Source organism: Clavelina lepadiformis, chromosome 2 (genome assembly GCF_947623445.1).
Source record: "Clavelina lepadiformis chromosome 2, kaClaLepa1.1, whole genome shotgun sequence".
Lineage (NCBI taxonomy): Eukaryota > Metazoa > Chordata > Ascidiacea > Aplousobranchia > Clavelinidae > Clavelina > Clavelina lepadiformis.
The window spans coordinates 18,977,983-19,181,300 of NC_135241.1; the positions used below are offsets into that span (position 1 = coordinate 18,977,983).

The 203,318-nt window shown below is 36.0% G+C and overlaps 30 protein-coding genes and 1 long non-coding RNA gene across 53 annotated transcripts; 12 read left to right on the forward strand and 19 right to left on the reverse strand.

Moving 5' to 3' along the window:
• The first annotated feature begins 3,148 nt into the window (after positions 1-3,148).
• On the forward strand, positions 3,149-7,297 carry LOC143447336 (tyrosine-protein kinase SYK-like). The gene has a single exon (XM_076947387.1). It carries the CDS (start codon positions 4,036-4,038, stop codon positions 5,821-5,823), a length of 1,788 nt encoding a protein of 595 aa, XP_076803502.1. The 5' UTR covers positions 3,149-4,035; the 3' UTR covers positions 5,824-7,297.
• LOC143447337 (WD repeat-containing protein 13-like) lies at positions 7,246-11,925 on the forward strand. Its single transcript, XM_076947388.1, has 14 exons — positions 7,246-7,452; positions 7,631-7,683; positions 7,759-7,841; positions 8,218-8,275; positions 8,364-8,443; positions 8,946-9,031; positions 9,149-9,286; positions 9,590-9,695; positions 9,855-9,987; positions 10,141-10,224; positions 10,348-10,526; positions 10,671-10,789; positions 11,102-11,250; positions 11,352-11,925. Exons 1-14 carry the CDS (start codon positions 7,362-7,364, stop codon positions 11,382-11,384), a joined length of 1,392 nt encoding a protein of 463 aa, XP_076803503.1. The 5' UTR covers positions 7,246-7,361; the 3' UTR covers positions 11,385-11,925.
• Positions 11,926-12,064: 139 nt separating this feature from the next.
• Positions 12,065-15,424, forward strand: LOC143447339 (uncharacterized). 2 transcript variants are annotated; one of them, XM_076947391.1, is made up of 5 exons: positions 12,065-13,044; positions 14,327-14,465; positions 14,580-14,744; positions 14,926-15,103; positions 15,215-15,424. In XM_076947391.1, exons 1-5 carry the CDS (start codon positions 13,019-13,021, stop codon positions 15,418-15,420), a joined length of 714 nt encoding a protein of 237 aa, XP_076803506.1. In that variant the 5' UTR covers positions 12,065-13,018; the 3' UTR covers positions 15,421-15,424. The 2 variants fall into 2 exon arrangements, with proteins under 2 accessions (XP_076803506.1, XP_076803505.1); XM_076947390.1 differs by lacking the exon at positions 12,065-13,044 and having other exon boundaries at positions 14,057-14,465.
• A 570-nt stretch (positions 15,425-15,994) lies between these two features.
• Positions 15,995-20,787, reverse strand: LOC143447338 (farnesyl pyrophosphate synthase-like). Its single transcript, XM_076947389.1, has one exon. It carries the CDS (start codon positions 18,396-18,398, stop codon positions 17,358-17,360), a length of 1,041 nt encoding a protein of 346 aa, XP_076803504.1. The 5' UTR covers positions 18,399-20,787; the 3' UTR covers positions 15,995-17,357.
• Positions 20,788-21,768: 981 nt separating this feature from the next.
• Positions 21,769-24,698, reverse strand: LOC143446181 (uncharacterized). The gene is made up of 6 exons (XM_076945708.1): positions 24,510-24,698; positions 23,948-24,064; positions 23,550-23,642; positions 23,153-23,472; positions 22,282-22,405; positions 21,769-22,143 (listed from the first exon to the last, which is right to left on the reverse strand). Exons 1-6 carry the CDS (start codon positions 24,685-24,687, stop codon positions 22,133-22,135), a joined length of 843 nt encoding a protein of 280 aa, XP_076801823.1. The 5' UTR covers positions 24,688-24,698; the 3' UTR covers positions 21,769-22,132.
• Positions 24,699-25,934: 1,236 nt separating this feature from the next.
• Positions 25,935-29,023, reverse strand: LOC143446919 (uncharacterized). The gene is made up of 6 exons (XM_076946779.1): positions 28,193-29,023; positions 27,602-27,718; positions 27,351-27,446; positions 26,958-27,280; positions 26,649-26,778; positions 25,935-26,569 (listed from the first exon to the last, which is right to left on the reverse strand). Exons 1-6 carry the CDS (start codon positions 28,272-28,274, stop codon positions 26,550-26,552), a joined length of 768 nt encoding a protein of 255 aa, XP_076802894.1. The 5' UTR covers positions 28,275-29,023; the 3' UTR covers positions 25,935-26,549.
• Positions 29,024-29,167: 144 nt separating this feature from the next.
• On the reverse strand, positions 29,168-32,945 carry LOC143446920 (uncharacterized). Of its 2 annotated transcripts, XM_076946781.1 has the most exons (7): positions 32,577-32,945; positions 32,357-32,502; positions 30,702-30,812; positions 30,408-30,500; positions 29,896-30,224; positions 29,651-29,777; positions 29,168-29,556 (listed from the first exon to the last, which is right to left on the reverse strand). In XM_076946781.1, the coding sequence occupies exons 3-7, from the start codon at positions 30,757-30,759 to the stop codon at positions 29,543-29,545; spliced, it is 621 nt and encodes a 206-aa protein (XP_076802896.1). In that variant the 5' UTR covers positions 30,760-30,812; positions 32,357-32,502; positions 32,577-32,945; the 3' UTR covers positions 29,168-29,542. The 2 variants fall into 2 exon arrangements, with proteins under 2 accessions (XP_076802896.1, XP_076802895.1); XM_076946780.1 differs by lacking the exons at positions 32,357-32,502; positions 32,577-32,945 and adding an exon at positions 30,945-31,287.
• A 1,790-nt stretch (positions 32,946-34,735) lies between these two features.
• Positions 34,736-37,390, forward strand: LOC143445858 (zinc transporter ZIP3-like). Of its 3 annotated transcripts, XM_076945216.1 has the most exons (7): positions 34,736-34,892; positions 35,081-35,168; positions 35,394-35,556; positions 35,705-36,191; positions 36,291-36,426; positions 36,534-36,698; positions 36,764-37,390. In XM_076945216.1, exons 1-6 carry the CDS (start codon positions 34,786-34,788, stop codon positions 36,690-36,692), a joined length of 1,140 nt encoding a protein of 379 aa, XP_076801331.1. In that variant the 5' UTR covers positions 34,736-34,785; the 3' UTR covers positions 36,693-36,698; positions 36,764-37,390. The 3 variants fall into 3 exon arrangements, with proteins under 3 accessions (XP_076801331.1, XP_076801330.1, XP_076801332.1); XM_076945215.1 differs by having other exon boundaries at positions 36,534-37,390; XM_076945217.1 differs by having other exon boundaries at positions 35,394-35,547; positions 36,534-37,390.
• On the reverse strand, positions 37,384-43,759 carry LOC143445856 (PR domain zinc finger protein 10-like). 7 transcript variants are annotated; one of them, XM_076945214.1, is made up of 20 exons: positions 43,618-43,759; positions 43,370-43,506; positions 43,177-43,233; positions 42,924-43,067; positions 42,696-42,811; positions 42,410-42,542; positions 42,265-42,321; positions 41,826-41,950; positions 41,513-41,670; positions 41,268-41,410; positions 40,950-41,145; positions 40,712-40,845; positions 40,430-40,628; positions 39,731-39,831; positions 38,770-38,895; positions 38,568-38,657; positions 38,412-38,498; positions 38,239-38,336; positions 38,014-38,164; positions 37,384-37,858 (listed from the first exon to the last, which is right to left on the reverse strand). In XM_076945214.1, exons 1-20 carry the CDS (start codon positions 43,757-43,759, stop codon positions 37,814-37,816), a joined length of 2,439 nt encoding a protein of 812 aa, XP_076801329.1. In that variant the 3' UTR covers positions 37,384-37,813. The 7 variants fall into 7 exon arrangements, with proteins under 7 accessions (XP_076801329.1, XP_076801327.1, XP_076801324.1 ...); XM_076945212.1 differs by having other exon boundaries at positions 41,826-41,986; XM_076945209.1 differs by having other exon boundaries at positions 40,430-40,625; positions 41,826-41,982; positions 42,213-42,321.
• A 121-nt stretch (positions 43,760-43,880) lies between these two features.
• On the reverse strand, positions 43,881-47,337 carry LOC143445859 (uncharacterized). 2 transcript variants are annotated; one of them, XM_076945218.1, is made up of 6 exons: positions 47,167-47,337; positions 46,124-46,229; positions 45,674-45,871; positions 45,477-45,569; positions 45,052-45,207; positions 43,881-44,464 (listed from the first exon to the last, which is right to left on the reverse strand). In XM_076945218.1, exons 1-6 carry the CDS (start codon positions 47,256-47,258, stop codon positions 44,429-44,431), a joined length of 681 nt encoding a protein of 226 aa, XP_076801333.1. In that variant the 5' UTR covers positions 47,259-47,337; the 3' UTR covers positions 43,881-44,428. The 2 variants fall into 2 exon arrangements, with proteins under 2 accessions (XP_076801333.1, XP_076801334.1); XM_076945219.1 differs by lacking the exon at positions 45,477-45,569.
• A 4,007-nt stretch (positions 47,338-51,344) lies between these two features.
• On the reverse strand, positions 51,345-60,323 carry LOC143446042 (uncharacterized). The gene is made up of 22 exons (XM_076945490.1): positions 60,187-60,323; positions 59,734-59,863; positions 59,306-59,447; positions 58,968-59,103; positions 58,702-58,832; positions 58,353-58,465; positions 58,059-58,242; positions 57,791-57,888; positions 57,173-57,688; positions 56,912-57,035; positions 56,467-56,551; positions 56,195-56,327; positions 54,998-55,179; positions 54,524-54,623; positions 54,310-54,428; positions 53,984-54,090; positions 53,773-53,899; positions 53,324-53,493; positions 53,106-53,217; positions 52,864-53,019; positions 52,587-52,689; positions 51,345-52,440 (listed from the first exon to the last, which is right to left on the reverse strand). Exons 1-22 carry the CDS (start codon positions 60,199-60,201, stop codon positions 52,262-52,264), a joined length of 3,162 nt encoding a protein of 1,053 aa, XP_076801605.1. The 5' UTR covers positions 60,202-60,323; the 3' UTR covers positions 51,345-52,261.
• LOC143446043 (guanine nucleotide exchange factor MSS4-like) lies at positions 60,292-62,323 on the reverse strand. The gene has a single exon (XM_076945491.1). It carries the CDS (start codon positions 61,828-61,830, stop codon positions 61,441-61,443), a length of 390 nt encoding a protein of 129 aa, XP_076801606.1. The 5' UTR covers positions 61,831-62,323; the 3' UTR covers positions 60,292-61,440.
• Positions 62,324-66,193: 3,870 nt separating this feature from the next.
• Positions 66,194-67,169, forward strand: LOC143444922 (uncharacterized). The gene is made up of 3 exons (XM_076943715.1): positions 66,194-66,627; positions 66,836-66,903; positions 67,000-67,169. Exons 1-3 carry the CDS (start codon positions 66,560-66,562, stop codon positions 67,167-67,169), a joined length of 306 nt encoding a protein of 101 aa, XP_076799830.1. The 5' UTR covers positions 66,194-66,559.
• Positions 67,170-70,142: 2,973 nt separating this feature from the next.
• Positions 70,143-74,776, forward strand: LOC143447111 (TATA box-binding protein-associated factor RNA polymerase I subunit B-like). 2 transcript variants are annotated; one of them, XM_076947048.1, is made up of 11 exons: positions 70,143-70,433; positions 70,768-71,057; positions 71,166-71,245; positions 71,324-71,468; positions 71,836-71,996; positions 72,079-72,164; positions 72,286-72,452; positions 72,544-72,692; positions 73,548-73,758; positions 73,922-74,143; positions 74,367-74,776. In XM_076947048.1, exons 1-11 carry the CDS (start codon positions 70,203-70,205, stop codon positions 74,638-74,640), a joined length of 2,016 nt encoding a protein of 671 aa, XP_076803163.1. In that variant the 5' UTR covers positions 70,143-70,202; the 3' UTR covers positions 74,641-74,776. The 2 variants fall into 2 exon arrangements, with proteins under 2 accessions (XP_076803163.1, XP_076803164.1); XM_076947049.1 differs by having other exon boundaries at positions 72,286-72,443.
• A 382-nt stretch (positions 74,777-75,158) lies between these two features.
• On the reverse strand, positions 75,159-82,701 carry LOC143445476 (eukaryotic translation initiation factor 5-like). The gene is made up of 10 exons (XM_076944597.1): positions 82,562-82,701; positions 81,059-81,446; positions 80,883-80,964; positions 80,537-80,709; positions 80,202-80,441; positions 79,919-80,116; positions 79,499-79,630; positions 78,355-78,462; positions 77,993-78,166; positions 75,159-76,132 (listed from the first exon to the last, which is right to left on the reverse strand). The coding sequence occupies exons 2-10, from the start codon at positions 81,131-81,133 to the stop codon at positions 75,977-75,979; spliced, it is 1,338 nt and encodes a 445-aa protein (XP_076800712.1). The 5' UTR covers positions 81,134-81,446; positions 82,562-82,701; the 3' UTR covers positions 75,159-75,976.
• Positions 82,702-85,892: 3,191 nt separating this feature from the next.
• Positions 85,893-89,439, forward strand: LOC143446461 (uncharacterized). Its single transcript, XM_076946097.1, has 2 exons — positions 85,893-86,447; positions 86,579-89,439. Exons 1-2 carry the CDS (start codon positions 85,903-85,905, stop codon positions 89,031-89,033), a joined length of 3,000 nt encoding a protein of 999 aa, XP_076802212.1. The 5' UTR covers positions 85,893-85,902; the 3' UTR covers positions 89,034-89,439.
• Positions 89,440-89,548: 109 nt separating this feature from the next.
• On the reverse strand, positions 89,549-94,745 carry LOC143446462 (ATP-sensitive inward rectifier potassium channel 10-like). The gene is made up of 7 exons (XM_076946098.1): positions 92,583-94,745; positions 92,072-92,396; positions 91,747-91,939; positions 91,510-91,592; positions 91,123-91,263; positions 90,778-90,922; positions 89,549-90,617 (listed from the first exon to the last, which is right to left on the reverse strand). Exons 1-7 carry the CDS (start codon positions 93,267-93,269, stop codon positions 90,338-90,340), a joined length of 1,854 nt encoding a protein of 617 aa, XP_076802213.1. The 5' UTR covers positions 93,270-94,745; the 3' UTR covers positions 89,549-90,337.
• An 11,905-nt stretch (positions 94,746-106,650) lies between these two features.
• On the reverse strand, positions 106,651-109,001 carry LOC143446432 (protein ARV1-like). Its single transcript, XM_076946059.1, has one exon. The coding sequence runs from the start codon at positions 107,888-107,890 to the stop codon at positions 107,081-107,083; it is 810 nt and encodes a 269-aa protein (XP_076802174.1). The 5' UTR covers positions 107,891-109,001; the 3' UTR covers positions 106,651-107,080.
• A 71-nt stretch (positions 109,002-109,072) lies between these two features.
• On the reverse strand, positions 109,073-115,084 carry LOC143446431 (DNA mismatch repair protein Mlh3-like). 5 transcript variants are annotated; one of them, XM_076946055.1, is made up of 13 exons: positions 113,966-115,084; positions 113,424-113,496; positions 113,160-113,251; positions 112,914-113,070; positions 112,001-112,247; positions 111,807-111,923; positions 111,665-111,731; positions 111,179-111,230; positions 111,014-111,100; positions 110,670-110,799; positions 110,307-110,480; positions 109,990-110,090; positions 109,073-109,496 (listed from the first exon to the last, which is right to left on the reverse strand). In XM_076946055.1, the coding sequence occupies exons 1-13, from the start codon at positions 114,406-114,408 to the stop codon at positions 109,206-109,208; spliced, it is 2,031 nt and encodes a 676-aa protein (XP_076802170.1). In that variant the 5' UTR covers positions 114,409-115,084; the 3' UTR covers positions 109,073-109,205. The 5 variants fall into 5 exon arrangements, with proteins under 5 accessions (XP_076802170.1, XP_076802169.1, XP_076802168.1 ...); XM_076946054.1 differs by having other exon boundaries at positions 112,001-112,241; positions 113,349-113,496; XM_076946053.1 differs by having other exon boundaries at positions 113,349-113,496.
• Positions 115,085-120,130: 5,046 nt separating this feature from the next.
• On the reverse strand, positions 120,131-131,350 carry LOC143445100 (uncharacterized). The gene is made up of 4 exons (XM_076943962.1): positions 130,589-131,350; positions 124,341-124,636; positions 124,112-124,233; positions 120,131-124,023 (listed from the first exon to the last, which is right to left on the reverse strand). Exons 1-4 carry the CDS (start codon positions 130,830-130,832, stop codon positions 123,885-123,887), a joined length of 801 nt encoding a protein of 266 aa, XP_076800077.1. The 5' UTR covers positions 130,833-131,350; the 3' UTR covers positions 120,131-123,884.
• A 4,743-nt stretch (positions 131,351-136,093) lies between these two features.
• On the reverse strand, positions 136,094-151,672 carry LOC143446526 (WD repeat and HMG-box DNA-binding protein 1-like). 2 transcript variants are annotated; one of them, XM_076946189.1, is made up of 26 exons: positions 151,532-151,672; positions 149,313-149,424; positions 149,013-149,164; positions 148,110-148,218; positions 145,915-145,965; positions 145,717-145,784; positions 145,374-145,494; positions 145,123-145,229; positions 144,867-145,005; positions 144,632-144,724; positions 144,459-144,564; positions 144,064-144,287; positions 143,753-143,937; positions 143,582-143,676; positions 143,261-143,413; positions 142,846-143,084; positions 142,506-142,682; positions 142,244-142,375; positions 142,002-142,136; positions 141,762-141,880; positions 141,197-141,330; positions 141,022-141,101; positions 140,740-140,910; positions 139,375-139,511; positions 138,820-138,955; positions 136,094-136,709 (listed from the first exon to the last, which is right to left on the reverse strand). In XM_076946189.1, the coding sequence occupies exons 1-26, from the start codon at positions 151,606-151,608 to the stop codon at positions 136,473-136,475; spliced, it is 3,489 nt and encodes a 1,162-aa protein (XP_076802304.1). In that variant the 5' UTR covers positions 151,609-151,672; the 3' UTR covers positions 136,094-136,472. The 2 variants fall into 2 exon arrangements, with proteins under 2 accessions (XP_076802304.1, XP_076802302.1); XM_076946187.1 differs by having other exon boundaries at positions 138,820-138,958.
• A 2,933-nt stretch (positions 151,673-154,605) lies between these two features.
• LOC143446683 (uncharacterized) lies at positions 154,606-155,650 on the forward strand. Its single transcript, XR_013113968.1, has 3 exons — positions 154,606-154,741; positions 154,837-154,975; positions 155,082-155,650. It is a non-coding gene; the product is annotated as an uncharacterized LOC143446683 (long non-coding RNA).
• A 1,197-nt stretch (positions 155,651-156,847) lies between these two features.
• Positions 156,848-159,207, forward strand: LOC143446682 (cyclin-dependent kinases regulatory subunit 2-like). Its single transcript, XM_076946435.1, has 3 exons — positions 156,848-157,101; positions 157,296-157,423; positions 157,530-159,207. The coding sequence occupies exons 1-3, from the start codon at positions 156,848-156,850 to the stop codon at positions 157,583-157,585; spliced, it is 438 nt and encodes a 145-aa protein (XP_076802550.1). The 3' UTR covers positions 157,586-159,207.
• On the reverse strand, positions 157,757-161,456 carry LOC143446681 (PIH1 domain-containing protein 2-like). The gene is made up of 6 exons (XM_076946433.1): positions 161,195-161,456; positions 160,655-160,781; positions 159,981-160,108; positions 158,811-159,105; positions 157,973-158,106; positions 157,757-157,891 (listed from the first exon to the last, which is right to left on the reverse strand). Exons 1-6 carry the CDS (start codon positions 161,363-161,365, stop codon positions 157,757-157,759), a joined length of 990 nt encoding a protein of 329 aa, XP_076802548.1. The 5' UTR covers positions 161,366-161,456.
• Positions 161,457-162,482: 1,026 nt separating this feature from the next.
• LOC143447552 (TGF-beta-activated kinase 1 and MAP3K7-binding protein 1-like) lies at positions 162,483-169,931 on the reverse strand. Its single transcript, XM_076947749.1, has 8 exons — positions 169,578-169,931; positions 169,230-169,461; positions 168,957-169,154; positions 165,584-165,689; positions 165,276-165,419; positions 164,037-164,165; positions 163,593-163,751; positions 162,483-163,412 (listed from the first exon to the last, which is right to left on the reverse strand). Exons 1-8 carry the CDS (start codon positions 169,781-169,783, stop codon positions 162,991-162,993), a joined length of 1,596 nt encoding a protein of 531 aa, XP_076803864.1. The 5' UTR covers positions 169,784-169,931; the 3' UTR covers positions 162,483-162,990.
• On the forward strand, positions 165,897-168,926 carry LOC143447553 (uncharacterized). 3 transcript variants are annotated; one of them, XM_076947753.1, is made up of 6 exons: positions 165,897-166,273; positions 166,334-166,501; positions 166,666-166,915; positions 166,979-167,183; positions 167,405-167,686; positions 168,110-168,302. In XM_076947753.1, exons 1-6 carry the CDS (start codon positions 166,084-166,086, stop codon positions 168,218-168,220), a joined length of 1,206 nt encoding a protein of 401 aa, XP_076803868.1. In that variant the 5' UTR covers positions 165,897-166,083; the 3' UTR covers positions 168,221-168,302. The 3 variants fall into 3 exon arrangements, with proteins under 3 accessions (XP_076803868.1, XP_076803865.1, XP_076803866.1); XM_076947750.1 differs by lacking the exon at positions 168,110-168,302 and adding an exon at positions 168,316-168,926 and having other exon boundaries at positions 165,902-166,273; XM_076947751.1 differs by lacking the exon at positions 168,110-168,302 and adding an exon at positions 168,316-168,925 and having other exon boundaries at positions 165,906-166,273; positions 166,367-166,501.
• Positions 169,930-178,362, reverse strand: LOC143447551 (uncharacterized). Its single transcript, XM_076947748.1, has one exon. It carries the CDS (start codon positions 175,918-175,920, stop codon positions 172,237-172,239), a length of 3,684 nt encoding a protein of 1,227 aa, XP_076803863.1. The 5' UTR covers positions 175,921-178,362; the 3' UTR covers positions 169,930-172,236.
• A 4,163-nt stretch (positions 178,363-182,525) lies between these two features.
• Positions 182,526-189,271, forward strand: LOC143445586 (uncharacterized). Of its 2 annotated transcripts, XR_013113838.1 has the most exons (17): positions 182,526-183,080; positions 183,157-183,246; positions 183,343-183,506; positions 183,624-183,748; positions 183,830-183,919; positions 184,325-184,999; positions 185,294-185,497; positions 185,653-185,875; positions 186,004-186,147; positions 186,408-186,501; positions 186,589-186,684; positions 186,767-186,831; positions 187,027-187,147; positions 187,804-187,990; positions 188,081-188,226; positions 188,379-188,509; positions 188,739-188,877. XR_013113838.1 is itself a non-coding variant. In XM_076944796.1 (16 exons), the coding sequence occupies exons 1-16, from the start codon at positions 183,078-183,080 to the stop codon at positions 188,925-188,927; spliced, it is 2,616 nt and encodes an 871-aa protein (XP_076800911.1). In that variant the 5' UTR covers positions 182,712-183,077; the 3' UTR covers positions 188,928-189,271. The 2 variants fall into 2 exon arrangements, 1 of the variants encoding a protein (XP_076800911.1); XM_076944796.1 differs by lacking the exon at positions 188,379-188,509 and having other exon boundaries at positions 182,712-183,080; positions 188,739-189,271.
• LOC143445588 (WD repeat domain-containing protein 83-like) lies at positions 189,194-191,399 on the reverse strand. The gene is made up of 6 exons (XM_076944797.1): positions 191,259-191,399; positions 191,055-191,162; positions 190,311-190,507; positions 190,050-190,229; positions 189,762-189,960; positions 189,194-189,684 (listed from the first exon to the last, which is right to left on the reverse strand). Exons 1-6 carry the CDS (start codon positions 191,287-191,289, stop codon positions 189,413-189,415), a joined length of 987 nt encoding a protein of 328 aa, XP_076800912.1. The 5' UTR covers positions 191,290-191,399; the 3' UTR covers positions 189,194-189,412.
• On the reverse strand, positions 191,327-193,298 carry LOC143445589 (mitochondrial inner membrane protease ATP23 homolog). The gene has a single exon (XM_076944798.1). It carries the CDS (start codon positions 193,157-193,159, stop codon positions 192,500-192,502), a length of 660 nt encoding a protein of 219 aa, XP_076800913.1. The 5' UTR covers positions 193,160-193,298; the 3' UTR covers positions 191,327-192,499.
• A 663-nt stretch (positions 193,299-193,961) lies between these two features.
• LOC143446651 (uncharacterized) lies at positions 193,962-202,744 on the forward strand. 3 transcript variants are annotated; one of them, XM_076946390.1, is made up of 25 exons: positions 193,962-194,345; positions 194,624-194,810; positions 195,088-195,161; positions 195,308-195,390; positions 195,644-195,805; positions 196,078-196,220; positions 196,434-196,562; positions 196,778-196,938; positions 197,116-197,273; positions 197,512-197,619; positions 197,778-197,905; positions 198,100-198,146; positions 198,228-198,379; positions 198,530-198,629; positions 198,871-199,032; positions 199,259-199,405; positions 199,474-199,638; positions 199,795-200,049; positions 200,165-200,254; positions 200,325-200,427; positions 200,546-200,631; positions 201,194-201,259; positions 201,396-201,502; positions 201,590-201,739; positions 201,826-202,744. In XM_076946390.1, the coding sequence occupies exons 1-25, from the start codon at positions 194,067-194,069 to the stop codon at positions 201,884-201,886; spliced, it is 3,303 nt and encodes a 1,100-aa protein (XP_076802505.1). In that variant the 5' UTR covers positions 193,962-194,066; the 3' UTR covers positions 201,887-202,744. The 3 variants fall into 3 exon arrangements, with proteins under 3 accessions (XP_076802505.1, XP_076802506.1, XP_076802507.1); XM_076946391.1 differs by having other exon boundaries at positions 201,459-201,502; XM_076946392.1 differs by lacking the exon at positions 201,194-201,259 and having other exon boundaries at positions 201,459-201,502.
• Positions 202,745-203,318: the final 574 nt, after the last annotated feature.

Consider the following 203,318-nt stretch of genomic DNA (forward strand, 5'->3'; position numbering starts at 1 on the left):
ATTTACGGATCTGTCAAATTCCTCCAATTTTTGACTGTCAGACGTGTAGGCTATATCATAACCTATTTGTGTTTACAAACAAAGTTGGGATGACAAGCGTCACGTCATAGGTAATTTTTCCTTTTCTCGCTTAATTTACATTTTTTCGTTGATTACTTTTGTTTTTTCTTTATACTTTTGCGTTTTTACCTCTTAAATTGTTATGATTATCAGTGCGATTACGATAAAGTTCTAATAAACAAAAGTCTTCTAATATAGTTTTATCAGTTTTTATACATTGATCATTCTGTTGATGGTGTGCTATGCCGAGGTGAACACACATTCACGCAACAATATACGTTAATGATGTGTGGGGATGGCGATGTTGATTGTTTTAAGGTTGGCCTAAAGCCAAAGGCTTTTAGTCTTTCTTTTAGAACTCCTAGACAATTGTGTCTTTGACTCCGTTGCGCCTGCTTTCTCTAATTGTTTCTTTAAATCAGCACAACATTCATAAAGTCTAAATTGTTATATTGTCCGACATGTAGTCGTAGTCACATCAGAAACAATTTCATCGCCATTTCACATTCAAATATAGCTTCACTGGAATTCAATAATGAATAATCCAAAAGGTAAACTGATAAGATGAGAGGAGAAGATCTGTTTGAACCAAGCCTAAGCTTTTATCCAAACACATTAGCCAATCAGCAAATAACATGTCATTTTGCATCGTACTATGTCACCAAAGCTCTTTCATCACAAGTGTAACAGATGTAATAAGAAGGTTATTGTTGCTAACTGTAAATAGCGCCAGTTGTGGTTGACCACTACCCATAATGCCTCACCTTGCTTACCAATGTACTAACATGCGGTTACATATGCTATTCGAGATTATGCGCTATACAGGTGTGCTCACTTTTCACTTTCGTATTAAAATATGCTGTTAAAGGCCTCAAAGCCTGAGTCACTCAAAGCAGAATATTACAACAAGTACCATCTAACGATACATACGCTACAATACAATGCTACTTGAAACACTTTAACTATGGGTCAGTATGTCGGTTTAGAACTCATTGTTTGAATAACCGATTAAGCAAGAAAATCACACCTGCTTAAATATTAAATTGCATCTGACTGGAGAACACACACTAATACAAATTCACATTACAGGCCTACAAATTATTGCAACTACTATCACGACCGCCACAGATGCATAAGATCTCAAATGTTTTATACTGCAGACGGCCACACAATTAATATTATTCAAATAAAATAATTTAGTAATTCATTTGACTGTCTATGCTTACCTTTAAACTACTATGTCTAACCAGGGTTGTAATCAAGTCATTTTTTTCTAACTCGAGCCATTTTGCGTTGTAACTCGAGTCAATTTAAGTTGTGACTCAAATCAAGTAGAGTCGGTTTAAACTATGACTCGATTCAAGTCAAGTCGATACCTTTAAGGAAAAACGACTCTAGGTCAATTCAACCCATGGACGATTCAACCCAGAACCATTCAACCTAGGACGATTCTATCCACAGACGATTCACCCCACGGACAATTCAACCAAAGAACGATTCAACCCACAGATCTTACAACCAACAGACGGTTCGGCATGGGTTAAAACAGGGGTGGGCAAAATTTTTGTACTGAGGGCCACATTTGAAAAAATATTGCAGCCGGGGGGGCCGCACACTCTCATTACAAAGTAGGAAAATTTACCCGGTGTGTAAAAAACGCATATTCATATTAAACACAATTTTTGTATTTCACACTCAGTTACGTTTAAACTTTAAATTGTACTCCTAATTCTTAATTGTAAATTGTACTCCTTGAAAACAGCCACGGACTCACGGCATAACAAGCAAACTGCTTTATTCCCAATTTCGATAAAATAGTATTTAACAGTCCATTCCTTATTTAAAACACGACACTCATCTTCAATCTTTCGCTTCTTAACAGCACTCATTATTTTAACAGAGTAAAAATATAAATCTTTTATTTTTTAACAAAAATCCTGTCGAAGTAGAAAACATTAAACTGTGCGTCTCAAATAACAATGAAAAGCTATTTGGAGGAAAGTAGAAGTACTGGTAGGCCTACGGTAGCCGCTACCGTATTTGTACTTTATGATCAAACAATTGAATCAAACAATGCGTGAGAAGTGTAAGGCTAATTGCTGAGAGCATGTTGCAATACATGCGCGACTGACGTGTGTGTGTTTACGCACTGAAAGTGAAGAGAAAAACACACTCGTAAAGGGAATAATATTTTGTCATGTAACCTGTTTAATTAAAACAATAAGTGATGAGTAGGAGTTTCTGCAAGTGCCGGCGGGCCGTAGTTTGCCCACCCCTGGGTTAAAAGGTCCGTGGGTTGAATCAACTTGTGTTGAATCGTCCGTGGGTTGAATCGTCAAGGATTGAATAGTCCGACCACCGGTAAAAACTATTTTGAGGCCACAGTACGCGTTAGTATAACATCATTACTGTCTACAAATAAACCTGGTTGATACATTTTACAGAAAGTTGTAATTTTTTTGAAAACTACCTGTTTCTGTTACCTAAAGTTATCTTTTTTGCGGTAATAATTGTCATAACTTGACTCTAGTCATTTTGGATTTTGACTCGCCTCAAGTCGAGTCATTTAGGATCTTTTACTCGTGTCATCAAAAAACATAACTCGAGTAGACTCGAGTCAAGTCAATGACTCGCGTAATTACAACACTGGTATATGAACAGTTTTATGGTTCTACAGTAGTGCAGTATATGGCATAACCAGCAGCGTTTAGTAAAAAGTAAAATAGCAGAAACCCGTTTACATAAAATGTTTGATACCATTATGACGTAAACTTCATAGAATGACTCAGTGAAAAATTTTCGTTAAGAAATCTTCCACAAATGCTGTTGGTCAGGAAAGGTCAGGTCAGGTCCAAAGAAAGTTTAGCTCTAGAAATTGAGCTGTCGTGAATGTAAGCTAACGTAGATGAAATTTACTGGGAATGTACTCTCGCGTGAGGCAAAGCAAAATACTTAAATCAGTTTTAAGATTAAGGCTACGATAAATTTAGTTTTTGTTTGCCCAGCCATCAACGCCTTTCATTTTTCAACCCTAACTTAAATCGTCCCAGTATTGTTCAACCGTGACGAAAAAAGCTGTTGGCCTTCTATTGTTAATTTGTTATTAGTATTCTATGCTACATCTAGCTAGGCCTGTTGGCTAGCCAAGAAAGTGGAAGCTAGAAAAGAAATTTCAACATGCAGGCAGTTTTATTTTGCACACAACGATTTGTAATAAAAAACACCGGTAAACAGTCAGGTTGTTGGACCAAAATGTTTAGTCTACCCCTCCACAACCTACTGGAATTAGTGGAATAAAGTTGTCTGGTGGGTCAAATATGTCCAATCCAAAAAATTGGTCCATGTTCCAATTGAATGGTGCAAAAGTGTCATTTAATGCACATTTCTTTGTATTTGGTGTTGTTCAAATTTTAGCTTGAGGTTTTTTGGTGCACGTTTACTCGGCTTGCCAAAAGTTTTAACCAAGGCTTAGAAACATAATTTTTCTTTGAAAATTGCTGTACTTTAACCCTCTGGCTTTATAACAATTACCGGTATACTTTTATGTCCTTTATCCTAACTTAATCATTTCACAATCTATACCATAGCTAACCCATCATTGAAATATTTACTTAATTTTTCGGGGACCAGTTACCACGAAGTGATATAAATAGTAAGAAAATCTTTATTTTTTATTTTTTGGGTCTAGTGCAGAAGTGCATAACCAAATAATATCAAAATTTGAGTAGGTAGGGTCTAGTACTTTAGTATATAAATGCACCCTGTGCACTTCTACACTAGACCCAATTATTATGGTTAGGCAACTAGTAGCTTAAAACTATGATTCGCGGATGCCATTTTCACAGTACATTTGCTATGTGTTCAATGTATGTGCATCATGGATATGTATCTTCACTTAATATGTATACATAACTTTGTTTACCTTATTAGATCCTGTTTGGTACAGCTGCATCTACTGTGATATGTGTTTAAAGAATGGATCTTGATGGTGTGGAGTATTATCATGGGAACATACGACGAGTGGATGCCGAAGATATTCTGAAGGATAAACTGCCTGGATCCTTTCTATTACGAAAACGACATTGTGACAACAGTAATGCTTATGCCATTTCTGTAGCGTTTCAGGATCAGGCAGAGTCAAAGGTGCTTCATTATGAGATTAAGAAGAATGAACAAAATGGACAGTTTAGTGTGACCAGTGGAAGTCTGCACCCATCCGTATTCTTACTTTGCGAACATTACAGGAAAGAGAAAGGTGGTTTAAAAAAACAACTACTACACCCTGTCAGTTCTGCTGGTACTACCAATACAAGTGTACGGAGAAGTTCTAACAGTGATACCTACAAAAATTACGAGTGGTATCACGGAAAGATTACACGTGAGGAAGATGGAAGACTTTTATCCAGCGCTTTTGAAGATAAAAGAAAAGATGGCATTTTCTTAGTCCGAATGAAAAATGATACAACATTTGTTTTGAGCCTTGTTTACCAAAAGAAAGTGCATAGATATATTATAAATCAAGACCCCCACTCTAAAGATTTTTTTCTTGGTGATAGCGGTAAGAGATTTGCTTCCATTGAGTCTTTGTTGGAATACCATAAAAACATCTCAGTGCAAGAAACTGGTCTCCAGTGCCAACCCTCCATTCCATGCTGCCAGATGAAAACCAAATCACCCAAGATTAGATCTTTCCAAAGTTTTGCTAGGCAGCTAAGATTGCGTCTTCCTGGTAATGCGTTTGAAATTCCCTGGTCGGAAACAGGCCCCGCTGATGACAGCGAACAAGCCAGTCGGCGAGAGAGTCAGTTTGAGTCCAAAATTGGTCGATTTAACTTTAACAGAAAGACCTTACCCAAGGATTCAATTGGATATTACAGTCCATATCGTAATATCGCCCAAGCACACGGCTCAGGTAAATCATTTGCTCCTGATTTATGCATAAGTGAAAAGAAGTTACAGATTAAGGAAGTGATTGGAAAAGGGAATTTTGGGAATGTTAATCTTGGTGAATGTGACATTTTGGGGCAAACGCATCCATGTGCAGTGAAAATCCTATCTGGCAGTGACATAGAATCGAACAAAGAAGAACTGCTGAAGGAAGCACAAATTATGCAAAGACTTGACCACCCACATATTGTTAGGCTACTTGCAGTATGCATACCCAAGCATAATGACAAAAACTTGATGATGATTTTGGAGCTGGCCCCAGGGGGTAGTTTCCGTGAGTTTCTGATGAAGCAAAATCAAACCTCATTCCCAGAGGCTTCCATTTTGTTGCTTATGAAGCAAGTTGCCGATGGAATGGCATACCTGGCTCATCAAAACGTTGTGCATCGCGATTTAGCTTCCAGAAATATTTTGCTGGTCACTGAAATGTACATAAAGATATCCGATTTTGGAATGTCTCGAATACTGCAAGATTCAGAAAATTATTACACTGCAAGCAAGCCGGGGTCATGGCCACTACGTTGGTATGCTCCTGAGGCACTCGAGTATTACAAATTCACCTCCAAGACTGATGTTTGGAGTTTTGGTATTACACTTTGGGAAGCCATGTCTTATGGTGGCCGCCCTTATCGTGGTATGAAAGGTGTTGACTTGCTCGAAATGCTGCGAATGGGACATCGTCTCGAACGACCACGAAGTTGTTCATCTGCCATCTACAGTTTAATGCTTCATTGTTGGGAGTATGTTGCTGATCGAAGACCATCATTTAATGAGTTGCTTCAGCAGTTAGACAGTTTTTTGCAGACATATAGATGATTTAGCACTGATTTGAACTTATGAATGCAACCACAGTATTGTGATTTATTGAAAACCATTGCAATGCATAATAGGTAATACCTATTTACTTGTGTGTAATTGTGCATTTTTCTTGTTATCTAATTTCTGTCTATTTCTTTTAAATGTGCTTTAGGTTTTGTTTTTCATTTGCTTAGATTTTCAAATTGCACTTTTAACTGATTCCACACTGACATTACAGCAACAATGCAGTTGAATTGTACAATAGTTCTATATAAACATGTTGCTCATGAGATTTTTGCTGACAGGAAATTTGTAATGAAGCTTTGAATGTTTTACTTTTAAAGACATACTAAAATTTTTTGGCCAGAAAAGTCGTTCGAATATTACTGCCTAATATGGTGTTGCAATTATTATCGATGAAAACTTCTTGTTGCACTTTGTTTATTACAAATTCTTTTAGTGCTAAGCAGTATATAGGCGTAATTGATACAGCATTGTTGCCAAGCTTTCATCTTGTGACATGAAGTACCTATTTTTAGAAAACAAGTTTTATATCTGTTAAATTGCAAGTACTTGCTGTATAATAATCTTTTTTGATGAATTGTTTTTTGAACATTTTGGTTAAAAATAGGTTATAAATATTTTATATCATACATCAATCAAATTGATACAGCATAACAAGGTTTTAGTTGCAGAAAGTGTTGTACATAGTTTGTCTTGGTTTATTGTATAATTAAAAGTGTGGTACCCATTGTTTATATATATGCGTGTTTAATATTTTCTACTGTATTACTGCTTTGCAATAGCAACGAATTCTGTCAACACGCCAAGCACTTTTGCATTTATAATCATTTGTGGGAGGCATATGTTTCATATGAGTCGTTTTTTACAACTACTTCTTCATTATACATATGTGTGCAATGAGTTTTGGTAATTCTTCATGGGAAATTCTTCAAACTTATTTGTATGATTTTTTGAACTTCAATGTACTGCATACTAGGGATGGGTCGATACGAACTTAAATCCTAACAGATGTGCCAAGTATTGCTTAAGTAGAAGATTCAGGCACATATTGACAATGCTAAGCTCAGATACAATATTATCTAGAATCTGGTAACACTTTAGTGATGAAAGATGATACAGTTTGTGTCTGAGCTTGTCTGGTGTGAAGTAGAAACATCATTCCCAACAATAAAGATATAATATATATATTGGTATTTGATTGAATTTTATCGCTTGGTTTTAATATGAGTAGATTCAAGCTTTGTTCATTTTGGCTGACATGATATTCGTGTTTGAATGATATCGAATATTTTTTCACGTGGCATATCTATACTGCATTTTTCCTGTTTGCATTAAACTCTTAGTTTTATATTGTTTTACGGTCCTTTCTGTTTTTTATGCTCATTTAACATCCACTTTAATGCTACTAATAGTATGAGAGTTAACAACTGTTGCTAAATTATTCATACATTGCCTTCAATGTTCATAGGTGGTTGCAGGCAAATAGCTATACCTAGTAACAAAAAGTTTTTAACTTGTTGATCTGCACCTTGATGGGCGGGCCTTCCGCGCTGGTATGGCAGCAAGTTCTTGCTCTGGACGCTCGTTACAATGCATATAGGACTCCTCACAATGTTCAGTTTCGTAAGTTACTTCCCAATTCTTTGATCAGTAGTTATTACTTGTGCCATTTATGTCTTTGCTGCAGTTTAAACAGGATTTACTCTGACAAAGTGAGTTAACATGGCAGCATACAAAGAAAACTGCTAATCTACTTTTTGCTGCTTTTTCAATTGCAAAACAAATTTTAAAATTTTTCCAGGAACTCAATATATTCGAAGAAGAAGCCAGCTTCTAAGAGAGTATGCCAAGAATGTAAGTTTACACTATGGAGAGGCGATTTCAAACTTCACATTCTTATTTTTCATATGCTGCTTTGTGTTAACGTAGACTGAGCCGACAATAAGAAAGCAGTACCTGAAAATACGAAGTCAGTTACTTTCGCAGCGATACGGACCAATTTCTGAAGCAAGGTTTGTGATTGTAACTAACATCCTTTGTAAGTTCACTGTGTGCCAGCCTGGTACTACCTCAATAATTTTATCAACGTTGTTCTGCACAAGATTTTTTGGTTGTATGTAATTTTGCATATATCTGACAAATTGCATGATTCGTTTTCGATTGTTTTCATTTTTGTTGATTAATTTTCATTCATTGATTCAATTGTTTTCATTTCATTCCCATTTTTTTCAATTACATGCTAATAATGCGAAAATTGATTTTTTTTTGAATGTTCAGTTGTTCACATTAAATTATACAACGTTGTAGATCAATCTTAGGGAAAGATGCAAGTTCGTGTATTACATTTTCAGATGTTTTAGTCTGATAAACTTAAAGTTTAAATTGCAGTAGTGTGAGAAGCTCTAGTATTCGTGGAAGTGTCTCACATCTGGAGAGAATGGAAAGTGTAAGTGACATATTTACAGTGTGTTATTACCAGGTCACTTACATATTCATACTATGTTGCTTCATCCTGATTTCAATGCAAATCACAGGCAATTGAGGAAAAGAATGACTGTGTAAAGAAATTCCCCAACACCCTTCCTGTTCCAACAAATCGAGCAGACGCTAGCAGGTGAAAGTCATTTTTTATAATCATGTGTAATAAATTGCTAAAAGTAGGTGCTTTGCCTAAATAATATCATATTTATTTGAATGTAAGCGGCGTGTGATGGTGCTAGAAATTTATTTAAGCCGCTTGTGATTGTAAGCCGCATTTAATGGTACAGTAAGCACTGAAAATTAGTTACAGCTTATGCAAATTAATCTCTGATCTCTGGGTTACAAAAGGTACAGTAACCTCTACATTATAAAGTACTCCCTATTTTACACACTATATCACAAATATAACATTTCAGTTTGATAAAAAATGTAAGCATCCCTCGATTGTAAGCCGCAGAGTACGTTTTACAATACAGTAAACAACCATTTAATGCACATTTGAAACATTAATACAATGCACAGAATTTGGGCATATTTAACATAAAGAGAAAAGTTTTAACTTCTATTACTATTTTCTATTTTGTCAATCACATGTTATCCTGCTATTTACATCAGTAATTTCTTAAAAATTTCAGAGCTATGGCTGGTGGAAAAAGTGTGAGTGAAAATTACGCTTTTGCAGGAATGCATCATATATTTGATGATCACATTGGCCATGCAGGTTGCTTCTGTTTTTTCATTCTTATCATTTTCCTATGATGCACCAATTTAAAACAAAATAACATTGGAGAAAAATTTACTTGCTTTTCTAATGTGACATAATTTATTTGTTATGCAGCCACAGCAGTAAAATTTGCCAATGATGAAAAAAATCTGCTGGCATATTCATCTATGGATGGTAACATATGCATTTGTGAAATTTGCCCAGAGCCAAAGATTACTGCAACCTTGTCAGGGCACACAGATGGTGTTACCGGTAAGCAAGCATTGACTAATGTGAAGTACAATTAATCTGTATGTCTATTACTTGGCAGCTTTACTATTGATTTTGAGCCATAGCATTTCAAACGTTTTCTAATGCTTTTGTTCTCATGTCAGTTATATAAACTTACGCAATGACCTGTGGAATCCAGATTCATTGATTTTATTGATTTGACTAAAAGCGTAATAGGTTTATATCGTTCAAATTTTATGTGTAGTTTATAATGATAATGATTACAACTTTGTAATTTTTAAAAAAAGCAAATAATTTGCAATGTGTTGATTTTTGAATCCATAGATTTTGCTTGGTCATTGTCCAATGATCTCATCGTCTCCGTGTCATCAGATGCAACTTTGAGGTTGTGGCAGACCAACAGTGGAAAATGTATGCGTAATATTGCCAGGTACAGTAGGAGTTTGTTGCATACAAACCAAATAAAAATTATCTTTGTGTAAATCAGTTATGATTATGTTGGGAGTCAAGTCAACTTACCTGAACATGCATGCTGCATAAAACGTCGTTACACTATGGCTAGGACTAATTTTTTTGGTACATTTTTCAGTTCGTTGGTGGGAATGGCACAGTGTGCAATCCACTGCTGTCTCTTTCAACCGGTGAACAACAACATGGTGGTGCTGGGCAACACTGCTGGACAGATAACAGTTGTCAACATATCAACCGGAAAAACTCGAAAGGTATTGGTAACGAAATGATAGTGGTGTTAATTCTTAACGTACCAGTGGTAGTTATATTTGGACAGTGTATTGATACGACATGTATATTAAAGTGGAACTGTTGAAACAATTATATTGATTAAACAAGGCGACTTCCATGGTTTTATTCGGCAGGGTGCCAATGCTAAGCTATCAGGAGCAGTTTTGAGCATGGCATTCGATTCATCTGGGAAGGTGTTATGGGCCGGTGACGACAAGGTATGCATCAAAATTGACATTCAAAAACTTAGTTCCGTCTCATAAACGTTCATTAATATTTTTCACAAAAAGGAAACTTTTACAAAGTAATAGGTCACCTCAACCGGTACCTGTTGTGTACAGGGCATAATTCACTCGTTCACTTTTGACCTGGCGACCGGACAATTGCGGAAAGGTCACCAGATGGTCATTCAAGCGGGCAGTTCACTGTCCAGTATACAGTCCCGTTCTTGGATAAGCAGAGAGGCGAGGGACCCATCTGTGTTGGTCAACGTGGCGGCCGACACGCTCCGTCTATTTCGGTAACGCTTGGGTGAATTACGATATATACGCTTACCTGTGTATTTTATGTAGTACAGTAATCGGTTGAGCAGCACTTGGTAGTTACTTGTAAACGGCATCAAAACAAATGCAGTGTCACGCCCTTTCTAATGTTTTGATGGCAGTGTGACTGACGACCGTGGCATGCTGCTACATAAACGGAGCTTTCCAGTCAAACACAACAAGCATTTGATTCGGAGCGTTTTTTGCCCGTTGATGTCATTCCGACAAGGAGCATGTGTCGGTAAGCGGTTTAACTGTATGTCCAGGCTTGGTTACGTGTACACAAAAAGCTCTTTGTTGCTAGGTATATTAATCTTATTCCCGCACTATCGAATAGGGTTAAAGCTGCCTACCGAGCACGATTTTTCTGCTAAAATTCCAATTATTTAGAATATCAGTGTTTGCGTTTCAAAACTGTTCAACTATAAAAATTGCAAAAGCCAAGGGTAACACCTTGCGGCAATGCTCCTTCCTTAATTCAATGACAACATTGCTTTCAACTCTTCGCCTCCCTAACCGGTCTATGACTCTAAGCGAAATACACTTAACGCAGTGACAGCAAGCGAGGACATGTCCGTATGTTTCTTTGACATCGAGCGAGCGAGCAAGCCGTGCGTGAACCGACTGCAAGGCCACTCAGCAGTTGTTATTGACGTGTCCTTCAATTGTGACGAAAGTATGTTGGCGTCTTGTGATACCGAGGTATGAACCAAGAGCACTTCTATATCGATAAGGTTATCTGGAGTTTACATCGACTGTGTTGTGGTTTGTCCATACAGAGCTTTAGCTTTTATCTGTTTCAGGGTGTACTGATAATCTGGAAGCGAGAGCAGTGAAACCTCACTTGAGACTTGACATGCAGACTAGTTTTATTTTCTGAAAATATTTACCTACTGATACTGTTGATGGACGCCGTGGTTATCATACATTCTATACCTTGTTACTAACGTATTACTTTTTCCGTCCAACACTATAGGTTACTAATGTTTGTTCTTGTTGCATATCTTGCTTATATCATCTCTTCGCCCAGATATTGGTCACTCTGTTGCAACATTATGTTTATATAAATTGAGATTGTAGCGGATTTTACGTAACAATCCCCGCGTTCGTTGTGGCATTCCACCTACTAAAAATTTATTGAAATTGTGTTACTTGGAATATATCGAAAAGATTTTTAGTATCTGTTGCGTTAATTTGTCTAAATTACAAAGTTACCATTACTGGTGTTGTGAAGGTTTACTATGACCAAAACCTTTTTGTAGCATATCGTGCTTTTCATATTTGCGTGGTAGCAATTTTGTATCAAAGGCTCTTTTGTACCCAATGCTTATATACACACTGTGCAATTTTAACGAAATTAAAATAATGACCAATGCAGATTTTCTACTTTCAGTCGGCCAACTTTGTAAAGCAGTGGTTTTCAACCTTTTTTATACCGTGACCCATTTTAACAACCCATTGTAACTAACGACCCCCTTCTAAAAATTTTTATTCAGGCACATGTAACACAATTGTGTATGCGCAATAGCACGAAAAATTATAATTAAAAATAACATAAATTATGAACATAACGCTCTATTGAAAAAAATACTCATTTATTGAATTGGCATTCTCGTAATAGTGGTTGGTATTTAATTTTCGTCTTCACGACCCCCGGAGAAAAGGCAAACGACCCCCAGGTTGAAAACCACTGGTGTGAAGGGAGTTAAGTGAAGAGCAGTGAAACATTGGTTGAGAAACTCGTACTTACAAAAAATGTTCTCATTTATTTGCGGCAATGTTGGTCAATCCCCTTTTTTGCTATGTAGTGAACTATTAAAACCTAACGTGATTCATTAGTTTCTTGTCTGGTATCGATTGAGCTTTTAACACTTATTAACAAGCACATCAAGTCATTTGAGGTCAGATATGAAAAACCATCATGAAAAATGGCGGTTGATCTTTCATCAGCAATTGCCGTTAAGAAATAATGAAGGTATGTTCACTGTTCAGTGATTAGATTGCTCGTTGGCGCCATTGAGATCTCCTTTGCATTGGATTCATTTTTGTCATATGTGCTATTGTGTTTTCGTAAAATGTATTTCGGACCATGTTATTAACCGCTTTAATGACTTGTGTTTTATCTGCAAGCGGAAACTATGTCATTTAATGTATTGTTATCTTAAAATGTCATTTGTGTCATCATATCCTTTAGAAGATATAAGTCCTGGATTTACAATTTTATCCGTTACGTAAGTTACAATTAAAGGCGGCTGTAGGACCGAAACATTATATTTTTACCCATACAAATAGAGCTTATAACCAACTGTGCAATTTCAACTGAACTTAATCTATGACTAATGCATAATGCTGCTTATGGACATGAGATGATAGATGACATAAATTATGCATAACTCCAAGCTATAGCTGAAAAAATTTTCAACACAAATTATGATAACGTAATGCTGCAGTGAGCAACAAGGCAAGAGCTATGAATCGACAAACCTTTTCGCAAAGGTAGTTTCTGCCGTATCAATTTTAACCTTTTAACGTTAACAAACTTAATGAACAAACATTAATAGTCTATTATTAACAAAGAAAATTTTGTTAATAATTGTCAAGTTGTGCTGACGAAAAGATTTGGTTTGGCAGATTTTGTACCAATGGCTACAAATTTCAAAACTAATTAGGTCCCCAAATCGGTCTAGCTCAGTCTAGACTCTAGAGCAGGAGTGCCCAACCAGTCGATCGCTGTCTATCAGTGGTCCGCGGACAGATCCCAAGTCGACCGCGAGGCCATTAAAAAAAATAAAGTATTTTATGTGTAACAGTTTGTTTTGTGGCTTGGGACAACTATACGTCTACCAAATAATCGAGTAAAAGTTAAATAACTTGTTTTATTCAATTTTTCATAGTCGTTGTGGACTAGTGTTACAGTACGTTATTACTGTTACTTTGACGGTGTGACCAACACAACTTTTTATTAGTTGCTGTGTCAAACGCAACACTACTTAACCTTAGAATTGAATAATCAATCGATTACTATGTCTTTGGTAAGCAAACAATCCAGTAATCAACCGACTTCCAATGACGAATCCTGATCAATTTATTCGAATAAAATTTGATTACCATAAATGCTAACGATTGACTAACTTACACTTTACGAAAAACGAATCACCTTAACTCTATTTAAAGAAGGTTTCCTTTATATTTGAACTTGAAAGAGGTTAGGTTTGTGATGTCTACCTGCACCAACGGAGAGATTTAAATTTCGGAAGGAAATTCAATGTAAGGGCGTAATGAAGTAAATGGGGAGGATTTCATTTTTGTTGCTTCTGCGACCATATCGTCTTAATAATAAAATCTACTTACCCGCCAAATTCCTAAAGCGGTGATTGCGTTTTTAAATACGTTAAACGTGTCATTGTTTCATAAAAACATTAACCTTTTCTTTTAAGGTTTTGAGCGCATTTTCATTCGTTCGAATTTTTCGTCCAAGTTAAATTTGCTATATAAATTTCATTGTGAAACCACAAAGAATTTTACATTACATTACGTTATGATGGGGGGACTTGAAAACGTTTGAAATTAGCAAGTAAGAAAAAGCGGAAATGACGTGTGTGGATTTGCGATGTTCACACTGTATTGGTTGACCGCTGGATGGTTGGCTACTTGAAAAGTAGACCTGGGATTAATAAAGGTTGGTCACCCCTGCTCTGGATACTGTAGTCAAGATCCAGGCCGGACCCATGAAAAATTTAAAGTGGAGTTTATATGTGAACGTAATACTTTTGTGCAGACGCATCGTAGATGATTATCCTTTTCAAGGTAAAGGAATCCACGATGATGCAGAGGCGAAAAGTGAAGAAATTATTCTCTCTGATAACGGAAAGAATTGCACCAACGTTCTCCTTATCATTCTTTCCATACTACAAATGGTTACTAATTCGGACCACTGTTTTCTAATATTGCGTTAAAATCATCGATTCATTTATTGTTTATTACAATGTTTATCCATTATTTATTTTATTCTTTTGTATACACAATTCAAGGGCGCTGGCGTTGTTCTGGGAATAGTTGTAGCAATTTTGACTTCCGTACCTCGCAAAGTCGCCGAGCCACTTCACCACCCTCTGCCCGTCTACGTTCCAGCTGTTGTGACGTTGTTATCCGGTTTCTGCATCGTCGTTACTACAAAGTTTATTAATGCTTACATGGTAGGTAATCGAAACACTGTTTATATATATTCGATAAAGGCAATTTTGGTGTCAATACCCGCATGCTATGCTAGATTTGTAAAAAGTTAGTTTGCACAAACTGTGTAAGTTAACCAATGGTGACCCGAGCAAAGGTTTCGATGTTTGACAAAATAATAATTGATTTTTATCTTAATCTAAGGTTTTAAGCGGAATATTTCTCTGCATGAGTTCAGGCGTTTTGTGTCTTGCAAATCTCCTCTCAACAGTTATTACAGCATTGCCCTTGTACACGTCATTCCAATTTTATCGATACAACGTCGAGCAACAAATATGCACGGCATTTACGCGTTTTCCTCCTGAATTAAATACAACTCTCGGTAGGTATTAAATCTTTATACTTTATTGATACTTTTAAGATCAACAGCATTTACATTTTTTGCGGTAAGCCAGATGAAATTTGCTACAATTATTCGAATTAATTTGTTCAGATGCTGGATTTCTGTTTTTGGAGGTGCCTGATTGCTCCGCTGTGAAATATACACTTCCTCAGATCTCGGTGATTGTTTCTGTTCTATGTTCAATCGTCTCCTTATCGGCAGTTACCTCCTGCTTTGTACTAGCCACTCTGCTCTGTCCACCAACACTAAACATATTCCAAGTAAAATTTTACATGCATCGCACAAACGTCACCTGACATGGAACGCATTAACTGAAACAGTTTTAGCTGTGATAATAATATTAAAATTACTAATAATAATAATAATAATACTAATTTTAATACGTTTGTATTAACTATAATTCAAGGAAGAATGGGAAATGAACGATTTATCGGAATTATGTAACAATAATACAGTTGGCTCCGAAGAAGGAAATCCAAGTAGATGTGGATGTCAACATACGTTAGAGCACCGGGATACTTTGAGGTGAAGATTGTACTGATCACATTGAAAATATCGTAGATCGTCAGCATGAATCCAGTTTTATTGGCCGTTAACAAAAATGTCATTTTGTAGGCAAATTAACCAATCAAGACAACATCAAAATCAGAATGTTACTGGTCTGCCAGTGTTCCTATTGGACAACCAAAGTCAAGCCTTCGTTTCGTGGTCTCACTATCCACCACACAGCAGGCCTATAACGAGTGACACGGAGAATTCTCAATTAACAAAGTGTTACAGAGGTATCCGTGGCCAAGGATCCAAACATTCAGAAGTGGCTGCTATATCAAGCACTATCAGTTTGTTTCCGGCTCAAGCAAAGAGACGCTCTGCAAGTTACAGATGTAATCAGCCGCATACCTCTATCTACCACCACACTGCGTTCTTAGATGACATGCAGACTTTCTACAGCATGCCAAGTCACCACCTGCGACGTGGCATTTATTGCGATGACAATCTTGCTGCAGTGCGTGACATGCTTCTGAAGCAAGACCGTCTACAGGAATGCAACAAGCAGCTAGAGAAAACCAACAAAGAGATTAATACCACATGCTCAAAATTTAACAGAGAATTGCCGCAACCACCACCATATTGTGATCTGAGTTTAGGTAACCGATATGCCAACACAACTGACGATCAATGTGATTTCAAGCCAATTGCAGTAGAGAGTGAAGATGAAACTACATTTTAGTGGATGGTTAATTTTACTTAATCACATTTCCGTAACTTCAAACAATTCAGTAAGCGCAAATTGACAATTTGATTTTTGAGTAGTGTTTTTACAATTTGAAATATAACATGGTATGAATAAATTACGATCAATAAACATTACATTAGTAGCTTAGATGGTTGTGAAAAGAACTTTAGCGATTTCACTCACAACATACCTGGTTGACTGAGTTGAGACAAACAATAATTAGGGAAGTGCTTTTTGTGTAATTTTTTGCTCCCACACTGGCGTCAAATAATAATTAATGAATTAAAACGACAATTATAAATAAATCATGCTACACTATTTGCACAGCTCATATAAAACATATCCAACACAATCAACAGAGTACACATCTCTCACAGATATAAAAACTTCTAAGTTTTAGCTATGAAAGGCCTGTAATTCAAATAGCTGAATTATCCGAAATATGAATACCACTGCAATACAGATGTTGATTACAATGGCATATATTGACCAAGACAGTTTTACACAATGTTATTGCCTTTCAAAGCACAATTTGGATTAAGGTTAGCTCGGATATCAATAATATTTACTATCCGGATAATGGCTATTTCTGTTTTAGCAATCCGGTTAACTGGACAATAAACAATTAGCACAAAGCAACTTTTTTATTCTAATTTCTAGTAAAACAAAGAGTTCAAAATTTGCTAAGAAGCCATAAAAAAGCACTAACAACATATTATATTTGTTAACTGGTTAACCGAAAAATTTTTATCTGGATATCAGATAATTAAAATTTCCACAGTTAATCGGTATCCGGATAGTCCAACTCTAATTGAGATGCAGTCTCTTTTTACAAAAGTGACATCTTAAGTATGCATTATATCCGATGTCAAGTTTTATGCAAGGTGTGACGGTGGTAACATATATCGTACAGTTGGTACCTACCTAACGGAATAATGAACACAATAAGTGTCAGGGCATAACAGAACAGATGTTGCGAAAACATCACTCACTTGTTTACTTTTTTCTCTTATAGATTTTATTAAGTAAGCTAAGAAAAACTGATTGAGGGACACGTGTATCATCAAAGTTTTCAATTTCCAATTTAATTTCTTGATAGGTTTCATTTTCATACTTTTTAAATTCAAAAACAAGATTCAAGTCCCCAAAAACTTCTTTCACTTTCTTCACACTTTCCCCGTTTTTCTTCCCATAACAACTTTCCAGAATTTTCAATTGTTCTCCTGATGCAATAGAAATTGCTTTTACAATCAACCATGAGCATTTGTTATCTTCAATGTCAGTACCAATCTTGCCAGTGATTTCTGGATCACCATAGACATCTAAGTAATCATCTTGTATTTGAAATAGGCTGCCGATTTTGACAAGTATGTCACATGATTTTTTATGGCATTCCTCATCCGTAATACCAGTTAGGTAAAACGCGACGGCAATTGGCAGATAAAATGAATAGTAAGCTGTCTTGTACTGAATAATCGCAGAATATTTCTCCTCTGTAAAACTGGAGAAGTCAACTTCAGGCTGCTCTGAAGTGGCCATGTCCAGACTTTGGCCCATTTCAGTCCTTAAAAGAACCGTGTGAAATAGATCAACCAAATCAGCATAACAGGGCAAACTGCGGAAGTGTTTTCTCAGCAGTGTGAATACACATGATTCCAAAACCATACAATCGTTAACCGCTTGATAACCAACCCCATTCTTGCGATACCAGCAATTTTTTCCACGGCGTAACTCGGACTGGTCCATCAAGTCATCTGCTACCAAAAAAGCAGCTTGAAGTATTTCAACTGCCCAACCCAGTGTCAAGGCAAGTTTCCTTCCTGCTTTAGTGGATTGGCCATTAGATATTGCATCATAACAACTTACAACTGTCAACCCACGAGTACGTTTTCCATCAGGAACATTATATTCTAATATTTCTTTGATTCGTTGATAACTCCAAGATATTCCACTGCTAGACGGTGGTAATGAAAGATCAGCTACAATTTCTTCAAAGTGGTTTTCAAAATCTGACCACAGTTCATTTGTAGAATTCATTGTTATCTTTCCTAGTTACTTCAAATATAAAACATTCCACAAGTTTAATTGTACTGTATTCTGCTGTACTTTAAAGGAGTGGAAAAATAGGCTAGGATTCCACTAAATCCCAGTGCTGCTAGTATTCAAGCAATGCAGCTATAAAAACACTAAACAATTGTAAAAACTGGAAATGGTCATTCCTCTCAAGTACTCAAATGTTTCCGCAAAAGAGTCCTGATCCACTACAGCAAATAGACTCGCTGCATCAAAAAGAACCATGTCAGAAACTGTATGTTAACAGCAGCATGTTTCAAAGCTGGGAATTACAGAATATCTTATTTTGCAATCTTTGTAGTGACTGATTTATAATAGTTGGTATAAATCGGTAAATGCATAAATTAAGACATAATAGTTTTTGTTTTTAGAATTTGTATTGTTTTTACAAGACGACTAGAATTTGCAACACATTACTTCAAACATAGATGTTTAGTCAGCAAAACACTTTCAATGTCACTATTTCACCACAAAAATCAAATGCTTGAGCTAACTATATTTCTTATTTTACCATAATTTAAAATTATAACATACTGATAGTAACCCATAGTGAAACATTAATATGGTGACTAGCTAGTTGCTACATTACTGGACTTTTATACGTCAATAACGTTAAATCTTGCTTTTGCTTTCTATAATTACATATCTTCACCTCAAAATGCTTCTGACGTCTTCCCCTCAAAGTGCTTATGACACGTGAAGGTATAGTTACATACATATCGACAATAAAGTAAATATGAAAGTGTAATTCCAACAGTTGTGTTTTTATTACTCAAAAGTCATAAGATACCCAAACGTGTCGACAACTCTGAATACCTGGCATAGAATTTCCTGTTGAAAGTTTATGCCATGAGTTCTGTATTGTTCTTATGTTTATTTCATTGTGACATATTTTTCATGAGACAGTGAGGAAAAAGCCGGTTGAACTGATATTGTACTCAATCACGCCTTATAAAACATTCTTCTAAAGCTCAGTCTAACAAACGTTTTTGTTATTGCTGTCTCTAGTCAATCTTTTACATGTTTTATTAATGAAAGAATCAATATAATCAAGTTATATCAATATCAACAATTGTGCTTACTGATGTCAAGCCAATAAACGAGACAGCTGTGGCGGTCGTGATCAATGTTGCCTCTAAGCTGCGCGCGTGCGCAAATGCCCACTGCTGACACGGTCTCCGCGCACAGAAAATCTGTGCTGCGCACAAGAAAAAAATCCAACCTGAATTGAAAATAGAATAAACGCATAATAATGACCACGCGCACGTCTGATGTTGCTCACAGTGGTCCAAGATACCGCTCAGGGAGAGTGTTTGCTCAGACTCGTGAAAAATTAGAGGGAACATTGGTCGTGATAGTAATTGCAATAATTTATATAATTGGCATTCTAAATAAGCATTCTGTGTGTCTCCAGTTAGATTCAATTGAATATTTGAACAAGTGTATTTTTCGTAGTTTAATCCGTTATTTAAACAAAGTTCCAAACCGACGTATGACGTAGTTGAAGTGTGTCAAGTGGCTATTGTGTTTCCCGATGCAAAATCGATAGTACTGTGTGAAAAAGCTTAGATAATGTACAACAAGAACACGTGTTACACTTTTCATGGTAAAAGTAACATGGCTGTCGCCCATTGGTTGGATACAGCGGTATAAAAACTAAGGTTTGATTAAAATCGCTCTTCTTCTTCTTGTCTTTTCTCATAGTATCAGTTTTACCTTCTGGACTATTCATTAAAATTTTTACTGAATTGAAGTTATAGCTTTATTTGAATGTGAAAGGATGATGAAAATGTTTCTGATGTGATTAAAACAATATTTCGGACAATATAACAATTAGACTTTATGAATGTGGTGCTGATTTAAAGAAACAATTAGAGAAAGCAGGCGCAACGGAGTCAAAGACACAATTGTCTAAAAGAAAGACTAATAGCCTTTGGCTTTAGGCTAACCTTAAACAATCCACATCGCCATCCCCACACAGCTATCACTATCAGTGACAAGCATGTCAGCGGTCAGGCTTACACAGGCAGTCAAATATATTACAGATATACTGCAGTGACCGCAAAGCAACGTATGTAACCAATCGATAATTAATCACCACAGACAATCAAACTTTCTGGGTTTGAAAAGTATTCACAACCTTTGAGACTTGTATATCATTGCCCAGAGTTCAGATTCAACCACAACTAATGGAAAGTGTGGCACCTGCACGCACAAAATTCATCAGCATGCACGCTGAATGTGTTACTCATCACGCCGATCTACCAGTTTATCATAGTGGAAAGCATGGCTACTTTACCCTGGTGCTTTTTTCTACTCTGAGCTTGCTGCATCCCAATGTCTAGGCTACTATTTTTAAGAAAGAGATCGAACATTTGTTCAGGCCATTACTCAGTGCAGACTGAAAAATGCACCTAGTACACCATTTTGCACCACGATTTTAGCCAATCTGTACCCAGTCACACCAATTTTGGCCATCATGCACCCCTGAGATCTCGTCGTAAAGTGCCATGCTTTCCAGCCAGATCGATTTATAATAAATAAATAATGAAAAACTGGTAGTTAGAATGCCAATTTATAACAAATAAACGAATCATTGTGGTTTCAGTGCATGCTACCGCGTCAAAATTTGCATCTTTGCACACAAAATATGGCTAGTGTGGCGTTTAGTGGCACACAGTCATGTTACATGGCATTATCCCTTAAACTTTTCGGACTTCTCGGCGCATTCCTCATTTATCATTGAGCGTGCTATATAAATGCTTGTGCTGTACCGCACGACAGAATATATTATGTTTCAGAATTTCGAATAAACGTTTTACAAAATGCGGTGCTTCCACTCCTCGATGAAACGCCAGCTTTTCTTGCCATGTCAGCTTTTTTAATAAATTAAAGCTATTCCTCATGACATGTTAGACAAGATCATTGCAAACTTCAATGTGCGAGTAGCTACAAAGATTCAGCGCTAAGAACCTTTGATCGATTGTGTTCGCAAAATTCTGGTAGGCTTATGCAAAAAAAAACTTACATGACTGTAAGACAGGTTTTTGAAAAAAAATTCGGACCAACCTGCAATTATATGTCACTCAATTTTATTCGCCACACAATGTGCTTGTGGTGGTTAAAGCCATGTCACCACTATGTCAGGGAAGTATTCATAACGTCAGTAAAGAATTCTCCCGCAAGCGAACCGACCGTTAATAACCAACGGTGAAAAGATTGTGCTTCGTTCAATGTAGCCTATATTGTTGTGCAGGTTTTAGGTTTATTCTGTACTGAAAGTTACTAAATTAGTCTACGTTTTTTGTAGCTTAAAACTTTTCTGAAAAATTGGTATGTTTCGGCCGTTCATTGTATTTGAATTAATTGAACTTTAACTGACAAAATAGGTCTAATAACGACTATGATACATGCAAGTTTCTAAATAAGCACATCGTTATATACACAGCAAAAACAACAATGTCGAAGAAACCGTTTACGAAAAGCAAGGAAAGCTAACTGTAAGCTATAAGTTACAAATAGATGAAAGTCTTGTTTCCTTTAGTTTTAAGAAAAAATCATTCAGCTTTGATATAATAGTCTATGGCTCGAATGTTTTCTGTATATACCACTTTCCTATTAGAGTGGTACAGTTTTATACAGTTTTTGTTAACGTTGCTTTGTTTTATCGTTTTTACTCATTGGGCATCCATGATGGCTTATCCCAGCCCTAAATAAAAACAGAGTTTTGTAATTAAATATTTACAAAAGCATGATTTGCAAATTAAACTCAGCACTTTTCACATAAAATATAGCAACCATTTCATATTACAGCCTTTCATGAACACAAAATATGCTTCAAACTTACAGTAAAAGTTAGCTCTTGTTTCATTAAAGCCAACGTCGCTGTGTTTCTTCAATTTCACTTCGTCACCATCTCCAAATACCAAAAATGCCCCTCTACCAAGGTAAGGTTGCAAAGCAGAGAATCCCTACAACAATTAAACAAGAAAATGCAATCAGAGTTTACATAGTAGGGCTATTTCGTTTGTGCTGATATTTCAAGTCATTACAAGCTAATATGTTCGTAATTTATGGAAGGGGAAACCGGGGCTTAAAGTAACAGGGGTAACTTTGGGAAATTTTTACCGCTCTCCCACGAGCAGTAAAATTTAAGACAACGTTTTATTTTTTTTAAAGAAAAATACATTTCAACAAAAATTAAAGTTATCTTTAGTCTTCTAAAGGACGCGAAGGCTTACTGAAACGAAAACTTTTGAGGTTTTTGGATTGACCACCAAACGTAGGATAACTGTATTTCTTATGGAAATGGTCAAACTTATAGGGACTGCTGATGGTAAGCCAGGAATTTAAAAGAGCACTGAATTAGAACCTTCTTGGGTAAATTGCAAACTTTTGTCCGGGACAAGTTGTAACCTAAGTGTAAGTAGGAATTTGCTTGAAATTTTAGTGCGAACTGTAGGCCTAATAATTGCCTTTACACATACCAAAATTGAAAACCAAATTTGATTAAATGGTTCAATAAATTTAATATATTATGTGTATTATATTAAGTAAAATAATATTACGGCAAGCCCCGATTTCCTTCATAGTTAAAACGAGATAAAGATGGTGTGGAAGTAGTACAGTAAAATATGTAGGCTATATAGGCCTGCAGAAAAGTCGTAGATAAACACTAAAACTTGTGAAAATAACTCAACGTCCTATAAAAAGCTAACCCGCGAAAACATATCACGATGGTAGTAAAAGCTAGTAACATTTGACCAACTGCCCAAAATAGGATGAGCAAAATTTTCTGGTATGACGAGCAGTCGCTGTCCCTGTAGCGCGACGTAGTGGTCGGTATGAGAGGCAGAGTAAAGAGATATTGAACCGGGTTCCTGATTCAGACCAGGACGTCGAACGTAAAACATGTTACTCATTCCCGTAGTTTTTGTGACGACCAACCGGTATCGTCCATCGGGCGAAAGATGGTAACCGGTCCTTGCTTCAGTTGTAATGTAATAAGGACCTGAGTCACCTTTTGGGAAAGCAATCCCTGTAATGTCGACAAAAAATTGATGGTTAATTGTGTGGTTCTCGGTTATAAGAAGCTGAGTCGACCTTATAACTTACTTTCACAGAATCCAACGGATACATTAAAGTGCGCTTCTAATCCGTCATGTACTAAAATGCACTTATTTACCAATGGACCAACCAGGGCAAAACCTTTTGAGAAATAAAAAAGAAAATTTAGCGATTATAACTGAAAAATCGATAGAGTAAACTTTTCCTCAGAGATTTTGGTACGAGCGGTGCAATGAAATTATTTTGATGTTCGCTGCATGACCGTATTATGCGACAGGAAATATTCTGATACATGTCAAAAAGCCTACACAGTATATAAACCTACATAACCTAAAAGTGAAGAAGATTTATGTTAGGTTGACGTTTATAGGCATAACTGCAAGGTTGTACATAACCCAGAAAAGACTAAACAGAAAACCAGAAAACCTACTCATAAACACACCTACCTTTATTGCATTTAAAATGGCAAATTGCCCCTAATTCATTAGCACTTCTTTTGAATGAGCACCATTTTTCTCCTTGGTATGGTGTGCGTTGAGGCGGACAATCAAAGTAGGAATGGTCTGAAAACACAGAATTTTCACATAAACGCATTATTAAATTTCTGGTTCTATCTTCGTGATTGATTTGAATTTAGTTGTTTTAGTTTAAATTGTTTGTATTATTTCGGCCGAATATAATGGGTGTCGCAACTGGCGCATTTAACCGTGGATACCCTCTGGCAATTTGAAACGATATTTACATGCGATTAACCTATAAATCTTTCAAAGTGGCAGAAAAGGACTGGTGACACATAAGCTGACGAAATGATGTAACTAACACTACAAAAGGAATACGTCATTAGGCCTATGTTCGTAAAACCTAAGTCCAAAGTTTATTAGTTGAACGAAAGGAAACCGTTTTATTTACGTGTGTCATTTCTACGATTGTACTAAGATAAAAGTTAAAACATAAACTGTAGATTAAATTATAAAAGTGTGAGTAATATGAGACCGAGTGTTTACTTACGCTGAGCTGGTACATCTGACTGGAAACTTATTGGCGTGACAGAATATAATACCAAAAACAACTCAGCGACAACATGAATAGTTTTCATGATTTTCGCAATCGAGCTATGTGTACTTCCAAGACAAATGGGAAAATACCTATGCCTTGTAAATATACAAAACTGAATTCTTGAAATCATTTGAAAAATAAAAGGTTATGTAAGTGTTTTCGCAAAGATTTTATTTTATTGTACAAAACTTATAAAACACTGCAAAATACACCTTGTTTGAAATCAGGATATGTTATCTACGATGATATTTTTGTTACCTATATTCTGAGGTTTACCAAAGCCAATCACCCACAAATACCTAAACTACAGACTTGCTGGTTCAATGAGATTCACATCAATTAATTGCAAAATTTTCCTAACGACCATTTGTTTTCCTCGTTCCAAAACTACCATAGGCCTACATAACTTTCAATGATTCCTAGGGATTTTACACTTTTCAACTACTATAGGTCTTCCAAGAAAATGACATTTGCGTCGTGACTTCTTTTCATTTAAAGTGAGGCTGTCAGATATGGCAGTTGGGTAAAATATGAATGAAAATTCTCAATACCTGAAATCTAAAGTCTTAAGAAATCCTTTTCCTTATGCGAAACCTGGTTAACGTCTTAATCGCAATTGAGTTTTAATGCAAATTGCAACCCGCTAAACATGCCCAGCCGTTAATAGCTTACCCTGGTGTGCATATAGCGTAAACACACCCCTACATAGATACAGCTTGCGCGAGCAACGCCCTGGGCAAAAAAATTGATCACAACCACAAACAATGTCCCTGATCGTCACACATATTTGCCATGCAACGTAATAGCAATCGGAGGGAATTTTTCCCTACTTGTCCGCTCAATTTATCATTAATTTTTATTCTCAAAAGAGTATTTGACGTAATTTATGTACTGTAAAATTTATTTTGCACAGTTGGAACATGCTGTTTCATTTCATGAACGAAAGTGGAAGTTGTGTATAGTACTGTAATGGTATTGGTATAAGAATCTTAATTTTCCATTGTTAGGATATATACCCACTCGCAAAAAAGTTTTGTTACATGCTGATCTATAAAGCGAGATAATTGCTGCAAAAATTAAGTGCAATGCTGCATTGGGTAAAATGTGATTGATTGGTTAAATGAGTAAAATTGGAAAAAATATGCTTTAGATGATACACCGTGTCTGTTTTCAAATATATACGACAACATGTAGCTTCAGTTTTAAACTACTATCTCTTGTCTAGTAATTATAGCAGAAGTTTTGAAATGCTTTTCGAAACTGTCACTAAACAACTTATTCCTTCAAAACATTTAGTCTTACATCAATATAATCGATCGATCATATAGATTATTGAATATAGATGGTGTATGCTTTACTTTAACTTTATACACGGAAATCGAAAGATGCGGAACATTCAAAAAAACCATGTTTAAAACCAAACACTTGAAAAATGTCAGCCCGGTGCATGTATTGTATGTGAATTAACTAAATTAATAAAACACAGCTATAATTACAAAGTCTACGAAATAAAGAAGATCAGATATGTCATTAGAAAGTTCTATGTAAAAAAAGTCTGAACCACAATGGTTGTGCTTAGAAATCTGTCATGAAAGATTGTCAGTCGAAATAGTTTTGATCGACTTTTGTCACGTTTCTGGATTTTAATTTACGGCATCCTTTAAGTCAATTTTTAAGAAACGCGGTTCTGTTTCAGCAAGTATATTATCTTACACTTCAAAACATTTGGATACAAAGCAACAGCATTTATAAATGAACATACTCGTGCAATATATCTAAAACGAAAATACGTCTAAAAGTATATATGGGGTGAACAACAAAACCATGCAAAGCAGGATATTACACAGCAAAGAAACCCGCAATCAGCGATTGTCGTCTGGCAAACGTTTTTCTCATACGTGATAAGATGCTTGTCATAGAAATCATATTCATTACGTATGAGCGTCGCCTGCTGCATTTTTTGCTTTTGTATTGACTAACTTGAAAGTATTCCTATGAAGACGATTTTTTCCCTGAAACGAAGAACAAAGTTTAAAAAATGCAGAAATGGGTTGATTATATGGTCCGAAAATAACAAAGCAAAATACGTACATAAAAAGTTAGCTCTTGTTCTATTGAAATCCGGATCATCATGTTTTTTAAGGTTTACTTGGTTATCATCTCCAAGTATTAAAAACTTTCCTTCGTCCAGATAAGGTTGCAAAGCATAGCACCCCTTTAGCTTAGGTCAAAAAAGAAAAAACGCAATCAACGGTTAAGAGTGAAATTATAGCCGATACACAAGAAAAGGCAATTCATTGGGTAGAAAAGTTGTCCTATCTTATCTAGAAAGACATATAGCAAGCAACAACAAAGTTAAACAGCAATAAACAAACTAAGCCCAAAATTAGTATTACTAACCTTCGTAAACATATCACGATGGTAGTAAAAGCTAGTAACATTTGACCAACTGCCCAAAATAGGATGAGCAAAATTTTCTGGTATGACGAGCAGTCGCTGTCCCTGTAGCGCGACGTAGTGGTCGGTATGAGAGGCAGAGTAAAGAGATATTGAACCGGGTTCCTGATTCAGACCAGGACGTCGAACGTAAAACATGTTACTCATTCCCGTAGTTTTTGTGACGACCAACCGGTATCGTCCATCGGTCGAAAGATGGTAACCGGTCCTTGCTTCAGTTGTAATGTAATAAGGGCCCGAAACGTTTTCAGGAAAATCAACAATTCCTACCGATAGACTTGCAATTTATTGTATTTATCTTACTGGCTTTAAAGTATGTTTCATTTTGAAGCCTACTTTTGCATATGCCTCCGGATACATTGAAGTATGTTGCCTTCAATTGCGCGTGGGCCAAAACACATTCATTGATCGAATGGCCAACCAGGGTGTAACCTTTCAGAATTTACGAAAAATTAAGCTGCCATTATTGCGGGACAACAGGTGCTGTTGTACGCTTGGATGGAAGATCCATGTTATATTATCGTTTATGGACATAGCTGCAAGGTCATGCAACCAAGAGAAGAAAACTTGTTCATAAACGAACTTACCCTCATTGCATTTAAAATAGCATATCGCTCCTAATTCATTTGCACTTCTTTTGAATAAACACCATTTTTCTCCTTGGAATGGTGTCTTTTGAGCCATACAGTCCAGGCGTGAATCACCTGAATATGACATAAAAGTTTCTCTTAAGCAGATTATTTTCTGTTAAAGTCTTTAACCTTGGTTATGTGTGGAGTAGAGTAGTGAAGTAGACTTATATTCCGTGTAGTTGTAATACTTTATTTAATTTGGGAGAATTACAGGCTGCATTGGCTATGAACAGCTTCAGGCAAAGTACGACTACACTAAGAAGATATACAAAACGAAAAAGTCAAGAAAGCGTTGATCCTAAATAAGCTGACCGAGTGGCCGGGTCAAGCGCCAAATTATGCAATGGATTAAGCCATCAAACTTAAGTACCAATGCTACAAAGTTCGCTTAAATGAAAGCTAGGAAATTCCCAGTTGTTCATAATGTGCGTCATCCATACAACAAAGAACATCGATACCTATGCCAACTTACACACAATTTTGTCAATACTGTAAGTTATAGTAAATTACTATTGAGTGATTAATGGAAAACAAACGTTTACTTACTACTGCTGGTTGAAATTTCTGAATGAAAGCTTGGCGCGACACAATATGTCCATATCATAGCGACAACTTGGATTGTTTTCATGCTTTTCTCGATTTCGTTTTGGCTTCCAAGAAAGTTCAAAATTGACTAAATGTAGAAACCACTAACAGATGCTTAAAATTAGTTGAAGAAAGATTTCGAAGTAATTTATTCACAGATTTTTTCTTAAAACCGTTTAATCTTTTTAGCATACATGTCAATTACCAGTCTTGAGATCACCAATAAACTGCCACTGTCATCGTCATTTTGGTGTTTTCTTATCTGTTGCATGCATTGAAGCACGCTTGCTATAGTCATGAACTACACAACTGCAAAATCATATTGCCAGTGAACTAGTTTTTTAATCTGTATGCTGATTGCTGACGTGGAAGCAAATGTTTTGTTATTTTGATTTGGCTATTTCATAATTCATACTGACTTGAATTTTTGACTAAAATGTTTATTTGCAGGCCTGTTATTGTTTTTGTATATGTTTAATTGGATTTGCTAACCATAACCTAAAACAGTCACGCTTAGACATCTACCATGCTGAAATCAACAATGCCTCTAGGAATGTATACTGTATATGTACTGTATCTCCTTTGTGACACCTGATGAACGCCTTGCAGCAATCAAAATTCAACGTTGTTTGCTACCATGCTAAACATACATGAAACCTTATAAAATCTTTTGGTACATTAAGCCTCTTAACTTTGAAACCAAAATAAGCCCAAAAACTACTGCCGGAATATTTGCTTAATTCGACTTTTGGAGAAAACCACACCTTGAACATAAAATACTTGACTTAAAACCGCACAAAAACGCAGCTTATAGAATACAGAGCTTGTAAAAACACTCCGGTAATCTTTAATGATAGGCAGAATAAGAGAATTGTAGGAAACACATAGAACAGCATTTACTACATTTTTTACCTGACATTATATTTTGAGATGATGTTTTTGTCAATTTTATAATTTTATTTGCATTGTTTTGTGCGACCAACAAACATGGTTCGATTTAAGCGGAAATGTGGCGACACTACTGAAAAACATAAATCAACAAACAATAAGCATATCCACAGCAAAACGCGAAGTACAAACGCCAAAGTAAACGAGTGATTAGGCCTATGCAAAACAATGCTGATATAACACTACGATATAGAAGAAGTATAGAAATCATATCACGCGTTGGTTTTCTTCAACATTGTGCCTGGGAAATATTTCGTGTATAAAATTTCGTCCATAGAAATCATATTTTACCATTTAGAGAGCGAGTGTATAATGGTCTTCATTTTACCCTGATTAAATCTTCATTCCAATAATATTCTATGATTAAGGGTCCTTCCCTGTGAAAAAAATACATCCCATTAAAGTATCGTATTTCACCTAAAGTGTACACAGGCATGACAAATAGGAATGAAAACTAATTAGAAGTCTTACAGAAGAAGCTGGCTTTCTTGGGATTGAACACGGATTGTCTGTAGGACCATTGCAAAGTAACCGTATTCGTCAAGGTATATATAAAGTAGAGATTGGGCCGTTTGATTGGTTGAATTCCATAGTAGCCCTGAAGCAATTACATGAAGTGCAATCGTCAGAACTCGAGACAGACATTAGGCCTATATGCTTTAATCTAATCCACAAAGTGTCCGTGGGCTACAAATATTAACGTACAGCCTACTCACTGATTGGAACTTGTTCTGAAAGATGAAAAAGCTCGTCACCGTTTCCCAAGAACCGAGGCTGGGATGAATTTGTTTCTTTTGCAAAACTTTGAGACCCTGCGCTTCCTTTACAATATACAAGGTAGGATCCGCGGCAGATTGGAAGGAGACGGTATCCAGGTGGCCGTTCGACCCGGGCTTTATGATATAGAACATGTGGTGTTTGCCTGTCACATTGGTCAAAACCAAACGATTGTTGGAATCCCACGACAAATGGTAGTTCGGTTTAGCAGCAGGGTATATGTAAAAAGGTCCTGTGCGGTTGGAATGGTTATCAGCCGCTCCTGGTACTGAAGTAAAACAGAATGAAACTGAAAGTCGACTCCTGCATGGTCTAAATACACTTTCGAAAACAACCATATAGAATATTTACGAGTAACAATATAAGTTTATATGTGTTGTCTTCTTGCGTTCAATTTGTCTTTGTACAGAACAAGTATATGGACTGCATTAATTGGGATAGAATAACTTACGCTCGCATTTGCCGCCAGTGACGTTAAACTTTGCCGCACGTCCACCCTGAGTTAGAGTGCACTTGTTTGTTGAAGCTCCGGTCAAAATAAAACCTAATGAACAAGCTCAATCAAAATTTGTGTCAGTTAACATTAGGGTATAACATTATGCTTGCACTGATTTTCGTAGCCAAAAGGTGGCGACTATAAAAATATATATATAATAAAAATTAAAAACACACAAAATTTTAGGGATCAAGGGTAAAAAGAAATTCTAATATTTATTTTAAAGCAATAATTGGCTTGCTAATCTACCCTCTCTGCAGGAGAAATAGCAAACTGCTCCCAATTCGTGAGACCTTCTTTGAAACATGCACCACTTTTCGCCATTCTCTGGCGTTTTTTGAGGTGCGCAATCTTTTTGACCTGTAAAAGAAAGGTCTATACTTGAAATGTTTTTAATTATTCTATATTGATAAATGCCATTTATAGATTATAATCGCACCGCAAATGCAAACCAAATGATTTTTTGTGACCACAGCGAATCATCAAACTTACCGTTGTAAGTATAATACCAGGAGAAAGACGGCTGTACGAAAACCAATGCCACCATGATTGTCACTAATATTAACCGCATTGTACTGATCCCAAAAATACCGTGCGTATGTGCCACAAAATAAAAGACTAAAACTTATTGACTAAATTAAACTAATAACACTGCCTGCTAAAATGGAATAAAAACTATAAACTACAAATCGGTTGAACACGGGCTTATATATATAATCAGTTGATTCGAATTTAATATCTTACGGAAACTTATGAACTCATTCAGGGAATGACAGTATAAAGACTCGAGAGCGGCTGTAGGCAAAAGACAGCTTTGCACTATCTGTTATTATCGTAAACTAGCCTGGAGGTTAATGTTATCTCAACTGATCGCATACTTTTCCCTTGCCTTGACCGCCAGGCTGAAAATATCTTTCTTGACGAAAACATTTCCTTTATGAGCGATGTTTGACATCATGACGTGGTAATACTAAAACTAAGTGAGCAATTGAAACTTTGTCATATTTATTATCAAATGTAACGAAGGAAAGTCCGATTTTCAAGTGTGAAATTCGCATTTACGATATGCAACAGATTTACAGACCGCTCCGAGGCAATTAGAACCAATAACAGATATGGTGGCCTACTGTATAACCGTGACACGTTTATTCTGACATCTCTTTGTAAACAGTAACGACATTAACTGAAGACCACACGTAAAAAACCTATGATCATATTATTTTACGTGATGAATGAATTGTCGCCTTGTGGCAGTAAATTTATTATAATCGGTTATCTTTTTGTGCCATTGGCGCACTCGCTTTTAGCTAATGTTTATTTAAGTAAGATCTTGAGCATATATATGTGTTGCAGCAATATAACTTCCTCACAGAGCGCCCGTCGGCACAAGAATATTTCTAATAACAAAACGCCTATTTAAAGCCCAAACATTGCTTAATTCGACCTGGAAAGAAGGCCAGCCAACATACTGATGACAAAGAAATCAACTTTGACAAAGTTCATAAGTACTTATTATCATTATTAAGGTCTGAAGGGCGGAGTGCGCTTTAACGAGCAACTGAACGACAGCTCGGAGATTTCCCACTCAAAAGGGATTACGATAATCTATATTTACTATAAGTTCATTCGAATGAAACTTCCCGCTCGGTTTCAGCGACAAAAAATGCTGATGAAATATTTCAAGTTATGGTAAACAACGTTAAATATCTTCGGCAATTAACCGCAGATGTTTGATTTATTTTGGGAAATTTTACTTTGCACGAAAAGATTTTATCAGCTTCGGGATAAACTTAAAATATCATCTTAGAAAAACTATGCCTTGAATAACAAACAAATTTTTATGCAAATGCGTCAATTCGACTAAAACAAATTGAACGGAACTTGTTTATTGATGTTGTACCAACCGTATAGTGGTGTTTGTCATCAAGCAATTTTGGCTTCACAATTTCAGCAAAGTAATCAAATTCGCAAGTGTGTAAGATGTTTACATCAAAATATAACTTCATGGAAAACCCGTCACGTGCATGAAAGCCTCAGGCAACTTGGGTTTCTGAATTGTAGGTTAAGAAGAGATTACGACCTGGCAAAATCGTTTTAACAACAGCTTTTCCAAATCGTTAATACCGTTAGGAATGAAATATATAAGCCGTCACCGCTATAACAAAGCCAAAACGATTCCGGATTTGTTGAGTTGTGCATTCTTGAAAACGATGAAAGCGTTTCTTGACAATCTCATCTTTACGAGGAAATTTGAAAAACGCATTTGAACAAGCCTGGAGGGTAAGAAGCGATCCAAGAAAAGATTTTCAATCCCACGAGAACAAAGAACATCTGTTTTCTGCTGCGATAGAAAAACATAAAGTTCATTCACTTCTCTATTATAAGACACCCAAGGCACACTATTAACCCAAGACTATTATAACTTTTATAAGACACACGCTGTTTGTGTTATCTCGTATTTTTTCATTCATTTTTTACAGTCAGTACTTTCCAATACTATCTCACTTTCACAAACAGCCATAAATATTGAGCAACAAACAATCTGAGCAATGATTATAAAAGAAAACATAACTTTCTTTGTTTTTTGAATTAAATTATGAAACGAGGACTTAATAGTTATAATATTCTATGTTCAACAACTCGAGAGCGCCCCATAGTGGTTGCACTGAAAAACGGCTGAAACTAAAAGCGTGCCCATACTTCCTTACTTATATGTATAACATCACATATGTGAATCCTGTACAAGTTGTTCTTCTTGTTTATAACTCCATAACAAATACCTTGAAACGGCGTTGAACAAACTTTTAAAGAGTTTTAAATTTTTTTCACTTTATACCACGGTGAAGTGTTACAACGCGCAGTTTTTCTCGGAATCTCTTTATTTTTTTGCGGGCTGTAGCAGCAAAAGACAAAAATAATATTGCAAAGTATAAATATAACACAAAACAGAAGTTTTTGATGTTTAGACTTACTTAAAGGCAGTCCAATATATAGCAAAGGTCTAAAAGTTGATCCACATGGAGACAGACGTTCACGAAACTTCTTTTGTGAGAGTAAAATATGTTAATCGAATAGTCTTTTGCTTATGAATTAAGAAGGGTTAATAATGATCAAAATGAACATTCATAAATATTACAAACAATTTAAGACAGACGATATCACAAGGGAGTGCATAAAATATTCATGAAGGGTCTTAATGATTATGTGGAAGCGCGCAATTACCAACATTCAAACGGTGATGCAAGCATAAAAATTAAACTGACCGGAGTAACCTGTGGGACGGAGGCTATACTACCAAGCAGTCTACAACGGGAGCAATGTTCAAGACGTATTGAAATTTAAAAAAACAACTTAATGTTGCAAAAACATTTAAATGTGAAACCATTGCCCACGATTTGAACGACTTTGTTATTTAATATAAATGGATTGTGTATTATTATTTCAACTATAAGAACTGTCTCACTTTGCATTGGTACCATTCACACTCGCGCCAAGTCAATTGATATCCGAGAACAAATCATATAGAAAGCAGAGATACGGTTTCTGTCAACACGAAAGGTTTAGATTTTTTATAAGTTTTCTTCGTTTTGCTGCTACGTTAGCGTTTGTGTCGACAAGCTGTCCGACAAGATGTATTTTAAGTTACATTTTTATGTTTTTGGCCAAAAGAAAGATTTGTATCAACATAATGCTGAAACGCAATCCACTAAAACCGACTTGAGTCCAGTCGAGGTATTTAAAATACTGATTTAAATCAAGGCAAGTCCTTTTTCTTGAAAGAGAGTCAAGTCAAGCGACCGATTTGAGTCATTACAACTCAGTGCAATTGACAGCATGTTTAACTGTTGAAGGAGTCTTTAAATGGATGTCCCTGGATAATGTTAATCAAAGACGACACTAGATCGAAATGTAGTACAGATTCGTTACCGTTTTAGAAAATGCTTCTTTTTGTGATTTTCCCAGGTGGATTAAGCGATAATTAAAAGAAGATTGTATCGAGTATTTTCTTCCTGTTACCTTCTCCTATAAAAGCACATGCCGAAAACCGAATAAACTATACAGTGTTTCTGGTGCTCGAGTGCGAAACGTACAATAGGTACGGTTCAACCCAGGGTTGAACTTGAAACCAGTTAAAGCTTGAATTGCAAAGCAAGCATTTAGAATTAATATTAGACATTCTCTCAGAACATGATAAAAGTTTGTGATTAAAATAATATAAATAATCGACGCCTTAAAAATAATGATTTTGTAACTTTGGTTTCATGACATTTTTATGCAAGATGTAGAAAATTTTAGTTTGTTGTTGTACATTTGAACTCTGCTACATCTGAATATGGAATTGCTAACAGAAAAGATAGTCTTCTTGTTGCTATTACTTGCGCTCGCATTCTCCGCAGGCTTTTCCCCGTATGTGCTCCGAAATCGATGTCTCAGCCCAAGGTATGCTCGATGAAATTTTGGAATTAAAAAATAAAAGTGTAAAAGTTTCCGGTTTCATTAGTTACAAAATGTTTAGTAGCCCAATTGTTTACAATTAAAAATGCCCTCGAAATTAAATGAGTCGAATGGCCGCAAAGCGCTAAAATGTACGATGCACAATACCATAACAATAACAAGACGTTTTGCAGTTCATATCGTGATGTTTTATTAACCTTACTGAACTGCATATCTGCCGGAGCTTTCTTTGCGACATTCTTCTTACACATGCTTCCGGAGGTAGGCAATCTTAAATGATATTCTTAACCTTTAAAGTTAAACTAAAGCCGCATAGATTTCGCATAAATGAACGCAGCTTTATGACACTAGAAATCCTTAGCATCATGGGAAAACCGAAACAAATAAATATTCGGCCGAATTATATTAGTCTGATCATTTCTAACGTTCTTATTCATTCTACGTAGCTTGTATGAAGTAATCTATACCGGGCTCCAATACATTTAGGCACAGGAAGAACTGGCGACAGTTTTTCATGAAGACATCCACTATCCGGTCACAGAACTTCTTATTTCTCTCGGGTTTTTTTTCGTCATGTCTGTGGATCAATTCGTGATGGCTCGTTATGGGGAAAAGGCGAAACAAACGAGCATGAATGAATGTGAAATAAGTACTTGATATAACTAAACACGCAACTGTGCAGGCTGCAAAAGTTAAGCGTTTGACATATAAGCACATCGGCGTAGGCTACATACAACCAAATGATTTAAGTATATGCATAATAATTTGATAGCATAAAATACAAATATTTTCCTCAGTCGAAAACTCGCAAGGTACTACAGCACCCCACAGAACCAAACACAAGCCACTGTTGCCAACGAGCGACCGACCATCGTCTCAGGATTTTCCTATTTATGACTCCACTGCATTTTTAAACGAAAACGTAAACTGTGTCAGCAATGCTGGTGCCAACGCTACCAGCACGGCATTACTTACAGCCAACACCGGATCTTCAGTAGACAATAGGAGCCTGGAAAGTACAACTGGCGCAAGGTTGGAGAATATCGAAGAAAGCCAACAAGCGAATCATCATTCCAGCAACGGACATCTTCATTTCGACCCTAATGCACAGTCAAGTGTCCGCTGTCTTATTCTTCTATTCGCTCTGTCCATACACGCGTTGTTTGAAGGTCTCACCATCGGCTTCCAGACTTCTGCTTCTGATCTTCGTACCCTAATGGTCACAATTCTTATCCACAAAATTACGCTCTCGTTCAGCTATGGAATAAGCTTAGTCAGCAATAAGTAAGGAAAGTCGCAACATTCCTGATACTAAATGATGTAAAGCAATTTCATTATTTCTGTAATAAGTCTAAAAAGTGATACAAAAACGCTTTGTTATAGCTCTCGATTGAAGTTCGCCCTGGCTTCTATTTTTGTATTTTCGATCATGGCGCCGATTGGTGTAGGCGTAGGTACAGCACTCAACTTCACAAAAGATGCTGACGTTAGCATCGAAAAGGCGGTGGTCGTACTGCAGGTGAAACGACATATAGTTAAGCATAAGACAAACTTATGGTTGTTAACATGCTATATAATATTTACTTAAAAACCTAAAATTGATGAAGCTTGCCTTTTCGCCTGTAGGCTTTCGCCGTTGGAACTTTTGTGTACGTCATTTTCATCGAAATCATACCACGGGAATTTCTGGCAGAGACCTCACACAATCGAATTAAGAAAATGCTGTCATTATTTGTTGGGTTCTCATCCATCGCTCTTCTACAGCTGATACCTCACGAAGAATAAGATGATGTCTGCTGTGTTTGTATCAATCTACTTGTAGCAGTGGCAATCTTAATATGAATCTTTCTATACAGTGCCTACACCAGAAAAGATCATGTCATCACACGATGTAATTCGCATCTCCTGAAAGATTCCAATGGTGTGCATTAGTAATGTACAAGAGATTGGCCACCAGCAACAAGTCTGCTGTTTAAGATGGGTTCTTTTTCTTATACACTGATGTATAGCATTAAAGCTGCAATTAAAAATCTGTTGTTTGAACGCACTATCTGATCAATACTGAATAACTTGTCTGGTTTAAAAGGTGAAACTTTGAATGTTTTTTCTGTTACAATGGGTTATGTGGTCCGTCCTAGTTTTTATCGGCAATTTAATTATGTCAATAATTTCATGCACGTTTTGAGCCTTCTGGGTTTTGCCGCTTTTTCCCAGGCACTGGTGTATGCTTAACAATTCGTGCTAATTTTTTGTCCCCACCGCGCCAATGACGAAAAATAAGATGAATAAATGTCGTTCACAGTATGCATATGTAGTGTTTCGTAAACTTATTTTAACAAACCCACGTTTGGGTTTGTTAACTGTCGCGTTCGGTTTTGCTTTGCTGTTTGGTGCGAACTTATTTTATCGTATTTGCTCAACGTGTTTTAATTAGCTGTAATGTGCAACCTGACTGTACGTGCTAGCTGTAATAAAAGACGTGTTATATAATTTTATTTCAATGTTCAAATATTGAAATAGTGACGAGGGACATCTTTTGAAACTGAAAAGAAATGTTAATTCCACTGCTTAGCTGGTTCATGCACGGTAGTGGAATAGAACATAAAGAATTTTCTCATAACAGTTTCGTTAGAGTTCAGACTTAACACTTTCAAAAACTGCAGGAAGGCAAAATAAATCAATCACGATACGATTCCAAATTTGTGCAATAATACTCTAAAAAATAATATGAGAAAGTTTAATAAAATCAATAAAATGTTAAAATTTATGTATTAAGCATTAAATATATTTATTGAGATTTGGGTTTGTCCCAAATCCTACAGAATCTCCCACACTTTGCAAGTTGCCACGGACCATTTAAGGTCCCGGCAACTCATCCGATCGTCCACATCTGCACATCCGATTCGTCAGATCCAATTTATATCGCAAGGTCGTAGCGAATGCACGTTGGTCTAAAAAACCATAAGAAATTAGTTCTTTTTAACTTGAAGACCGTTCAAACGAATCTGCAAACCATCTTTGTACGAATCATCTTCTATTTAACCTTGAGGGTTAAGAATTTCTGCTCCTATGTTATAGTTTTTAACTTAAACGAACAAGATCTTACTGTGGTTTTCGAAGTATCTGTAGCAGCGTTCATATCAAAACGTTGATCGTTCTGACTGATCGCACGAGGTGGTTGATGGTTGTTGACCGGGTGCTGCATGGTGATGAGCTGATTTGAGGGTTGGACGCTGATGCTACTCGGCGAAATGTATCTGAAAAGGCCGTCAGATTTAGCACACGTCCAACACAACCTATCACACAGTTTAGCTGAAAAATAAGATGCTACCGGCTAGGATTCTCTTCGTGTAATCTGTTGAATGCCGAATGCTTTAGTAAGAACTGCTTCCTGCCTCTGTACGTCATTGGCAATTGCCTCGCACATTGCTGGAAGATATATAACATTTTCATGATACCTTTTGGCGTATGTAAAAAAGTTGAAATACTTGTTACACCACTGACCTGTTGTAACTTTGGCAGATGATCAGTCGCATTTGTTTTGAGTCCTTTTCTCAAATGTTCATTGTGAACAGAGGAGTTGGTTATCTGCTATAAGGTAAGCACAATTTAGACAAAAGTTACTTCGACTACTGCGAGCAAAATCTTACACCAGCTAACCACGGTTTGCATCGGGTCCTGTATAGTGTTCAGCCGAATGTGTTCTGAAACGTCAGATGTTGAAAGTTCAATAAGAATCTCTTGAACCTGCTGGAAGAAGCAGGATGAAAAGCAAGCTTGAGTTTAGCTTGACACAGTAGGAAGTTGTCTCACAAACCAATACAAAAAAACAACTTATGAGCGAAAAAACCTTGATACTAACATTGCTTTCATCTGCTTGTTCGTTTGACGTTCTATCAGAAATGTAGCCCAGAGCTGCATTTGCTTGAAATACATTTGATTCATTGATGTTACATTGCTCACTGACGCTTGGATCCATTGCCAAAATCTAAACCAGTTAAGTTAAGATGTTTCGTAGGGAATCAACCCAACGATAAGCAAACTTGCAACGTTGAATGACGCTTAAATATTTGCAAGAGATATGAAGGAAAAAGTTATTGCTGATAAGTAGGGCAACCAAAAGTCAATATGGTCAATTTTTTTTTTACCTGCTCAGAATGCTATGAAACAAGCACAAAACAAGTTTCAGCTTTGTACGACGTGTGGTATAGAAGTTATTAGGTCAGATAAAGTCAAAATGTTACGTTAGGTCAAAATACGGTCAAATTGTTTCGTTAGGTCTTTTTTTTAGGTCAAAATCTATTAAACTTGTAATTTTGTAACCATTTTGTAATATTATTCTTCCGTTTTTCTCTTTTCTTGTACCGCAAACAATTCCAGTCCCGCAAATTTTACTTAGAACCAAAGCCACAAAGAGAGGGAAGGCTTTTCAGCGCGTTTGGTGACGTCACGATGTGACGGCATTGCATTTGAAACTGCAAGTTGTCAATCTTAATACGCAGAAACGAAAAAAAAGTCAACACTAGAAAAGCATTTTGTCATTTTTAAATGCAGCTTTAGATTAGAAAGTTGTTGTAGACAGTGTAGAGACTATCAGTATAGCGTTTTTCAAAATGAGGTCAAAATTTAAACGTTTTAGGTCAAAATAAGGTCAAAATTTAAACTTTTTAGGTCAAAATAAGGTCAATATTTAAACTTTTTAGGTCAAAATGAGGTCAAAATTTACAAATTTTAAGGTCAAAATTTAAAATTTTTAGGTCAAAAAACTGGTTGCCCTACTGATAAGTTGTTTGTTGCTAGATATAAAGTGAGCGACTGCATACGTTGTCCTGTTGATATTGTAGATTTGATGGGATATTTTCCAGGTATGGTGTTTGGCAGGTTGGTTGAACACAGCTTCTGGTATTCTCAGCAGTATCCACGCCTTAAATACATTGAAATAAACAGAGGCACACAACAAAGAGAAATACCCGTTGAACGCAGCATTCCTTGTAAGAGCGTTGGGGGAAGATTGTTAAAGGAGTTTCGGAAGCAGTGGTTATAAACTAGGGTTACCATATTTTCGTGGCCTAAAATCCGGACACTCTTTAGTGCCCACTAGCGGTTTTTAAAAATGAGGTATGAACACATTGTCTGTCAATATGACGTGACAGTAGCAATGCTTTGCCTATCCATTGTATACCGGAGTGGATTTTTGAACATAGTGTCGTGAATTCACTAGGCTATTGGGCTATTTCTGATTTGACCTCTGGTGATCTCTAGGCTAGGGTTAGGCTATGGTGATCTCTAGGCTAGGGTCTAGGTCAGACACGTCGCGTGCCACGTGTTGGACACCCCTGATTTACAGGATTATTCCCGCAATTCTAATTCCCCCAAAACGCCCATCATAAAATTCCGGACATTTGAGCATTTTTTAAAATTCCTCCCGGACGCAAAATTTAACCCTACATTCCGGACATGTCCGGAATTTTCCGGACGGTATGGCAACCCTATTATAAACTAGCAAAAACAAACACACTTACCTAAATCAGCGTTAGTTGGTACTGAAGACAAGATGGTGATAATTTTGTCAACATTTGGTAAGTCAGTGTTTTCCTGGTCGCTGACAATTCGAGCTCTGCTAATATCACCAGAACCTTGTCGTTCCATTGCATTATGTATTGTAAGTTGCGGTTCTTTCTTTTTTCTTTTATTCAGCCTTCTTTCCACCTTCTCTTTCTTCTATGAAAAGAAGAAAATTACTCAAACACTGTTCATAAGAATTGCCAAGACTGTTCAATAAGACTTGAACCAGCGCTATTTACCTCCTTCTTAGGAAGTTTGTGAGCATCTTCAGGATGTTTGCTGTGGACATGCTTCAACATTTTACATCTGGATGAGTATTGGGAGAGGCAAAATGGGCACGCTACCGGTTCATGGGCTACAATTTTACTGGTAGCTGCATGGCCAAATAATGAAAGGTTAGAAATATCTTTTGGTAAGCTAAAAAGATATTTACATTATTTGGTTAAGCGTTTCATCTGCAAAATTAAATACATCTACCTATGCCAGCTTCTTTTTCATATGTGGACTTTTCTTGGATTTTTTTAAGATAGCGCATCCCAGGTGGCACGCTTTCACCTGGGTGATGCTTTTCTATGTGAAGTTTTCTCTTGTTATTCGACTTATAAGAGTTACTACAATATGGGCACATGTACGTCACCAGATGCTTCAATATAGGAAGAGCAAGTTCAGGAACCTGCGCATAAAACAAAGCTGTTTAAAACAAGAAAATTCCACACGAAACAAAGATAAAAATGTTTTTGAATCAAAACACTTAAAAGTATGTTAAAAATATTTAAACAAAAACCAAAAAATCACAGAAGTAATTTCAACGTCAGGATGTCGCTTCAAGATATGATTTACAAGCATTCCTCTTCTGCGGAAACCGACTGAGCATTGAAGACATTTGAAGAGAAAGTTGCTCACTTCTTCAGGTTTGTAGCGAGGAACAAAAGGCTGCTCTGTAAGATATAACAAACCTGTTTGTACAGAACGCTGTTAATGGAGTGTATTGAAGTTGAACGCCAAACCTGATGTGTTAGAAAAAAGTTACACAAAGTTACTTTGTTTTTGAACTCTAGGTCTGTCTTTTCTTTCCACATGCATGCGTTTTATGTGGTCGTTCAACTTGTCTTTTCGTTTAAATCCCTTCCCACATGACTGGCAGAGAAAATTGAACACGTCAGAATGCACCGTACAATGGAGTTTCAAAGTGTATTTCCTACGAATAAGAAATATAGTGAATAGAATATAGAAATATATAAGATACAAAAATATAGAGATACAGTGAATAAGAATCAAATTTATGAGTTAGAATGGTAGAATAAATGATGAGCGTGTCTAAATGATAAAACTTTGTTAAAGAGAGGAAAATACTTTGCAAACTTTTTCCCGCAAACTGGGCAGGGAAAAACTCTGGGAAGTGCAGATGTAATCTTCATCTGTTCCTTTCCATTTAATAAAATTTGTAAATCTGATGTTGAGTTACCATTCATTGCTTCCTGAGGCCAATGGAAATCGTTGTTAGTTGCAACTATCTCGATTTTAATAAAAACAATGTTTTTATTAAATAAATATATTATTTAAACAATATTTAAAAGTTTACACATTCAGATTTTGACGATAAGTTTGGATGAAATAAATCAAAACTTTACACCTTGATTACTTATTTGTTTTCAGAAATAAAATTCTTACCTAACCTTTATATAAATTCAGCAATGTGTTTTATTATTTCAGTCAATTCAATAATAAGTTATGACATACCCTTCCGATAGATAAATGTAACCTCATCAAATATATATGAACTGTTATTCACCTTTACCAACGTACTTGCATTATTCTCGGAAACTAATTGTACTTCATTGGAAGTTTTCTGTAATAACATGTGACGATACAAATAAATTATTTTTGAAGAACTTAGTTTATGGCTACCTCGCTTTTCAACACTTTGAACTGCAAACCTTGGAGGTAAGTTGTCTGTTAGCTCGTTTCCATCCACGTTTCTTCGGGGGAACACTCCGAACATCTGCATCATCCTCTTCAAAGTACTCAACGTATGTGAGCCCGCGAGGAGCCTTACGAGTGCGTCTCGGCCTAAACAAACCATTCAGATAATCAAGTTAAATCAACTACTTAATCTGCTACTGCCGGGAGTAAAAGAAACAGGAATGACTTTAAAAAGTTGCAAAAATGTCAAACAGGTTTCGTGCATGACAGTAAAATTATCGATCGCTTGAGATAATGCACCTTGCATGACTAGATTCCGCCAGTGCTTCATCTGACTCTTTGGTGGGCACAGCATGACTCGATGGCACAAAAATATGTTTACCCATGTATTGAGCATACTTGGGAGCATACCACACCTACATAACAACAACAAGTTTACCAAACAGAAATTGTAAAAATACCATTGACTACACTGGTAAATGATAAAAGGATTTACAGATAAGGTTTTTAGGCCAGTGTTGGAATCACCTTCAGCTGCTCATGTGCTTCGATATTTCTTGAAGTGGTGAAATAGATGTTGTCTTTAGCAAAATGAGCCACCATGTTCTGCTCTTCATAGTACGTTGCTGGCCTTACCATACACATCCAGTTACAAAACTGCTCTTTGGACGTCTAAAAATGCGAATCAAGATACACAAGCCACTCTTAAGATACGATACTTGTATGCTTAATATTGATAGGAGAGAGATTACAAACTGACCCATTTTGCTTAAGTACTTACGTCAAAGTAAAGTTGACTGCTGGCACTATTTGATTTCCTTGTGGTAAGTCTTTCAACCTGCAAAACAAACACAGTAGAAGCTGTGGCTAGACAATTAACTGGTAAGTTTAACAGAAGAAAAATGAATGAAAAAAGTGATTAAAGGTGTTACACGGTCATTACAGTTCAAACAAGGTAAAGTCAAGCATCTTACTAAAGTTTTTAATAGAAATGGAGAAGATTTTGCGCTTTCTAAGGAAACCATTGGAGCATCCAGAGGCCCAAAACGTGTTCGATGTGGAATTGCACTTTTTGCAAATACACCTTCTTGGAGATGGCCAGCAGATGTAACTACACAATAAAAAATTTAACTTTTTGTAGCTACGCAATAACTTGCACCGCAGTTAGTATAATGGAGAAAAAGACTTGTAGATTTGCAATAGGACAAGGCTTATTACTTACAAGTGTAAAGGATGTCTGGTAAGGTAGACTGAGCTTTACTTTTCACTTCTGTATCATTCACTTTATACAACGGTTCCTCTCCATCAATATCTTCTTTGATGACCATCAAGTTTGTTGATTCCATCCTGGAGGAAAGAGTCATCACCAGTGTTCAGCTTATGACTATTACTCCAGTAGTAACTGAGTTTTCAGCAGAATTTTGCACATTCTGCTGCATATTTCAAAGTCATAAGCAATAGTTAACATTTGTAAGCAAGACATCGCTAAAAACAGAAAACATGTCACTGTAAATAACGTAAAGCTCTATTGCAACACAAAATTAATAAAAATATTGCTAAAAAAGTACTAAGCTTTGGATATGCACGTAGAACAATATGTCCGTCTGAAGGGCAAAACAAATTTTATACAAATAACAATGTCCATAACATCCGTATTAATGGCAGTCAAATTCTTCCAGCAATGGTACGGTGCTATCACCATCAATGTATAATTTGCTGTTCAGAAACTTGGAAATTTTTCAAGTATGAAAGTATCCAGAGAAATAATGACATGAATGAAATGACAGAAAATGCAGTACTCTATTACGTAACCTTGTCTGACAAGATAAACATAACCAATACTGAGTCCACAGAATCCACAGAATGATAAAGGTTAGTAAGCAGCATCTTAAATCTATTTATCATGTTCAAAATTCACAAGGACCAAGATCTTGGGATATCTTTAACATCTTTCACTGGTTGCTTTAAATCCCCTTTTATCGTGTGCTTGAGTTTAAATCCAAAGCTTCAACAACAAAATTCTTCTATACAACTTATGAAAACGACAGGGACTGCTCCAGATTTGAAGGCTGCACAAGAAAATATCTGTGTGAAAAGTCTCACACGTCATACGCAAACACTTAACTTGGGAGCATATTTAAAACTTTTTTCATGAATAAGATTTTTCATATTTGCTATGGATAACATACAATATGGTGTCATCTAAACATAGCACAAAGTTCAAACATATTTATATGAAACTGTTTCCCAATAGGCCGATTGCAACAAAACAACTGATGTATTTCAAAGATAGTTTAAGTTGATCAAATACCAATACAAATTTTTACTTAGTGTGCAACGGACCAAAAACATTTTCCTATAAATAATTTTTTTAAACTTTACACCAAGGGAAGCCATTCCATTGTTTCTTAAATGTTATTTTTTAAAAGTCAAACATCTTACAGTCCAAATTTTTATGGGTAAAGTGTATTTAAAGTTTATTTACTAAAATACATTTAGAATATGGTATAAAAATTTCTTTCTCAATTACACATTTTGGCCTGACCATTGTAAATCAAGCTTAAAAGTCCAAAAAATCTGGAATCCCCGATTTAGGACAATCTATAACTCTATTTTTAGACTGGTTACTCTAACAGGCAGAGGATGTATGGCTGACCTGTGAAGAATACGTTTGATTTGGGACTGAGCCATCAGAAGTGACCAGGAGCTCATAATCATTTCCAGCAAAGTGATCAACAAGGTCAGGTTCCACTGGCCCACCTTCCTGTGCCTCATGGAAAATTCCACCTCCGACTTTATCTGCTTTCAAAATCTATAATTAAAAGCTTTAGTTAATGAAATGGAATTAAAAGGTTCTGAAATTAGTAGAGGACAGGGTAAAAGAAAGAAGGCACTTTAGCATTTACTCTTTCACCTGGGATTCTAATGCTGATTTAACTTGCCTACACTTTTTGCTATTAATTTCATCACTTAGAAACATGCATAATTTCCCATAATTATACCAATGTCTTTCGCTTATTTCCTCTTGTCGAACTCTAAACTTCCATTACATATTCTACACTAACATATCAACCTGTGGACCTTTAGTATTTTTTCTGAATCTTGTACTATCTTTTTCAAATGATCTGTTTTTGTTTTCAGAGCATACGGATGAAGAGCTCCACAGACACAAAACTATGAAAACAATAAAAATTCCAAAGCCATAACGGAGGGTCTCACAAATCGCCAAAAAAGACATTAACATTAAACTGGAAAGCATCTAGTGTAAAAATAAGTACATCTCTGTATTTCTGAAGATAGATTTTCAGAGGCTCAATGTAAGGATCGAATCCTAATGAAGCCATTGCAAAAAGAACGTCCTCTCCATTTATCGTTTTTCTCTTCTCCTGCGCACATCTCTCGGAGGCTTCGGATGTGATGAAGCTAATAAATTCTGAAACACACTCCTGCACACATTCTTTGGCATCCTTGGCAATCTATATGGCATAGCAGATATTAGAAACAAATTGGAATTTAATTAACAAACAATACAGTTCAAGTCAATCAAACATGACCATTGCAAAAAGCTACATTATCCGCTCAACAACAAATGACTAAATAAACGATTCAGTCAAACATAATATTCATACCATGAAAGATCGTTTTGTGCGTATATATGAAATATTTTCACCTCAGAAATGCTAACAAGGCTATGTATATAATGTTGCAATTCATAGTCAACTACATACCTTTCCATTTGAAGGCACAGCAGTTTTCATAATTCGAGCAACATTTGCAATGGGCAGGTAGATGTCTTGTTCACGATATGGTCCCTTTGACTGTTCTGAGCTTAACCTATTGGATAAAATGAAAAAAAAAATGTTAAATTTAGTAAAAACGTAGATGTAGGATAGAAACTGGAGCAACATTTTTGGTTATTCATTGAATCACAGAAATTTGCTGCTCTGTTAATCATTTTAATGCTTGAATACCAGTACTTTGTTTTCCTGATAAATGTTGTGGTCTAGCATGACATAAGTTGCTACAATCCTTTTAATCACATTTCTTTATAATTAATAGTAGTTTTGCCTGCGTTTAACAATGTGCCATAACAATTAGGCACTATGGCAGCTAAACGCTAATGCCACCCAGCTAACGACTAAAGAAAATCAGCTAAATTCCCAATCCCAATAAATATACATTTTTTCCTTGAAGCTAACTGGTAGGGATGAGACAAGAAAAGCATTAATCAGATCTGTAGAAACACCAACATCAAGGATCTTGGCATGAACAAATCCTAAATTTATTTATGCTAAGTACCAAATGACAACATTCAAATTATGTATATCTATGAACATATATGTTGATTTGTTTGGGTTGCTTGCAAGTTTCAACATAACTGGTCCAGTACTTATCTTTTCTGCATTCCATTGCAATTCTGGGTAAATAATAATTAAATCAATCAGACGAAACAATAATTTAATCATTACCAAGCTTATTCTACAATCAATCTTAATCACTTATCGTTTTGTATGATTTTTTGACACTGATTGCGGGGAACAAAAAGTAAGTTGCTACCAGTTTATAGCACAAGTATCATACTGTAGATTTGACTTAAAAACAGTCAATGGTGGAAAACCCCAAGGACTTGAAACATGCAAGATTTTAATGGAATGGTGAAATAAGAGTTGGTAGGTTAGCACGATCACCAAATCCAGGACACAGCAACATTGTAAAATTGAGTATTAAACACAAGTTAACATTATCATGAAAGGATAAATATTTGCCCAACCTTCGATCTGAAACATCTTCTTCTTCATGTTCACCAGTGAGTGATGACATAGGCAGGTAATCTGATGCTGAAAACGACTGCTGCGCTTCCATTACGATATTGTTTTAAAATGTCAGTCTAGACTAAGTTAAAGAAGTACAATTTGCAAACCAGTGTCTGGTAGCTCATAAGCCTAGACATACATAACAATGATATTGAGTATTTTTTGATAGGTATGATATACAGTATATATATATAATAGCAACACCCAAAGTGGAAAGTGCAGTTACTGTGACATTTACCAAAATCTGCCAGAATTTTTTCATTTTATGGTAGTTTACAATAAATAAATGAAGCTAATTGCTTATTAAATATTCCATCTCATAATTTAACTAAATAAAGAATCAGTGCACAGCAAAATTTATGTCTCCGCACACATGATTTCCAGTAAAAAAAAGTCAAAATACAGGTCTAGTGCAGAAGTGCACAACCTTGGATGATTCTCAATTTGTATACTAGACCCTTGCTACCCAAACGCGACGTCAATTGAATGCTAGCCTATCTTTGCTGAGCAAAACTTCATTTCTCAAAAATCACACTTGGCCAAAGTGTCGTAAGCGTTTTTCTCTTACTGCTTTTGAAGTTTGCTAGCTATAAAGCTGCCGTGAAATGTGCACAGTTTTCTGTTAAATATGCAGTTCAGTAGCCAATGCATGGCCATTGGGCAGTGCACAAGAGTGACAAGACTAGACGGGTCTACTATACACAGGGTTGCCATACCGTCCTTATTTCTAAGATTTGTCCTTATTTTGAAGGTCCGTGTCTTAGAAAATATTTTTGTCCTTTTTTCTAAGAAATGTCCTTATTTTTACTTGTGTCCTTATTTTCGTCTTATTTTTAGGGCAGAGGTTCGTATTTTGGGCATTTTGTCACCTTTACGATACCATTTTGTACCAAAGAGATACCAAAATTATGAACATGCAGATAGTGTCTTGTTTTTTTTTGTTTTTTTTTAGGAACATTGGTTGCTTTCTCCTGTTGTACACTGTTTAAGGTGGTATTCGTCTTTCATTTTCTAGTCGTCCTTATTTTTGAGTTGAGACTGATGGCAACCCTGACTATACAAGTGCATAACCTGATGACGTCATAATTTGAGTAGCTGGGGTCTAGTGTTCCAAGGCATTTTGTGGTTGTGCACTAATAAGGTAGCCTAGCATATACGGTACATTGTACAATTGAGAAGTATTGGTACGTTATCCGACATTTTAATAAACGAATTTTGCACATTCCTAACTTATTGCTTAGCTAATGAAGCTAACCCGATTGCGTTAACGAAACGTTGACAGAGAAAAAATCTTACCAGTTATGCCTTGTATTTGATGTTGTTTTGCCTGGTGGAAACCATAGTATTTTAAACACAGGTTACGTTAATAAATCATTGGCCAAAGTTTCTCAATTTACCTTTGGAAGCAATGTTTCAATCTCACCAACAAAGTCTCTAATGCTCAGTACTTGATTATGTACTTGTTTGAATTCCATTTAATGTTGTTACAGTGATTTCATGTTTGACCGTGTACACGAACTTTTTCAATGGGGTAATTCGTACAGTGCTTCATTTGGTGAGCAGACGTTTTTAGTTCTTTATATTGGTGGTGTACCGTATTTTCTTGAATAGATACCGCGGCTGCTATTTTTTATTTTTAAACGCTTTGTGCGGCTTCTATTCGAAGGCGGCTTCTATTTTAATTACATGAACGTTTTTGTCTTCTAATTGGTGCTCAGTGGGCATTCGAGTTTATCTACCATAAGTACCGGTAACAAGAAAATGGAAACAGTAAGTCAGTCGCAATTTTATTGTCTCTTTTTGTAAAACCGCTAATCCAACAGCTGCTATTATTGTCGCATCTGTGTAAAGCAAACAAAACCAAAAGGAAGTAGCCTACCGGTAGTGTTGATTAGGTGACAATAAAATTCTGCGCTCTCTTTTGACAAAAAGGTTTTATTCTATTACTATCCGATCACTACTGTAATGTGACAACTGCTGTTTTTCGCATGTGCAAGCTCTCAATAACAGCCTTTATATTACACCGAAACGATTTCGGCATTGTCTTCTGCTACTTCTATGCGAGGGCGGCTTCTATTCGAGGGCGGCTTCTATTATTTATTTTTAATCAAATCGTGCGGTTTCTATTCGAGGGCGGCTTCTATTCAAGGGCGGTTTCTATTCAAGAAAAGACGTTACATGGTATGTATAAAACAGTAACCACCACTATCGTTGTATTTTGAAATAGTCGTATAACTATTAGCAAGCTGCAGTGTTTTGAAGAATTTTTGTAAAAAGTCACTTGTAAACATGAGCAAAAGACGTGCTTATTCTATAGAATTCAAAACCGAAGTAATTAAGTTTGCAGAAAAACATTCAAATCGAGAGACCGGAAGAAATTTTAAAATCGACGAGTCAATGGTACGGAGATGGTTGCAAAAGAAGGAAGAAATAAATGAAGCTTACGAGAAACCAGGACCATCGAAGAAGAGATTCAGGCTTGAAGGAGCTGGGCGAAAGCCATGCCTCTCCACAGTGGAAAACGAGTTAATGGAGAAAATTGCCAAAGAACGAGCTGAACACCGTCATGTCTCCACAAAACTAATCATGGTCTGGGCCACGAAAATGGCCGAAGAAATTGGCTTGACTGAATTTATGGCTTCTCGTGGTTGGTTGTTCAACTTTATGAACAGATTTAATTTGTCAATCAGACGGCGAACGACTACAGGACAATCATTGCCACGTGACCTTGAGGATAAGGTTCATAACTTTGTCACTTTTAACAAGAAGCAAATAAATCTCAACAGTCTTCAACAGGCCATGATTGCTAACATGGATGAAACGCCAATATTGGCAGACATGCCCAGTGCCACCACAGTTGATAGTACCGACTCACTCATTTGCTGCAAATTGAATGGGTTGTTAAGGCATGGGAAAAAGTTCCAAATGAGATTGTAATAAACTCTTTTGAGGTTTGCGGGATTACAACTGATAGTGTCACAAAAATTTCCTGCCTTGGAAAAGAAAGTTCCAGTGATAATAATGAGTTGAACGATATCAGTATTATTGATGATGATGAAAATGACCATTGATACAATACCGTAGTTGAAATAAAACATATGTACAATGCTTGAGTTGTTTTATTGCATGTCGTTAGATATGTTTGCTTTGTTTTCTTTTATCAGTAAAGAAGCGATTTCATCATTGTCTTCTGTGGCTTCTATACGAGGGCGGCTTCTATTGTTTATTTTGAATCAAATCGCGCGGTTTCTATTCAAGGGCGGTTTCTATTTTTTATTTTTGAACGTTTTGTGAGGCTTCTATTCGAGGGCGGCTTCTATTCGAAGGCGGCTTCTATTTTTATTACATGAAGTACCGGTAGTGTTGAATCAACACTGTTGATTAGGTGACAATAAAATTCTGTGCTCTCTTTTGACAAAAAGGTTTTATTTTATTACTATGCGATCACTACTGTAATGTGACAACTGCTGTTTTTCGCATGTGCAAGCTCTCAATGACAGCCTTTATATTACATCGAAGCGATTTCATCATTGTATTCTGTGGCTTCTATGCGAGGGCGGCTTCTATTCAAGGGCGGTTTCTATTCAAGAAAATACGGTACTTGTGTTTCCGATTGTTAGCGTTAAGTCAAACCTCATGCGAGACGTACCTTTTATTGACTTAAGCTATAGATATTTTAAACCTTACATGATGCTGGGAAACTGCCCTTTCCGCGGCTGAGTAGTCGAAGGGTTGTTATTTAGGGAACCAACTTAACTGCGGGACCGTGTCAACGCGGACAGACGGAAGATGTACATTTTTGACCGATTAAACAAATCTTTATGAAAAGGTCCCGCTCAATGTAAAATAGTAGTTAACTTCAACTATCGTCATTGGTATCACTCTGTTTAGCCCTTTGTTTCATTGACACGAAAGTTATTCTGTCAATTTACTTTTGCTTTTTGTGACGAGAACGACAAAATGTAAGCTGATAATATCATGCGCTATTGAACGGGGAAACGTGTATGATAAAAACATAATGGCATTGACTTAATGGTGACAACTCGCACGGCCACAAAACCTAATAAATGATAGTGTTTAACAGTTAGCCATTCTGGATGATATCTTTAATACTCAAAAGGATCGAAGATACGAATATGTTTTCTTTCATATATTTTATGCACATTACACGTAACACTGTTGCAGAAATATAACAAAATGAACACGAACGAAAAGATCAGGATCAAGATCAGATCTGTATCAGGACCAACACAATGGGATTGTTGGCTGCTAAACTTATAAATGGAAGCAGTAAAGGTGCATTACCAACTTTGATATGCACCGTGCCACATATACTGTAAATACCGCAAAACAATTATCAAACAAGCAAAAATTTTTAGCCAGCAATGCTGCATTTACAAAGGCATGGCTGTCAAGCACAAATACTGTACACAAATTAGGCACGGGACAAATTTTGGAGAGGTAGGTTGAAGTTGGTTTATTACTAGTGAGAGCCGATTGTGTTATACTCAATGCAATTTTATAGCTGAATCAATATTATTACAAGAGAATCAGGAATCAAAACTTTAACAAGATCAGTCTAAAGAGGATAATTGTGTAATGTTGTATTATTCAGCATCACAAAAGCGTTTCAATATTTCTATTCTTCTTAATGAGCATGAGTTGGACTAATTCACTGATAATTAAAACTCTTGATAAATAAACCAAATAAGGTATAACAATCACAAGTGAAACAACACTTAGTGTTCTATGTTAAATTTACTATTGGTGGAGAAAAATGCACCATGCCTAATAGTTGTTGATTAACTATAAAAAATGAAACACTGAGATAGTGTAATGCCATACAAAATTGAAAATGATTTTTAGCACTTACAGAAAGAAATATTTGACAATCTTTTTGTAATAAGAACTTGATTATGCTGAGAGGGGCACTAATTAGGTTGATTTTGATAAGCAAATTTCCAAAGTTGCATTATGACGTTAGTTAAAGAAAACAGTTTCGTACAAAAGTTATTGCTGAAAAGTCAGAATAAATATGAAACAAAATTTCCTTCAATCGTACAAGTAATTTTTCTGAATGTTAGGCATTTGTTCCTTGTAAAACAAGACATAAGCACTGGATGAGTCTTTGGATGAAGGACCATGTTCTTCAACATTGTCATCATTATAAAGATGCCACTTTCCCGTGTCCGGATGCTTGCAGCAGGACGTGTAATGACCAGAGTATACCCCTGGGCACAAGAAAAAGAATGGATTATGCCATCCTGTTTAACAACATGTAATATATTGTAAGTTGTAATTGTAAGTTGTAAGTTGTAAGTTGTAAGTACCAAACATTGTTATAAAAGTAGATTTCATTTTGTAGCCATGCCCTCACCTCCGTAATGAGATACAAACGAGCTGAGGTCATATAGTTTGTTATGCGTAAGATCAGTTCCACTGAGTGGTCCTGGACTGAAAGACTCCAAAGGAAATAAAACCTAGTATATGACAAAAGGTAAAAGTGATTACAGCTAGCAATACATCGCTGTTCTGCACGTGAAATGTGCAATGTACCATTGCACCTGTCTTTAATGTTATTGTATTTTACAGCAAGAAACCACAGTTTAAATTTTAACTTATAACAAAAATAAATATCCGATCTAATGCTTTACCTCATCGTCTACTTTCACTGCAGTTTTACTGTGATACAGAAAACGCTTTAAATATACAATAAGTGTCCTTGGCCATCTGCAGATCCTTAATCTTTTTTCAGCCATTTGATGACATCCACAGGTTGGACAAAACCAAGGGTTACTATCATCCAAGAGCTATTGATTTAAAGAGCAACTTGATAAGGAACCAATCAATATATTAATCTGCAATTAAAAATCTAGATTGCTGAAGTGAAAGTTACTTCGTTTTCCGTGTATGCTTTCAAGCAAGTTTCCAAGTTTAGGATAGTTTCATTTGTCGTCACCACAGGCGAATACGACATTGGTGTATAGTCAAAAAGATCTTGAGCAAACCTGCATAAAACTAAGATGGAATATCGTGCATTTTTCTTGAGGAATGGTCCTTAGCCCCTCATCAGAACCAATGCATAAAATGAGTAATTTCTATGGCAAGGTTTACCTGACACCAATGTTATCTCCAGGATGAAGAATAATTTCATCGTTCTCAATATCCATTAAAAGACATCCACTGCAGCCTTTTGTGATTTCACATCTTGAGCACATCAAACCATCAAGTGTACAACAAATAAGGTTAAAATCATTCAGCTCAATTAAAACCTTTGGAAAAACCTTTTAAAAATGAAGAAAGATATTTGTAACCAGTTAAAATAAATGACTTCAATTTGGGAATGAATTGAGAAACTATTTTTATTATTAATCACTGATAAGCACATTGTCAACTTAAACCAAGTTTGTTTTTCATAACCACACCACTTACAAAAAAACAGTGCAGAAACGTTAGCACCACACAATATTTTTTATTAATATCTATCTACAGAACTCACTGTGATAATAAACAACTATTAACTTTTTGCAAATAAAAATTTTACATCAATCCTCAGAATTTACCTGTTTTATTGCATCATGTAGGTTTTTGCATGTTATGATAGTAGATGTCTTGATCAATCGCGACTGCGCCAGAAACTTAGTTTCATCAGTGCCAGAATATAGAAAACTTACAGACACTACTACTTCCCTACACAAAATTTAAATAGAATTGTTGAAACTTTAGCTGATAATCGTTTTAAAACGGTAGTACGAGTTGGTATTAGTCATTTACCGGCTTTGGGCAGCACTTGCAAGCACAACAAAGTCATCAGCAGGGTTGCAATTGATGTGGCATATGGGACACGAAAAGTTGTTGAGACCATAATGCTCAGTGGACGTCTGTATCGGAAACACAAGTGCAAAAATTACATTGAATTCTTGCTTAAATTATGTACAAGAAAACAGAGAAAATTGAGCATGAGCGAATTATAGACTAAAACTGACATCTTATATGCTCTAAAGCAAAAAGTAGTGATCGTTTTAAATGCAGGCCTTTTGAGCTAATCCTAGATTCATGCACTTGTTCTGCAAAAAACTTAGCTCGCAACAGTAGAATACCTGCAGGCAACCATGACAAATGAGTATAGAACAGGAATCTGAATTATGGTGGAGTAACTCAGCATCAGACAAATCTTCTAAGCAAATACAACAACTGTTCCATGCTCCATCCATAACAGCTGAAGAAACAGAAACGGCATTACTACTTTTGCACCTTGTGACACAATAATCGAACAATCAAAGTTATCATCATAACTGATAAGTGATAACTCACATTCACTTTCGCCATCATTGCCACCAACACAGTTTAAAACTTCTATCGCCTGCAAGTTTCTGGTGGTTGTGTTTACTCCTTTCAGCATGGATGCATTTTCCTGCACATCAACACAAGTTGTTTGAAACTGAGCAGATTGCTCACTGTGTGGTGTGTGTATACTGTAACGGGATAAATTACATTAATATATACTTATAATTGTGTATGTGTGTATGCTTACACTTATGGTATCTTCGTGTATGTGAAATAAGTGTTTTTCTTTTTTATAAAAGCCATTGGTACTCAGCTGTTGATTGTGTAACAGTCCAATATTTTTAAGAGCAATGTGTGTAGAATAGAAAGAAGTACTGGAGGTACAATTAAGGCACAACCATGGAGTCATTGGCAACCTTTTCAAAGTATGTCTATTGTCTACTGTCCAGTAATAAATGCATAAATATCGTTTTTTACACTTCGATTAGCACAATTTCATACCAAAACTTTATAAATGTTAAATCCTTTGACTTCACATATGCTGTAATGGGATAAATCGAAGTTCTTTGACAAAGACTTTAGTTGATTTGCCAACGCATCACGCAAATCTTGCACTCGTCCAAGCTTTGGAGCAAAAACAGAAAGATTAGCCGATTGCCCATCAAGTGGAAGCAAGCGAACCTCTGCAAGAAAGTCATAAAATCTCATCATAAAACACAAACAAAAAGACCATAAAAGATGATAACTAATTTCTATGTTACGCACGAGGCAATAAACTAATTAAAAAAATTTAACCCGATATCAAAAAATAAAAAGTTAAAAAACAATGTTCTGTTGTCATGGGAATGTTTATGATCTATAGCACCCACCTTATGAACTATCGTATATAATATATATACTGCTTATTGTATAATTAAACTATATCTGGTAATTTAGGTCAGTCATTGGTCTAATTAATTATATTGGAGCATTGTGTTATGGTATGTGTTTAAGGATATGCATTCTTGAGAGAGCTGCCCCATTTTCTGAAATAAACTTTTCCTGATGACTATATCCCACCACATTCGTACAACCAACCATACTCGATTCTACCGTTTGCAATCTATGTCACACGAAATTACCATTTGCACATCTTCAGCCACGTTTTCATATTAAGGGTAATAAACTCTTATTAGTGGTTTTAAACTTTTAACTGGTCTTAAATGATTGATTGTAAACTTAGAATAACAAGCCTACCCCTCTTCAACCCGTGGGCCACCGGTTGGTCATAAAATAAGACTTACAGAATGCGAACCTTAAACATAGTGCTCTTATTACCAAATTATCAGGTTATGTTATGACAGGGTGGTAAAATTATTACCGTTTAGCCATCTATACCTTGAACGCCCACTGTTTATATGCAACATATCACAGACTAACAAACGGAACATGTAAAAATTTTTCACATTATGAAAAAACAAGTGCCGTGTTTTAGAAGAGGTAGTAAGCTAAGAATCATACACAATTTCAGTAAATTATAGATCGATGCAGAAACTTTATTCAATTCATAACGTTCTACCATGCGTTACTCTCTACTGAAGTTATTACCGTGGGTAAAAATAAGGGCTAAACACAGTAGTCTATTGTATTGAACCAATCTGAAAAATCACAAGCATTTAAATGATGAGGCAATTATCACAACAACACTAACCAACTTACCAAATGACGACTGCAAGGCATGCGGAATGGGAACCGATAAATACATAAAAGGTTCATAAGTTTTGGACTGGTGATTACACTTACAACAAAGCACTGTGCTTTCTAGTTGACCTTGAAACGTGTCAACTATAACCTTTAAACAAGAAAAGGTTGTTTTTAAAAAATATAACACAAACCCTTCCTCTGTTGCAGGTTATGAATATTTTAAGATTAAATAAATCAAGCAACACAAAAACATTTTTACGCGCAGTAAGAACTAAAGTCTTACATACTGAATGGTTTTTGAGGATGTATTTATTCCACATTTGGTCAGCTGGGGATAGCTTTGAGCTTTTAGAGCTGGCGCATATGTCACCTCTGTAAAAATGATAAGCATTAATTTTAGTTAATAGTATTCCAGCTATTCACTAACATAGTATTTTCAGCTCAATAGAATCCGAAATAATCTCCAACATGTCATAATCGAGAATCAAGTAAATAAAGGTAATTCCACTGCCAGAAATGAAGCTCTTGAACTTGAATCCGTACATTACACATAAATGTCCACCATTATCATTACCGAATCTGAATATATTTTAATTTGGCTTATCTCTATCCACTACGCCGGACACATGGGACAGCAGCTTCATATGTTCCATTCATTTCGAGATTTTGTGAGTTATAAACTATATTCAAAAATTACCAAAAATTATTCGATTCTTATTAATTATTATATACCTTATATTGCTTGCAATTTCTTCACAAAAGTCATCAGATTTAGTGGGTTTGCTAAGTGCATTTTTATAATTATTTTGGTCTGGCATAGCAGATAGGTTGTTATTGAAACTGGCTCCAAGTAAACCTCGAAAAAAACACATATTCCTTCACAACGCCAATTGATCAAAAGATATTTAAGGTAAAAACCAATACAAAATTTTTATCAAGTATGTGATGGACACTTTTTTATTTAAATGTTCTTTTGCCGTATAGTAAAAATACCTTTGAGGTCAATGTTCATATGCAGTCCACAGCTCCTATCGCCATCATCCAATGCTAAATTATTTGAATTCGAGCAACTAGGTAGAGCAAACACCCTGCTTTCAGGTAAAGTTTCTTTGAAGGAAGGTAAAGAATTAGAAGCTCTTTTAAGAGAAAAAATCTTTCTGGGTTTTAGCCTTTTTGCCTCCACAGTATCTGGAGGTGGAATTAAGGAGCTGCTGCAAACAGCATCATCATCAAATGATAGGGATGGTTTCAAGGGAGCAAAAAGCGCTGATAAACCAGCATCATCTTTTTCTAAATTATTCATCACAAGTGGCTTCGTTTGCAACAAAGAGGAAAGAGTTTCACCATTTTCAAAACACGGCAACGCCGTGCGTATAGAAAAGGGCAAAGGACTTTTATGCATAGTCAAAGTATTTTCAGATGGTTTCTCATTTACACAGTTATCTTTGATGATTGCATCAATATAAATCTCTTTCTTATGACAATCTGCTTCACAGGAATCTTTCTCAGCTGTAAAAAATATTTAAAATATATTATTTATATTATCTAAAAAGTATTTCTAGTTAAATATACTTGAAGTTAATAATACAAAATAAAGGCCGCGAAAATTACCGTGTCGTTTGATGTCTGCTATCACATTTGTTTCTTTGTTACTTGGTGACTTTAACTGCTTTAAATTCAAGTCTTTTATTTGTTCAATGAAATGAACCCTAAAAGCATAATTAATTTCAAAAACATATTACGCCATTGCAGTGAAATCGGCAAAAACATTACTGTATGTATCACAAAATAGAGTGGTTTGCTGCAAAAACTGGGAACTTCGCAATAAACAAAAAAACCAACATGGTTTGCTTTAAAAAACTCAACAAGCCTTATTTACCCATTTGAAGACGCTTTTGCACTTGTGTTTTGATTATTCACATTCAAGTGTTGTGTCAACATATCGTTATTGATGTTGATTCTTGCAACTTGTGGGAATTTATTACTATGATCGGTTGTTATCTCTTCATCGCATTCCACTTCACTGCTGAGAACGTTAACATTTGCCGTCTTTTTCTCTTTTCCTGGATATCGAGCATCATTTTGTCATTATTGATTTCTTATTGGTAAAAACTGTAGGGAAACTGGTAACTAAGTGTTGATAGCAGTTAGGAATGATGTTTAGGGTTGTTACCTATTATAGAAGTGAGCGTGAGATACTCTTTGCTGCTCATCGGGGATGAGTCGACTCGCTTGTTGTTAGGCACATTGTCACATAAATTACTTCCAGCACGCTTTCTTGTTAAACTACGACAAACAAACCACTGTAATAGGGGTTGCCATACAGCTTTACAATTCAACAACAAAGCTCACAACCTAACGGAGAACAGAAAAAGCAGTTTAAGGTAAAATGAGAGAAATTATTGTTTAAATGACATTAGGACACTTGCATGTGAGCTGCAACAATTTACACACAACATAATCAAGAAGATCTGGAACCGGAAGCAGACAATTGCGAATAGAGAGCAAAGTAAATAACTTACTTCTTCTCCTCTATCAACATCTTGCAAGAGTTGTTTTCTGGGACATCATCAGTACCATCTGAATAATCTTCTTTCTTAAACTCTTGATGCAAAGAACTTAGAAAAAGAGCGAGAAACTCTTGGCCGTCATGCTTAAAGATTGAAAAAAATACAAAAAGACAACAACTCAACAACAAATGTCACAAAAAGAATTAAATTAAAATGAATTAATTAAAATGTGACTAAACTATATACCAATAACATGTAAAATACAAAATGTTCTATACCTGTCCATATCCATCAAACTGAGTGTGCACCAAGCTCAATTCCTTTTTGAATTGTTTTGGGACGACTGAAGACCACTTTCCTTCCCACAACTTCTTGTAAAGTTCCATAAATTCGTGCAAAAGACCATCACTGGTTCTAAAGTCAAATTTTACAATGAAATTTGAATTTATAATTGCAAAAATCAAAACCAGAAAACTTACTAGAGTCAAAGAGCCAGAAAAAAAACATTGAGCAGTCAGGAACAATAAAATACAGTGAATGCTTGTTAGCACTAATCTGCTTTATCTGAAATACCAGCAAACACAAGCCAAATGACAAAAAGCCCAACAAAACAAACCTTAAATTTTTCATATAAAAAAGAAAGTATTCTTTGAGGTATTCATTATGTAATAAACACTGCAGGGCACTGTTCATGTAACAGGTGTTACCAAGATTATAAAGACCACAAACACCAGGCAAAATTTCTTGAGCAGGAACATCTGTACAAAAGAAAAAGTATTTTCTCATTTATTTGCATTGTTCTATATTTCGGAGACAATACAAACTATAAAGCGTAGTAATAACTCTTAGCATACAGTACTTGATAACATGTATGTATGTTAAATTCTCACATCAAATAACCAAACACACAAAAACAATTTCTAAAACACGAAGTCACCAACTTGAACCCTGAGCTAATCGTATACCTCACATGATTCTAATGTTACATATTAATTCAATTAACAAAGAAAAAGCATTTGCATATAAAGAAAAGGCTTGTGTTACCTTGGGGAACAAACGGTTCAATTTCCATGTGTTGAGAATTTGTAGTGCTGGTTCCAGCAACATTGTTGGCACTAAGAACATTGTCTTCAGTATTTGATTCTTCCTCCTTTTCACAATTTCGCTCAGTTTGCTAAAAAGTTAATATTAAAACAACTAGTTTAAAACATAGACACAACAATGCTGCAATAGATTTTTACAAAAAACTTTTTATTGGCAAGGAAAATTACATATATATTCCAGTTTTCCGTACTTTCTGATCTCAAGTTGATAAATGGTACTACTAAGCAATATGAAAGTCTATTGTACCCTGCCATCTGAACTGGTATATACTATTTATTAATAAAATGGCATTTGTCTGCTTTCTTAATATCAGCGATTTATGATGATATGTATACATTATACATTAAGTAAGCTACACATTCAGATCAAAACAAAGAATTTAGAAATATTCACCATAGTATTATCCATCTTTAGAGATTAGAATAAGCATATGATTACAGTGCTCTTGTTAAAATTACCCTACTTAAATATTGACTAAATTTTGAGTTAAACAAAAGCCTATCCATAAATCAATAGCTGATGAAACAAGGCGTTGACAGAGAGAACATTCACAACACTGCTTTCCACAACAACTATGTTAGCACCACATATTCAAGCATATTGGGCTATAACTTGAAGTGATACAATACATACCGGTACAAACAACTGAGACAAACTTGGAATTACAACAATTACAACAAGGTAAATATGTAGGATGCGTATTGAGTACTGATGGTACGACAAAGATGATTTTACTAAAATTAAATAAAACCCAATAAAAAGTATTATATCTAATACATAGAAATTTTACGTAATTCTACAACAGTAATTTCCTAAAAAGATTATCAAGAATAACAGTACATGTTGATGGTCGCCTCTGATTCTTCAAAATTCTTCTCAAAAAAAACAACAAAACAAATATATATAGTTTGAATAAGATCAATAGTAAAATAAAATAAAAAAGCATAAAATGGAATGTGACAAGGATTTGTTTCACTTTTTTCAAAGAGCCTGTTTTTCATTTAAAGCAGTTATTAAACCTGTTTTTTAAAGTTTACTTGGCTGAAATTGTTATGATGCTTACCACATATCATGAACACATCAGATTAAAACTATTTCAAAGAACAACCAGGAAAAACTATGACAGCTGATTCATACACATTGGATGTAAGGAAAAAAGGCCCAACAATAGGTTACATTTAAAACACGCATGCAGTTATTTTTTTGTTATTCAATTTAAGTTTTGTGTTATTCTAAAAACAATTATGACACTAGTTTTCAAAGATTGGTTTTGCTTTACAAACTTCTAGGAAATTAAAAAAAAACTTTGCTGAAACTGCGCAATGTTTATTGTGTACTGAAAATGTAAAGCTGTGCCATTGTCATAAATGACATTACTGATTACACAGATTACTGAAACAATTTTTGAATGAGATCCAGATTTACAACCTTACCTGTTGCGCAGAAAGTTTGCTATGTCCATACCAAGGTAGTTTTTGAATGTTTACGTGCAAACGTCATTACATTTTCACATTGCAAAAATATAACACAAACATATAGGTTCAACTTGGAACATTTTTCTGCATAGGCTCTAAGCAGACCAGGGCTATTGCATGAAATCGTATTGTTAGCTCATAGCAGCATTAGCTATCATCTTAGGAAGAAAGATCACTCTGCACAAGGAGCAGGTTGTGCATCATCCACTGTGTCTGTGCCATCACTTGGCACATCGTGTTTAACACGAAGTGGGGACACATAAAATGTCTTTTTATCACTTAAAATGTGTGCTCCAATTGGGCCAATCTCACAATCAGCACAAGCAAGGTATTTAATGTTCTCCACAGTATTACAAAAGCCAACATTTTCAAATGCGAACATGTCCGACACTGTCCAGAATTCATATCCCTTTGCACCTTCTCCATCCGTTGTTTTCATTGCTGGCAAGAAAATTCCATCTGGGACTTCAGTCCATACGGCAGCATTTTCTAGAAGTATAACAGACCCACATTTTTCACATAAAATCTTTCCAGGATTTTTCTTAACTAGTGCTTCCGCCATCGTAGGTGCTTGAGCAACTATATATTTTAAATATAAAATCAATGCTAAAAAAGAATCAAATTCAACACAAAGAACAAGTTTTAACTATGGATGTATCGATATATACATTTATATATAAAGCAACCCATCCAGCTTAAGTGTTAAAAAGTTATGCAAATAGGATATTTAACAGCGATTGAAACTACATATCATAAATCATTTGGTAAACAACCTCTAATTCTAAAATTGTTGTCCCTACTTTGGCAAAGTCATCAAACTCCATCTTGCCAAAGTTGATAAATTTATAACTAATATTGTATTCGGGTTTGTACGTGTCTTTCATTTAGCCAATACTCGGCGAATCTACTTGAGTTTGTGTTGGCCTATCCCTACTGACAATAACAAACAATGGAAGTAAACTAAACACAATAAGTGTTCTTTTCCTAAGAAATAAAGTGCTGATCTTTAAAACTCAAAATAAGCCTTTAAGTCAGCATGATTGGATAACGACATTGGCTTAATTGCATCACTACAATAGTGGCCAAATACTCGCATATGGTTGTACTGGGTCTGGTCGCAACTGGTTGTAAGTTTTTATGAGATCAACAAAATATTTCTTGGTTGTGTGGACTGTGGAGTGCAGATCACAGTATCAGTTAGCAACAATTTACTTTAAAATTTGAAATATAATCCTAATTTTTTCCCCATCATGATATGATAGTTAAACCGTATAAGTCTATACTAAGTACAAATAGTGATGGCATAAGAGGGCCATGCATATTGTTTACGAAAAAGTGTTTCAGTACAATTCAGAACCATCACTACAGTACAAGTCTTGCTCATTAGGTTTACTTCATTTGCTAGCAACCACACTTCAAGTGAAAGTGAAAACTTACTCAATGGGCTGTTATTCACTGAATCTGTTATCATTGACCTAGGAACTTAACAGTAATGTAAAGATGATGATTTTGATTAAAATTCTGCAACAATATAACATATTATACTGATAATGAATTTAGTAAATGGTAAAACTGCTAAAAGCCAGTCATTGACTTGTGAGCGAAAAGTTTGCATTTTTGAGAACACAGATTTATACAGAGAAAGAATCTATGACAATATTTTATAAATCATTTTTATGAAAGAAAAATTTTACAAGAATCTCTAAATGCCTCTTTCCGGGAAGTGTTTTCATTTGTAACTTGTGTAGCCCACTCATATTTTGCTGTTGTTTTAGTTTGAAATATGACATGCATAAATTCTAAATAAGACACAGTTTTATTTAAACTCTAAACTTTAGAATTAACTTTAAATTTGTCATTTCTTAAACTAAAAACTAAAAATCAATCAAGTCCCCCTTTTTTGGTAACAATAGCTAGCTGATAATGCAAACTTATTTCTTAAAAATTACCAATACACCGGTGGGTTACTGGTATGTAAGCAGTTCTGTAAGATAAACTTCTGAAAGTTATAGAAACAAAAGGCATATTTGGTATGGTAACAGAAGTTTAAACCCAAATTTCTTTATAAAATACAGTGTATCGTAGGCTACTACACCAACGATGCCATTGAATATCTCATTAATATTGCATGTCTAAATTGTCTGCATATTATTCTTTGAGGATATTAGCCATACATCAAAACATTTTCCTAATTTTAAACTACCACACCGCTGAACTGGTGGCTAGCTAATGAATCACAGGCAAACTGCACACCACACGACTAATTCAGAAAGTTAGAAGTTACTTCAACCGTAGACATCTTTACATCTTGAGTTACGGCAGTACCGATATACTTTAACTGATGTGCAGGTTACATATTAGATATTAGCTTATTACAAACAAAAGCTTGTAACTAACAAAGTGACTGTTTCACCGGTGTACGCTTATCAAAATTGCAAAGACACAATACCAGACCAAGCAGATTTCCATTGAAAGATTTATCACTCTTGTCTTGGACGAAGAAAATGAGAATTGCAGTGGTGAAATGTTTAGTGATTGGGGCGGAATGTTAAAGGTTCCGTGTTTAAATCTTGCCTTTGTTAAATAATTTTTTTCAAATTTATTTTTGAAGTAACTCACGAAAGATGAGAGTTTGGGTTGAAGGGGATGAGTTGGAAATTAGAGCTTGGAAAAGATAGTATGTCATTTTAAGTTGAACATTAGCGTTTATTTCAATTTGCAGCCTAGCTTAAGAATTTCATCATCAAAGTCAAAGTTTGTGTCAGAAGTTATAGCGTAAACTGTGAAACCTGCATGCGCGAGGTCCAGCAATGTGCATGCTGAACTTCTCTATCTTCACGCCGATTTATTGGCTGAAATTGGCTGCTTGAATGCCAAGTTGTAATAAATAAATAATTGAGGCTTCAATGCACCTCATCACGCAAAAATTTGCTTCTTTGGATGAACGAGTTCTTATCGAAAACTGCCAGAGTTGCCAGTTGGAGTCAGACGGAGTTAGTTTTGAGTTAATTTACGCATTCAAAAATTATGTCCTTTCAATTGAAAATTCGCATACATTTATGTTCAGACTAGCCTAATTGCTGTTTACCAACCCTGCTGAAAAGTTTGCTTTCAGTGCGCCAATAAATGTAATGCCAAAATTTGCATCACGTTTTTTTAATAAGTTATACGCAGTGACTATTTCACCGGCGTTTTTTTACAGAAGTTGCTGAATCACAATATGGTGACTAGCAGATTTTCACTGATAAGTTTATCACTCTGTTTTGGACGAGGGGAAGAAAGCAGTGAGGTGGTGTAGTGGTTAATGATGGGGCTCATATGCTGGAGGTCTTCTGGAGCACAGCTGGTGAAATAGCCTATAACTCAGATTGGAAAGTGCGCTGTTTTGGGGTGAGAAATCCCCTGCAGAATCAAGATGAAACACTAGCCAATATAAGCACTACATATAATTTGTGCACTACATTGCAGCTCAGTAATTTCTTAAAATGAGCGGATAGAGCAGATAGGGTAGTGTACAGAGAATCATAGAGAGTACCGTAAAGTTACATAGCGCACAAGCACTCAAGCACAAATTCCCCACAAAAGGCATTCAAGAGACTTTCCCCTGGATTTCCCCTAACTGACATGACCTTTCGGACTGGAAACAATAAAACGTGAATCTGAAACTGAAACACAAAAATTAATCGGTTTATCGATTACAATCTTAACCATAAAATATCGACAAACAGAAAAAAAAATTTGTGAAAACAATATCATGTAAAAAATTGGAAAATAGTAAAGGCCTACTGAAACGCCCGAAATGGACCTACTATACAAATTTGAATTCGGACAACATAACAAAAACTCATAGAAACAAATACAAAATGAGTGATAATCGGAACTTTCAGTAAGGCAAGTTTGGCAATCGGAGCTTGAGCGATGAAGAACCATCACCAGGTACCCTAGTTTAAGTGGTGCAAAGCCTTTCCTTAGTCTGAGAATAAAGATAATAATACCAAACCAAATCAACACTAGGCGCTACAGAAAAAAAAATGGAAATGGATATATTTCTATAGAAAACGGATGGAAAACTCGAGTAGGCGGAACAGACCGAGATCTTTGAAACACATTATCGTTCGAAATTAGAACTTTTGCTTACCTTGGAGAAAAATGAACAATAAACAAGCAAAGCTAACTCTCTAGAATAAAATCACTGGGCAGATCGTTTTGCGGCGGTGTGGATGGCATTTTCTTATAACATTACATCTTTTCTTACAATGTGTTTTCCTACTTATGATTGACATTTATTAATGTGTTTGGAACAGATGATTGATAATTGGTAACTTGACCTAAACTAGTTTGTGTGAAAACGCCTCTTCGTACTTGCCCATTTTGTTTTCCTGTATGTATTGTGACAAATAATCATTATTGGAAGCGTTTATTCTTTTTTATATCTGTCCAACTAACTTAGATATGACTCATTTTTTAAGCTATTTAGCTACATGTAACTATCATTCTGTTGTCATTGCTTTGCCCGTTGCACCTACGGTAATCAGTCGCTGTGTATCATGACACACATTTCTTCTTCCCATTACAAACGTTTGCACTTTTATCAGCGAGCAGAGAGAGAGAGAGAGAGAGAGAGAGAGAGATAACAGAGAAAATCACCAGAACAAGCCTCAGCCAGACTTCTATTATGTCAACGTTCACATTCTCTTAGACATTATTAAAAAGTTATTGATGGTCATTTGAACTTCATGAAATAATCATTTGTGAGCGTATTGGTTGTTATGTTTTGCCCAAAGAGATTTAAACACATGAGTAGAAACTTCTCTTTTGCGCATGACGTCATGTTTGTTTCTTTTATTCTCTTGGAGCATATTCTACTTTCTCCACGGTCACGGTTCACTACATAACAATAAACATGCAGACGACGACGATGATTTTCAGATCTGTTTGCTGCTGGAACAGATTAGTCTTATTATTAGGGTGCAGTTATTGGGATCCATTGGGTGTTAATTTTAATTGAAATTAATTATTGAAATCAGGTGAGAGTTTTAGGTTCAGCAATTAACTTAGTTTCAGTTCCTTGAACTGATAATGCTGCTGTTTTGTATCAAGGCATGGCTTAGCCTACTTGAGTTGCGCGGGAAGATTTTTTCGTTCACCACATTTATCTTCGACCAGGCAATTAGCAACTAAACTCATTACTCATTAGCATAGGCCTTATGTTGCAGGTGTTGTGTCATTAAAATAGGCTACTGAAAGTCTGATTTCAGATCTTGTTATTGTGGTGCAGTTGTTGGGATCTAATGGATGTCAACTTGAAGTTAATTATTGAAATAGATTGTGACCCAGAAGACGATGCAGCAAACTTCATGTAAGATACGATATGCCTATTAATCAATTAGCCAACTGCTGTTGAGCTTGTCCTGTATGGCGGTCACCCAGAGTGTACGTTCTCGCCAATTTATAATAAACAGCCAAGCAAAACAACAAATTAATGTAAGTCGTAACGAGTATTTGAAGTAATACTGTACTGATATATTGATGTCATTTAATCTGATAATGAAAATATTTATTTGCAGATGTGGACAATGTTTGCATAACTGCACAAGTAATGAAACTTTGCTGGCTCATCAAAAAACTGCTCACGGTATATTTGTTTGAAACTTATTTCATTTTGAGCTCTATCATTGGCAGATTCCGATTAAAAAAATCAAACAAACTTAATTTTACACTTGTCTTGCAGAATCTTCTTGCAATAATGTTACAAGAGAAAAGCTGATGGAATGGTGGGAAACAGTGGGTGGCGTTAAAACAGATCTAACTGCAGATGCGGTTAACTATTTTATGAAGCTATTTTCTTCGTACAGTTCACCGGATGAACTGTTTACCGGACTGAACCGGATATTAACGTAAACTTCACAAAAACACACGACACAAAAAGACTGAGTTATATGCATTGTGTAGGTGCATCACATTACATTTGTAGCTTCATTAGAATAGTTATAAGTAACATATTCTGGATTACCAGCTTTGTAATCGGTATGATACCTGCTTTAACAATGGCTGTCATGTCATCTGACATAATTTTATCTACCTCCACTTGCACCGTATCATCAGCTAACAGAGTCGAAACCTTAGCTTCTAATTCTCTAATGCTAATAAAGAATTACTTCATAACAACAAGACTATCTTAAATAATACTGTTTTATTTCTATCTTCTGGCATTGCTCAATCTACATATAGTTAAGTGTAAAAAGCACAGCTACTGACCCTGACAATCTTGCGAATGAGACTATTACTAGTAAATTTAATGAAGTTCTGCATCAAACCATCTCATGGAAAACAAACACTGCATCAAACGCTAGATATGCCATTACATTAAATATCTTTCCTCAATACACTAGTTACACTGCATGTAAGTCTATGTAGAACAAATTTTACTTAAAACAATGTCAGATCTTTCAAAATGCACTTCACACATTTTCACAGCATCTCGAGCAAATAGATTTTTTATGTGCTCGTCGCTTCTGCAAGCCAGCACGATACACTCCAACCTTTCTGCCCAGCTTTCCTTCTCCTTTTTTACAAATTTTCTCGAAGGTATCTTAAACAGAGTCACGGCAGGTGACCTGTTGTTGCACATTGGTAAACAGCACAAATTTGCCATTATTTCAGACTATTTAGCTTATTTCAATAACTTAAAGCCTGCAACATAAGACCTGTACTATTGAGTCTTAATCTGTAAAGTTTTTATTCTGCGCGTGGAGCGAAATTTTATGCGCAGATGAAACAATACAATATGACTCGGTCTATCTAAATTTTTCATCCATTCATTTTATTTTTCACCTTAAATGTGGTGAACGAAAAAATCTTCCCGCGCAACTCAAGTAGGCTAAGCCATGCCTTGATACAAAACAGCAGCATTATCAGTTCAAGGAACTGAAAATAAGTTAATTGCTGAACCTAAAACTCTCACCTGATTTCATTAATTAATTTCAATTAAAGTTAACACCTATTGGATCCCAACAACTGCACCCTAATAATAAGACTAATCTGTTCCAGCAGCAAACAGATCTGAAAATCATCGTCGTCGTCTGCATGTTTATTGTTATGTAGTGAACCGTGACCGTGGAGAAAGTAAAATATGCTCCAAGAGAATAAAAGAAACAAACATGACGTCATGCGCAAAAGAGAAGTTTCTACTCATGTGTTTAAATCTCTTTGGTTTTGCCATAACAAGGTTAGCACCAATCTATTCGCTCCCATAATCGAATATCGAAAAATAAAATGAATAAATAAATGTATGCACTAAAATACCAAATAATGATTTTTTACTCATTTAAAAATATTTTGCAATGTTAAAAGTAGAATTTTATAACATTTAAAGCTACTGTACAATGTAGTAGGTCTACCTTTGATTTTAAGCACTGTTAAATCATAGCATCTCTTATTATTCTGTGTCAAAATTAATTTGATAAATTGCAGGTTAGGTTTTTCCCCTAAATAGTATCATTACTTTTTTGCAGTTGTATGCTTTTATTGGTAGACCTAGTGAGTAAAAGCCGGAGGTCCGGATCTTCCGGAAGTGATGTTAGATATAACCTACAGAAAAAACGCGTTTTAACTGAGCATGCAGTCTAGGGTTTTTTCAATTAGGCTAAAAATGAAACACAAGATCAGTAAATATAAAAAAACTGAAAAAATAAAACTTAAAGGCAAGCTAGACAATTATTAGTGCTTGTTGCCTTAGTTACTCCTTACGGCTTTACGGGTTCAGCCTTCTATGTAGACCTAGTTTAATTTCGTCCTTTTTCGCCTAGATCCGCTGTACTACCAAATATTGACCCCTCATTTGTGACGTATTAAATTTGTAATGGAATTGTTGGTTTATGGTTGTTGAACTTGATAGGTTGACCCACTCCACTACAATGTTTGCTTGTCAAATTGTTTATTGCGGGTGATGGTATATGAGTCTCATAGGGTCGTTTTCTGCTTTTCTCAACCTTGGACTTGATTGTTCACCTTAATGAATTATTGTCGTATGAAGGTGACAACAAAGTTGTCTAACTTGACACTGAACTTCTTCAAATTGAATTCAACAGTAATTTTCACAAGAATGACAACTGTATAAACTGATTATATTGAAGCTTCTTTGAACGATTACATTTAGACAAAACATTGGCACATCAACAGCATAAAGACGTCCATTTTACAGCATTGATCTCAGTAGACTTTTTGCTTATTGTCAACTGTATAATATTACTGGTACTGATAATAATAAACGCTAATGAAAACTTATACTGCAAACCAAACGCATGCAAGAAAGGCAAGCACGACATCTATGTCACAACTTTAAAACGATAATAAGGAAGTTATCATGACGCAGTGTTACGCTTCGCTGATTCGATACTTGAAGACGAGAGTTCCAAATCTTATTTAACCCATATATTACATTAATTATAATATCATCACAAATTCATTAGCTGAAAAAGAATTTGACTCAACAGAAAACGTGCGCCTGCGCACTTCGGTAAATTTGGTTATCTTAGCATATTACTGTAGTGTAGAAGACAAGGGGAATGAAAGTATTTAGGTTCTGTAAGTGTTATTTATTCTGTGAGCGTTAATTTATTCTGTCACAAAACGGGGTCAATATTTGACATGACACGGGATCTTTAGTAAATGGTTCGGGTAATTAGCCTATAGCTTACCGCGAACTGACAAAACGGTTTTTATATTATGCCCCTAATTAGGAGAATTTTTATTGCCAAAATCCATCAGTCCATTGCCTGACTGGATTCCAAATTTAAACAAAAGTAGGCTGATTTTTTGTTACTTCTGAATGATCCGGACCAGCGGGTCTTGGTATGCACCGCTTTTATCAACTAATATCACTAAGTTTGCAGCGCAAGGAAAAATTAATATTTAACGTCTAGTACGATAAATATGCCAGTTTGTCATGTATGCGATGGCCAAGATTTTGAATTGCTCAATGGTTTGTACTTCTGTCAAGTATGCAGTACACAATCGCAGGACGTTGTTGAGGAAGATTTTGAAAACGTTGCTGAGGTTTCAGTAGGAAAAATTTTGGACAACAAAAACAAAGGAAGAAAATCTAATCGCCTTTACAATGAAGCAAATAGAGGAAAACCGTGGTACAGTGTGGAAGGTCTTCAGGTAAATAATAACAGAAACAGGATTTTGATTCCTAGGATAGTGTTTCTTTTCACTGGGGTTTTATTCAAACCATCCATGTGCACATAAGGGACTCCCTGCAAGCATTTGCTTGTATCGATTTAGTTATTGACATTCTGTGATTTTGTTACTGCATTTGTTTTGTTTTTTTTGGTATCTGTCAACGTAAGCATTTATTGGGCTTGGTAGTCGTTCTAACCTTCCATTGTTGTAGCATCATAATGTATAGAGGATCACTATGCTATGCTCATTGGTTACAATATTCTGTATTACAACTATTACGACTTATTCTGATCTGATTTATGCTTGAATGTAGGTGCTTCTTAAAGCTCAAGTTGAAGCATTAATTCAGCTTGGATGCAGTGAGGAACTTCGAGAAGTTGTTAAACAAATTTGGTTTAAATATGTTCACAAAAGTGGGATTGCAGTTATTGACCCAAGCATTAAACCTGTGAATACCCCAAGAAAGGGTTCCATGACTTTTCGAGATGAGTACCTAAGTGGAGCTCTTGGCGGCACATGCATTAAAAAAGATTTGTTTCCAAGCATAACTAGTAAATTCATAAAACTAAAGTTACCCACTTATACGAAGGGTGGAAAACGAAGGTAAAAATGTCCTACTTGTTTTAACAGAAATATTATTTCTCAAATATTTCAACAATTTTTTGCAGTCACATCATTTGTTAAATTTTTCTCTTTTTTCATGCACATTAGAAGAACATCTTCATCATCTGATGATGAAGCTGAATTTTCTGGAAGAATAGCAAGGAAAAGAAAGATAAAAGAACCAAAAGGTATATTGTATTTCAAGCAAAACCATTTTTTACTGTTCTAAGCATTCTTGTGAGTCTTATTTTTTATATTGCTTCTAGAATTAGAGGACAAGCCTTGGCGTTCTGATGAAGAGTGGTTTTCATTGGCAAGCAATGATTCTTCTGATTCAGACTCAAATCTGAGCACACAGTCAGCACCTGTCAAACGTTATCAGCGTCCTGATCGCCGTAGACCATGCAAACGGTAGTAGAAAAGAACTTTGTTTCTATGTTTCACATACAATATTTTTCAAAAGCATATTTTGCGGCTTCTAATTAAAAGCACCTTGAAATCAAAGGTACTTTAATTTTTTTACCATAATATGTTTATTTGACCAGTACTTTTTGCACTAAAATTACTGAGTAGTTTGTCCTGTTAATCAGTTGTTTGTAGTTACATTCACTTCTTTGAATCTCCTTTGTTGATAAAACAATGTTTCACACTTCCAAGTCTTATGCTGGAGGTTTTTCAGTATGGTATTTTTATAGTAATATTTAGTCAAATATATAAATTCCGTATCTAGATGTTATTTTGTGATAGAGAATCAGTTAATCTGTACTAATCTTCTCAGGCGAGATTTGCCAAAAATAATCGAAGAAAGAAAACAACTGCACAATCTCACGCTTAGTAAATTGATTTCAATACTGTACATAGGTGTGCAGTGGTGTAAGGAATTAATAACGCTTGGTGATTTAATAAAGTGGATTGAACAAGGCTATATACCTTACATTGGTAAGTAAGTGTATTAAGCTGTGTTGCGTGTGGGGAGAGATGTTGAAAGCTTTCATTGCTTACGTTTTAATTTTACTTGCAGATTGGTTTCATCATCTATTACCACACATGAAATTAACTAACTTTGACATTACATCAACCCAAAAACCTATACCGTCTTATCAAATGGTAATTAGTAAAAGTTGTGAGTGGTAAAAAGTGCTGCTTCTGTTCTGCTGAAGGTTTGATACATAAAACTTATTCTAAAATTCTCCAGAACTTTTGATATTTTTATTGTGCTATTTTCTAGCTGGTTCGTCAAACAACATTATTGATTGATTATGTTGAAATGCCAACTATGCCTGAAGCTGACATTCACCATCTGGTGCTTCGCTACATCACTCAACTCAACCTTCCTCGTTCATTGGCGTCTTTAGTTCATGGCTTGATGACATTAAATGGTTTCAAGTACGCCAGGTTAAACAAATAGATTTTGCACTATCTGTGCGCATTAATGCTATCACTTGTGTAACTTCAGAGTACTTAGTTACATCAACTTATCATGCAGAAAGAAAAAGGTTGGACTTCTGGTGCAAATGTATCAGCCCGATGTAGTTGCCATGTCTTTGATTGTTGTCATAATGAAACTGTTTCTCGGTCTGGATGATGAACGGGAATGGGCTTTGGATGAGTCTGCTCAAGAATGTCATGCTTTTGGTACAGAATCAAGCATAATCATGTTGGCTTTTGTAGAAAAAAAGTGTACTTTTTACATAGCAACAGTTTGTATTGATTTTAGTATACAGTGGATGGTCATTAACTAAATTTTGTTCAAGTGAAAAAATTTCAAAAATTTGAAGTAACTCAACTAGTTCCAGCAAAATACTCATATAGTAAGATCATTTATTGCACGATAAGTCAAATTTTGGGTAACTCATAAGTTGGGCAATTATTTATTAACTTGTCAAAATAAATTCAAAATTATGGTTAGATCAAAATTTGTCAAAAATGGTTTAAAGTGAGGAGCAACTCCTAAAATACATTGGTTAAGAAACTATTGCCAAAACTATGTCGCAAAAATATACAATTTTGTCTCTTAATTATTTATGACAAACATTACGGCTCTGTTACCACACAATATAACAACGGGCTTGATTCAGTGTGTTTGGTAAGCATTAATACAATGTTTCATGTGATCGATAGGTAAAAGCTGTAACTAGAAAGTACCAAAGTGTATAACAAGAATATTTTGCATTAAATAAGTCAAGGCCAGCTAACTGTTAGTGTATTTGTAATGATGAATATTATTGCTAAGCTCTAGCTGAGTTTACGCTGTTGCTGGTGCTAGGCCTGGGATAGTGGTGTACCAGTAATTGCCAATTTGTCAGAAAAGTAGTTATTTGGTCAAAAATATTTTTCCTTTTTTGGTCAAAATGTTTCATTTTTAGGTCAAAAATTAATTGCCCTACTCACGAGTATCTGAAGTGGTCCCTTCACTTTCAAGTTCATAAACCTTTATTGTGAGTAGTTTCCAGCAGTAACTGAAATTATTCCAAAACTATTTTCCTCTAGGTCATGACTGCAAACCATTCCTTTGGAAAACTTGGTCAGGTTACCATTTGAGAAGGTGGCAAAAGGTACGAAACAATCCAAACAACATTTTTCAAGGCAATGATCCAGAAGCCATTGAAGATCTTCATTCATATACCGAGCATTGGGAAAATATTATACTGAGTGCCGCAGAAGCAGGAAAAGAAATAGCCGGGGGACAAATAAGCTCAATGTATTACTGAGTAATATTTCCACCTTAAAATAACGTTACCTTGACTTGTCACTGAAATTTTTAGTGAAGACTCATCAGTTCAATTTTGACAGATGTTAAGGTTTTATTGTGTTTTTTAATGGTAAGTTTTTGAAGTTGTTGATAATTTCTTGCGCATGTTTAGATCCAAGAAAAGCAGCGCTGAAACAAAAAGGTGGGTTTTTGATAAGCTCTGTGAAATGCAAGGAACAGCTGATGAATGGGAAAGAAGGAAACTTTCTCGTGATGAGCAATTTGTATATACAAACACAGAAGATTCAATGGCACAGTTTTGTGTTCAGCACGTCCTCCATAGTGTAAGGAGTAATGACTGGGACTATAATTGGTATTCTGACAGCTATACAAGGTTAGTTTTTTGTGGTATGACCAGATTTTTCCACTCGTTTATCTCAGTTTTGTGTGTTGATAAAAGGGCATAACTTCTGTTTTTAATTGCAAAGGTTTTGTCTGATTAATACGGCAGTGCTAAACCCATCTTGAACCTCACAGTTTTCCACTGAAATAAAATGGTCAAAAATGAAATTGTCCATGGTTAGCTTTCTCCCTAATTTTCAATGTTTTATTTCAAGGGTGGAAAATTGTATCAAAAAGACACGTGGTTCTGCTTTTTATGATTTTGGCCGTGATTGTCTTGCTCATGGTGAAATGAATTTCCATCAGTCATACGACTTCATACTAGCTCTAGCTTCTGAACTAACTTGCGCAACGAAAGGCGTCATCCATACAACTGTCCAAGAACTCGAACGGGATTTGATCAGTCCACATTGGAGCCCTAAGAACAGGCAGATATATTCCAGCACAAGCTGGACCAGTTCTGAACATGCTCGAAAGTGGCTGAATTAAATTGTTTCCTTTTATTACCTCTGGCCTTTTTTCTGGTCACTTTTGCTTTGGTGTAAGTTATTCCATGTGAACAACCTTTTTTAATATGAGGTTGAGAATTTGACTTAATGATGATTAATAAACAATGTTATTTACATATGAAGAAGTAATAATTACCAGACCAGACATAGTGAAACAGGTATTTTGACTAGATCATTGAGAACTACATTATTTTCAATCAATCACTTGAGCCCACTTACACCATGTTATGGGTCCATTTCTGAACCAAAAAATTACAAGCACTGAAGGGAGGGGGTACTTCTGTGACAAATTAAAAATGGGATCTGAATGGATCAAATAGCTAGTAACATTGGCTTTAAATAAATGATATCAGCACAGTGAAGCAGCCTGTGGTGCCATGTATATCTGATTAATCATTGTTACATGGATCCTTATAAAACATTTTGCCAACCACATTTTTTTTCCAGGAAGTTATCTACCAGCGTAGGTTAATAACCTCCAAAAAGCTTGTGCACCAATGATTTTGTAATTACTTTTATTAACACCCAAACAACAAACACGAATTACCTTTGTACACGAAGGGAAAAGAGAAAAACATTTTCCAAGAACCCAATACAGGAAATAATGTACAAGGATACACTGAGGACGTTTACTGCAAGCTATTCAGCACTCGTTACTCATTTCAAGGTCATGCAACTTTCTATCGCTGTGTCCAGAACACAACTTCAATGCAAAACACACATCAAAACGTTGGCAATAAAACAATAGTATTCTGCAAGCTCCCATCTCCTGTATTACGAGCCATAACAAATAGGGGAACATTAGAAACAATTCAAACAAGTGTACATCAGGTTTGGTTCAAATGAGCAGGAATGCGAATATGCGGTACATGTCAATAGCACAAACTTGCCATGCATACGGTGCAAGTTACTCAAAGCAGTATGAGATCTACACAGTACATTTTTTACATTTTCTTCAAATTTTGGGAGATTTCTCTTTGATAAAGAACTGTTCACAGATGAAAAATTTAATTAACCACAGGAAATTAGTCGAGCCAAAAATGTCGAAATTTTTTAAAAATCAACAGAATCAGTGAAGTGAACCTACTGAAACATCAATGACAATGGAAGGCAATCTTATGCACTGTACAAGCATGAATTACCCAATCGATTTTTCCCACAACTGGACGTACTGTTGTACACTAAACAAGCAGAATGTATAGATGCAAGAGCTACTAGAGTGACGAAATAAAACAGGTCAGCACGAATCAAAGCATATTATACATTATTGTATTGTATCACACACAAAAAACACACGAGTTATGACTAAACATACTTTAAATGTCGTCAATATCAAAATCTTCACCCTCTTCCTCTGCCGGTGTATCTTGTTTCTGCTCAGCATCTCCGTTTCCAGCATGCTGCGGTATTGCTTGTGGCTTGTCCTCCATCTTCAGCTCACTTCCAGCACGATGAGTGTATTCAATCTCGATCTGAATTCACATTACAGGGTCATAGCATAACATGACTCGACAGTTACATCAACTTCATTGATATAAATGAAAATATCTGCAGTACATTTCTAAAGTGGGTTCTGCAAGATGAGTAGCCTACTGCAAATATCCCAATCAATTTTGACTTAACACAGCGCTATTTGTTTATGAGTCGTAACCATAATGTTATTGAGCGTAGCGACAGCAGACACCAATGACCATAAAGGTCGTTCCTTGTCCAACGCTGTGCAATGTATCAATTTTTCATTTTATATTAGCAAGGTATGATAGTGGAATAAATGTATCTCTCCTAATTAGATTCTGTATAGTATGATAAATCTTCATCTTGGCACTGAGGAAAGTCTATGCATGACTTAAACCCTGTGATGATTCCTCATCTCTGAAGCCCCGGTTACTGAGCTAGCCTTTGTGCAAGATCCGATCGTCACACATTGTTTGTCTGGCTTCTTGATTTTTCATACCTTATTGCCAAATTTAGAACTGTCCACCAGGTCCACTGAACAGGAGCAAGCGCAGTTAATGCCTGGAGCAAACTTAAATCATAAATAATTGATTTTGGTATGAAATGATAAATTTATCATATGGTTGTCTACTGATCTGTTATTAATTTATTTTATTTGCTGTTCTATTTCTATTTAGCCTTGGCAAAATTTTGCGTTTTGTGGAAAATCATAAAATTTAGGTGCATGATGATTGATGACCAATGAACAGAGTTGCAGAATACTTATGACATGTTTACCTTACAATATACATACAACCAGTAATTTTAAGGTGGGAATAAAACCATGTCTCAAAATCTATGCCTTAGTTTTGACAAGTGATTGACGTAAGTGAGATTGCTAAGTACATCCAAAATTTGTATTTTGCTTTATTTTAAATTCGCATGGTGATATAAGTTTTGTTATTTTTCTAGCAATGATTCAAGTTTTATTGCTACAACATACGCTCAATGTTGAGCAAAGAAGCCTGAATTGACCATTACAAAATATATTGCATATAATTCACAGAATTAAATGAATTGGTGGTATGAATTATTTTCTGGGTCATCAATATTGAGTTAGATTGACAATGACAAAATTATTTCCTAGCGTAGTCAGAAAATGCAAATTATGTAAGCCCACTATTGTAACTTGTCACTTGTTTGGTTTTGCTTATTATGGCGTTGACATGCGCTGGATACCAAGGTCAATTAAATCCACTCCCATGTTATTTTCATAACTTGAAATGCAATAAGTCCTGAAGGATTGGATTCATCATCATCAACAACAACGGAGGCAGTTGTGTTTATATTAAAATTTAAGGTTTGTATAATATTCCGTATAAGGTAAAAAGTATTTGTGAACTGTTGGCAAATATCCCACACAGCATTAGAAATTTTCACAACATGTCATGCTTATCATAAGGTGCTGGCAAGTTTAAGTGTTGTAAACCTCTTTGAAAATCACCACCTACTTGCTTTGAAAAAGAATCTTACAGCCATCCACATTACATGTTCCTGGTTAAAGTTTAACTAAGCGGTATGCACTGAAACATGGTAGAAGTGATTTCTTGATAAACAAGGCCCTTTTGTAAGAAATAAGGTTGAAACCTGACATGACTCATCAAGCCTTCCAGTTACCGAATAGCTTTCAAGGTTGCTATTAGCTAATGGTAAGTTTAAAAAAATGTCTGATATTGATAATTTAATCTTTGTTTAATTGAATTAAAATATTTATGACAGATAAAATGATTGGATTCGAATAGAAAACTAATAAATCGTGATTGTTTTGGCATTAATGGCTCACATGTGTAAGTTAACAAAGAAAATAAATAACTTAGTAAATTTAAGGTCAAGGTTACCTCCTCTTCTTCCTCTTCACTGCTTTCTTCCTCTGCCTCCTTGAGCCAATTGATGACGGGTTGAGCCTTAGCATGGATTTGCTTGCTTAAGTCTTTGGAGACGTACTTCTTGCTTGGGTGGTCACCCCACGCTATTATAACCTCCTCATCAATGATGTCCAAGTCGTAAAACTCCTGTAATGCCGTCAGTGATTACTGGTTTTAATGATGGTGATATTCACAATAATGTTATCCAGGTAGTTGGTATTTAACTAAAAAACTTTCCGATCTTTTGTTAAGAAAACACAGTAGCTGTTGTATTTTGAGGATAGTTGATGACACTTGTACTGAATTTACAAAATAAGAAATTGCTATATTCATACCTTAATGATGTGAGCAGCTTTGGGCAATAAAGCATCTCGATGTAGTTCAACCATCTTTTCAAACCCACCAAGCAAGGCCTTTTGAGCTTTCTGATTCTCATGGCATACCTACAGAAGTAACAAAAAAGTAAAAAATCAGTTATGTGAATCAGTTTAGCCATTTCAGTTTGAAGAAACGCAAAATAATGCATGAAAGTGATTCCAACCCCATCAACCATTGTGGTCACTGACTCAGATCTCAGCTTTAACGTACCAGTAACTGTAAACTCACAGTCAAAGGCAGGGGGGGGGAATAAGATAAGACAAAGCAAATGTAACTGCAATTTCATTTTAAAGAGCTTGGCAATCCACTTATCTGGTGTATGTATTATCACAAGTATGCAAATGAAAAGCATAGAAAACAAGCTGGAAACTGTACCACTCAGGAAATGAATATTGAGAATAATACATCTGGTATAACATGACTACTACACAGAGTGGGACTTGTGAACTGTGCTAAATCACGTGCATTTACCAAACTGAAATTGAGTTAATAAGCCCCAGGAAACAGTTGTACCAAACTCATGACATTTAGCACATACGCAAAAATTGTTTTACTGTAACACACCGTTTAACTCTTTGTTGTAAGCCCATCCTTAAGATTGTGCTACAATTCAAAACCCATCATTTGCTTATCACATGGCAAAGTTGGCAGTAAAAATAGGAGACCTACATTAGTTAATGGATAACACTTGGGAGTTGTTCAAAAGCCAATACAGCAGTGCAAAATAGTCTGGCCATGCTATTCCTATGGAGGTTGTTTTGTTTACCCAAACGACTGACAAGTGCACACTCAACACTAAATATAGGTTGCTGTTTTAGCCCAAGGGCTACAGGCAAATGGCAGAGGAACTTTATACACATATTTTGAAAAGCTTTAATTTCAACATTTAAAATGTAAACTTAACACACAAGTAAGCACAAGTTTTTGTTTTCTTCAAAAAAAAACAATGAAAAGTTTTAAATTAAAAATACTGTTTTTAACAAAAATATTATTAAAAATGTTTGTTCCTCAAAACAAAATGCTAAACTACAAAAATAGTGATGTAGGACGGTAGGAGACGTACAAAAATTGTTTAGGTAGGCTACTTGAAATAACACTTACTCTAAGAAAGTGATTTTTGTATGTTTTTATCTGTTCCCTCATGTTCTGGTCACACAGCAACTCAACCAAAATCAGAGGGGCCTTGCTTTTCATGTCCAAACGTTCCGCTTCATTTACTATTTCTTTTGAAGCCTGAAATGTGAAAGAAAAAACACTGATAACAGTGCAGGCACCCATAGACTGAAATTAGTTAATTATTGCTTGTTATGCGGCATACAATATCCTGTTGTGTGTCAAGAGCAAATGCAACAATTGCACATTTATATTATAGATGACAAAGGGGTTTACCAAATTAAACACTTATAAAGTGGATTGACAATTAACTTAGCCATCGAATTTAAACAGCTGTTTGAAACAAACGTATTAGGATTGTAACCGGAGCTTTTGCAGTTTTGTACGGTTGAATTATAAATTACTTACAGTTTTGATTGTCCCTGCACTGATATGCTTCTTAACAAATGCATAAAGCATGTTTGCCCTCTCAGTAGGGGTCCGTTCCAAATCATCAGAAATGGTCAAGGTAGCAGCCCCAGAAGATATCTCCATCATGCGTTGAGCCACTGCTTCATCTGACACGTCCACTGACCAATCATCATCAGCAAATCCATTGTTTATATTCTAATGGATTGTAAAAGATAAAAAAGGGTATATATATACTATTTTTGTTACAGTTTTGTTCAGCAGGATAGACTGTAGAACTTACTTGAGACACTTTACCATTTGAATTTGGCATTGAATCCTTATTTACTCCATTACTTTTAGGTTTTTCTTCCTCACTGGAGTGACCACGCTCATTTGTATCTTTGCTCCCTTTTGTCTTTTCCTTTTTGTCCTTCTGTGGAGGATTTTTTATGATGTACGTGCACAATTTGTGACGAAGATCGACTAAACTCTGATTGCCGCAAGCTTTGCAAACAAGACCAACTGTACCACGCTTCACGACCTATTTAAATAATTAAAGCTGATAGCTTTCCGAACACTAGCACATTGAGTTTTGAACGGATTAGCACAAAGTAATGCTCTGTAAGTTTATATTACCATAGTTGTTTCTGGATTTTCACACTCTTGGCAGAGCACAAATTTTTTGACAAAGATATCCAACATGTCCTGTAGCCTGGAGCCTTCATGTGATCCGTTGACAATATAGCGATCATTTTTATTATCAAACTGAGTTTGAGCACCAAGTTCACAGCCAAAAAACTTGCATGTATCTGCAAAAACAGTATCACATGTACACACACTATAGCCTATACTGTGACTGTCTCAAAACTTGCGACTACGTAAATATACTAATACCTTGCTGAACAAACGTTTGGTTCCAGCAGCAAACGAAATGCAATACAGTGGACAGTTTACACAGTAAAACTTGACTGTAAGTACTTACATTTGGCTGGGCGGCCCAGTGCTTTTGCAACGTCACTCATGTTCACAATTACAGTTTTAACACCATTCCCTTTCCCTTCAACCTGCACACACCAACGTTGAATTATTATAATTTTTGAGAATTACTATACTATAACTGTGTTTTTTAATTGAGAAAAGTAGTGCTAAATGCCATACCTTGGCTATAATGGCTGGCATCTTGTATCGATAAAAGGCATCCTGGACTTCACGGTTGACATTGTAAAGAGCCATTCTCTTTTCAAGTTTGATAAAACTTTAGTACTTCTTAAAGAGTTCCAATTGTTTTTGTTGGATGTTAGCTTTCTTTGCTTTGGGTAACGTGAACTCGACTTTTTACAAACAGTTAAGCTTCCACATATGTGACTGTTTGACCGGATGAAATGAGACGCATTAGCACATAAATTAACTCGTTTTTGTTGGTCGACGTTTCTCCCATTCAGACACTGAGTCGTTTTTATAAAAGTATGACATGTAGAGACGTAAGGACGTTGTATGAACCCCTCCAGGCTTCTTGGCAACTGAATTGCTTGATTATATGTACGATCTGTAAGCATGCAATAACAGTTAAATGGCCAAATCTTTCAAATAAAATGTTCGGGTATTGCAACACACCTCTCAGAGAATTGACCTGTGTTTGTTGTCATGCTATTATCCCACTCTTATCGCTATTGATAATTTTAATTATAACTATAAAAAGAAAAAGGGCGAGCCGCACTGCCTAAAAATGCAAAAAATGCAAGAAAAAGGCCTGCATTGTTTTGTCATCTTGATCTAAATACACTGAATCCAGCCAAATTTTTATAAGACGATCCTGATCCAAAACAAACAGGCTATAGATTGGGATCCTGTTATTACAAACCATTGTGTCAGACAAGTGAGGTTTCTGGAATAATAAACCGAATAGGCTTACAATATGTTTAGGGAGAAACGGAATAATTTAGTCCTTGATAACTTAAGGCTAAATTCTGTATAACTTGTTAACAAGTTCAAAATAATAAACTATGGATTAACGAGATCCCACTGTAGTATTATCATATATGAGTAAAATCACCGAGCACAATCATTTAACTGTTGCAATATAATTAATATAATATATAATTAATATAATAATTAATATAATATAATAAATACATACCATAATTAAAACCAGCATAAAAAGCATTAATGAGGGATCCAAAATATCAGGTCAAGAAAACACCAAGTATGATGATGACATAAGTTTACGTTGCGTTAAAATAGAACTTATGTGGAGTATGGTTAGCTGTACGATTCAATTATAAAAGTATAATTATCCCGTTGTTGACCACTATGTCAGGTTGTATATACATATGTCAATCACTTAGATACTCAACAATGGAAATCATTGACCAACTTCAATGAAACTTAATAAACCCAAAACAAACTGGTTATTAAATTTTAGAGATTTTACTTCGGTGAGAAGCACAAGAAGTTATTTAAACAAAAAACTGAGAAAACATTGTCATGCTCAACTTACTCTACCATTTGAACATTATATTGACAAGTCCAAGGTAAAATATTTAAAGTGTGGTAAAATAAAAACAGAAGGGACTAGTAGCCTATTATTCAAAATACTAAAAATAAAGTTTTAATAAAGTCACAATAAAAAGCGTAGAAATTAGAAAATAACTGCCAACTCACCGATTTTGTTGGAAAAATACATAAACACTGTGGGCACTCTTGCAAGGAAAATAAAAAACAGAATGTAAAGAAAGCTCCTTTACTGATGTTTTATTCCTGAAAATAAGACAGATGTGTGATACTGTAACATCAATAGATATAGTAGGTTTAATCTAGTATCACAATTTTTAGGTTTTACAATCAGGGTCATGGAAAATTACATCCCACAAAGACCTAAATGGAAAGACACTTGTGGAGTGATAACATGCTCTGAAGCTGGACTGCAGAGTATCGTTATTTTCAGCAAGATCTTGGGTGACGTATACTAAACTGACAAATCTCAAGAGTTCATGTGGCAAACTTTCCACTATATGGCCGATATGGAGCGTAATAAATAATTTGCTTGTTATTGTCTAGACCAGTGGTCTTCAACCTGGGGGTCGCGACCCCCGAGTGGGTCGTTTGCCTTTTCTCTGGGGGTCAAGACAATTAAATACCAATCACTATTACGAGAATGCGAATTAATAAATGCCTATTCAATAAATGAGTATTATTTTTAACAGAGTGGTATCATAATTCATGTTATTTTTAATTATATGTTTTGTACTATTGCGCATACACAAATGTATTACATATGCCTGAATCAAAATTTTTGGAAGGGTGTCGTTAGTTACATTGGGTTGTTAAAATGGGTCGCGGTATGAAAAAGGTTGAAAATCACTGGTTTAGACCTATTCGGTAGGCTATATGCAATGAACATTTATATCAGTTTTTACTAGTCCCACACGTCAGCACGCAGATTTCTACGTAGGCCCTATTACCTCAGAGGCTAACAATTATATAAGTATTGATTTTCACTTGTTGTCGACATTTACTTTCAGACTTAATAACTACGAACTACTGGACTAGGCTCTAACTGCATGTTACTGGCTACCATTAGGTCTAGCCTATCTAATTTGGAAAAAATAACCCATGGCGATATGGTACAAATATAGGCCTACAATGTAACTTAGTAAACTCTGTAACACTGGTAAACTAAGACAAGGATTTAGACCAGTTATTCGATCTTTAATTGCAAAATTACTGAGACAAATTTGCATCTCTAACGAATGGACAGAAAAAACGCATGTTTACCACGTACGCCCACCTTTCAACACGTTTCACGTCTTCTTGCTCGAAAACAGCACTGAAGCTCTCAATCCTCGCTCTGTTTGGTTAATTGAAAATGACGCAATCACAAAGAACCCGGATGTACAAATCAAACGACGTCACATATGTCACATAAATACGAAATAAGTACGTTATTATTTCAACTGCATCATCTCATGTAATTATTAGCTCAGTACGCTGCTTGTCTCATTCAGCTTCCTTTACAAGTTACGATTAGTGCTACCTTGTAATATTTAGCCTGCCAGAACAGTAATTAATACATGTGAATATTCTCAACAAGACACTATCAAATCAAACAATTGTACACAAAAAACGCAGGGCACTGTAAAACACCAGTAGCCTACAGAATTAACTAAACTGGATATTAATTTTCAAATAAGTAAATGCAACATCTTGCACGATAATAACCAACTGGTTGCGTTATTAAATTCCAACAAATTTTTAATTTTTAAACAAGAAATAAAAACTATTAAATTGGAACTTAGTAAACAGAAAATATGCAAACAAGAAATGAACAAATTTTATTAAGCTTAATTTTATCAGGAATTTGTCAAAGCGGATAAATATAAACAAGATGACAGAAAAGACGATCACCAAGATCAATCCTTGGTGTTCACGCTTATTCATGTTATTAGTAGAAAAGATGCTTTGCCGTTCGAGTTTGAGTTAAATGATCTGCTCTTTTAAAATTAAACGCCTCCAAAAATAAATTTTCTAGAGCGCTTTTGAAAATGTTTGCACCAAGGATTAACGAGTACTGCTAATAAGAAATGAAAAATACACTTAAACTTAAGGAACAATAAGCTAAAAAAGATGTGGTAGGGATATTTTTACGACACCATATGGTACGATATGAACTTTTTGCGACAAAATCTTTAAAATGATATCAAGAACAATGGAATTGGAACACATTCAATATTGGTATTATGCTTACTGGTGTGATATGATGTTGTGTGAAAATTAAGGATGTTCCGCGAGGGAAATTATTCGGGTTCGTGCGAATCCGAATATAATGAAGGTCCACACGAACGAATCCCGAATCTATTCGTATTAGAACCAAACAATAAAATTTCATCCAAAATTTGTCAAGTCTTGCTTCTAAAATGACGTAATCGATAAACAAATCGCTTTCTTTCGAAAAATATTGTTTAAAAAACGATCGAAAAAGCAAAATCGTTAGGAAAACGACCTTCATTGTAAGTACTGCTAACTCTAGTTTAAAATTGTCGGGAAACTAGATCATCATTTTTTACGAAAGTCAGTAAATTTATAAGTAATATTGTATTCGGGTTCGCCATTGTTGGTATTCGTGTTCGCCCGAATCTTCCATAAAGGCGATATTCGGCGAATCTATTTGGGTTTGGGTTCGTATCGGCCCATCCCTAGTGAAAATAGAGCGTAAGACGCGACATTGCGGAACCACGTACCGAAATCCTTTTATATTACAGTCTCACTGAATATACCTTGGAGAGTTAAAATGGATTTAACCTTCACTGAAATTTTCTGTCTGAAGTACAATGACTCTATCTAATGTTTTCTTATTTTCAGGCCTGGGAGCGATGAGCCGATCATTCCCTATCTGGATTCGCTTTCACCCCTGGTAAAATGCTACCCTTCGAGCAAGTAGCCTAGTCTATAAGGCTGATTGTCTACCAGTCTTGCTCTGGTTATAGGTCAGTGCGCAAAAATATTTTGCGCAATAATGAATTGATTTTTATCTGCAAAAAGCTTATAGTGCTGAATTTTGTATGAAGCTTCAAAGAAACTCGATTTGGGCTCTTTATACAAAAAAACTCAAGCGGGCCGTAGTTTGCCAACCCACGCTCTGTTGTCTACAGTCTACATTCTAATGTCATGAGCTCACCCACTGCTGTAGTTGTAATTTCATTCTACCTTTTTTGATGTGAGCATGATGGAGACGTAACAAACACTCAAATGATAAAGTATAAGTCGTTATAGATATAATATTAGTTCTTTATCAAATCACACAGGGTAGTTTTCTCACATTATTACTATTTTAGGGCATGCCTGCTGCACAACTACACATCAGAAATCATTCGCTCCCATTTCCAAGATGATGAATTTCATTACTTGGTAACAATGAATGTTTGTGATGTTTGAATTGTTTGACTTAAAGAAGAATATTTTAAGAAGTTTTAACACCCAGCAGTCAATTCAAATAAAGCAGCGACATGAAAGATATGGAAGCTAATGAAGATTCATATGACCGCCCCGAAAGACGAACCGAGTTGATAAATTTACCTTGGTTAGTTGCGTTTTTACTACCTGTGATTTTTGTAGCTGCATTCTCTGGTTATGCCTTTCAAAGTTGCTTTCCCTCACGTTTTTACTTGGGAATTGATTCCTGGGGTAATATATGTGGGGCAGGTAGCGAAGTGAGAACATATGTTGCTGGTGTCAATGGCAGTGGAAAAGTAATGTCCGAACAACCCTATCTCTGGCTAGTTGGAATCAACCAAATGAATGCTGCAGATGGCGAAATTGTGTACTGCGACCCGGTCGTTGGCGTACCATCAGCATCGAACATATCTACAATCAGTGTTTGCGTTAAAACTTGCCCCACGATTGGCTTAAATGACTCCAGCTTGCATGAAGATTGTAAAGCTGTTTTACATGAAAGTAGCTACGATAGACTGACATTTTCAGTAGCTTATGAGAAATGCCAACAGCTGGTTGCCGCATCGTACGCCACAAACCAAACGTGCACATCGTTGAGGCAAGTTTTTAGCGTATTTTTAAAAATTCTGGGCTTAGATACCAGTACTTTTACTACTACTTAGGTACTTTTTTTGCTATTTCGTATCAAGTTACCCACAATTTTACAAAATGATTTTAATTTTGATGTAGTACGATCAATACGACAAGAATGACGGAAATTTTGGGTCGATGTCTTCCTTTGGATTTGTTACAAAACAGATACGTCTCCATTTCCAGCTATATTTCGGTTTGGCATTACGCAGTTTACGATTTGTTGTCAAATGCAGATGTCGTTGGATCATGCGTAGTGCTGGTGATGGCAGCTTGCGTTGTGATAAGTGTATTGGTCATAAAATATCCCCAATTTGCTTGCTTTTTGTGCTACGGAACAAGCATTTTCCTTTCCTTGTCATCTTGCATCTATCACATCGTGCGTGCCATTCGTAGTACCGGTGATGAATTTATGATCAGCATGTTTACAAGCGTGCTTTCTGTGAGTGCTACTTTGATATTGCTATATCTTTTTATAAGAAACTATCAAGCTGCCAGAATGTGCAAGGGAATGTTAATAGAAACTTCTAAGTGCTTGCGAACTTTGCCTAAGTTGTTAAGTCAGCCTTTGTTGACACTGGTTCTGTTTTTCATAGCCAACTTGTTATTAGTGTTATACATATTTTACGCTTATAGTTGCCAATCATTGATTGCAGCCAATGATTTCCAAACTGTTATCTATTCGCCATCCGTACCAATATTAGCTTCACCCGGAGTCGTTAGTGTTGTTATTTTGTTTTACCTATGGTGTATCAACATATTTAAGACAATGCAGCAAGCTGTAGTGGCAGGCGCCGTGTATCAGTGGTACTACGCCCGAGTTAAATTCAAACTACTTCATCCTATCACCAAGTCGTTGCGTGCTCTTCTGCTATATAACTTAGGCAGCGTCATTGGCTGCTCTTTCAATGGAAGCATACAGAGCAAAATTGTACGTTACATTTTATCGTTCAAAAGACAAAACAAAGTTGAAGATGTCAATATAAATAATGAACACAGGTTCCGCTCATTGACATCATATTTATCGCCCATCGCTCCAGCATCAATTGGGATCTATGGGTTCGTGAGATCAACATGCCTCTGTGGCGATAAACATTTACATTTTGCTTATTCCCAAAATGTTCAAATTCCATCTTCACAAGTTCTGGTTAAAAAAAAGTCGTCCCAAATCTTGCAAACAGAAGCACTTGGGTTATACAAAACTATTCAAATCGGTCATTTTGCCGCAAGATGGTGCTTCAGATCTTGTCACCTTGCGTTTGTGTGTTCGATTGTTACAATCTACGTTGTCTTAATCGAGTACAAAGGATTTACAGTCTACGTCAAGTTGGTACCGTTTGCAACGCTACTCTTTGTGTCGCACTTTATCTGCGACGTATGTATGAGTATCATGACCTCAACAATAGACGCCATCGGAGTGTGTTTTTACGAAGATTTGTGCAGAAACGATGGACAAATTAATTTATTTTACGGAAGTAGAGGACTGGTATACTGGGTGACTGGCGTAAAGCTGTCTGAAACTTCTACGTATGGTGGATTGAATCGACTGAAGAAAAAAGAGGCACAGGAAGAGAGGCAGAGGAAGAGAAGAGAAGTCCAGCGTTTGCGAGAGCAAGAAGCCAAAGCTAGAATTCGGAATCGGAAACAGGAACAAATAAGGAGGCCCCGTTTGATTGAGAGCAGATCGCTGGCCGCGAAAGTGAAGAGTGCATATCGAATGAATCACTTAGATACAGGGTTGATAGGACCAGGGGAAAAAAAGTTGAATTTCAATGTTAGTGAAGACTATGCTTTTCCTGAGATTGACAGTTCTATTTGGAAAGATTTTCAGGAAGACTTGCCTGAAATTTATCAGGAAAATGAAAGAGATTCTCCAATGGTCGCGAAAATGGATCAGTTTCAACCCGACGAGGAAGAAATCAGCAAATCTTTCAGTACGGAACTTTCGGAGGATTTAGCAAAGGAAGAAGAAAAAAAATCCAACGTAAGCATTTCGCTGAGTATGCAAGAAACTTCAACCCAAAGAAAATCGTTTATAGATTTCGGATTACCAATACTTAAAAAAAGCATAGCAGAGACCAACAACGAATCAAATCAGGAAAATGAAAGAAGAGATTCTGAAGTGATGGCGCAAATGAGTCAGTTTCATCCCGAAAACGAAATTAGCCAATCGTTCAGTACGGAAATCCTCGAGGATTTAACAAACGAAGAAGAAGAAGAAAAGTTTGCCAAAAGCACTCGGGTGGATGCGGAAGGATCTCCATCTCCCGGAAAACCATTTATAGATTTTGGGATGCCGATATTCCACAAAAACACGGCGGATAATAGCCAAGAAAACGAAACGGGGAGTGCTGCATTTCAGAATACGCGAGATACTTTCGGATGGCCTAAAACGGTTATCAAAGCGGCGCAAACTTTCTTTCCGAAAGCAATTGAGAAGCGAACCACGTTTCGACAAATCAGGACAGTACGACATGAAGATGTTTCAAATGAGAATCTTGATGAAAAAACTAAATACGAAAAATCTATTTGGAATGAAAGCATGGGCTGGTGAAACAAAGAGCTCCGTTGTTGCGCAACTTTTCTTTAAATTTTATGCTTGTCATAAACCGTACTTTTGCAATATCTTTACAAAACTAATGTAAAACATATTTCGTAAAACATGGAAGTAAGAAATTGTAACTTGATTTTTATCGTTTTGCCTATGCGTCTAAAAATACTGTTCGCATTAAATTCGTGGATGCATTTCCATATCAAGAGCAGACCAATAGTCCATCATTACCAAAATAAGGTCAAAATGACCAGAATAATTCCAAACAATACGCTCTCGCATCATTTTCATTCTTAGGTAAAGGCTGTTTTGGTTTTATTTCATCCGTTGAATATTGTATTTCAATATACTATTAATTTTGTTCTCATGTTGATCATCAACATTTGATCTTATTTCTTTGAGGGAATTTACATGGGCGTTTTTAAATTCTGCCACTGTCACCATTCATTCCATATGTTATATGTATGACGCTAAAGGTTGAATTAAAATGAGAGAAATAGTAACCGCACGTATAAAAGTGTTTTAAAAATAATTTTAATGACAGATCAATGATTTGCATAGTGCAGTGAATATAACAAAATTAGGAACCTCAAATGAACTCAAGCAAACTTCGAGTACAGCAATAGAAGAAAAGCAAAAAATTAAACAAATTACGTTTGAAGCTTTTGTTTTATCAGGCTTCAGGCAGCACAGTTAACATTTACACAACAGGCAGATTCGCATCGCTACAACTACACTCGATAATAAAATCATAATTAGTCATTAAAAATGAGCCGAATTTTGATTTACATTCTATGATTAATAGGCAACACTGTAAACTGGTGCTTAATGGCGATAAAAGGGTGACGAATTGGCCACTGCAACAAGACTGCTATAAGCTCAAAACACGGTCTAGTTCGCAGACATAATATTGGACTAAGAAACTTTGTTCTATGTTGATACCAATTAAGGTCGTGCGCTGAAGTAAAAACTAAAAACAAATTAGCAAAGATAATCAAGGTAGAAACAAAGATAGAGAGAAAGGGGGAAGCGAAAGACCTCGCGTTTTACAGTATTTATATGAGTTTGCGTAACAACTAACTTTGTTGCTGCATCAATGCCTAAAATTTTCTGTTTAGGAATAAATAAAAGGAAGGCGCTCATGTCAACATAAAGGATAATTATGATATACAAAGGTATAAGAATAACACTTTTATCAAATGAAATTACAGAAAATATCACGTTAACAAAGACTGTTAAGTTCATTGTACAAATAATGGCCTATATTTAACGGGTAATGCGCTATTTACATTATAAAGTAATACAATTTAGATAGCGTTTTCCTCGGAAAGTGGCAACGGTTGCGCTGATTGAGCTAGGCAGTTGTCGTCGGCGAATACTTCATCACTTGTCGAAAAAACGTCATCTTCAGTTTCATTTCGAGATTCCTCCACTAGTGGCACAGTCGAGTCGCTTCGAGAATGCCAGCGAGGTTGGTACTTCCCCACTTTGCGTAATGGTGCAGATTCCTTGACGACGTCGTGAAATTTGCTGAAGTCGACCACGTACTTTTTCTTTTCGGGACATTTCGTTATAATCGGAACAAACCTAAAGGAATTTTGGGGATAAATAATCTCCTTAAAGAAAACATTTATTGCAAGTGTGGTGCTGAGCTGAATAATGAAAACCTTTAAAATTTAAATAAGCCAAATTGCATACAAGAATAAAGTAAAAACGACAATATAGATAGAACAGCGGAAATTTCTACCTGTGACCGCACATAATCTCAGAACTGAGGTAAGATGTTTGAGACTGCATTGTGAGTCCAGTTGACTCCAATGTTCCGGTTACAATAAAAACGATTTCGAAGTAGTTTTTCCTATCAGCGTTATTGTACATGCAAGGCTTGATATCTGAAGGATGTGAAATTATTTGAAACTGGAATAGTTAAACTTTTTCTGTATTTTACTTCCTTTAATATTTTTAATATAAGACAAATTAACAGGAAACTAGTATTTAGCCCACACTGAAAAGCTGTTTATACCTAAAATAGCTCACGTAAAGGCCAATTATAACGTAAAGTATAACACTTTTCCCCAAATATATGACTTACTGTACAAAGGACTGTCATTGTCAATGACATGTTTGTATTCAATTGGAGCAGTCAGAAGGGCGGAAGAAGAATTTTCAAACGCGATTTGTCGTTGTTCCAACATACCCTGATAGCCCACGTTTTTCTCCCTATTGTGAGCAGCTGCAAACAGAAAAGAAGAATATTGTTTTATTTGTGTAAAATGCAACAAAAGTGACTTCCCCATAAACGAAGTTCCCGTTTCAGAAGCCAATAAGGAAAGGAAGTTACGAAAGTCTGATTACTAGTTTTTATGACGACTATAAAAGATACCGGTAAGTAAAAATGTTTAACATCTGCGGTAAGTTTATGGAGCAATTTGGTGTTGGTTATAGAAAACGTCTGATAAAATTTGACGTCTTGACCTACCTCTTATTGTTATGAGTCTCGCACGGACGGAAACATTTAGCAAAAGACTTTTTCTCAAGTTGGCGAATCGAATCAATAAATACCTAAAAATGAAAAGCATTTATATATATCTATATTTAAATACACCATAACGTTTATACTTCAATTTTCAAATTCAGCAAAGTGACATAAAAATTTTCAGTAGCAACGGTTTAAAGCTTCAAAAAACAATGAATGTAATAAGATTTAGAGACATACCTTTTGCCATCCCTCTTGCAGATAACAGCTTTTTTGGAAAACAGGGTAGTCCTTGTCCTTGCATCTGGTCTTGCTAACTTTCCATAACACATACCAATTACCCAGGTGTCGAAAATGGCCGATATGATGCACTGTAACGTCAAGCAAACGACTGCGTGGGGACACGCAGTAGAAATTGTGCGATAACCGTAGCCTAAACAATGTCGAGAGCATAATTAGTGCGATATTTACCCAAGCATTGACTCAAACATTCAAAAATAACAGTTTTGCAAAAATTGGTCAAACTATTTTGGATCAGCCTTTTAACGAATAACAAAGAACTTACCAATCGTCGTTTCGGACTCCAGCGAAAAGAGAAAAGCTGACCAACCATCATGAACATTGAAAACGCACGGATCGTCATTGGAGGAATGAGATGCCTCAACTGTCGAGTTTGTGGCGTGTTCCTCGTAATGCTCCTCAGCGTATCCCAAGATTTTATAATAGTCATCATTAGCTATTGCAAACAGCCAATAGATGACGCCGAAAATGATCCAATGTCCAACGTAAACAAAAATTGTGATGAATAAAACCCACGACCAGCTGGAATCGAGCATTGTGGTAAAGATGTCGCTGAAATAGCGACTAAACAGATCGCAGCGGCTTATTTCCTGAAAAAAGTGAATTTTTGTTAAAATTGGTATAAACAAAGTTATTATTGTTAATATTACCATTGAAATATATTGAAGATAACAATGCATGTACGCAACTTAAGCTCTAAGTATTTCAGCGTATATACAGAGTATTCTAATGACCATTAAAAATAACTTAATGTAACTTATACGAGATTAACTCACACTCGAAGAAACATTCGAGTTTCCATCGCGTTCAATGAGTCGCTTTCCGTATTCCATCTTTGGATGCGGATCCATCCAAGAGTTTGTCCCTTTTTTCTCATTCGATGACGACAAAGCTCTTATAGATGAAAGCTGCACACTTCTCAGCCTGGACATTTGTCGACTCCTTGATCCGTCTTCATGTTTTTTCGCGAAGGAACGATCATTTGTCAGACGAAAGTTAACTGCGCGATGCTTTGCTCCGTTCTTGGCCTCCAGGATGCGGGATTTCTTCTTTTTGTTATTATTGGAGTTGAGATTGTGACTTCCTTGCGCTTCGAACGATGAATCGTTAAGTGACTCATCGTTACTAGAGTCTGAGTCCGATTCGGAGCCGGAGTACGAGTTTTCGTGTTCATTTTCAAATGTTAGTGTGTCGCTCCGAGAGTGTGACGGAAGATCATTTGAGGATATACCTTCATTCATTTTGATCGCGTGGTGATGACGAGCACCATATCCTGAATGATGCAATCGATCTTTATTGGTCTCCTTCCTCTTTAACTGACCTTCTTCGTTGTTGTTTGGGTCAGCAATCGGGTGACAATCAGTGTTTCTTTCGCAATCTTCACTGTCGATGTATTTCAGTTCAGATATTCCATCAGAATGCTCACAAACATCATCACTTTGAAGTTTACTTTCATATTCCATTAAACTTTAAGAACTTGGCTAAATTCATTGGATTCAGTTTAAACAGTGGGCGTATAACAAAAGACGGTGTTAATTAACAAAAACCAAACAATGTTGGTGTAATTCATTACGCAACTGAATACATATCGGAAACATTGTACGTGGGGGAAAACCAACGGCGCACACCCCATTGCGGTTGGTATAGTCATACAAAGAGTTTACTCAATTAAGTCGCTAAACCTCCTAGTTTTTGGATTTAGTTTGCTTTGGTGTTGCAACTTCCATACCAAATAAAAAAATTTTCATTAAGAAGCTATGAATAAGAGAATTAAAATGATTGATGTTTAAATTCAATAAGCTAAATACTTCTGCAAGCGTTGGCCTACATTCTCGCTATAAACTATACTGGTCGTCAAATACAAGCCAACCACCAAGAGTTTCGAAACCAAGCGATATTCTTTTACAGCACATTACTTAACATCATGGTTCTGAACTTGGAACAAGGTCTATAGGCTCACTTAAAAGAGCACTCTATCTTCCTCTGTAACCGCAGTACATATTGTTGTTTTTGATGTCTGAAAAAGCATATAAAATAGCGCGCAAACCACTAGCAGCTTCAATGTGTTTGGTCGATGTTAAAACGTCCTTTCTAGGCCTCACTTTAATACTTTTAAACGTTTGGTACTTTGCAATCCAAATTTTACTGCTCTTCAACTATTAGGCTAATCTACAACAACTCTCTACATGCGATTTCACCGTCGTGGTTGTCATCTCTCGAAGCACACACATTTGGAGCCGCGGCCTCTATTTTCTATGTGAAGGCCTACTTCCTGTGTACGGGTTCTCTTTTCCTGTGTTTATTAATGGCACAAAAACTGCAGCAGTCCATACCGTATGGCTACGCAAATGTCTATTACGAGAACGAGTGCCGGCGTACGGCTACATTTGTATACAAAAAATTTAAAAACATATTAATACGGCGGAGAGAAAAATTTGAAAAGCAAAGATTTAACACATAGTTGAAATCGAAAAACGCTTTGCCAATAAACAAGGTCAAGGCAACACATCGAAATGTTCTTGAAAAATGTTTGCCAAATACTTTATTTCCCAAAATTCACTCGAGGTACGTCGCCGTTGCCTGATTCTGAACACACTCTGAGCTCGCACGTGCTCGTGCATTTGTAAAGCTTGTTTCAAACGCAAAAATCAAAGTTTTTTTCCTAAAACTTGAAATCGCCTACCAGCGTTTACCACGTTTCGATGCGGCGTTACAGAACTTTATTCTGCATCCGTTTGGTCCTCAGGCAATAGATGTTTACTGCCAATCTGACGGTTTACAGCAACGCTAATTTTTTGTGAAATAAAGCAAGTCGAGCTTAGCAATTTGCAAATCATTTAAACTGCCACAACAACTTCAGAAACCTTTGCCGCAATTAAACTAAACGATTGTAAAAATTACAGTGCAAAATTTGACATTATATAACTCTAAATATTCTATTTTTATTCCAGACACTATCATAAATTAACGCTAACCCTGGATAGGTATATCAACAACTATAAAATCATGGTCATGCTCATGACTTTAGATTCGTAATGAGAAGAGGACTCCAGATATTTAACCATCAACGATGTCTCTGACGTGTGCAGGAAGTCGGAATAAGTAAGATTGACAGATCGACCTCGACCATGAACCTTATCTTTAACGTCTGTCTAGAGTTAACAAGAAAATGCTTGGCCAGCGTGCGTAAATTTAAAGCGCATAATAATTAACGCATAACATAACGTTTTTCAATTGTGCCACTTGCTTTTAAACAAATATTATCCTCTCGTTATCGCTAATCAAAAAAAAAAATACTGAGTATCGCAAGAATAGTTGCGAGTTGAAACCCGAAAAGACCTTTGACCTTTGCGTTTGATCGGATTCAGTTACGCTTGCGTTACGTTCTCACGCACACGCGTAATGTACGACAGATGCAGCTGTTTCAATGCAGATCTGCCATACGTGCGTTGTGTGACGAAATTATACACGCTGATAGCTCGGCAAGCGCAAAACATCAAAAGCATTCTTTAAACCCGCGTAACTGAAAAGAAACTTCAACGTTGGAATGCCCGCTGGGGTTGAAATGTAATAAATCGAAAATTGTTTTGAAAACTGAAAATCGTTGAGGTTTTCAACCAAAATATTTTGGAACGACTTATACGAAAGTCCCGTATTATTATCGGATGATTCGGGATTGTAGCTAATGCGTGCAAACATCACAACATTAGCCGCAAACCAAGCAATTAACAGCCGCGTGAAATTATACGTAACAACTGGTTCAAGTTATATCGAGCAAAGCTAATAAGTTACTTATGATTAACGCTAAACTGAAATTAACAGCATCTCAAAAAACCTTCGCCATTCAAAACTCTCTATAATAAGTCAGCAGTATTGTTTAAAATTAACGTTGAATATTGTATTCTCTGATCACACTTCGAAGATACCGAAGCTGAGCTGTACAATTGAGTTAAGGTTACACATTTCGATCCTTGCTTACATGCTTGCTGTTTACAAAGAGTCAGTTCATCCCATTCTTGCAGCGCTGAATGACACAAGTAGCGTCAGATTTCATTTGACCAAAGCAGACTGACCTAAAACGTAATTGTAATTGAGGGATTTTTTATCTTCAGTTACCTATTATCTTCTTTTGTGGCATAAGTAAAAACAGTGCCACGGATACTTGCGGTTATTTCTTTTTACAGAGACAACCTTTCTGGCCTCATGGCCACGCGTTTACAGTCCATTGAATTTAGCAGCCGCAAAGTTTTCTTAATAAAACCGCTCATAGACAAATTCAAAACTAAGATTGGTCCGGAAGTATTGTGCATTAAAAACACTTAAAGACTTTACCAACAAGTACGGCGTTAGCCCAACATGCAAATATTCTGTAGGGTTCCACTCAAAATATCCTGTAACTGTAAATGCTTAAACATCAGAATTTTTAAATTGGCCAATTTAATTGACATATTCTTACACAACCTGGAAAAAGCTACAGTTGTTACATTTCTTGAAATCAGCTCATTCAAATTAAGATATGCGCTTCCAGGAGAGTACGATAAGAGGTTGAAATACGCATTCCAGGGAGTATGTCTGGACGCCACAAGCAAAGTTATACTTCTTACTACACCGCTTCCAATGGTTGTGCGGTATATGAAATACTATCGCATACTTCCCGAAAAGGCAATTGTTTTTTTTCTACACCAGTTGACAAATGTCTGTAACCGGGGCCTATTGCAGCGAAATCAAAATCGGAGTTATATAATTATACACAACAGTTTACGCTATTCCTGTATAACTGAAGCAAAAACATCACAAACACGTTTAAAACAAACACACTTCAGAGTAGACAACATTTTAAGTCAGGCATTCAGGCTTTTAAGCCGGACTGCTTGGTGACGGTCCACCTGATTTGGTACATAGTACAATGCAAACTTGGCCTGCGTCAAGGCGGAAATTTCTTTCAACAACCTCTTATTGGTCCACTTTTGTAACTGTTTTTCCTGACACTACTTTTAGCCAGTACGTCTGAGTTAATTTCTATACTTTCAGCAGGCAATAGAATTTTAGTAACTAAACCGTGGTTCTCATTTCGTGAAGGTGACAACGACTTTGTTGCATTATTACTTCCGTGAGCGACATGAATATAAGCTGGAAAATTAAGGACTTAGGATCGCTACTATCAAGCAGCGGTAAACGTAAAAGTGCGAGTTTACTGCTTGCACTCATATACTTCATAACACTGCACAGAAACAAACCATTTAAGCCAAGGTTTAAAACATACCTTGGCTTTCCAGTGTTTGGAAAGGCAAAGAACTAACATAGAGAGCCTCTTGAAAATGTTAAAGTTGATATCCACATTTCTTTTTCAAAATCTCAACTTTATGAAAAGCAATTTTTAGTGTAAACGTTCCAACTTAAATATTCTCAAACTATCACATCGGTTCATTCAATAACAAATTTTTCATACTGTTAATTATACAGGATAAATCTCAACAGAAAGCAGGCTAGTCGATTTTATCGCATGTATTAATTGTTTAGTCTGAATAGCTTTGAAATGATAGGGCAATTGCCAATGTGATCGACTAGTGAGATAATCGCCAATTAAAAGTGCTTCTGGTTAATAATTAATTATTATTTATGAGTCAACCCTGGTCGAATCAACAGCACAATTAACCTGCGTAAAAATGGCCCTTTGTTTTCAATGGCTGTGGGAAATCTAGATAAATTAAAACATGCTCAAATTGAAAAAGTATTAAACTTCAATCGATTCACAAGCCTGGCATTTGTGCAAATGTGAACAATTGGGGTCGTGTTTTGTTCACCTGGCAAAATAGGAACGGTTAAATGGCTTGAAGCGCAAACACTTATAAATTTGTCTAAATAAAGCAATCAAACTGTCTTTTGAACGCGCTGTTATTTACAACTTTTACACGCCCAGCAAAAAACAACATTCCGTTGTCAGCCAGTCGTCCATCAGAAACTTAAGTGGTTGGTGTAATATTGTCAATCGACCATAAGGTTAATAATTATCGAAATAATCACCAAACCGGAGCTGCCTGGATACCCTGAGCAAGTCTTTCGTTGCCTTATTCTAACGAGGAATGACCTTTGAAACGAATTCGTCGCACTGTTTTAATATCTTCACCTTGCCTTCTTTTCATCGTATTCTAAACCGCAGCATGTTATGATCGTCGGAGGTAAAATATATCAGCTTGAGCGAGGGTAATGTACACATTGCGTAATCTTAAGCAAACTAAGCTGAGTCACAGTTAAACTTGCAAATTCCAGTGCAAATGTCTAACTGCGCACTTTTTCTGTAAGTTATTTTATTGTAACTGCAAAAAGTGCGCATAAAATTTCCAAGATCCTCTTAATTTCGTCCTGACTAGACTAAGACTTTTACACGCAGTTCCGTAAGTTTTTAACACGTTCGATAATGGTATATTTGTTCCATGCACATGCCATGTCAGCTGAAAAACTCTATGAAAAACTTGCCCTAGGCCAAAGGTAAATATATCGTTTCTGGCTTTCTGCCGACAAGACTTCCAGGTTTTCCCAAAACGGTTGATTTTGAGATAATTCATTGCGGGGATTTCCCTTAAGCAGAAAACTACCATCTTATTTGCAGAACAGAAATAGAATTAATTCTGTGGCATGATAATAAAATCTGGTTCGCGCCAGTAGAATTAGTAACGGTATAACGAAAATTTACTTCTCAAATAACGTGTTTTTCAATATAACCAACAGAATTAATTAGCTAGCAAGAAGGCCTGTACGAGGTTGAGACGTGTCAAAACAATTCTTCTCCTTGAGTATAATGTGCTTAATTAACAGACACGTGACAGAGCTACTTGATCACAGCATGTACCAACATGATAGTGATTCTTTGAAAAATATTTTAACCTTTTGGAAGTTAAATTACACCATCATTAACCGCCAAGTTTCTCGGACATCAACTTGACAAATAACTTTTAGGATTATATTAAAATGGGCTTTTAAAAGGACTATAGCCAGGGTTGCCATACCGTCCTTATTTCTAAGATTTGTCCTTATTTTGAAGGTCCGTGTCTTAGAAAATATTTTTGTCCTTTTTTCTAAGAAATGTCCTTATTTTCACTTGCGTCCTTATTTTCGTCTTATTTTTAGGGCAGAGGTTCGTATTTTGGGCATTTTGTCACCTTTACGATACCATTTTGTACCAAAGAGATACCAAAATTATGAACATGCAGATAGTGTCTTGTTTTTTTTTGTTTTTTTTTAGGAACATTGGTTGCTTTCTCCTGTTGTACACTGTTTAAGGTGGTATTCGTCTTTCATTTTGTAGTCGTCCTTATTTTTGAGTTGAGACTGATGGCAACCCTGACTATAGCCTATTAGGTTTCATAGCAAACTATATAAAAAGTTGTACGTGTTTTCAAGAACTTGTACAAGTATGTTGCTATACCACATACAAACCACAGCCATGGAAAGCTTTTTTCTTAAAATTAATTTACCTGACAAATATTTCAACAATCTACAAAAAAGAGAAAACCTTACCAAAACTTTAAGGTTAGGAAATTTTTGTTTTCACCTAATAAACTGATGAGAAGCATGTAGCAAAAATGTATCTAGCAGTTTGGACACTAGTTTATCTTGACGCAGTTATTTCTGGCCACGTGGCTGTTTTTGCTGTTTTTTTTTTTGGAACTTTTCTCAGCGATAAATTTGGGCGGTTCTTTTACGCCATGCTGCTGGGAAACAAGAAAACAGATTTTGTTTGACAATACGGCTCACAAGTAGCGGTTAGCCAAGCGAATGGTGTTTCGTGGGAACAGTAAATATAACTCACGTTTGACACACAAAGGAAACCTGTAAATTATGTGCGAAGTTTCGAGCTGTAGATAATATTAGGCCATGAGGAATTTTTGCCAGCATCGCAAATATATGCATACCGCCTCAACTTAGTTCTTTTCTGGATAATAATCACATGTTCTAAACTGCTATAGGTCCTCGCTAAAACGACAAATTCGAAATATTTCTGTAAAATTTCTTTAAAATGGCCTCAACCTTAATAAAATTTCTCTATGAACTACATATACGTCATTTATTACCATGACAGACAAATCTACGAAAAGCTGCCTCCAATCAAGCCAAAAAGAATGCATGGAAGAAACCGGCCGTATATGCTTTTTTGGCTAAGAATTCGGCTGCGGTCTTCGACGTAGCCATCGTGAGTCAGTCAGATCACAAAGAACTATAACTTTGGGCTGCTTTTTTTCTTGCTATGTACTACCAAACTTCTTCATGTTCCCGGCATTACGCGCAGAGCTGGTGCGGAAAAATAATAACAACCAGTGCCGCTTTGTCCGGGACCTCCCCTGATGCAGGTCTATTGATCAGAAATCCAATACCCCTGGGCTCTTTTATTTGCTCGCTTTGTGATTTATTGCCCAGAGTTTGTGGCATTTCTTGACCAAATAAAAACTAAACTGCACAAAAGAATTTCCAGTCTCATATACGCGCTCGGCGTCCCAGAGAAACCCTTGTGTTTAGTTGACATGTTATTTGGGATCCACGAAATTATTCTTGTATTTTTACATCATTTATCTAGAAGCAGATTCTTTATTGTTTGATGCCATTTAATGGACATGGAATTTTAGTCACATTACAGTTAATTAAAATGGCATCTTAACAGAAAAAGATCACTAAAATGATCACATTTCGGGAGTAATATAGAAAAAAGTTTTGGGCTTATCAAAGTTGCATAAAAGCTCATAACCAATAACAAAGATTCCCTTTGATACAATTAAACCAAGCACGATATACAAGACATTCTTATTTGAATTTAAAAAACATATAATGTCGTGGCTAGATTTCAGCAGGCTAGGACCGAAATATATTTTGTCGAAAGAATTTTCTGACGTCAACGCACTGACTCAGCACGAAACCTTGCCTGACGTAAGACAGGCGTTGCCGGCCTACCTGTTTTCAAATACCTCCTAGAAATGGCTGCGAAACGAAAAATGTAACAAAAAGTAAAGACTAACCTTACCTTACCTAACCTTCGCTAAATATCGACAGGGACGAGGATGTTATGTCGAAGCTTGTATTTACAAGCGAGGAAATGGAGATGGAAGTGCCACTCAAAAGCGCTTTTGCGTGAGGAACCGCGTATAAATGAGTGTAAATATGTTTCGGATGACAGCATGGCAACTCGTATCCCGTCGGTAATGCTTCAAGTGTATATAACCGGGCGATACGGCGTAAATGCTGGTAACAAACGAAACAGGATGTGACTAAACATATGTTAGTATTATGTAGATCTTGTCTTACGTGATGTTTTCGAGAAAATGCAGCGCCACGTTCATTTTGCTGACGACGAAAACAAACAGATAAACAAGAAGATCCTGGAAAGTTCTTATTGTGCTCTTCATGTTGTTTCTCGGTAACAATTGACCTTAAAATCAATTCCAATTTTATACACGTGACAATCATTCTATACTTGATACTTGTCTTGTACTCGATTTGTCTTTATAGAGATTAATATGTTTAGACACTCTAAAAAGTAATTTAAAGATTAAATATGTTAACGTAATTTCTGTTACGAAAAACTTACATAACACGATAAAATTTTAATCCAATGTCATTAGTTTTGGCAGAAAATATTCGGAAGAAACAAAAAACTTTTGGGATTTTTACAAATCTTCTTCAAACAGTTACCTGTTATTGGGTATTTATAGAATTAACCACACCCAACTCATGTTGATCAGAATGTAGTGAGCTTTCAGATGTAAGCACTCCACTTTGTATATGTTTTTATTTAGTTGTTGGTGACGTGATATATAGAGTCATGTATTAAGTAAAGTAAAGAAAGTAAAAATCTCACCATAAAAAAACCTTAAATTCTCAAAAGGTGGGAAAGCTACAAGAAGTAACCGTTTTATGCTAACAGCTAACACAGCTTCTAAAGGCTGTTAGCACCATCTTCTGTGGTTGTTTGTCTGTTATTTTATGCCTTCAAGTAAACTTATAAATTCTTCGACGCAACTGTTGTGCCATTTTTAACCTTCGCTATTTTATCCCATGTAATTCCTATGGGACCGGCCAAAAATAAACTGCAAACCACGTAAACGATGAATATAATTCATGCACGTGTCTTTTAGAGAGTCTGTTTCGATCAATTTGTTGAAAATTACAAATTAATTTAATCCCCCATTAGAAGTGCAAGTTGTCTAATAAACGAGATCAGCGATGATTTCAACTTTAATCAAATGAACTGGACACTGTGACTTAAAACGTTTAGTTATGTGGACGAGCAAAAATATCAAAGTATATGCGTGAAATGTTGACATTAACAACGAATATACCTCATTGAAAGTTTTGAGTTAAATTTAAGACCAATTAAACATCTAGAGCAAAATTTCAATATACAGGTCAAGTTCTTTGAGAGACCGCATTTTTTCTCCGTTTTGTGGCAGATAGCTCATGTCTTTCACGCTTAGGCTAAACATAGACAGCGCAATTGGGTTAAGTTATAGGTTAAGGTAACACGCAAGTTGTTCTTTGAATTTAAGTTCAGAACTTTAAAAAAAGATTAAATCCTTGTTGATTAATAGAATTACAAGTTGTTCCATTTCCCTAAAATTGCCTGTTACGTAAGCGAGTAATTATAGACTCCGTGACCATGGCCTCCAAATGTAAGCCTGATGCATAGCTAATTTAATTATGCATAAGTCGGATTACATTAATGTAACTTTAAAGTCTTTGTTGGACTGTCGGGAGTTTGTTTTAGACCTATAAAATTATAAGTTAATGGCGCATTTTTCCATACCCATGCACTATTTTTAAAACAAGCTAAACTTAAGAAACGACGGCACGCTGCTGTGAGTTAGGATATTTAAACAGATGACAACGACGCAGTTGGTTGCATTTACAAAAAACAAAACTTCTAGCTTTTAGTTTAATTTTGATAACAATAGAAATCTCATTTCAGTAAACGATCCTTGTCGAAAATGTGCACTCGATTTTATTGAAATAAACTTGCAAAAGGCTGTTAATGGGCAATTAAATATGAAAGAAGAAATCGCGTTTGCTGATTTCTCGCTGCTTTGCAAAGCTGCAAGCGCTCACAATGATAAAAATAGTTTGTGAAAGTTCACTGGAGTGTAGGGGAATCTAGGAGTTAAAGCACTTTCTTCTTTTTAATCGTGATCATCTGAAATGATAGGACGGTCTGAGTACGTCCGAAAAATAATCTTTCTGCTACAACGCATTGCTACAAATATTTGATATGTTTTCCGTATCAACACTCGATAATTGGAAAGCAATAAACCATTGTCCAGCCAACCGAGGTTTATGAAGAAAACTAGCTCTAACTTATACTAAATGCAAGAACAAGCTGAAAATGATAGGCTTAATGTGGCCTCGGATGTTAAGCGTCTATCAACATTTGTAGCCTGCATTAGTCTAATTATATTACAAAGAAAGTTTCCCCCGGGCTTGAACAAAGATTATCCATAAATTACATTGCAAATGAACCCGATAATTAGATAATTGTATCTGATAAATGCTGTATCTGCAGTTCATTTTTTTCTAAAAATTCTATTTAACTTAAGTTAGTTATCTTTACACCCTATCTGATCTTGCAGCAGTAATTACTATTTATAGGTAAAATGGTTTTCTTGCTGATTATCATCACATCATTACACATCATCGAATATAGGCTACCTGTGTTTTTCAAAGACTCTCAACTACCCAAAGATGGCATATTTGGACTATTGAGTGTTTTGACATGAAGCAACGAACGACATAAAAACGTGTAAACATTATCAGATGCACACAAAGTATTTCTAAAAAAACTGACTGAGGTATATTGAAACGTCTACAGCTAATCATCATATTCTAGGATTAAACAAGCTGTTGTCGTCAGATTACATAACCACCCGGTGGGGCATAACCCTAAATCGTAAAATTAACTCTATAATTCCATTGTCTGCCATTTTTGTCTATTAATTCAGCATTTGTCAAATGGCAATCGTCTTGGTGTGTATTGTCACTTATTATTTTAAATTTTTAATGCGCTGTGCTACACTGAAATGAGGCAAACGTGAGCAATCCATTCTTACGATAAGCTACTATATAGGTGGACAACTAGGGAAACTTTCAAAATTATTGCACATTGCTTACATGCAATAATTGCAGAAGCATAGTTCACGGATCTGTCAACTGATTTTTTGTATATATTTGGATCTTAGATATATAGCCATTACTTCTCCTAGACGCGTTTATAAACGGCATCATCGCTCATTTCCTTATCGATAGAGGAAATAGAAATACGGAAATAACTGCAGCTGTTGTTACATATACTATCCCATATTTATCCGATCGTTAACAAAATTAGAAGTTCCTGACTTTAAAGATTATAGTTTTTATATAAAACATCTGCTTATATTAAGGTAACTATGTCAGGAACATGAACATATGTGACATGTCTTTCAACAGCACAAAAGATTTAAAGAAAGTGTTGAGAATGTTAAAGATGTATTGCGGTTCACCTGATTTTCGACCATTTTGCATTTTTTGACATTAAAAGCATTATAATCAAGGTTAAGTTTTAGCCGAAAGGCCAGTGAGTAAGCCAACATGTGTATAAAACACTTTTGCATCGACTAATTAATTTAAGAGAGGTTTGTAGAAAGTCAGTTTCCACCATGGAAGTCAGTTCCCAATTTACCATGTTTTGGAAAGTTCACATCAAATCGTGTTTTCATACTTAAAACACCTTTATATATTCAACATGTTCTCAAATAGCAAAATAATTATAATCTCGCTTAAGTCTAAACAAAAAGGAAACTCAGATGTTCGCTCAAAAAGTGTTTTAACGTCTTTAGCAATATTTTTAACTTTGATCACTTGTATTTCTGCGTAAGTTTGACTGGAACAGATGTGGTTTTCGATGCGACTTTGCGAAAACAACTTCTCAAAGCGACTGAGTCCTATATGACATCACCGTTATGAAATGAAGACGAAACAAAGAGGCCTGCTTTTCCGCCGCCAGCTAAAATAATGATTTAGCATCAGGTATACGTGATTTTTCCGATTAATTATGCCGCAAAACGTCACAAATATATCTTGAATCATGTCGTTAGTCGGATGATCGTGACCAAGCTTTGCCAAGGGCCAGAAGCTGAGGTCGCCCAAATCGGTAATCTTGTTTTTCAAAACGTACAAAAACAGGATACTTTCAAAGAAATTCAATTTTCCCATCAGATAAACTTTTCAAAGAACTTTTTCCTAGAACAACGATAAAACAATCTCGCTTTTTGCTGGAATGCTTATTGGTTTATAGAAATCTATTTTGGCTACATTAAAAAAACACATAGCTTTATCAAATTGTAACGGGCTATATAACCTCAAGCGAATGTGTACACGCATTGGTGCACGGATTAATTCGAAAATGTTTGTTTGCTCAAAAGCTCTGCGCAGCAAGGTGGAAGTTAGAACATGAACATTGTATCTCATGTATTAGATAAGGGCATATCTTGCTTTTTGCGAAACATATTTCAAGAGATCCGGTTTATTTACATTTGTCCAATTACAGTAGCCTAATATAAGATGTGTTGGGTATAAAGTTACGACCAAAAATTTTTACTTTCATTCAGATAAAACAACCCAGTGAAGCATATTTCGTTTAGAACTTAAATCGATTTTTTGTTGTGCAAGGGTTACAGGCCTACCAATAGAAAATAAATCGGAATTTTAATCAGATTTATTCACGCATTTCAGAACCATCTGCGATATTGCAATACAAAGGAGTTACGCATTTTTAAGAAAGTAAAAATTTAAACAAAAGTCATCGAGATAAATGAGAGGAAATGTCGAAGACCATCATTCGTCAATCATTGCCCCATTTTGTTTAAATGATCCATAAAATTCCCTATCTCACATTGTCCACAACACAACTTTTCCTGTCACGGGTTTTTGAATTCGTTTGCATTGTTTTGCAAATGGTTTATTTGGAGAAGGTAGGCTAAATATATGCCGGACCATTTGTGGTTATTGCTCGCTGCGAATTTAGTCCTTCTCATATAACTTGTCATAACATGCTTTATTAAGTTATTTATTGATGCCCTATTTAATACTTATCGACTAATGTAATAGGCCTATACTGAAAGACTGTGCAGTAAACCCGGCTTGATAGTAGAAACGGTTTATACAGAAAATCGCTTATAAAAGCAGTTTCCGCTGATATGCAGAACGAACGATGGTTTCTCTTTTATAAATTCACCGCTTATTGGGGCAACTTGACACGAGGCGACACGTTTTCGGCAGAAGAATAGCCCATGCTGTCGCAGTATGATAGGGATTGATGGCGTTTTTGGCCATGCAACCAAAGCAAAGGCAGTCAAAAAAATGAGCGGTTTAAAATTGGTGATAACTCTTCATCACTGCTCTTATATACTGTATTACGCCATTACTATTCACATTCAAATTAGAACTTTTCCGCTCGATATATTTTGATAGAAACTTCTATGGAACCAGTCGCTACCAGGCAAAGCTGTAAATTGCATTGACATTACGCTCCACGGCGCGTAAAGCTAAACAGGTATAATTTACGTAACTCTACAACGACTTGGAAACGTCTAAGTCTTCTATTCAGATTAAAACGCCTGAACAAGTGTGTTATATCGTGGAAAATTATATCACAGTTAACTTTAGGTAATCACCAATTGACACTCAGCAGAAAAAGTTTCGTGCTTTCTGAAAAAAGCATCACCATGGGCATAACACAAAAAATTGGGCAATGTGCCTTAATAAATTTAATTAATTAGCTCTAACACATCCAAAGACAAAGTGCGTGCTGTTAATATTTTGCAGATGCTTGCTTGAACCAAAAACAATCATTATATTTATCGGCTGATACATAACCTTTCGAATACATTTCAAGCGTTAGCTTTTCCGAACTCTCTGCTGCCTTACAGCGGTAACCAGTAAAATATATCACAGTTTTTGCTTCAAACAACTGTTTGATATTATGGCATTATACTAACTAAATACTTTGTAGTCACAAACTTCTGTTCCATGTGCATAAACTTTGTGAAAGGTTTTAAAATTTTATCAAGTGGCAGAAACAAGTAAATAAAAAACTAAACTGAAACTTAAATAGCTGGGGAATGAAATAATTTTAAACAACTGGTGTATTCAACAACTTCAGTCTAAAGTCATTTTCATAATAAAAATGTTTTAGTCCAGCAAATTATTTGAATTTAATTATTCGCCTGAAATATATGTTAACAATGAAAGGTTTTATGACTTAAAACAAATCCAAAGAACGCAGCCACATATCAATTGGGTGAATGAAAGAAATTCCAAAAACATTTGATAACACTATAATAAATATACCCTTCACCAATGAGCAATTAACAATCAAGCTGAAAGCCAAAGAACTACAAAGCATGACATAAAATATAATCATTTGCAGATACAACGGGCTTTCTCCTTGTGCCCATATTATAGCTGGGATAAACAATAATTTTCCTGCTCCAGACAAAAGTAGGCACCTAATTATTTCCATCGAAGTGGGCTTTTCCATAAAACCAAGTCGCATTTTTTTCCATGTAAGTCCATTAAATAGCTTGCATTTTACCATAAGATAATTGAAAAATAAAACAAAAAGGAGATATGCCATCAGTTCTAGGCCCGACACAAATGATAAAACATACAGCTCGACTTGTTTTGCAGCTTGAAATACAAAGTCATCATCATTCATTGATTTATTTGGATTAAACTCGTTTAACGAAGATGATGTGATCAGCTTCATGTAACCATTGCAAAATAAACATATCACTGCGATTTTCCAATGAAGATAAGTTGTTTCCTGATTAATCAAAACATGACGCCAAACAGGCTTACTAAGAAGAAGCAAATCAAGCAGTTGAAGGGTTACATCATGTTCAATATATCTGTCCACTGGTTCTTTGCATTTCTTGCAATGTTCTATTCTTACGTTTCCACTGCCAGGAAAAGTGGAATAGAGTTTATCTGAAGGAGCTTCACACTCCACACAGACATATTTCCCTTTATCTTGAGAAGAACTTTCTTCTACATTAGATGCTGCTGACATTTTGTCTATGATACACAACAGTTCTACAATAATAGTTCATATGTCAAAATGAAAGTTACAATCCACAAACAGTGCTCCCTTTTATAAATAGTAATTTTAGTACCCCAGTATACATATTATCTTCTTACTTGGAAAAAATATAATACAGTTAAAAGTTACAATAGCAACTAGCAAAGGTGCAACCCCTTAGGCCCCAATCCTAAACTTGGTAAGCAATCATTTCAATATTAAAATGATATAAAACTAACCTTGAAGATTTTAACTTGATATAAAGTAGGTCATAAACTATTTAATGCAGCCTACATATTTTAATATTTAATAAAAATTGTGGTGCACACATGAGACTTGTCAAAGTGCACGTGAAACGTTTATGGTAATCAGGGACCTATTTTGCTAGAAAACTTTGGAAGGGAAAACTCGGTGTGATATGCATTGGCAGTTACAGAATACAGTTCCAATTATGATAAACTATAATCTTAATTGATCAAAAATTGGGGGGATATGTCCCTGTACCCTGATTGGAAAGTGTGTTGAGTAAGGTTGAAATTAATTGCGTAAGTAATAATTATTGTTTCATCTTGTTGCACGGCGATTTCTCACCAATAACAGCAAACTTTCCAACCTGGGAGTAAACAAAAAGTTAAATTTTGTGACATTGTTGTAACTATAAAGTTAAGTTATTAAGTTAGCAAGGAATCGGAAAAACAGTTTTACAGGGATATATATAGTTAAGTATACACTATTTTTCCTGAACATTGAAGTAGTAACAGCCTAAAATGTGTTAAGTTAAGTATAACAGTAGCCTACAGCTGTAATGCAGTAAAGTTGAAATAGACCAGCGGTTTTTCGATATTATTACTCATTCTTCGGGTTTAGTGCAGAAGTGCACAACCAAATGACGTCTTAATTTTGGAATTGGTGTTCTAGTATAATAATGCATGACGTGGTTGTGCACTCGTATACTAGACCCCAAGTACCCTAGGCTAGTATCCTCGATTGTTGGCAATCAATAGCTGAAACAAGGAAGTCAAGACCAGTATGGAATCTAAGTTTTTTGTGAACCGGACAGCGTAATCTTCTATGACTGGTTTGCACCAGTATGCAAAGACGTCTAGACCTGGATGTAGCGTATTTGTAAATCAGATCCCTACAAAAATTCCCCTAATTAACTACTGAATTTCTCAGGGAACAGTTTACATACGGTAACTTTTTATTGTGGCAAACTTGCAATACCCACAACAATATAAGATATCAATGGGCGTATTGACAAACTAATAACACAAGACGCAAAAGCAATTTTCTTCAACAAATGCTTTTAATTTTGTAAAAAATTAGCTTCTGCCTGTGTAACAGCGAGGAATAATTTCTTAACATTAATTTGTTCTGCAGGTATTTCTTCTGGAAGTTCTAGCATAGGATAAATGGATGGTCTTCCATGAGCACACTGGAAGGGAAGTTTACAGCCGCCTAGATCTTGTAAAAGCTTGGAGCATTGTTCTTTCGTAAGTGGATCACCAAATTTTATTGCCCCATGACAAGCCTTTGAGCATAAAATGTTGAATAATATTGGAGACATGGTAACACCAACTGGACCTCTTGCCAATGTCTAAAAAAAACTTAAGCATTATATTTATCAATGCCAATTAGTATACCTGCATTGAACTTAATAAAAAGTGTTAGAATGATTATTAGTTTATTAATTCTGCTTGAAATACTGCAAATGGTATGGCATAGCAACGAAATATAGAACCGTGCACTAAGAAATCTATTACGACTTAAACCCAGAGATGATTACTCAATTATCACGCTTGTCTGCCAGCATTTTTCAAGTAAATACTGTGAACATACATTTTTATTGGATTGTTCAGTTTATTTGGTCTTGTCTGAATTGAGAACTGTTTAACAAAAACCACTGATCGAGTGCAAGTGTTATGAATACCCCACCCAAAGGTATTGTAAAAATAGTGTAGCAATGCTAAACACATAACACGATTTGTATAATTAAAAAACTGGTGCTCTACCCACTACAATACTGTACTGCACTATTGAGCCAATAGTATAATGTTATGTCAACCATTTTTATCAAACCTTCCCAGAACCTGAATTCGTTCTTGGACCAGCTCATGAACCACAGTTTCCAGATTCGGGTGCCCACTTTGATAATCGTTCATGAGAAACTTTGGTATTCTTGTAATTGTTACTGAAAACATTTAAAATTTGTCGACAGTATAACATATGTATTAGCAACATTTAGAATTTTTCATAAATAAAGTATGTAGCTAACCACTGAAGCATACTTTGTAGCAGGATGTCAATAAATGCACGATATTTATTAAGATTGCATGAATAATATAGTTTGCTAATTTTACATGATATGCCTTTTAGAACTCACATGACATAACAACTGATAACTCACATTCCGTTCTTTTGCCATGGTGGCTGTGAATAGTGAAATCGATTCCCGAGTTAGCAAAGACTTGTATGTTTTCAGTGAGGTGTCTTGTTTCAATATCATCCAATTTGAGAGTAAGAGTTCTTTTTAGTGCAACAGATGAAACTTTCTTACTTCCATCACAGTCACTTAATTCATCTGCATTTTTTGATATGTAGCATCCTATAAGCTAACGTTACGCAATGTGTATCTACAGTTTGCAACATAACGCAATACCTCATATATGAACAAAAACTGTATAGTTCAAAAATGATCAAGGGCAACGCATGGTATACAACTAAAACCTAGTCTCACGGATCATAAAATAGTTAAGAAATAATGGTTTACTCTTGAGGTAGGATTCAAGTCTTATTCTCTCATGCACTGCATGCTGATCAAAAAGAAGAAGTAACCTTTGACTGGGGGAAGAAGATTTGGCGTGGCATGCAATAAACTTGTTGTCAACCTGCCCTATAACCTATTGTGTTTATAAAATTAAGTGATAGCAAGGTTTTAATTATGCTAATAGATTAACAGTAATAATTCAAACAGCTTATTTTAAACTCTTTGTGGTGTTAACATGTTTCAGGAAAAAGTTTCCTTCTTTTTTGATTAAAAAAGCGCTTCAAGCTACTCATTAAATGTTATACAATACAAGTAAGCAGAGTTAACTTAAGTAAAACATTACTAACTTGTAGACTCTGAAACATTTCCTTGGGCAACTTTAACTCTATTTCATTTTTCATGAATTTTTTGTTGCACATGCATCTGGCATTGAGCTAATTTTAGCAAATACATCATGATAAGAATCGAAAAGCTGGGTTTAAGATGACATAAAATACCAAAAAAAAACAAACCTTAGGACAAACTGGAGGAACAAACACCATTTTCTTGGAAAATTCCTTATTTCTACAAAAGTATGTTCATGTTGTTTAGGTAACCTGGTAAATACATATTGCAACCACAGATAAAGTTACTATGTCGATGGTCATAGCCATACACTGTATTCATTATGCTCATCATAGAAAACTTACACATGTTGCATGTTTTGTTTTTTTGTGCTAACTAGTTTAAATTCTTTTATCCAGTAATTCGATCACTAATTTGAAATGATGATATTAACTAAACAACTTCATAGAACAACCAAACCTGTTTGAAAAGTTTTAAACCATTGCCATAAAATAAAATGGATTTTTTTATGGCCTAACTCATAGGCATAAGCAAAAAATTTTTAATGGGAGATATTTATGAGGTTCAAGAATTTTACCCCCCGAACAGTCCCCTTACATATGTCAATAGCCTAATTGCATCTAGAATCTAAATAAAACCAATTAACCTATTACCTTGACACACTGTCAATGAACTGAAATCCAATAGACGTTTTTTCTTTTTTGCCCTTCGTAGAGTTTCCTAGAATAAATATCAAACATTAACAGCCCATATAAATAACCTACCAAATATCAACTTTTGGGCATGGTAAGTTGCCTTGAGTCAACTGTGTGTTATTTTGTCGTTTCAGGCATGGCTTATCTCTTCTGACACATCCAGTTTTCACATTTATGTAAATTTTACCAAACTTTGCATCAGCCTGTTCAATCCAATCTGAAAAAATTGAAACAGTTTTTCTGAAAGAAACTTTATATAAAAAAATGTGTTAAGCCCTTAACGTATTCTTCAACCTGGTCCCAGTTTGTAATTATCATTATTTCTTGCTCCCATCTTCTTTTCTTTGGCAGACTTTAAATTGGAGTCCTGACCCATTACACGAGAAGAATCTGGAGCATTGTTAGAAAATTCTCCAGTGTGACCAGTTGTGCTTTTGTCTACCTTTGTTTCAGCGAAGGAGTTTCTTTCAGCTTTTCTTCCCATCATACATACAAAGTCAACAGCAGAGTCAAAGGTTGTCCCATTGGTTTGAAACTGCACCTGACAAATGTCCACAGTACAATACAATGCCAAGAGAACGTATGCAGTAAACAGTCATTAACATAACCTTGCAAGTAACTCCATTGGCCCACCAGATTTGCCTGTTAAATTACTTGTAAACAACCAATAATAACTCAAAGCTCGTTAATTCAAAAGTTTAGTTAACTTATAATGTATTGTGGTCCGTAGGGCATAAAAAAGGCCCATTATACATGGAAGTTGTGGAGAAATCAAAATAAAGCCTGCTACCTGGGCATTAGTCAAAACATTATTCATTATAACATAAAATCGATAGTGATTCGATTTTGTATTGGGTTGACATTTTAATTTTTTATCCCAGGTGTAAAGTGATTTCTTCGAAGATTAGTTGAAGAAACTTGATTGGCCTTACTAAGTAAACAACATAATTATCTATTTCACATTTCATATTTTAGGAATCACAATAAAATGTATAAAAAGTGCTATGTAACAAAAACACATGCCCATTGATCCCCATTACGACATATCTGTCATTGCTGAGTCTCGTTGTCATGAATATTCTGGCCCAATTTTACAACTTGAAACAGTTCGAGGTGATTTCAACGGCCTCTTCAACATCGAGTTAACGAGCTTCTATTGTATCATATATATAACTAAACATTATGAGTTCCTTAAATTAAATCTTACATTGTCTCCTTCTTTATAGGATTGTGAGAAGCTTTTTGCTTTGGATTCATCAGTATTAAGATTATCCATAATAGATTGCACAGCAAAGAGTATAGGGTGCCAATCACAAAATTCGATACCTGTTTCCTGATCCTTTACGTAGTCTGCAGGATCACACCTTAATAAATATTTTACCAACAAGCATTCAAATTTTGAATTTACCTGCTTGATTTAAGTGTCTAAAATAGGAATTACGGAATAACTTACTGAATCAAAATCATGTAGACCAGATGCGAATTATGGTCTTCTTGTGATCGTTTCTTCTTTTGCATATCTTTCATCAATTGATGAATTTTAGTCTATTAAAGTGTTAGAAATAGACGAAATGTATGTTTCCCAGAAAAGTAATGTGACATATACCAAATATAACACGCTAAATAGTTGACAGTGTAATACATTAAAAATTAATTTTTTGTTGATATAAACAAACTGCAAAGATTTGCTATGATGTAAAGTTTTGCTGATATAAACATTAATTTCCATCCCGTTTGTAGTTTTTGCAGTCTTTTCAAAGTGGAAGGTTGAACCAAATAGTTGAGTAAACCTGTGACAAATGCTTTAATGGTGTATTCACTGCAACAAACAACTTTAACTTAAATGTACTGAAAAGCATATCGAATAAAAACAACTCTACCATCAATGCAAAGGTTTGTTGGGTCTAGTACACGAGTGAACAATAGCGCATCAAAAAGAAGGCAAGCGGTTTGGTGGCCGTTCTAACACCAGTAACTTTTTTATTTTCTCATATTATTTCATAATGCACATTTTTGCCCTCGAGACCTTGCCACATTTGCCCGTCTGATTAGTGAAAATTGTTACCATAACTTCTACTAATATGTTCGTGGTCACCTGCATTAGCACTATTTTTCGTCCCACACATTAAAGGTGATAAATAAAAAAATGAATGAAAAAATCACTTTGTTACACTACTTTGTTCACTTTGTTACACTACTTAGTCACTTTGATATGATTGTAAACTTGTACACTAGGCACGTTTTAGGAATGATACTTACCTTGAGAGTATATCTATGTCACGCACTATGCGCCTCTTGAAGTTACTTCTCACTTCAATTAAATTAAATAATATGTGAGGATGGACTAAAGCAATTTGGTTGAGAATGAATTGAATTTTCTCCAGTTCAGTATTTGGAACAATCGATGCTCTTCTAACTGGCATTGTTGAAAAAAGATCCTGTACTGTCACTGATGAGCCATGTCCCCTGTTCTTTGAATTGTTATCCAAGCATATAGTATCCCCAGTTTTGTTAAATTTGTTTACAGTCTTTGTGTACACCTGGCCGTTAGTACATGTAGTAATTTGAAGATGTGATGACAAGTTAGCCATGCTTGACAATGCTTCACCCTTTCTCCCAAAATACAAGGGCTTTTTACTATCATGTGGAACATTTTCTTTGTTTGTTGAATATCTGACTCCTGCAAAAGCGTTTCTCGGCATATAATATTGTGGCCAAAATGGATTACTTACAGTATAGCCTACTTATTTAGATCATGCTACTGCTTGGTTATATTTTGATTGTCATAAAAGGTCTAAATGCAAAAAATGCACAACTATGTGATGCATTTGTATACTAGGCTAGACCTCTGCTACCAAAACTGTCATGTTATTCGGTAATGGTTGTGCACCTCTGCATCACACTGGCTCAAAAAGTCATATAGTCTAGCTCAGGGATGTCCAACCTGCGATCTACAGAAAACTTCGTGGGAAAAACTAGTCCGCAGAGAAAGAAAAACTTGGCGTCTCCTTTTTTGGAGACACCAATTAGACCCGGTGTGCAATGCCGTTTTGAAAACAAATCTCGATTGTGCTCTTGTCATACTCTGCAGTCTGGTGTACCGTTATGTTGTGCTTAGTCATCCTAGGATTAAAACATCCTTTATTTGGCCCTTGAAAGCAAAAAAGGTTGGACACTCCTGGCCTAGCCTATAAATCATGAAATAAAATGGCCTAATTTATACGAAGTTACTATTTTCACCATGTCTATAGGTCACACACCCTGTTGTTAAAGATATGTGGTTAAGTTAGGAGAATGGGTATGCAAAAAGTTGATTTTAGCTATTTAAGGTTTCATTGGAGTTAAGTTATGTTACGGTTAGAAGAAACTGAAAAAATAGCTTATCACTTTCCTGCAAGTTTTAAACTCTCCATCGAAAATCCACAGCCATTATCTGTAATTTTTACCGACAATTTAGACAAATCCAACTTTATTGCAACATCTGTAGCGCCAGCATCAATACTGTTTTCAAGCAACTCTTCCACACATTGCCACAGACTTGTGATAGCCAGGGTACTTCTAAGTTTCAAATATACGTCCTGGCTGTAACGTTGCAATTTCTCCATTGATGAATTTTTTTCTAGAGTTTGATGACCACCAGGCCACAACAGGACAGCTACAAGCTTAGACTATAATCTTTTCTCTTTGCAAAGCAGACGACCTGGAATGACAACTTCAAAAATTTGTTCAACAGAGTTTCTGGTGATTTATAGAAATCTTAGTCCAAAAGATTTTCGACAAGCGAGCAACAGAAATTTCAGGTTAGAAAAATTACACGAACTGCAAAAACAAGTGTTAACATAAAATTCGTAAGCTTTACTTCGATAAGGCATCTTATACGAATTACTTTTGTCCGAAGAACGCTTCATTGGCTGCACGATCGGTGGTGGCTCTTCAACCCGAATTTGTGTGGACGTTGTCGTCGATCGTTTGTGGTGCAGGTTTGCGTCGGTGTTGACGTTGCTTACTAATGATGTTGACCCTTTCTAAAGGTTTCAGGTCGGGCTGATGCTGACAAAGTCGTGTTGATTGACGATTGCCCGTTGCCGGTTGGTTTGTATCATTTGCAGCACTTTGTGCATTTTCTAGCCGACTCTCCAAACTTTCGATAGTAATAGCATAGTTTCGATATACGCTGCTGCTTGTAGATGGTGGGAGAGTTGTCATGTGGATTTTGAAATCATGTTAATTTCACATGTTCCTTGATTCCTCTAACCCCTTGGCTGCACAAATATATGAGGCGAGTGGATCGCAAACGGTTGACTACGACGTTGTTTGCGTATCCTGTGGAATCCCTGATTATCATGGCGTTGAATGCGCAACACTTCGTGATCCAAGCAAATACAAACTTTTATTTGCTGTTGCATGTGAAGTTCGTTTAAGATTTTACATGTAAAAGAAGGCTGCAAATTAAATGATTCGGAAACGCATAACTTCCAAAAGATATGTATCAGAGCTGTTAGATACTGTTGGCAAGTACTCTTTGGTGAAGTATTTTGATACTTCTCATTCTTTGCAAAGTGTTATGTCTGAAATTTTTTATTTTCAGCCAATCCAAGGATTTGCTCTTCGCAATGTAGAACATTCTGTGCAGGGAATATACTACTTTCTGCATATGTATGAAAATTCCATTGAGTTATTTCAGCAGGAAGTGTTAAAGCGATGAAACTGATATGTCTTACACTGAAAAGCTGGTTTACTTGAAGTTCAGAATTGGCCATGCTTTATAACAAATGAAGAAATATGCCAAAGCAGAAGAAGAATTTCAAGATTTGCTTGAAATTTTACAAAAAATACCAAGGGATTCAAATAAGGAGTAAACGTGTTTAAAATGCCACCAGTTACTTGCAAAATGTCTTGTTGATTGTACAAGATTTGATGAAGCTTTAACTCATTTCATTTACCACTACACAGCAGCAGTTGCAAATGACACAATAAATATCACAGATATTAATAACTATGGAGTGGGCGTACTAAAAGTTACAAGATATCATGGTGCAATGGCACAGTTTGAAAATGCTCTTAATGAAGCTAGGAAAAGTAACCAGAACAAATGCGACAAAAACAATGCACTTTTTGTTTACAACAAAGGGCGATGTCACTATGAAAAAAAGGATTTTCATCATGCTCTTGAACAATTTGAAGAGTCTCTGAATATAAGAAAGAAGGGTCCTGACTATGAAAATGACCAAAATCTTGGCTTGACTGTTGTTTTTTGTTGTTGTTGTTGTTGTTGATTGTTCTTGACGTTGTTTTCTTTGCCTTGAAAAGTTTGAGCAAGCCGAATCATACTTCAACAACGCAAGTGATATACAAAACGAAATAACATTCGATAGAAATTCAGATGGGGACGTTGCTAACACAATGCATTACTCTGCAAAATTACTGAACAACATTGATAAAAAAAGTGAAGCAGTGCAATATCTGGAAAACGAGTATGTTATTCGCTGTAATATGTCAGAAGTTGGCAATGACGATGACATCGTAGATTGTCTTGCCACAATGGGACCCTGTTTGTTTTGTGTGATGAAATATCAACAAGCGAAAGAAGCTTTTATTGGAGAATTAGTATTACGTAACTGTTGTATTTAATTGTAACAAAATAACACTTTGCCCATGTATAAATATAAACAAAATGGTAACTTAAGAATATAAACAAGATGTGGCAACAACAACGTAAGTTAAAGATTTTTATGTTATTGTAGCATTCGTGGTGTGCCTTACCGTTTTAGTACACATACAAATTTCAGGAACTTATAGTGAGTTGTTTGATATCTCTGTTTGTTATTTCACATGGTTTGGTAAAGTGAAGAGTGAATAATTTTAATTTTTTTGCTAATTAATTTTTAGTTTCCAGTCAGTTATGCAACCAGTGGTGTTGTTTCTAAAGTTTAATCAATATTATAGAATGGTGTTTTGGAATGCTTTCTAAATAATAGCCGACTACTCCCACACAAGTCATAGATACATCGACAAATGTCAGCAGCGGCTCCCTTATGGTTGTTCATTATTCTACCGCTAGATGACGCTATTTCACTGTTACTCGAGCAAGTTGAATTTTAGTGCAAACAGGGATTAAACAATTTCTGTACAAACTGCGAGTTAATTAAATCAAAATGTTCACATCTGCTGTTTTGTGCATGCTTCGGTCACCCTGTATTGATTAAATACAACAGTATATTGATATACTTTCTCCTGCAATTTTTTTAGCTACTAAAAACCATCTGTTTTTCGGTGTTTTGCAAACAACTTTACTAACTACATAACGCCTTCTGCGGGCTAATGTTTATGAGTATGGCAGGTTTCAACGATATTTCTATTTCGTCCTTAAGTAGATGAGAAAAGGATCACGTATTTAGTTTTACTGTCTCATATGTTAAACTAGTGTTAAAAGCTCCACAAAATTGTGAGAAATGCACGTAAATGAACTGAAGAAGGAAGATTTAACGCTTCAAATCATTTCAATTGAGATATCGCCAGCCAAAAGAGAAGAAATCTTTGTTCTGCGTTAGCCGCTCTACTCTCTATGCAGTAAAGCCTGACGGCTCCAACAGATCAAACTGATTTAACTTATGTTCTGAATGACTTCACCTAACTTTTAAGAAAATAAACCAAAAGTCGAAAAAATCCAGAATGGTCTTAGTGATTCTTTGTTTAATTCAAAACTTTAAATTTCGCAGCGTTTATAAACGTTTAGCGTTTATAAACGTTCAACGTTTACAGCAATTTATTGGCTTCCATCAACCATAAGCTAAAGGGTTTTCATCAATAAAAACGCAGACATGTGAAAAACAAATTATCTTGGTTAATAAACCAATCACAATTAAGTACAAAACATTAAGATCTGTCATCATTCTCGGATTCCACTTTGTACTTTTACGGTGACGTCAAACCCCTTTGACTCTGCTACATGCTTCAGTGAGCTTTTGATATGCGAGAAGCAATAAGGGATCTGTTTTCCAAGGTTTCAAAATGACTTTCAAACACGTTTGACGTGTAAAATAGAAAAAAAACATTTTTGCGTATAATTTTCACGCCTACGTGTATCACTCGGCAAAAGCACAAAGCATTGCACGTGATTTTTCAGAAGACTAGCCTCTTAAAAACCTTTTTTCGAATCTCATGAAAGAAGATATCGCGGCTTAATCAGTTACCGAGATTTTCTCCTTAAAATATCCTGTTGTAGAATACATTACCAATTTATCATCTTGTGAAATTGCTGCGTCTCTGACCGATATACAGCAAGCGTCAAAACAGATTTTGTTTCAAGTTCATTCATCGAAACTAATAGAGGCCTCTTTTCGAAAAGCTAGGGAACAATTGTATTGGGCCAACTTAATGTGAAGAAGCTGTTTTCGTTTCTTGCGTTCTTTGCTGTGTCAGATTTCAACGCGGCGTGTATAAAATTGTATGCTTGTTTGTTTTCTCAACTGAAAACAACCAATTCTGCCTTTGCTCAGTGAACTTTTGTTTAAAACATGTTCATGTTTTAATCAATTAAAAATCTCTGTAAGAAACCTATACTTAAATATCAGTATCCAACGTTAAGCAATTGAATGTTGAGAGACTGAAAGAGTTTCTTATAAAAGTGTTTTGCTTAGTAGTTTTTTCCAGTCCTTCGTACGGGTTACATGGCTTATATCACAAGTGGTTTGTACTGTATTACGTCATTTCGAAAAGACGTAAAGTCCCCACTCCTAAAGAAATTTTGTCAGCGACATTGTTATAACCCATGCAAACAAGAAGTTCCTAGCCTGCTCTTGCTGAGCTGAATGAACGCTTGAGCGGTGTGACCATTATCACAATACTAACTGGTCATTTAAAAGCGTAAAATGGCGTGTTATTGTGATGCCACACACAATATGCTAAGTCGTGGACATGCCTCTTTTCTTCTTATTAGCTTTACGTACATGGTGTAATTTGTTCAGCGCGGGGTAATAACCATGATTAAACAGTAATTTTTGTTTTCATATGAAGCAAAAGCTTACTTAAGAGTTTGATGTCGTTTTGCGTCGGTTGTAACCTTTTTACTGGCTCTGCAGGTGGGCTTAAAGACTAGAAATTATAGCTGTCTCGGTATTACTATTATGCCATTAAACGTTTATTTGTTCGTTTTGTGTGTTTGCCGCTTATTGTAATAGTAATACTTACAATTACATGTTTCAGCTTCAACAAACAGTATTCCAATTATCTCTTATAAATTACTTGTCCTTTATACCATTTCATGCTCAACAATGTTTAAAATTGTAGTGGCTTTACATATTATATTTCATTCATTCGTATTTGCTTCTTTCCTGCGCTAGTATCACAACTCTTTTCTTCAATAAGCTTATCGACTTTTATAAATGTGTCTAGCCTAACTGTACATAAATCAACCAAAAACTATTCCGATGCAATCCCTTTTATTTTTATCGGTTGGAACACAATTTGACATACAATCAACGAATATTTGGCAGTGGATTCACGTCTTAAAGCCCTGGTTATCGTGCATATTAAAACAAACAACACTTTCCTTTAGCATGCAGCTGTCATTTTCAAACTACAGGCAAGTACACAAGATTGTATGTATCAGTTTTGCTGTGTTATCGAAAACGCAAACGTGGTTCATAAAAATGCAACGAAAAGTCTCACAAGAACGATCTTAACCAGTAAGACGACATCATAAAGAATATTTTTAATATCAGCTCCGCTGATAAAAATGACCTGCATTTATAGTTGGTTTTGGTAGACCAAAAATATCAAGTGAGCAAGACCTGTCTTGCGTGAAAATTTTTAAGAAATTAAACTTGAAAATGACGGGGATGTAAATAGTGCTGTTAACTTTTTTACAAAATGTTTTGAGTTATTTTATGAAACTTTCCAATTATACCAGTACAGTCAACATAAGGCACTTGTACACACTATTAATAAACATCAAACAGAAGGCGGAAAGATGGATTGTCCAAACCAAATATAAGAACATAAAATGGCAATTACCAAAAGTTGTGCTATAACAGCTAAAATTTCTAGTCCAGAGGTGAAACACAAATTTCAAGATGATTGGACGGCACCATAACGAGATAAAGCAGCGTTCATAACATGTTTGATACTGAAGTAATTGTCACTCGACACGTATCACATGTTAAACTGCAACAATTCACATACAAAGTTACATACCATAATGTCCCGCATTTAAAAATGAACCGTATACCAGACGGTTTTAAAAAATTTAACCATCGCAGATGGCTTCTTTCTTAAAATCTGGTAAAAAAAACTTTACAGCGGTCGCATTTGCTTGCAAATGTTTCCCGTGCATACCAGCTGCATCAATAGAAGTAGACTTTGTAGCAGCAGAATACAAGATTAACAATAACTAACAATGATAGCCGGCATCATGGACAATAACTTCAAAGAAAATAACAAACAGCATCGATTTTCTCATAAAAAGCTTAGCCAGCAAGCATAAGACATAGTGGCCACATTTTTGATGTAATACAGTTTTACAATCAATCTTGACAACAATAGTTGCCCAATCAGCATGAAGCATTAACATTTACCGAGTTACTATCACTTCATTTTTGGCAAATGATGACTGTAAAAAGTCCACGTTATTTGCATGGTAGACAACACCAGCGCATAGACTCGCTGCGTAGCCATTATATTAATACTCAATACAAAAATGAACATTTAGGTACAGTGACGTGTTGGCCTTCAAGAAACGGAGAAAGTGGAATACAACACAGAGAAGTAGCAGGCCAGTATATGGCACAGGCGTAAACGGTCACGCTTTCATTAGTGTGTGACTTCTAACGTTTCTTCGAATGGCGCGTTCTCAATGAAGTTTTAGTCTACCTACGTGCTGACGAAAGGCTGCATGCAATTATAGGTTTCCGTTCCTTGGTGTGTTTTTCGCTCATTTCTGGGCAATAGGCATTGTTATCGTTGCAGTGGCAAACCGTAAGGAATTCGTTTTATTTTGCATTTGTTTGAAATTTTGCTGCCGAATCGCAGGTAAGTTGTTTTGAAGCCAATACATATCAAACATAGGTACTGCCACGATTTCGGAAAATCGATAAGACCGGCGCGCACTTTGTAGCAATTAATATTCGCTTAATTACTCGAATAATTTGGTAATTAAAACCTGTAAATAAAATTTCAAAAAGAAAAAACGAGGTAAATGAAGCCAAATTTAAATTTAGGCTAACCGCATGATAACTGCAACCCGGAAGCGCAACAGTGCTCAACTGTAAACGAAGATTTGAACTTCACTGCCACATGTGTAGATCTGGAAACCCAAAGTTTGGTATTCGCAAAAAGCTTTTTGGTGTTATTAAGTCCTAAGCCTAAGCGCCGTTGCCTAAACAGAAGTTTTGAGTTTTGACTCGCTCGCTCGTGCTTTTGCCTGTCTTAGTTCCACTTGAACAAACACCGTAGCGTGAGTAAATGTGAGGTAAGCTGGCGCAACAGCATGACGGAATGTGGAGCTTATTGATTCAGCGATGTTACATCGCATAACATCCTGCAATCACTTTTAAATTCCATACTGATTTTGTTTTGAAAGTATTTTTGATAACCTATGTAAAGCCGAAAATCGCTAACCTTCACAATTAAACACTCCGCTAAAATGCTAGGCTAGACCTGTTATTAAATGTAACCCGACAATGAATTTTATATGTAGACAACGAAAAATGCAGACATTTGTTTTAAGGTCGTGGCACGACCTGACTCTGCATTGAAGTTGTACTTGGTGTAATGTGATGTCCAAGCTACAATTAAAGTTTTAAAATAAGATAAAATGGCACGACGTGTGTGTTACGCTGTAATAATATATTTTCAGATTACTTTAATTCCCTTCAAAAGTTGTGCCTTTAATCGCAAAATTACAGCATACGCCGGAGCCAAAAACGGACTAGTCCACTCCGAAGTGAAAACACCGGACGTTTAGCGGTAATCTACTTAAATGATTAAAATTTTTCAAAATAGCCTATTCACCCGAAGAGCACTCGACATTACAGTGGATTAAGATTCCGACTTATATTTTATTGCGGGTATGAAACGAAAATTTTAGAGCTGTGAACCTTTTTTTTCTGCATGCATGCTGTATAGGAGTGTTTTTTGTCATTTTGTAAAGCAAAAAAGGTTTCTATAGGATATATTATTTTAGCAGGTTATAAAACTTTTATCGGTCGTAATTGAAGTTTAATTTTCTTGGTCAAAAAGATCTTCGATACTAGACGGCATAAATCCAAACGTTCATTATAAAATGCGATAATAATTAATCAGTGTTCAAATACACTGACGAAACGAAACAGACAATTTGGAGGTTACCGCCGCCAGCAGTGTTTGTTCAAAGTCAGATTCTCGCTTTGCTTATTCCGTTCCGTTTGTTTACGTCTAGAAATGCAAACAATTGTTCATTTTCCCAAGACGATCAGTTCCCAACGAGACACTGCGTGCTTCAAAAGGGCGCGCCACGGGCAAGCTTTTGATTTGAGAAAACAACCAAAACTTGGGAAGAAGTTTGAATAAGCAGTTTTTGGCAGACGTTTGCTTACGTTGATGAGATCTTTATCTACAACAAATGGAATAACGAACGCGTGCCATCGCTGGTCAACATGATTGGTATATTTTAAGTTGTGACGTAATTTGCCTGCGTTCTGACGCAAAACTCAGCACCCCTTAAACCCAATTACTTCCGCCGTTGTTTCAGACAATGTTCGAACCGGACAATTCCGGTGCATCGGCCGACTTAATTTACACATCACTGTACCCAGCACGTCGCAAGAACACGAGGATTAAAATACAAACAAAAAGGCAAAATGATACCCTACCAGAGGGCCGTTTTAATATCTTCTTGTAAAAAATAAAAAACGCATGACAATCAATGCCAGCGGCACACAAAGAGGAAACGTAATGGACAGACGGGTTCAGCAAAGCTGAAAATGGCAGTAACATGTTGTTTAGTTAGGGGAGGAACTTTTAGAAAAAAACCTAAACTTAGCAGCAAATTAGCACACCTTTCGGTGCCAATTTACCACAAAAGTACATGGAACACCATAGTCTTGAATTTAGAAGTGTTGAAGTAAGTTTAAATATTTTTACCCAAAAAGCCGTTGAGAAATTGTTAGAGTTTTCATTAAAATGGCAATTTCCAGGAACTTTACTCAATTGAGACGCCCATCTTTTGACCTGGTACCACCATGACGCCACGGGGAATGACGCCATACTCGATATCATCGTCACAACTGCTGTTGCCACACAGTCCGCTGTAGCGAGGAGACGGACTGACACTCTGTGCTCTGAAATTGTCAAGTCACTGCGGTTACGGCAAAAGATATTCGAAAAAATCAAAGAAGGTACAACGTAAAAAAAGGCTGATGATTTTACCTTTCAGGGCTTGAGGGTAAGTGGTCAGATGCTGCTGAACCACTGCTGCCAGTTTCAGCCTTCATCAGTTCACGTTCCCTTTTTTGCTTACGCCATTTTGCGCGACGGTTCTTGAACCAAACCTGGAAACGTGATAAAGGGTTATAAACGATGCAGTGATCAGACAACTTTCGAAATCATTTTATTCACTTTGGGGTTGAATTGTTATTTAGATGGGATTGGTTCTAACCTCAACTCTTTCCTCTTTGAGTTCCACTTTCTCCGCCAATTGTTCGCGCATGACCACATCCGGATAGTGAGTCTTTTGGAACATATTCTCCAACGCTTCAAGCTGATCTTCGGTGAAGATTGTTCTGTGGCGACGCTTACGCTTAGCCGGGAGTCGATAGAAGAATCCTGGGGTTGGTGGAGCGGTTCCACCGATCATTCCAGGAGGAAAGAAACTTCCCGGCGTTGCAGTGTTGGCGGCGGCTGCAGCTGCAGCAGCGGCGAAAGCGTATGGAGACAATAGCGATGGGGAGCAAGCTTGAAAGTAACAACAGAAATTTAAATTTTGTATTCAAAATGTCGGAACCTTTTTATTCCTAATATAAAATTCCTATGTACAAAATAAAATCAGGCAGTGGACTTATGAGACATCCAAAAATCAGGTTATTCGACAATGAGTCACCACCGGGCGTAGGCGGGACTATGTCACTGTAAGACCATAACACTGCACAAAAGGCATGAATATTATCGAAGACGATAAGCTTAATGACCTATAGTCCTATAGGGTGAAAGTAAGAGGCGGGGTATTAAAACAAGGACGTATTTTAACCGCGCGTCAGATAACTGGAAGCGTCTTAATAACGAGTGATACTTGACAAATCTTTCTTAAAAGACAACTGATCCTACTCAGGGTGTAGGAGAACGTATGGGCGCGTATGATGCAATCCAGAGTGCTATGGACCTCCCAATCTGACTGTGACGGATCGACGAACTAAAGAGTGTTTTCTCATGGCGCTTTGTTCATTTTGTATAAACGAGAGTGCGAGGATCTGGGTATTATCGTGTTTTTAAGCGCGATCTTAATGGATTCGTAACAGACCGAGATAAACACGACACCCGGTACTTAACTTGCTGGGGCTCAGAACGTCACAGAGTGTGTTTCGTCGCTATCGACACTTGCTTTTTAACACTAATCTGTCGTTAACGAGCGACGTTTTCATTCATATACTTGATATAGGCTTCAAAACATCTGACTTTTCCTTTTAAAATCATACGAGTAACCCGCAAGAAATTACTTCATGGTTAACGTACCCTGTGTAATGTTTGTGTATCAATAACACGTGTCAATCTTTTAGTTTTTATGTAATGAATTCTGGTCGAAGAGGTTCTCCGAAACAAATACATTTAATGCGATGTTTATCGGCCTTCGCTATCAGTTAAGATGTCGGTTTGAAATATAAGTAACGCCAGGTCATTGCGTTTTGAAGGAACAGATTCTTGCTAGATGAACATTTATCATGCGCTTATCTCAACGGATCACGATGGAAGATGCCATAGAAAGTAATACTTGCGAATTATATTTATAATCGATTGCTTCAACGCGCCAAAAGGCTTACTTCAGTGGCCAGAGAAAACCATTAAAAGAGATATCAAATTGAATGGACTGCGTTTTTATATTTTGTGATGGATTACTTGGCAGGCCGATACCTTGGTAAATCCAGCCTCCCGCTGTGACCAGCTAACACATTTCGTCGTGGGTGGGTATCACAAAGTTATACTACGAAATAAAACGCGTATTTTCCAGTAATCCGATCTAGGACGCTCATGCACAGTCGGGTAATTTCGCTTGGTTATGGCGGCCATTGTCTACTATTACCGCTAAGTTATTTAGTTTAAAGTTAGACGAAAATATTGCGCCAATAGAGCGTTATTACAAAAATATGCAGCCGTCTGACTATTGAGTAAGAGGGTCTATCGCCAAATGAGAGAGATAAAATTTCGGTAATATTTGTTTTTATCGCTCCTATAACTTTGACGAAAGACATATCGCTTTTCTCACTTCGACAATCCGAGTTACAGTCACGTCTCAATTCGCCGCTAATGGTCGAGTTATTTGTTATCATTTTTTAGAGAACCCGTCAGATTGGTTCCGACTTGCCTAATCCGGATATTTGACTTTTATTCCAACTGCTGGACCCCAATGATTGGGCTTGAGTCAAGCCGTGATATTGCTGATGTTTTTTTTTAGCTCAGAGGGTGTTTGGAATAAACAAAAAATCAGTTTTCAATTTTGATTTTGTGGCAAAATACTTGAGCCGTTATTGGCGCTGGAATTAAAATTAGGTTTGTCACAAACGTAGAATACTGTAGTACGTTTTGAAAACATGTGAAGTATTTTCAAAATAATACAAACCATACTGATCACCCACTTTGTAATCTAAAAAGGCCAAATCGATAAGCCAATACCTCAGTTTCTAACAGCATTCCGCGATAAGCAAACGAATTCCAAACAAAGTCTATATAACTTTCAGAATGTTTTTTTTTCGTTTTGAAACTAATAAGTTATGTGATGTAACTATTAAACGACCGTTCTGACAACTATTCGTTCAACTTACCAAAAAAAATCTCGTTTGATGTCACGATTTTACCAAGACTTGTACCAATCCTAACGAGACGTAAGTGGTTTTAACTTTGATTCGCCGTCGGATGTGATCAAACGTTTGCGGTATATTTAACCAATAGTGTTGATGGTTGATTACATACTGCTTGAGTGATTGTCCGGGCAATGATTTTACGATAAGCGGTCTTGCCGGGTCGTCATATAACGATAAAGCTATGACATGAATGTCATTTGAGCAGGATGTAACCGATCCATAAAAACAAGTTTCAATCCGATTTTCAGCTTAAGTTGTTTTAGCGTCACCCGTAACAACTTTATAATCTGGTATAAAGAAACCGGTACACCTGTACACGTCAAAACCTGGATCGCACATAAACCGCTAGTTCCGTTTAATGAAAAAGTTATAGGCTCTATAAACCACAGGTACTGAAATGGTAGAGACTGGCGCAGTGTCATCGTTCAGTTTCCGTGTAAATGTCACGAGCCAAAGAGTGCTCTAAAGGTGGGACAACCGCTGTGTTAATTTTGCAACTCACGCAACGGCTGGGCTGCTCTTAAAAAAGATGTCTTTCGTGTTTGACGTATGAGAACGACGCGAAAAGTCGGTATCGACATAATCTTTGTACCATTAACTCCCTAATTCTAGACGCCCCGATGTCTGCGATATGCGGCCGAACGCAACTCTCCTTGCAACAAAGAAACATCCATTAATATTCCTATCGATTCCAATTGCTCGTTTTGCGGCGTACTTTCTCACGGTGGCACGTTTGAATTATGTCATTCGAATAGTTTTCCTTCCAGAAAGTTCCTTTTTTTCCTACTTCAAACCAGTAGCCCGTCATTATTCATATCGGCAGCTCACCTATCGCCTTTCGATCGCGACACGAGGTATTAAAGTTTTAAGACCACCTTTGGCGATAAGGAGGTTTCACTACCCGCTTTCGCTTGGGAATTAAAAAATATCCTGTTCGACAAAGAATATCACATCCCACTCATGTGATATACAACACCGATAAATGGAATGTTGTTTTCCATATTCCGTGGATATTAACGGATTATTTAAGTTAGAATTAAATTTAACCCTTCTGCTGTTTGCAGAGAACTCTTGGGAAAACATGATGTCATTGCTAGACTTCCGCTTCGACGCAATGACGTAACGGTACCAGGTGCACTTGTAATTACAAGCGATCTGTAAAAACGAGCGATTTGGGCTCGGATTGATTGTTCAAATATTTTTAATCTGATAATGATCTGCGTTTTCCTGCCCTGAGGGAACACGCAGAAGGTTGAAATTGCGGTTGGAACCCCGGTTATTAACTGATTAATTTATATCCATTCTGAAATGTTCAGATAAAACGGCACAGCAAGGACACTCCCCTATGTTTAACCTCGAACTCGGCCAGGCCATCCCATTGGGAGCGTTAAGTAGAGTTTCACAATCAGCATCGCGTGTAAAACAGAAGGCACTAATTGGCTTTAAAACGTGACGACAAAAAACGGAAAACACTCTAAGAACAGTCGCAAGATTAAAGAAACCGTTTCGTCATCTAACACTTATCGTTGTTTAATCCTAAGGAAACCAATTCGGATTGTCAAGTGTCCTGACAGCCAACACAGCGAGCTTTGATAATAATCACAATTGTTTGTCGTCGCGATCAACCGCTTAGCGTATAATTTGTTGTACACTAATATCGCTTAAAACATGGACGGATTAGTATATGATTGTAATGCTTGAGAGTGAATAAAAAGTACAGTTCCATCAACCAGCTTTTGTTAAAGCATATTATAATTCAAAGACCTAAGCAGCACCGTCAAACGACAAAATAACGAAAATTTTCTAGAATAAAGGAGTTTTTTCTTCATGAGCGTCCAAGCGTGAAACGGCGAAATCGACAGGGCAAAAACTGACAAAAAAACAGCCAGAAACTAAAATGAAGCAAACAGGACAAAGCAAATTCGTTTTTTTGAGTTTGCTCAGGCATGCAGTGAGGGATAATCCTTTCCCTCGTAAGGAGAAAAACACACGAGGCCCTCCCGATCACTTCAAGTACTATTAAAATAGGGTTGCTCAAAGAAAAATATCGCTCTAATCCCTTGTCTTGACGTCTAAGCACCCTTTGTGAGAAGGCAAAATAGGGTAAGCGTTATATAGGGTTCCACGTAATTTGAGCCCAATCTGCCTTGCGTTTGACTGGTTTGGTGGTGTTAGCTTATGAAATCGAATACGACTTCGGGGATTAAACCGATTCCATTAGCGCGTTTTTCACGATTACACCGATAATGAAGCGAAATTTCGAAAACAAGACGGTTACTGTCTATGTTCACTGTTCATGTATCCAAACGTTAATGTGTTTGCTTTCATTTTATCCATGACTGCAGCTTACATGAACCACGGGCGACGAGCACAATACGACGCCAAAATTTACTGAGTTAGGTCTAATTGACACCCAGTAAAATATTTGTAAGTTATCGTAACAAAAAGAAGCATACCAAAACCGACACAAGCCTGGTTAATGTAAGCCCAATCCTTCACGATTTATTTACGTTTATTGATAACTGTCGTCGCAATTACCGCTTTTAACAGAGTTCCCTTCATTCGCCCACTCTCCTTAGAAAGAGACGCTTTGATAGCGTTTTGAATTTGTGTAAGAAGCTTAACATTTCGATGAGAAAAAACTTATCGTTCATCTATAATGGTTGGCATTAAAAATCGAGTGATTTTGAAAATTGCCGAGAATGTTATTATAGCGACACTATCTGATCAAGTCGTACCATTAAAGCATGAAATTCGTTTTATCTTGCGACACAAGGCCAGGTTAAGTCCAAGCCAGATGGCCATGTAAACGATCTACCTGAGATTAATGGATAAGAAAAGCCTGAGTTGGAAAAAGCCAGTAAAAATGGAAGAGCAACCCTTTACCAGGCGTGCGTAATCTCTTAAATCAACAAAACGGTTCGCTCGAGGCTGGTTAAACCAATTTTTTGCAAATTATCGACGTTTTCGGCTTCTACTGAGGCTTTTAACCAAGGGCGTATATTGAGCGTTTGTTTAAAACGACAAGTAATCTGTTTTGCCGAATGCGCTTTTTCAAATTGTTCATGGAAAATGGCATTATTTACTTTCAAAATGTCGGATGTCGGATTTAATGAAATTTTGTGTCGTCTTTGAAACGTTTATCAAAATACCGCACTCGGTGTGTATAATTCCAGTTACAGCTTAACAAGCAAACAAATGTCGCAATTGCGCAAACCTCACCGATAAGTTACGCCAATCGCGAAAGAGATAAATAAATGCTAATACGGTAACCGTCCTTGGATACCGATTTTAATCCGACCAAGTTTTGCGTGAGTATACCACTTGTGTTTACTTTAGGAGTAGACAAAATGTTAGTAATCACCTTTAAAACCAACAAGCACCACACCGGCCTACACTCCGTTGGAATTATAAGCGTTGCCCTTAATGGATATAGATGAGCTCATTCTATTAGTTTAACAGGTATGAACCCGCTGTCGTTAGGACAACAGGTATATGGGTGCCATCACAACACGTAGATACATCAAAATTTGCTCAATCATTCTTCTCCATTTGAATATGGGAGAATTAACCGTCGTGACGTCATCGAGGTTTGATCCTCGAATTTATCGTTCGAAATCGGACGAATCAGGAAATTTTACGCAAATAACGAAATTACTAAACGTCTGTGTTTAAAATGACCGTTTAATTGTATCACTTAAATTATGATTTACGTGATTTATGCTCTTCCAAACAAATGAAATGCTAAAAACACTTTAAAAAACACCATATAAAGTTAGACTATATATTTCATAAGAAAACAACAAACAATTAGTAAAAACTTGATAAAACATACCTGATCCAGTGTACATTCCAGGTGATGAAGCGACGTATGGATAGATGTAGGAGTAGCAAGCAGCCAGACCAGAGCTCGGGTAGTTTGCGGCAGCGGCGGCGGCAGCAGCGGTCAAGGAAGCTCGCATATAGGGTACAATCGAACTCGATGTTGTCATTTGAGTGGTGGGGATCGGGTCGGTAATTGCGCTCGCTTCGTTCATCTTTCCACCCAAAATGTTATCAATGCTAAACTGTAGGGACATATTCTTCGATTTTGCCTTTGAACACGAGGAAATAATTGCTTTTAAAAGATCGAACACTTGTCACTGTAATGCTCTCAGCAATGTCACTTGTCGTTGCTTAGATTGTTTTTTTGCGATCGATGTCGTTTTATCTTTATTCAATTTCGATTATTGACAGTCTTAAATCTTGTCCGGGGGCTAAGGAATAATGTCTTATGTCAGCCTGATTTAATCCGATTATCTGTCAACGTGTCGTCTTGCTTAGCAGATGCTGCTTCTGATTGCTTTGATGGTGAGTCTTTGATGATGCAGATCTTTCACTCTTCTTTTTCGCGATACACGTATAGATGCGTTATTAGTAGTAGTATAGTAGTAGTAGAACAATGATCCGTAATTACAAGTGTACCAGCCACTGTATATACGGATATAATATCTTATATTACAACAAGAGTCCCGCTCCGTGGTAAAAGTAAACTTCTGCGTTTTTGCTGTTACCTCGTGCTCATTTCTCGTCGGTTTGATATCCCACCACGAGTTACGTTCGGCTTTATCGCAGAGCCAGTCTCGTTCTCACTCGAGCGTGACGCGACGCGAGATTTCTATATTCTGTAGCGTGACGAAAAACTCTCCTTTTCTGATTACGTAAGGCGAAAAATGTAGAAGGTTTTTGGATCAGTTTGTTGAATATCTTCGAAGTTATACTATAATGAAATTAGCTGTAGTAAATGCACCATTTTTGAAATTCGTTATGCATCTCCTATACATTTGGCACATAAAGTTTAAGCATGTTTAGATTTAATAATTTTGTGAATTAAACTAAAAGGCAACAAGAAAGTTTCTCGTAAAATGTCTTTGCTGTGTAATGAAAAATGTATGAATTCTGAACTGAGCCAGCTCTAAACTATATCGTAATTTCTATGGAATACAAATACAGTTCATTTATAACATTTTCCCAAGTTGATAAACTATCCTTGTTATCGTTTACTATCGTTTCTCAAAACTCAAATAATTAAACAAAAAAAGGCTGTGGAAATTAAGATGTTTCCAAACCTTTACAAAGCAATTAAACGTTGAAAGATTTGATATTTTACATGACGTCATGATATGAATGTAAACCATTAACGCGTCTTGACGACAGTAAAAGGAATGTTATCTCGAATTTTACGCTTTTCCTAATAAGGGTCGAGACAGAAGTGGTCCTTCGTTAAATTTACGTATCTCAGTCTCTATTCTCCCTACCCCCGTATCAATGCGGTTGAAATCCCCAAATTCTAAATCTACTGTCGTGTTCATACCGCAACCGATGTGGGGCTTAACCTTGCATGGAGTGACATATTTTGAGATGTCTATTTTAGTGCTTTTTTTGATACATCCACCATTTAAAGGATTTTCCTCAATAAAACATAGCAAAGATATCTCCTTTTTCCGTTTTAGAAGTGACAAAGTTTTGCGAATTTTTGCTCTGTGAAACTGATTAACTAACGATATTACCCTTAGAACTATGATGTAATTGTTTACTGCAGTTTTTTATTGACTCTTAACAGGATTTTATGGTATAGTAAGGAGAAATCCTTATTATCAACCCACAGACACTGAAGACATAGTATTTAATAGTTGGGACATTGTCGTCAAACTTGTTTTGTCAAGATTTCGTGATCATGACACATCTTGATTGCACGCACAAGCCACTGCGTCCTACGCTATTCTAGGCCCAGCTTACAATGGTACTGATAAGTGGCCGTTTCTGTAAAACTACCTGTTGTTGCGCATGAACAGAGACTATCAAAAAGTTAGACAATCGTAAAATTGATTTCATTGCAAAAATATGTCGTTCCCTTTTATTCAACGGAAAACTTGGGTTTAGAATGATAACGTCTAGGTCACTCGATAATTTCTTTTATATTGTTCAATCAAACAGACGCACGGATTGGCAAATAAAGCTCTTTTGTACAAGTCCGTGGGATTTCTTTCGTTGTTTGTAAAGTGTAAATTGGAAAATATCAGACGGTTGAAAATTTTAGACATAAAACTATTTTTCATCGCGTGCCTCCGAATGATAAAGTTACGGTGAAGAGGGGCGATGGATATCGCTTCGCCAAATTCAATCCAAAAAATGTCGAGTTAAGATATTTGATTTTCAAAAGAAAAGACGTTTTTCCTAAACACATAATGTCTGTTGTTTTGTCACATTGCGCTATCGATTTATTAGCTCTTGAGCATTGGTATCGAATTGAAATGAGGGAATATTATCGGAAAATCCCAGTTGGAAAGATTACCTCGTGATCTCGACAATATACGGCAAGCACCGGAGGGCTTCTCCATTCCGCTTCGGAGATTGTGTCAATATTTTAATACGGTATCCAGCGTACAAAAACAAACTCGGTTATGATCTCGCAAACACTGACGTAATCTTTCAACGCATTCGCAGGTGTATCAAACAGAACAGGTTTACTTGAAGCACTTTTAATAACTCGCACATAACGTTACGCAGAGAAACCCATTAACGGCTCGACGGGCAAACAATTTTCCTTTTATTCTCACAAAATGTGATTTATTTGATCACATTAAAAAGCTATAAGACATTATGAAGCGCTTAAATCGTTGAATTTTAGTCACGGTGCTTAGAAAGGTCCATGTAGAGGAGAGAAATATATTAAAATATGCGAACCCCAAATAAATTTACAAGATAAAGATCAAAGTGTTGTGAAGGTGTGCTGTTCCTCATCACCTGCCGTTCTAAAAAGGCGGTTTTATCGGGCTAGGATCTCTGTGATGTGAGTTACCCAGAAAAAGCGCCTCGAATTGTTTGATGGCCAAATCAGACATTGATCTAATTTAAGCGATTTAGAAAAGCGCTCTCAAGATCAAGGTAAGAATTTTTCAATAATCTACCTATCTGACTCGAAAACGGCTATAACATGTTTATCCCCGAGGTAAAATGAACGTCAAGCAACGTTTTGCTGTTCAAAATTGCGGCTAAACCTACTACACCTACCGCTAATCTCTTCAGTAATGATCTTGATGGAAAACCGCTGACGACTTGAAAGGTTATTTTAAATTCCTGACGTAAGCGTAACCATAATTTCCATTATGAATATAATCTGAATATTCTAAACATGAATCTGGTGAAATGAACGAAGGTAATAGGTGATTAATGTCAATCATTAGGATGTTTGAGTTTAGTTTTGTCGATGGTGGACGGTTCGTTGAAGTAATTTAAAAAACGCTTCAAAATTATTTTAAACAAACAAACTTATGCAGTGTCTCCTCATATGATGTTCCTGGATTTGTTTTGTCAAAAGATCCACTTTAAAATGACCAGCGGTTGTCGAGTTGACCGCTATTAGCTCGAGAAATGACGCTCGTCACTGTTTGGATACATTTAGGTTTTAATGTTATTAAGGTGAATGCAGAACACTTGCAAGAAACCTTGTTTGCGCCAATAACATTGCGGCATGCAATGACGAACAAGACGTTTATTGAAGGATTTGACACTTAATCTTTTGCGGACCACCACGAAAATACGTTCAGATTTATTCTGAGCGGTCTTGGTGGCAATACAAGGTCCTTATTAGGGCAAAGACGTCCAGAATTGCAGGTACCGATTACGTTGACGACAGTGGTGACATTGGCAGTGTGGTGGTCAAAACTGATTGCGTAGAAAATAAAACAAAATAACACCTCACGTCAGACGATATTTACAAAACAGGCAAAATGCCGACCTATCGCTCAACTTCAAACCTATATGGCTTAAGCGTAAACACGAAGCTGCAGGGTTTCGGTTAACTTTATTTTAATAAGATTTTTGGGAAACCCTAGGATCTGGGAAGCTGTCAACGCTAGTAACTGAACCCCCCGGGCGACGGGACAATAGGTTGGGTGAACCTGGGGTCGGAAAAAATTCTTTCGAACGAAATAACCGTGAATAGAATTGAACGCTACCAAGAACGGATTAGGTTCTAAATTGCTTCTTTTATCGAAGAACCACTTGAGAAAACGCGTTGTCTTTTCAGCCAGTTTCCTGCGTTTAGAAGTCTGTTGGCGTAAAATCCAGGAAATTCCAAAGCCTTAAAGAATTAAGGCTGTAAGACCTAATAGATTTTTTAAAATAAACAGCCACCAAACACCGCTCATATAACAAGGTTCCTGATCTAATTACGACCTAAGTCTTGTCGCTGGTGAACAAAAAAGATTTGAGTCATTGCAGCAAACTTTATCGAATCTTGTGAAAACAAACAATTTACTGCTACTGTATAAATGTGTATAAATGTGATTACTTTGAGCAACAGATCTATGTTTTTAAGTTGAAGGAGTTAAAAAAACCGCGGTGGAATATTTTCACACACAATCGCTTGTTTAAGTGAGTGTGGGTTAACAATAACATTAAGCGTGTCATCAAACGTGCTAGAGTAAGATTAGGCCATTAACTTACAATCAGAGCTTTCAAGTTGCTATGCTAATGCTTGGAGCGACCCGAAAGTGGCAATCGTGCATGACCGGTAGATTGCAAACCTTCACGCCTTTACCGGTCTCCGCCAGTTCAGAGCGGTTTTCACGCCCGTCTAACTGAGGTGAAAAGAAAGAAAATCCTAGACTTACGAAGCTAATCCGGCAAAGGGGCGAATTTCCCATGAGAAAACAGTAAGGCCTGATCTTTCGACAAGTAACCCGAATCCAGACATTTCACCATGCACGAGGAAAACACATTAAGCAGTAAACGTATTGACAATTGTCTTAAGGCGAATTAAACCAAAGTAGACTGTTTATAAGACCAATATTAGGTTCGGGCCGGAAACACTCCCTCAAGCCATTCACGAAAGCTTCTCAAATAGAAGCTGGTTTCCAGCTTGGTGGTCCTGTTTGAACAGCAATTTCTCTTGACGAGTTTATACGTCGGCTTGTACGTATTAACGCCGTGTTACTAATCCGTTTAAACCGGGTTTGTTTCCACAATGATTAGATCATAGTCTCCGAAGCGACATCTTAAACAAACTCGGGAATTACAGGAAATTGAAAATCGGTTTTCGGACACAAATGTGTCCTCCGTGATTCATTGGGTGGCCTAATCCGACTAATCGCCGTTTTGTGCCCAAAACTGTCTTGTAAGGCAAGTGTTTACACAACCGATACAACTAAGCAAAACTTTACTTAATTTTAGAAAATCTTTCGCGAAATTAAAAATGGAAAGAAAAAATCAAAAAAACTGCAGCCATTCCGGCAACGCTGTAAGCCTTCGCGGAAATACTTGGTGAATAAGTTCACAACAAAAAATGCGTTTCAAGTCTCCAGACTGACTGGGTCGCCAACATCTTTATTATATCATCGTTACGGGAATGCGTGAAATCACCGTGTGCGGCAACACCATGTAAGGAAATATGAAGAGTACAATATTACAAAAGTATAAACGCTATTAAAAATAAGCCTTTCAAACTTGATGCTTAAACATAACCCCGTGGCGAAAGTATTTTCGAACCACAAGTGCAAGTTGGTAGTAACAACGCTCGTATACATTTCTCTGTACTAAACCAGTCCAGCATTCCAGATTTAAACCAATTAAAAACGTCAGCCTGCCAAAGAGACCAATTTCAACAGACATGACGGATCGAAATTGTGTCAAAATGGCAGACGAGTTGAATAACATGATGCACAACACAATCTGGCTCATTCGTTCGCAGTAAAAGCAAAGGCAGACAATCTTGATTTCGTATCTAATTTGCTGTTGACGGTCGTTTCACAGCATTCCACTTTCTGGCTTTTGGCCGGGTTCACTTCCTCTCTGTTGCTCTCTTCAGGAGGGGAATTCTCATTGACGTCATCGGGATCCCGCTTTCTCTTTCCTCCGGTGCTTAACGCTTCAACACTAGAAGGCGTTTTACTTTTCGCTCGATCGTTCCATTCCTTGAAAAAATGACGTGATTTTAGCAAGTTATAACAAACAAGTCATGACCTTTTTGTTTTGTTTTCAAGTTTATGAAGAAAATTGAAAAAACAAAACGACAATTTTCCGTCTGGTAAAATAAAACTATAAACTTGCAGTAAGCCACAACATCGACATAGATATATGGCCTTTGTTCACGATGTAGGTATTTGTTTTTATAGCAATGTTTTGTTTAGAAAAGCGTTGCCTTGCAGAGCCTCATCAAAGAGTGTAACCTAGGTAAAGCATCTATCTATATCACAATAGGGTTCCGTCAGCAGAAACGCTTTTATTGCGTGAAAATAAGGAAGTAGGCGGACTTACTAACATGCTTTCATCTTCTTACAAATTTGTTTATGTAAGTTTTAACTAGTATTTGCCGGTATAATATCTCACGTTTATCTGCGCAAAATTACTACACTTGACCGTTTTCAAATAATAGTCGAACTTAAATGGCTTTGAAAATCTGGTAATAACTGGTTATAACCGGCTGTTTTGACTGTTTGAGAAGGAAAGGCCAGCACAGGTGGTTCGCAGTCGCAATTAGACCACTTAATACATGTTATTGTGCCACTTTTCCCATGTTTCATTCTTACAGTGAGAGTATTTCTCATTCCCCAACAGTACCCAGTCATTAAACTGGTATTAACACCGAATTACCGACGATTAAAGGGATAAGCTAAAGCAACTAGGCAATTATTATCTCAAAACTTTAGCAACGCAAAACACGTCCAAAAGCTATTCTTTGAAGACTTCACTGCTGCATGACGTAATGATAAAGACTTCTGTAACAGTGTTCCTTGTTTGTGTGTTATAGCAAGTTTAATGTCTGCTTTAATACATAAATCAAATCTATTACAATATTACAGCCCGAAACGTTTCCAGGAGAAAATGTTATAATGACAGCACCAAGCGGGTGGGGGATAAACGATTCTGTATTGCGCAATTAGAATATACAGTAGTCGCTGCCCGCTCCTACGAAATTATCAATATTAATATGTACGAAATGAAGCTATAATGTTTGTTGCTATTTACACAGGGTCATTACGGAGTAACAGACACCACCGCTACACAATATACCCATTAGAATGGATCTCTCAGCTGCGGGGTGTTATTATGGTTGCTCCCCGCGTTTATTCACCTAGGTACCCCCTATTTACCCAATTGGGACTCTAGTGCCACCCACAGTTCCATATCCTAATTAGCATTGCGATGATATGACGATAAGACGTATTTGCTGCGTGATGACCAAAAAACGGCTAAAACAGTGTAACTTAAAGATTGCGTGTGAGCTTTAGCTTCTAATCCAATTAGCGATTCCGCTTCAAAATACCTTTAAGCTGGATTGGTCGATGAGTTGATTAGGCTGAAGCCATTAACTCGGCGCTAAAATCAGTGTTTTCGAATGTCAAGGCTACTAAAAGGTCGTTCGACGCGAAAGGCAGACGTTGTTTAAAGGTTAAACGGGGAGTGTTTTCTTTGCAAATGGTAGGCAGCGTCTGTGACTGCCTGGCGGGAATAATTGTTTACTAAACACTTTTAACGAGATAACAAAGTTTCTGAGAACGTAACCTCGAGACTTTTTTGAAAATTTACCAGCATATACGGACCTAAGGCCCGCTTGACATTAAACTAATCTCGGGCTCACCTCGGCACACTCCCGAGAACTGCCTACATCGTTAATAACTGCAAATGTCAACGAAATGTTTTTGAGACAATAAGAATCCGAAACTCTAAACAACATTAGCGAACGTCAGTTGACTGTAAACGTCAGGATTGGACGAAATCAATGTAATCTTTTGAGAAATCGTCGATAAGCGACATAGCGTAAATGACTGAGCAAAAGAATCGGTTCTACGCTTGGATGAGGCGCCGAATATTCTTATAGACGGAAGTAAATGTTTGTAATGGCATCAACCCTGCCTATTTCTTTTGAGTGATATGACCTTTGCAGAAACTTAAAAAAGTAATGCCGCAAAGTAATCTTCATAATGCCGCAAAGAACAGATCGGCGGGAAAAGAATTTTAACACATTTTCATAAAAGATCCACTTTTGTGTGTAAAAGCGGAAATCCTGCATCAGGAACTCACCTTTTTTCCTTCAGCGGAGAGAGACCGGAAGCGTTGAATGGCGAGTTTGCGCGCATCGATCCCGTCCATCTCCGGATTCTCCTCCTCAATCGTAGAAAGCTTCTCTTCGATGAAGAGCTGTACTCCGGACATGTTTCTACTGAAAATTAGAGAAAATAAATAAATTTCAAACAAAACAAACAACCCAAAAAGAGATTAAAACAGCTACCCGTACATAATTAGGAAAATGCGCGCAGGGTGCAAAGGTTCCATTTAGTAATAACTTCAACACCCTTGTGTGAAATGGTGACCGCAAGTAACGAGCACCAGCACTCTCACGTGTCAAGTTAATTTAATTCGTCTTAAACCATGAAGCGGTGACGTAACCAAAGCGAAATTATTTGGTGTTGTCGGACGGTTGCTATTACGGTGATGTGGTTGTGCTATTTTACTTCATTAATAAACAATTTCTAAAATTTCATAATTAGACAAAATTTGGTGCGTACTGTATTTATGTAACTTATATTTACGGGTGTTTCCTACTTGCTTTGGAGTACAATAAGAACTGACTACTACCTGGTTTTGGGTTGAGCACTTTCATTCTTCTCTTTCAAAACGCTTTCGTCCTCCTCCGGCTCCGTTCTCGAACCGGCCCTTTTCGGTTTGGGAGTCGAAGTCAGGTTCAGTTTGTTGAAAAGGGTCGGTTGCACAGTCTGCAAGGAAGGGTAAACATACATTCACGAGGTCAAACAGTCACACTTTTATCTGATCAAGTGATCATACAAGGATTTCAAGTTAATGCTAAACCCCTAATACCGAGTTAATCAGCTTTGTTGTATAAATATAGCATAATTAAATTAAAGGGTGTCATAATTGAAAGCGCGGTTAAATTAAGTGTCAATACCTTATATTATAGGTTCTACCCATGCAAGATTTCAGTAGACACGTGTCATATGATAGCGTAAGGGTTTAACCAGCCCAGCCTTGGCAATGTCAAGGGTAGCCTGTATGCGTTTTGATTTTCGTCACTTACGTTTTATTATGGATCACCGGTGGCCCATAAACTTTGTGAACTAGCGATACACTAAACCTGCTTATGTGACTAATACGACAACTATTCAAAAGAATTTAAATTCAAACGACACTACAGCGCGGCTTTACAAACACAAAAGTACCGCATATGGGCAAATGCATGCATATTACTTTGCATATGTATTTTTATCGCCAGGGGTTAGTCTGCTCATAAGTCGCAGTTCCGAAATCGAGTTAGAGAAAATGTTATCTGCATGAATACGGTGCTGCTTGTCATTGATGAATGGGCAAAAATGAACGAAGCTAAATACATTTGATCGCTTTGGACAACCCTGTAATAAAAAGATGCAACGATTGAAAACCTCTGGATTATACCAATATGACCTCGATAGTAAAAACTAAACCACCTGGAAATGTTTTGACTTACCAGGACTATTAACGCTTAATCTGTCAAATAGTCATAGCACGCTGTTAAATGAATATCGCTGTCTTAGTGTCTCGGTTGTGACATATTTTGATGCCCACGTACAAACTTACTCATACAAATATGTCATTTTCACCGATCACTGATCGGTACAAAATCGTGATGTAATCATAAAATAACTAAAATAGGCAAAGATTTGATTAACTAGAGATTAAGCGTGTAGTAACGATTAAATTAGTTTTCCAGTGTGATGATTGTGACCAATCATACGATAACTGGTCACGACTACAAGATTAACCTTGAGTGTAATGTCCGCTGTGTCTGTTAACCGATCTTTTTCTGGGTTATAGGAGAAAGTAGTTTTTGACCTTACACAGTCAACGTAGCGCCAAAATAAATAAAAAACTTGTAAAGGATTAACACATTACTCATAATGTATAATGTACGAGTCATTTCGACTGTGCTATCTCTATCGTAGATTTGACCTTTTGTTTCTTTGAATTGTTTTTGCCTTTGGATTTACGGGTGGCCTCGGTTGATATTGAAGAAGTGCGCCTTTGCGATGTGGGAACGGAGCGTTTTATCCCGTCTAACACGCTGCCGCTAGACGATGCTGCGGTAGTTGTTGGTGAGTTGGTCGGGGCATCAATCGATTTCTAAGGACGGCAAGAACTTATTTTAACACAGCAAACAACTATAAATTAGTAACGACTAAATTCAGACATAAAAAGCTCAATTTAAACCCGTATTTTCCACGTTATACTGACTTTAAAAGGGTTTCTTCTGGAGCCAGCCAACTGAGAAGATAACGACCTCATTGGTTTTGTGTTCTTCTCTTTGGGAACTTCTAAATTACAACAAATATTTAGTAACTTGTTTAATATAGTAAGAGACGCGACATTACAACAAAACACGAATTAAATAATGCAATTATGACGTTACCTTCTTCCATTTGTTGCGAGACGACCGCTTCACAATCGCTGCCATCATCATCACTGACGTCCTTTTCACGTGACTTCCCATTGGCAGCATTTCTATAACGTTGATTGGACCACTCTGTTTCCGTTGCACTATAGCTATTGGAGCGAAATGCAATAGTAATGCGTTAAATAAACACACAGAAACTACTTCCTTCTAATTTTGCTGAATTATTTTGGAAGTTGTGTACTTAAAATGGTTTCTACTGTAGTTGCATTATGTTTCTGTGAATGAGGCTATTTAGATTTGTGGGTACATTCCAGAAGTATTTAACAGTTAGACAATTTTTACCAACAATGCATTCAAAATTTGTCTATCTTTTTACCTGTTTAGCGGCAACTACGACGTTGCAAAGTGAAATTGCTAAGCGTGTAGGTTGAGGTTTGGTTTAAAAAACAGATATAGCTTATATTATTTCTGGAATGGGAGACTGAGTCACACAAACATTTTCTTGCTAAAAAGGAAGTTGTAGACAAAAATATATAAATAAAATCCTGTTACAGGGGCATAGAATGGAGAATGAACTCACCCGGCTTGCATTTCTGCCCTGAAGTCTTCTTCTTCCTCTTCACTTTCCTCCACATTCTGCATCTTTCGTTGCTCTTTAAGAGCAGCTTCATGTTCTTCCTGGAGTTTTTCCTGTGCTACCTGCAAACCATCATCATTACACTTCAACTCGTAAAGCATTTTAAAATTTTGTTTTACATCTTTCTACACTAACAAAGTTATTGCACATAACAAGCATAGCAAAAGTAAAACTGGCACTTACTTCTTGTAACCTTTGAGCAAGTAATATCTTCCTTATTCTTGAGGAATACTTGATTGCTAGATTAACAGCAGCCGAAGTGGGCATCAATGAACAGATCTCAAGTGCACGAAACTCTTGATCCGTTTTGCAACAAAGCTGTTCATCAAAGTATCAATGAAATACATACAGGACAAGTACGGTAAAATGTGGTATACAAACATAGAAATTGTTCTCAATCATTTGATAGCAACATAACAACATACCGCAAAGAGCCTCATTAGAAGCTGTTGAACTTCAACTTGAGACTTCTGTTTGCCTTCAGGGTCAGGCTCATAACCCCTTGATGTGAGATAGTTGCCATGCGAAGAAAGTAATTTGGTTCTCCAATATTCCTCCTACACGTAAAAGATAATGTTTGAAGTGTTAAATCAGTATCTATATTGCATTAGTATTGGCAAAGGGAAGAAGTTGCTCATTTTAGCCAATTGCCACAGCACTGACACCGATAGTTCAATGTTTACTCGCCTCTAACTTCCCTCTGTCGTTATCCATTTCACATAGTGGCATTTTGTATGGTTGAACAGCTAAGGTGGGCCTCGGCAAAGTAGCAGGATATAGTGATCCCTTGCACATGATGCAACGAATCTGCTGGGGGTTTTCATGCAAGCCAACAACCCAGTGATTATCATGTCGACTTTTGCTCTGTAAGTTTATCAAGGCTGAGTTTAACATAAACATAACGGTATAAACTATGAAAAGATGTGAAATTTTGGGAAACGAAAACCTTGACTTGAAACTAACCCTTATTCTTTTCCTACCAATTAGCAAACACTAAACTAAATAACAAACCATTGCAAACAATTACCATTTTCTTTGTGCTTGCTACCTCCACCCACGTATAACAAAACTCTCGATTCACCAGCCTTATACTTCCTTCACTGTCCACTGTAGCAGGAGTACCCTCGGCTGTGAAACCGAGCCAAGTAAGAGTTGATCCGAAACTTATAGGGAGTGGCTGACCTCCAACAACCTTGCGGGGCCTGCACCCGTTTCCAGCTCCCACCTCTAACAGCATGAAGCCCAAATTTTGATTGGAACCAAATCCTGTAATGTTACATATTGCAAGTAATCTAAGATGGGAAAAATAACAGTAACTGGATTGTAAGACACAAAATGGAAGGGATTTCTTTGACTTTTGAAAGTTATGTAAAGGTATATTTCTACAATTAAAAACTAGTGTATGATCATTGATTATGGATTTATGTAGTTATTATTAGCACCTTGTGTTATGTGATATACAATGAGAAGCTGGTCAGTGTGCGCTGCCATAGCAACAACTGGACCAGAGATACTGAACATTTGACGTTGAGTTCCACCGAGAGAAAACAAGCGAACATGGAGGGCACTTGTGCACGCAGCAAGCCAATTTTCACCTGACAAGTTTGTAAACGAAAATATATGTTTAGTCCAACAACCAACCAGAATGTTCTTGGTTTGTTTTTTATGTATAATTATTGTCCAATTGAGAAAGAAAAGTGTAGTAAGCAAGATATTGTATCACACAGTTTAGTGAAAAGGTTATTTTTTGAAAACTGACTGACCAATAGCAACAGCTTTTATTTCCTCTCCATCTGGCATGCTTACTGTCCAATCCTTGTTATTATCCCAAGAGGAGAAGTGAACACCTTTTAATTTACTTTGAAAAGAAAGACACATTAACAAAAATTGCCATAATTTCACTAAAAAGAAAGGTTCAATTTCCTTATCAGTACCTGGTGGAATCAGCAGTAGATTCAGTAGCCAGGACAGCAGCTTTATCGGATAAATCTGCAAGTGTGTATTGTTCATGATTTGTCAAATGCAGAGCATGATGAGTTTTGGCATCATGGAATTCTATATCAATTGCGTTTTCCGTATCATCATTGTAAGCACGAACTATACCAACAGCATTCCACACCTAGAATATATTTAACAGAACAGCAGACTGAAAAAACTGTGTCAAATGTAGTTGATACAATCATAAAGGTTAGTATTAGTGTAATACAAACACAGGCGGTACAAAGGAAACCAGTTACAAAATTACCATAAAGCGATGTGAAAGATGCACTGGAGTGGATCCAGGTTGAAATGCAGGCTGCATGGAAATCAACGAGGCGTAAGTCCCACGTGGAGCTCCTGCTCCTGTTGCAACGGATGAAGCGTCATCATCTTCGAGTAGCTTTGCGGGATTGGTAGATGGCATTGTTGGAGGAGCAAGGTCTAGGTCGTCATTGTTGCCTAGAACTTCTAACGTTGACGGAATCGCAGCTGAAGAAAAAATCTTGCTTTTCATTTAATCTTTCATCATTATTATACTAAAACGATTTTTATTTTATTATTTTTGTATTATTTTTACAACATGATTTAGTATTGAACTTAAAGTAAACGACCTGCAAAGCTATTGAAAACAAAAAGCCTATGATAAACTAAAATGTTTACGCAGATCTCGAGACAAAGCCTCTTTTGAATCAACATCACTTTCATCATCACTGCAGAAGATGTTACTGACTCTCGATTTCTTTTTTAACTTCGTCAGGTCCACTTCCTATGCAAGCAATAAAAATGAATTTTGCTAAGCTTTTGGTAAAAGGTTACAGTTAAACCTGACTCACCATGTTGTCTTCTTCTGCCTCTTGTGACACAAAATCTGCGATCATGTTGTCATCATCTTCTTCAAAGAGTGCATCAAGATCATTATGAGCACTCTAAAAAATATAATTTAGAATGGAAAAGTGATGTCGACCAAGCCAAGATGATTATCTGAACAGTGTACAAACATCGAAGTTATATATAAATATTTGCGTATTTGCAATACATACGGGCTGACATAAAATTGCAAATTCTTACTGTCTTGGTAGACTGTTCTGACAAAATAACGTTTTCCAAGACTCCAACCTGTCCTCTGCTGTCAGAAAACGCCAAAGAGTTGTTCTCCAAAGGATTCCACATAACTGAGCAGATAGACGATTTCAATGGATGTTGCAACCTAAAGCAAGTTTTGAAAGTAAAAAGACTTCAAAAATGACAATTTGCTCGATTACAACAAACACAATATTAAGGGAACTGAAAATTTACAGAACAATAGTAAATGAAAGACAATTACTTTCGCAAACATTCTTGAGTTTCAGCGTCCCAGACAACTAACCATCCATCAGCAGACGCAGCAGCAATAAATCTGCCACACAATGAGAAAGCGCAACACTGGAAAGGCTGAAACAAGAAGCGCGTATGGCAAAATATAGAGTAAAGCACTTTCAGCAGAGAAACAAAATCTATTTTAAACCTAATTACATGTCATTTCAAACAAAAATAACAACAAAAAAGTTAATCAAAATTGATCATGTTTGTATAAACCTTTGAAGTGACATCAGTGGTGAAAGAGTGAAGTTTCGCCCAAGTAACTCTTGTAAATATGCTGACACCAGTTGAAGTAGGGACAGCAACATCTTCACCAGTTGCTGGCCTCCAACAAATTCTGTAAGAAGATTAGAAAAAATACCTATGTATAAAATATGTACTATCATATATATGGCAGTCATGAATAATAAAAAGACCTCTAAAGAAAACAAACAACACAGATCACAAAAACAAAGGATCTACCGATAACTAGGACAATGTATAAAATATAAACTAAGATAAATCCAGCTTTTGCTATAACTGAATGCTGTATTAATCACATTCATATTCTTAAAGAGACCTCGTCTGACTTTCCGAATTTTCGATATCATTCGATGGAGTAAGAACTGCGATGGTTTTTATACATTGCTGAAACACATTTATAAAGAAACTGAATTAATCAATTAATTATTACTTAATAATAATAACTACATTATGTAAGCGATTACGAGGAGCAACTAAACATAAAAACATCAACCAAAAACAATTAGATAGTTACCTCACTTTCTATTTCCCAAATTTTCAAGTTGCCATCGCAGCTAGTGGAAGCCTGAAGCAAATCGATTTTTAAAAGCTCAGTTGATGACACTACAGCATGAGTTCTCAACCTACACGTCGCTACCCAAAGTTGGGTCGCCGTGCATTATCTGCTGGGTCATTTAATCTTTTTGTGCATTTCTTACACAACTACTTGGTTTTGCTTTTGATGTAGCGTGCTTGAAGGTGCACATAAACGGTTCTTAGTCATCTACCAGCAAAGGCATAACCATTGTTAAACTGTTAGTAACAGTTTTTGTCGGATTACACTACGTAACAAAATTTAAAAAAAAGTTTGTTTGGCTACATTATTTAAGTGTGTCTGTATGATTTTTTTTATACAGTTATGATTGCTATGATCTGTGTCTATCAGCATTATCATGTTGTAAATCGGCATCCTATTTACTTGAGGAAGTGAATGAGCATGTGGGAGTGATAACTTTAAGTGTACTGCCAACAGGAATAGGCACTTGGAGTTTTCTGTCTACTTTGATGTTATTGAAGACCTTTGCTATTGCAAAGATGTGCAATCCCTGTTTAGTGCTGTTGGAATAGATCATGATCCTACTCAGTGCCGGCTTTTCATTGACAGTTCTACCAAAAGTATCAAAGCAGTGTTACTGCACAATGGCAATATATATCCATCAATTCCACTTGCTTATTCATTACAGATGAAAGAAGAATATAAAAACGTCAAGCAACTGCTCATTAAAATCAGTTAAGCTTAGCTTAAGTGGTATGTTGGTGGTGACTACAAAAATGTTGGGATGTTTGCTTGGTCTGCAGAGTCGTTACACAAAATACTTTTGCTTTCTGTGCTTGTGGAATAGTAGAACTGACGGTGAGCACCATGAGAAAATTTATTGGCCGACAGGGGAAAAACTAACCCCAGGAATGTACAACGTTATTAGGGAGCCTCTTGTAAGCTGGAAAAAAGTATTACTGCCACCACTTCATATCGAATTAGGTCTGGTAAAACAGTTTGTCAAAGCTTTGGATTTTCAAGAAATCCGTTCAATGGTTCCCAGACTATCGTTACCAAAATAAAAGGAGGGTTATTTGTTGGTCTCCAGATAAACACAATGTAAAAGTGTAAAGCCTGGAATAAAAAATGAATAAAACAGAAAAAGAAGCGTGGCAAGCTTTTCGAGGTGTGGTTGATGGATTTTTGGGAAATAAAAGGGACAGAAATTACAAAAAGTTGGTGGAAAAACTTATCAAAAGTTACCAAAACATGGGTTGTCGCATGTCTGTCAAACTGCATTTTTTATGTTTCGATCTGGATTTTTTTGAAGAAAATCTTGGTGACTTTAGTGAGGAGCATGGTGAGAGATTTCACCAGGATATTGAGGCAATGGAAAAACTATATAAGGCCGCTGGGACAGTGCAATGATGGGAGACTACATTTGGTCTTTGCTAAGGCACGACAGGAGTGGTCATAAAAGAAAGGCTCACTCAAAAGTACATTTTTGAATGACTCTTACTGTTTGAAAAAACTATGTTACATTTATCTTCAAGCCTTCCTTAGTAATGTTTTTAAACTGGCTTTTGTGTTTAATAAACCGAACAGAACCTTGATATGGAGTTAAAATCTACTGCAAGAGTAGAACGCAATTTGCTACTTACAGCTACATCAGATGAAACAAAAAGTTTGGATATCTCAAAAAGTAACAACGGTACAAAAAAACTAACTGGATTTTTGAACTCAGCACTCAAAAATACATAGGGGGGCATTAAAAAAGTAGCCAAACAAAAATTGTGTTACATAGTGTTATTGTTGTGTCATATATATATTGTTTTGTCATATTATATATTGTTTTGTCATATATATTACGTTTCATGACGAAACACCTAAGAAATTACAGTGCATTAAATTGTGAAAAGGCAAAGGTTGGGTCACGAGTATCCAAAATGAAAATAAAATTGGGTAGCATTAAAAATGGTTGAGAAACCCTGCACTGGACACTTCATTAAAAGCAAAACTTAACAATAAAGAAAACTTATCAGCATTTTATACACAGCACGTATAAAAAAAAAACATGTAACAACAACATAAAATGATCAAGATATGAAAAATTACATTTGGTTTTGGTTAACTTTATATATACCTACTTTATACAATTGACAAATGAGTACGTAATTTGCTTAAAACCTTACCAGGAATTCATCCATAGGATCTACAGCAACACATAAAATTGGGGCCTGATGTCCAAGATAACACTTTTGCTTTTTGGATTCAACATTAACAATTTTTATGTCAAAGTCACTGCAAAAATTGTATAAATGGTGAATGAATTAAAAAACAGCAGACAGCCCAAACCGACCAAAATATTTTTGCATCATCGATAACTGGTTTAAGCCAGTGTTTCCCAAACTTTTTTCCGATAACGCTCCCCTGGACAATTTACGGACTATCAAACGCCCATTCAACAAAAAAGTAAAAACGAATAACCAGCACTAAAATTAGCCTGAAAGAAGTTTAACTTTTTACAATTACTCGACGTACGATTTCAACAACTAAAACATTTCTGACGTAGCAAGACATTCCTCTTTCAAACTGTGTAATCGCTTTTCTTCTAACTACAATGATAAGCGAATAAATTGAACATTTACAAGCCAAACTCCTGCCATGAAATTAAACTAAGTGGCAGGCATTATTACACCATCCACCATTCAAGTCAAACAAAGCTTTTGTTACGTCATACACACCAGTCTGACTGAACATTCACTATTCAAAAACGAATTACTCTGTGAAGCAACTTTGCCAAAAAGAATTACCACATTATCTGTCACAGAGCTCCTACAGTCATCATCTTTCTACTTTGTTTTTTTTTTGAAGTAAAAAAAGACTAAAAGTCGCTTCATCATCCTGTTCTTGTAACTGCCCTGATTTACTCTCAGCACCCCCCAATCGCCTAGTTTGTGGCCAGCGCCTTTTTTGTAGTCACAAACACTCCAGGGGGGCGCTGGTGTCTACTTTGGGAACCACTGGATTAGGCCCACCGAAAAGGGTTACATTTAAAACACATATTGAAATGAATTCTAGCCATATTGTCACACCTAGACCCTGCTGCAACATATTTCCTTGATTCAGAAACATCCAAGTAAGTTACATTTCCAGTAAAACGTGCTAATATGCCATCTGGTTCACCAGTCGGAAATGTGAAACGGTCGACAGAATGATTGTCAGAGGCCACATACATTGTGTCACCCTGCAATTAAAAGGCAAAATACGGAACATAAATAAAATCTTTTTAGTAGGGATGTAAATCAGATTAGATTAAACAATTAAGTATGTAGGTTTATCTCAATCAAAAACAAAAATAATTAAAAACTAAGAAATAAAAAATATAAACTAACTCGCAATGTAAGACCATAGGCCATTTCCCCACTGGCGATAACACTTGGCTCATCATCATCAATGCCTTTCCATATTCTAATCTTGCCATCATATCCACATGATGCTAGGTATCTGGAAACCCGGAAAAAGAAAAAACATTAATAAAATAAAAGAAAATCTGAATGATCACAAGTGATGTTTAACAAAGAAACTAAAGGTTTATAATGAGGCTGATGATGGTTTACGATGATGACTGGGCTCAGATACCAAATTTCAGCCTTCATTGGCAAGATTTATAGATCGTTAAAAGTTACCATAATCTCCTTTCTTCATAATATTGGTCTGCTGAACTCACAATATTTTTAAACAGAAAAAATTGAAACATTTTTGCAAACAAGACTAGACTACTGCCTTTTTCTGGCAAAGGAATTTAAGTGTATCAATAACCTTTCAATAAAAACTGTAGGAAACTTTTTTTCAAAGGCATACCCACCCAAAGCAGGTCAAAAGCAAAAGATCAGATTAAAATTGGTACAAAACAACAACTATGAACAAGCACAAAAAATGTCAAACAAACCATATCAATCACCGCACAGATTACAAGGAACGCATTCAACCTTTAGGCAAAGGGGCACTTTTGAGAAATAAGTGACATTCTCCTATACAAGCCGCCTATAATGAGAAACCCACCACCGATAAAGCTAACGATTGGACACCAAAATGTCCTTTTCCTGACAGGAAAGGAGTAAGAACTAGCGGCAGGAGAAAAAATCACTTGGATATTATAAGCAGTTTATTAACAAATTGCCATGGCTCCAAAATTGTTTAACTGGCTGATGGAAACTGTTTTACCCAAGCATTATTCCTAAAGTTCCTGCCGAAGCAGACGTGGAAATATTCACCAAGTCCCCAGCTAGCAGGTTGTGTGGATGAATAGATCCTTTTAGAAGTTACGATTACGTTTACGATTATATATGCATGTTAAAGCTAAAACCATTTTGTATACATGTGCATGCTCCAAATAACAACACTATATGTCAAATTTGTGGATGAAGCTACTTGTAAAGGGTAGCACCAAATGAATCCATACTTTAATTGAGAAACTTTAATGCACATGTTGGATATGATGGTAAGGAAACAATTGGTTTTAGCGTTATGAGCACCTTTTTTTTCAACACAAAGAAGTGCACAAGCTTTCTTTATATGGAATGGGGACAAATTTCATAAATTGTCAATTTTGATAAATGAAAAACATTTTTACCAAATTTGGCTGATTTTTGCCGAATTTTGCAACGAAATCAGAACTGAAACTTCAAAAACAAATAATACGATGCATATTTCAACTACTCCAAATGCGAGTGAAAGTGTATTACCAGTGTTTTGTGTTTTCGTGCAGTTCTTTAGTGTTATAGAGAATGAAATTCCACTTCCTATAATAAAGCTTAAAACTTGTCGCTGTTATTCAGTAAAACTGGTTTTATTAAGGTTTGAATTAACGGGCTAAGATCTTTCACGTATATTGGCTAGTCCATCTTATAAGTTAAACATGAAGTAAAGCAGTAACAAGATTAGAAAAAGTAATTAAACAAAACAAAACCGGCTAACACTAAGTCTAGAATATTAAAACACAAACCAAAAATGCTTTTGTTGGCTTTGCAATAGATCCTTTGAGTTACAGCTACCATTTCTTTTTAAGTGGATATATATAACTCACATGAGTGAAATCTTTACAAATTGATGCGCAGAAAGCTCGTAATTTAAAAAAGAATCAAAGTGAGTTAACAATTTTTATTGTTTAGTATAGCCTAAATCATTGAAAAACTCTTGCCACCTGCCCACAAAATGGCAGTAGTAGCTCGAAGCTTACAGCCCCGACTGGAAAGTATGGTAGTTTTCGATGGAAAACAAAGACACAAATTTGGGCGAGATGGTTTGCACTAGAGCATTAGTCTTTTGCTTATTTATTTTATTTTGGCGTTCAAACAACCAGCTTTTCTTTGTTTCTTTATTATAAATTAGATTGAAGATAAAATAATTCAGTGTGCTTGTTGCTGAATCTCATGCATACAGTTGCCAAACTTTTCCACTGTGGTCTATAGTCCAAGTATATACAGTTTACAACAAAGCTCTAACTTAAAGTGTCAACAGCAAAATAATAAACAGGCCTACACGGTTCATGGTTGATTACTTACGTAGCATATGTAACCTACACTATATAGTATGAAACAAGATAGCTTACTTCCCAGAAGCATCGTAACAAATTTGCGTGAGACCTTCACTATGTGCATAACGTATGGTCGGTGCTTTGCTTGCCATTGAAACTACAGTATTACGATCAATCTGTAATAAATCACAACATACACCAAGATATCAACTGCAAAGACCTGTAAAAGATAATGACATATCTGCTTTAAGTAGGCCTGTGATCACTAAAACTTTAGTATAAAAAATGAAGCAGCATTCCCCTCTAGGCTTTCACCATTCCACCTTCTGCACACCCGAGATCTTGGCAAAACTGCCATACTCTGCAGTCTGGATCATATCAGATTGCGTAGGGGTTTGGTATGGTATGATAATCGAACCTCCTTTACTTTTGTGCAAGTTCTCATTGTAACACATTTTTATTTGTTCTTATACTGTAGTATTCACTAAATTTAGAACTGTCCTCTAGAGTCTAGATCCACTAAACAGGAACAAATTTTGTTAATGCCTTGTCAGCCATTTGTCGAAAACGTACAGGTAGGAGAGAATTTATATTTAGAGCAAAATTCTTGATAATTCATGCTCTGTTAGTCATTTTAATACTTTGCTTTTCTGATAAAACTTTGTGGTCTAGCATGGCATATTGTTGCTAATACAATTCCATTATCACATTTCTTAAGAATAAGGCTAGTAGTTTTGCCTGCGATTAACAATACCAGAATGCGTGACATGACAAATTGCGACTAGCCTCGCCGACTAGGCTATTGCAGTTATCGGCCAAGGAAAGTCGGCTTAATTCCCAGCGCTATAATGGCTATTGCTTCAATTCTTTATCTTGTTGCGCGGGGATTTTTCACCCAAAAACAACAAACTTTCCAATCTGGAAGTCACAGGCGAGCTTACGCCTTAAATCCAACAAATTGACAATCACCAAAGTATTAACATAATTCCCGCCAAACACTTTCGTTAGGAGGGTCGGGCATAGATATTATATAAATATGTCTATACAGTATACAGGTATTAATTATTATCTATGATGTCGGGTTACTGCTTAAATGTTATAGAAATCTTATACTGTAAATTTTAGACATACTTGGTCTTATACTGGGACACGTTTGACAACAACGCACTGCAGGTATATAAAGAATGGCGTTGCCGCCATGATATATTCATTTAATTTATTCATTCATTTTATTTTTCGTCTTCAATGTGTGGTACAAAAAAATTGTGCTGACGCAGGTGGTTGCAAACATATTAGTATTTATTGACAACAATTGCCACAAATTGAAGGGGCACATGTGAAAAGGCCTCGAGGGTAAAATCGCGCATTACAGACCAATAAAAGAATTTAAAAAAGTCGTTAGCGTCAGCACGGCCACCAAACCCAAATTTTTGCAAACACGAATTATACCTGCAATTTCATGCTACATTTGAAAAATTTGTACGTTACATTGTATAACCAATATTAAATAGTAATATCGAATAGATTTAAAATGGGAATTATCTTTCAACGTACATACCGCAGTTTCGTATCGTATCGTTTATTTTTCGTACAATGACGACAGCGCGCTACGTCATGCTATGTTTGCAAAGTAAAGTTTTTTCTCCAACGTTCGGAAGAAGGCACTTTTTCCTTTACCTTATGGATGATGGGTAAAAGGCTCTATAGTAACAATGTTGTTAATTTTTTTAGAATGGCATCATATGGCATAAATTGTGGAGGCGTCAAAGGTGGCGAGGAGAGCTTCCTCCCTTCAAAAATCACTCATAGTCCTTAAACTCCTTGTTGATTGTATAATTCAAACAGAAAATAAACAAATCTCGGGGGAAAATCTAAAATACTTTCTGTATTCAGTTAGAAATCAATTTTTTCAAATGTGGTCTAATAACTGAGGAATTAATGGATTACAGAAAGAGTTATTTGTAGGGTTCTGTTGTTACAATAGGCCAGTGATTCTCAAACTTTTTTCGTTGCGACACCTTTGGAAAAGTTTGCTGGACTTGCGACGCACCAGCGGTAAGAATCTAATAAAGACGCTTATTTATCAAAGTTGTATTTATTGATACTACAAAAAAAGAACTATGAATGTCCAAAAAATAAAAAAAAATAAAAATGAAATATGAATAAAAAAGAATGTCACTTAATGTAATGTTTGGGCTTGCTTGCTTTCGCATAGTTTATCGAATCTTGGGAGAAGTCGAATTCATGATGCGCAAAGAGATAGTAAAATATTGTGCGTCGAAGTTATATATTGTTATGAGCTGATATAAGGTTAGCTACGAAACAGAATTATTGTGTGAAGCCCTTGGAAAATTAAAACGACGCACAGTTTGAGAACCACTGCAATAGGCCAATCACGATAAGAGTTACCATTTGTCTAGAGTTAGAGTTGCTCTCGATTTGTAGTTCGTTCTGTTTCTTCCTAGAAAACTAATTTAGAATTTTTCTCCATATGTATCGTTTCATTTTGTTTTATTTTGAAACAAAAATTAAGCGCTGGTTTGAAATTTCACAGTCTTGAAACATCGCCCTGATAATATTCTGTTTGTGGCGGTCAATGCTACACAAAGTAGCCTATCTCGCATTAATATAAAAGGATTTTTTATTTTTTTGGAACACTTTAGGCCTACTTTACGTTTTCGTTTATTCTAGCTACCTTATTTGGCTCACTTTGTTCAGCACTTGCTGAAGTGAGAACGATTTTTCTGCGATATATTTTTGTTCAGCTTAGGCCTACAAAACGTTTCAAATAGAAGTTTCTTGGCTTTCTCTTTTTGGTGTGCTTGCTGGAAAGGACACTCAGCCTTCTCGAGGAGTCTAAAATTTTATTTAATAGATTTTCAGTTTACGTGATCCCCACATGATCATGCTGGCCCATATTGTTAATTTACCGTTGTCACAAGGTAAATTGTTCAAAAGCATCGCCATTCTCCTAACCTAACCGCCTATCTTTAACCACAGAAATAAAATTTGACTAACGTTTCTGCCTTTGGCTAATTGCGCAAATTCTTGCAGCGTGCTGCAAACCTACTCGGTAAGAGATAAAATACACCCCGTAGGGGACGTTTGTTTTTTTGAACAAATGGGATGTAGAGTTAATGCAAAGATCGAATAGAGTCACTTAAATTCGTTTAATCGCTGAGTTCTCGGTGTTTAAATTTTTAAAACAGAAAATTAAAACTGTTGAAATAATAACCTGTTCAAACAATCAATTCAAAGATTTATGAAAAATGAACAATGCAGTTGGTAAGCAAAATACTTCGTGAGGTTCTCTATTGGCTTTGGTAAATATTCAATTTATTTTATTCGCTATAACCTGGCTATATTTATGTAATTTATAGAGTTTGAACTCTTCGATAGAATTTTTCCTACATTGCTCTATACAGCAGTAGTCGCTGCAATGTTGGCCACCCTTATTTGGATATTGTACAATTGCTACAAAAGAACGCCTCTGTGTGCCTCAGAAGAAGAGCTCTTTAAGTAAAAATCTTTTCCTTCCTGTTTTCTCTATATGATGTGGTAGCCTGCGCATTTTGCTCATTACGTTAGATGTTAACATTTTAGTCATTGTTATTATTTTTTTCAGTATTGAAGAACGTACATCTTTTAGGCCTAAACAACAAGCGGAATCTATGGCAATCCAGGAACTATAAAAATGTCTGCAGAGTAGTCTACCCGCTACTAATTGAGCAGAGACCAATGAAGGTCGTTACTTTTCTAATTGTTTCATTTATCAAGTTTCACGAAGTAACCATCGCGCGATTATTTGTAGTTTGAATTACTTCATGCACTTTTATTTAGACAACATTTTTTGCGTTTCTTGCAACCTACAACTACCGTCTGTTTTTCTAAGTATGATATGATTCATATCCTTACAGACTTAGCCTACTGTACTTTTATCAGTTTTATGTGGTTTAATTTATTGTTCCCTTCCAATTGCGAAACGTTACTTGTCACTCAGTGTTACATAATAATGTGTTACATTTGTTACTACGATATGCCAGTATCTATCATTAGTAGCATACGATTACAGCCCCATACCCTAAATATATATTTATATTGAGACTTCATGTTACTATCGAACGCCTATGTATTCTTATTTTTATCTAAACAATCTGCGTCGTTTTACAGCAAATAGCGTAGCCCAGCTAGTCCCTTAATATAATAGGATTGCATTTCATTTCCTTGGCTTTTATGATGCACCGTGATAGGTGTAATTGGCGGGAAATCCGTGAATGTTGTAGACCAGGGGTGGGCAAACTTTTTGTACTGAGGGCCACATTTGAAAAAATTTTGCAGCCGGGGGGCCGCACACTCTCATTACAAAGTAGGAAAATTTACCCAGTGTGTAAATAAACGCATATTCATATTAAACACAATTTTTGTATTTAACACTCAGTTACGTTTAAAGCTATGCAATCATCATCACAAAAGTTAATGAGACTTGTGCAACTGTTCACAGTTTTTCACAATCTTCTGCAAATTGGGAGCAAGTTTGCTGGTAGATATCCTCATAACATCACGCAAGTTGGTGTCTGTCAGCAAAGACCTGTTCTTCGACTTGTTTATGTTTAAACAAGAAAATGCTTGTTCGCATATGTATGTGGATCCAAACAGTGTCAAAAACTTAGCAGCAAAGTTTTTTAACGCGAATTTCGATAAAATAGTATTTAACAGTCCATTCCTTATTGAAAACACGACTTTCGTCTTCAATCTTTCGCTTCTTAACAGCACTCATTATTTTAACAGAGTAAAAATATAAATCTTTTATTTTTTAACAAAAATCCTGTCGAAGTAGAAAACATTAAACTGTGCGTCTCAAATAACAATGAAAAGCTATTTGGAGGAAAGTAGAAGTACTGGTAGGCCTACGGTAGCCGCTACCGTATTTGTATTTTATGATCAAACAATTGAATCAAACAATGCGTGGCAGCGTGAGAAGTGTACGGCTAGTTGCTGAGAGCATGTTGCAATACATGCGCGACAGACGTGTGTGTGTTTACGCACTGAAAGTGAAGAGAAAAACACACTCGTAAAGGGAATAATATTTTGTCATGTAACCTGTTTAATTAAAACAATAAGTGATGAGTAGGAGTTTCTGCAAGTGCCAGCGGGCCGTAGTTTGCCCACCCCTGTTGTAGACTGCCGCATAATGCACATACAGTAACCTACATTGTCAAAGGTCAAATTCTCTGCAATTAGCGTTTGTATTATTATCTTATATGCTAATATTTTTACGACCTAACCATATTTTCTATCTATAATTGGAAAAACAAAGGTTTCAAACAATTGGTAGTTGAAACTTGAAAGAGACGACTTAAACAAAGCTTTCCTGAAGGAAAATGGTAGTAAATGACTTGCACGTACAGATTAGTGTCACCGACACGTGCATTTTCGGTCACCTCGTATTTTGTTAAACTCAGATACAAATTACCAGCCGTTTTTAAAGTTTTGTGTGTGGACATGAATCGCAAGGATTGCGAAATTAGGAAAAAGGAAGAAACAGAAAAAGAAGAGTCTTTGCGGCTGATTCAGACTCAAATGCAAAAAGTCCAAAGTCAAATTATTTACTCCATGAAATACAGTGATGAGGAGTATGATTACAGGTAATCTCGTCAGTTTCAGTGCCAAGTAGGCTACAGATCATATAGATGTTTGATCAACTGATGTTTTCATATAGAAAATGAGGTAGCCTGCACCTTGTTAATTACTTAGCTACAAGCTTTATTTGTATTTGAGGGTTGGATTGTCAGTTGAATAGGCTGAGAACATGCAGTAAAGCATAGTTGTAACATTTTAGACATGTTTTCCTGCCAAACTGTTTAGTAAAAATGATTCCACACAATCACCTCATGACTGAAAGTGAATGGAGAAACCTAGGCGTCCAGCAGTCAGTTGGCTGGGAACATTACATGATACACAATCCAGGTAAGATTAAATTTTTCGTCCTAAATTCATCACTCAATTGTGAGATAGAGCAAATTTCAGAGAAAGGAGTAGTTTTTAAGCTCAATCTTTCTACATGTTATTACAGAGCCACATATTTTGTTATTCAGAAGACGAAATGCAGCTGACAACATGCAATTTTAACAGAATTTACAGCAAAATTTTTTGTATTCCATTGAGTGTTGAACAGAAATTTTTTCTTGTTGACTAACAAAGTGATCTGAATCAAGTAATAATGCTATACTACTGTGGAAGTATTTATCCCAATATATTACCACAACAAGTAAACCACTGTTAGTGACATAAACGCATTGCTCATAGTATTGGCATAGTTAACGTGAGACACGAGGATTTCTTGCTGAACTGGGCTTTAGAAGAGTAGTCATCTATATCTTTTGGTAACGGAAGTTTTAGGAGATACTTTTCAGGGACTTTGAGATCAATTTCATTCTGTGAATGAATGAATGTTTTTTTTGTTAAAGTAAATGCTATTTGGACCCTTAATGAAAATATACACTTTCACATACTCACCTTAGATATTGTGAGGTTACAGTCGGATGTCTTTTGTATTAAGGGCAATTTAATTTTTAAAACAAATCTATGACAGAGATCATCATTTTCTTCTAGTTCAACAAGTGAGTAATCAGGGGTTTCCATGGTTCTTTCTACAAAACAAAAAGTTTACAATACTGTATTTCTTTTTAATGTGTAAGTCACACTTCTATAATGCAGTAAAGATTTATAGATTTGACTTCCTTTTCAAAATGCATTTGGGTCACCAATACCACTAATGCTGATAATAGGCATGTCAACTACCCAATAGTTGCAGGACACATTGTCAAGACATGATGTAATAAAGGCCACGTCATTTTGGTTCATATTTGAAAGTAAGGTAACTGCATTTATTGAACACATACTGTATGACTCAGCTAAAGCTGAAATGTTCTTGAAAAATGTAAGACTTTACAAACATCACTGATATTTTACTGGATAACTCTGATGAAACCAAGCTTTTTACAGAAATGCTTCACGATACACTTGAATCAGGGAGTTCCTCTTAGCACTCAAGGGCTGTGTTTGCTAATCATTTATTTAATTATTATTTGCAACTGCATATGCTTTACTTTATGAAGTTTCTTGCATACATCTTATGGAATAATGTAGTATCTTGCGTTTACTATGAAACTAAGTTGTGGCCAGTGACTTTCAAAATAGTTTTGAATGTAACTTTTGATAAAACAGTGAAATTACAAACACGCCACAAGTAAACTCAAAAAGGGCTGCAAGTTTGACGTACTTGGTGAATTTTCTCTATACTATTGATAAAAACTTTCATTTGTTCACAAAAATTATGAATGTTTTGACTCACCAACTTCTTCGATAAGCTTTTTATGATTTGTTTCTCCCTTATTGTCCATAAAATTTTTAACAAAGTCATTTTCTTTTTGGTTACTTGGAGCAGTGTCTTTAGTAGATAATTTTTCTAGTAAGGTTTCAGGAGAGGATAAAATGTCTTCTGGTGTTTTTCCTGTTTCCACTAAATTTCGTATGTCTTCGTCAGAAAATTCTGACTGAGGATTTTTGATAAACAATGCTCGAGGGTTAGCTGGCAGATCTCCTTTGAACAACTCTTTGCATGGTCTGTAATTTTTGCTGAGTTTGATCTGTTTAAAATGTATTGAAAGATATTTAATTCTTAATTTTATTCAAGTTGGCATGAAACATCATTAGCCGTGTTTATTAATAAATGAAGCTGGTCAGCTGTGTGGTGATGCATGGTGAACACTTAACAAACGGTTGATAAAGCAGTTAGTTTAAAACATTATACAGTCGAATCCGCTTAATTCGGACACCGGATAACCCGGACAACCGCTTTATTCGGCCAAAATGCTCCGGAACGGAACAAAAGTAAAAATTGAACGTAAAAAACTCCTGTTAATTCGGACAATTCTCCGCTTAATTCGGACACGGGTTGGCAATTCCTATCGTTAGGTTACGACACAATAAACAGTACTTAGTTCGTTTTAACACAAGATGCAATTGCATTATGAGTGATTATGGTGAAACAATGACGATCCATAAAGTAACAATCGACAATGAACTCATATAAGGCCGTGCCAATTTCATAGTCGCTTTTACTTCGGTACAATTGCGTCTATCTTGTAGAACAGAATGGTACAGCAAAGTTTAGCAGAAAAAGTGAAATTGCTCACTAAAGTAAACGAAGACGTTTTAAGCCATCAGTGCCAATTACTGCAGTATAGCCCAGCTGCAATTCATTTATTACGCAACACTACAGTATTTTAAATGTGTTTTTTGCCTTTACGCATGACCATGAAACAAACAATTGATTTTCCGCTTAATTCGGACAAAGCCGTTTCTCCGCTTAATTCGGCCAAAAGTGAGCGGAACCAAAGTGTCCGAATTAAGCGGAGTCGACTGTATAACCGTAATTTTTACCATAAAAATTGCAAGCGATTTATATTTTGTTCAAACTTTTGCCAAAACATGACTACTAAATAAGTATCCAAAGAGTAACCTTTAGGTGAAAGTGAATAAATTCAATAATTAATAAAACCAGTTCATGTTTATCTATTGATGATTTTAGCAGTTCATCCAAAACTTTGTCATTGGCTGCAACAGGAATTGTCATATGCTGTTTGCAATCTAGATTTAATAATAAAATGATTGTTAATGCAATCATCATTCAATAAAACTTATAAAAAAGATAATATAGTCAGTATCAAAATGTTCATGAATGGCTAACATGTTGACTGCCAACAACGTGAAATCAGGTGGTTGAAATTTTGGCCCACACTGCCAACCATAAGTTATCTCATGCTTAACACCCTGCCTATTAAGTTAAAACTATGCGTTTTCGCACACATTAATTTAAAGTTGTGTGCAACGTCTGGAACAAGAACCGAAACAAACATAATTTTAAGGAGAAATGTATTGAACATTTAGAACACACATATAAGGGGAATATTGCTTATCACCTGAGACAAGATGGACAAAACAGGCCTTGGCAGTCAACATTTTAATAATAAATTTTAGCATGTTTCGACATTAATGCAGAGAAAACTGGGTTATATGATTACAAGAAACAGAATACATGTGCATTGCACAAGTTCATAAAATAAGACTCCAAGACTGAATTGCAAGCAAACTATACATTTAGATGAAATTATCATAAATCTATATTCATATTACTTTTTGACCCCTTGTAATTTCTTTTAAACCCAGCCATAAATTTTAGCGGCTCTGTATCATCAGAGGGATATGGTATTCTCTTCCATCCACAAACATTGACGAAAATGTCAAAGTTGGTTCCCTCTGTCTAATATAATAATGTACTCCAGTGAGGCTATGCTTAAATGTTACTCTTACCAATCTTACTTCGGTTTTATTTATTTAAATGAATAGTGAGCCAAAATATAGTTCATGTAACTATATATCTAAATTAGCAAAATTGCTGTTTTGTATGATTAGCAAGGTACAAGCAGTAGTGGAAAGTGTGGCACCTGCACGCACGAGAATCACCAATATGCACGCAGAACTAGTTTATCTTCACGCCGATTTATAGTAAATAAACAAAGAGTTTAAGGCTTCAATCACGCCAAAATTAGCTTTTTTGCATGCACAATTTCTCGTTGGAAACTGCCATACTTTCCAGTTGAGGATCCAAGTACATCATAATACAACGGCTCAAATATATCCATATGCATATAATTACATAGCTCTATACGGCACCTCGGGTTTACTAATAAAGCATATCTTTGGCTCAGGAGCTGACATGAACATTTCCCTTTCCTTCATTTGTTTGTCAATAAATTTTTTGTAAGCTGTGGGGTCAGTCGCGGATAAATCATCTAATCGGTCCCATATGTACTTTGCCTGATCTTGCATTTCACGTTGTTCCATGTTTACGATTAAAATCTTCAACACTTAGCGTCTCCGTCCAAAAGAACCCAAACTCTGAAAAGTCGTCTTCCTCTGGCTTAGGCTAAGTATTCAATTTTTGTTTACCGTTCGTTAACAACGGGGTATTTCCCCAAGTAAAGAAGTTTTTTAGGATTGTGTTGAGTATAAAATTATGTATTTTAATACATTTATATTTATACTATTAAAAACGTTATGCAATCACTTTCCTTCACTAGATTACAATCGGCACAGTTAAATTATGTGTTAGTATTTTAGTTTTATAGCGTTTTCCTGGATTTTTGGAGATATACATAGCTAAAAAGAGTGAAATAACATACATCATCAGGTTGTGTCGACCCGTAACCTTGAAAATAATAACTTTGAGAATCTTGAGAACGAAACCAGGGCTAAACTTGTTACGTATTTCTCAACCAAAAATGGTTTTTAACTCTTTGAGACGAAAAGTAAATGAATTAACCGGACTCTAATTTTTCTTCAGTGGTTCAATGCTGTTATTTTACCAAAAAGTTGTAGGCTATGTCGGGTTGTGTCCGCAAGGTCATTTCATCCAGTTCTAGCCTAACTTATCATAAATGTTTAAATTAAAACAGATCAAATTCGGCTTGTCAATAGAACTAGGCTACTGTACCTCGTTTTTGGTGCGGTAAAAATACCTATCACATTTGAAACGCGCATTTTTCTATCCTTTAAAATAAATGATTTTGTGAAATCTAAACCAGATAAATAATGTGCACCTTTTTTAAAAGCATTTCGACATCACACCTAATTGTATTCAGCCATAAAACAAGTACTTTTTCTGGTCTGTTGGTCTCGTCCAATGGCTACGATACGATTTACAGACTTTCTAGTATGTTGTAAGGCCGGTTAGAGCGTCGTGCTAATAACGCGAATGTCGCGGGTTCGATCCCCGTACTGGCCAAGATTTTCCTCGATAGGTGAGTTGGAAGAGCGTTGGACCAAAGTTTTAAAAGTCATTAATTCAATCCCGTATCATCATCAAGCTCGTTCGCTTAGCTTTACTAAACATCTTGTGTGTCCAGCCCAACTACAACTTAACTACTATCTACAGAATGTTGACCGACATAGCACAACAATGTTTGCAAGTGTCCGATTCAATTTAGACAAAATGGCCCAAGATCCTTTTTTGATGTCTTCCTCTACGCAACGTCAAGGCCGTAAAGTTCTCATTAAAATTGTCAACCGACTTTTAAAACGCACATGCAGTAGATCAATGAGAAATTTACAGAGCGCGCTATGAACACTATTGCATACCACTTACAACAAACATAACCATACATGTTTAAGGAGAATGTTACGTAGTTGCACAGAACATGGCAATTTTTCGTGCACTTAACAATATTGTGTACGTAAGTACAGTGTACATACTTTACTACTTGCCCTGCACATAAAATGGAAAATGTTTTGGCAATAAACGACGAACTCTTGTTACAAGACGACGCATCACGCGGGCGGGTAATCCATATTGGTTTATGTGCATTGCACGCGCATATCAAGCACCAGGATTCTATTATGTTTGCGTATGCATAAGGTCTGTGGATAGTTGGTCAGGGTCATGGTATCTATATCCTCGTCATTACTCGTCTTCAGATTATACTGTTCGTTCCGCTCTTAGCGGCTTGCATCTTAAACCAGGCTTCTTCGTCAAAATTAGCAAAGCTAACGTAGGGCGCTACTTTATTGTCAGCGTCCAATTCTATTGTCTCGTGCGGGTCGGATTGGAAATACAATTCGTCTATGGCGATCTGAAGGCCGTCGTTCTCCTGGTGGTTTGACTGAGGATCGTAGCTGGGGTCGGTAAGGTTGGTTGGAGTTCCTTCCGACGGACTACTCAACCGCCCCCTAACTTCAAAGTCCGCGTGGGGAGCGGAACCTGAATCTAATATTTGACCCGGCATTTTAAGGGATAACGGAACAGGGGTTTTTCCAGGTAAGGCACTTGAAAAATCCCCGGCGGCGGAAAATTCTGAGTCGTTGTAAGGAACCGAAGCCGGACGTCTTCCAAAGTCTGAAACAAAAAGAAAAACCTTCCACAGTACTGACAATTATTTTCAGGTTTTCAAAAAGAAGTAAAGTTTTAATCGAATTTATAACATGTGTTAGATCGACTTTCAAAGCAGTTATCTGAAACACAGAACACGACACTCAAAGTCGAAAAGACCTTGCCAAAATTGGGCAAAGTTATTACCTGGTACAATGGGGCTGATGTCAGGTAAAGCATCTGTCCCCAATGGGTGACTAATATTTCTCACTACCAGCGTGATGTCACCCCGCGTACACGTGTGGGATTTCCCGTAACCCCGTCGGTGTAGGTAAGCTATTTTCTCTATCACGTTCTGAGCAACGCCTACAGAAAATAAGAACACAAGGGAGTTACTTGTAAAAAAGAGTGGTGTTTAAACAACAATGCCAAAGGGGTACTTCAAAATATGGGTACAATGCTTTGGGGGCTAAGTAAGGGATTATTTAAGCTTTGAAGCCTAGCAAAGAGCACACTATAATTTAACGCACAAAAGCATCCCGGTTCAAATAGGTTAACCTGTGCAATTCTACAGGTCAAATTTCACATCAAGTGCACGCGTAAGCTCAAGCGTGTGATCAAACTGATCACAGTGGTTAACCAATACAGTACCTTCAATTCGGTTTCGACATAAGAGCTCGTGAGATACCATGCTAGCGATGTCTCCGTTTGCATTCGTTGTGCCTGTAGCCTGTTCAAGTGATTTATAGACATCGTCGGACATTAAAACTAAAAATCCACCTAAATACAAAAATAATACAAAATGATTGTACAAAAAGTATGCTGACCTGGATTCAAAGATGAGTATTGTGAGACATGAGAATAGCAGAAACAGCGTGAATATTTACCGTTTTAGAAGTGAAAAAAAAATATACAGTAAAGCAAAAACCCTATTCAGGTGTAAGTTTACAGAGAAAAAAGTAAACAAAGAGGCTGCTTTTCTGAACGGTGTGTTGGCACATGGGAGTCTTTTGGAAAGCGCAAATGGACGGTCAATGTTCAATATTCCATTGAATGATTACGTTTCTCGGACGTGTTTGCTTTCAAACGGTCGTTTCAGCTGCAAACAATGCTTTATACATTAAGTTTGGAGATGGTTAAAATTGCCGTTTAATCTACTATAACTAGACAGTGTTTTCCAGGTAAAAGTTACTCTTAACTATAGGAGAGGTTATTTCTACGGCAATAGGAATCACATAGTATTAAGTAGAGTTTAAAAGTATTAATGCGCTGCTCTTAAACGAATCTGAATTATAGGCTTTTGAACACGCAGCGAAGCTCAAGGCAAATACGTTCCATGCATTTTTATTAATAACTTTTTAGAGAAACTATTACAAAGACCGAGTTTAACTTGTGCTTGATGGCAGTTGAGCTGGCATGTACTATCTAGCATTGATTTGATGTAAGATTGTCATGACCGACGAAATAGGCGCAGTGCAAATAACCAACAGCTTGAAGTTGGAAACTAACGCAAGGAATAAGACAAATAGGGAGGAAAATAGGTGACATAATTGTTCAAATATTGTTCTACAGTATTCCTACTATCTTACAATTTGGCATGGATGATCTCGTGGTAGTTAGCTTCAAAATTTGATATGGATCCAAACAAAATTTTCTTTTTAATTGAAGCTGTGTACTACCTTTTAGGGGTCAAGTATACAATTACACGCCCAGATAATAGGAACCATTAATGCCGTCAAAATTGGTATTTTCTAAGTCATACCTAAAACTACTGACAACATAAAAAATAAGTCGCCAAATTATTAAATGGTAGTATTCAACAGCAAATAATGCAATAGCACAGTATATTTGGAAAAATTTCCGGATTCAGTATAGATAGTGGCGTTTTACCTTCAATTTCAGATAAAGGAATCCCGCCATAAATGTCTGGTGCAGATATAACAGGCTCGCAGGTTGCATTGCGCAGTACTAGATTCTCCTTGTAACCGCCTTTCACTGTGTAGTCACCGATACAACGTGTACACTCGTTCATACCTGGGAAAAAGTCAATTATCAAAATAGTTACTAGCAAGCCCAAGACTAGCAAAATAATTCAGATATTTACATCAGAAAAAAAATATTACAATTAAAAATGATTACACTGATTATCTGGATCGCAACGCAAAACAAAATTGAATATTTTTCCACAAATATCGAACCCAGTTTGCCTCTTTCCAGAATCTTCTCGATGTTGAGCCCGATCCTCGAAAGCCGGCTTAGTTCTTGTTCATTATTTATGTCATGGTTAGCTGATATTTGCTGAATCTGCAAATACATAGATATACATTTACAAATACATTTATATCTATATAAATATATTACAATAATCATAAATAATTATGAAGTGTGTGTTATTATTAATATACTGTGCAAACAGTATCGTTGCAAGCAGAAAAAAGTAATCATATAACATCATGTGAACATAGAACAGTATATGCTGTTGGCATAACAAGCAACATACCGTACTTCAAAGACCCCGAATTCAACTGGAGATAGACATAATAGACCTTTCACTCTATTTACAGATTAAGTTGTATAGTTTTTATAATCGAGGACAATATTATTGTATCTCCCCTGGTTATTTTTTTTATTGGTTTTATTAGTGCAGTCAATGTGCATCGCAGACTAAAATTTAACTTCTATTTTGTTTTTTAAGACAATGAAACGAAAATATCATCTATCTTTTATGCTTGTAACCCTCGTGGTGATATCCTTGATTCTATTTGTCAATATAGTTATACTGAAATATATTGAGCATTTCAAAAATATAAAACCAGAAGAAAATTGGTTAAAATATCAAGATATTAACAGCAATGTTAAAATTGCTTATATGCAAAACAAAAACAAAGGTGAGTAAATGTTAGATTTACTTATCAAAATTTATTCAGAATTTGCCTCCCATTTATTAGAAACGTCTGAAGTCTTATGTTATTCTGATAAAGATCTGGTACCACAATGTGCTAATACCTTACACAACATGACTGTTGGAAAATGGATAGAAAACAATTACTCGGGGGTAACAAATTACAGAAAGACGCTTGACCATCTTCACGCATACTTCAGGGGCTACCATGAAGGTGAAATCTTGAGTTATTTGAAAACTATTAAATAAGTGCGAAATAAGTGCCAAGTTCTGTGAGAATGGTTACAAACAAACAATGGTTACAGTTCCTTTGAATAAACAGTTTCCAGTATGATATTGGCAAGTGCACTGAAACTAAATTATATTCTCTTTTCACAGGATTCACACAGTTTCCTTACAGGGAAGATCTGAAATGTGGGTTTAAAGTGTCTCCCGGAATCTGGCTTCCTTTTAATATCTTAGTGGATGCGAGTGCGTGGTGCAAACCGTACGATAACAAACCTTGCTGTAGTGATAGCAAAAGTGGGAAATGTATGACCAAAGAGGCATGCATGCATTCATCCACAAGTGTGGACCTTGCAAAATACACGCATGCTGAAATAGCCGATTGGATTCCAACGGACAAAAGGTTATAGAAAAAAGTGATGACAATGTATTTATGATAATTGTATAAACGTGGCGTAATTTACAGATGTAAAATGATCACTTATCACTATGACGAGGCTTGCACTGTCCTGAGCAAAAACAAGATTAAATCCATCGGATTTGTTGGGAATTCTTTCATGAGAAACTTTTACTTAGCAATGATACAATTGCTATCTAACAATTTTTACAATGGGACAAGGCCAGCTAACTCAGAAGCAAGTTTGAAGAAAAAATGTGTTAATCACGCACAGGTAACTTTAAAAATGACACAGTTTAAGACAGAAAAAACTAACTAACTGTACATCTTGACTTTATCTATCATGCAAAACTAAACCAAAAGCATTGAATCTTAGTCGAAAGTGTTCCTAAAAACAATTATTTTAACAACATTGCTTTAGTTGTTAAAAAATATCAGTATTTAGGTTTCGTTGCATAATGCACATCTTACAAAGTTTCTTTCAAAAATTGGCAGATTCATGACAAAGACTGCGCTGCCTCAGCAGTATCGAAGAGTGAAGCCATGCCATCACCAGGTATATGTGCTGGACATATAGATACCAAAATATACCTAAGAGGATGGTATGCTGCACAGTATGGGAAGGAATTTTTAAGCGATGCAATTGAGGTCTTGGATGAAGCAGGGGCCTACCTTCTCGTGGGAATAGGGATCCACAACCAGATGGATCCTCAGCCAGTTATAAGAACATTTCTTAAACCAGTTTTCGATGTATTACAAGGGCATAAATGGCCAAAGGTAAGTTGACGTCAGAATTAATTTTTTATTTATTTAACTAGATCAGGGTGGTCCAAACTCTGGCACATGGCTGCATGCACCCGTGGACTGATTTTGTGCGGCCTACAAAAACGTCGGTAGCTTACACCATATTTCCTAATCATAATCAGCTGTTGTTAAAATACAACTATACGTTTCATTTACATGCACCTGAGAAGTCGCACATCATTGAAGCGCATGTCAATGTGATGTGATAATCATTGGGTAACAATGTCTTTTAACGACTAAGCCAAGGTCACAGTATTGTGTGGTGACATATAGGCTACATGTGATAATTTTTGCTCTTTGTTGCAAACACAGTCGGAAACAGGTAGCAAATATCAAGAAGTGTGTTATTAGTAGTGCGGGAAAACATAGGTTGATTCACTTCTTTGCTTACATTAGACTAGCGTTTCCCCTATTTGCGGCCCGCGATATTTTCCCCAAACCTTAATGCGGCCCTCCATCCTGGCAATCTTGGACTACCCTGGACCAGATCATTCAGGCAACTTTTGACAAATTAACACTACAGAGAGAAATACTATAACAAATCAGTTAGTTAATTTTGCTATGGAATGCTACATTAATGTTTCTCTTATCCTTCACAACAGATAATATGGGTTCACACACAAATGGCAGGAATTTACAAGCCGTCTGCTTATGTAGCAATGCATGGAGATGACAATAAAGTGCATGAGTTCACGAAAGCAATCAACCAATTTTGCAAGCGATACAGTGTACCAACGTTAGACATTCGATACTTAACTAGTGGAGTTTGGAGCCAAGATGGACAGCACTTTGGTATTGGAGTAAACTTAATGAAAGTACAATTTTTGTTGAACATTTTAAGTGCGGATGACGTACTGTGAGGCGTGTGAGCTCAGAACTGTGAAAATTCAAAAAAGAGTGCTTGCTCTAATATACACTGTGGTCACCAATCAGTGATGATTTCGTGACTTTTGAATTTTTCTTGGTATGTTCTTGTGTAGAGAAAACAGCAAACTATTACACTACTACTTATTGAACTGTTTTGTTATATATGTGCATCTGCATTTTTGTTACTTACTATTAAGACTTGACCGTACAGTAACATTGTATCAAATGATAAAAATACATTTCAAATCGTTGCCACGAGTTTCTAACAAAACAGAATTAACCACCAACCACACAACGCATTAGACCGCAACATAGCTTTCTCTAAGAGTGAATAATACCAAGCCAAGTGTAAAAAACAAAGACGTATGTAACTTACATCGAGTCTTCCATGCTGATCTCTCTGACAAAGTAAAGCCCGACTGTCTCCAACATTTGCAACATAAAGTTGGTTGTTGACGACAAGTGCTACCACTGCTGTTGTTCCACCTTTGATTGCATCATTTAGGTCTTTGATCTGCTGAACAACACCTGGGAATCGTTTTTCTGCTAAGCCAGGAGGAAGACGGTCGGGAAGCTGCAAAACAGAAATTCATTGAAAACCAAGAACTTTCTGAAGAAAATCATCGCTAAAACTTTTGAAGATATATACCTGTGATTGTAGATGTGTTTTTCTGGCTAGTTCGTTGTCAATAGACTCAAAAAATCCCCGTTCTACCACACTGAAAGCTTGCTGCAGAATGTTTTTCACTGATGTTTCATTTACGTGATAAGTGAGTTGGCCAAGTAAAAGTTCAGCTGGAAGTCGTTCAGATGCAAAATGTGCCGCTCTGCTGCCATCATGGCCATCAAAAACACCATACAAGTAACAATCATAATCAGTCCTGCAAATCAAATGCAAAGTTGTTAAAGTCTGACAAAGACAATGCAGCAATACAGTTGTTAGCCAATTCTTTCACTTAGAAAGGGCCAGTCATTAATAAACGAATACTGTACTTACGCAAAGTTAAAAGCTCTATCTTCATAAGGGTAAGCTTCAGTTTCACTTCCATCCGCTAGGTAAACAACATTAGTGGCAACTCCAACATCTGAAAGTTGACACTGTGGAAGGTCATCAGTCCAGCTGACCTCTGACCTTTGCAAATGACGACGATTTGGACTTGGTGTAGATGAGGTACCTGTATCTGGTGTGTTTATGGTTGACATTTTGTACTGGACTCCCAAGGCAGACTTTTAGGTTTTTTCAAGATTTTAAGTTCATTTGTAGATTTTGTCCATGTTATTGCACTAGAAACGCCTGTCAATAATTCTAATTTGTACTACATCTATCTAAATATGTATGGCATTGTCACCTGCTAAGAAAATGTCATGTTGAGATAATTGATAGAAAAGATGAATCTACATCGACACCATAAGCATTAATATACATTGTACATAAAGCAATGGCAAAATCACAACAATGTAAGACAAACTCGATATAAAAACATCACGAGATATTTAAGCATAAAATCAATACTGTACAAATAAAAGTTGTCTTACAAAAGTACAGTGTAAGCTTGTTATTTGTATTTGTATTTGTACTACTATCAAGCAAATTTCAGAAGACTCAGCAAAATGCTTGTAAAATTTTTGTACACAACTATCTTCAACTTAAAAGTCCTGTCAAGCCAAACTGTGTTCTGTATGTAACCAAGTGCATGAATAGTTGTCCAAATTAGTGAAAAATCATTTATCATGACGTAACAAAGTATCCAACACGTAATGTTGAAAATACAAATGTGTTTTTATGTCTAATTAGTCAACGGTTTTAAAATATTGCCAAGCCTTATTTTTCCAGATATTTTCTACAAGGTTTAGCAAATTCGTATGACTCAAAATATAATCTAACACGTTGACAAGCTTTGCGTTAACAAGCTTACATTGGAAGGTAAAGTTCAAGATGTAGAACAAGAAGTAAAATACCTCATAATCGAATAGAATTATTATAATACATCAAGTAATCCAAATTATTCCACGTCAACTCTGGTCTAGTGCACTGAATTTTTTTAATGTGTTTAGCCTCCAGGAAAAATAACATATTTATCATATATGAATGCTAGGCTAGTTATATATGCTAGGCATATACAAATATATATCCACTTAATAAGAAATCTAGAATTGCTTCAGATATTGTATTCTGGTGCATTATATCACGAAATCAACATTGTCAAAGGCAGTATTACGCTGAGCAAATACAACACAAACGTTCTTATTTTGGGATTTCTACTTTCAATTTGCTACTGATGCTTGCTGCTACTGATATGTGTATGATATACAACATTTAAACAAGCACACAACTTTAACAACTTTAAGCATTTTATGAGCTGACAGCAAAGTGTACAATCACCAAAATGTTGTAATGAATCATCGTATTGAAAACATTGGAGTTCCAACAATTAAACTAAATTAAATGGCAAGTTTTGTTTGTAATACATAGTCATTAATAATTACAAAAGTAACACTATTGTTTCGAGTTTCAGACACAGTCCTTGAACCAAAGATTCATATTGACTGGCACTGGTACACGAAAATGACAACGATACTATCGAAAACAAATCTAACATATACATAAACTCAACTTCACATTGAAGCTACATGCTCAGAATCAGTATTTATAATACTTTTAAAGCTTACTAAACCTAAATTGAATGTGTTACATTGCATTAAGTACTGGATACCAAGCTAAGTATTTCACATGCATATCAAGAAAGATAAGCACCAGAACAACTTGTTATATATATACACAAGCCAACACTTTTCATAGGAAAGAGTATGTAGTTGAAATAAACAAATTTTAAAGTATGATACATAGATAGACCAGTCACAAAAAAGAAAAAAGGTAAAAAAACAGTATTAAACACAAACAGCAGTCTTAGCAAAAAAAAAAACAACCATAAAATTACTCATGTTATGTAAATCAACTAAGTTATTGTATAACCAACAACGCCAAGTAACAAGATATGTTTCACATAAAGAGCAAATTTATGTCAAGCTTTTCTGCTACACGTATGTATAATTGATAGGTATCAACTGAATTACCAATGTCACAGTCAAATATCATTTTAAAAGTTTTCATGCAGATGCTGCAAAATTGCAAACTACAATATTTTCAAATAATGGAAACAGTTAAAATATGTATTCAATGCTGACAGTGATGAAGCAAGACAAACGAACACGCTGACATAGACATGATTACAGAAAGATGTCACAATGACAACCAGACATGTTAAAAATGTAACCTGTGATATCATGCAAGCAAGGTACTAATTATATTATTTAGACGTGGGCATGCAAATATACTAACATAGAGCTTGAGAAACCTAAAACATACATCTCAGGTCACTGCAAAATGTGCAGTTATAAAATATATATAAGGAATTTACTACCATGAGAAATCATGAGAACAAATTCATAAAATATTATATATTATGAATAACGGTATGTACTGTATATATGAATATGGTTAGCATTATGATTTGAATAACGCTGACTAAATCCAAAAACAACATTTAAAGAAAGGCTTGCTTAGCAAAGTAACAGTTCATATTATACAAAAAACAAACAAAATGTTCAAGACGAAACAATTATAAATTGTTTTTGCTGCTTCGTAAACGGTCGTTCTAGTCGCTGTCAACAAATTGGCCGAGCTTAGTGTTTGTACCTCTCTGTATCTGCCGGATTCCCACCTCTATTTGCTGCAGCTCAATTGCAAGGAGCAAATCTTCATTTTCATCATCATCTTTAACTTGGTTTGCAATTGCTTCCATCAAAATTCTTTCTGAATCTGGATGTCCACTCACTGATACCGGTATCGGATTACTAGGATTTGTCATTACTAGATCTGGCAGGGCCCAAGCAGGTTGTACATTTACTTTTTCTACAGAACTGGGCTCAACTTCAGCAGAAATAAACAAATTGTTGTGCTTCTTAGAATTACCGTCATCAGGGACAAAATTGGTCACGTTACGATTGACGTCTGATGCAAATGGTTGGGTGTTACTGTTAGCATTAGCTGTAACTTGCTCTGGAATGGCTGACGTTGTTTTTGACCGCACGCCACGTGCAATCGGTCCATACTTACTAACAATTCGTTGATCTTGAATAGAGACAATGTCATCATCATTGCGAGCTGATTTATGCCCATGTTTCCTTTCAAGAGGGTTACGGGATGGTGTAGTGTAAGAAACCCGTTGTGAGTTATCGTGAGTTGCAGACACATGAGATGTACTTGTGTCCAAATCCGAAGTCACATCAATGATAGATGGGCTCTGCTGATCAGACTTTTCAAAAGGAATATCATGAAATGACAGGCCGCTAATTGATGGGAGACAAGTACTCCCAGTCCATAACTGGTACTGACCATTGGGCATTAGTTTTAGTCCCTGTGTAATGATGTGTACTGGACTTTTAACGGCACGGGTAGTGGGTTTCGATGGTTCATTTGCTGCAATGGTGGTTTTAGCAGAGGAGTCTGTCATATGCTGTGTGGCAGACACCATGACCTGGGTTGTTTCTGGAGGTGATGATATTTCACCATCAGCTGCAGGAATAGATAACTCAGTAGTTTTATCCAGCAGACCCTGATAAGTGCCATACTGCTGCTGTTGACAGGCATCAAGCTTGGGGGCAGTTATTCGTTTTTGTACCAGCTTGTTTATCACTTCATTTTTCCTCATGTTTAATTTAGCCAGCTCAATCATTTTTGGAGAATTATTAGTTACAGTCAAATTATACTGAGTAAAAGCTTTGACAGTATTGTTCAACGCTTCTGTATTGGATGTTGCAGTCTGTGTGAAGTACTGGACTAATGGCATATTGGGTGACTGGTTAGCGGGGGCAGTTGGCATGATACCTGGTGGCTGATATGCCAAGACCTGACCTGGTGCAAGATTTTGTACTGGCAATGATTGATTCGGTTGTATGTTCTGTGCTGGCACAGTCGGGCCTGGCTGAATGTTATGTACTGGTACTGAAGGTGGTGGTATATTTTGTACTTGCATTGTTGGACTTATTTGCAGGTTTTGCACTGGCGCAGCTGCTGGTGCTTGTATATTTGTTGGTGCAATTGGTTGGGGCTGAACCATTACTGGTACGTGTGGCAAAACCTCAACTTGGTGATGGACATTGGGTGGTGAAACTTGTTGACCACTTTGCCAATTTACACCATACGACTGCCCTGTATGAACTGCTGGTGACAAAGGATTGGGTGTCGCACCAGGATCAGGCACAGATTTCAAAACCTGATTAGAGGGAATATGACAATACCCACCAGATGGCATTACATAGTGACCTTGCTGTTGTATTGCTGATGTTTGGACGACTGGTTTCGGTATTGGAACATGATTAACATCCAATTTATGATGGTAAGACGAAGCAGAATTGTTGGCAACAAGTGGGTGAGAAAGATCATAATTTAAAGGAGGCTTTGTTCCGTAAACCACCGAAGACCCAATATACTGAACCTGTGAGTGCTGGGCATGGGGAACAGTATGAGGATTTTGAGCAGGAACAACAGCAGACTGAGGAGAAATCCTTGGAGGATGCACAGCAACTGGCATTGGATGAATGACATCCTGAGAAGGAAGGGGAGGATGATTGCTCATAATATTGGGGTTATGTAAGTTGCTATTCATAAGTAAAGGATTTCCTTGAAAATATGCTGGATTTTGCATGTCATATGCTTGATTTGTATTGTTTGGGATATTGCGTCCACACTGGCAAGTATGACCGCATGGAATTGTGACATTAGGAGGCAATGAAGTTACGTCTTGTCTTGAAATTTGACCCGCAATTTGATGGTCTTGCCTTAAAAGCTGGTCATTGTTTTCAATGTGTGCGCTTTCCTTTGGCGTAGAGTTTTCTTCAGAAAAGTCTTCATTGAAAAACATCAATGCTCCACCTTTTTTTCGTCTATTTCTATAAAACTGCAATTCGCCTTCTGAATGGGCAAAAGTACATGATTGCCCTCTTGGGCATACACTCTTGTTCTTGCTGTCTCTACACATTGAGGTCTTGTACTTGCTTGTTTGCTGAGTGGATTCCTGGCACTGCCACAGAAGACTGTTGTGGTTCTTAGAAAAGTCAACCAACTTGTCAACAACTTCTTTTGCAGAACATGCACATTTCTCCATTGCATCCCAACTTGAAATTGAATCTTCTGCATCCAATTCTGAGAGCAGATTAAAATGTGATATAAGACTTTTAACATCTCCAGGATCACCAGACCGTTGTAAGGCCAAACTTAAATCACTTATGCATTGCGCAAATGATGCTCCACTCTGTAGCCGATCAATTATTGACTGCATATGTGACCTGTGAGATTGGTCACCATATAGAAGTGCACTCCATTGGTCAGGAGCAATTCGAAGGCCAGCTTCTCTTGCTATTTGAACAACTTGCATATCATGCTCCTTTCGAAGGTCTTCGTAAATTAAAAAATCATCTTTCAGTCTCATTAAAGAGGAATCATTATCCCTTTTTGTGACTCGAAAACACGATGCACGATACAAAAGCTGGACAACGTGACCAATGCTTGTTTTTGATGCTTGTGTAAACTGGGTTTTTAAATTTTTAACAACAATTTGCACCAATACCTTGCGTGACAGTTCAGAGCCATCTTCAAGTGCAAGGTGGATAAGTTTTAAGGCTTCTTCTTGCATTGCAGGGCCAAGAAACTGGCAACCTCTTGCTCTTACAGCCGCCCATAAACTTGCTGACAAAGTAGCGGGATTTTGGTGCAAAAGAATAAGTTCGGTTGCTGTACGTTCACCTAATGCTCTACCCGCTCTTATTGCACGTTTTCGTCCTTCATCTTCAAAAAGTTGACAGTTTACCAATGTCACCAACTTTCGCTGCATTGGTCTGCTCAGTTCACCATTTTTTGAAGGTTCCAGATAGAGTGCCAAATGTTCAATGCAAGACTTCGCTTTTTCATAATTTTTTACATACTGCGAAATATTCACAGAATCTCTTGCAGCATTGGAAGTATTAGGAGTATGACGACAAACAGATGATGATAAGTTTGGCTGAGATTCTCCTGGAAGTAACTGCAATAATGCTGAATTAATAGGCAAGTCATTCACATTGCAAGTAATAGGAATTTGATCAAATTGACAACATGCTTGTTTCATTTTCTTAAGGCAGGCTTTACACACAGTGTGGCCACAACCTAGGCTTATGGGACAACGATCTCGACGATTGAAATCTTTTTTGCATAGAGAGCAAACAAGAAAATCGTTCCATTGTGGAGGCTGAGGATTCACATTATTTCCCTTCCTGGAATCGGAGAGTCTTTTTGAAGCCATGTAGATTATCTTACAACAGATCAATTACATTCTATTAATAACTTACATACACAGGGCCAAGTCCAATTTTACTATAAAACAAATATCCTATAATGTTTAGAAAACAACATATCATTTCCAATCGAAACACAATGAAATTAAAATAATGGAAATTTGCTTGCTATTTATCTAGCGGATTTTTAAGTTTAATACAAAAACACATGGTGACTGCTTTCATACAACATGACACACCAGTGATCGAATGATTTCAAACTCAAAATGTGACATTATAAAAATAAACCTTCTTCCCTTCCAATTATTTGTGCCAATTTGTAACATAGTAGCAAACAGTGTAAGGCATTGTATTTTTTTCCTTGCTGCTTTAAACTAACGGAGATTATTACAAAATGTGGGTATTTAAAAAGTCAATTTATAACTGGAGTTTCTGTTTATGATATATTTTTAAGTTATCCTCATTCCAACAAACTATCACATTACTTTTTAAATAAACTTTATTTTTTCACAAACATTGTACAAAATACCTAGCTAAGACTTAATAGCGAATAATTTTTAAAGTTATTTTTGAAGTTAGAAGTTGTATACCTACATAATGGGCATGGTTTTTTCAGGACGTTCTACAGGAAAGGAAAATTTTAAGCAACTTCTAGATATTTTATAATTATTATCAGAGCTGAGCACGAGTGGGCTCTTCTTTTTTATAAGTAATCTAGAAAGCGACTCTCTTTTCATAAATTGGGAACGGAACTATGAGCGCACTCTTTTTAAGAGTTATCTTCTCGTCGCTTTTTTTGCAAAAAACAACACTGCAACCCCACAAAATGTATGCAAATGGTTACATAACAAATTTTTAAGCATTTGGAGTACAACTATAATTTCTGTAGTGAATAGAAAATTTATTGCTTTGAGAGTAATTTCACGCACAATTTTCTCTCCGCAAAGTTAATGGCAAAAATAAACAATTTGTAATGTGCAACACTAAGTACGTCAGAACCATGTGATGGCAGTTTGATATAAACGCTTTGTTTTTTAGGCTGATAACATTTGTCAAAGAGACTGATGAGATGATAAAGAGACTAACACAGATGAGCCGAGTTGTCATCGTTATGCTTCACGTTGCCATGATTTTTATAACTTAACTGATATATGCTTTAAAAGTGAAGAATACTAAATTGTTGAACGTTGGCATCTACAATTCTAGAAAGTTCTTAATATTTTACTTGTCTATTAATCTATTGTTGTAGGGCAGTTGTGACTAAAACAAAACTCTTCAACATTGGATTTCATAAAATTTTCTAACATTTACAGCAAATAATCATAAGCAGTTATTAGGCCTAAATTAGACACATGTTTTACAATGCAAACTTGCAACATACGAATGCATTTGATTTTTGAAAACGAATTGAAGTGAAAATTTTTTAACTGCAAAAAAGAGTGGGAGCGGCAAAATTCTACATTAAAAGTCCTATCAAATGATTGTAAACAAGGATTTCAAAAATCCGCAACTGATCTCTTTAATACATTTTCACTTTAATAACCATACATAAATGCTCAGTAAGATAATTATAAAGATAATATAACAAAACAAAATAGGAACAAAACTCTGCGCTGACGATCATAACATTGGTAATTTTTTCTTACTTTGATCCATCAGCAATCGAGGAAAAGGCTTCTTTAATGTAAAAAACTTTAATTTGTTTCTCATAAATAGGGTTGATTACATTATATGTACAAAATGGATGGTAACATAACAATTTACATAATACATGCACAAGTTCTTAGATTCAAATTCATTAGCTTAGGTTCCTGCATATTTTTTATATCAATAATGTCAACACGGATATACGATTTTACGTACGTACAATCGTACATAACGTCACCAATAACACTGTTTACAGTGTGTCTTTATGCGTCACAACCTTCACAGGCGAGTGATACAGGTCAACGATCATTTTAGTCTTCATTACAGAGTTCAAGCACAGTGTTTAACGCACGGCTTTTAAATAAACAGCTGTGTAAATAGGCCTAACTGTATCTAAGTGCGAAAGGTAACAAGAATAAAACCGTTACATTAATCTTGTTATGAGCTTTATTCTGCTCATTCGTTAACACGACGCCATATTAAGCCTAGCTGGCGTCCTGCCGGCCACAATCGTTCTTACGAGGCAGCAGCCGCAGCAGATATCTTAAACAAGCGATATCAATCAGAATCACTTAAACAAAACGACGATTCCTCACCGCTCGAGCCCCGGTTGCCAAGCTTGTTTTTAAAGTTGTTTAAAAAACAACGCAGTTTAGCACTGTGCATTGTGTCTCAGATCACTACCAGAGGTAACAAATGTTTATAAAAACAAAATTGATAGCCAATGAAAAAAAACATGAAAGCAAAAGTTCATAACGGTACATCGCTAGATGATCCAACGGGAATCGCGGTCTCCAAACTCATTTTTGGTTGTGCTTTACAAATAGTGTGCTCTTGTAGCGTTCCTCACCGTATCCGCTAGGTAGCGGCTGGACACAACATTTAATTGCCGAAAATAGAGTTTTTTCTCCATTTCAACATGCTCATTTCGAGTCGTCGTCTTTTAGACAAGGTGGCATACAGACACTCTCATGAGACGTTTCTCCCGTCAAGTTATGCCTGTGCTTTGTCACATGTTGGTTGCCAATAAAATAATTTCAAGTTAACCACAGTTGTGGGTCAGGAACAGCACAACATATATAGGCCTATAGCGTAATGTCTTTCGTTGCGCTATATTCTTACCACTCAATAATTGAATACGTCATAAATCGTATAATTAGGTGCGATTTACTGTACTGTATGTGCGTAATACATTGTCTAACTAAAAACATCGTAACGTTAACATACCGCAACAATGCGTGAAAAATAAGCAACAATATTGAAACAAGTTCTAAATCTATTTCCATAGGTTTAGTGATTGTCGCTCGTTACAATTTCTATGCCATATTTATGTGCACGACTAATGAAACGTTTTTTGTTTCTATTCTATTAAAAGGGAGTTACTCATTTTTGAAGGCAATCAAGCGCTTAATGTATTGTTGCAATTAAACCTATTTTATGCACAAAAACGATACAAACGATGTTTCACTTAATAGCTCTTCGAAACTACTAAGCTTACGGTCATTCAGAATAAGCTCAAATATTTACAGCCAAATAGGCTATGGAAGTCTTGTCTTTCTCTCATTAAACGTCGGTCTGCAAAGCAATTTTTTCTTTTAGTTTGTCGATTTGAGCATAACAATTTGCGAGCTTTGATACAGTGAAAAAAGCTCCATACTTACCAAAACTGTATAAGGATAAATTGATGTCAGAAGTTCATCTGATTAATCTAATGGGCAGCATTATTGCGTCGCTTATAAAAAGCATTTATACGACTGTACCCACGATTGTACCACGGGGTTTAATTTCTGGGAGTTTCGATAGATGGATAATTCAGCAACGGGTTTACATGGTGAAGTGCCTTGGGGCCCAGCATTGGTGGGGGCCCTTTCAATAATAAAATTATAATCTAAGCGCGTACATGCCAAATTTAGCTTATGAACTCCAACATCTTTTTGTAGGTCTAATTAGATTACCCAGCTGCTGTTATTGCTCAATCGATAAAGAATTGCGCAGCTAGCCTATATTTAGAATAACAGCGTCAGCTTGAAAATATTAAAATACCGCCGATAACCCTCACTGTAATATTACTTAGCAAGTAAAACTGTACTTAGTTAGTATACAGTGGTGCGTTGAGGAGATTCACAAAGCTTTAAAAATTTCCGAGCTTCTCTACCACGCAAAAATGCGCAAAGCGTCAAAATTTTGTTTTTTGTCTCAAATACCGCTTTAAAACGTCTTAAACGAAATGTACTTTCATATATATATGTGAACAACACAGATGTCAAATTATAGTTTTCACTTTTGAAACGCCGTGTACAACTTGTAAGTCCGTAAATATTGATTTTGAAACGCCGGAAACCTGCGTATTAATCTTATACGTTTTTTTTGTGAAGGTTATAGTTGATAAGTAGTCGCAAACAAGGAAATGCAATAAGCGAAAAAGACTGAAAACGGAAAAAAGCCAATGGTTTAAAAATGTTAGGTTTTTGAGGGGTATGGCCCAATGCCTCCAAAATGTTTTAAGATTTTGACGTTTTTCTGAATGACATTTTTATGCCAATCTGCTGAAGTAGATTTGTTCAAAAAAATACTTATAAAATAGAAAATGCCTATACAATTCAATAGTAGGCTACACCACGATTAAGTTAGCGACATCAACGAAATTTTAATACTTTCTTGACCGCTTAGGCTATATTTTAACAAAAAGTCAGAACATAACTCTCAAAGAAGCTTATATTGGGTAGTGACCGTAGTCGTACTCATTTCACAATGAGTTTTGTAATACCATTTTCTTTCATTATCTACTTTGCACAACTTTGATAACCTTATTTTGCTTTTACAACTCGATCAAACAGTGAAGAACTCCGTATCAGCAACTGCAATGCTCAATTTGCATGGTTGGAAGTAGGCTCTTTAGAAACTTTTTCTCGATGCTTGATAACCAAAACGACAAGCAATCTGTCCGATAATAGCATATGAGTGAAAATTTCACAGATAAAATACTGTAGGCTACATATATAATTTATCATAGTATAGGTTCCTATGTTTTTAGAATCTTATGTGTTGTATATAGACGTTTTAAAGTCTAGCATTCAAATTTCGAAGTAAATGCTAAAACCGGATTTTTCGCTCTTCACAGTCCATGGTGAAAAATAAACAATGGTTTACGTCGTATGAGATTTGACACAAAAACTTCATCGTGCCTACTACTATTAACTTTGACCAATATTGCAAAACAATATGTTCAAGCCTAATAGTGTGAGAATAGTGAAAATGTTATAAACTTGCAAGCAAATATGTTTGAAAGTGTTAGAACAAAGATTGAGGAAATTGTCTTTCTGTCATGATAGCAAATAAGTCATGAGTTGTTGTTGTTGACTTTAGCCCGCCATTTTCTTTGCTGAGATTTTTTTGGTGTTGCGAAACAAGGCAAGGTTAATTCATACATTTAAAAGTTTTTTAACACAAAAAGATTTTTTGTTTGCAAAATTACTTTGAATCTAAAAACAATAAAATTAATATGAACGAATTATGTGTAGAAATACATGTTTTATTATCAACACTGGTTCTTACTTAATACTTTGTCTTAATTGATAGGTGTGTGTTATAATTATATGATATATTTAGTGTGTGCTAAAAGCAGACTGCGGATTCTGCGGAAATGAAGCACGCCTTGTAGACAGACGATCAGTTTTTTTGCTTGGGAAGATTCTTTTGTATAACAAATGTAAAGCGCTCTGTGTTATTAGAGAGTACAAGCATCCCAACAGATTGTGAGTAGTTTTCTGACATTCAACGCATATTTTTTAGCTAGGAATATCAATTTGATTAAGTTTTCTTGCTTGCTTTGGTCCGTTGAGAAGTGTATCTCCGTTGCCTGTTTTATGTAAATTCTTTTTACAAGAACAAATATTTAGTTATAACTTGTTCTTTGAGTCGTACATTGACTATAACTAGAATACTGTAGTTTAGGCTTCTGGTGTGCACAAAAAGTTATAGCTATGTCAAGCACTTGGCCACTTATTTTGCCAACCACCGTTTACCGAAGTAGGAAAAAATAAATATGGTGAACGGCAATTATGCTAGTCAGTGAATTGAATTGTATGTTAATTTTATCTTAAAACTACGTATTAATTGTTACAAAGTGTAAATTAACCTAAAACTAATCCAAACTCTCACTTTTCAAGATTAAATTACTAAGCTAGGCTGCGAATTAAAACAAACACTGTTTTTCAACTTAAAATCACAATTGTTTTTCCAAAGTCTAATTTAATTTAAACTAATACCCTCCCACCCAAACTCTCACCTCTCATGACTAAATTAGATCAAAATAAATTTGGACAAAAAAGGACCCCATCGTTAACCACTAAGCCACTGCATTACTTCCTTCCCCTCGTCCAAAATGAGAGTGATAATTCCACCAGTGAACATCTGCGGTCACTGTATTGTGATTCAATAACTTTGGTAAACAAACGCCGGTGAAATAGTCACTTTGTGAATTTAGTCTAGGCTATCACATAGGCCTATATGTGATTGATTAAGTTACTTGACTAAATTTGTAATGATTTATGCTAGTCACAGTTATATTTTGATATGCAAATTGCTGCATGTTTGCAGTATCACCACTCTTAGTGAAAAATTTGGTACAGTACCGGTACTGAATGTAAACATGTATAACTAAACATGTAACCATTTCATTCGGTATGGATAACTGGTTGGCTATACCTCCAGGGGCCTGTGAGTTATGCATCAATTACTCATAAATTGCCTATTAAGTAGTAATTTTGAAATTTGGGGGGTCCGAGTGAATGGAATTATTGCACCTAGAGATCCGAAAGTAGGAACAAGTTTGTGACCACTATCACAGGTAATGTCACATTAAAGCTAGACGGTTAAATATGTGAAATACACATGGCATATGTGTGTCTTGCTATCATTTTTTTATTAAACAGAAAAAATATTTTACATGGTACTGAATACATACCATGTACATTTGAAGTTAGCAATTTTGTGCTTGAGAGTGAAGATTTGTCATGTTATGCTCCTGTAAATTGTACATCACTGGTGTACAATACCCCACAAGGGACTTGTCATATTTTTTAAAAACTTGTTTTGGTGTTTTATTCTATGCAGCCATTCATATGTATACCTGGTTAATTTTTTGGATCGAATTAACTTGTGTCGCAAATTATATCTGGTTTTCAACCGGTTTGGTGCAAAACATTGACTATATTTATGTGATCCAAAATGCAAGCTTTCTATCCAGGCTTATCAAATCACACCAATATGATTAGGTGCACACTGTTATATTTTAAAACTACATTTCTGATCTTTTAGGTTATGAAAGGTATGATATTAAAAACCTGTCTGTACTTCTTAGATTTGGCAATTAAAACCTTTAAATTAATCATTGTTTGTTGAAGTGGGATGCACCTCGCTATTTCAAATGGTGGTAATAAAAAAATGTTTGCGAACGAAAAAATTTAGTCAGAGATTGGTGGATAGCAGGACACAATAAGATACTTTTCAGTGAAAAATGGTATGTGTGAAATAGGCTATGTAAAATACCTGTTACAATAGAAACTATTAGTGCTGTGTTATTTATGTTGCATCAGAAACATCTGGAACCTGTTAGAAACCTTGCAATTCAAGTTAAAAAAGAAGTGGTAGAGGAAACAGTTCCTGCTTTGTCAACCACTGCTCAGGTACAACTTGCAAACTACATTGCAAATAAAGTCTATAATGTTCTCCACTTGTTTTCGTTCTATAACTTTTATCTTCTCAATTTATGTAATCTGTAGGCGTTAAGGGTGAAGCTTGAAAATATTGCCGAAGTTTTAGATAACTATCAAGTGGATTCGGTCCCAGAATATTGCATCGATGATTTGCAAGTGTTGGATGGGGCATCACTTTTAAAATTATTCACAAAATATGAACTCAGTAACAATGGAGTGTCACAATACAGGTGTTTTTGGATGCATGACATGAGTAATGTTATAAACTTTTATTGTTCTTGGTATTTTTGTTGTTTTGGTTTCTTTCACAAATTAAACGGAGTTTGTATTTCTTTGTACTTACTCAGGTGTCAAATTTCATCACATGACTGTGACAGAGTTTATGCTGGTCATGACCAGAAAGAATGCAGAGAAGTGATGATATCACATTTGCTCGAACATGTGAAAATGTACAGAGAGAAAGCAGCAAAATGTAAATTGTAACTATAGAGTTTTGCAGTAAATGTATCAAGGTATTGTGTCAAACAGTGGCAATAAACAAACATTATGGCAGATCCCCACTTCTACAAAAAGAAAAGACTGAAACCATGTCAGCCAATCATTGTAAAAAGTGAACCAGATTATTCTGATTATAATGATCCAGGTAACGATCTAATGGCTGTTTTCTTTTAATCAAATACACGTTTTTATCAGATATTATATATATATGTGATATAGTAGAATATTGTTGTTTGTTTAATTTCCCTTAACTCAAAGTTTGAGACAGTTCAAACTAATATAACAGGCCTTGGCATATGCCTATGTATATATATTATATGATACTGCATTGATATCATTTATGCCGATTTTGGTAATTCAAAGTAATTTACTCAGTCTGTTATGAATTGCTGGTGAATTTGCTCTACATGGTTTTCATGAAATACTGATATTTATTTACTCTAACATTGTTAAAAAAATTTAATCATATTTTCGTGTGTAATTTGTAATTAAGAGTACATTTATAAGAGAAAAAATTATTCAAATAACAATGAACTGATTTTTTTTATAGTTGCATCCCAACCATTGCCATCAAAACAACAGAATGCTTTTGCTTCCGCAAGTCTCATGAATCCCATTATAGCAAGGTTAACGACAGAGGTATCAAGGAGTAATATAGTAGCACTCAGCGACACCACAGACTTGCCAAACATTGACATACTTCCAGATATGGAAACTGAACGTCTTTTATCCATTCCTGATCCAAAGGAGGCTCTCATGAGTGCTGTGAGCTTGAAAAGAAACCAAAACACCAGCCAGAGTAGTTTGGATGATGCAAAAAAGAAGTCAATCAACACTCGGGGCAGTAGAAAGAAGATCATACAAGAGCGCAATAGAATTTTACACCAAAGACGCCAGGAGCGTATTCGTAAACATTTTTCAAACCAGCCCAGAGTTGTAATCCGTGATGTTGTGAAATCGCGCCTACCCCTAGAGCCAAAACCTGTTGAAAATCCTTTGCCTTTGCGAAATTATAGACCTATTAGGCCAAAGCCTGTAGACGGCTCAATACCAACGCCTCCCACTTCCAATCGATATGTTGAGAAAAAAGTCCCTCCTAGAAAAAGGAAAAAGTCATTCACTCATGTGAAACAGGTGAAGGCTAAAAAGGCGCCAAGTCGACCACCCCCACCACCGTCTTCCGAGGACAGCTCTTCTAGCGAGGATGATGGATCTTCCGAGCAAGGTATGTACTTTGACTCATATTGACATGTTGATACAGTTTGTGTTCTACTGTATATAAGAATTAGCCTTTTTACAAGTATTTATTTTCTAGCGCATTGCAATTATAATCGTTATATTTTAGAGACAGCTTGGTTGATAAACGAACAATATAAATTATTTGTTGAACTTTGCATGCTTTGAATTGGTTTAATTAATCTGTTGATGAATTCAATATTTTAAATTGCATTAACTTTTTGTTATGTGTTCTCGGATATTCCTTCATGAGTTATGTGAGTGATTCCAATTGTGCATGTAGATACTACAGACACAGATGAGAAACCAACAGGCAAATATTCTTTCCAGCTGCCCCGCAAGAAAACTCTAATGTCATCTTTACGTAACAACAGGGAACGTAGGCTGAGAATGATGAGGGCAGTACAAGGCCCTAAAATAAAAAAGGAAAAAGTGGATGTGGCAAAAATAAATACGCAAAACAGTGATAGCACCATTAAAACTGGAGGTTATTAATGAACTATATTATAACATAAATATTACTTACAAAAATGGTCTTTCTAGCTGGCTTGTTTAACGTTATGACCAAGATAAGAAATTTCCATTTGTACTTTTAAGTATTCTTGCACTTTTTTTAGTTGATTTTTGGGGTTTTGATTTTAGATAATTCTGAAATTCTGCAAGTACAGCCTGCAAAACTGGAGCCAAGTACGGAGCCATCAAGCAATTGTTTACCTTCATCATTAAAAGATCGCAAGCAATTTCCTCCAAAACGTCATCTACCAAGCATTCTTAGGCGAAATAAACCTAAGCCTTTGCATAAAAATGACAATATTGCAAGCATTCAAATAAAAGAATGCATGTCTTTGGCTACAGAAGAAATAATGTAAGGGTTCTGTCATACATTTTTGTTAGTGTTCAATTTTTCCTGGCTAAAGGTCTGTATAATATGTATTATATGTTATATTATATAATACTGTACATAGTTTTTAATTGACTGATGCGATCTGATAGGTCAACAAAAGGTGGCAATGACAGTTCATCAGTGGATGAAATAGTTGACGTGGTATCCAAATCTTCTCCAAAGCCATCACCATCATTACCCATAAGTCCTAATGAAAATGATTCAGATAGCACGTCATCTGAAGACATTGGCAGGTTTGTGGCAATGTTAACCTCACTGTGTTTATTCCATTTGAATATGTTTCTGTGTGAAGGAATTCTGATCTTTCAGAATTGTTCTAAATGTCTGCTACTAAATTTATTTTTCATCTAGCAATGTTAAAAGTGACAAAGGAATTGCAAAAGTCATGTGAATGATAAATAATTTTTGTTTTTGGCTTTGCTTCACACGCTTTAAGTTATAAAATTGAATATCAATAATGAACTACATCCACAAGTGCCAGTATTTGTTTCAGTGACAGTTCTTGTTGGTCCGATAAAGAGGATCCAATGGAAGTTAACCAGAAGTCATTTGTTTCAACAAGCAAAAAAAAATCTCCAAGGAAGCAGGTAAAACATGAAAACAATGGAAGAATTTATTTTGCTAATAAAATGTTGTTTGGACTTTTTGATTGTTCGGTATGTGTCTTCTTTCAGCACCTCACTGTGAAGGAAGACAAACTATTTGGGAAACCAACTTTGCGTGACATTTTAGAGGCCATAGACAATGATCATTGCTACACTGTGAAGAGAGTATGTTATAGTTCTGTTTAATATGTTAATATGTTTGATATATGTTCAAATTGAAAGTTTTGTTTTACTTAATAAATATCAGGAGATGGCTGTTGATCCTAAAGGTTTCATAAAGCTAATGACACCAAAGAATTCAGAGTCAAGCCAGTAAGTGTTGTGTTTGTGACACTTCAGTGTCACCGAGTTCATATTTTTTAAATTATTTTAAAGGTGATGTCCCATACAAAACTTGTAAATTGTTGACTCAATATTCTGGCAATGAATTGTTTATAAAATATATTAAAGTTTTAGAAAATTCAACCATGATTTTATTAACAGTTTGTTTTAACTTAACATTTGCAGAGTGGTATCTCAAGGCAAGCAGCAGATAAAAGTCCATACCCACAAACAGAAATCTGACGAATTTAAACTGAACGGTCCAAGTAGTAGAAAAATAGAACCGGCAACAGATCCAAAAATAAAGGTATGGTATTGCATTACAATGTGTTTCTGTCTTTAAGAACATGGCAAGTATAAAGTTGTGGTCATCTAAAGGTAAATGGACACAGTTAAAAGCTTGCCGACATTAATTTAGTTAATGTACCTTGACGTGCAACGTAGTAAAGCTACCTTCTACTTGCAACCAAGGTGTAACTACAAATGCTATTTGTAAATAACAGCAGTTAATAACACAGATATAAAATTTATCAATTTAAATATAATTAATACATTAACAATAATAATTGATAATGCAACCATGTTGTTATTGTCTTGCTTTGTTTGCATGTGGCATCAATACAAATTTAAAATACACTATACACATTGGTCTTATTTGATCGGGTCAAAGGTCATTCGGCCAATGACCTGAAGTGATGAGAAAACCCTCCCGAGTCAATTGAACTTGACACTGAGTGGTAATGGAGATATGATGAATCTCGGACGGATATATGAATGTGCATAATTGCTACTCGTGATTTGAAGACTCACAGCGATTCTGATCTCCTTAAAATCTATAGAAAGTCACTTTCAAACAAGACTTTTTGTTGTACACTACTGTCTATTGCAATGTCCATTATGCGCATCAATGTACATCATTCATCGTAATGGTTTCACTTGAATTGTAGTCCTTTTAATTGTTAGGCAAGGGCACTACAGTTGATAGCTGAGTTGCGGCACAGAAAACCAAAAGAAGTAATGGTGTGCACCGAGAGGATGATTGAAGATGGAGAATCGGCTTTTATCGTGCAAGATTTCTATACCTGTGAAATCTGCGGGAAAAGATTTACAGCACCAAACTCTCTCTATGGCCACTACCGGGGACATGCAGGTATATTTTTTGTTATATGTACCAGGTAATTGAAAGTTGTCTTAACTTCATTCGATCAAGAAATATTGGCTGTTTATCTTGAATTTCCAGGTATCAAACCGTACAAATGCCACGTCTGTGGTCAAACTTTCACTCGATCTCACAGCTTGAACTACCATGCAATGATTCATACGAACAGTGCAAGATTTGAGTGTTCTTACTGTGGAAGGAAGTTTCGCCACCCTACTCATTACAAGGTATATTCTTTTTTCTCAATGTTTTGTAAGCTTGGTAAAAACCGATCTTACATACCAGAACAAGTTTTAATTGCTGAGGTTCATGTGCACTTAACATAGAGCGTCAGAGCTATCTCAGCAAAACAACCGGATATTAAATACCTAGCTTTCAGAAAAGCTGTACGCCAGCAAGACACAGCCCAGAATCCAAGCCAACCTCAGCCATATCAGAGTACAATTGTTAAGAAATTTGAACAGTTTAGCAAGTTCTTGGTAAAAGAAAAGCACAAGCAGCTGTGTAATGGTAAGGGTTTAGACACTTCGTTTGTAATACAGTAGAAGCCACTTAATGTGACCATTAGGGAACCGAACAATTTTGGTCATAATACCCGAAACCTAGAAAATCCGGAATCATGTTAAAATGGTCATAAAAAGTGGCTGATCATATCCAATATCTAAGGTTATGAAGCAGGACTTCGATTGTATTGTTTAACCGTAAGAATTTTGATTATTTACCTTATGTATTATTACAGGAACACCTTCATCGACATACTGGGGAGGAGCCTTATCATTGCACAGACTGTCCTCGTCGTTTTAAGACTCGCAATACTTTCCGTCGTCACATGATCGCAAAACATAACAAAAAAATTACCCCAACGTTTGGACTTCCACTCAATTCAAGAATTGTGAAAACTATGCCTGCGTTTACAACAACTCTTTAATTGGACAGCTTACACTTATTGCGGTGCTTTATTTTTTCACTTCTCATCAACTTCGTCAATCAAATGACAATCAATCAAAAGTCCTTTTGAATCAAATCACTGTTTGCTTTACCCATAAAATGTTGAAATGATCACATTTATTTGATTTATTGCTACAAAGTTTTTGTTGTGTCAAGGATTTGCACTTGATGTTTTTGTACCTCAGCCTAGAATATGAGTAACTTGTGTGCGATTCTGTTATTCAGACAAACTGTCCACTATGTATGTTTAATGTCTATATGTGTTTTTTATTTTTCACGTAGTGCAAAGCACGAAGTGTGAATAAATAAAACAAAATAAACACATTCGGTAGTGTTTAAGGTCTAGCAGACAGCACTTTAATGTATTAAAATTGTGCAGTTAGTGGTATAGAATGGTAAAACCCAGATAACATCTTCTCTTGATGTTGCAGAAACACGAAAATGCTTGTTGTATGAACTAAAAGCTCAGCCGATGTCATCCGGTGGTTCATAATTTTCATCAGTGAAAAAGTAAATTTTATCCTCACAAGCAGCAATCATCAGGTTTTCTTCAGGATGCAAGGTCAGAGAATGTATCACTTTGTTTGGTCGAACAGCTACACGTTTCGTTATAGTTCCTTCAACTAAATCCCAAATGTAAATCAGACCATCTTCAGAACCACTTAATACATGGTCATCTTTATAGTTCAACCCACATTCAATCATGTATTTACTGTTCTTGTGTCCAGTGTATTCACCTACAAGAAAAAGATTTAAAAATTGCTTTATCTTGTGTCTTAATGTACTATTGCCACACAAATACTGTTTAACCTACCAAGCATTTCTCCAGTTGTCACATCAAGTAACCTCAAAGTGTTATCATGTGCAGAGCTTAAAATACATTGGCCATCTTTTGAAAACTTTGCACTGGTGACTGCTGATCCAATGAAGTCAGAAAACATGGTTCCTACACGCAGGTCATATCTGCGAACTTTTCCATCAATACTACTAGTAAGTATTTCGTGATCAGTCACCTAAATGGTTATGAATGTTACTCATTTGTTGGCATTTTCACAGCAGCACGGCTTTATGTTAACCATGCGTTAATCAGACTTTATTTTACCTGCAACGAACTTATGCTGTCTTTAGCTTCATCCAAGATCTGTATCGGAGATGACTTGCGTGATCGACAGTCCCAAGCTCGAACGGAAGAATCAACTGACCCAGACAAAATGACTGTTGATTCTTCATTGAATTCAACACAGTTAATTCTACCAGCATGTCCTCGAAATCGTCGTATGATCTTGGGAAAAATTTGTAGTTGACATTAAAATTTGCTTGGTATGCCTGCCAAAATCAACTTTTTTCAAAAGGTTTCTCCTACTTGGCCACTTCCAACATCCCAGTAGATGACTGTTTTGTCAGATCCACAGGATGCCAGCTGTGAGTTGTCATTTGAACCAGCTACATCTAAAACGTCGTATCCATGTCCCGTATATTTCTTTATCAACATTTGCTTCTTTGGATTCCACAGTTTGATTGTTTTATCATTGCCACAGGTTAAACAGTAATTTCCATCAACTGACAAAAAGGATTATGATTGTTTGATAAACAAAGTATACTTAGTGCTGGGGGAGCTGCGACAGCTTGCCAAGGGTGCTGGAAAATTTTTGTACTTAGTTTTGTATTTACCACACAAATCGTGGTTTATAAGAAAAGATATGTTACATAATAAAATGACTGCAGATCATGTTGAACAGAGTTAATATACTTTTTCGTAAAAAAGACAATCACTTTATGTGCGTTTATGAAAGCAATTCCACAATAGTTGGGAAATTTAAAGTGCCAATAAACTTTGGGTTGACTAGGGTGTTGTGAGCACACATAAGTTTTCAAAGAGCACAGAGAAAAAAAAGTTTTGGTAACTGCTCGTATGTCCTTTAAAAGTAGTTCACAACCTGAAGTCTACGAAGGTGGTCTGTTAGTTATACTTAAATTCCTTACAAATGGCCTATTAAGTAACAATTTTCTAGTCGGGGGGGGGGGGGGGGGGTCTACGAGAAAGGAATTATTGCAGCTAGAGATCCATAGGTAAAAAAAATTTCAGAACCACAGGCCTATAACTTACAATTATATCGCACGGCTCTGACAGCTCCCTGTTTGCAATCTATGGTGTACACCAATTGTTCTGGTAGTAAAGTCTTTTTTGTTGTATCATTCTTGTCAGTGCTTTCCTCTGCAAAACATTGAATGGAGATATATCATACAATGAAGTTATACCAAAATATTCTTCAGTATGAATATAGAAAACAGCAGTACTGGTAATTGATACCTTTGGAAGATGGCTTGTTATGTGGAAACATAGCAAATTAATTGCAGAGAGTTTTTAAGTCATATCACCTAAATAACATGTCTTAATACTTTGAAATGTAAAAATTTCAATTTAAAAAAAAAAGACCAAAACATTAACAGTTAAATAGTTACACCAGTGGTCGGCAAACTGTGGGCCACGACCCAAATGTATCCTGTAATCAAGTAAATGTGGGCTGAGTGATAGTTTCAGTGTTTTTATTCTAGTAGCCTGGTTAACTTGGAGCGCCACCAATCCACTTCTTGACGTTTTTTCCATCTTAAGTAAAGGTTAACTACAGCTATAAAGGCAAACATCTGGAAAACACAACCAGTAACCTCCAACTCACATAGTGTTAATTCTTACGTCATATTGAGAATGCGAGCCTGTTTTTATTTACAACGCTAATCCTTCACTACCCTACCACTTATTTTTACCAACTATGACTTAACAATAGCTGAATAATCCACAGTGAGTGTTCGAAGGATATCTAAGTGATACTTCAGTCAGTTAACAGTTACATACAGATGTTCAAGATTTATATTATCAATAACAATGAAACGATAAGTTCTGAAAAAACATGAAACCTGAATTTAATTTCATATCTCATAATTAAGATGTTAAATTTAGGGAAGTTAGACCTGACTGATATTGTCAGCTGGTGCGATTCCAACCCACGCTCACACAAACTAACGTACGTTTTAGTTTCAAGGCTATAGTACATCCGACCATTGGTGACGCGAATGTATTTTCATTTGTTAACTGTCTGTTAATTGCACGCTACTGTATATTGCTAAATCCTATTGAAAGCACAAAACTAGATTAAAAGTTAATTGAAGTTAACCTAATAGCTTCAACAAACAATGTATGCTGCAAAAAAGAGAAAAGCACATTGAAATTATTAGTTAGCTAGTAATATTTACTGCATTAGGCTAAGTATATTTCAAACGTGATGTTGGACCTTCACTTACAAATGAAGTGAAAATTCGGGCCATCGTAATAAAAGTTTGCCGACCACTGAACTACACAGTGTTAAGAACATTTTTATGAAAAAACCATCGAAAATCCATCATACATCAGCCAAGTATTAAAATACCAACTCAACCAACCAAACACCTCTATATTGCACTCCATTTAACACAGCGAAAAACTCAATTTACAACAAACTCAATAAGAAATGTTGAACAATACAACAATGTTGAAGTTGAACAATAATAATGAATTTAAACTTTGTATCTATGTCTGTTAAGATAAGCTTTGTATGACAATTCGGCCTGCTTTTTTGTTAATGGAATCCTATCAAATGGAGAGAAATCATTGTAGCAGGAGTAGAAAACTTCATTTAAGAGATCATATGACTGGTCAAGGCTCCAGGCTGGAAAAAGCGCACGAAAAGACCTCAGAGCAGCCTTTCGAACACATGTTTTGTGATAGGATTGAACAGCATTCAATGTAGATTCAATTACGTTTGAACCATACGTGCACTGTCCACTCAGTGACGCTGCTCGTATTTCACTGCACATTAAATGTTTTGGATTTGTATAAAAATCAACATTTGCTCTGCAATGGTCAAACGCATGGACAAGCTCATGGCTGAGAAGGGACTCCATTTGAGCAAATTTGTCAAAGTCCAAGTACACATCATCAAATTTATTTTGGCACAACACAACCTGATTATTTTCCGAATCAAATCCCCCAAATATGTTGAAGTTCGAATGACAATCTTCAATGCAAATGTGCTTATATGGATTTACTTTGCAACCAGCATCGGACATTGCTTCAATTAAAGTTCCTACAAATGGAGATTTGTGCTTTAAAGAAAGTATTTTGTTCACCATCTCTCTTGTTTTTCCAGTTTTGTCTTTCACATTTTCATGACGCATACTGCCTTCACCGGTGCTTGGCTTATGTGGCCTCTGACTCTGAATCTGAATGTTGCCTGAATTAATTTTCTTCTGGTATTTACTGTTAGAAGTTAGCCAACTGATTACTACAGGATATAGCCGCTATATGGACGAATTCTGAACAAATGAATGAAGATATTAACCATTAACAACCACAAACTGCCGCAAAATAACATTGTTTTCAAAATTGGTAGAGTCAAAAGCTCAAAGAATAAAAATTACATTAGAAGAGAAAAGTATTTTTGCAGATAGCTTAGCAACAGAATTATTCAATACGAACTTCAAAATATAATTTTTTATTCAATTATTGTTAAAACAGTTTAAATAATTTTCGAAAATGAGCGGATTTATTTGTTTATAAATTTTCATCATTTCTGGATTGCATAACAAACACTTTTGAAACAGCGTGTTTTAATAAATGCAGTTGGACAAACAAAACAGCGGTGATTTTAAAACTTGTAAGCTGTTTGACCTGTATGTCTCTTATAATTTGTGGTCAAACTGACAGAAAATGGATATGAAAATCTTGCTACTTGATTATAAGTTGTATATAGATAGCAACTTGGCACAAAGAAGTTTGTTAAGTTTTTTGGGTGCTGTGTAAAATCGCAATGCTGTTTAGCAGTAAGTGGTAGGTTAGCCTGTTCTGTTGCCAGGTGGTATCGTAGTGTTTGTGTATGGACTTTAGATCATAGATTTTGGTTAGTTATGTTAAGGTTTCATGTTTTTTTGTAGGTACTAGCCTTTTTAATGCCAATGTTATTTCACTTATTACAGCTAACCATACTAAACCATAGGATTAGGTTATTTGCAAATTAGAAATAAGTCAGCCAACAGTGTATGCAAGAATTATAAATTTTGAATGTAGTTATCAGTTACTGATAAAATGTCCAGCCGAAGGCATCATTATGACTCATCTTCTAGTGAAAGTTCTTTTCAAAACACATCCTTGGCCAATCGCCGTCGCTTACCTTCACCACCACCAAGTGGAATATTAAGAAATCCCGCTCGTCATGTCACTATTGTCGACCCTGGTACAATTGGCAGGCGTGTTGATAGAATTGCTGACAATTTGGAAGACACAACAAGGAATTTGAGGAATGTTGATTCAAAACTTTCCGATTTTAAAGACTTGCACGACGATTCAATGTCAGCATTAACAAAGGTTAAGAAAAGTTTTGCGTTTTTTAATGATCAACATGCTCACTAATTTTGCATCCTCCCTGCTTCTTTATTAATGGAGCATCTCAAATTTACATATATAAGAGGCTGCAGTTTACACTACTGAAGTGTTATTGAAATGTTTTCTCTGCATGGACATCTTTTATAGTTATACCGATTAATTTTTAGCATAATTAAATGCAACAAAGTACAAACAAACAAGACCTAGGAAACCATCTATTTTAATATTTAAAGAAAATTTAAGTGGTTTTTTTCATTTAGTTACAAGAAGATTTAGAAGGTTCTCTTCATCGACTAAGGAATACGAGAGAAAAGCGATCCACGCGGGATGCTCGAAGCTTGCACGAAAGTGATCTTCACACGAGGAGGTCGGCATCAACTAGTCGAATTAGTGGACGTCGATCACCAGCAAAGGATTATGAGAGTGATATCACCGATTACACAGCAGGTTAAACAGTTAGAAAACTACTACCCGATTTTGCTTGTTGTTTAAATAATTGGAAAAGAATCCAGAGTTTTAAGAAATTCATCCTGGTTTTCTGGATCACTTCCGCAAATTATTTTATTGGTTCCTTGTGTTATTGCTGAGCTATCTCAAAATAACCTAAAGCCATAACCAAAAAGATTTTCCTTTTTGGTCTAAGTAATAACCTAGCGCTATATTCTAAAAACATTATACAACTTCATTGGAAGTAGGTTTATCAAAATAGCCTGCATTGTTTTAGCTCGAACACAGCATCGCCCGTCCAGTAGTTTGGGATTATCTTCCAGAAGACAACACAGGAATTATTCTTCTTCAGTGAGTAGTTTTTGACTTACTTTTACCCAATGTTACCTCTTATTTTATACTTGTTTAGTAACATGTCTGTGAAATTATATCATACTTAGGTAAAAATGTAGTTTGAAAATTTGTGGTATTAATGTGTGAATCTTATTTTAATCCAGGTTCATGAGAAAATTCATGATTTATCAGCAAATCAGGCAAGACTGGAGCAAGATTTAGGTGACGAAATTTCAAGAAGGCTAAAGTAATTTCCACTAAATTATGTTCATAGTGTTCTTCCGTTGCTTTTCATTTGTAGGGTTTTTGAATACCTTATATTGCTTTTGGAATTGCTTTTCAAACAGATATATGTCACTCGATACTGGTTTACAGTCAAAACACTGTTATTTTATTTGGTAGCAGTTATGTCATTGTTATGAATAAGTAGCAGCAAAATTTGTCATAAAAATGTGGTTGTATAATTAATTTAATTAATATTCATACATCATGTGTTTTAGATCAGACCGTTCGTTGAGCGAGAGCATGAAAGGGGACAGTGCAACTGACAGAGTGGAAAGAAGATTGAAAGAAATTGAGCGTGGCATGGCAGTCGAACGAAATACTGCTGCCCAGCTTGCCAGCGATGTGGCAAAGGATGTTTTGCATAGGAGCCAGTCCAAGTAAGTCCAGTATTGCCTACTTCATTAAAAAGGGGTTTTTGATTTTTTTAGTTTTTATGATTTTCCACTTAAAAACCTTAAAATAAAGTTTCTGGTATTAATTTAAGGTTTCTTTTTGGTGACTGGTTACCAGCTAATCTGATACCAAATGAAAGTTTTGACATTGTCCTATGACAAGATAACTATATTGTATATGTTGGCACAAAATTCAGTAAATGCATATTTTGTTTTAGTATATCTCGAGTACCAAAGTAAAGTAACAGTATTTTTAGATTTCAAGAAGAAGATGTAGTGAATCGAAATCGGATGTTACAACTTGAATCTGGAAAACGTGCTCTTGAAGGTGAACTGGATTCAACACGAAGGCGCTTAGAGCAGTCAGAGGGCGGAAGAGAGGCTCTAATGACACAAATAGGTACCGGAATATGTGTAATGTGTTGCGTTTAATTTTAAAAGTAACTTTCAGGGCTTAAATGAGTTACACTTTTACCTTGCAAATTGCAATAACATAGCTGGTCGAGCCCTGGTCTGCATAAAGTGATGCTATGAATGGAATGAATTACCTTAGTCAACTAAATGAATTGCTTTACTCATTTCCTGTTTTTAAAATTGTGTAATTTATTGCCAGCGGAATTGCGAAGTATGATCAATAGATCGGACAAAGACAGAGCTAACCTACAACACAAGGTGGAGCAGTATGAAGTACTTCAGAAAGCAAAACTTGAGCGTGAAGCTGAAAATAGACACAAACTAGCAGGTACTGAGTAACCCTTTTGTATTAATAATCCGATGTTTTAAGTTCTTGAAGGATTAAAATAATTTGTCTGCTTGTGCAAACTTTCATCGCAAGCCACGTTGATGAACAAACTTTGTGTTTATTTATTGTTATAAAAATATATATCCAAGACAATCGAATGGAAGTGTAACAGTAAATTTATTAATGTAAAATTATTATTGTTGCTGTTTATACAGAGTCACAAAAGCAAGAACATGAACGCTTGCGACAAGAAAATGAAATTGAGCAATTACGAACAGCTCTGAAGAGATCTGCTGGAGTTGTTCAGCTTGATGAAGCACGAAGAGATCTTGAAAAAAGTGAAAGACAAAGACAACATTTATCAGACCATATTGAGGTTATATTTGCTTATGTTTTTGTTGTTTTTATAGTAATTCACACTTTTATAAGCGAACTTGGTTTCTTTAACTTAATTAAAGTCTTAATTACCACTTTTGTATAAACTAATGCACCGCATAAGGGTTATACTGATATTTTATTTTTAAAGTTTTTAATTTTTTTTATTCCATTCTAGGTATTGACAAAAGATCTTGAAAAGAAAGAACAAGCTCATGCTCGTATTTTGAACCAACATCAAGACCTTCAACATCAGTATGACGAGTCCGAGAGGGACAAAGACCGATTATACAACCAACTTGAAGATGCTCTTAGGAAACTTAAGGAACTTACAAGGTATTTCTTAAAAAAAAATATTTTTTATTTTAAAAAATAAGACCTTAATTTATTTATGTAAAATAAGGTCTTACAGCGTCTTCAAAATTTGTTTTAAATATAAATTTTTCCATGGATGGATGATTGTGGTGTTGTTTTTATTTATAATTATTATTTATTTATATTATATTTATTTATTTTGATTCTATTTATATTTTTCTGACCACCCCCAATTTATATGGTATGTTTTCGTTTTCAGAGATTCCGAAAAATATGCAAGCGCATTTGTCAAAGTTGAACAATCAAAAAATGAATGTGAAAGAGAAAGAGAAGAAATAAGGAACGCTGCTCAGGACACAATAAGACAGTAAAGCCACAATTAGTATACTGTATCAATTTATAAAATACTAAACTATGTTAGTATTCACTTAGATTTGCTGTAGCATATGTTAATTTTCCTTAATGAAAAGCAATGTTGTCATAAGCATCTAGAACTTTATTTTAAACAAGTTATGACCTTTTTAGATGGAAAGCGAAGTGCCGTAAACAAGAGAAGGAGAATGAAAGATTACAGGACACAATTGATCAGCTCAACTCTAAGAATGAAGAAATTGTGAAGGAGAACATAACAGGAAAAACCCAAGCAAATAATGGTACAGTTTATGGTTTTGGATGGAAGAGGAATTAATTTTACAAAAGAAATAACATTGTCAGACATTGTAAAATCATTTGCACAATTAATCGATTTTGGATATTATCTTAATCATTCAAATTATTTGGTGAGAAGATCATGCGGTTTTGCAATATTTTTGCTGGTGTAATACAAATGTCATTTATACTTTCATAGCTTTTCAACAAGTTGAAAATTTACGTAAAGAAATGGACGACTTGATTGTAAGTAAAAATGAAAAATGCAGTCCTTGAAATGCTTCCACTTTCAAGATAAGAACTTTAATGATACAGTTATGTGTATAGGCAAAGCGTGCAAATGCAGAAGAGAAGTTAAATCGTCGTGATAATGAGATCGAACAGATCTCTGAAGAGAAAAGAATGCTTTTGCAGCAGATGAAAGACTCATCTTTGAAATCAGAAAGATTGGAAGGAAAACTGCAAGAAGCCGTCAGCAAGTAAATTAACAACAACTTTATAATTTTTGTTAGATTAAAAATTTTTCCAGAATCTTGATAACATTTCACAAAACGTCTGTAACTGTGTATTAGTATTTGGTAGACTTTGTAATAGGCAATGAATTGAATTTAGAAAAAATATTCCAATAGATTAACTGCTGCAAACAACAAAGTGAGCCAGTGTGAGGCTGAAATTAAAGGGGCTCAGTCAATGTACGACACCTCAAAACAACAAACTGCTGACTTGCAAGTAAAATGACATAGATATCATATAAAGTGGTGGCATGGGATTTGCTTTCTTACTGTTGTCTTTATACATTAAAATGCATTGTTTGTACAGTTGTATCATTGCTCTTTGTTGTTACTTAAATGTTGGAGATAGCAGTGAAACCATATGTCACCGTATGCGTGACCTGATGATATGATTTGTACATACAATTTACAATGACCTAAATTAAACTTGTCACTCATAATTACTGATTTTATCTTAGCGGGAAATACGAGAGCTGAAATTGCAAAACAGCCAGCTTGACGCAAGGTTATCATCTGCACAAAGTGAGCATAAAAACGCAGTGAGATCGTTTGAAGACGCTGAGAAGCAAATGCAAGCAATGAAGATAGAAGTTAATGCTGTGCACAAGCAACTACAAATTGTAAGTTTTCCATGTAAGATTATTATATAGAAAAGTAATGGATTTGTTCAAAATTGTTTGTATGTTCAAGCTTTTATATGATGACTAGAATTATTTGTGGAATTACGTTCGTTTTCCAATGTAATGCATTTTACTTCGCTTACGCAAGCATAGTTATCTTAATTAATCTAAACAATGATATGGAGCCAAAGTTAATTTTCCATTTAATTCGATCTTAATGTTGCAGGAGAGAGAAACTCACAAGAAGGAATTGAAGGATCTACATTCAGACATTCACGCCGGAGAGGTCCAGAAGATGGATGCTGTCCAGAGAGTAAGCAAGAAAGCAGATGAAGAAAGATCATTCCTGGAAGGAGAAATCCACAGAGTCAATGTGAGTCATTACCTGGACATGCCACAAATCACTTCAAACACATATACGCATGTTATAAATGCTTTCAGATGGAAATGAACGAAACAAAAGCAACAAACAGAGAGTCACAGAAACTTCTGCAAAAAGCAAAAGATGAGTTGAACATCATGGAAAGTGAAACAAATCGATTGGAAGCAGAAATCAAAACATGGAAAGAGAAATACAAAATTGTAAAGTCAACTTATGAAAATAAGGTAAAACTTTTTATTTTATTTCATATTTTTGATAGATGTAATAACATGACATGTAACCTACATATCTATAAATCATTAATTAACAAATTGATAAGCACTTTTCAGCTTTGATGTAGTACTTACAGCATTCTCATCAATAAGTATTTCACTGATTAGTGTACAGAGGCCGGCAGTGAGAAGGAACGTCTGAAGAAAGCAGAAGACGAGCTGCTCTGGTCCCGTGACCGTGTCCGGAGATTAGAACAGGAAATTGAAACCGCCAACAACGCTCTCTCACAGGATGTTGCTCATCTCGAAGCTGCGGTCGGTTTAAGTCCAGAAGACAATACACTGCTCTCTGTGCTGTCTGATTCATTTGCCAGAAAGTCTTCATCTAAATCAGATGGTCAAGCATGGATCATTGTACTTAGGGTAATGCAGCCGTTTTTAAATTCCGAATTTACCTCAAGATAAGTTTGTTAGAGGTTAGCATCAATTAGAAATTTTTCAACTTTATTTGAAATTTTTATTGCTTTTCTGATTGAAGAGAAAACTAGACACCATTAAGAAAGAATTGTCTGCTAAGATGGATCATCGCACAAAAGCAATTGATGAATTAAGCAGACAAAAGCAACAGGTCGGTTCAGAAACATTAAATTAGAGTTATCAAATTTATTCTTCTTTACATGGCCGTAAACTTTTAACAGATGAAGGAGATGTGTAAAAATATAGAGGATGATCGTCGTCAGTTGATGTCGGAAGTTACCGAGCAAAATAAACTGGTTGACTCTTTAAGTCGAGAAAAAACTTGTAAGCATAAAAATATGCCTTTACATAAAAATCCAAATTATAATCACAGTTAAATTACAGTTCACAGCTAAAATTTCGAAAATTCCTGGTGAATTTGTTAATTTATGCATTTCTACAGCTTTGTTGCTTGAAAACAAAGAAGCCAGAATGATAGTACACGACCTTGAGGATAGAGTTGCAAACTTAACTGTGGAAGTTGGGAATGTAAGTCCTTCAGTCATTTAATAGAAAGTTCGCGCCACTTGAATGTCCATTTCATCACCAACTAACACATTTAATTCCAACCTAATCAAATGAAGAAGTTGTTTGCTGTATTTTATGTAAATACTAAAGCTTTAGTTAGTTTTGCACTTTTTGCGCAGAAGGCATGTTACAATTTTTAGCACACGTCCTAATTCGCATGCCATCACCCACCAAAGATTATATTCCAATAGGAGCTTGTTGATATTACAACATGATAGAAGCTGATATTCAAAATTTATAGGTTATATGTTAATGTCAAAGTGCTTGCCAATTATTATCAACCTTATGTATGTAATGCTGCCTAGACCATCCCTAGTAACTCTGGTAAAGATAACTTGAATTTAACTAAGCTTTATGATTAATGATGAAATTTCACTATGTTAGTACAGAAATTTCTCTGAAATAGTCCATTAGTTCAACATTACCAAAAAGCGCAAAACACACCATTTTGACATTCACTTAACTTCGTGTTGTTGTTTGCGAATGTTGCGTAATCACTAACATGAATCGGTGTGATTTCAAGAGCAAAGTGCGTCTGCAGGAAACCTTGCTGTCGGAAGCATCAAAAGTACCCGTGTTTGATTTGGAGGTAGCTTTAATGTTTATTTTAATTCCTCACTTAATCACAACGATTTGTAGTGTGTAGTCTGTTAAGCTTGTAGAGTGCAATAATGGTAGATCGTGCATGATTGTTTGTCATTTTTTGCGTGTTTGTTAATTGCCAGTGTCTGTATGGAATGTTTGTGAGTGGAATATCCGGTTTTTATAAATTTGACAACAAAATTCAGGAATCACGCAAAGAACGGGAGAAGATTCAACAGCGCTACGTCAAGTAGGTTCACCATTTATTAAGGCACAAATCTTTCCTAATTTGATATTTTACCATAAACTCATACATTTCGTGTCGTCTAACGCTCAGATACAAGGACACAATCGATTCCCTTCAAGCTGATTTGGAGGAATCTCGAAGCAGGGCAAGACAGAGAGAAGCGCTCAGGCTCTCATCAGGGAGATCCCCATCACCGATAAAACGAGTAACCATTTCCGATACTTCTCCGATTATACACGGGTAGGCGAGTTTGTAACTGTTGTTATTTGACTTTGCTAAAATTGCGTACTAGACAACATGCAGAAACTTTTTTTGGTCCGTTTCAGTTATTCTGACGTTCGTCCGCGCAGTTCTTCACCGAAGCAAGTTCCCGAGAAAGACCGATAAAAGTTTCGACGTCCATTAAAAGGGGCCTGTGTCGGATAAAAGTTCCAAACTTATTTCTTCGAGTTTTTAACTGTTCTTTCGCCGAAGGCGTTTAAGAATTTTTCTCGTTATGTAATAATTTCTGTGTGTTTTGTGAAGATAAAAACAGTTCGAGGTCAAGTTTTGCTTTATCAGTGCTGCAAATGGTGCTTACTTTGAGTGAGTGTTATTAACCTACTTACTACGTTCCTTTAGTGTGGATTGTCATGTATATGTAGTTCATTTTAAGTTTATAAAGCTAATTGTAGAGGCCATTACACCACATTGTTAATTGCATCTCTTAACGAGATGAATTGTAGCGCCCAATGAATACCTCACACTAAGCCACGACACAATTTGAAACGAAGAATATTTAAATAGTTTGCCGTAGATTTTTTTTATATTTAATGCGTTTGACACAATTTTTAATGCAAAGTTATTGTTCACAAAATGCAAGTAATTTCTTTACAGAGTAGTGTCTTATATGTCATACAGTATAATGCTTTTTGTTCCTACTGTTATTGTCTTACTTAACATAACTTTATTAACGTGCTTGTGCCAACGTATTTGCTTCAGGACGTTTTTGCACTCAGATTCAACGAAGCTTTTTATAATGTTTTTATTGAATATTGGGATTTTAAGCTTACTCAACCAACCTTCTTCCGACCGTGTTTATTCCTACCTAAAAGTATTAACAATGTTATTTCATCGTCATTTCTAATACTTTTAATGTTGTTATTATCATGTAGTTTACTGTGCTTTGTGTGACATGTGTTAGAGAAAGAGAGATTTATACTCGCGAAGCAAATTTTATTTGGAAAATAAAGATTATAATTTATATACGCTTTGTACTAATATGTGTAGATACGAACGTTTTAACCTGACCTGTTGCCATTAATAGCTCAGGGTAAGAAAAACAACGTTCAAAACGAGTTCCAACCTGTCAAAAAGTAAGTCCCGTTTTTGAAATCATTTGTTGCAAAATGATAAAACGGATTTCTCTCATTAGCCCGCTGTGTGATGAGATGTTTGAAAAATAGGCCACTCATTCAGTTAGAACTAACAACTTAGTAGTAAAAAGTCTCAAGTGCTTCTTGTAATTATGGCGTAAATGTTTAAGTTTGTTGTTATAAGAAGCCATGGTTTTGTCTCAAGTGGGATTACCACAAATTTGATCGACCGGAAGGGCTTTCAACAATTTTAGCCTTAACATTTGTTTGTGATCTGTTATCACTTATCGTCTTATCAGATATTAGGTAGACGTTTATGTTTCAGAAATGTACAGCTTAGAACTGGAAATTTTAAACTTTGAGGAAAGTTTTGCGAATCTTTTAGAGTCGTCTATCGATTACAATTTTTTCAAGGTTTGATATAAAATCATTTAAATTGTCACGGCTAATCGTTTGTAAATCAA

Bases quoted from the DNA above. Each gene is read 5' to 3' on its own strand.
- LOC143444922 (XM_076943715.1), top strand. From the start codon at position 66,560: ATGGATGTCAACTTGAAGTTAATTATTGAAATAGATTGTGACCCAGAA. The intron at 66,628-66,835 runs GTAAGATACGAT...ATTTATTTGCAG, and splicing joins GACGATGCAGCAAACTTCAT to ATGTGGACAATGTTTGCATA. The intron at 66,904-66,999 runs GTATATTTGTTT...CTTGTCTTGCAG, and splicing joins TCATCAAAAAACTGCTCACG to AATCTTCTTGCAATAATGTT.
- LOC143447337 (XM_076947388.1), top strand. From the start codon at position 7,362: ATGGGCGGGCCTTCCGCGCTGGTATGGCAGCAAGTTCTTGCTCTGGAC. The intron at 9,287-9,589 runs GTAAGCAAGCAT...TTGAATCCATAG, and splicing joins GCACACAGATGGTGTTACCG to ATTTTGCTTGGTCATTGTCC. The intron at 10,225-10,347 runs GTATGCATCAAA...TGTTGTGTACAG, and splicing joins TATGGGCCGGTGACGACAAG to GGCATAATTCACTCGTTCAC.
- LOC143446651 (XM_076946390.1), top strand. From the start codon at position 194,067: ATGTCCAGCCGAAGGCATCATTATGACTCATCTTCTAGTGAAAGTTCT. The intron at 197,906-198,099 runs GTACAGTTTATG...ATACTTTCATAG, and splicing joins AAAAACCCAAGCAAATAATG to CTTTTCAACAAGTTGAAAAT. The intron at 200,050-200,164 runs GTAATGCAGCCG...TTCTGATTGAAG, and splicing joins CATGGATCATTGTACTTAGG to AGAAAACTAGACACCATTAA.
- LOC143445476 (XM_076944597.1), bottom strand. From the start codon at position 81,133: ATGGCTCTTTACAATGTCAACCGTGAAGTCCAGGATGCCTTTTATCGA. The intron at 80,442-80,536 runs GTAATATAAACT...TTATTTAAATAG, and splicing joins AAAATCCAGAAACAACTATG to GTCGTGAAGCGTGGTACAGT. The intron at 79,631-79,918 runs GTAAGTAATTTA...TTCACATTTCAG, and splicing joins GTGCAGGGACAATCAAAACT to GCTTCAAAAGAAATAGTAAA.
- LOC143445100 (XM_076943962.1), bottom strand. From the start codon at position 130,832: ATGTCCCTACAGTTTAGCATTGATAACATTTTGGGTGGAAAGATGAAC. The intron at 124,637-130,588 runs GTATGTTTTATC...GTTACTTTCAAG, and splicing joins TGGAATGTACACTGGATCAG to CTTGCTCCCCATCGCTATTG. The intron at 124,234-124,340 runs GTTAGAACCAAT...TCACGTTTCCAG, and splicing joins TCAAAGAGGAAAGAGTTGAG to GTTTGGTTCAAGAACCGTCG.
- LOC143446432 (XM_076946059.1), bottom strand. From the start codon at position 107,890: ATGTCAGCAGCATCTAATGTAGAAGAAAGTTCTTCTCAAGATAAAGGG.
- LOC143445589 (XM_076944798.1), bottom strand. From the start codon at position 193,159: ATGCGTCATGAAAATGTGAAAGACAAAACTGGAAAAACAAGAGAGATG.
- LOC143447111 (XM_076947048.1), top strand. From the start codon at position 70,203: ATGCCAGTTTGTCATGTATGCGATGGCCAAGATTTTGAATTGCTCAAT. The intron at 71,246-71,323 runs GTATATTGTATT...TATTGCTTCTAG, and splicing joins AAAGATAAAAGAACCAAAAG to AATTAGAGGACAAGCCTTGG. The intron at 74,144-74,366 runs GTTAGTTTTTTG...TTTTATTTCAAG, and splicing joins TATTCTGACAGCTATACAAG to GGTGGAAAATTGTATCAAAA.
- LOC143447552 (XM_076947749.1), bottom strand. From the start codon at position 169,783: ATGTCAACCATAAACACACCAGATACAGGTACCTCATCTACACCAAGT. The intron at 169,462-169,577 runs GTAAGTACAGTA...TTTGATTTGCAG, and splicing joins GATAGAGCTTTTAACTTTGC to GACTGATTATGATTGTTACT. The intron at 165,690-168,956 runs GTAAGTTACATA...ATGTATTTGCAG, and splicing joins ATCAGCATGGAAGACTCGAT to ATTCAGCAAATATCAGCTAA.
- LOC143445859 (XM_076945218.1), bottom strand. From the start codon at position 47,258: ATGGAAGCGCAGCAGTCGTTTTCAGCATCAGATTACCTGCCTATGTCA. The intron at 45,872-46,123 runs GTATGTAGTTGA...TATGCCATATAG, and splicing joins CTGTGCCTTCAAATGGAAAG to ATTGCCAAGGATGCCAAAGA. The intron at 45,208-45,476 runs GTCCACAGGTTG...TTTTAATTATAG, and splicing joins ATTCAGAAAAAATACTAAAG to ATTTTGAAAGCAGATAAAGT.
- LOC143445858 (XM_076945215.1), top strand. From the start codon at position 34,786: ATGGAATTGCTAACAGAAAAGATAGTCTTCTTGTTGCTATTACTTGCG. The intron at 34,893-35,080 runs GTATGCTCGATG...GACGTTTTGCAG, and splicing joins AATCGATGTCTCAGCCCAAG to TTCATATCGTGATGTTTTAT. The intron at 35,169-35,393 runs GTAGGCAATCTT...CAATACATTTAG, and splicing joins TCTTACACATGCTTCCGGAG to GCACAGGAAGAACTGGCGAC.
- LOC143446919 (XM_076946779.1), bottom strand. From the start codon at position 28,274: ATGAAAACAATCCAAGTTGTCGCTATGATATGGACATATTGTGTCGCG. The intron at 27,719-28,192 runs GTAAGTAAACGT...TGTCATATTCAG, and splicing joins AGAAATTTCAACCAGCAGTA to GTGATTCACGCCTGGACTGT. The intron at 26,570-26,648 runs GTACGTATTTTG...TCTTCGTTTCAG, and splicing joins AACAAGAGCTAACTTTTTAT to GGAAAAAATCGTCTTCATAG.
- LOC143446462 (XM_076946098.1), bottom strand. From the start codon at position 93,269: ATGGAATATGAAAGTAAACTTCAAAGTGATGATGTTTGTGAGCATTCT. The intron at 92,397-92,582 runs GTGAGTTAATCT...CACTTTTTTCAG, and splicing joins ACTCGAATGTTTCTTCGAGT to GAAATAAGCCGCTGCGATCT. The intron at 91,940-92,071 runs GTAAGTTCTTTG...GACATTGTTTAG, and splicing joins GGAGTCCGAAACGACGATTG to GCTACGGTTATCGCACAATT.
- LOC143446682 (XM_076946435.1), top strand. From the start codon at position 156,848: ATGACTTGCACGTACAGATTAGTGTCACCGACACGTGCATTTTCGGTC. The intron at 157,102-157,295 runs GTAATCTCGTCA...GTAACATTTTAG, and splicing joins GATGAGGAGTATGATTACAG to ACATGTTTTCCTGCCAAACT. The intron at 157,424-157,529 runs GTAAGATTAAAT...ATGTTATTACAG, and splicing joins TTACATGATACACAATCCAG to AGCCACATATTTTGTTATTC.
- LOC143446920 (XM_076946780.1), bottom strand. From the start codon at position 31,023: ATGCGGTTAATATTAGTGACAATCATGGTGGCATTGGTTTTCGTACAG. The intron at 30,813-30,944 runs GTAAGTTTGATG...TTTCTTTTACAG, and splicing joins CTGGTATTATACTTACAACG to GTCAAAAAGATTGCGCACCT. The intron at 30,501-30,701 runs GTAGATTAGCAA...CTTGTTCATTAG, and splicing joins CTATTTCTCCTGCAGAGAGG to GTTTTATTTTGACCGGAGCT.
- LOC143446461 (XM_076946097.1), top strand. From the start codon at position 85,903: ATGAAAGATATGGAAGCTAATGAAGATTCATATGACCGCCCCGAAAGA. The intron at 86,448-86,578 runs GCAAGTTTTTAG...ATTTTGATGTAG, and splicing joins CAAACGTGCACATCGTTGAG to TACGATCAATACGACAAGAA.
- LOC143447338 (XM_076947389.1), bottom strand. From the start codon at position 18,398: ATGAATTCTACAAATGAACTGTGGTCAGATTTTGAAAACCACTTTGAA.
- LOC143447551 (XM_076947748.1), bottom strand. From the start codon at position 175,920: ATGGCTTCAAAAAGACTCTCCGATTCCAGGAAGGGAAATAATGTGAAT.
- LOC143446526 (XM_076946187.1), bottom strand. From the start codon at position 151,608: ATGGCAAGCAAAGCACCGACCATACGTTATGCACATAGTGAAGGTCTC. The intron at 149,425-151,531 runs GTAAGCTATCTT...CCGGGTTTCCAG, and splicing joins TGTTACGATGCTTCTGGGAA to ATACCTAGCATCATGTGGAT. The intron at 144,565-144,631 runs GTGAGTCAGGTT...TTGCTTGCATAG, and splicing joins AGGCAGAAGAAGACAACATG to GAAGTGGACCTGACGAAGTT.
- LOC143447553 (XM_076947750.1), top strand. From the start codon at position 166,084: ATGAAACGAAAATATCATCTATCTTTTATGCTTGTAACCCTCGTGGTG. The intron at 166,274-166,333 runs GTGAGTAAATGT...CCCATTTATTAG, and splicing joins TATGCAAAACAAAAACAAAG to AAACGTCTGAAGTCTTATGT. The intron at 166,916-166,978 runs GTTATAGAAAAA...CGTAATTTACAG, and splicing joins TGGATTCCAACGGACAAAAG to ATGTAAAATGATCACTTATC.
- LOC143446431 (XM_076946053.1), bottom strand. From the start codon at position 114,408: ATGCCGAGAAACGCTTTTGCAGGAGTCAGATATTCAACAAACAAAGAA. The intron at 113,497-113,965 runs GTAAGTATCATT...CATTTGTCACAG, and splicing joins GACATAGATATACTCTCAAG to GTTTACTCAACTATTTGGTT. The intron at 110,800-111,013 runs GTTAGTAATGTT...TAAACACAATAG, and splicing joins AAATGTTTCAGAGTCTACAA to GTTATAGGGCAGGTTGACAA.
- LOC143445856 (XM_076945207.1), bottom strand. From the start codon at position 43,759: ATGACTCTTTCCTCCAGGATGGAATCAACAAACTTGATGGTCATCAAA. The intron at 39,832-40,429 runs GTAAGTGTGTTT...AATGTATTTAAG, and splicing joins ACCAACTAACGCTGATTTAG to GCGTGGATACTGCTGAGAAT. The intron at 37,859-38,013 runs GTAAGATCTTGT...ATGGTTTTTTAG, and splicing joins CAGATACTTCGAAAACCACA to ACCAACGTGCATTCGCTACG.
- LOC143445586 (XM_076944796.1), top strand. The intron at 185,498-185,652 runs GTTATTAATGAA...TTTTGATTTTAG, and splicing joins TAGCACCATTAAAACTGGAG to ATAATTCTGAAATTCTGCAA. The intron at 186,832-187,026 runs GTAAGTGTTGTG...TAACATTTGCAG, and splicing joins AAGAATTCAGAGTCAAGCCA to AGTGGTATCTCAAGGCAAGC.
- LOC143445588 (XM_076944797.1), bottom strand. From the start codon at position 191,289: ATGTTTCCACATAACAAGCCATCTTCCAAAG. The intron at 190,508-191,054 runs GTAAGTTATAGG...CCTTTTTGTCAG, and splicing joins CAGAGCCGTGCGATATAATT to TTGATGGAAATTACTGTTTA. The intron at 190,230-190,310 runs GTAGGAGAAACC...ATTTTTCCCAAG, and splicing joins GGGATGTTGGAAGTGGCCAA to ATCATACGACGATTTCGAGG.
- LOC143446181 (XM_076945708.1), bottom strand. From the start codon at position 24,687: ATGATTTCAAGAATTCAGTTTTGTATATTTACAAGGCATAGGTATTTT. The intron at 24,065-24,509 runs GTAAGTAAACAC...CTGTGTTTTCAG, and splicing joins GTCAGATGTACCAGCTCAGC to ACCATTCCTACTTTGATTGT. The intron at 23,643-23,947 runs GTAGGTGTGTTT...ATTTCTCAAAAG, and splicing joins CCATTTTAAATGCAATAAAG to GTTTTGCCCTGGTTGGTCCA.
- LOC143446681 (XM_076946433.1), bottom strand. From the start codon at position 161,365: ATGGAACAACGTGAAATGCAAGATCAGGCAAAGTACATATGGGACCGA. The intron at 159,106-159,980 runs GTTACTCTTTGG...CATTTTAAACAG, and splicing joins TTATTCACTTTCACCTAAAG to ATCAAACTCAGCAAAAATTA. The intron at 157,892-157,972 runs GTGAGTATGTGA...ATTCATTCACAG, and splicing joins GTAACCTCACAATATCTAAG to AATGAAATTGATCTCAAAGT.
- LOC143447336 (XM_076947387.1), top strand. From the start codon at position 4,036: ATGGATCTTGATGGTGTGGAGTATTATCATGGGAACATACGACGAGTG.
- LOC143447339 (XM_076947390.1), top strand. From the start codon at position 14,277: ATGAAAAATTTAAAGTGGAGTTTATATGTGAACGTAATACTTTTGTGC. The intron at 14,466-14,579 runs GTTACTAATTCG...ACACAATTCAAG, and splicing joins TTCTTTCCATACTACAAATG to GGCGCTGGCGTTGTTCTGGG. The intron at 15,104-15,214 runs GTAGGTATTAAA...TAATTTGTTCAG, and splicing joins TGAATTAAATACAACTCTCG to ATGCTGGATTTCTGTTTTTG.
- LOC143446043 (XM_076945491.1), bottom strand. From the start codon at position 61,830: ATGGCGGAAGCACTAGTTAAGAAAAATCCTGGAAAGATTTTATGTGAA.
- LOC143446042 (XM_076945490.1), bottom strand. The intron at 59,448-59,733 runs GTAACACAAGCC...TCTTTTGTACAG, and splicing joins TGAACCGTTTGTTCCCCAAG to ATGTTCCTGCTCAAGAAATT. The intron at 57,689-57,790 runs GTAATTTTCGCG...TATTTTTTACAG, and splicing joins AGCAGACATCAAACGACACG to CTGAGAAAGATTCCTGTGAA.